Below are 276,513 nucleotides of genomic sequence, written 5' to 3' on the forward strand. Positions count from 1 at the left end.
TTTTATTTTGATAGGATTTATGTACTATTGTTAAATTATTTCTGTGTCAAACATATTTATTATGTTTCATTAATTTGTTCCTAAATTCCGCATATTAATTATCACTGATTCTCCTGGTGACACAACGTACATGATGTAGTAGATCCGGGGCTCTGTCATCGTCTAGCTCCAAAAACAGAATGCCTGGTTTGAGGTATTACACCAGTGCTCTTACATCTTCTCGTGACCTCTATAATCAAAACAAAATATCATAAGAAATAGTGTAAATTAATATAACATTTATAATTTTTTTGACGTGGATATATAATATTTAAATTAATATAAAAAAGGCAAAAATCATTCATCATCATACCTCGATCCAATGTCTTACGCTTAGTAAATGCACCTTACATGTTCCACTATCGACAGTGGACTTTCCCGTTAATATCTTTGTGCGTCTCAACAAAATCGGAAGTGCACGAAACGCCATATTGACTGAATTGCATTGTACGAATAAAGTAAGTGTAACCAATCAATATCATAAGACTAAAAAACTCACATTTTTCTAACAAAGAAGATCAAAAGACAAAACCATTTTCCTACCCTTTTTGCAAAAGCAAGAAAACAAACGAAAACAAAAGAGAGAAAGAGTAGGAATGCAAGAAGATAGTAAACAATAAGTAGTTAAACATTGAAAATCATACCTGAATTATTATCGCAAATCCAAAGCTAAACGGTGAAAATAGTGTTCCTAAAATGAAAATAAAACATGATAAATGAGTTTGAAGGTGTTATTATTAGCAAAATTATATTAGATAATGAAAAGAAAAAAAAAAGAAGCATTTCCATGGAGTAGTAATAACCCTAATTTAGGAAGTGTGAAAATTCATAAATGGAATCAATCAGAAGAAAGAAGAAGATTGAATTGAGCTACAAACCTTAGAAGAAAATTCAGAGCTACGAATCTTGGATGAGAGAGAGAGAGAGAGAGTTTTGGTGTTCATAAAAAGAAAAAAAAAATGATTATGATTTATGACAATGAGTGAAGAGAGGAGAGAAAAATGAAATAATATTAAAATGAAGAAAGTAGCTGTTGGTGGGTCTATAACTACACCAAACCTATCTTTTAAAATTATATCAAATTGTGTAAAAAAAAATCAAATTATCCTCTTCCGGTATATAACAGAATAACCCAAGCCCCGATAGAGATATTGTAAAAATCCTTTAAAGCATACCAACCATGCATTAAATAAAAAAATTAGTTTATTTTTTTTCAACTAATACTTCGAATTGATTCCCAAATGGGTCTACGAAATTTACGAAACGATAAATTTCATTTCGAAAATCATTTTTTCAACGTACATGATTAAGTAGATCCAGGGTTCTGTCAACGTCTAGCTCCAAAAACAGAACGTCTGGTTTGAGGTATTACACCAGTGCTCTTGCATCTTCCCGTGACCTCTATAATCAAAACAAAATATCATAAGAAATAGTGTAAATTAATATGACATTTATAATTTTTTTGACGTGGATATATAATATTTAAATTAATATAAAAAAAAAGGAAAAATCATTAATCATCATACCTCGATCCAATGTCTTACACCTAGTAAATGCACCTTACATGTTCCACTATCGACACTGGACTTTCCCGTTAATATCTTTGTGCGTCTCAACAAAATCGGAAGTGCACGAAACGCCATATTGACTGAATTGCATTGTAAGAATAAAGTAAGTGTAATTAATGATGAATAAGAGAATCAATCAATATTCAATGATGAATAGCATTCTCTGTTTTTTTTTTTTTATGTCTTCTTCATCTTTTTGAGTTAAAATGCTTTATCATTAGGAGTTAACATTCATATTCTTACTTATTTGTAGATTATGATTGTGTATTTTTTCAACAAAAAATGTTAAACAAAGAAAACGTATTTAGTTTGGAACGATCGAAACTCTCATCATTGTCTAATACCCGTAGTAATTAGTTTCGTATCTAAAATGTGCTTTTAAGAAATATAATTTTGTCAAAAAATATAACAATAATTTTGTAGAATTAAGGACACAAACATAAATAATGATGACACAAACATAAATAAGTCAACCATTTTTTAAAATGAGATAAAATAAAGTAGTAAAGAAAATGGAAAAATTGAATCAAAGAAATCAAAATATTAATAGTCAGTTATAAATTAATTCAGCAAAAGAAAATCCATTATTTAATTTCTTTAAAAAATTAAAAATACATAAACTGTTTAAGAACATAACTATAATTTGAAATCCATTATTCAACCATCATTTTCTTAATAAAGCAAAAAACAATGAAATAATTAAATAAAAGTAATTTGAAATCAAGGCAAAACTGATAATTTGAAATAACCGATGTGCCCATGTTTCCATGTTAGTGAGAAAGAGACACACTAATTTCATGCAATTTCGACATTTTCTAAAACTAGAGCGGGATGGTGTGTTCATGACTATACAGGTCAATTCATCATGGCGGGAACATCATGGCATCAAGGAAGGTTTACGATTATTGAAGGCGAGACTATGGCTTTGTTGGATGCAATGAAGGAAGTGGCTCGACGAGGCGTAAATTGTGTAATTTTCTAAACTGATTCCAAAAGAGTAGTCAATGCAATACAACGGCTACATAGCTGTGTTTCTGAATTTAGTTCTATTATATGTAATATCCAAAGTATATTGTCTTTAAATTCTAACTTTAAGGTGAAGTTTGTTAAGCGACAAGCGAACATGGTTGCCCATAAGCTTGCTAGAGCGGACATTTCTTGGGCTAGTCGCTGTTATCTTGTGACACTACCTATTTGTATTAATACTACTTTGATTAATGATATGTTTTAAGTTTGTGATTGTCAAAAAAAAAAAAGAAGATAATTTTGGATTTTATATATTTGCCACACACCTTGTTTCAATGAAATAGCGCAGAGCTTTATGTCTATTTTAATTTTTTAATTCTATTGAGCTGACGCTAAAGTTGGAAAACGAGTTACAGAGCACGCAAGCAGGAAGAAGAAATGTATGAATATAATACTAGGGAACAAAGAAGATCATAAGACTAAAAAACTCACCTTTTTCTAACAAATTAAAGAAGATCAAAAGACAAAAACATTTTCCTACCCTTTTTGCAAAAGCAAGAAAACAAACGAAAACAAAAGAGAGAAAGAGTAGGAATGTAAGAAGATAGTAAACAATAAGTAGTTAAACATTGAAAATCATACCTGAATTATGATCGTAAATCCAAAGCTAAACGGTGAAAATAGTGTTCCTAAAATGAAAATAAAACATGATAAATGAGTTTGAAGGTGTTATTATTAGCAAAATTAGATTAGATAATGAAAAGAAAAAAAAAGAAGCATTTCCATGGAGTAGTAATAATCCTAATTTAGGAAGTGTGAAAATTCATAAATGGAATCGATCAGAAGAAAGAAGAAGATTGAATTGAGCTACAAACCTTAGAAGAAAATTCAGAGCTACAAATCTTGGATGAGAGAGAGAGAGGGTTTTGGTGTTCATAAAAAGAAAAAAAAATGATTATGATTTATGAGAATGAGTGAAGAGAGGAGAGAAAAATGAAATAATATTGAAATGAAGAAAGTACCTGTTGGTGGGTCTATAATTACACTAAACCTATCTTTTAAAATTATATCAAATTGTGTCAAAAAAAATAATATCAAATTATCCTCTTCCGGTATATAACAGATTAACCCAAGCCCCGATAGAGATATTGTAAAAATCCTTTAAAGCATACCAACCATGCGTTAAATAAAAAAATTTGTTTATTTTTTTTCAACTAATACTTCGAATTGATTTCCAAATGGGTCTACCAAATTTACGAAACGATAAATTTCATTTCGAAAATCAGCAAAAAAATCTTCGGAAGCATCACTGCACTCTATAAACGCAACATACAACAGAAAATAGAATCATATTATTTTGCAAATTCCAGTCAAAAAACCGTATATTCATAAATTTAGAACTACACTAACTTCGGTTACATAAACTTAAAAACACAATCAACTACATAAACTTAAAAGTAGACAGCCATAAATAAATTGAAATTGTGATTAATTATGCCGTTCAAATTTATTGAAAAACATAGTTAACGTATTAGGATTCCTAACTTTAATCACAATTAAAACACATGCTCTATTGGTTGAAAGACTTTATTGTAAGCAAGAGATGCGAGTTATTTGCCAATGTAGGCAAATTTGTATTATTTTTTTTAGGAAAATGATACTTGGTACGACAGTAAATTCGTCGGAATCACACGAATAAGCTATTAGACTTTGGTAGTTTCCATTTGATCACCCAAAACAGCAATCCACTTCTCACTACTTAATCTAACCCAAAATAACATGAATTGTTAACAGACTACACCACATCAATCCCATCGTTTTAACATTGGCCACCCCAAAGTTAATCATAGTTTTGAATCTATTCACGTGTTCTTGAAAGCACCATAATTGCCACCTGTCGTTCCCTTCTACTTTCCTGGGCAAATATTTTAGGCAAAGTTTTACAGTTGAAATGAGTTTTCTTGATCTAGAATCGAGTTCAAACTGAGTCCGGCTTTTTTCATCAATCACCATGATAGGTTGCACTTGCATAAACAGATGACTGTTGATGGTAAACAGTGACAAATGGTCAACAGTGAATACTTGCCTAGTATTGCAAGGATTCGGTCCAAAAAGCTTTGTCGGTTTTGATGGAGTAATATTTTTGTTAAAAAAAATAGAGTATAGCACTCAAGCGGTGTGTTTTTTAATGTCAAATGCATTCAATTCAACATTCGTTCTTTTTACGCGACAAAGGTGTCGTACCATATAGCAATTCTCTTTTTTTTAATATAAAACTACAATAAAAAGAGAAAAAAAAGATAAGTGTAAATCTCATCCGTTGTTTACATTTTATCTAAAGGTATAAAGTCATCACTAAAATAATTCATGTGGTACAACTCACACTCTATCACCTAATAAAAAACAAATCTTTATTATTAAAAATCATAATTGCGGACTTCCTTATTTACTTCCCCCAAATTTTGTTTGTCGATCACTATGAAAAATTCATGTTGTTTGTTGATCACATGCCTTCTTTTTTCATCTATTTATAAGTTTTTTAATCTTAGCTAGCCAAATGATTCAGGATGAGAAATTGTAAGTTTTTTCGTAAAATAAAACACAAAGAAAATGTATGATTTGATGATTTGCTAGATTTCTAATTATCGGTTTTTAATTGTATAAACTTTGCAATGAAAATTGATGGGGCTTAATTGTCCTAGAAATCTTTCCTATTTGATTGATGATAATTGATTCCTCAATATGGATGTAAATTAATTTCGCAAGAAATATAATTGATTCATAACGTGAGTCAGATTTAACACTTTGTGGACATAATTTTTATCACAATTGGTGTACATGCCAGAGTGGTTGAATTGTTGTATCAATGCGTGTTTGAATCTTAATTAAGACAAAGTTGTATTTTTTAAAATAAAAAGCTGCAATATAAAAATGGATAGAAAAAAAAAAATCAACTTTCGGCTAATATTTCAACTTGAGTCCTATATGTTTAGATACTTTTTTTTCATAGGATGATTATAAGTAGCTACAACAATGGGGTGTAATCTCTTCAATTTGGTTAAAATTTTAGTGTTTTTTAGAAATAAACTAAACCAAATTAACTGTTTTGGTTTTGTTCAGTTGGAATATTGATTGGTTTAAAATCAATCTTTTTTCAAACAATATATCTATCCTGTGTATTTATAATTATTATTTTTTCGGTATATTTTCTGCTATTAAATTTTTTAAACTATTATCATTTTTCTACAAACTATTTCATGCTTTCTATTTGACTATTTGTCAAAGAACTTTAAATTAAATAAATTCATACATTATAATCAAAACCAAATAAATTAACACAACTGTATTTCCTTTGTAAAAAAATAAACTAACTTCCATTGCATAAGTTGTAATACATTTAACCTTTTATTTTTTTTTTATTTTTTTTAAGATGCTAAAATATATGTATATATTAAAAAGAGGAAATAGAGTACAAGATGTACAAAAACCCCTCAAAGAATACAAAAAGCAAATAAAAAGGGCTGGGCCCAAAACAGGAAATTAGAAAACAAATCTTAAATAGCAGTGCAGCCCAAAACAGACAGAATTGCTAAACAAACACCCTAAAAAACCAGAAACCTCAGAGTCACATAAAACACACCCCCTGGATTCTATCAAGCAAAAGTTGCCGGACAATCGAAGTTACTTTTGATGGTCCTCTACATTTCCAAATAAAGCGGAAAACATCCTTCTCCATTCGGTTTTAACAGCCCAAAACGATATGTTGTGTTTACCGTAAAAGTTCCACTTTTCTTTGGCTCCCACCCCCATACATCGTTCTCATTTGTTAATCTAAAGTCTAAACTTATTTTGCAAAGCAACCTCCCAAGCGAAAAGATGCCTCCACTACCAAATCCTTCACCATTGCCTTCTTATGATTGGCCATACATAAAAACATATTATTTCATCTAATATTTATAAAAATAATATTAGTAAGTGGTTCGGGTAACTCATCTATTGTTTTTAAGAAATTGAAAAATTTAAAATCGAACCAAACTAATTCGATTTTCTTCAGTTCAATTCAATTTTTGATTCGAACTAAACTAGATCGATTAAATTTTAATTTTGTTTGATTTAGTTTGTCTATTTAATCAATTTTATTTGAACCACCTACACACCTAACTATTGTTAGGAATGGTTAGCTTGTATGATAAGAAATTGGCTGCAGCCTAAGCCTAAGCCATGCCTGCTGGCCTGCAGATGTGCGCGCGCGCCTAAGCCTGGCCTGCCTTGCCTTGCCTGCAGGCTTGCACAGCCAACTGGTTGGCTTGGACTGCAAGCTATTGTACTTTGCCTATAAAAGGCCTCTTGATCAATGAATAAGACGAGCTGATTACCCCTAAAAACAACAATTGGTATCAGAGCCTGGTTTACTCTAGGGACCTGAGGAGAGAGAAATTGCAATTTCTAACCAAAATCAGTTACAACCACTTTTGCAACCGTTTTCTGTTACGATTCTTCTTCTTTCTTCCTCATCTGAAGCTTCTTCTTTTCATCAATGGCGGAAGAAACGAAGTACAATCACACAAAAGTTCCTAAATTTGATGGCTATTATGAACATTGGGCTATGCTAATGGAGAATCTCATTCGATCGAAGGAACTTTGGGGCTTAATTGAACCAGGCATCACGGCGGCGCCACCTGATGCTACAGCTGAACAATTGCAAGCAATTGAAGCGCTCAAATTGAAAGATTTGAAGGTAAAGAACTACCTCTTTCAATCTATTGATCGTTCCATTATGGAAACGATTCTTGTTCGCACCACATCCAAAGACATTTGGGATGCTATGAAACGCAAGTACCAAGGATCCACGAAGGTGAAACGTGCTCACCTGCAAGCATTGAAACGTGAATTTGAAGTTCTTGAAATGAAGGATAATGAATCTGTAGAACAGTACTTTTCAAGAACTCTTGCTATTGCAAATCGCATGAGTGCACAGGGCCAAACTCTGCAAGAAGTTGAAGTTGTTGAAAAGATCTTGCGATCTATGTCTTCAAAATTCAATTATGTGGTTTGCTCCATAGAGGAATCAAATGATGTTACAGCTATGTCCATTGATAGCTTGCAGAGTAGTTTGATTGTGCAAGAACAAAGGATGAAAAGACAGACTGAAATTACAGATGAACAAGCTTTGAAAATCTCCAATCCTGAGAAAGGAGCTGGTAGAGGGAGAGGAAGAAACAATGGTGGTAGAGGTCGTGGCAGAGGAAGGCAAAACAAAGAGTTTGTTGAATGCTTCAAATGCCACAAGCTTGGACACTATCAGAGTGAATGCCCTGAGTATGAAGGTAATGTTCACTATGCTGAATACAATAGTGTAGAAGAAATGCTGCTTATGTCTAGAACTAATCAAGAATCAAAAGTTAATGCTATTGAACCATGGTATCTTGATTCTGGGTGTAGTAATCACATGATAGGTCATCAAGATTGGTTCATTGATTTTGATGATAGTTATAGAGATTCAGTCAAACTTGGTGATGATTCAAGAATGGCTGTGATGGGAAAAGGTAGTGTGAGGCTAAAGATTAATGATCTAGTTCATGTCATTACCAATGTGTATTTTGTTCCTGGCTTGAAAACCAATCTCATTAGCATAGGACAATTGCAGCAAAAGAGAGTCACAGTTATCTTTAAAGATGATTCTTGCAAGATTTATCATGAAGAAAAGGGTTTGCTGTTCACTACTGCTATGTCTAGCAATAGAATGTATGTGATTTCTGCAACTGTTATCAACCCTAGATGTTTGATGTCTGCAAAGCAAGAATCAACTGTGTTGTGGCATGGAAGGTATGGTCACTTGCACTTCAAGGGATTGAATACTCTATCCAAAAAACAGATGGTGAAGGGACTACCAGACCTTGAAGAAATAGAAGATAATTGTGTTGATTGCTTGGCTGGTAAGCAATCCAGAGACTCTATTCCAAAACAAGCCAATTGGAGAGCAGCTGCAAGATTAGAACTGATTCATTCAGACATCTGTGGCCCTATTACTCCTCAATCAAATGGAGGAAGCAGGTACTTCATAACATTCACAGATGATTTCAGCAGAAAAACCTAGATATATGTGTTAAAAGAAAAATCTCTTGCTCTTGACTGTTTTAAATCTTTTAAGGCCCTTGTTGAGAAAGAAGCTAAATGTGCTATACAATGTCTTAGGACAGATAGAGGTGGTGAATATACCTCTAATGCCTTTAGTGACTTCTGCAGTAAGGAAGGGATTAAAAGGCAACTGACTGCAGCTTATACTCCACAGCAAAATGGAGTATCTGAGAGGAAAAATAGAACATTGCTGAACATTGTTAGAAGTATGATTCATGCAAGAAGTGTCCCAAAGAGATTTTGGCCTGAGGCAATTAAATGGGCAACTTATGTGATGAACAGGAGTCCTACACTTAGTGTGAAAGATATGACACCAGAGGAAGCATGGAGTGGGAGGAAGCCATCTGTGCATCATTTTAAAGTTTTTGGATGTGTGGCTCATGTGCATATTCATGACAGTCAAAGAAAGAAGTTAGATGACAAGAGCAAAAAGTGTGTTTTGCTTGGTGTTAGTGAAGAGTCTAAAGCATATAAGCTTTATGACCCTATTGAAAATAAAATCATAATCAGTAGAGATGTGATCTTTGAAGAATCAAAGAGCTGGAATTGGAATAAGCCAAAGAAACCAGCTAGAAATGACAATGACTGGGAAGAGATTGAGTCAGCAGATGGAAGTATTGCTGAGAATCCAGTTGATACTAATGAACAAGCTACAGCTATCAACAATGAAAATGTGGTAAGTGAAACATCTAGTGATAGTGAAGCTGAGAGAAGTTCTCCTCTTGGCCCAAGGATAAGAAAACCATCTGTAAGATTGAATGACTATGTAATTGGTCAAGCTGCAGAAATTGATGAAGATGAGTTGGAACTGCACAATCTTGCAGTGATCAACACTAACAATGATCCAATTACTTACAATGAAGCAGTGAAACATGAAGTTTGGAGACAGGCAATGGATGTTGAAATGGAGTCAATCAAGAATAATGATACCTGGGAGCTCACTACTCTACCAGCTGGCTGTAACTCCATTGGGGTGAAGTGGATATATAAGACAAAGTATAATGAGAAGGGAGAAATTGATAAGTACAAAGCAAGATTGGTGGCTAAGGGATACACACAGAAGCATGGCATAGACTATCATGAAGTCTTTGCACCAGTTGCAAGATGGGACACTATCAGATCCATTCTAGCATTTGCAGCTAATAATGGATGGAAGATTTTTCAATTAGATGTTAAATCTGCTTTCTTACATGGTGAATTAACTGAGAACATCTATGTGAGTCAGCCATTAGGGTATATCAGCAAGGATAAGTCCATGGTGTATAGATTGAAGAAGGCCTTGTATGGATTGAAGCAAGCTCCAAGGGCTTGGTACAGCAAAATTGAGTCTTATTTCAGTGCAGAGAAATTTGAGAAATGTCCATATGAGCATACCTTATTTGTCAAATATGGTATGAAGAATGAGATTTTGTTGGTGAGTTTGTATGTAGATGATTTGATCTACACTGGAAACAATCAAAAATTGATGGATGAATTTAAGTCATCTATGAAGAAAAGGTTTGCTATGACAGATTTGGGAAAAATGAGATTCTTTCTTGGTGTGGAAGTTAATCAAGATAGCAATGGAATTTTCATCACTCAGCAGAAATATGCAGCAGAAATCTTGTCTAGGTTTGGAATGGAACATTGTAATCAAGTGAATAGCCCTATAGTTCCTGGTTGCAAGCTAGTTAAAGATGAAACTGAGCAAGGGACAGATGCAACTGTCTATAAGCAAATGATAGGGTGTCTAATGTATCTACTAGCCACAAGGCCTGACTTGGCCTATTCAGTATGTTTGGTGGCAAGGTTCATGGAAAGGCCAACTGAGATGCATGTGACTGCTGTGAAGAGAATTATGAGATATCTGAAAGGTACTTTAGGATTTGGAATTCTGTACAAGTCTAATTCCAAGTCTGATTTGTGTTTGAAAGGGTGGTGTGACTCAGATTATGCTGGTGATTTAGATGATAGGAAGAGCACTACAGGTTTTGTGTTCATGTTGGGAGGTAGTGCTATTTCTTGGTCCTCTAAAAAACAACCAATTGTGACTTTGTCAACCACTGAAGCAGAGTATGTCTCAGCTGCAGCTTGTGCCTGTCAAGGAATTTGGTTAAAGAATGTGCTGAATTACTTGAAGATGAAGCAATCAGAGTGCATTTTGATCTATTGTGACAACAGCTCCTCAATTAAGCTTTCAAAGAATCCTATTATGCATGGTAGATCAAAGCACATTGATGTTAGATTTCATTTCCTTAGAGACCTCACTAAGGATGGAACTATTGAGTTGGTTCACTGCAGGAGTGAAGAGCAGTTAGCAGATCTGCTCACTAAGCCTTTGAAGCTGGAATCCTTTTGCAAATTAAGGGAGGGCTTAGGCATGTGTGATGTTAATAGCTTGATACATTGAACATTTGTTTTGTGTTTTTTTGTGCTTGTATGTGTTCAATTAAGGGAGGGTATGTTAGGAATGGTTAGCTTGTATGATAAGAAATTGGCTGCAGCCTAAGCCTAAGCCATGCCTGCTGGCCTGCAGATGTGCGCGCGCGCCTAAGCCTGGCCTGCCTTGCCTTGCCTGCAGGCTTGCACAGCCAACTGGTTGGCTTGGACTGCAAGCTATTGTACTTTGCCTATAAAAGGCCTCTTGATCAATGAATAAGACGAGCTGATTACCCCTAAAAACAACAATGGCTTCCAGAAGCATGTGTAACACAATTATCATAACCAGGCTCTGATACCAGATGTTGGCGCAGCTTAAGCTTTTTGGCTTCACACACTTTGGCCTGCACAGGCCTAACAAGCAAGCAGACAATCAAGGAAACACGCGCGCGCTGCACTGTCACTTTGGCCAAGCCAATGAGCACAGTTTATGCAGGATCTACAATCCTTGTTGCTGCAACAATGGTGAATGGATGAAAGGAAGAAAACCACACGATTAACAGAGGAAGAAGAAGATGAAGATTAGGGAAAATAGGAGTCAGTTTTATTCATCCTCAATGGGGAAAGAAAAGGTTGATTACAATCACTAATCATGAGCCTTATTTATACTAACACTAGATCATCACATTTTGATGATTCTCCTAGGCTCTAACCACTTTAACAACTCCCTAACTGACTCTAAAACAATTTAACAACCTAGGTGAAACAAACACTAACTGAATCTAACAAACTCTATTAACAAACTAACTAACTTGCATCTCAAGTAATTAGTTATTCCTTCACTTTTGGCCAGCTTGCACACCAAGTCAGCTCACACAATTAGGTTAGTAACTGCTCTTGCTAACCTAAATGATTGGCCAATGTATCAAATGGATGTGAAGTCAGCTTTTCTGAATGGTCCTATAGAAGAGGAAGTATATGTTGCCCAGCCACCTGGTTATGAAGTGAAAGGTCAAGAGCTTAAGGTATATAAGCTTAAGAAGGCACTCTATGGTCTGAAACAAGCTCCAAGAGCTTGGAACAAAAGGATTGACAAGTTCTTAAATGAAATAGGGTTTAAGAAATGTGTCACAGAACATGGAGTGTATGTCAAGGAAGATGCTGCAAAGGGAGTCATTATAATTTGCCTATATGTAGATGATTTGCTCATCACAGGAAGCAATGATTCTTATATTAGTGAGTTCAAGGGTGACTTGAAGGAAGAGTTTGAGATGACAGATTTAGGCCTGATGACATATTTTCTAGGCATTGAGTTTCTGAGAAATGAGCAAGGAATCTTAATGCATCAGACTAGATATGCATCAGAGATTTTGAAGAAGTTTGAGATGGACAAATGCAATGTTGCATTGTCACCTGCTGAGCCAAGGTCACAGCTAACTAAGTGTGCAGAAGAAGAGGATGTAGACCCTACATTCTATAGAAAGCTGATTGGTTCTCTGAGGTATTTGTGCAATACAAGGCCAGACTTGGCTTACAGTGTAGGGATTGCTAGCAGGTTCATGGAAAGGCCTAAAAGTTCACATTTGATTGCAGTGAAAAGAATACTTAGATATGTGAAAGGGACCATAAACTATGGTATTATGTTCCCTGCAAGTGATAGAGGCAAAGAATGCAAACTGATAGGCTACACAGATTCAAATTGGTGTGGTGATCATGAAGATAGAAAATCAACAGCTGGCTATATGTTTTTCTATGGTGGATCACCAATATCATGGTGTTCAAAGAAGGAACCTGTAGTGGCCTTATCCTCATGTGAGGCTGAATACATAGCAGCATCACTCAGCACTTGTCAAGCTATTTGGTTGAAAAACCTAATTGAAGAGATCAGTCAAGACAAGTGTGAAACTGTTACTTTGAAGATTGATAATGTGTCTGCTATCAATCTTGCAAAGAACCCTATTGCTCATGGAAGAAGCAAGCATATAGAGTTAAGGTTCCATTACTTAAGATAGCAGGTAAGCAATGGTAACTTGGCCCTAATGCACTGCAGAAGTGAAGAGCAAGTTGCAGACTTGTTAACCAAGGCTGTAACAACACAGGTTTTTGAAAAACTGAGAAGTGAGATGGGAATTGAGACAGTGGACAACATGAATTAAGGGGGTGTGTTAAATCTAAGAAGGCCTTAGATGATTAATCCATGTTGTGTGAGCTGACTTGGTGTGCAAGCTGAAAGTGAACTCAAAGGGTGAGATAACCAGATACAAAGCAAGGCTAGTGGCAAAGGGATTTCTTCAGAAAGAAGGTATTGACTATGATGAAGTGTTTGCACCTGTTACTAGAATGGAAACAATTAGGTTAGTAACTGCTCTTGCTAACCTAAATGATTGGCCAATGTATCAAATGGATGTGAAGTCAGCTTTTCTGAATGGTCCTATAGAAGAGGAAGTATATGTTGCCCAGCCACCTGGTTATGAAGTGAAAGGTCAAGAGCTTAAGGTATATAAGCTTAAGAAGGCACTCTATGGTCTGAAACAAGCTCCAAGAGCTTGGAACAAAAGGATTGACAAGTTAGAACAGAAGCATAATTGTGTATCCACCTATGGTCCTCTGCCACGACCTCTACCACCATTGTTTCTTCCTACACAGAATGGGGCAAAATGTGATAAGGGATACAACCACTGAATCTACCACCATTGTTTCTTCCTCTCCCTTATCAATTGGTATCAGGTTCTCTACTCTAGGGACCTGAGGAGAGAGAAATTGCAATTTCTAACCAAAATCAGTTACAACCACTTTTGCAACCGTTTTCTGTTACGATTCTTCTTTCTTCCTCATCTGAAGCTTCTTCTTTTCATCAATGGCGGAAGAAACGAAGTACAATCACACAAAAGTTCCTAAATTTGATGGCTATTATGAACATTGGGCTATGCTAATGGAGAATCTCATTCGATCGAAGGAACTTTGGGGCTTAATTGAACCAGGCATCACGGCGGCGCCACCTGATGCTACAGCTGAACAATTGCAAGCAATTGAAGCGCTCAAATTGAAAGATTTGAAGGTAAAGAACTACCTCTTTCAATCTATTGATCGTTCCATTATGGAAACGATTCTTGTTCGCACCACATCCAAAGACATTTGGGATGCTATGAAACGCAAGTACCAAGGATCCACGAAGGTGAAACGTGCTCACCTGCAAGCATTGAAACGTGAATTTGAAGTTCTTGAAATGAAGGATAATGAATCTGTAGAACAGTACTTTTCAAGAACTCTTGCTATTGCAAATCGCATGAGTGCACAGGGCCAAACTCTGCAAGAAGTTGAAGTTGTTGAAAAGATCTTGCGATCTATGTCTTCAAAATTCAATTATGTGGTTTGCTCCATAGAGGAATCAAATGATGTTACAGCTATGTCCATTGATAGCTTGCAGAGTAGTTTGATTGTGCAAGAACAAAGGATGAAAAGACAGACTGAAATTACAGATGAACAAGCTTTGAAAATCTCCAATCCTGAGAAAGGAGCTGGTAGAGGGAGAGGAAGAAACAATGGTGGTAGAGGTCGTGGCAGAGGAAGGCAAAACAAAGAGTTTGTTGAATGCTTCAAATGCCACAAGCTTGGACACTATCAGAGTGAATGCCCTGAGTATGAAGGTAATGTTCACTATGCTGAATACAATAGTGTAGAAGAAATGCTGCTTATGTCTAGAACTAATCAAGAATCAAAAGTTAATGCTATTGAACCATGGTATCTTGATTCTGGGTGTAGTAATCACATGATAGGTCATCAAGATTGGTTCATTGATTTTGATGATAGTTATAGAGATTCAGTCAAACTTGGTGATGATTCAAGAATGGCTGTGATGGGAAAAGGTAGTGTGAGGCTAAAGATTAATGATCTAGTTCATGTCATTACCAATGTGTATTTTGTTCCTGGCTTGAAAACCAATCTCATTAGCATAGGACAATTGCAGCAAAAGAGAGTCACAGTTATCTTTAAAGATGATTCTTGCAAGATTTATCATGAAGAAAAGGGTTTGCTGTTCACTACTGCTATGTCTAGCAATAGAATGTATGTGATTTCTGCAACTGTTATCAACCCTAGATGTTTGATGTCTGCAAAGCAAGAATCAACTGTGTTGTGGCATGGAAGGTATGGTCACTTGCACTTCAAGGGATTGAATACTCTATCCAAAAAACAGATGGTGAAGGGACTACCAGACCTTGAAGAAATAGAAGATAATTGTGTTGATTGCTTGGCTGGTAAGCAATCCAGAGACTCTATTCCAAAACAAGCCAATTGGAGAGCAGCTGCAAGATTAGAACTGATTCATTCAGACATCTGTGGCCCTATTACTCCTCAATCAAATGGAGGAAGCAGGTACTTCATAACATTCACAGATGATTTCAGCAGAAAAACCTAGATATATGTGTTAAAAGAAAAATCTCTTGCTCTTGACTGTTTTAAATCTTTTAAGGCCCTTGTTGAGAAAGAAGCTAAATGTGCTATACAATGTCTTAGGACAGATAGAGGTGGTGAATATACCTCTAATGCCTTTAGTGACTTCTGCAGTAAGGAAGGGATTAAAAGGCAACTGACTGCAGCTTATACTCCACAGCAAAATGGAGTATCTGAGAGGAAAAATAGAACATTGCTGAACATTGTTAGAAGTATGATTCATGCAAGAAGTGTCCCAAAGAGATTTTGGCCTGAGGCAATTAAATGGGCAACTTATGTGATGAACAGGAGTCCTACACTTAGTGTGAAAGATATGACACCAGAGGAAGCATGGAGTGGGAGGAAGCCATCTGTGCATCATTTTAAAGTTTTTGGATGTGTGGCTCATGTGCATATTCATGACAGTCAAAGAAAGAAGTTAGATGACAAGAGCAAAAAGTGTGTTTTGCTTGGTGTTAGTGAAGAGTCTAAAGCATATAAGCTTTATGACCCTATTGAAAATAAAATCATAATCAGTAGAGATGTGATCTTTGAAGAATCAAAGAGCTGGAATTGGAATAAGCCAAAGAAACCAGCTAGAAATGACAATGACTGGGAAGAGATTGAGTCAGCAGATGGAAGTATTGCTGAGAATCCAGTTGATACTAATGAACAAGCTACAGCTATCAACAATGAAAATGTGGTAAGTGAAACATCTAGTGATAGTGAAGCTGAGAGAAGTTCTCCTCTTGGCCCAAGGATAAGAAAACCATCTGTAAGATTGAATGACTATGTAATTGGTCAAGCTGCAGAAATTGATGAAGATGAGTTGGAACTGCACAATCTTGCAGTGATCAACACTAACAATGATCCAATTACTTACAATGAAGCAGTGAAACATGAAGTTTGGAGACAGGCAATGGATGTTGAAATGGAGTCAATCAAGAATAATGATACCTGGGAGCTCACTACTCTACCAGCTGGCTGTAACTCCATTGGGGTGAAGTGGATATATAAGACAAAGTATAATGAGAAGGGAGAAATTGATAAGTACAAAGCAAGATTGGTGGCTAAGGGATACACACAGAAGCATGGCATAGACTATCATGAAGTCTTTGCACCAGTTGCAAGATGGGACACTATCAGATCCATTCTAGCATTTGCAGCTAATAATGGATGGAAGATTTTTCAATTAGATGTTAAATCTGCTTTCTTACATGGTGAATTAACTGAGAACATCTATGTGAGTCAGCCATTAGGGTATATCAGCAAGGATAAGTCCATGGTGTATAGATTGAAGAAGGCCTTGTATGGATTGAAGCAAGCTCCAAGGGCTTGGTACAGCAAAATTGAGTCTTATTTCAGTGCAGAGAAATTTGAGAAATGTCCATATGAGCATACCTTATTTGTCAAATATGGTATGAAGAATGAGATTTTGTTGGTGAGTTTGTATGTAGATGATTTGATCTACACTGGAAACAATCAAAAATTGATGGATGAATTTAAGTCATCTATGAAGAAAAGGTTTGCTATGACAGATTTGGGAAAAATGAGATTCTTTCTTGGTGTGGAAGTTAATCAAGATAGCAATGGAATTTTCATCACTCAGCAGAAATATGCAGCAGAAATCTTGTCTAGGTTTGGAATGGAACATTGTAATCAAGTGAATAGCCCTATAGTTCCTGGTTGCAAGCTAGTTAAAGATGAAACTGAGCAAGGGACAGATGCAACTGTCTATAAGCAAATGATAGGGTGTCTAATGTATCTACTAGCCACAAGGCCTGACTTGGCCTATTCAGTATGTTTGGTGGCAAGGTTCATGGAAAGGCCAACTGAGATGCATGTGACTGCTGTGAAGAGAATTATGAGATATCTGAAAGGTACTTTAGGATTTGGAATTCTGTACAAGTCTAATTCCAAGTCTGATTTGTGTTTGAAAGGGTGGTGTGACTCAGATTATGCTGGTGATTTAGATGATAGGAAGAGCACTACAGGTTTTGTGTTCATGTTGGGAGGTAGTGCTATTTCTTGGTCCTCTAAAAAACAACCAATTGTGACTTTGTCAACCACTGAAGCAGAGTATGTCTCAGCTGCAGCTTGTGCCTGTCAAGGAATTTGGTTAAAGAATGTGCTGAATTACTTGAAGATGAAGCAATCAGAGTGCATTTTGATCTATTGTGACAACAGCTCCTCAATTAAGCTTTCAAAGAATCCTATTATGCATGGTAGATCAAAGCACATTGATGTTAGATTTCATTTCCTTAGAGACCTCACTAAGGATGGAACTATTGAGTTGGTTCACTGCAGGAGTGAAGAACAGTTAGCAGATCTGCTCACTAAGCCTTTGAAGCTGGAATCCTTTTGCAAATTAAGGGAGGGCTTAGGCATGTGTGATGTTAATAGCTTGATACATTGAACATTTGTTTTGTGTTTTTTTTTGTGCTTGTATGTGTTCAATTAAGGGAGGGTATGTTAGGAATGGTTAGCTTGTATGATAAGAAATTGGCTGCAGCCTAAGCCTAAGCCATGCCTGCTGGCCTGCAGATGTGCGCGCGCGCCTAAGCCTGGCCTGCCTTGCCTTGCCTGCAGGCTTGCACAGCCAACTGGTTGGCTTGGACTGCAAGCTATTGTACTTTGCCTATAAAAGGCCTCTTGATCAATGAATAAGACGAGCTGATTACCCCTAAAAACAACAATTGGTATCAGAGCCTGGCATAGACTATCATGAAGTCTTTGCACCAGTTGCAAGATGGGACACTATCAGATCCATTCTAGCATTTGCAGCTAATAATGGATGGAAGATTTTTCAATTAGATGTTAAATCTGCTTTCTTACATGGTGAATTAACTGAGAACATCTATGTGAGTCAGCCATTAGGGTATATCAGCAAGGATAAGTCCATGGTGTATAGATTGAAGAAGGCCTTGTATGGATTGAAGCAAGCTCCAAGGGCTTGGTACAGCAAAATTGAGTCTTATTTCAGTGCAGAGAAATTTGAGAAATGTCCATATGAGCATACCTTATTTGTCAAATATGGTATGAAGAATGAGATTTTGTTGGTGAGTTTGTATGTAGATGATTTGATCTACACTGGAAACAATCAAAAATTGATGGATGAATTTAAGTCATCTATGAAGAAAAGGTTTGCTATGACAGATTTGGGAAAAATGAGATTCTTTCTTGGTGTGGAAGTTAATCAAGATAGCAATGGAATTTTCATCACTCAGCAGAAATATGCAGCAGAAATCTTGTCTAGGTTTGGAATGGAACATTGTAATCAAGTGAATAGCCCTATAGTTCCTGGTTGCAAGCTAGTTAAAGATGAAACTGAGCAAGGGACAGATGCAACTGTCTATAAGCAAATGATAGGGTGTCTAATGTATCTACTAGCCACAAGGCCTGACTTGGCCTATTCAGTATGTTTTGTGGCAAGGTTCATGGAAAGGCCAACTGAGATGCATGTGACTGCTGTGAAGAGAATTATGAGATATCTGAAAGGTACTTTAGGATTTGGAATTCTGTACAAGTCTAATTCCAAGTCTGATTTGTGTTTGAAAGGGTGGTGTGACTCAGATTATGCTGGTGATTTAGATGATAGGAAGAGCACTACAGGTTTTGTGTTCATGTTGGGAGGTAGTGCTATTTCTTGGTCCTCTAAAAAACAACCAATTGTGACTTTGTCAACCACTGAAGCAGAGTATGTCTCAGCTGCAGCTTGTGCCTGTCAAGGAATTTGGTTAAAGAATGTGCTGAATTACTTGAAGATGAAGCAATCAGAGTGCATTTTGATCTATTGTGACAACAGCTCCTCAATTAAGCTTTCAAAGAATCCTATTATGCATGGTAGATCAAAGCACATTGATGTTAGATTTCATTTCCTTAGAGACCTCACTAAGGATGGAACTATTGAGTTGGTTCACTGCAGGAGTGAAGAGCAGTTAGCAGATCTGCTCACTAAGCCTTTGAAGCTGGAATCCTTTTGCAAATTAAGGGAGGGCTTAGGCATGTGTGATGTTAATAGCTTGATACATTGAACATTTGTTTTGTGTTTTTTTTGTGCTTGTATGTGTTCAATTAAGGGAGGGTATGTTAGGAATGGTTAACTTGTATGATAAGAAATTGGCTGCAGCCTAAGCCTAAGCCATGCCTGCTGGCCTGCAGATGTGCGCGCGCGCCTAAGCCTGGCCTGCCTTGCCTTGCCTGCAGGCTTGCACAGGCAACTGGTTGGCTTGGACTGCAAGCTATTGTACTTTGCCTATAAAAGGCCTCTTGATCAATGAATAAGACGAGCTGATTACCCCTAAAAACAACAACTATACATCAAATATTCTTTTGCCATCTAAAATTTTGGGCCACTGTCCAAATTCGAATTCTGATGAGTAAAGGTATCAAATTAAGTTTGCATGAAATTTAGGCAAGAACATGCAATCTAGGTAGAATAAGAAAAGAAACAGTTACAGAAACATAAAAATACACAAAGGTGACATACCATTACCAATACGTTATGCAGTATGCAGTCAGATAAATATTAGGCTTTAAACTAACTGCCAAACAATTATTAAAACGTGTAAGGTTTGAATATACCTTAGCACCTATACTTTTTTTTTGTTCCATTTTACTAGTAAATTTGAAATTGTTAGCCCTCATGATTCAAAACTATATATTTTTTTGAAATAAACTTTAATTTTGTATATAGCTAGAACTATGGACATACTCCCTATTTTCATGGATTTAGCTAACTCAATAATCTATTTTTGCTAGAGTTTTGGAAAACTGTATTTACATAGTTTCTTTAGGTGACATGGGAGTTTCTCAAACACCGTATGCTATTTAAGCAGTTTATGATATTTTTTTCTCTTAAATTTATCATTTTTACTCATCTGCTATTTAAATAACAGATGAGTAAAAATAAGCTAAACAATAAAGTATAAAAAAGGGTAGGCATGACAATAAAACCCACACCCGTGGGTATCCGCCCAAACCCTACCCACTTTGACGGGGAAAACCCGAGTTGATTGGGTTTGGGTTCGGGTTTGGGTTTTCCCCGATTTCAAAAGATGGGTTTGGGGCGGGTAATGAGTACATTGATACCCACCCCGAACCCGTCCCCGAACCCGCCCCGCTTATACTAAAATTATATTTTACCTATTTTACATTAGAAATCCTTCAACAATCTCTTAAATTACATTCATATGTTTATATTTATTTTTAATTTGAGTATTAAACAAATCATTTTCTCTATTTTTTCTTTATTTAAAAAAATATTGTTGAAACAAAATAATTTTGGACATTTAACTTTTTTTTTTGATAAAAAAAAATACTAAAATACAATTCAAATTCATGTGGAAAGATGCGTAACGGGGATACTCGATCCCCGTTGGATATGAGTTTGGGGTTATACATTTTATCCCCGCTCGAAATTGGGATGAGTTTGGGGAAACTCGAACTTTTATGGGTTTGGGTTTGGGGAGGACAATATCCGTCCCCGCCCCGTTGCCATGCCTAAAAAAAGGGCCACAATATAAAGTTGTTCTTGGGAAATTAAGGACCCAAAGATAAACAATAAATTTTGATAGTGAACCTTTTACTTATAATTGTAGTCAAAGAAAATACAAATGATCAATTTCTTTTTCTAAATGATTTCATAAAACTGGTGGTACCTAAAAGTACAAAATAGAAAAATGAAAGAAATACAAATGAATACTAGAACCATCTAAACACAAAATTAGATTATGAATCAACTTATGACCACTAATAAATTAGTAAACTATAAGTGGAAGAGTAAGTAAATCTCATATGATCTTTTACTCTCTTTTCAGATATTGTGATCTTTTATTTGCAAGTGCCATAAACTTTTTGAGACTAAGATAATACTCATATTATATACCAATAGTCTTTATTTTTCATTTTTTGCTCAAATGAAAATGTACATATCATTTCACATCAAATAACAAAACACACACACACAGACATAGTGCAACATTTTATGTTACAATGTCCATCTCACACGCATCAATTATTGAACAAAACCTTTTAATCTGCATAATTTAAATCAACAGTTGCAGCAACAACAATTTTTTTAGTAGATAGACGAAATGACAAAATAATTATAAACTCGCACACATTAGTGAGGGAGTCAGGGCTCGACAACTTTTTGTATATAAGATAAGATGGTGATAATGTCATGTCACTACAATATAGCAAATCTTATATCTTACATATTATATATTTAATTAAACATATTACAACAAGATTAAACATAATCCTCCTTTTGATCCACATTCATCTTTCCCTTTCCACTAGTATACACAAAATCAAGATTGTAAAGCACAGGAACCATAGTGAGAGAGCAAAGAAAAACCAAAACAGGACCAAATATCCAAAGTAACATAGGAAGCCCAGCATAGAAAAGCCTATTTCCAACAGCATTCAAAATGAAACCTTTTTCCAAAATTTCAAATATATATTCTGGTGTCACAAGTGACATAGGATCTTGTGGTGTGTTGATTAAAATGTTGACTTGATTTATGAACCTTATTGCAAGAGAGTGACAAAAAAATGAGAAGAGGAAAATTGTTAAGAGTGTGACATATTTTAGTGCTACCATGAATTCTCCATGTGCTCCATAAATTGCATCATTGAGTGGTTTCTTCACACTATATGTGCTGCTTATAACTGCTGCTAGACCTGAACATAGTAAAATTGAGGTTGTGGCCATTAAGGTTGCTCCCATTATTGTGTTCCTTAGTGATTGAACAGCTAAGATGTTTTTCTTTTCATTGTCCTGTCATAATCAACACATATTAATTATGTTTAAGATTTTAAAAGGAAATTTTAAATAAGATGGTCTTCATATTATTATATTCTATAATTTAATTTTGATATTAGTCCGTTGGTCGATTGACGTCAGAGTGTAAAGATTTTTTATATCGTTAATCAATCCTAATTATTAGATTGTTAAAAGTCGTATATATAATTGATTGTGATCTACGAGATTTAATTTTATATAAGAGTATAGTTAAATTAAACTATTTATAGCTGTTCTCAAAATGTTCAACAACTCAATGGCATCAACATATTATTTTTAATATATTATTTTACTCTATGGTATCTAAATATTATTTTGAATTTTGAATTTTTTATATAACTAGCTAGAAGTTAATTTGTTTTTATCTACAATTATAATTTATGTCAAAAAGAAAGAATCTACTTATAAAAAAGAGAGTAGAAACTATGGCTAGTTAGGTAGTGGTTTGAGAAGATGTGTTGATATGCCATTGGTAGGGATAAGAATAAATTTAAATTAAGAATTTTATATAAACAATATGTAGCACCAAATCTAAGAATTTGTCCTTTAAACTATTATTACACTAGTTAGTTAATTTTTTTTCATGCACATTATCTAGCAACAACCCACTTGAATTATTGGATATTCACCTAATTATACCAATAAGAAAGAACATTCGATTTTACTTTTTTTTATGTTTGGTTGTTAGAATGAAATTTTATCTTGTACGAACAAGAATAAATTAAGAAAAAGCTAAATCCAAAGATATATTAATCGAATATGCAATAATGGTATAGATACTCTATTTATTAATTTTTATTCTCCAAGGAAATGCCCTTTGGACTATGGTAAATTGAAACACGATTGGAAAAAGTTTGTGCTCTATGGACTGTAATAAAATGAAACACGAATGAAATGTCCGACGAAGATAATCACCACTAAATAACGGTAGAAATTTTATATTTATAACATAATTTTTTTTACGCAACTTATAACATAATTTAAGAAACAATATTTAAAGTTAAATATCAACCGAGTTGATTATGGCAACAATTTTATAATGAAAAGATGATGATGCTATATTTTCTTTAATTTTTAACAAAAAGATGTAATATGGTTGAAAAAAAAAGAAAAAAAGATGTAATATAAAGTGTACACAACAAATACTCTAACAAAATAGAAAGACTAAAGTCATATTGACAACATTTTTCTTATTTTTGGTATTAATATTGACGACATTGTTTCATGTATACATTCAATGAAAAACTATATCAATCTGAAAAATACTAAGATAATAAAGTTAATGACATAAATTATTGGTGATGTGATGTAAAAAATATAAAATCTCTCCCCAATATGATTTTGTCTTGTTAAAAAAAAAAATCTTCCTAATTATATCGTCAGAAATATTTAGTAACAGAATTAGAGTGAAATTTCACATATATCCTTTCTAGATTCTCCTTGTTAATTTTTTTTTTAATAGTATTGCACATAACACTTCCGGCTCTTGTCTTAAACTAAGATTATGATAAGATTTGAATAGATTCTTATAAGAATAAGACATAATTTAGAATCCTCCTGTTCTAGTTGAACATAATAGATTCTTCATTGAGATAATTAGAGTTAACATATATGGAACAACAAGACTAAACCGAGCATTAACTTTTAGATTGAAAAATCAAAGAGTTTAAACCTAGGTAATAATTCATTCATATTGCATATATTATTAAACAAAAATTGGATTTATAAAAAAAAAATATTCGGTTTCATTAAGTTTTTTTTTTTGCGTCAACTCTCTGGTTCTAAGGGGAAGGTCAGGGATCCCGGTAATCCAGAATTCGATCGGAAGATAAGTAAAGTCTAATCATAAGTCAAGAATGGTTTCATTAAGTTTACAATAATCAAACTCTTATGATTTATAATGATGAAAAAAGTATATATGGATAGTAAATAAAATTTAAAAAGAAAAATGAAAATATAAGTACCTTCATCATAGCATTAACCCAATTTCTACGACCACTAGCATTGATACCAACAATGGTTGTATGTGGTTGAGTTCTAACCTTATACCAAAGCCACAAATGATAACCAATGCTAATTATAAATGCCAAAGGCACCAATATCACATCCAAATAGCATTTTCTCCATTCCATCTTTGCTTTTCTCCTAACTAGCTACTTTGTTATAATAGTTCTCTTTCTCTCTTGTGCTAGCTCTCTTTATATAAGCAAAAGCAATTTTGTTTTAGAGTTAGTGTCACACTTCTCTACTATATATATGGCAAAAATCAAGGGCAATATATGTGTGCACATCATATGAAAGATGAATGTGGACATGTTTTGAATCCTTGTCCTAATCAAAAGGTTTTAAGAATTAAAAAAAAATGACCCTTGCTTTTTAGCTAAATTACAAAACTTTACAATCATTTTCTATGTGAGAGTGGAAAACATTTTCCACACCTTTTTGTCACATGCTTTTTCCTCCAATATACTACGTTCAACTTTAAGTCTTCTTTATTGTTGCCAATATTTTTCAACATTTTAAGAAAAAATAGTAGTTGGAAATGATTTGCGCATTAAGTCCATTATATGGATAGTACTAGTATATGTTTATCCTTTTGTTTATTTGTAGGTAGATATAGGTAGATATTTCAAAACTCTCTAATAGATATCCAAAATTTACTAATCTAAATATTTCTAATCTATTGGTTAAGTCAGGCCCCTCTAATTGAAGAATGAATTAATTATAATATCTCCATTAGTCATACATACTAGCTAAAAACTAATGGTTGATAATTATCATGACTTACTCTAAATGATATATACTTGAAAAAATTTAATATAATGCTTACTAGGGTTTACGGGGAACTAGTTAAAAAAATTAAAAGATAAATTTCACATTTGAAAATATCATTTTTTGTATCTTGATTATACAAACTTCAAGACAATTTTGCTATATTTAGTTTGCTTAATTAATTTCCCGAAAATAAAAGTATATTTTTCAAAAAATGAATCACGACACTTACCATCACAGATTGATTAATCACAAATAATTCTTATTGACTACTTATCATCTTTGTCTAGAGTGCTTTTCACCAAATCAAAATTTAGGTCGGCTTACATTTTCTTTTAGAAAAGTACTATCATGTGTCTTAAGAATACATATTAAAGAATCAAATATAAAAATGTTTTTTAAAAATTGTACACTTAATTTTTCAAATATTTAAATATCTATATGTACTTCTTCTATCCCAAAATAAATGATATAGTTTGATTATATATTATGGACATAATCTACTGTGTTATTTATTTTATAATAGAAGTAGTATATTATTTCACAAATGTCTATGTGATGTAATTTGATTACATGTGTGTATAAAAAAAATGTACACTATATAATAATTTATTTTTAAAATTAATTAGTTACTATACTCCATCCGACCATAAATATAAGTAAAATTATATTTTTCAGATTTATTACATAATTGTTGTATTTAGCCTGTACTATAAACCAGGTAAATTATTTATTCAATAAATTTAAAAATTAAGTATAATTTTAGTTATAATTGTGGTCGGAGAGAGTATCGCATGAGATTGATGTAGTAGTATTTGTGTAGATTGTAGAAGATACTAGTACTAGGTTTAAATTATTGGAAAATAATGTAGTAAGTGGCAAAACAATGTGACATGGACGTGGAAAAACTGAAATTTTTTGTGTAGGAATATGGAAAATGGAAGGAGAGTGAGATTCTGACAAGGCGCATTTTGACGTCACATAGATAAGAAGATTTGATGCTGACACCAACAACACACTACACGCTTCTCTTGTGAATCAATCAATTTTAAAACCAACAATGCATGCAATCGCGTTTTTCACTAATAATCACTTTTCTTTTACTTAATTAATTAACACGCCTGCGTTTTGAGATTAGAACTTAGATTCTTAGAAGTAACTTATAACATAGTTCCGTTTCTTCAACATCTTTCTTTCTTACTAACGACAAATCTATAAAACTACATACTACTAGTAATCTTCATTTTATTCATGACGTAATAATACTAAATAAAACTTTGGACAAAAGATGCATTTAATCCGTAACAAATTCACGTTAGTGGTGTGTAGCTAACAACCGAATTAAACGCAAGGACAGGACTTATATGGAGTATTCTTTATGAAATTAATAGTAAAAGTAAAAAGTTATATGGCTTGTTTGGTTGTGCACAGCAAAAGCACTATTCTTGTGTCTCGAGAAGTTACCACGAATAATACTAGGAATACGCTCTTAACAAATTTTAACACACTCTTTTTTATTTATTGAAATTGATATCAGTCTCATAAAAAAATGTGGGCCCCATATAAATTTTATTGGACCCATATAAATTTTAATCGATAAAAGAGAGTTTGTTGTAATGTGTGTCAAAGAAAGAGTGTTGTTAGCACTCCTCATTTACCATTTGTAGCTTTTGGTAGTCGTGGGGTGTTGATATGGTCTCAAAATTTAGCCTTATAAAACAGACCCTAGGAAAACCAAACGTAGTCATGAGTTTTTAAATTTCTCTATAAGATTTATGGAGTATGTAAGCTAAATCATTCAAATTCTTAGGACATGTCTTCAGCCTATATGAAAAAATGTTACTTGTAGCAAAAAATGTTACTTGTAGCAAAAAAATCACGATGAATATTTGTTAATGAATTAGGATCCCCTTTTATAGTTATCCATCCATGATTTTCTTCTAATGCATTCATCTTAACCATTGAGAATGGTTCGTTAAATGTCTGTGGAGTTTGCACTAAAATCAATCACAAAGAGAAAGAAAATGGGAGAGAAGAAGATTCACCATAGAAGAAGAATGGCCAAGAAGAATACATAGAGGGAGAAGAACTATGCGGGTAGTGATGAGTGATTTTTTTCTCTACAAATGACATGGTATGATTTTTAGGAATTTATTTCTCAAATGGAGATATTGGATGTTTATGTATTAGAAAACAATTTACTTTGTTCATTTGTGTTGGAAGAGTGATGAGCAGACTTGTTCTTTTTTTGTCGAGTGAAGGATTCCATGTGAAGTATGAGTTTTTAGGAAACTGGATTGGTGATAGGAACATTTCTGGTTATTTTTTAGTGTGGTTAAAATCCTCACAATTGTGAATTTAAACCATTTTGAGAAAACTTATGATTCAGGTACTGAACTAGCGGTATTTACTTATATCAAATGGTTTTACATTTAGCAAAATTTTAAATGAAATGATTTATATAATATAAACTTTCAATTCAATGATAAATTTTATTCAAAAATTATTTGTTAAAATATTACTCCGTTGTAATTTGATATCTCTCTTATGTGATTTGAATCATGCAAGAGGTGATTTGAATCGCAGTTGCTATTTTTTTTCCTGTAAAATAGTAGATGTTGACAACTTTAGAGAGGGAACATGAATAAACTAAGGTTTGGGTGTTGAGCGTAACATCCTAGAAGACTTTACGCACTGTCGACTGACCCTACAAACCAATATGAGTCTTTTCAGCGTATCTTGTCCTTACTCGCACGCTTTCCGAGAAACTTTCCAGAAGGTCACCCATCCAAAGACTACTCCAAGTCAAGCACGCTTAACTGTGGAGTTCTTATCGAATGAGCTACCAAAAAGAAGATGCATCTTGTTGATATAGGTAGTACCAAACAATTCTTATATATCTTCCTTCAACCATGCAGTCTCATAACTGCACGGTCTGAGGATCCCTGTAACGCCCGGAATGAGAGGGATCCTCAGACCATGCTGACGATTTGGTAAACATTGAAGTGAAACTTGATGAAGATAAATTTTTACTCTTGTTAAGTTTGTTGCCCAAATCATTTGAACACTTTAAAGATGCCCTCCTTTATGAAAAGGGATATTTATTTAGAGCAATGTTATAAAAGCATGGTGTATCTCTTATCAAAACTCTTGTAGAGTTCACAAGTTAACTCGTTTTGTCAATTTTGATGTTAGTTCCATAACCTAACTTTAACTTTGAAAGTAGAGTATTGCTCAAGAAAAAAGTTTGAGATACACTAATGAGTAATGACTAAATATAATAGTACTTTTTTTTAGTTGAGACCACCCTACCAACGCAAAGAAAACTAATACAATAATAATCATAATGCACTCAAACAATGGTTACAATTTGGAATTTGAAAGAAAAAAGTTCTCTTTTTATTTTGTAAGATAATTTCTTTTTAAACTGACAAGACAATTTTGTTTTATTATATCAAAGTGAGCCTCAATTATTATTTTTAACAAAAGAAAAAATAAAGACCTCCATTATTTATTTGTAACTCAACTCCTACTTTTAAAAGTTGGTCAAAGGAAAACAACAAAAAAGTTTAAGAAGAAAAAAGATTGACAAGGATCCTTATTTATATTTTTTAATGATAAACTTGATGCATTCATGAAGTGATATAAAAATCCAACATGTTTCGTTTTATAAGGAATGTGATTGTTTATTTACAAAAAATAAAGGAACTTTGATTGCATTTTGTGTCATTTTCTGACAAATGAATCTTGGACAAGAGGATAGTGGAATGTGCATAATGGTTTAGGAGGACAATGTCCCATGAAAATCATATAAAATTTCCAAAGCCTTGCTAGAGGTTAAGATAAAGCATGCTTATATTTGTCACTACATTTGCATTTCACATCACTTTTTTATTATTAATGATGTAAAAACAAAAGAAACATGAGATAGATCAAATTTTGGTCTTTAAACGTATAAGACGTTGTTACTATAGTTTCTCTGAATATATCAAAAATAAATAAATAAAATCTTTAAGTATCTTTTTATAATTAGTTAGTCGTTTTGGTTATTGAATAAGTCTTTTATTAATTTCTCAAATAAGTTTGTTACTCAATTTTAATTTATAAAATTACAAATTAAAGAGACAATTGAGATGTATTTACAATTTAAATTCATTAAAAACTATAATAATAACATTTCAAACATTAAAAGATTAAAATGACGATTTTTTTAGAATTGAGAGTTGAACTAACTCAATCCTATAAAATCGGCTTGTAAGGTGACGATTGCCTCTACTTTATACACATATTCAGGTCATATCGCAAACGATGTGAGACTTCTTAACACCCCCCTCGCGCTCAGCACTATTGGGCTTGGAGCATGGATATAAATGGTGGATGACCCGATTGGAAATCCGGGGTAGCAGGCGACCCAGCGGCTCATGAAGAGATTGAGAGTTGACCTAACTCAATCCTACAAAACTGACTTGTAGGATGATGATTATCTCTACTTTATAGACATATATTCATGACATCTCGCAAGCGATGTGAGACTTTAACAAATTTATCCGTTATTCGTTAAAAAAATTAAAGTGATTTGAGTTGTCCATTCACTCAAAGCTACGTAATGGGGTGCAATATGAAGTGGATTTCCAACAATTCTTTGCAATAAGTGGATACATTTTTTCCAACTGCATCCACTGTGTTCCTAGTGCCCCAAAAGTAGGGTTGGGAATAGGTAAGGCGGCCTACAAGGGCCTTCGGCCTGGCCTGTATAAGACTGGCCTGGTCTGGCCTGATTATTAAAAATACCAGGCTTAGGCTTTGAAAATAGCCTGTTTACATAAATAGGCCAGGCTTAGGCTTCTAAAAAGACCTACGAAGCCTGATAGGCCGGCCTGATAGGTCGGCCTGTTTATAATAATTATTATTTATATAATATTATTATTTATATCTTATAAAAAAATATTATTTATATAAATATTATTAGCTTTTAATTGTTGCGACTTTTCGTAATCGTATTTGTTATTTTATTAGTTTTTAATTATTGTGTTAATCATATTATTAGCTTTTTTTAATGTTGTATAAATTATAAAAATTTAAATGTGAACTTTTTAAGGCCTGTTTAACCTATTTAAAAAAACTATATAGAGAAGCTTTAATGTAACACAGGCTTTTAAACAGGCTACAAGGCCAGGCCAGGCTTTTAAAAGGCTCAGGTCAGGCCAAAAAAAATAACATTTGATAGGCCACAGGCCAGGCTCAGGCCTGAAAAAAAAATCATAGGCCAGGCTCAGGCCTGTCAAGGCCTGGCCTGACCTGGCCTGGCCTGACCTGGCCTGGCCTGACCTGGCCTGGCCTGACCTGGCCTGTTCCCAACCCTACCCAAAAGGAAGGGACAAAGCACAAAATCATCCATTTTAATGGTTTTAATTTACATTAACATTGTAGAATTTGGTACACTCCCCATTTTTAAAAGTGTTACTTTAGTTGAACCCAGCTACTTAAATCATACCTAACATTTAGCATATAACTCTCGTGGTGGCTTCATCAAATTGTAAAAATTGAAGAGACATATGAAAAAGGATATACCTTAAAGATCCTTTGCCAAATATAGTTTGTGGTACACTAAGCTAGCACAAATTTGAAATGTCATTGACAAATGAATTGTTAAAAAACTTGTTCAATTTTGACGGAAAGGTCAGTGAGGCCGACGGAATATAATTAGAGATCTAAAGTAGATTCTTTTGTGAGACCTTATAAAATAAAAAAATTACATAAAATTGTATGAAAAATAAATAAAAAATTTAAATATTGTTAAGGTTGAAGATTAAACTTGAGTCAAAAAGGATTCTGGCCTTCAACTTTACCAACTCAACTAAAAAATTAATTATCATATCATATATTTATAACTAAATTAAACTATTTTGAGGTCTTTTTTTACCCTAAAATTTTGGGGTCTAAAGCCCTTGCGTAGGTTGTTTGGCCCTTGGGTCGGCTCTGAAGGTATATTAACTCTTGTCAATCCAATGTTTATCGGAGCTTAAAGTGAAATTTAAAGTTGGATATAAAAAATAGTATCATTTTTAGTTTTGTTCTAACCTTATGATTCTCAAGGGATAGAAACCCTTAATAATATGAAGTTCGGTTATGAGATATATAAAATCTAACAAATAAAATTTAAATCTAATTTTATTTAATTAAACTTCACCTTTCTTGCATTTTTTTTTTATAAACGAGGCCTTCCTTTTCTTGCATTTTGATATGCAAAATATTTTAACTATGTTAAATGGTGTTTTTTCCCACTAGTGTGTCAATTTACTTATTGTACTTAACTTTTTAATTTCTTTTTTTTTTCGACACATTAAATTTTTAATTTCTAAAACGCAAATATACATTTTATTAAAGAAAAAAAAAACTAAATAGACATGGTAAACTAAAAAGGGAGGGGGCTTATGTTTCAAAAAAAAAAAAAGGACCCTAAAGTCCTTCCTTCACAAATTTGGGCCTCGGGCCTGTCCTAACTTTGCTTTATGGCTTTATTAAAGTTGGTTTTTTTTTTTTTCTGTCCCCTGAACATCTAATTTTTCCCTTCATAGGTTAGACGGCGAGTGTAAAATAGCTAAAATTGGTAAAAGGAAAAACAGTTTGCTACTTCAGTAGCGAATCGTATAAAAATTAATATATTTTTTTTCCACCTCACCCTTCCGTCATCTCCCATGATTTTTTTTAATGAAATACTATTTGCCAGTTAAAGTTTAAACTCTTCCTTCACCTCCAAGAAAATCTTGCGAGTGACTAAAAAAATAAAAATAAAAGTTTCAATTTATAGAATTCTACGGTGTATGTGTGTGATTGGTTCGATACTATGTCACAACCGCTCTAGTGGCCAATAAAATATGTCTTGGACGGTGGCCAATTTTTTTTATAAAGTTTACTAGTTAAAGTGCAAACTGAGTTCGCACTCTAAGTAGCAAACTATATTTTTTCATAATATTTTCATTCATTGGGGGGGGGGGGGGGGGGGGGGGGGGCGGCGTGTGTGACGGGTGTAAACGTTGAGGTTAAGATAAAAAAAAAAAAAATCGTTCGCTACTCAAGGTATGAACTGAATTTGCAACTTAATTACTAGCAAACATGATATTTTGGTAATTTAGATAAAAAATAATAATTTTGCGAAAAGAAAAACTAATTAAACAAGTTTCGATAAAAGAAAGAAAAAAATGGTTGCTTTCAAGTGAGCTATGAGGTTGTTCAATGAAGAGCAACGATTTGGAATGGGCATGTGCATCAGAGGAGCTCATGTAACCTTTGTGAAACAAATTTGTTGCCACTTAATATGAAATATAATCTATGGAGGGTCATAATCCGCAACTTGGTTTTTTTCTGCCTCTCAATTTTGGCAAAAAAAATCATGAAAATTTTAACAGATTTGGAAGGATTATATTGACTTTTAAGACTTTTTTTAAAAATCTTTTTACAATCAAGATTTTTTAATTTGGATTTTGATGGATTCATAATAGAGACTTTTAGGATTTCACAATGACTTTTATTGATTTTTAAGATTCTTAGGATTAAAGAGATTCTGATTAAAAAATTAGTCGAAATTTTTGCACAATTTTTTCAATTTTCCACACAATCATTGTACAAATGTTCATAAAAACAATAAAAAATCAAACAAGTGTAGCGATAATGGTATCTTCAATAATTTTACCAACAACCATCAAACTCTCTTGTCAATGCAGGTTAACTGCAGACCTGAAAGCTGCGCATGGTGCGCCAGAACCTACGCATGAGGCACCAATTGGCGCATGGTGCGCCAGAAACCTGCGCATGGTGCGCAAATGGCAGGGACAAACTCAGTTTCTGCGCATGGTGCGCCATAAACCTGCGCATGATGCACCAATTGCAGATCTGAACCCAGAAAACATGATTTTTCACCAAAATCACTTATTTTGACCCCAAAATCACTTATTTCAAATCCACAAAACATACCAAGCATAGATTATGTTTATACATGTTCATAAATCCGCGTGTTAACTTAAGTTTTCGATAAATAACTTAAAGTTACTATATTACTTAAAAGTCACATCACCAAATAAATTCAGACTATAAACTTAATGCCTCATGTCATTGAATCAGTATGGTAAATCTCATATTGATTGAAAGAGTTGACATTGAAAAGACCATAAACTTAATGCCTTAAAGTTTTGGGTGAAAGTTTGGTGTCAAAAGTCACTGTGTGGTTGCTCTTAGCCCAATGCGTCAGTAAGGCTCCCATGCACGGCCCAACAAATGTTGAACAACGTATAAGTGACAAGACTTATAAATCAAGGTCAACATAGAAGTGAGAAGACCGATAAAATTAATACCTTAATGGTTTGGAAGAGTATCTTAACGTGTCATTGTGGCTCCCATGCACGGCCCAACAAATGTCGAGCAACATATAAATGAGAAGACTCATAAACTTAATGTCTTACGGTTTTTTGTCAATATAAGTGAGAAGATTCAATGTGTCGATCCAATTTAGTGATGCTCCTTTTTTACTGTCCAACAAGGACACTTAAAAAGAATCTGAGGGAGTATATAATTTTGGTAAGAATTTTCATTTAGAATTCTTGACATTATTTGAATATCTATCTATATATCATACCTTTTTTCTCTTTTTTGTTTGTTCCATAGATAAACTGCAAACATGAAGATGTATCCAAAGCTATAATTGAATATACTTTTAAATCACAAATTAAGCATCTGGTTTTAGGCCATACAGAATACAAAAGCAGGTATGGATCAAACCGTTGCTTAAGGTTTAGACCACAGTTTGTGTGTTTTTAACAACACTTTTTATTGTTTTAGGCAGCAGAAGAAATATAGCGACAAAAGTATCATTTGGGGCACCAAATTTCTGTTCAGTATATATTACTTCTGAAGGAAAAATTTCATCTGTGAGATGTGCTTCTGTTGCTCCTCTATATAACCCTATCTATGGAGAGGAAACTATGATAGGTGATCTTTTTCCTCAAGAAGAAGAAAAAGAAACAGGGGATCTTTTTCTTCTCCATAGATAGGGTTTGTCTGCGTTTGCGGTTTGCGTTTTCAGATTTGCTATCTAAGGGAAATTTTGGAACTTTTGCTTTCTGAGTTTGCAGTTTTGCATAAGAGTTCCATATACTGTTGTTGTTATTGTTGTTTTCCTTATTTCCGCCATTGTTGTTTTCTTCCTTTCCTCCATTTTGTTGTTTTCTCCATTATTATTGTTGTTTTCTCTTCTATTACCCTAATTTTTCTTCTATAACCAATGTTTTAGGTTTTTTAAAAAAAAGAGTAAAGCAATTATGAGATGAAAACGATATTGAAAGAAAGATGATTATCCCCCAATGTGATTTTTGTGTATTAAGAAAAGATTCACCTATTTCATAAAGAGGAAATGGAGGGTCATAATCTATAAAATTAAGCATAGATTATTTTGATCAACTAGTCCCACACCCGTGCGATGCACAGGTATTATGTGGTATTTTATATTATAATGTTGAAAAATTATTCGTATAAATTGTAACAATAAGTGTTGTGAAAATGAAAATAATAATAATAATAATAATAATAATAATAATAATAATAATAATAATAATAATAATAAAGTGATGTACTTATCACTTCCTCCAACCAATATATTGTCAACGATCCTTCGTCAACCAATTTTTTTATCTTTGAAACCAAACTATTTCCCAAAGTAGCAAGAATCTTATCACATTGGATGATCAAAGTAAAAAAAAAGAAGAAAAAGTCAATAAAAAAAACATCAATAGAGATTTTGTGAAAATGTGAGAAATATATCAAAATAGTACATCACATGAACAATTCATAGACGTAACCTCAGTTTGGTTTGTATTTGTCTGTTACATTCCACACATGAACAATTCGAACTTTCAACTTTAGATTTGCTTTTCCAGCTACTATAGCAGACATGTGAGGGTAGATAGGAGCTATGGTTTGAAAGAGTAATTTGTTTTAACTAAAAACTAATCTCAATAGAAATGTAATTAAGTCAATAATGTATACACTCTTCGTATTTTTTTGTGTGACTAAATTATAAACTCTTTGTTGTATCTATGAAAACGGTTGACATTTAAATGAGATAAATGTTGAAAGAGAATCCAACTATGTTCATCTTCATTGTCACTAACGAATGTTATAGTAATATAGAAAAGTGTAACATCTTGTGACATCAATTTTTGGATAATTGGAGAGATATAATTCAATAATAATGTAGAAAACTGTAACATCTTGTGACATCAATTTTTGGATAATTGGAGAAGCATAATTTTTTATTATTTATTATGAGATTGATATAATATAAAAAAAAATAGAGATGAGAATGATATAATGTAAGAAAGTGATGTGGCATTATTGTGTGATTTAATTGGATGTAAGTGGATGATGTGGATTAGGGTTAAGATAGATAGTAGGAGAACTATCTAGGAATTATATATATAGATATGAGATTATACTCTTTCAATGTTATAAATTGCGGATTGTTCAAATTCTGTTACGCTACAATACTATAGCGACAAAATAGTAACTATTTGTCAAAACTTTGTACTAGATAGTTTATCGTAAAATAACAGTGATTTGTTCATATTCTGATGGTTATGCTATTTGATGCCCAACGTCTTGATTTTCTGTATTTATTGATATTATTTCATAATTAAAATGTTGGCTGGCTAAGTTCATGTGGTTAAAAATGTTATGGAGTTTCTCAATCATTTAGGCATAGAAAAATGCTAGATTGCAAGATATTAACTTTACTAAAACGATATATGTTGCATGCTCGACCTCGTGGATGTCTCCGTTACATCAGAAACATTTGTATTAAATGTACCATGTATCATTAATAGCTTTACATTATTTTTTGCTCACTTCCATTATTTTTTCAAGAAAAGAAAGTAATGGAAGTGAGTCATCGTTCCTATTGGTCTTCAAGAAAATGAACCTTCGTTGAACCATTTTCTCACTTCCATTATTTTTTTTGAAAGAGTTTCGCACTTCCATTATACTTCCTTTCAACCCAATTCTAATTATATTGATTAATTTGGAAGTAGTTGTATGTCTTAACGTTTCGTTCTTTCTTTTATAAGAACTTAATTTCATCGTTTTATGTCTTAATCATTTGAAACCATTTTTCTCACTGCCATTAATATTTGTTGACATTAGAATAATTGTTCAGCAAATACCAACTTCTTAAAAATATGTTAATTGTTCTTATTTAAAGAAATTTGTATATAGACCCGTGCAAGTAAAAGTTTTCTTTATATTTTGGGTGAGCAAATGATTGGCAGTTGTGGTGATACCAACTTAATTAGATGGAATCACATCTTCTATATAATAATGTTTATGTATGGTACCAATTAATTTTACATTAACATTAGAAGTTTTTCTAATAGAAAATTAAATATTATATTTTATGTTCCCATGAAGCCTTTTGATTTCAACTTATAAACTAAATATAACAATTTATAATATTTGGTATATAATATTTTTTTTATTGACTAGATTTTTTTATTTGTCAAGAAAATGATTTCCATTAGTTTAATTTTTCATGTGAAATTAAGTCGCACTATTAATTTATTTGGGTGCGGCTGCTAATAAAACTGAAGTTAATCAATAATATAACAAAAAGTTTTCAATGATGTACAAATTCCAGCCAGAAATGACACCGAAATAGTATTAAATATTATATTGTTTTCCCTCTTTTATATTAATTCAAAGTTTCTTAAGTTCAATCATCAATAAATTGTTTTAAGTAATAAAAAATTTAGTCCCTTAAACAAGTGATCAAGAATTTAATTGCTAATATTTTGTGTACAGAAAAAGTTTGGTTAAATTGGAGGGGAGAATGTTTATGTTCTCTTTGCATTTGAAAAGAAATTAGTAGTTATTTAAGTTAATCCAGTTAGATGGTAGATAATTTTTCTTTTTTTTTGACTTGAGATAATTTTTCTTTTTCATTAAACTGTCAGAAAATAATTCAACTACGTAATGTACAACAAACGAGCCCGTTAAACATTAGGCCTATTTATTTTATTTATAAAAAAAAAGGCCTGTACCAAAAAAAAAAGCCTATTTTTTTTGTTACAAAAGGCAAAAACAAAAGGCCTATTAAACACAAGTATTTTTTTTGGAAGAAAAAGAGGGCTAAAGCCCAAAACATAAAGAACTACAGGGTCAAACGAATATTTCTGGGCATGTAAGCCTCGAAAAAATCATCAAAAAGGAGTCTCGAAACCTCACTGAGAGGATTCTCCATAACATGAATATCAAAAGAGTCTAAAGAGAAGCTAAAGTTAGCCAGCCAGGTATGATTGAAATGCACCTGCCAGTTCAACTTTAAAAACTCTTGTATATGATGCACCAAGGTTGAAGGATTGTCATTAATTTTAACATTCCCTGTGATCATGTCTACTAGATGTATGGACAAAATGTTATAGCTAGCTGTGAATGAATTTCTTGAACATAGTTGAAGAAATGTAATGAATCAGTCCCTTTTGTTTTTAATGGTTAAAAAATCCTATGATAGGAAATTCAATGAGCTTTAGTTAGAGATTTTAATATAAGATAAATGTCCTTGAATGTTGCAGGTTACTAGCACTAATTCCAATGAAACATTGGGAGTATTGTTTGAAAAATAAAAATAAACAAAACAAAGACAAAATGAAAAAGTAACGAATTTTTATTATTCATTCATTAATCAATGAATATACAAAAGAATAGAAAGCTCTTTTGAAACTTCTTTTGATCTTTTTTTACTTTTGAGGCCAGAAAGCTTCCAATTGAAAGTAACCATTTGGAAAATGCTACATCCAACATGAAAATTCTTCAATTGACATACCATAAAGATTAAAGCAGATGAACAAAACCTAGAAAAAAAAATTAAAAAAAGAAAAAGAAATTAAAACCAAATTTAAAATGTGGAATTAACTTAGCTTGAAGAACTTAGGTGCTCACCACTATGAAGATAATAATCTTATTCAGATGACCAAGTCTAGATTTCTTATTCATATGATTTCATTATAAATGGGAAAATATTTCAAAACTTGCTGACAAGTATTTCAAGAATAATCCTTAAAAAAAAGTATTTAAAGAATATTATAAAGGATTTAAAAGAAAAAATATTCAATATTGTCAAATTTAAAAATTAGTTGAAGAATCGATTAATATATAGCTCTCAATATATTGTGATTCTCTTTGCAGTTGAAATAATTAAGTCGAGGGTGGAATTATCTATTAGTTGTGGGTTCTTTAATTCCTCCAAAAAATGTTAAATACATTGATAATTCAATTGAACAACAAACAATATATGAGATTTACTAATACAACATGTATATCCAGAAAAAGAACAACAAATCAACGAACTATAAAATTTCTTTAAAAAAAAAAACAAACATAAAACAAAAATCACAAAATTTCTATTCGAATAAGAAAAAGACTATAATTGTTAAATCATGCATATCACTATTGTTAGAGTCTTCACAAGATCCTACCTTGGACCAAAATATACAGAACACAAAATTATACTAGCATATAGTTTATTTTGATAAACTAATTCAATTAGTTTATAACTTATTAATTTTTATTTCAATTTTACTCGTATTATCATACTTCAAAAAATTAAATATTAATTATATCATTTCATATTTATATTCCAGTTGAATTGATAATTTTACCCAATACTACAAACTCAATTAGTTATTCACCTTTTTTTTGCCAAACAAATTTAAAGTTAATTATTATAAAATTAAACTATATATAGCTTACACTAATATTTAAACTAATATATGTACGATGGACTTACAGTCATCAATAATAAACTCTAAACTAATATTTACATTAATATTTGTACGAATATATATATATATATATATATATATATATATATATATATATATATATATATATATATATATATATATATATATATATATATATATATATAAAATGACTTAAAATTATTTATAAAATATTTATTTATTTTTTTAGAAAAAAATTGGGCTGGGCTAGTGTGGCCGAGGTCCGCCCCTAGGCGAAACTAATTGTAGCACCCAAAACAGTGTGGCCTGCAAAATTTAGCCTCATACTTCCCAATTAAAATTTGTGATACGAGATTTTAGCATTGTGGCATGCTTTTCGATATGTTACTAATCAATTTCTGACCGGATAAATGGACCTCAAGTATTAAATGTACAAAGCCTCTATCCCAAAAAAAATAAATGCTCAAGTTTTATAATAAAATTTATTCATTTATATAGTAGTACTTAACAAATATTTTGCAGTCATTGATCAACATCCAAGATTGTTAAAATCTCGTTTTGAATCGCAAAATCTATGGATTCTACGATTTTAGATACGACTTTTGTGTTAAATTCGAGTTAAAATCATTTTGAATAAAACCGGAAATTAAAACGAGTTTACACGATTTAACCCCCTATAAAATCAGTAAAATCACTTAAACTCATGTTTTCACCTAACGATTCAAAACTTAATTTTTTAGTCAATTCAAAAGTTCAATTTTATCATGTTAGTAATAAATACAATATAATATCTAGATAGACAATTAATATTTTATAATAGTATATGTTAATTATTATAGGAGTAACAATTATTTACACTTGTGATTATTTTTTATAATAGTATACGCTGTCTAGTCTTTTTAATTTATAAGCACAAATTTATTGTTGAATAATTGATTATCTGGTCTATAAGTACATGATCTTAATAAAAGGGGACAGAGGAACGAAAGGAGTACATTAAAATTTAGACAGGTAATAATTTTTAGTACTCGTGTGTTCTTCTATTTTTTTGAACGTATGCGAAAAAAATATAAAAAAATATGAAAAGAATAGATGAAAACAAGTGAGCAAAATTTTATAGGATTATTTAAATATAATAATTTTTTGTAGATAGACGAAATGGTATCCGACCTAGCAATTTCAACATTTCTGCCATTTGATTTAAGATTTGTAGACATTTAAATATAATAAGTAATTTGATAAATAATAGATATATAAATATTGTCCAAAAAAAAAGATACATAATATATTATAATAGATATTTTGTAAAAATAAAATATACAATCACTTTGTATTTCAATCATATATAATATTCAAAACCCACTTGGGTTGGTGCATTGGTATTGGCTTGGGACCTGGGAGTGTGCTCCTCTTGAGGTCTGAGGTTCGATTCTCTCTGGCGCTAATTTGGGTGGGCTAATTTAGCTTCTTCAAAAAAAATCATATATAATATTCAATCTCATGTGACATGCATGATTCAAAGAGTCATATTTAATACATGAAAAGATGAGAAGGATATTATTTCTTTACAAGATATATTGATGGACATATAGTTATTGTGTTTTTTTTTTTTACACAAACAAACTTAACTCATTTCATTCATCATAGCGGTTTCAATATAGGATGGTATGTCATCAAATAATGTTGTGTTATTTGTTATTAAAATGCATAACTATAGTCATATTTACGTAATGGGAATGAGAGAAAATAAATTAAGTGTAAACTATCTAATATTTAAAATTAATAATATATTAATTTTGTCATATTTTCTTTATTTATTATTCATAACATTTAAATTTCTAAATTAAAAATAAAATCTTTAATTTAAAATTATGTTCAAAATTAAATAATTTAAAATACATATTATATATGTTTATCTCAATATGAGGTAAATTTTATGAGTTTACAAGTTGAGTTCCACTTAACCAAAATGAATTGAAGTAAATAGAGTCTGTCGACCTTGACATTTCTCATATTTTTAGGAAAATGCTAAATAATGTAACACTAATTAAGCACATTAATAAGTGAAATTTATGAATTTAATGTCTTAAAATTGTAAAAAATTATCTTCTCAACTTTCATTTTCTCTTTCATTTCCCTTTTTAATATGATTAACAAGTATCTCGAAGTCACCGATTAACATGACTTTTTTCATTAGCTAGAAAACTCCATAAGATAACATAACAAAATCGTATAAACAAGGGCGGATCGTAAAGTACTATACGGAGTATCTATATATATAAATCCTAGATAGTTGTGGAATTGTCTATCTAAACCCTAATCCACAAACCAATGAAAACTTTTCATTTAGCCATATCATCCACTTACATTCATTTAATGTGGGGTACTAATTGTAATTATTATTATTATTATTATTATTATTTTGGGTTATTATTCATTTACATTTGTTTGTTCATTTTATTATTTTTTGTATTTTATTGTTTTTTTTTTCAAAAAGGTTAATGTTTTTGCTAATAATCTTTTGTCCAATCTTTGTAAATATAAGGAGTTGGTCAATTGTCAGGACTACTTTCTAATGTTAGTAAAAAAAATAGATAAAATAAAGTTTACTAATGGTTGTTATGTCCTGTATGATTTTTATCATATTCGATATTTGAGTATGAGTTAAGTTGGTTTATTTTTGCTCCAATAAGTTTCAAATTAATATAAATGTCAAATTCGATAATACAGTAGTTTTTTTGTAAGAGATAATAAAGTAGTTTATCAAACTCAGAATCCTCCAATGAGATTTATAATATAAATAAAAACTTATGTTTCAACATCGATTGTTTTCCATGGTCAATTATATGTTGTCATTTCCATAGTTATTTTGAAGAATGAGTTAAAGATATTGCTAATCAATGTTAATGAAGAAGATACCAAAGTAACTTCAAATCTGATGTATAAATAAGTTTTTTAAATGTATAAGCATCGATATATATATAATTCCTAGATAGTTGTGCAACCACTAATCTAACCACAGTGTATGAGTATGACCATAAACCGTTTTCATAGTGACATGACAATTTATGGATTACCAACTTATTTTGGTAGATGCAATAGGATCCATTGTAATCTTTTCGAAATGTATAAACACATCTTTAATATCTATCTTATATTTACATCACTTTATTATATTTTTTTTAAGGAACATCACTTTATTATTATTATTATTATTATTATTTTGTTTTTATTGATGTTATTATTATAATTTTCATAATACTTATTGTTTCAATTTATACGAATGATTTTTCAACATTATAATATAAAATACCGCATAACACCCGTGCATCGCACGGGTGTGGGACTAGTTTAACTAGAGAACTCCTTAACAAGATCCAATCATATACTCCAACTAACTTAAAATTAATCACACACCCTCCCACCAAATTATTAGTATTTATTTGGTTACAATTACGAGATTATGATTGATTATAACTACTCCCAAATAGTGCAATGGAGTGCGGATCATGTTAGGAGCACCCCAATCATGTTCAAATCATTGCCTAATAATACTAGTAGTTAAGTCAATGGTTGTTTGTTTAATTATTTTATTTTATGCACCACCAAAGAAAAAGGTTCCATTTCTATAGATATTCCTTTCCGGTATTTATTCAATCACCCATTGATTTCTTTGCCAAGTTATGTAGTTCTTCATCTATTTTATTACCAAATTCAAAATAGTCAAATTGGGTACACAGTACAGTAAGGACATCTTGCACCACATTAACAAATGCTCCCTCTCAACTCATATAATTAAGAACAAGTCAAATTTTATACTCAAATCTAAATAAATTTAAACTATCAACAACGAATAATTTTTTTTAATAAACTATCAACAATGATTGAGTTTAGTAGAAGAGGTTAATTAATTCTAGCTCATCTCCTCGGCCGCCCCCAACCTCTTCCTAATAGGAGTACATATAAGCCATATATTCAACAGTTAGTATAATTAGCATTGCGTTAGGTTGGGGATTGGACCATCTCTCTTTATTAATTCACTACCTAATTCAAATTTACAATTCCTAAAGTGTAATATATATATATATATATATATATATATATATATATATATATATATATATATATATATATATATATATATATATATATATACACGGTATGTATTTAAGGGTGAAGATGAAGAGCGTAGATTTTAACATAAAATGAGAAGATAGTGCAATTCAATTTTTTTATTTTAAGGAATGAGAGTGTAAATAATGAGAATAATACATCAAATCTACATTTTCTCTTGACATGACCGCTCTATGGCTCCTGGTGCCTCCGCCCCTGAACTCAGTGTTAATGAACTCCAATAAGAATGAATCTTTAATTTTTTAAAATTTTGATGTTCAAATCTTAACTATATATTTAATTAAATTTTACTTCTGCAGCTAAATTCTAAATTATTAATATGGATCATTTTCTCTGGAATTGGACGGTTGAGGAAAAAATAAAATCTAGGAATTGAGTCAAGTGTAGAAACTGATTCAGCCCACACTTTATGTAGGTTATTTATGACATAATCACATGGTTCTCTTGGAAGTACTAAAAATGTGACTTTATTTTGTTAGAGTAGTGAGAGTACCCAATTGCTAAGTTAAAATAAGAAGTGGAAGGCAATAAAATATAAGACTATATAGGTTAATTTAAATGGTACAATTGTATTGTACGATTGCAAAGATTGTTAGGGCAGTTTGCATTGGAAACCATAGTCCATACACATGCCAGAAACCTATATCATTCACTTTAACAATTCATAATTTATTTACTTAGGATCTTAGTCCTACTCAGAACTTATTAAAATAAAGCCAACCGCATATGGACTTAACCTACAAAACAAGGGAGGGTAATAATGTTCAGAGTTGCATTAATCACTCACATCACATGCCATGCATGTTCAGACTATAATACAATTGAACACTAGTGATCAGAACTATACTATATATATTGTCAAAAAAAAAAACTATACTATATATAAATTTATAATATTAAAATTAATTAATAAGACAATTAAACATCAAGATAAGTGACCTATAAAAGGAAATTAAGGAGTTTTCTTATGAATTTAATGGATATATTATATATACTCCATCTGGATATATTAAAAAATAAAAATTTAAGGAGATTTAACTAAATGTGGATATCTCTCAGTTTCATTCGAATATTGATTCTTCCTATTAGGAGAGACCGATTTCTTCAACTAGATTTTACTTATCTCTAATTATAAACTATGTTAAGGTTTTGGAGGAGCACAGAGAGTAACAACATGTCAATAGTACTCTAGGATCACAAGAGGCGTCGCATTTTTACCTAAAAAATCAAAAAAAAAAAAAAAAAAAGTATATAGGTCACATCTCTTATATATCCAACATTTTTTTCATTCACAATCGATGTGAGATTTAGAACCCAACAATCTTCCTCTCAATTATGAGTTCTCACCTGCTTTATATACTTGATTCAAATGCTATGATCCACTCTTGCTCCCGTCCCGAAAGCAAGCCTAACAAGGCTCCAGGACCACTTGAAATCTTAATTAAAGCATTAGGTATATGGGTCATCCATCTCCCTTTATATCAAACATTTTATCCATTCATAGATGGGCAATGTGAGACTTATCCGCACGTTGAAACCCAACAACCCCCCCCCCCCCCCCCCCCCCCCGCGCTGCATGCTCAAGTACTGTGAGTTCTCAGCTCCTATATATATACTTGATCCAAATACCAGGATCTACTCCCGCTCCTCCACTAAGTCGAACTTCACTACTTATCTTATAATATATTCAACATTTTGCTTATTCATAGGTAATGTTAAACTTATTCGCTGAAATTTAGTATTACTAATTTAATTTGTTTTGAGAGATAAAAAATCTTAGTAAAACACATCTATACACAAATTAAAATTATATTTTAACACACACAAGCTAATTCAATTAGATTATAATTTATGAGCACTTTTTATGTCTCACTTTGTACACATAAACTACATCTGAATTACATTTTCAATGCTTCAAAGTTACGGTACTTTCAGACTTCTTGAAACTGTGTCATATTTTATTGTAATTATTTGTGAATATTAGGCAAACTTATCTAATGTAAGAAGATGTTTTCAAGAGTGATCAGTCAATTGACCAGTAATACCCTTTTCACTATGTTGAAATTGGGGAGCTTCTATTTGCTACAGAACATGCATGTATATCTATCTTTAAGGAAGGTTCAGAACATGTTTATATCTTCAAGAAAAAATATTTGAAGTTATTTCTGTGCAAAAAATTGAAAATGCACTTTGACCTTTGACCTTCATTTTTCAAGTTCCAAATTATGCCTCATGACTCGGTTACTTTTGTGTCCTTATAAATTTATAGTTGAGTCATTTTGAAGCAAGAGCTTCCACACTAGTTTGCTAATTGCTACTGAGTGGAAAATAATGATCTTGTGTTTCATCATGTGAGGTTTTTTAATAAATACAAGTAGTATAGTATTATACAACTACTAATACAAATTGAAAAATGATAAAGAGTACAGTGCTAAAGAGTCTCCTTACGATACTAATTCATTAATCTTGTATCTGAATAATAGGATTATAAAATTATACTGACTAAAATACTAAAAAAAATTATCAAATTTTATTTATCTTAGGAGCGAACTTTAAATTATTGGAACCTTGTTACCGAAAACCAGACCATTAATACCAACAAAAAGAAATACTAGATCATTAAAATTAAGAAAGTTTGTTAAATGAGTGTTGATTAACCAACATGGTATTGGTATTAATGAAGCTAATAGTTACTGAACCATATAGAGAAATGAAAAGTAGTAATAGAGACCACATAATTTTTGAACAAGTATAACTTTTTATTAACCTTGTTCAAATACTTCTAGGAAAAAAAATAATATGGGTCATGCTAACCGGTGCCCCCGGGGCAATGGTTAAGGAAACCAAAAAAGGAAATTTTAAAATTGAAAATAACACTTTTTAGACTTTCGAGGCGTTGACTGCACAAACTTTAATATGATATTACTATATTTGGTTCCTTAAACAATGCCTCAGGGGCACTGTTTAGCATTTTCCAAATAATATTAACCACTGTTTGAGGATAATAGAGATCATGTGCTATATTAGTAAAATGTAAATGGTATAAAAATATATATGTTGATTAATTGTTAGAATTTTTTACGTCTTTTTATGTTTGACTATTTTATTTGAGGCAACTTTGAAGGTCGTCTATCCTACGGTAAAATCATCAGTCGTCAATACTATAAGTGAAGAAATTGCAGTCAAGTCCAATACACATGCATGTTTTTCTCCTACCCACCCATACACCATATGTTGGCCTCAAAGTAAATATCATCTCTTGTGGGTCAGTCAAGAAGTTCGCAGATATATCTTTTTTCACAGATACTCATACTCACCTAAAAACATAAAAGGTCATCCGAATAAATGTCGGTATTTGAAATCTGGAAGCTCTCGACAATGAACTGCATGTTCCCCAAATCTATCGAAGCACGCCTTATGACAAACATGGTAAACCTCGTATAAAAAAAATAAGAGAATCATGAGGCGATACTTGAGGATAGTACGATACTACATCGATGACATGTGTTGACCTAATCCATCTATAGGGAGATTTCATCTTTGGAAATTATGCATTCAATACCTTACAAATGTAAAAAGTTTTTGAAGAGTACAAATGTAAAAAGTTATCTTTCCAACATTAATTTTATCTTTGATTTTCTCTTTTGGTATGTTTAACAAAGGATCTGAATTGGGTGCAGTCAGTACTCATGATTGCATGCGTTCAATACAACCAAGAGCGTTTGATCAAGATTGGATAGTTTAAATTTAATATCATAAAGTTTAAAATGTTTTTTATGAAATTAAAACTGCATTGACTGCACTGCATCAAAATTGACTGCTCCTAATTCATTTCCATTTAATTAATAAGTACCCTAGATACACTATTTAGCATAATTCAATAAACGAATGAAAGAATTACTATTCGCTTATAGATATTGCATCACATTGAGAAGTCCTCTCTATCTTTTATTTAACGTTTTTCTACATTACCCTTTGATAATTTGAAAGTATTTATCCAAAAATAAATACCAAAACGATTGGATATAATTGAAAAATTATATCTTAAAATACTAAAAAGGCAGTTAAATAATAATATCAAATCTGCAGTTAAAAGACACTTAAAAAAGTATCAAAGATTGTAATAAATATAAAATACAAATTTAGACAAGAATGAAAGTCATCTGCTTCAAAATTCTCAAATATGTTTACATCTAATTAAACTCACCCCTCTCCTCCCCCCTCTCTCTCTTTCTGTCATACATAATTTTTTTAAAAGAGCATAAAAAAACAAAGAAAAAAACACAGAGAAAGACAAATTTAATGGATAAAAATTTGCAACATTCTATCAAATTATCTGCACAATGGACTTTGAGGATGATGAGAACAAGCAAGTTGATTTTCTAAAGAACAAAAACCCATCATTTCTTCAATGTTAAGTGATCTACATTCTTGATTAGAAGAAAACTTATCATTTTTCTTTCCATCTTCAACCATTTTCAAAATACTCTCAAAAACAGAAACTTCACAAGGAATTCTCAATACACCAGTTTGTTGAAATCCAAATTCTTCTTCAGCTTCTCTCAAAAGAATCTGAAAAGCTTGATGGCCCAAATATTCAGTTGGTATAATAAATCTTTTAAGTTCTTCTCCAACACAAACAGCTAAATAACCTTTTGGAACAGAACCATTGTTTGATGATGTTATTGTTCCTTCACGTTCTGATAAAGAAAGTGTTCTTTTCAGAAACTTCATGCTTTTGCTGTTTGTTATGTTGTTTGTAGTTGTTGAGGTTGTTGTCTTTGATGAATTTGCTATTCTTCTCCATTTCTTAAGGATCTGTTGAAGTCTAACAATTTCTCTGATTTTGTTAGATTTCTTTTGATCCATGATGATGATGATGTCTCTGTCTTTGTCGGTTGAATATGTTTGATTCTTTTTGTGTTTGTTTTTGTGATGAATTTGTGTTTGAAGAGGTTGCATGTTTCCAATTTATAGAAAGGTTGAGAACTTGGAAGTTTGCATTTTTGAATATTTAATGAAAGTTTTTTATAATTTTAAGTAGATGATGAATATTATAATAAGGGATTGAAATTTTTGTGTGTGTCACATGCATGTGAGAAAACCAAAGAAGTTTTTCCACGTTAGGTTGAGTTAAAGGACCATGTTTACGGTGGAAGTACACCTTAAAAAAATGTAGATGGTAATGCAACTTGTTGAAAAACTAAAGGGATACATCTATTTGTAAATTATTTTTTTAACAGATAAACTTAGTTATAATCATAACTTCTTTTTCTCCACATGTAACCTCACCTTGCATGCATGTCATGTCAATTTGTAAGATGAGAATTATTTGACTTATAAATATATGTTTAGATTATTTCTTATTAAATGTCGAACTCTTATAGTATACACATTTTCACATCGAGGACTAGATATTTGGAGCGTAACCTTAATTAGGTGGTCTAATAGCAGAAATCTAATATCACATGGTTCAACGAATATTGAATCTAACTCTAATATTATACCATCTTAGTATTTTGAGTTTGACCTAATTCAATCATATAAAATTGGCTTAAAAGATAAATTTCTCTCAACTTATAAACATATTTTCAAATTATTATCTCTCATTTAATACATGACTACACTAAATGTGTCTCGGTCTACACTAAATGCGTCTCGGGCTGATTTTAGTGTGATATGTTGTTGTGTACGCTATTTGGACCTCTCAGAATGAGTGTATCTTTGCCGATATGTCTTCTTCGATTGAGAAGTTGGTGGATAAGGTAAAATTCATCTCCTGCAAAAAGGTTTCTAGATAAAAATCCTACTAGCTCTTGTTCTTTTTACGAGTGAGATTTGCATCTCTCATCTGTTGGGTCCGATAGTTAATAATTAGTAGTACTAATATTTGACTTTATGGGATGTAGTAGCTTATATTGCGCGTGTGGAGATGGACCTGATTTATTTGAAATTTGAAAAACTAGGAAATATTATAAATTTTAAATTATATATATAAACTTTTAGTAAGGAAAACAACATCAATTTTTAGTATATTGAAATGTCCAGTCTCTTTTATCGTCGAAGTTATTATTCAAGGAAGTTATTATTCAAGGTAGTTATAACTTAAGAGGTATAGTACAACAAAAATAATTAATTAAACCACCTAGTAGACTTTAGAGCATCAAATTAAATAGAACATAAGGATATAATATCCTTTTTAACCAAAATTGCTGCTTATAAAGAAAAATAGAAATAATTAAACTAAATTAGTGACATTAACGTTGACAAGTAGAAACTTGAATTTGTCTCAAGCCTAAAAGTCATGTGCACAATAATTCTTCGAGCCCATTCCGGATGAGGATTCCCTGCAGTTTCATTTTGGTGAAGTTCCTGCATTTAACACAAAAGCAATTGTACTTTTTATTGTTTTTGTTGAAAAACTGTTTTCTCTCTCTTGTCAAAAAAATTTATCTCTCACAATAACACTAAATGCACCAAACTCAAGGATTTTAAAACTGCAGGAAATCCAATCTCCACTAATATAGGGCCAAAGAGTATCGGATTTTGGTACCAGATTTTCTCACATGTTCTTCAAAATCATTTTGTAGTGACTGAAAATAAAAACTCCGTATTAAATTAAATAAAATAACATCTACTTGTTGAGATGCCAATAACTATTTGACAAATAATAGTAGTTAGATACTCGTCTAATTGTGACTTAGTTGTGATTTGAAAATTGTTCTGGGCTGACTATAAGCCCAAATTCCACTACATATGAGACCCAAAGAAGCTATGGCCCAAACAAATTTGGATTAGAGAAAATTGTTCTTCTGGCCCCCTATTTGCTTTCAGACCTCTAAACCAATGAAATTGCCCCTCAGGTTATTTCGGAACGTAGATTTCGAACACGCATAATTTCAGATCCTAAGTTTTTAAATTTTAGCTATTCTTTTATTAAAAAAAAAAACTTACAAGCAAACAGTGACAAACAAGTATCATGTTGCTTTGTTCATGTCTATATAACACCATTTCAGAGCGTAGGTTCCGAAATTGCTCAAATTCATATAGTAGCTTCCAAAGTTTAACATCATTTTAGATCCTAGGATACAAACCAAATTGAGACCAAAATCAGATGTCTTGAGAAGGATTAACTGTTTTGAAGCTTCTGAAGTTCATCCATGGCTTCACCCAAATTTTGCCTTCATAGATCTCTTTCTGGCATCAACTGCTTCGAGGATAATACATTTTATCTTCTACAACCTGTTTTATTGGCTTTCAATACCTTCAAAAATTCAAGAAATCAACAACAAAGTGCTCTCAATATGTTGGCAACAAGAACTGACAACAAAGTGGATATATTCGAACACACTACAACTACAATTGGATACACGCAAAGATCAGTCTGACGTTCATACTCCAACCACGACAAAGTGGATATATGAGCATTTTTTGTTTTAAACCATATAAACCCATTTCGGAACATAGGATTCAAAGTTAGGTGAGTTTGAAACGGAGGTTCCGAAGCTAAACTCATTTTAAAATGTACTAGCTAGGTTCTAAACTAATTTAGGGCTAAATTTAGGAGTTTTTAGAGGATTGAGAGCAAAACACAGCCTAAAGAGCAACTTTTCCAACTAAAGCTAAGCTAGCATTGTGAAGGTTAGATTTGGACCCCCAAATCCATAACTCCTCAGTGGTTCATAAGATACACAATTTCTACCCTTTAAAGTTTAAACACTTCACGTCTCATACTGATTCAACAAATAATAGACATCATAAAATTATAATGTAAAACATATTTACTCCCAAATATCTTAGTCCTTAGATATATACATCATGATCTCCAATTAATTACTACACACAACCATTTGACTATGATATAAATCCACACCATAGATTTAAATATTGATATATCATCATCAGACGGTTATAATTGATCCACCCACTTTTTCTTCCTTTTTCCCACAAAATAGTCAAACACTCACTTCAAATTCAGTTCCATTCATTTCCATGTGACTATGAAACACCATCATCACAACAAAAACAAGCAACCATCCATTATCATCAAAATCCAAAAACCTCTTTAACATCACCACCACCACCTTAAACCACCGCAATGACTTCACCATCATCATCAACAACAACCATAATCCTCATCACCCTTCTATTATCCACCTTAACACCAACATCAACATCATCAAACTCAAACCAATGCAATCCCACACCAAACCCAGTAAAAAACCTCCGACATAACAAAATAACCGTTCTCATTAACGGTTACTCCCAATCCCGAATCCCCATCCTCCAATCACTAGCCGCCACGTACTCACTTTCCCCATTAGTATCCTCTGTACTCATCCTCTGGGGAAACCCAACTACACCTCCACGTGTCATTAATCAATTGGCTCTTAACCTCTCCTCTTCTTCTGATTCAATTTTTCTTCATCGAAATCCTTCTAGTAGTTTAAACGATCGTTTTCTTCCTCGGTTAAACGACATCAAAACTGATGCCGTTTTGATTTGTGATGATGATGTTGAAGTTGATGGTGCGTCGTTTGAGTTTGTGTATCGGGTTTGGTCAGCGAACCGGGACAGGATTGTTGGGGTTTTTGCAAGGTCGCATGATTTGGACTTGAACCGGAAAGACTGGGTTTATACGGTTCACCCGGATCGGTTTTCTATTGTGCTTACTAAGTTCATGTTGCTCAAAAGGGATTACTTGTTCAGGTATTAGTTAATTCAGTTCTTTATTAGTTAATTGTGCTTACTAAGTTCATTATGCATTTTTTTATGAATTTTTTGTGGAGTATTTTCCATACCCAAAAAATATTACTTTTTCTTTTTTTTTTTTTTTGGTAGTATACTTTTTCTTTTTTTATTTAGCGAATAAATGGGAGTATCGAAATTCAAACCTGGTCGCATATATAATACGTGTTAAGAAGTCTCACATTGAGAGATAGTCTGACTAAATGTTTATAAACTAGAAGCAATTTTCACCTTACAAGCCTGTTTTGTAAGGATCAGATAGACCCAATATTCATTATAAGAATACACAATACCCAATATCTCTCTCATCTAAGCTATGCTCATAGGACTAAAAAAAAAGTGATATAATAATAAAATATAATTGAATGCATGTATAAAAATATATTTTTGTGATTAAACGTATTTATATAACTTTTTTATAGTGATAAAATATATATAAACTAAATCATAATTTTTTGTTTATTTATTTATGATTTTTTATTAAGTAATGTAGTGACTTAACTGTGTAAAAGTGGAGAATTCATATTGAAATATTTGTACAGATATAGCTGTGAGGGTGGGCCTCGCATGGCCAAAATGAGAAAGATTGTTGATTCACTTCGAAATTGTGAAGATATACTTATGAACTTTGTAGTAGCTAATTCAACCAATGTGGGACCTATTTTGGTTGGGGCAAAAAGAATAAGAGATTATGGTGATGCAAGGAATGATGAGGGAATGTTTAGTTCTGGGTTGAGTGGAAGGAAAGGGGAGCACAGAAAAAGTAGAGGGTGGTGTATAACTGAATTTCATAGGGTTTTGGGAAGAATGCCTTTGAGGTATAGTTATGGAAAGATTGTTGATTCCATTGGTGAACAAGGGTTATGCCGTAAAGGTGGCAAATTGGTCTTTTGTGATCATTGACACAAAGATGTGTGGTTTGATTTTTGTTTTGTTACAATTTTTGTGTGGATTATAGTTTTTGGCCCCGTTTGAATTAGCCAGGAATTGGATTCCATGAATTCAGGAACCATGCAATTAGGCTGCAGTCAGTAATTTCCAATCGTACGATCAAAATTGAACGGCACAGATCTTATGCAGTTTTATTTTTTAAAATAATAAACAATTTGACTTTAAAACCTGAACCATCTGATTTTAATCGAACAGTTCAGATCTTGCTGATCGCATGCAGTCATGATTTTTGACCGCACATAATATGCATCCTTATTTTTTAGCTCATGTAATATATATTAAATTTTATGTTATTTCATAAATTCACATTAGTGAAAATTATATTTTTATAAGCTATTTTATCATTTTAATTTGAGTCGAGTCTCGACCTATAATTTTTACACAAAATCAAACCAATTCAATGTACAAACAAGTTTGGTTGGGTTAGATTCATGAATCATAGAGAAGAAAGAAAATAGTATTTTCATTCTACACTTGAAGTGACATACTTCCCATATGTAAATACTAACGGATCCAAATTCAAATACTAACACAACACTTGAAAAATCATGAAAAAGTTAATCATTCAATTTTTAAAATACACCCACCCACAAACACAACAAAGCACATAAAAGCAACTAGATTAACAACAAATCCTCAAATCAAATAAATTCAAAAGAAATTCTTTAAAACATAATATAAAGAAGAGTGGAATCCTCTCAGACAAATGCCTCAATATGTCCACATATTTGTTAAGAATGGAAATAGCATCAGACTCGTCATCGTTATAATCATCACTGAGAACACCACATCTTTCTATTAGACTTTAAATTTAAATTTAGTTGCTCAATGATTCTTCCAAAACCATCATAAAATAAATAGGTCATGGGAGATAAATGATCAAAGAACAACACAAATTACTATAGCTTCAAGGGAACGAGTCAAATGGGAATCAATTAATCCACACCGACCAGATAGAGAAGCACAATAACAATTAAAGATAAAAATAATTTAATAACATTTTAGCAATTTTTGAAAATCCACGGTGGACATAGTAATTCTGACATATTCACCACGATATCAAACCTATAGACTAAAGAGATTAAAAAAATCTGAAAATCAATAGGATCTAGGCAAAAATTGGTAGAACATCTTATTTTATACAAAATATTTATTTGGGTGTAGGTAATTGAAAATTAATTAAATTCTTATTTATACAAAATATAATTATATATAAAAAAAAATGTACTTGAGCTTACTAGACCAGCTTCAGAGGAAAAATCTCAGCAAATCTGAAGAGCAAAAGCATTTGATTTACGAGCAGTTAAACACCTTTCATGCCATTTAATCTTAGCAAGTAGGCTGCCTGAATCACCACTCGATAATTTCTTCAAATTTTCAAAAATAATTACACAAACATTTTGATGAAGAAAAAAAAATGTACTAACAATACCAAATACAGTAAATAGATTTATGAGAATAGTACAAAGAAATTCTATTCACCGACAGAATCTAATGCAAAAAAGAACATAAGTACGAATCAAATCAAATGAAACCTTAAAACAGAATCGAACTGAAACAGAGAGAGCAGCTACGTTGTTTGTTTAACCTAATATACACAAACACAAGTACAAGTGTTGGATTCGGGAGAATATATAGGCAACAAAGTAGGGTTTTTTTTGTGTGTGGGCTTGTCACGTTGATGAAGTGAGACAAAATATTTATTGTGATGTTTACTTACTATCCTCACCCTCAATTCATTCCTACACTCCCTAACCATTTTTTTTAATTTTATTTTCACCCCATTATCGGCTCACTGGACCGCCTAATCTAGTTCGGAAGTTAGTTACTCCGTAACCATTTTTTGTGTAATGTATATTATTATATTAAATATCAAAACTAGTTTTTTAATGTACTTTGGTGGATTTTCTGAAGTGTTCATATTTTTATAGGTGAAATTATTGTAGGGTACTTTAAATTAAACGTTTGTAATAGATCGATTTTTTTTATTTTAACTTAATTAATCTCATATTTCTTAAGTTTATTTGAGATTTTATTTTGATCACATACGTTTAAAAAATTGTAAGTTGGTCTCTTATGTTACTATTGTCAACATAAGTTCGTTTTTTTCGTTAAATTTTGAGTTAATTGTCTTTAACTTTCCGTTAAATTTTTAGTTAATTTCGTCTAAAACTTTCACGTGATACTCTCTTAAGTTGTCCATGTATGCAAATATGTTAGTCACGTGGACGAATTAAAAAAAAATGACTAAAAAGACTATTTGAAACTTTTAAACTTAAGAGGTCAAATTGAAACCTAAAGTAAATGTAAAGAACCACATATGCAATTAAACCTTTAATTTTTTTTTAAGTTTCAAATCAATCATTTAACTTTGTAACATATACACCGTTATTCTTTTAATGACTATTCGTTATAAAATTGCTTATGTGGTTGTTTACTACTTGTGTGGTCGATACAAAAATACTTACATGACCGTTAGTTGGGAAAATCTATATGTATCTTGAAGGTTGTGAATATAATTTCCTAAACGCATATCATTCATTGACTTTGATGATTTTTTTTTAAGATAGTATTATGGTGGTACGATACTTACAACTATTGATAGTGATCTAAATGATCAAATGATGTTGGTGACAATTGTAGTTGTTGAATAGTACAACAACATAAACATTTTTGTAACAAAAGATCATTAAAAGGATAACGGTGTAATTTATTACAAAGTTAAAGGACTAATTTTATACTTAGAAAAACTAATAATAACTGATTTAATACTTAAAAAACAATATGACCAATTTATTACAAATGTTAAACTTAAAAAACTACTATGCATTTGATATTTTTATATCAATAGAAGTTTATGTGATTTGATTCCTAGATGATCACCAAAATTAAAATATGGGTCATGCTAAACAAAATTTTCTTTTCTGTTTAGCATTTTTCTTAAAATATACCTTAAATTATCTGTGAGGCTGTGTTAGTCCAACTCAATAAATCCTCATCTTGGCACAAAACGTATTAAAGAAAGATATATATACACGTATCATCCCCATCTCCATATCAAACAATCATTTTCATTGCTCCCTACCATCATTTTCACCTCCCCATGCCATTGCTCCCTACAACATGGCATTTCATTTTTCCACGGAAAGTAAAGATAACCCAAATATCCAAAACACTAAGATTGGCTCAAACCTCATCTCTCAATCTTGACACTCTCAATAATCTGAATAAATCATTTGCAGTTCTCTTTAAAGTTGTTTGTTTTACTTTTCCACAGTTTCTTCATATTTTAGAGTTAGGCTCAAGAGAAAAATATTTTTTTATCGATAATTTTTTGTCAAAATTCACACTTTCTTCATTAATTACTTGAATTCAATCTTTTGATTTGTTTATCTTTAAAAATACACTTTAAAAAATCATACTCTCCTCATATTCCAACCTCATGTCCACATCATTGTGTTTGAGATGTATTCTCTATTTTGGGTATTGTGTGAGCCATAACAATTTTATCTTTTGTGAAAAGATGTTTTGTTGAATTCATAAGCAATGATTTAAAATTCTAACAATCATATATATTATATATTATTGTTTAAAAATATAAGTCATCATAATTTTCTGAAACAATAATTTCATCGATGTTGAAATAATAATTACACTGACACCAATCATGTCATTATTTTAGCTATAAAAATTAAAAGTATAATGTTTTTTATTTTTAAAAGAATATTATCAACAATCACTAGTATTTCTGATAATTTTAAGTGGTGGTCCACGGTGGACCACTTATAGAGTTGTCCGGTGTATCACTAGCTTTTGCCACCTTTTTTTTGTGTGTAAACCAAGTATTTCTACGCTCAATTGCGGAGACGAATCCTTCGAGTTTTGTGGGATCCAAATGAGCTACAAACTCTTACAAACTCTTCTTAAGAGTTTTAACGTATACCCCAAGTTAGAAATCGAACCCATAACTTTAGTTACGCAGGAAGAGACTCACATCATCTCATCTAAGCACTTTTGATTATCAATGGGAAGTGGGAGCACAATTAAGGATGCACGTGGATCGGTTTTGAGACAAAATCTCATCTGATCCAAAGATATAATTTCTCGCGGTTCAGTTCAATTTTGAATGGCTAATTAAAAAAATCTTATCCAATCTAATCCAATATGCGGTTTAATTTGGATCGGTTTTGATATAACCAAATTATAAATTGTAATTTTTTTATTAAATATTAATATCATAAAGACACTGTAAAATAATATGTTTGATATAAAATATAATATATCATATATTAATAATTAATATTTTGAAATAACAATTATCAATTATATTTGAAACATATGAAATCGTAAAAAAATGGATTAAATTGAACTAATAAATAGTACTTTTTTACATAAACTAATAAGTATTAAGAAAATTAAAACTAACAAATAATATGTTAATGCAATATATATATATATATATATATATATCATACTATAAAAATTAAATAAGCATTAAAATATATGTATGTGGTTTGAATCAATTTTGAAAAATCAATCCAAAATTCCATCCGATCCAACATTATTCACAAAAGAAAGTCCAAACACATTCAAAAATATTTAATTTTTTTTTGCAATTTTCGGTATTTTTAGATCGATTTGCAATTTTTATTTAGATTGTTTTGCATCTGAGCACCCCTATGTACATTTGTACACTGTTAATAAATGTAATGCATTTTCTTAATGGCAAATATATTATTTTTTTGCTTTGACTACCGGTTTAATTTGGTTCGGGAGTCAGTTCTGACATCAAGTAGTTTCAGCCTTCTCCGATCACAGTTGCGGGGATCAAACTGTGATTCTCTCTACCAAATTCAGCATCAATCACCACTAAACCAACTATTAATTGCTTATTAACCAAATAAATTTAATGCTATTTATTGATTATAAATACAAATTGAAACACTATCCTATAGTATGCAAATGAAATCCTCCTAATTCCCTAATTATAGTCTTATAGACCAATTTTGCACGCAACTCAATCCTCTTCTTCTCTCCTAACATTATCCGTATCCTATGTAACAACCTTGTCATCGTCACCATCTTCATCATTATCGCATGTCCTTATTTAGGATCATCACTCTCAAACATTAACAAACAATAAATCTAATTTATAGCCAAAACAATTATTATTAATATTAGTGGTCAATAATATTATTTAATTTCTCATCCAATCTTCTTCAACAGTACATTAAAAAAAAACACACACATTAGTACCATATCATCACATCACATTATTATATATTATATATAATTTCTCTCATTCATTTGAAACCAAACAAACACATCAAAATGAGGATCGAACAAGAAAGTGATGGAGTTTCAGCTTCCAGAAAACATCTCGTTTTTGCTTATTACATTACTGGTCATGGTTTTGGTCATGCCACTCGAGTCACAGAGGTTCATTTTTCATTTTTTTCTTCTTTCAATTTCTCAATTCATATTTCTTTTTTGGTTTTTCGTTGAATTTGGCCAAATGGGTTACTGGATCAATAAACAAAATTGAATTTTGGTTTTGGGTTTTTTTTTGTTTTGTCTTTGGCTAATCTATCTGATAAAAAGAGGAAATTTTTTGTTTTAAAGGGATCATTATGATTAGATGTGAAATTTTGAATTGGAATGAATGTGTGTAGGTGGCAAGGCATTTGATCGATGCAGGACATGATGTGCATGTGGTAACTGGTGCTCCTGATTTTGTTTTCACCTCTGAAATTAAGTCTCCTAGATTATTCATTCGCAAGGTGAGTTTTGTGTTTTGATTCATTCATTCAATTTAGTATTTATTTTTAATCTTCAATGGATAAAAACTGAGGTGCATTTTAACTATGAAGCCCATACACTCCTCATTTTAGGCTTGTCCCGGTGTCGGACACACGTCTGTGTCTGACACCGACACATATGGTTACGTTGAGTTATGTCATTTTCTCAAATTATTATCGGTGTCAATGTTGTCTGTGTCAATTGTCATGTCCGGTGTCCATGTTTGTGATTGTGCTTCATAGCATTTTAATTCAAAAAAGCTCCCAAAATGGTGTATGTTCATAGTATAATCAAATTATTACTACTATTGTAGATGCTTTTGATAAGGAAAAAGCATTAGCCATCAGCTGTTAGATTAATCTATTTCCTCTCATGGCTGTTAGATTAGTTTCCGTTACATTACTCTAACGACTGAGACTTGCTGGAATCAAAGAATCCAAGAATTTGGATTCTCTCCAGTATGCTACCGTTTTCAGCAGCAGCTTGAAAATCAGGGCAAATGAATGAGAAAGAGTGAGAAAAAAAACGAGAGAGAGAGAGAGGGCATTCATTTGATAGAGAGGATACAGAGAACCTTGTCGTAGAGGATTCATGAATTGCCTCCATATAGCCTGTACGTGTAACTTGTGAAGTTGTGAAAAGCTACCGTATTTGGGTATAAAAAGGTATTTTTAGTGTGTAGCTTGTGATGTTATGAAAAGCCACATTGTTTGGCAAATAAAAGGTAGTTTTGATGTGTAGCTTATGAAGTTGTTAATGCCACATGATTTGGGTGTAAAAAGGTAGTTTTAGTTTTTGTAAATACAAAAATGCATAAATCAGTCCGGATGATTATAGTTTGTTGCTTGTTCAATGAATTTGCTTTAAACTGTTTGTGAGAATTAGTATTCTTAGAGCTTCACTTTTTTCCGTAGTTTTAGTATAATGCTTTGTTTTACAAATTAAATAGACTACTTTTGAGAATGTTGTTGAGAATGCTTTACTGTACGAAATAGGTGCTTTTGGACTGTGGAGCTGTTCAGGCAGATGCTTTGACCGTTGATCGCCTCGCTTCTTTGGAGAAGGTAATTTGGAATTTCATTGCATATTTGGTTGTTCATAGCTGTAATGCTTTTAAATAGTTGCTTCAATAATGCTTCTCTGTATCACTGATATCTTGCTTTGTAATTGGATATGGTAGTATTCTGAAACAGCAGTGAAGCCCCGAGCTAAAATCTTAGCGATAGAAACCGAATGGCTGAACTCTATCAAAGCCGACTTAGTGGTATGTGAAATATTCTTCCCTTGTTGATTGGAAGCAGAAAGAAAAAGAGAACATGAAAAGTAATTTAAAAAAAAAAATGATATTACAACTTTAATTTCTGCTTAGAGTAACTTTAAATTGATTTGAGAAAACAGGTCTCCGATGTTGTTCCGGTTGCATGTCGTGCGGCAGCAGATGCTGGCATTCGTTCCGTCTGTGTGACCAATTTCAGGTAAATCATGCAGACTGTCATTTTTCCTTGGTGTTATTTGACTTATTTCTTTTCGGTACTTAAAGTCAATGAAGTATATACACTGTTTGCCGATGATGCTATTATGATAGAAAATTTAGCTAACAAAAATATTTTCACGAGCTTTTGGTTCTTTCAAATGCATCGTAGGTGTGTGTGTGTGTGTGTGTCTTTGTTAAGTGTCCATAATACCCTTCTCATTACATATCTTTGTTATTTCAGTTGGGACTTCATCTATGCAGAGTATGTCATGGCTGCTGGACTTCATCATCGTTCAATAGTTTGGCAGGTGACAATAATCTTCCTTGAAGGAAGTTTTCTTGTTCTATGTTTGTCCTTTTGAGAGAAATGTTAAAAATTGCTATGACACGTGAATTGAATAGCACATGTACTAGTAATTTGTGCTATCCTGATTGTCCCGGTTTTGTAGGATTTGAGTTAGGCCTAGCCAAACCTAAAATTTAAGACTATGTTTTGTGCGTGAAGCATGATAGATAATTGTAGTTGTATAATATACACTGATGCAGATAGCTGAGGACTATTCCCATTGCGAGTTCCTTATTCGACTCCCGGGATATTGTCCAAGTAAGTCATATTTTACATAATTTCATGTTCATAACCTAGCAGCATTATTTGAATGCTCACCTAAATTAACGATTAACTAGAATTATGGCATCTCGAATATTTACAGTGCCTGCTTTTCGTGATGTCATTGATGTCCCTTTGGTGGTGAGGAGGCTGCACAAATCTGCAAAAGAGGTATGTACCTCCCAAACCTCAGTCGATCTATTCCATAGTGTGATTTAACTCCTAATCTTTGAGCTTGTAATTTCACTTGTTGAAGGTGAGGAAGGAACTTAACGTACCCGATGATGTGAAGCTGGTTATTCTCAACTTTGGCGGGCAGGTGATTTCCTTGATCCCCTCTTTTAAAAACCAGAACTTGATAATAGCTTTTTCATAGATAATAAAAAATGCTATACTATTGCTGAATTTGAACAAATCACTATTGTTCTGTTATACGCTATTTAGGAGAAAATGTCTAATAACGGCTGTAGAGGCTCTATGGCACGGCTGCATAGCAGAATTTGAACTACTGCTATTTTTTCGCGATTTGCGATTGGCGACACTGATATAACTCTAGAATGCTGCAACTTTTCACCAATGTATTTTCTTTGTTTGATTCTCGGATTGATGGCATGTTTGGCTAATAACTCTTGTCTTATCTCCAGCCATCAGGATGGAACATAAAGGAGGAATACTTACCTCCTGGCTGGTTGTGCCTGGTACTTCTTCCACCACCGTTTTGTATCATTGTTTCCTTAAAATGTTATTCATATATTTTGCTCATAATATTTGGTAATAGCTAATCTTGCTTTCACGATCAAGGTCTGTGGTGCTTCTGACAACGAGGACCTTCCACCAAATTTTAGGAAACTTGCTAGAGATGCATATACGCCCGACATTATTGCAGCATGTGACTGTATGCTTGGTTAGTACCAAACTTGCTTAATTCCAAATTTGAATTAAATGTGAGAGTTTATATATACTTGCAATTGTTTTTTATTTATTTTAGGAAAAATCGGATATGGCACTTGTAGTGAAGCCTTGGCATACAAGTGCCCCTTCGTCTTTGTACGCAGAGATTATTTCAATGAAGAACCTTTTTTGAGAAATATGCTTGAGGTACTCTATTGACTTTTTCTTTATAAGTTTTGCTGTCCTCTTCAATGTATATTTTGTTGAAGATCTTACAAGATAGTGACCGTCTTGTGTTTTTTTTATTTAGTATTATCAATGTGGTGTCGAAATGATCAGGAGGGATTTAATCACCGGTCACTGGAGACCTTATCTTGAACGTGCGATAAGTTTGAAACCCTGCTATGAAGCAGGCATTAATGGTGGTGAGGTACCCTCTTTTTCTTTTATTAACTCACTCCTTAGCACTTATTTTTTAGCTCTTATTGCTATTTTCTGTTACCTCTCTATTTCTTTACTTGAACTAAAACATTAAAATGTTTATCTTTATTTTTGGATAGTCATAAAATTTACTCATAAAAAACTATGTTGTATCCATATTCTTTTAGAGTTGTTGCTTTCGACACCTTTCTATTGGCGTATTACATGTAATCGTTGAAGTTTTTATTTATTTCCAAAAGAGTTTAATAAATTTGTTCATAAAACATTTTGAAAATGCAGAAGGCAGCTCACATCCTTCAGGAGACGGCTTTTGGAAAAAATTATGCATCAGATAAGGTAAAGACCTTATGATTGCTATTTAGTTACAGCATGTTTATTCGTTAATTTTGTCATCAGTTCGGTTTCATTAAAATATTGCAGAAGTGATGAAACTTTTATTTTCATTTTATATTTCACTTAATGATGTCTAGCTTAGCGGGGCAAGAAGATTGCGCGATGCCATAGTTCTCGGTTATCAACTCCAAAGGGCCCCTGGCCGAGATTGTGCAATCCCAGAATGGTACTCTAAATCGGGAGACCAACTCGACCAATCAATATCTACACCTGGGAATGATGGAGGCTTTAAATTTCATTCGTGAGTGTCACTTTTTCGTGCCTTTAATTTCCGTGGCTTTACAAATTTAGGTAATATAACTGCCTCTTATTTTTGTTTCCTTTGTGATATTTTTCTAGGGGCATTGAAGACTTTGACATTCTTCACGGAGATAGTCATGATCTTCCGGATACCGTGGCGTTCTTACAGAGCCTATCTGAGTTGGTTGCGAAGAACACAAAAAGGGAGCGCAAGGCTGCAGCTAATATCTTCCTTTGGGAGGTCTTAATCATTTCATATGAAGATAAAGTTTTATAAATTTCTTTTTTCTGAACCAACATCTTTTAGTTGAAACAAGAAACCTTCATAAAGATAGAAATACCTATGAAACTGTTTTTTTTTTTTTTTTTTTTAAACTACTAAATTTTATTAATAACGTAACTGAGCGCAAGACGAGCACAGTCCGTAAAATCACCTCGTACAAAAACTCTTCACAAAGGAAGAATTTCAACAATACCTATGAAACTGTATTATTATGTCACGTCATAATATAATTTATGAACTTAAATACTGATTTTTTTTCTCTTTTATTCTTTCTTTTTTGACTTCGTACAATTTTTATACAGGAAGAAATTTTCGTAACTAGAGCTCCTGGCAGGTTAGATGTAATGGGTGGCATTGCTGATTATTCCGGTAGTCTTGTCCTGCAGGTTGGATTTCTGTCCCCTGATGATTTTAATTTTCAGTGCATTTGATTCCATACAATGCTACCAAACATTGAAAGTGTTTCTATACACTTAAAGTTTAATTAACTGCTAATATTGTAATGTTAAGGAAATAATGGTTATTCATGAAATTTTTAGACAATAATTGACTCGATGCTTTCTTGTCTTTCTTTTCACTTTTTTGCAGATGCCAATTAGAGAAGCTTGTCATGTTGCTTTGCAAAGAGTCCATCCCAGCAAGCATAGACTGTGGAAACACGCCGAGGCCAGACAGAATGACAAAGGCGGAAGTCCAACAGCTGTCTTGCAAATTGTATGTTTGATAACTTACGACATTTCCATATACTACTTTCAAATCAATTAACATTGATAATTATTAATTGAAGTTAATTCGTGCATTGATTGAACACCGTCTTCATTGCTGTAATACATTACAGCCGTGTTGTTAAATAGCAGCTAAAGCTAGGCTTTTAGCATACCGGAATTTGAGCGAATTGCTAATGTTCCACAATACGCTATTTAGTTCAAAATATTGTGAAATAATAATGTCTATAGCAGTGCTACAGTATTGTTATGTAAAGGAATTCGAACAAATTGCTATTTTCCGCAATCTTCAATTGATAACGCTGCATTACAGTTTTGATGATGATAATGATTTTTCAACTTTTCGTAATGTGCATTTTCACTGAATCTGGATCATGTCAGGTGTCATATGGCTCAGAATTAGGCAACCGTGGCCCAACATTTGACATGGATTTGTCTGATTTTATGGATGGAGACAAGCCAATCTCGTATAAGCAAGCAAGAGAATACTTTGCTCAAGATCCAGCCCAAAAGTCAGTAACACAAATGCATCACTTTATATACATATAACGGATATAAGCCATTTCTGGCATTCTATTATGCTAATATGATTATTGGCCAACTTTCGCAGGTGGGCTGCATATGTTGCTGGGGCAATTTTGGTTTTAATGACTGAATTGGGTGTGAAATTTGAAGATAGTATCAGCATGCTGGTATCATCTGCGGTGCCAGAAGGGAAAGGTGTATCATCTTCTGCATCTGTCGAGGTCGCTAGTATGTCTGCTATTGCAGCAGCTCATGGTAAAATGCTCCGCTTTCAGGAAGACCAAGTTGTTGACAAATCTTTGATTCTCTCTATTGTATAAAGTGGATTTAATTCTTATACGTTGTCAGTGTAAAGATTTTTTTTCCCTTGTCAGCCAATTATAATCGTCAGATCATTAAAAACGTTTCACTTTAACCATGACTACTTCTAAAGTCACACATATCAGTGGTCTTGGTTTGTTGACGGTGATTTTTACATTGACAGTGTATCAGAATTAAACTCTTACAAAAAATAGCACGAAGTCTTTAACTTTTCTGATCACGATTCTGATCGTGATGTATACTGAAACTTTAATACATCCATTTTTCTTCCAATAAAACATCATGTTAATTTCTGTCTTTGTAACTCAGGATTAAATATCGGTTCAAGGGATCTGGCTTTGCTTTGCCAGAAGGTTAGACTCAATATTCAATACTGTGATCAATATGATTTCACTATGGTGTTCGATATGATTTCACTCATTCTCTTACAATTTCAATCAGGTGGAAAATCACATTGTAGGAGCTCCATGCGGTGTCATGGACCAGATGGCTTCGGCATGCGGTGAAGCCAACAAACTTCTTGCTATGATTTGCCAGGTTTGCATCATTACAAGCTACAAAAAACAATTATTTCATATTTTATGTTTTAGACTTTAGACACAATATCATGGTACTACGTGTTATTAATGCAGCCTGCTGAGATTGTTGGCCTTGTCGAAATTCCCAACCATATCCGAGTTTGGGGAGTTGATTCTGGAATAAGACACAGGTTGGTTTTCTATTAAATAATGTTAAAAAAGCACATAAAAAAATAGCAGAAGTAGTATAGAATTTGGTTAACATCTTCATGATGTTCGTGAGTAATCTTAAAAGTTGGCGTCTATTTCAGTGTTGGTGGTGCAGATTATGGATCTGTCAGAATTGGTGCCTTTATGGGTATGAAGATGATAAAGTCAAAGGCTTCTGAGGAATTGACTGAGATGTCTGCTGCAAAAGGATTGAATTCTGACGATGTTGAACAAGACGACATAGAATTACTTAAACAAGAAACTTCCTTAGAATACTTATGTAATTTAACACCTCACAGGTAAAATAATTTTTCATCTTTAATTTGGAAAAAGGTTATCATGATTGGAAATAGTTTTTGTATGATTATAGAATTCCTTCTTGTAATTTTTGTTGGCAGATTCGAGGCTCTTTACGCTAAGAAGATTCCTGAGTCCATTCCCGGCAAGAAATTTTTGGAGCAATATAAAAATCATAATGATCCTGTCACTATTATTGACGAGAAGCGTAATTACGGAGTGAAAGCTCCCACAATACATCCTATCTACGAAAATTTCCGAGTCAAGGTTAGGACTTTGTTTGATAAATTAATCGGTTACAAGTAACTGATTGTTTCTTCTAATTTTTGCATCTCTTTTACCTAATTCTCCGTCATCATACGGCGTGCAGACCTTCAAAGCACTTCTGACATCGGCAAGTTCGTCCAATCAACTTACAGCTTTAGGAGAGTTACTATATCAGGTACAAGTACAACATCAATTGATCAACACAATGCCTCTATTTTCGTATACTCGTGGAAAATTTATAATGAAACTTTGATACTAGAATCGAAGAATACATAAAATATCAAAGGAGAAAAATAATTAAATATAAACTATCATTTGCAGTGTCACTACAGCTACAGTGCTTGTGGACTTGGCTCTGATGGAACAGATAGGCTTGTACACCTGGTGCAAGAATTGCAACATAGTGCAGCGTCAAAATCGGAAGGCGGGACATTATATGGTGCAAAGATCACTGGTGGAGGTTCAGGTGGAACGGTTTGTGTAATCGGTAAAAATTGTCTAAAGAGCAGCGAACAAATTATTGAGGTATTTTTTTTATTTTATTATATTCTGAATTTAACACATTATCATTCTGATTTAACACATTTTAATAAATTGTGATTTCAGCTTCAGAAGAGGTACCAAAAAGCTACCGGTTATTTGCCCTTTATTTTTGAGGGCTCATCACCAGGTGCAGGAAAGTTCGGTTACCTGAAAATTCGCCGGCGAGCTACCCCAAGAAAAGTTGACAGCTATGGGGATATTAATGCAGCCTTGGCAGAGAAGGAAAGCTGAACATGACTTATTTTTAAGTATATCTCAATAATTTGTATAGTAGAGTAAATTTTTGAAGGACTTTTTAGTCCATTTTTAAAATATATTCCTTTGTTATATTTCATTGATGGCCAGAATAGGACTAACTGGCTTGTTGGAATAATAATAATAATAATAATGTAAACTGTGAAGCATTTGATGGCCATTAGTAGCCTTTGTTCCATTAAGGGAACAAGATTATGATGAAATGTATCTCTTCATTGAAAAAAATATTTTAATATTAATGAGATGAATAATTTTTTAACATATTAGTATGACTAGTTCTTGCACCTGATATGCTAAATTTGAAGCTGAATGAGAGAGAGAGCCAAATCAAAATGGCATGAGAGAATCCAAATCTATCAATTTTATCGAACTTATTCACTCAAAATTATTTTTTGTTGGGTTACAATCAAATACACGATAAATTAACCTTAATTTTAACAGAATCATACTAATAAGTGCTCTAAATACTCTTACTATCTCATTTTAAATGACTTACTTGATCATTTCACGCAGTTTAAGAAAAATATAATATAATAATTAAAAAGAGAAAAATGTGATTTTCACTCAATTGTACTTAAAATGTTTTGATGACTTGCTTGAAAGTTGTAAAAATAGTAATGCATTAAAAATTAAGTAGATAAAGTATTTTAAAAAAATTTAATTTTATTCAGGTTATTTATTTTAGACTGATAAATTACATTGCATAACATTACTTTCGTATAAAAGGGTCCATTATCGCGGAATTGAATCCTCTCCCGCCCCTTCTATTCAGCCATCCAGATCCAACTGCTGATAAATAAATTAACTAAAAAACAATTTAAAAAAAAGAAAAAATATGAATGAACGGCTGAGATAATGAGATAATAACGATACAAACAGCAGAAAATAATGAGCTGCAGAGTATAAAGCTCATCCGCCCATCATCTTTGCTCTCAATCGGTGCGTGTCGGGATGTGTGCCATATGTGGTAGGGGTGTACGTGGGCCGGATTGGGTTGGGTTTGGCCAAAATCAAAACCCAAACCACATATGGTACTCCGGGTTGAGTTTTGTAAAATAACCACCCGTTATAACATTGGGTCGGGTTGAGTAAATCCACTAATTTCCGGGTTGGATTGGGTTGGGTTGTGGGTTACCCAAATTATTTTTCTATTTTTTTTTATTAAATATCTAAATATTGAATCATCATATTTTCTCATAAAAAATAACTCAATCAATGTATCTTCTTGAAAAATAGGGTAACTTTTTTTCACTATAAAAAATAATCACCCATTTTTTTGTGTAAATCTACTAATTTACGGGCTGGATAGCGTGTTATCCAAATGATTTTTTTGCTTTTTTTAATATCAAATGACTAAACCATGAATCACTATATTTGTTTATGAAAATCATTAAATTTTTTAAAATTTTAAAAAAATAATGCAAAAAGTTATATATTTGTTTATAAAAATTATTCAATCTTTTTTATTTTCGTAAAAAATAGTATAACTCATTTTCAATATAAAAATATTTAATAATCAAATGAAAAAATCTTTAGTATTTTCATAAAAAAAATTCAAGAAACATAGCACTAGTGGGTTAGTGGGTTTTTTGGGTTGGGTCCGGTTTTACCCGAAACCCAATTTTTTTAATGGGTTTTTCATTTTTGAAATCCATATCCACTCACTTGCCCGACCCAACCCACTTTTTTGGGTTGGGTGGGTTTGACCAGGTCGACCGGATTTGCCCAACCCATGTACACCCCTAATATGTGGTGTGCTACTTGGAAGATAATGTAGTTATTGATTGATTTAATCTGTTTATATTAATTAATTAATTAATAAAAATAATACATCTACGTACAAAAAATATTATTTAATTATTAAAAATTCAACTCGTGAACTGCGTGGATTTGTAGCAAGACACTTCTTTTCTAATTTATCAAACAACAAAAGATTCTGGGTAGATTCTGTCAACAAAAAAGATAGTTTCTTGTCAATAATTAAACTTCCATTTCCAACATACTTATTTACTATAGCTATTTATCTCTTATATTTTCTATATGAGCTTCATTTTTATTTACATCCAAAAATAAAGTAGCTATAGCAAAGAAGAGTAAGATGGAGCACACAAACAGTGATGGCACAAATGAGAAATTGTTGATGGAAAATGGCATTTCTTCATCATCATCTTCTTCTCAACCCAGAAAGGGTGGTTTCAGAACCATGCCCTTTATCATAGGTACTGTCTCACTCTATTCTATTATTCATCTCACTTTTTTAATTTATACTGTTTGTTTTCTTTAGATTAATTTTAGAGTTTAATAGATACACACCGTCAGTGTAAATCCAATAAGAATGATATAATCTTCCATGTATGAAAAAAGTGAGGTGACTAATATAGAGTCAGTTTGATCTGCTAAAAAATAAGAGATTGGATAAGACAACTTTGGTTATTCTGTGCTTGATTTTAAAATTGTTTCTGAGACTAGAAAAACGAAAGGATTGAATTTGTCCTTCACTGAATCAGAAGACAATTTTTTTGTCTTCTGCACAAGTTGTCTAAAATATCAAAACACATTTTGTCCATCAAATATTGCACAAGACAAAATTTGTTCAATACCTTATATTAAACTTTGTCATGTGTTGTTTTGTCTTGCAATGTTCTATCTAATACTTATATTTTACAGATCAAATAGACTCATAAGATTGTTATTAATTGACAATGTAAAATTGTTTTAATGCATTGTGGCTGTAACATTTATTACACTGTTAACTAATCAGAAACTATCTTTTGTATGACTTTGAAGATATTATGATTAAAGTCAAATATAAAGTCAAATATTTTTAATGATTCAATACACGATTCAGTGTATATAAATTAAATCCTTTATTTTTGATTAATTATATGATGACTCTTTGGATGTTTTGTGTTTGTTTTTCAGTGAATGAATGTCTTGAGAAAGTGGCAAGTTATGGAATAATGCCTAACATGATATTGTACTTGATAAATGATTATAACATGGCTGTTGCTAAGGCTACTAATGTTCTTTATACTTGGTCTGCTATGTCCAATATCTTGTCCATTTTTGGTGCATTTTTCTCTGATTCTTACTTGGGTCGCTTCAATGTCATCTTCATTGGTTCCTTCTCTAGCCTTCTTGTAAGTTCATTACTACTACCATCATTTCCCTTATCTGCTTTTTAGGTTAATTGCATAATTAATGTATCTGGTCTATATTATAGTCCTCTTAAGTGTTACTTAAAACTCAAAATGCCACTCAAAGTTATGTTAGCTAGTCCTTAGGCGCATGAAACTTAGGGTTTCTTACTTACTATGTTTAGCATTGCTGATAAATTATTCTTTTGATTACCGTTAACATGAAGTGAATCTGCTTTAATGTATCTTATCTTTCCATAGGGTTTAACCATTTTGTGGTTAACTGCCATGCTCCCGGTGCTAAAACCTTCTTGCGCATCACTCATCGAAATCTGCAACTCTGCTACATCATCTCAACAAGCAGTTTTGTTCTTTTCGTTAGGATTAATTTCCATTGGAGCTGGTTGTGTTAGACCTTGTTCCATAGCTTTTGGAGCAGATCAATTGGCTATTAAGGAAAATTCAGATAATGGTAGGATCTTGGATAGCTACTTTAATTGGTATTATACATCAATTGGAGCTTCAACCATTATTGCGTTGAGCGTGATTGCTTACATTCAAGAAAACCTAGGATGGAAAATCGGGTTTGGAGTACCTGCGGTGCTAATGCTGATTTCGGCTTTCAGTTTCGTTATTGGTTCACCGTTCTATGTTAAAGTGAAGCCAAGTGAGAGCTTATTCACTAATTTTGTAAGAGTAGTTGTTGTGGCCACAAAGAACAGAAAACTTAGTCTTCCTGATCACAACTTTAATCTGTACTGTCGAGGCGATGATTCAGACCTGACGGTCCCTACTGATAGTCTTAGGTAATTCTCTGACCATGCATATTGCATGAAGCGTCTAATTTCCTCGTAATATATTTTCAGAGTGAATTAACATGTTCTTCCTATGTAGGTTTTTGAACAAAGCTTGCGTAATAAGAAATCACGAGACAGACCTAAACCCAGATGGATCAATTTCGAATCCGTGGAACCTATGCACAATAGGACAGGTGGAGTCGCTGAAATCTTTGCTCAGAGTCCTTCCTATTTGGTCTACGGGAATCTTTATGATGGCAACTCAGAGTTCATTTTCCACTCTTCAAGCCAAAACAATGAACAGAAGGTTATTCGGCAACTTCAATTTTCCTGCAGGATCGTTCAATCTTATCATGATACTCACCTTATCAATAGTCATTCCTTCATATGACCGCATCGCAGTACCTCTACTAGCCAAATACACAGGTCGTCCTAGAGGATTCAGTTGTAAAGTCCGCATTGGGATAGGAATGCTGTTTGTAATTTTAGCTAAAGCAATAGCAGCTATTGTTGAAACCGTGAGACGAAATGCAGTGATTGAACAAGGCTTTGAGGACGAACCTAACGCTGTAATCAACATGTCAGCTTTATGGCTTGTTCCAGAGTTTGTTTTGCTTGGATTCGGCGAGGCTTTCACACCAGTTGGGCTAGTTGAGTATTTCTACACTTATTTCCCTAAGAGTATGTCTAGTTTTGCAATGGCGATGTTCACGCTGGAACTAGCTGCTTCTGATGTAGTTGGAAGTGTGATTGTGAACATTGTCGACAAAGTCACTAGTATTGGAGGGAAAGAGAGCTGGTTAACAACTAACATCAACAAGGGCCATCTGAATTACTATTATGCGCTACTCGCTATCTTAGGTATGATTAACTACCTCTATTATCTTGTTATTTGTTGGGCTTCTGGACCCGAACACGGAGAAAAACTTGAAGCTTCGTCAGAAAAGGAAGATGATAAATTTGATTACAAGGAGTTACCTACATCATAGAGTAGTTTTTAGTATATAAAACAGTTAATGTAAACACTGAGAAAGTGTAGTAGTGTATTACAAAACTGTGTTTTGCTGTGCAAGCAAAACTATTAGGTTATTGAGAGAAGTTCTATCTATCTTCATGACCTGCACATGAAATATATCAACTCATTAGGATGCATGTATACAAGAAGAAACTAATTCCTACATATTTAAATGCATAAGCTAGATTTAGCGTTTATAATCTAAGTACTTATGTATTCGCTGTTTCTATAACAAAAGATAAAATAAAAACAAACTAAACTATTTTTGTATAATTTACAAGCGTTTTTTCATAAGTTATCCTGGAGAGTTTATGGAAATAAGCTGAAAATCATTTATAGATATGTAATAAGTTGTTTTTAAAAGCTTATATATTGGTATGCTTAACTAGTGCCCCAGTGCCTCGGGGGCACTGTTTAGCATTTTCCATATCATATTTATACTTGTGCTGAACAAATTTATACCAAAAGAAAAACGTAAATTGCATGTCGATCAATCTTTTGGTTTGACGGGGTCAAAGAGCATGTGGGACAATCAGCTTTTGTGAGGAAATAATTGCCCGAAACGTCTAAGAACTGTCATTTACGAGGAAGGTTTCTACATAACGTTCATGTGATTACAAGCTCAAGTCACATTATGTGTCCGTTGTCAGTTTGATTGTACATTTGCGGAGAATATTTCTTCGGAAAGACATTTTGAAATTTTGACCGTTGTGCTTTGTGACGAAACTTTTCTCAAAAAGCCTCTTTATATGACAGTTGTATTATGACCGTTTGAGCACACAAAGTAAGGAGCGTTTTTTAGAAAACTTTCCTCGGAATGATTTATTTCAAAATCTGACCGTTGCGCTTGCTCTATATATTTCATTCTTCACAACACATACTTCTTCTCATAAGTAATATACACACAAATATTACATTTTCTTCCCATTTGAACGAGAGTTGAGTTACAGTATGCTATATTGTATATGATATAGACACAAATATAGGTGATTATTGGTGACTGTAACTATGGTTTTGGGAAGCAAACATTTATCGAATTTTTTTCGAATGTTCTCCTACGCTCAACTTCTTGCAACAACTTCTCCCCCAATTTTCTTTCCTATTCTTTCTCAATGTTTTAAGTTTACATTTGGTGTGTCATTTTTTTGTATAATCTCGAACATTCCAGGAAACTTTCGATTATGTTGGAAAACATTTTAATCGACTCCTGAAATGCTCTAGATTATACAAAAAAATTGCAGACTCAAAATGCCGAGATAAAACAGGAAAAAATATTGGGGGAGGAGAATCAAAGATTGTTTTAGTAGGAAATCGAGCATAGGAGAACATTTAACGAAAAGGTTCAAGAAATGTTTACTTCCAAAACCATTGTTGCAGTTACCAGCCATCCCCTATAGAAAAACCTCCATATGATGAATCTACTTCTAAGGAGAATGACAAGGATGATAATGTTAGTGATTTTTCTGCGTAAGGGAGTGATTTTATATTTATTGCATATTTATTTTAATTAAATTTTGTTATATTGTATGATTTTGTATTGAACTTTTGATAATTAATGAAATGCAGTAAGTTTGTTTGGTTCAAAAACTTATGTTATTTTTTCTAAATTATAAAATTTCATTCAAAAAATATTTTGTCATTTTTGTGGCCATTTATGATTTTTTTTTAACTTAGTAGTATTATTTTTAGGAGTTTATTTTTTCTCCGCTACCAGTTTCTGGCGTCCTATGTATTTTCCGTTTTACTCTTCCGCTACTTAAGTATGGAGACGTTAATGAGAATTTTTTGAAAAATGTAATCTTCTATTTTTTTTTTTGACTAAATATCATCCGCTACTTAAACGACGGATGTTATAAACAAAAATTTTGGTAAGATGTTCGGCTACTTAAACGGCAAACGGGGTATTTTGATAATTTTATAGAGTTTCCGGAGTAAAACATTACGTTGGCAAAAGTAAAACTCTTGTTTTTTTCTAACTTCATAAATGGAGCATGACATCACTGTTGCTCTGTCTGCTTCTTCATTTCTTCCTATGAACATAACAAACTAGGATTAAAGATGACGGAAAACCCACGCGCCGGCGCCGGGAACCGACGCACACGATCACAAGCAGCTCCTGAATGGGCAGTAACAGAATCACTCATTCTCGTCAACGAAATCGCTGCGGTGGAAGCCGACTGTTCCGTTGAGTTTTCATCTTACCAGCAATGGGACATAATATCGGGAAACTGCGCCGCCTTAGAAGTCGATCGGAACTTAGCTCAGTGTCGTCGGAAGTGGCGATCTCTACTCGCTGAATATGATGATGTCAGAAAAGGAAGAAAATCTTCCAATTTGGATCCTGAATTGTTTGATGCTATTGGGAGAGTTGTTAAAGGAAGAGAAGAAAGAGGTGAAATTGATCGTGAAAGTGATGCTGAAATTGGGGATGAAGATCTTGATGCTACCGTTGAAATTGAAACTGGTATGATTTGTTTTTCAGTTTTGTTAGGTTAAATCTGCATTTTTTTGAATAGTTCCCAAAATAAGAACAATGATAATAAATGAATGATTAAGTATAAAATTTTTACAAAATTGTCGTTATTAATTATTATTGGTTGTTAATAGTAGTTATCATAAATGCTATAAGTTGCGATTAATAGTTGATATATCAAATTGTATTGAACACATTTTAATTAAGGAAATGCTATAAGCACATTTTCATCAAACGAAAAAAAAAATAGTTGTCATAAATGCATAATGAGATTATAATGACTTGAAAGTTGTGTTACAATGTTAATTTAGGGATAGATTTGAAAAAAGTATAATAAGATGAATAAGTGGGAGTACCAGGGTTCGAACCCGATCCCTGAACATTGCATATTGCATGCAATTTTCCTACCAACTGAGTTATGTTCACCGGGACAGGATAATGATTCTTATTTTGGAACAAATATTTTTTTGTTAAAGTGACAATTATTTTAAAAGTGAGGGAAATAGTTGACATAGTTGTGTTATCTATTCTAGTGTGGGACAAACAAATGGTAGCTAGGTATAGCGAAAGAGAGTCGTTCCACAATGTGAGGGGAACCATAGTTGGAATCTGTTAGGTGGAGAGGCATCATATTCACATAATTGTAGGTTTAAGCATATGTTTGTTTTTAGGACATGTTCATTAAAATTCTGGCGAGAAAGCATTTTGATGTAGAAGCTTAGTTTTGGAGCTTTGATAAAATTGCGAAGGAAACGGTTTGAGAAGCAAAGATTGAAGACTTAAATGTGTGACCAAACATACACTAATGTTGAGGTGGGGTTTTGAGTAAAACTAACACAATTTAAACTTACAAGGTAAAATAAGAAGGAAAACACAATAAATAATTTGTGGTTAGTGGGTGGGATTCAAACCCACAAGCTGTGGCTAGAAATTAAGGGCATCGATTGTTAGACCATAGGACTTCTTCGTATAACATACTCGGTATTTTTAAATGTCGGTCGGTCTAAAGTCTTTGCTTTAGTTACCTAAGCGTTGGACCGGCCCTGCTTTTGGAATTTGATTAAATTTGGTAAAAAGAGGGGAATTTTGATTCTTTGCTGTGACTGTAGAGTTGTTGGATCCTGGTAACTCATCACACCTGAATCCAAAGTTTGGTAATCGTTGCACCTGTGGCGTCATAGGCATGTGTGTTCAACAAAAATATTAATATATTATAGTGCAAGACAATATGCAGGAATGGATAGAAAACTATGTGGAGAGAATAAATAAAATTCCATTATAAGGATTAGTTAACGAATTGTGGTTTTAGATAGCATTAAAATTTCATGCCGTGATTAACTAGTTGAATTTGTTTATCCTTTTGTGGCCATAAATCTGGCCTAATTGTTCGGGTTAGATTAGAATGGGAAGGTTGAGACTCTTTCTACTATGCATCCATATCCATTATTCTTTGTTCTATTTACCTAAACTTGTATATCCCAATGTTTTGTTAATATATTATGGCTAGCTTAATATATTTACGAAATAAAATTACGGGATTTGACGTATTGTCTCTTTACTGCTTAGAACTTTTCGCCTAATGCATTTTTGTGAATTAATTGTTAGGGTCGAAAAGAAAAAGACAGCGAAGTAAACCTAAGAGATACCGTGAAGAAAAGCCTAAGGAAAGCCATGAAGAACAGCCCGAGAATACTCATTTAGAAGACCAGTATTTGAAAGACTTACTCGGAAAGAAATCTAAGTTGAATTCTCCTGCAAAAAGGAGGGCAAAGCACATAGAGACACCGTCGACAAGCCTAGCCGAAGTAGACAAAAACCATGATACTGAAGAAAAGCCAAAGCCAACCAGTGTAGGAAACATAACAAATAATAATAGCAGGGAGGAAAATGAGGAAATGCTGAAATCTAAGTTGAAATCTCCTGCAAAAAGGCGTGCAAAGTACATAGAGACACCGCCAACAAGCCTAGCCGAAATAGACGAAAACCATGATATTGAAGAAATGCCAAGGCCAACCAGTGTAGGAAACATAACAAATAATAATATCAGGGCGGAAAATGAGGAAATGCTGAAATCTAAGTTGAAATCTCCAGCAAAAAAGCGTGCAAAGCACATAGAGACACCACGGACAAGCCTAGCCGAAGTAGACGAAAACCATGATATTGAAGAAAAGCCAAAGCCAACCAGTGTAGGAAACATAACAAATAATAATATCAGGGAGGAAAATGAGGAAATGCTGAAATCTAAGTTGAAAGCTCCTGCAAAAAGGCGTGCAAAGCACATAGAGACACTGCGGACAAGCCTAGCCGAAGTAGACAAAAACCATGATATTGAAGAAAAGCCAACCAGTGTAGGAAACATACCAAATAATAATATCAGGGAAGAAAATGAGGAAATGCTGACTCTGAAATTGCAAGAGTTAGCAATAGAGATTCAAGATATTAATGCTGAATCTGCTGACTGTAAGGAAGCTAACTCAGAGAATATAGAGGATTACCGTACTGAATTTACCAGACGCCAAGGCGATAAGCTCATAGCAAGACTGGGAAATTTCTCTAACACCCTTAAACAACTATGTGATCTTCTCCAAGAGTGTAAATGAAGATTATAATTATTTTTGTCCTTGTTAGTGAAATGCAGCATATGTAGGAGAAGAATGCTGTTTATAATTGTGAACTGTGATCATCACTCACTGTGCTTCGTTTTGAGAAAATTAAAAGACTTATTTATCTATATATTTGCAATTTTAATGTTATTATATAACCTATTCGAAAAGAATAAAAGGGTCACTACAAAATTTAATTGCTGTTTCAGTTTTTAGGGAGGAATTAAGTGTTAATTGAACCACTGTGTTATGAAGTAAAATGCATTGAAACAAAAAATTAAAACAATTTTCGACTTCACTGGGGATCGAACCCAGAATCTCTGGTTCCGTAGACCAGCGCCTTATCCATTGGGCCATGAAGTCTTCTTGTTTATTGCTCACTAGGCACATTAAATAACTTTGTAAACTATTTCAATATACCGAATTTTTGCTTTGTTTTTTTCCAAGTGTATTCCTAGAATTTTATCTTTATAATAAGATTTATTAAAATAAAAATAAATAATAATGTGATATATAATTGTTGTGTCCACGTGACATGTATGATATACCATGTCTAAAGTAATTTGGTCACTTCTTCATCAAAATTTATCCTAAAGTGAGGTGAATACCAAAAGTTGGGTGTATATGAGTCGAATTAGATTGAGTTTAATCAAAATAAAAATTTTCGTAACACAATAGCTTTTAAGACTTGAAAAATTAGGGTCAAACACAACCTACACTTTGGCCGAATCAACTACTTTGACAAAATTTAGATTGAGTTTAACCAAAAATTAAAATTCGTAAGTAGCTTTTAAGCCTTGAAAAATTATGGATAAGATTTTTTATTTTTTTTTTAAACATGGATAAGAAAATAGTCAATTTGACAAAATTTATATAAATGTTTGTACCTTTGTCAAAAAAAGATTTAAATAAATGTTTTTTTTTTTTGAACCACGATTTAAATAAATGTTGGTTCTTTTTATCCTAAAAAATATATCCATTTTTTGGCTAAATATATCCAAAATAAATGTTTTTAAACTACGGGGTTACTCCTATTTTTTCTCAAAAAATGTCTATATATATTAACTATGCATGTGTTTCAAAAAATATGTTAACTTTGAATGTGCAAAACCTTTGTCTCTTACTTCATTCAACTATTGTTTCATCATCATCACTGTTATCACTCGTCATCATCCAAGATGAGTAGTGGTGTTGTTCTTCCTCAAGTTTGTATCACTGACAACTCAACAATCTATCGTCCTCCTCATGTGCGACGACGGGTTAAAACTCTTGACGTTCCAACTCAAATTGAAGTCACTAACAATCAAACTACAATCTACCTTCCTCCTCATAGGCGGACTAAAACATTGGTCCGATCACGATCAGAATTGAAGATGGATGAATTCTATGCCGGCTCTCCTATCTTCTTGAAGTCTCCATCTCCTAGCTTGGTTCCGTTGCCAGATTATATCACCAAGAAGATCAAGTTACATCACCAAGATCAATCTTGAAGGTCTCATTCTTGCAATACAAATTGTAGATTGTAAACAAATATAATAATGTGTTATATTGTAGAGACCTTAAGAGAAATATGCTAGATAGGGATCTTTTCTATTTTGCTTTGCTAGATTGTATTGTACTCTTATATACAAGCAATTAAGATTTTTAAGAGAAATATGTTTTTATTTTTTCCTTGTGTCTCGTGATGTTTTGCACTCTATTTTTATCATAAAAAAGTATATACTACAGTATAATACAAAGGAATTACAACTATTTCAAAAGTCTCATGCATGTACAATTTATCGAACTTGTTTACCAAACATATCGTCTGTTTCATTTTTTTTTTTTTTTAAGGAAGTGTGTTTCATTGTTGTTTTTGCATTTTATTCTTTTGAACATAACTCTAAATTGTTTAGGATAATCCTGACCAAATATCATATATGGAGTATTTTACCAATATTGGTTGCCATTATAAATTAGATAATAACATTCGATCAACATTTTATTACGACTTTTTAGTCAAAAAAAAAAAAATTATTACGACTTTTATTCCTTCATTGAAATAATTATTTCTAAGAAAATTAATCAAGAAGGGAGATTAATATGTGGACGACTATGGGTTTAACACAAAAGAAAATAGGTTAAATATGGTTTTTTAAATCCCTACTATGAAAAAATTTATTTATTTTTAGTCCTTATTTATATTTTATAAGGACTAATTTCAAAGACTAAAAAAAGTCCTTTTGTTTTTGTAAAATTTTTCAAAATAGGAATTCATACAAACTTGGGAAATAAATAAATTTTGCGATTTTAATTTGGGAAGTTGTTATTAAATTTAGAAAATTTTGGAAGTTGTTATTAAACTTTTTTTTTTGAAGCAAAGTTGTTATTAAATATTAAACTTGAGAAATAAATAAATGTTGTTATTAATTTAGAAAATTCAGGAAGTTGTTGAACTTGGGAAATAAATACATAATTTAAAATTTAGTAAAAAAAAAATACATAATTTAAAACAAGTAAAAAAAAATACATAATTTTTTTTGACACAAAAAAAAATACATAATTAAAAACTTGTGTCATTGGATTAAATACATAATACACTTAGCAATATGCATGACAGACAACCAATCCAGTACTATAAAACATAGCAGCACAATACCTTAACTTGAAGAGCATTGCAAGTATAACATGATATTGTTAAACCTCCATATGGTAGTGAAAGAAAATAAGATTGGATAAATAACATGATGTATCAGTCTTTGATACTAAAAAGCGCAGAAAAAATAACAACCTGAATAGAAACTCTAAACTTTGTTATAACAACCATAAAAACTGAACTAAAAAATACTTCGCAACAACGACTTCAGTCTAGACCAATTGAGTTGACAGAAAAATAAATTGCTTTAAAAGAAATTAACCTTGCATAGATACAGTGATTCTAAAAACCAAATAAAGAACAAGCATCCATAATCAATCATCCGGAGTAACAAAGTTTGAACATCCAACATTTAGTTGGGAAACCATTTCTGCACAAAGACAAAAAAATGTCAGTACATATCAAAACATAATGTCGAGCTAATAAGTAATAACATATCCAAAGCTAAGCATCTCATTATCTTACCTTGCTTAAGCTTCTGCAAATCCTCATTAAAAAGCAACGAGAAGGGTTTCCCGTGTTTCCAATCTTGCGTGCAGACAAGTGCTTGCATAAGTTCAAAACTAAGAGAACTACAAAAGGAATCGAGCACCTTGGCATTAGTACCAAATGCACACTCGGAGGTTAAGGTTGAGACGGGCATAGCCAAAACCTCTCTAGCAATGTTTGCAAGGACCGGAAATCGACTTGAATTTAGCTTCCACCAATTTAAGACATCCAATTCCACAGAGGTCTCTATATCTTCCTCCAAATACTTATTTAACTCAGATTTGAAACTTGATTTATATGATTGCAGAAACTCATTCCAACTATAGGGATCATTTTTACCATCTTCATCTAATTTTGCTTTTTTTGAATCGTTTTTCAACTCCTCTCCATTATATTCCTCAAAAAGGGACTTCAAACAAGATTCCAACTTCTCTTTCAACTTAGCTGCCGCAACTGAATCAAAAATCTGATTAATCATCCAATTTATATATCCAACTTTGTACCTAGGATCAAATACAAGAGCAATTAGCAGCAACATGTTCAAAGCATCATGCCTTTCCCAATGCCGATCAGAATGCTGATCAAACTGCTCAACAAAGTTTTTCCTTATTTTTGTAGCTATAAGCTGTACACTTAGGTCGTTGGAATGACACAGTTGGCTAATCATTTTACCAATTCTAAATACCTCTAACATATATATATTACTAGTAACATTAGAGATATTAGAAATATGCAAAATAGTTTCACGAAAGATCTCCAAAATTGGTAAAATCACGCAAGCAAAGTTCCAATCTTCACGTGTAGGAGCACGCTTCCCCTTTCCCTTTTTTAACTGACGAACATACTTTTTGTCTTGTAACTCAAGTTTCTCAAATGCATATCGATGATATAAAGCAGCCTCCAACATCTCAAATGATATATTCCATTCAGTTTCAACATCCAAGTAAACATATCCTTTACGTTCAATCTTTTCTTGCTCAGCGCATGCATCAAATGCAGAATATATAGGAGATGATTTTATGTATTGAACTGCATCACTAATTCTCAAAAAAGAATTATCAATGTTGTGTAACCCCTCCTTCACAATCATGTTCAAAATATGAGCACAAGAGTGCATATGAATGTAATCTCCTTTCAAAACTAATGCGTTCCGAGACATTAGCATTTTCTTTAAGCATCGAAACTCAGAATCATATGGAGATACATTATCAACTGTCAGACTAAAAACACTACTCAATCCCCAATCATTCAAGCACCGCTTAATAGTAGATACCATATACTCCATTGAACAATCTATGGTTGGCAAAAAGTTTAGAATCTTTTTGTGCAATTTCCAATGATTATCAATAAATTGGGCAGTCAAACACATATAATTCTGATCTTGACATGAAGTCCATGTGTCAATGCTGAGGCAAACTCTTCCACAATGTTGTGCAAGAAAGCTCTGTAATTTTGTTCTTTCTGCATCCCATAGAGTCAAAATATAATTTGCCAATGTAGTCTGTAACAGTGAGGAGACACTAAATTTCGGTTGTAAAACCTTTAGAAACTTTTGAAATGCTTTATTCTCTACGAATGAAATAGGAAGATCAGTGGCTACAAACATCTCAACAAATTCATTTTCGCAAGTCTCTTGGTCAAAGTTGTCATATAAATGCGATGAACTTATTTTTCGTTCTGCCTTCATTGTTGAGGATGGATCAGATTTCTGTCTTTTGCTTCCGTCATTTGTCTCTTCTGTAAAGTCATCCTCAGCATCTGACCGATTTCTACGCCCCAATGGTGGAGTAGAAGTCTGATTCACTGTTGCCTCTGAGGTTTCAAAGTCATCTTGGTCACTCATTGGTCTCAAAAGTATTATTCTTTTATACTACAAATTCGATTAGAAAATAAGTTAGTCTCAATATACTTGGTAGTATGACCCTATCTCATTCAAAAGAAACTATATTTTACTTGGCCAATACTTAATAATCTATAAAATGCATCACAATAGAAGTTTTTTTAGGCCTCTAAACATGTTGGGCCAGCCCTGATTAAACTAATGTTGGTGTTTTCTCCTTCACCGGGGATTTAAACTCGGGTCTTTTCTTTAAACCCTCAACTCAAACCGAGAAATATTGAAATTCCAAACATAAAACAGTAGGAAACACAAGTTGAGTATTGTTTTGCATTTCAACAAACACATTGACTACACAAAATCCACATACATCATTTTAGGATAAAACAAGTGATAATAAACAAACAAAGTTGAGGACAAAAATGAAGAACAAGAAATGCAAACAATTCTAACCTTTGGGGGTTTTTTGAATCTCCAGAAGATCGAAGAAGTAACCGAAAAATCGCCTAAACCAAAAACAAAGGGAAATGGAATGAAAATGGAAAATAGTGAACCGAACGATCCCTAATCTTTATATACTCCCTCCCGCCTAAAGTTTTTCTGGCGCTAACATTTCCCGCCTTGAGGTGTCATCATTTTTTTAATTTATGAGTGTGTGTCTAAATTTTGTGTTTAAATGTTTCTGGCCAACAAAGTGTTTCTCATACCATCATTTATTTTTTTTATTATTAAATGAGTAAATCATGAATCATTATACATTTTCATAAAAATAATTAAATCTTTTTATTTTCTTAACAAATACTCCCTCTAATTTTTAATATAAGAAAACATTCAATTTTAAATACATTGAAATATTGATGTATCTAGTCTATGATATAGACTAGATATACACTATGGGTTCGTTTAAATTTGACTTATTTTTTTAGCTTATCAAAATAACTTATACAAATAAATAAATTTTTATATTAATTTAAAAAATTTCAATAATAAAAATTTTTGGCGGGAAATGTTTACGATTTTCTCAATAAAAAATTGATCTTGGACATTGTGTATTTGAGATACTTGTAGCGCATCCAAAATTAATGAAAATGTTTATTTTATGGGAAATATTTACTTAGTGACGACCACAAATTAGAGGTGTTAGACACACATAAGCAAAAAAATATTAAAGAAAAAATATCAAAATTATATTAATTGATATGACAATTTTATGATTCTTTTAATTTTTTGTTTGATGTGTGTGTATAAATCTTGTGTCTAAATCTTTGTGTCTAAATAGTGTCTCTAATTTTATTTTCTTTGGTGAGTTATTCTTACATAAGCCACAAGCTTAGATTAATTACTTTTAGAGGCACATACATATTTTTAAAAAATTAAAAGAAAAGAATTGATTAATATTAGATAATATGACTAAATTATTTATGTTTAAATTTTTTTCATTGATGCATGTCTAATATAATTGATTTGGAGTTGTGTCCAAGTTAGCACTTCTCTTCTTTTATTTTCTTTATACTTTCTGGTCGGTCAAGTAATTGTAACGTTTTAACATTGGTGTTTTTATTGAGATCCAAATCACGGAAGGACTACATATAAGCTCGATTAAGGAGCTCGGGGAAAATACTCATAGGTGAGTGAAGATTTCATTGAGACTACTTTCTTAGTCAAGAAAGAAGACCATGTATGACGAAAGAAAAAGACATTACAAAAATTAACTTATCTTTGCAAAAGAAATGAAATTACACTCCTCTCTATAAGCTCACGTTTCTTTTTATACTAAGTAAAAGGTGAACCGATTTATTCAATTTTCCTATTTTATAAAGTTGTAAAGTAGCAATTCTCTAAGAAAGCTTCGGTTCACTAACTACAGTCTACATACAAATTTGAGACAAAAGTATAATTACACACAAAAAGGGTACTCAACCAGCCATATGAGATATTAATTAATGATACACATTCCATATGGTTGATAACTTGATATGCAAGGCTTCTTTTTTTCTTCTTTCTCTAGAGTTGAATATTTTATTCCAAGACAACCACCTTACTTAGAATCCATAGTACTATAGAGAACTCAAAGGCAAATAGAGTATGAAGCATTCCTCTATCAAGTGCAAAACCATACAATGTTATTCCCCCATGGTTATGTTGTAGATATGTCACTGCAAAATTCAAACACAATAATACTTGTCAAATAATAAAAATGCTATATATAAGTTTGGACTTGACTTCCTTGCGGTCAAATATCTGCACTCACTCATTCAGGACATCAGTAATTGTTCGATCAATATATCTATAAAATACAGATCGAACGACCACTGATGTCTTAAATGTGTGAATCTGGAATCTCTGATGAAAAAACTTACCTAAAGATTGTCTAGTATGGAAGGAAGAGAGTCTTTGTGGGATTATTGATATGTGTATATCTGAGGAATCAGAGTCACTACTATCACTAGCAAGTGCATCAGACATTTGATCTTTGCATTGCTCTGATTCAGCAAAAGCATTAGTCACCAACATGTGCCATCTTGTTGCAATTGAAACAATTCCTTGAGCTCTATGTGTGATTTTTGCTGCACCTAAGATGCACAAGAAGAAGCCACTCAATTGGACAGCTGAACATATCTGCATTAATAATTTACCAATCACAATTAGGACAAAAATTTGTATCAAATCATAGTACTTCATTCAAAACATGAAACTAGTACAAATAATGTAACTTGTTAGTAAATTTAATTCGAGAGGATCATATAGAATCATTATAATATACTACGAAGCACGAAAACTTCTCAGATTAGACGTGTCCGGTGTTGGACATGTGTCGGTGCCCGACACCAACACTTTGGTTACTCTAAATTATGTCATTTTTTCAAATTATTATTGGTATTAAAGTGTCAGTGTCTGTGTCGTGTCTGGTGTCTGTGGCCGTGCTTGATAGATAATATATAATACAATATTTACTTACCACAAGATCACCAGAATTGAAGAAACTCTTCTCTGTCTTGGAAGCCAAAACTAGCAATAAAGCACCCAATTGACTAACACTCATGGTAACCACACAACAAATTATAAAAAACCTATACCTATGACTTATAATCCATAATTGTCTTCTAATTCTCACATGTTCTTTAAATATAACACCAGCTTCAGATCCAAACCCTTCAAAAAGTTTGTGAACACCTTCAAATCTTAATATTTGAAGTTGACAAGTTAGTCTAAAAATCACACATACCAATAAGTACACTCCTGTTCTATACAACCAAGAAACTAAAGTTAACACAAACACAATTGAGTTTAGTGGAAATCCAGCACTAATATGTGGTGCTGAAATCTTAACTGCTGAGAAAAATATGATTTTGTGGACAAGTTCTACAAAGAAAGAGGGTAAGATTATGTATGTTAAGAATCTGAATGCTTTCTCTAGCTCGCACGCGTAGCCACGACGAACGTATGTAGTGTCATCTTGAAGTGCATCTAAAAATAGAAGTTGTCTTAGGCCGTACCTGCGTCATATAACATATTATATGATTTAGAGCACGTTTGTTACAGATTATTATTTTATAAGATAAATTAAGTTCTACATCGGATGTGAGATAACTTGAATATATGTTTATAAGTGGGAGTTGGCTTAATCAGCCCTACAAAAATGGGTTGTAAGATGAGGATTGTTTCTACTTTATAAACATATATTCAGACCATCTCACATCCGATATTGGACTTCTTAACACGAAATTGCTTATTCACTCTACGATGCAGTTAATTTTTATGATACCTTCGGAAGAAACGGGAGAGAGTGAAGAAGGAAATGATGGCAAGTGCAGATTCAGGTATTTGAACAAGCTTGTTCAAGGAAATGGGATCATCTTGAGGGGAAGAAGTAGAGACTTGAACAAAAAGGGTTGTGAAAAGAGGGACGATGAAAGTGAGGAAGATGAAGGTTACATAAGAAGTGAGTTTTCCAACACACGATGAGTGATCAAGAGCACACCATTTAAGACATATCCGAAAGTGTCTTAGTTCATCAAAGATCATGGATTTTGATCTTGCATATGATGGTTGAAGTAACAAAGGAACATTGTGTTGATGTTGATGTTGTTGTTGTTCTCCATTTTGATGATTGTTTTCAGAGAAAGATACTCTTTTGGAAGATGAATTATGATCAATGTCTATGGTTGTGTCATTTGTTGAAGGTTTCATAGTTGAGTTTTTTTGTTGTGGAAGATGTTTAATTTTAGAGATCAAAAATAGTTAATTTTTGTGAGGAAATTATATGATGTTTTGGGTTGATTTTGTTTTTATTATTGTATGTTTTGTTTAGGAAACTTAAACTAGTGATTGAGAATAGACATAGAAAAGGTTGGAACCTTGCTTTGTCTTGTGAGTGTTCACTTTTTTGCTGTGTTAGATTTTTGAGTTAGAAGCTAAGAATAAAGGGAACATGACTACATGAGATCATTGTTTATGTTATGGATAGAAAGGGTTAGGTTGTCTTATTCAATTGCAAGTCATTATATTATTGATTTACTCTCCGATCACTATTATAAGAAAAAAAAACTAGTACTTTTAAATTCATCTTAAAATTGGTAAGACAATTTATATTATATAATTGATATTTAGTGTTGATTTATACATTATTTACACTTGAATCCAATCATATTTCAATAAAATTGATAATTATAAAAAAACTAATACATTAGAGTGACATAAGAGCATCATTATTCATTGCATTCATATGTGTTCTTTAAGTGGGTTCCATTTAATTTTTTTATATTATTTCACACTTTTCAATTATTTAAACAACTCAACCGCAATTTTTAAATATTCATACAACTCACTAAAAATTCTCAAATGTGTCTCATTGGACCCACACGCTTTTCCACGTGTTTGAAGGAAGAAAAAAAAAATTATATGCTCACTTTATTGGTAAGTATCGTTCGGAAATAGAGAAGCGACATTTAGTGTAACAACACTCGCTCACCATGGATTAATTATCCATCTCATCTGACAAAGGATGCTATTTTGCGGTTCAGGAACGGTGCTACAGGATCCACCGATAATCATGCTCTAAAATATTATTAAATAAATGAAAAAAATAAAATGAAATTGGCCGGGCTAACACAATAACCCACATGGCCCATACGGGTCGGACCGATCTTTTAATACATAGCCCAATAATATTAAGACCAAGTCGGGTCATCCCATTTCACACAGCTCTAACCACATGTGACACTTTATCATCCTAACGATTGACTTTAATTTATTGGTTTTGTTTGTGTTATGTTTGAAATTGAATAATAAAATAAGAAATGTAGCACCCGTGTAACATAACATACTAGTGTACTTTGTACTAATTACATGTGTGACAGTAGTTGGTCGATTGAATATACAGAGCAGAGAAAGGGGAAGGGTACTTTGGCTCTATCTGTCTATCACGAGGTTGTGGTAGTAGAAAGAAAGTGAGCACAACAGTTGCCCTTTCACACATGGGTGATGGGTCTGTAGCTGCCACTATATAATTCACCTTTCTAATTATTGTCACGTTTTTGGGTTGCTTTTCTTTAATTAAATTATAATACCAAAAAAAACAAAAATAATAAATACTATATGGTTTTAACTTCACAAAATTTACACGTGTCACTATGATTTAGTTGAATTAACATTGTGTATGACGATATATTATGGTTTAATCTTTGGAGATCTTTGCTGGGGTAAGTGTGGGGTTAACTCCTACATTATTCAGGAAAGTGGATATTAAACACTTTATAAATGAGAGGACTCATAAATTTAGTAAAGTATAGTGTTTAACTCACTTGTATAGTTGTTCTGAGCTTAATGTGGATGATCCTCCGAATGTCCCCTTGTGAAATGAAACAATTTCTAGTTTTAACTTGAACAGTTGAATATCGTATTATCCTTAAATATCACCTCATGATTAATTCCTTTATTTTCTATTGACAAGGTTTGTCATATTTATCGTAAGGCGTGTCTGAATAACTTTAGGGAGCGTGCAACACATTGTAGAGAGCTTTTACAATTCAAATTAAGGTATGACTTTATTTAAGATGTCTTTTTTATATTTTTAAACAATTTTATGAAACACGGATTCCGACACGGACACCGTGACACGACACGGACACCGCTAATGTAAAAAATATAGGATACCAACACCGTTAGATATTTATAAAACATATTAATTGATATTCAAAATATATACATGTAAATCTAATTTAAGTAAGTTAAAAGTTGTAAAATAAGATATGATAGTATTTTACCTTTATTTATTCATCTACGATCGAAAAAACTAAAAATATTATAATCAAAATGTAATGTCTTCAATCCCTCATTGATCAATATTGTTGTTTCGACACATATTTAACTCTTGTAGATATGTCTGATATGTGTCTAAGGAGAGTATAAGCAAAGAAAAAATAATTATTTTTGGGACATTTATCCGACACGTGTCATACGAGTGTCTTACAGGTGTCGGACACCGATCAAATGAGTGTCAAAGCGAAGGAAAAAAATTAATTTTTTCGAACACCGATATGAGCTATCCGACATGTGTCGGACACCGCGACACGCCTAATCATAGAGGTGTCGGTGCTTCATAATGTTTGTGAAAAAAATGTGGCCGTAAACTTTTTGACCTACCCACATAGGGGAAGATCTACTCCCAAAAAAATCATCACGCCCTTCATTGTCTTCACCAACAAACCTAGGGGAAAAAAAAAACAATAATTCAATTTAGACTTCGATGTTTAATTTTCCTCCAAATTGAAAACCCTAACCCAAAATTCAAGATGAAATTCATGTGGGTTGTATTTGTTTGCAGGATTGCAATGGTTAGTGGTGAACGGATCAATAACAAAGAAATGGATTTGAGATAGTTAAGTAAAGTAGTGCTTACTACGATATCTAGCTTCACATTGGATTCACTCATTTCTCTCCAAAATATTTTAAGGGTTTAGCCAATTTAGCCAAAAATTTAGTAGTTAAGGGACAAAAATCCAATTTAGCCAAAATATTAGTATATAATGAAAAGTAGTCTATATCTATACATAATATAAAGAGGATACATTGTTTTTGGTGTGAATTTTTCATAATACCAACAATATCCTTGATTTTTTTAGTAGCAACAAAAAATATTTCTTAACTAATTACTCACCAAAACATAAGATATATCTTTTTTTTTTATAAGCAAGTAAAAATCTTTTATTAACAAACTCATGATAACATAAGACTTTTTTTTTTACATAAGTTAGACACAGGCAGGCGCGGAACGAGAATGTCTGGCCTGTTAGTAATAAATAAATCTCTAGGCCTCCCATGTATCTTTTATACCCCAAATATTCCAATTTTGTCTTTGCTATAAAAACTTCGGTTCGCAGAAACCGAAATTTTTTCTAGGAAAAATTCGTTTAACAGAAACCGAATTTTTTTTTCAAGGAAAAAAAATTCGGTTCGTAGCAACCGAAGTTTTTATTAAAGGGCAAAAGAGTAAATTAAGAGGCGAAAGAACCATGGGGACCTAAAGAGAAAACATCATATAAAAATTATCAAACCGCATAGTTTTTTTCGCACAGGAATGCCAAATGCTGGCATATACTTGTTGGTATGTTCTTCATGTTGGCAATATCTTAATTCTCATCAATAATATTAATATTGTTTTCAATGAAACCAAATATGATCCTAAAAAACAAAACATTGGCACAAGCAAATTACAAGCATAGTAAACTTTAGAACATCACAAACACACCATACAACTAAAAGTTACATAAAATTGTGTCAAAAAATTAAGTGACGGTCAATGCAATATAACACATCATATCCTCTTCAATAACAAGAAAAAAAAACAGCTTTCAAAGCATATAAAAAATATAATATATTGTATTAAACAAGTGTCGAAAAAAATATATATTGTATTAAACAAAAGTATACCATAAAAAAAATGTTCCAAATAAATTGGCCGGCCTATAACCCTTAACCAGCTCATTATTTGCAAGTAGAACTTTGTCGTTGTCACCCTTTAAAATTTAAACCATTGAAGTTTAATTTCAAATGCACACTCTATTTTATCTTTTAAGACTCCTCTTCTAATTTTCTTAGAAAGAACATTTTTGGTTTATGCAATTATATATGGCTCATAAAAGAGCATCATACTATTGCATATTCATACAGTTTATATTATTTTCCATTTATTTTATGCCAACTTTTGGTGACACAAATGGTCAAATTTTGATAAGGTTCAAAAGCTTTTTGTCTAATGATAATGCTTTAGACAATTGGGTTGATGAGTCTAATTTGTGCAAATGGGCAGGTTTGTTATGCAAAAATGACAACACATTTTTTTATGGCTTGAGATTAGAAAATATGGGACTAAGTGGGAAAATTGATGTAGACACATTGTTGGAATTGCCAACTTTGGTTACTTTTAGTGTTAATAATAACACATTTGAGGGTCCAATGCCTGAATTCAAAAAGCTTGTGAAATTAAGGGGGTTATATTTGTCAAATAATAAATTTTCAGGTGAAATTTTAGATGATAGTTTTGAAGGTATGGGAAATCTTAAAAGTGTAGTTTTGGCTGAAAATGAGTTCAATGGTCATATTCCTATTTCACTTGCTAAATTGCCTAATCTTTTGGATTTGGACTTGCATGGGAATAGTTTTGGAGGTAACATACCTGAATTTCAGAATAATGGTTTTAGAGTATTTGATTTGTCTAATAACCAATTGGAGGGTCCAATACCACAAAGCTTAAGCAATGAGCCTTCATTAGCAAAAAAAAAAAGCAGTGAGCCTTCAACCTCATTTTCTGGTAAGTGAAGACTCCTTTTTTCCATCAACATGTATTTTTGTTTCTTGTATTTTTATTTTTAAATTGGGTGAAGGAGAAAATATTATATTACTATTAATTATAAACTGATATTAATGACCATTTTACAACTGTCTCTGTCGGGATTTAAACTTTGTCCCTTAAAAGTTACAAGGTCAAACTCTTATCAGTACACTGACACAACGTAGACAAGTATACAGGCCGATGTTCAGCTTCAGCTTAGGTATGAAAAATTGAGTTTGATAATTTTTGTGTGTAATGCAGGCAACAAAGCCCTATGTGGGAAACCTTTGAGCAATCCATGCAACAAGTCTCCAACCAATTCTATTGTGAATCCTAATTCAGCTCCTTCAACTCAAGGAAAGGGAAAAAAACACAAAAAATTACTTGTAGTGTTGATTGTAGTGTTGGCTATGATTATTTTAGCTTCAATGTTTGCACTTTTGTTCATCCAAAGCCGCCGGCGACGACGAAGTTTAGAACAAAGCCAACCCATATTAGGCCTACAATTGAATTCTCATAAGACTACTCCAAGTGTCATAGAGACAAAATCCATTGATTTGGCTGGTGATTTTAGCAAAGGTGAAAATGGAGAATTGAATTTTGTTAGGGAAGACAAAGGTGGTTTTGATTTGAATGACTTGCTTAGGTCATCAGCTGAAGTGCTTGGAAGTGGAAGTTTTGGATCAACTTATAAGGCTATAGTTTTGAATGGACCAATTGTAGTTGTGAAGAGATTTAGGCACATGAACAATGTTGGGAAACAAGAGTTTTTTGAACACATGAAAAAGCTTGGAAGTTTGACTCATCCTAATCTACTCCCTCTTGTTGCCTTCTACTACAAGAAAGAAGAGAAGTTTTTGGTTTATGATTTTGGTGAAAATGGTAGCTTGGCTAGTCATCTACATGGTATGCAGCATTATTTTTTATTTATTTGCACTTTTGGCCTCCTATTTTTTACAAACGACAATTTTAGCCGCCTAACTTTCATAATAACACTTTTGGTCCGTAACTTTAGTTTTTTTTTTTGTAAAAAGATGACGCTCACTGATTTTGACCAAGTCAACTCATATACTAAGTCAACACATCTTGCCATACATGCTGACATGACATTATAACAGGAACAAATATAGATTACTCAACAAATCAATGAAATAATAAGATTAATTGATCTTGATTCTTGACCAAGCAAACTTAGGGCGTGTTTGAATTGATTTATTTGAGTTTATCTACTGACATAATTTCTTGTAAGACTTTTTTAGAGAGATTATGAAAATAACTTATTTATCGAAAAAAAGAAGAAAAAAAACTTATAACATGTATATAAACTTTTTTCAGTTTATTTCTACAAACTCTCTAGAAAAGCTTACGAAAACAACTTATATGAAAACATTTGACTTTATTTTATCTTCTGTTATAGAAATATAGCTTAAACATAACCACTTATATGATCACTTATAAAAACATTGATTTTGCAGGTAGAAATGGCATTGTACTAAATTGGTCAACTCGTCTAAAAATCATAAAAGGAGTAGCAAGAGGCTTAGCACATCTCTACAAAGAGTTCCCAAACCAAAACCTACCACATGGTCATCTAAAATCCTCAAATGTAATGCTAAACAATTCATTTGAGCCATTTTTAACAGAGTATGGACTTATACCTATTACAAACAAAAACCATGCACAACAATTCATGTCATCCTATAAATCACCAGAAGTCACACACTTTGATAGACCAAATGAAAAAACAGACATTTGGTGTCTTGGAATCCTTATTTTAGAATTACTAACCGGAAAATTTCCGGCAAATTATTTGAGACATGGAAAAGGAGAAAATTCGGATTTAGCAACATGGGTTAATTCAGTTGTTAGAGAAGAATGGACAGGTGAAGTGTTTGATAAAGATATAATGGGAACAAGAAATGGTGAAGGTGAGATGTTGAAGCTTTTGAGGATTGGAATGTATTGTTGTGAATGGAGTGTTGAGAGAAGATATGATTGGAGAGAAGCTTTGGCTAAGATTGAAGAACTTAAAGAGAAAGATAGTGAAGATGAATCTTTTTCTTATGTTAGTGATGGTGATTTGTATTCAAGAGGTGTCACTGATGATGATTTCTCTTTTTCTGTTACTGATATTTCACAGGTTGATCATAAGTTTGAGAATGTGGCAATGTAGAATTGTATTTACAATTTTATATTTCTAATAAAAAAAATTGGATAAAGAAAGGCACGTTCATTTTCAAGGTCAGAGAGAATCATCAATTTTATTGAGAAGTTATATGAAATTTACGTATAATCTATCAATTGAAGAATTCGAGACTTATACTAATTAAGTCACAACAAAACAAATGTGAGCGGAAGTTACAAATATATGTAGCATATGTGTGAACTACAATTGGTTGTGTGATATCCAATTTTTTATTTGAATGAGTTATGTTATGTGGTTTAGAAACTGCATAGGGTTTATTTTACCTTTTTAATTTTATTATTATGTTTTTTTTTATAAGCATAATTTTATTATTATGTAATATTTATTTATTGTTAATGGAATAATGATTCAACAATTGATTTTAAACAATTGATATTTGATTTTTGTTGATGGTATAGTTTTTACTTATTGTTGAACTTCTCACTACTCACACAAGAGAAATATTCATATCATTTGTTCAACTTTTAAACTAATGTTCATCTCTTTCATATGACATCCATTAACAGCTTCTCGTCACAATCACATTTCGGTTATATTCGTTTCAGAATCGCTTTCAATCACTCTTTTGTCAATTGTCGATTTGATTCTGTTGGATATGATGTACTTTCTGGTAAAAAGTTACTTAAATATTTGACTTAGATAATTGACTCTACATGGTTAAATTTGATTGGTGACATCAAGGTTTTAAATTGCGGTCCGCATCCGCAATTGCGGTCGCAGTATTGCTGATGTAGTAGCTACCGCAACCGCATCGCAACGCAATTGCGGTGTGATCTTAATTCACGTGTATGACCGCATCAGAAGCCGCATCACAACCGCATCAGAAGCCGCATCAGTTATTTTCGGCGATGTTCCTTCAAATTTTCTCACCAAAAAGTAAAATTTATGAACTTCAAATCCTAATTTGTGTCAAATTGATGAAAAATCTTACTTTTAACAATCTCTCAACCGTATATTTTAAATACATTCAAATTATTGTTTATAGAATAAACTAAGACTATGCAATGGTCGATAAATAATGTAGTTACATATTAATTTGATTTTATATAGCTTGTGAAATTTCAAAATGATTTCACGCCGTAACAACCGCATTGCGCGTGCAGCAACCGCAATGACCGCATTCGCAACAACTGCAACCGCAACCGCATCCGCGACCACAACCGCAATTTAAAATCTTGGGTGACATGTTATTTGGGAGTCATTACCCATTCACGACTCACGAGGAGGTGGAGTAAGCCTCACCTTATTGAAATCTTTGTTACATTTGGTAGTTCTATATTCTTATACAAAGTTGCAAAGTGACTTCACTTTCATTTCATCATTTTGTTTGATCAACCATTCTTATCGGTTGTGATACTAAATAAATTGTTACCCTTCTTTTTCACTAAACTATAGACTTCCGTTGTTGTTCGGGTTAGATTTATAAAAAAATTAATAATATATATAGGGAGTGTATCCGATGAGAACTGATAAATATTATAGAAATGAGAACTATTGATAATAATCCTTGGATTTAATTAACGTATCAGATTAAAATTCTCTGACTCACATAAAACCTCATGTGATCATACTTGTGTAGATTGAAAAATCTTCCTGTATATAATATATTTCCTAATTTATTCCTATAATCTTTCTTAATTTAATTTATTATTAACTCGGGTAGAGGTAGTGCATATCATGCTAACACAAATAGCGTTGAAGCTTCGAGTAACTATTAGTGAACACTTTCATACGGTTATTGGTCTGCATCATTGATTCTAAGATTCTCATGCTAACACAAAGATTATAATACATAACACTTTCTTCTTCTTTTTTTTTTGAATGGCTGATGCGGAACACGTATACTTGCGTTAATCTCACTAAATAGTACAGAAAAAATCAATGTAAGATCAAATTAAAAATAGCCGTATGTAAATCACTAATTTCACCAAATAGCAAGAAGAATAATCATCAAAGCCAAAACCAAGTCAAAATTGAGTTCTTCGTTGGGCACATGCATTTTTTCTATTTGTGTTAGCATGATATACATTACCTGGGTTAATAATAAATCAGGAAAGATTATAAGAATAAATTAGGAAAGATTATATATAGGAAGATTTTTCAATCAGCACAAATATGATTACATGAGGTTTTAAGTGAGCGTGAGAATTTTAATCTGATGCGTCAATTAAATCTGATGGTTATTAATAATAGTTCTCATTTCTCATATAGTTATTAGTTCTCACCAGATACGCATAGGACTTATTTTAATTTTATGATGTAATTTTTTTTGGCAGTAATATTTATTTATTGTTAATGGAATAATGATCCGAGAATTGGTTTAAACAATTGAAATATATGAGTCGGGATTCGTTGACACCAGGTGTCAACCATTACTTTAACATCAAATCTTAATTGTCTATTATTTTAATCAAATGCTAATAATAGTTTTTTAAAATAGGGTCATGTTACGGGACACTAGTTAAGCATACCAAAAAAAGAAATAAAACGATAAAGTTAATGATAGATTACTAATATTTTAAAAATAGTAAGGGTGCTCACCACATCTCGTGGGTTATTTTAAAGGAAAATGCTAAACAATGCCTCCAGCCCACTAGTGTTCCGGGCCCCGGGACACTAGTAAGCATACCGATATAGAATTTGTGCATGCAACATATTAAAGATGTAAAAAGTCATATTTCTATCATTAACTTTATTTTTTTTTATTTACTTTTTTGGTATGCTTAACTAGTGTCTAGGGCATTGTTTAGCATTTTTCTTTAAAATAACCCACGAGATATGGTGACCACCCGAAAAAGGTTTTGATGCAGTTTATTTTAACACAGTTTTCACACTATTTTACATCACAGTCGTCCGATCAATAATGTGCGGCTGAGATTGTTTTATGTGATTTTATAACTGCATTAATATGGACCGTCCGGTCTATAATCATATTCAAAATAGCTTAAAAACTGTATTAAAACAAACAGCAGCAAATTTGCATCCGTGAGCACCCTTACTATTGATCTCATGCTTTATTGTTTTGAGTTTATAAAATTTAACTTAAAAGCATCGTCAGTCAAGCATAACCTTCAACCTGCACTCCCCCCGCCAGTGTTCTTTTTACATCTTCATTCCCAATATGTGAATCTAGTAGTTTTAGATGTGTTTGCTTTGATTGGTGAGATTTTAGAGGTGGCTAGTATGAAACATTCTAAGAAAATAAAGATAACCGGTATTTGGATAGGTACACCGTGCGATATTCTTACCAACTGAGCTAAGCTCATGAAATATTTATATTCTATATTATAAGAAGATTGAAAGTTGCTTACATAAAATAAAATAAAAAAATAAATAATAAAAAAAGAGAGAAAATTAGAGGTGAACAATGAGTTGCTGACTTATAGAGAGAAAACTAGAGGAAGACGCTGGTATGTCGTATGCACAATGAGATTGTGAAAAGAAGATAAGTGCAGGTGTGCAATCATGAGAGAGAAGTACAAAATTTGATACTTGATACTAGTGAGGTACACATAAGCAAAGAGAGTTTTATCATTGATACTTACACATCATTGTACATATCGACTCATAATTATCAACCAAACCATATAAAGTATCATTATACTAAAATTCTCAAAAACCAAATTGAAGATTGCAAAGAAGGGGAAAAAAAAAAAAGAACTTTATTGAAGATTGCAGGATTGTTTTGTTATAGAAGAGAATTAAGGAAGTGAGAAGAATGTCCTTGCAAAAGAATAGAATAGTGGCAGTGGCAATAGACACAGATAAAGAGAGTTATAAGGCAACTAAATGGGCCATTGAACATCTCCTTAGTCCTTATAGAAGGTGAAACTATAGTTCTCATCCATGTCAAGGTTAAATCAGCTTCACCATCTTCTATTTCATCCCCAAGTGAGTACTATTACTATTCACACCTCTTTTATACTTTTGTGTTATATATGTTCGGATTGATGGAATAAAATATAACATGAATGTAAGACAATTCTCACAACTTGTTAATGTAATGTTAAGAGTTTCATATCGGTTGAGATGACTTAAAATATGTTTATAATTTATAAATTAGGGCAAAACTAACCTTACAAACCAGTTTTGTTAAACCAGTTTTGTTAAAAACTGGGATTTTTAGAGATTAGTTTAGGGCAAGTTTGAAATTTTTTTATGGACTATTTATATATATATATATTATGTCACATGTGAAATTTTGCTCGGGTTTTATAATTTTTCTAGCTCTGCTTATAGTTCCTACTATACACTTATAATGAATATAAAACTAACATGATAAAAACATGTATGATGTATCAATGAAGTTAAAATGAATAATTTTGGAACATAATCAAATATTATATATAATTTATATCACATTCCTAAGGTATCAATGAAGTGTTATAACATGGTATAGTTACGAATTTGAAGTGTTTTTATCTGGATGCAGGGAAAGAGATGAATATCATTGTTGACCCTGATGAACAAACCAAAGATATTTTGCTTCTGTATCATGTTTTCTGTAGTAAAAAGCATGTTAGTTTTATTTTATTTTCTAGGATGAAAATCTAGGAAGGAAAAAAAAAGTGCAAAATTGAGGAAAGAAAACAAAACAAAAAATATACTCATCCGTTTCTTTTTAAGTGTCGCATTTTGACTATATGTGAAGTGGTCAAAAGCAATATTGAGATATATCTAGGGTCCATTTAGATTCACTTATTTTTGAGTTTATGCGAAACAACTTATATATTATTATAAATTTTTCAATATAGTTTATGAGAAAAATAACATATAAAGATACAATTTTTGTTCGCGAAAACTTATGAATTAACATACATAAGCTATTTTCATAAGCTAAAAAATAAGTCAAATCCAAACGGGTCCTAAGTGTGAGTTAAATCTCATATTGATTGAAAGAGTTGATATTGAAAACACCATAAACTTAATGCCTTAAAGTTTTGGGTGAAAGTGTGGTGTCAAAAGTCACTGTGTGGTTGCTCTTAGCCCAATGCGTCAGTGAGGCTCCCATGCACGGCCCAACAAATGTTGAACAACGTATAAGTGACAAGACTTATAAATCAAGGGCAACATATAAGTGAGAAGATCGATAAAATTAATACCTTAATGGTTTGGAAGAGTATCTTAATGTGTCATTATGGCTCCCATGCACGGCCCAACAAATATCGAGCAACATATAAATGAGAAGACTCATAAACTTAATGTCTTACGGTTTTTTGTCAATATAAGTGAGAAGATTCAATGTGTCGATCCAATTTAGTGATGCTCCTTTTTTACTGTCCAACAAGGACACTTAAAAAGAATCTGAGGGAGTATATAATTTTGGTAAGAATTTTCATTTAGAATTCTTGACATTATTTGAATATCTATCTATATATCATACCTTTTTTCTCTTTTTTGTTTGTTCCATAGATAAACTGCAAACATGAAGATGTATCCAAAGCTATAATTGAATATACTTTTAAATCACAAATTAAGCATCTGGTTTTAGGCCATACAGAATACAAAAGCAGGTATGGATCAAACCGTTGCTTAAGGTTTAGACCACAGTTTGTGTGTTTTTAACAACACTTTTTATTGTTTTAGGCAGCAGAAGAAATATAGCGACAAAAGTATCATTTGGGGCACCAAATTTCTGTTCAGTATATATTACTTCTGAAGGAAAAATTTCATCTGTGAGATGTGCTTCTGTTGCTCCTCTATATAACCCTATCTATGGAGAGGAAACTATGATAGGTGATCTTTTTCCTCAAGAAGAAGAAAAAGAAACAGGGGATCTTTTTCCTCTGATTTCTAAGAGAATGAGGTCTTATAATAATCTAGAGTTCCATCACATTCCATTCCACTGATCCGTCTATTGTTATAGAGCCAAACAATAGAACTTAATTACTTACGACTTCACTCCATTCATCGTAATATTTACTATCAATTCAAACATAGCCTAAAATTTTTATTTTTTTTGCAGATGGTTTAGTGTGTCCATCGGAGCTACCTAAATCTACAATGAATTTGGTACATTCATATCTTGTTCTTAAATAAAGGTTGCATTGGCTAAGTGTGCCTTTTATGATAAGTTATTCGGATAATCCGTCTGTTTTTTCATATTTTTTGTAGACTAATGAACCTCCTGTTTACAAGGAGGCGTCCGCTATACCGAAGATGAGAAATGAAGTCTCGCCCGTTACAGAGCACTTGGAGCGAGTCAATGTGACATTGATGGGAGAGATTCCAACAGATAGAGCGCAAGTAACATCTTTGAGGACGTCTTTGTTCAAGTTAGCAAATTCAGCTGATATTCCTTTGCCACGACGTGAGATCTTCAACCAGATTGGCTACGAAATCAATGATCTAGCTCACAAGTACAACAGCTCGAAGGAGATGTATGATCACTCCTCTTTTGGCCTCAAGAGGTTAAGAGAGCTGCAAGAAACAAAGTCTGCATTTCAGGCTTTTTACATCCTTTCTTTCGAGGCAGAAAGGCAAGCAACTCTAAGGCTATTTTTGGATTGATGGAACATAATGGAACGGAATGGAATGAAACATAATGGAATGGAGTGGAATGGAGCGGAATGGAATATAAATTTCATTCCATTGTTTGGGTATTTTATGATGCAACGGAATAACGTTTCCACTCCATTGTTTGGAAACGGACGGGACGGAACAAGTTATAATTTTTTTATTCCAGTTTTACCCTTAGTTAAAAACTATTATTATATATAAAGCCTCTTAATTTGATTTACGATGGCAATCAATTTTTTACCAAACTGTTATTTCAAAACTCTATTAAAAAACAGTATATATAGGCCAACCTCTCAGTTTGTTATTATAGCTCAGTTGTATATACATTAGCAAAAATTAAATTGAAGATTATACATATATAAACATAAGCAAAAGTTTCACAACATGGAATAAAAATTATTGACGATAGCAAGAAACATGCTGACAATAGCACACGCCATAGCAAGACTCATGCTGGCAATGAAGAAACGAAAGAGAATTTATTGACCATGAGGAAGCAACAAGCAATGAACAATGAACGACGAGCAGAAGAAAAGGTATATAGAAGGAAGAGGTAGCTGGTAAACAGGAATATAAAGGTAAAATTTTAATTATAAAATTCCATTCCATTGGATACACCCCAAATTGGGAGGAATGGAAAATTGAAAGATTGGATGGTAAGGGATGGAATGTGTTCCATTATGTTTCATTCCACTCCATCCATTATTTACACATCCAAACAATGGAACTTAATTACTTACCATTCTATTCCATTCCATTCCATCACATACCACCAATCCAAACAAAGCCTAAGGAAAAAAGAGATAGCAGATCGGATGACGGCCCTTACTAATCAGCTCGAGATCATTAAAAAGGAAATGACGGAGTTGACATGCGAATCTTCTCAATTGTCCACCCAACTTACCATCTTATCTGACCAACGCCTTAAATCATGCGCGGAGGCCACTTCTCTTGATAATGAGCTAGTAGCACTTCTCTCGCATAAGGTTGGTTTAAAGAAAGATCTGAGAAGGGCATCGAAGGTTTAGCCGATGCTAACCGTGCTTGGGACCATCTCCATCGTATGCTTGATTAAGCTAATTAAGAGCCTTAATATGGTTTGCAGTCGGTCTATGACTGTCTCTATGAACAGTTTATACTTTCAAGCATTTTTCTTCCTCTTTAGATACTTCTTCTTGTAAACAATTTATCTTTGTAACCGGAAAATATATCACTTTTCATGCATGCGAGAGACTCATTTGCAATGATAGATTGTCTAACAGGGACATCAATTTTAGTTGTAGCATTAGTTCATAAAAGGTTTTCTAAACTTGCAAAATAAGTTATCTTTTGAACTTCTTGTTCACACTGGTTTATACAAAGATCAAGATGATGATGATGATGATGATAAATAATAATACTCATTTTCATCGGATTAAATTTTCTAGCAATATTAACGGATGAAAAGCTGTAGAATATGAAAAGCTGTATTTCTTTTATGTTACAAAAAATTTAAAAATGTCTGAGCCCAGGTTCGAACTGGGGACCTCTAGTGTGTGAGACTAGCGTGATAACCAACTACACCACCCAGACTTTGTGTTTAGAACATCAATTGTTATAAATTTACAATATAAACAAGAACTTTTTTTTACTAAAATATTTATAAAGAAGTTTTAAACATGTGTATTGATCGTATCTCACATTTTTTAGATGTCCCATCTCACATTCTCACCAAACAAATATTTGAAAGAGAAAAAAAATGGTTAATATTTAGACTCGCACACTTTTAATTGTGAAAAATTCCGAATTCGAATCAAATCTTTACAAATAATATTTCTGACAACTACCAATTGGACTGGACTATACTTACATAACTATGTGACCAAATATTTTAATAATAGTAGCTCATATAACAAAATGATAAGATATAATTGAAGCATGTGTGGAAAAAAATTAATAAAAATTCATATCAATTAGGTCCATAATATAAACTTATGGCAAGGACCGTCTTCTCAATTTTTTTATTTTTTTATTTTCACAACCAATATTCGGTCCATTGAACCGTCTAATCTAGTTCATGGGTTAGTTCTATTATCAAGTGATTTGAGTCCCCTCCCGATCTTCGTCTTCTCAATTTTCAATTAACCCTTAAATAATAAATAAATTGTATGTTCAATGAGTTATGGTTAATTTGTACATAGTCCTTTAGAAAGAATACATAGTCAAAGGTAATCCGCAAAATTTGGTCATTCTCTAAAAATGAAAGAGAATTGAGACAGAACAGAATCTGATTTGATTGTTACGTCCGTGAAAAGCTCATGCTAGACAAAAGGAACCTAAAAGAAACAAAGACCAAAGTAAACAAATTAAAATTGGTTAATGTTAAAAGGACTAATTTATTTGTTATTCTTTTTGTTTTTCAATGTTTCAAACAACAAAAGAAATCAAAGTACACAAATTAAACAATCATAAAAATCATTTTGTCTCTCAATGTTTATAGAGAGGGACAGAAGAAATATATTCAAAGGAATAAAATTTGTCATGCATTGTTCTTGAAATAGCGACGAAAATTTAGAGACAGAACGATACTAGGCAATAAGCGAAACAGAAACAAAAAAAAAAAAGAAATAGACCCTTTGAAGGTCTCATTGATAGAGAAAAGTACAAAGCAATATTGGGGAGGAAAAAAATTGGTTGATGGGTTTGTTTTGTTTGGTTTCTTTTTATTGAAAGGGCAAATAAAAGAAGAAAAAAAAAACAGCTCTATTGTATATTGCAAGAGGTATTTTGTTATAAAAGAGAATTAAGGAAGTGAGAGGAATGTGGTTGCAAAAGAATCAATGGGACAAGAAGGATGGGGTGAATGGAATAGTGGCAGTGGCAATAGACACAGATAAAGGGAGCCAAAATGCACTTAAATGGGCCATTGACCATCTCATCACAAAAGGTTCAACTATTGTTCTCATCCATGTCAAGGTTAAACCAACATCATCATCTAATTCAACCCCAAGTGAGTATTATTACACTATTACACATAATTTATTGTTAGTGTACCATGTTTTTGTTTTGTTTTATACATTTCGTTCTCATGAAAAGGGATCGTGGTAATTTGGAGTTTAGCCAGAAAGTACGTAATATTTGGCCAAAAATTGTTTCAGCTAGGATTTGAACTTTGATTCTCCAAAATAATTCATCATTAATTGAAGATCATTAACCACGTGAGTTGTTAATGTAAGGGAATTGTTACAAGAATAATTAAAAGGTCACAAAGGTGGATAAATAAGGATTAGGGAACATTTGTTAGCATATAGAATTCATAGGTACAATTGATAGGATATAAAAGAACCATAATACTATACACTAAGAATGAATTTACAAAACTAACATGATAAAAAACATGTATCTTTTTTTAAAGCATAAAAACATGTATCTTAATAAGAAGAGAGAATTGATGTTGAGGAAGTTAAAATGAATAGTTTTGCTACATAATTAAATATTATGATATTCACAAAGAATATATGAAGTGTTACAACATGGTATGCTTACTAATTTGAAGTAACTTTATATTGATGCAGGGGCAGGGATTGTTGAGCAATGCACAATAGTGCCTAAAGATCCTGATGAATTCACCAAAGAAATTTTCCGTCCATATCGCGTCTTTTGTGCGCGAAAAGATGTAAGTTTTGCTTTCTTTTTTTCTAAGATGAAAATCAAGGAGGAGGAAAAAAAAATACAAAATATACTTCAACTAGCATATAACTTATCAATGATTTTAATTTTAGAATTCTTTACATTATTTGAGCACCTTATCATTTCTTTTGTTTTTCTGTTTTTATTTGTTTGATAGATACACTGCAAGGACATTGTACTAGAACATGGAGATGTATCCAAAGCATTAATTGAATATACTTCTCAATCAGCAATTGAGCATTTGGTTATAGGCTCTTCCAACAAAAATGGTTTTCTCAAGTATTATTCTATCTCTATCTCAACACTTTATCATCATGTTGCATAACGTTATTTGAATATACTTCTTATCCGCGTTTGACAATATTGATATTTCGTATATTATTTTACAAAGGATAATAATTAGTTTATTGATTTTCAATAATGTATAACTTACAAAGTTAAGTTGTTTTTGGTATTATCAGAAGATTCAAGGTGGTTGATATTCCAGGAACTGTATCAAAAGGGGCACCAGATTTTTGTACAGTATATATTGTTGGTAAAGGAAAAATTCAATCTATGAGATCTGCTTCTAGACCTGCACCTGCATTTTCACCTCTACAAACTCAACTTAGTAAATCTAGTAGTAGGTCAGATCGTTCAGAAACTCGTATGCCAATAGCAGCTAAAGGTTAGATTTAATCTCTTTAATTAATAATTTGTTTTATATATAATTTAAATTTTTTTGCATTTTTTTGACAAATTTGTTTTATATATTAGTACCTGAGAGGAGATCATTTGAGGGACCACCGCGTAGATCCCAAGATGGAGCAGATTCATTCAGGTTTGTCACATTATTACTGCGTCTAATTCAACTTGTTTTCTTGAGTCCCAAGTAAGTAGTTCAGTTGGTGAGATAAGGGACAACGAAAGAGATATAATCAGTAGGTCTATGGTTCGATCCCAAGAAATTAACATAAGCACTAAAATGGTATTGTGACAGGTCACCGTTCACTCGGAGACGTCCAAATGACAAGTCATACGGAGAACTTCCTATGCCAGATAGTGACATATCTTTTGTAAGCTCAGGAAGACCGAGTACAGATCGTTTATTCCCTTCAATATATAACCACAACTACAATTCAGAGTCAAGTTTTTCCAATCCTAGGCTATCATATAGTTCTGATACTGATGGAAACTATAGCTTTGAATCAATAAATTATGGAAGGAGGTCCATTGATATTGGCACTCCTGATTTCTCAACTTTCTCAAATGATAGTGATGGACTTTCGTCTTCTACATCAAATATGGTAAGAAGATGCAGCATAACATTTTCATGTATTATATAAGCACTTCTCTCACTGACAAATTTTCACAATTTAGATGCATTTTTCATGAAATGGTAGATTTTCATAATGTCTGTCTTAAAGATGAAGAAATAAATTAGGTTTTCTTGTGACTGTGTATCGAGTGATGTTATACATATACAGAGAAATTCCAACAGCACGCTCTATTTGACACACTTTTTCGTGCCATTCTTATTATTGGTCCATTGTTTGAAAGATGAATTAATAATAGATATGTATTACTAGCTACGTATCATCGACACTTCACATTGAAGACGTGTCAGTGTCTATGCCCGTGCTTCATAGATTACGAGCATTTCTCATAGTTGTGATCAATGATAAAAAGGCACCTTGAGTATAAAAGGTCTATGTCCGTGCTTCATAGATTGTTACTAACTTGTACATAATCATGTGCTGCAAATATAGGATGATGTGGAGGCTGAAATGAGGAGACTAAAATTGGAGTTAAAGCAAACAATGGAAATGTATAGCACAGCTTGTAAAGAAGCACTCACAGCACAGCAGAAGGTATGAACTGTTAATCGATTAAAGAGAATAGGATCATTGATTATAAAAAAGCACAAGATTTTTTGTTTTTTAACATGACATTATTGTGCATCATAGGCTGTAGAACTCCAAAGATGGAAATTAGAGGAAGAAAGGAGATTGGAAGAGGCAAGAATGGCTGAAGAAAATGCATTGGCTGTTGCAGAAAAGGAAAAGGCGAAATCAAAAGCAGCCATTGAGACTGCTGAAGCGCAAAAGAGGATTGCAGAACTTGAAGCACAAAAGAGAATTAGTGCAGAAATGAAAGCTCTAAGAGAAGCAGAAGAGAAAAGAAAAGTAGTTGATGCTTTGTCAAGCCAAGATGTGAGGTATAGAAGATATGCAATTGAAGAGATTGAAGCTGCAACGAATTTTTTCGCAGACTCTCTTAAGATTGGAGAAGGTGGTTATGGTCCAGTTTATAAATGTCTTCTAGACCATACACCTGTCGCAGTTAAAGTTCTTCGTCCTGATGCACAACAAGGAAGGTCGCAATTTCAACGAGAGGTAAGCGTGTAATAAAAACTCTGTGTGTTCTTTGTTTGCATTTTTCGTATCTGTTTACTTTTAAACCAAGGTTGATGTTCTAACTTCTAACACATCCTAACTTGCAATTTGAAATCATACTTGCATTGCAGGTTGAGGTATTGAGTTGCATAAGGCATCCAAACATGGTTCTTCTCCTAGGAGCCTGTCCGGAATACGGCTGCCTAGTTTACGAGCACATGGCGAATGGAAGTTTGGACGATTGTCTCTTTTGTAGAGGAAAAACTCCACCGCTACCTTGGCAGCTAAGGTTCAAAATTGCAGCTGAAATTGGAACAGGCTTACTCTTCCTCCACCAAACAAAACCTGAGCCACTAGTACATAGAGACCTTAAACCGGCAAACATCTTGCTCGACCGGAACTACGTCGCAAAGATAAGTGATGTTGGTTTGGCAAGACTAGTACCTCCATCAGTAGCAGACACTGTGACGCAATATCGAATGACGTCTGCTGCCGGAACATTCTGTTACATAGATCCTGAGTACCAACAGACAGGAATGTTGGGAGTGAAATCTGATATATACTCACTTGGGATAATATTCTTGCAAATTTTGACAGCACGACCGCCGATGGGATTGACACATCATGTTGGTAGAGCAATTGAGAAGGGAACATTTGATGAGATGTTGGATCCAAGAATAACAGATTGGCCAGTTGAAGAGGCTCTTGGATTTGCTAAGATGGCTATAAAATGTTCTGAGTTAAGGAGGAAAGATAGACCTGATCTTGGTAAAGAGGTTATGCCTGAACTTAATAGGTTAAGAGAACTTGCTGAAAGTAATGATAACCATTCTATGTTTAGTGGATTTACGAGTCCATCGACTCAGAGCCAAGTCTCTCTTCAGATGGTATGTTTCTTTCTCTACATATTCATTCTTGCATGACAATAGTTTCAATAACATTTATAGTTAATTAAGATAATATCGAAGTAACTTCGATGAGGACTTTTGAATTCTTTTTAATCGTATCTTTTCTTATTGAAACGTCCCTCAATGCTTATGCAAGACTCTAATTCTTGCTAGAGTGATATTTATTATAAACGTGTCTTTTAAAGTTTGATTTGGTGAAGTTAGAATATGCGTCGTCTGATCTTCAACTAACTGTTAAGATTCCTTGACTGTGCATTCTCCTAGGAAAACTGAACCCTCCTTCTAGACATGTGATCATGCAAATTAAGAATTACACATGTTTAAGTGAATGTCGAAGTTTGAAGAGTTACATACTTTGGTTTGATTGAGTTGAGGTTATGACACATTGAAAATAATGTTGTTGGCTGATACTTTTACAGGATGGGTCAGGTTCTCCACTTCCTTATTCTGGGGATAGCACAAGAAATACATCAAGCCCTCTTTGATAGGTCAAGACAAGATCCATCCAAGTATAAAGTGTAAATTACTTAGGTTAATGATATGTATCTATTGTAATGTATAACATGCCTTGATTACTCAATTGTGCATGTTATTTGTTTGCAAAAACAATATAGTCATAGTCTAAAAACGTCAAGTTACATCGAGTCCCTTGGGACAGGGACTCGCTGCTTGTATATTTGGGATTGAATCCCAACCTTGTATTATTGCAATGTGAATTGTCACAAAAAGAACACATTATAGTTCTCTCCGTTTATATTTTTTTAGATAGATTTGTGATAGTATTAAAGTTATAAAAAAGACATTTGCAAGAACATAAGACACCATTTCAAGAAGATTGGTTAGTCAATTTTAGTCCTCTCAATATTTTGTTGCCAATAATCTCTTATTTATTTTTGATTTAGTTCACTTAAGCAGTGGTTTAGTTCACTTAACACATTGTAAGAAATCATCTATGAACTACCATAAGCTAACTTTCAACACATTGTAAGAAATCAAAATAATAAACTTTAAAATAAACTTTCAGCTTACTGAAAAAATGAAAAGTGGAAGGAAAAACAGAAGAAAAGTACAAATCAAAAAGTAAGATGATTTATCTAATGTTGTGATTTTGTGATTTTGCTGTGAGTAGCTTATCCTTACAAATATAAATTAAGGCTAAAAGAATATCAACCCTTTGGCCAAACAAAATATCAGCTTTCAGGGCTTAATAAATTAAGTCAACATTCGGTACAATAAAGGGACAATTATACTGTCAAAAAAAAAAGGGGACAATTATACTTCTATCAAATAAATCGTATTGGCCAGCCTATATACACAAAATTGATGAACAACTACTGGTATACATTTGGATCCATCGAAGAATCTTCATTTGACTCTAAAAAAATCTTCCCTGACTCATCTGGGAATGGGAGTTGCAACTCTTGGTCGCATAATCGTCGAACTTACGTAATTGCTTATTGCATAAGTTAATGTTAATCAGGTGAAAACTCTGCAGCATTCATGCTAAGTACCCAGGTCAAAATCTTAGAAAACTTCAATAGCTTCATCATCTTCAACTTTAGCTTTGCCTTTGGGCCGACCAACACTTCTCACATTATTACCTGATAAAAGTTCAAGGGCCTTTTCCAAGGTGATTTCATTTGGCTTCGTATTCTGTATACCAATTTAAAGTGGGGAAAAGTCAAGGAACATACCCGGTTAAAACTGGTGTGTAACTAACTAAATTAGAGCACATACAACTTTCCAAAACAAACATTTGTAGCAATATGTAGTGGACATGAGTGTTAAGCTATATCAAAATAAGTAAAATAATATATTATCATATGGAAGAGCTAATCAAATCTGATCTACTGAGTTGCTCAATGATTCTATGGTTGAACTACAGTTTAGCTCTGACATTACAGTTGATCAAATTGATTCAGACGGACAATTTTCTTCAGTCAATTTTGTCAGAATTGGGAATTGTTTATAAACGTGCCCTCATACTCACCATCAAAATGTATCAGTTGAAAGAAAAACACAGGCACATCAAGCAAGCTGGTCTGACCTTACTTGCTCATGCTAACCTACCTCAAAAATAAGATATGCTTTTCTTAATTACGCTTCACTGTAATTTCTCCTCTTTAAACAACTCCCAAATTATAAATTTCTGAAAACATTGGTTGTGCATGTTATCCCTATACCAGCCCATATAACTCACAAATTATCTTGTCCCCAAATTATTAATTTCTGAAAATATTTGGTTGTGTTATCCCTATCTCGGACAATATAACTCTTCACAAGTTTATATATTTTCTTTTCTTAGCACTAATGTTTTTACTTACATTCTAATTTAGCTTATAAAGCCTCTTGCAGTTGTTGCAATTGCAAAGACATGAAGGAAATAAAATCTTAATAAAAAATAATAAACTATAATTATACCTTAGGAACAAGAGCAATTTTGGGTCGATATCTAATAGAATAGCCATCCTTTGCAACCTTTAATATGACAGGATGTCCATCCTTAGGATGCTTACCCTAATCCAGAAGAGAACATTTACAAAGTTAGCAATAACTAAAGAACACAATACAAGGAGAAAGAGAGAGAGAGAGAGAGAGAGAGAGAGAGAGAGAGAGAGAGAGGATTTATTGACTTCAGTGTGCAATAATTATACTAATCATTAACATCTTGCAAGCTGAATATTTATTAAAAAAAAATTAAAAAAAATCCTTCATTTGATTGAAAGTTTGCCTTCCACTTATCATGTTCATAAAATATTATTACTACACCAAGATTGTCTTACACAGCACAACCATATATATAAAACTCAACTGTTCATCATAAAGTCAGTTGTCAAAAATTGACATGCAAAATCAACAAGACAACTAGCTCAACTAGAATTGGGAAACATACCAATGTCAATGGATATTGTAGCAACACAAGTGCGTCTTCGAGGGTGATAGAGTCCACATCCTTTACCTGAAACAACCCAAATTCTGAGACCTTTTCTTTTATTGGAAGATATAATAATAGGCCAGACTTGCACAATTAGCTCGTAAACCCATGATCCATGAAAAACATAGAAGTGTCAACCCGACCAGTAGTTGCACAAAAGCATGCACAGCAAACATACTCTCAAGTCAAATTCAAAAGGCAGAGAGAAAACTTCAAGCAAAATTGAAATAATAGCCACATTATTCAACATGGTCATTGAATATAACTCTACCAATTTAATTTCAACAATCAAGATCAACAAAAGAGAATTTTAGACAAAAATGATAGTCCCTGCCCCTTGAATAAAAACAATTTCAAGTTTACTATCAAGTTGCATTCAGCAGACTGCATTACCATTTTCTAAAGTCTTAATATTCATATTACTTGTTTTATCAAATAAGAAGACTATATACTTGCATCCCAAGTAATTTGTACCTAAATGGCCTTTCTAATTTCCAAGTCTTACAAATTCCTTCGTTCAAGAAAATGTAAACTTCTTGTAATACTATTAGAATACTGCACAATATTTATAGCCAAATTGGAGAGAAAAACTTCTTTGTGCCATTGATACAAACTATTATGACATACCTCACATTAATGCCCTAAAAAATTAAACTAAACTGTCTTGAAGAGTTGAAAATTCTAGTATGACATACATGAGGAACAGAGGCTCTTTTAGGTGTGTATCCCTTCCTGTCTTCTCCAAGCTGAACATAGATTCCATAAGGACCACTTTTCAGAAGAATCTGAGGGAAAAGAAATGCCAATTATACAAATATTTAGCAGTTCAAACAAGTCAAATTACACCAGTTCATTAAAACGTACAACAGACCCGAGGTTAAGCAAACCTTTTCATTTGAACCACTATTAAAACCTAGGAGTTTTGGTTCCTCTATCGTAGTGTTTTGCTGAGGTGTATCTTCCTCATCATCATCATCACTGCTATATAATGTTTTAGCAATATACCTGTTTTCAGCAATCACAAGTACCACTCATAAATTTGTAATTTCCAAGAATAAAGTGTTTCACAAGGCAAAAATACAGTAATGAGGACAAGAAAAATAGAAGTCTGAAAATTTATACAAGACCCCATATGAGTTATGCATATCCTCAATTTCAAGAGACCATATACTATTACAGTTTTAGGAGTAATTGAGTATACTAAATGCATGCTTTGAATCACCAAAAAATATCAACGCATTAGCATAAAATCAATCAGTTCAAAAAACAGAGGCTTCGCTTAAAAAAACAGTACTCCCTCCGTTCCTTATTATAAGAGCCTCCCAACAAAAATTATGGGTATTAAGAAAAGTAGTTCTAGTAATAAATTTGTCAAAAAGTTGTGGTACTTACATATTTATCCCTATAATTATTGATATCATTAGAAACATAATATGTGTTTTCCGATGGTATTTTAAATAGTGGTATTTTTTTAACATAAATCATTAATGCATGTTGAAAAGGGTCTTATATTAAGGGAGAGAGAAAAATTTAAAAAGGGTCTGATAATTAGGGACGGAGGAGTACCATGTAGAATCACAGTGATGCTTACAATACATGACTGCTCATAAGTAAAGCATAGCAGTAACAACGAAAACATTTTCCCAGAGATCCATTATATGAATCAAATGATACTATAATGTCTTTTTGTGGATCATGACTAATGGAAAACCATTTAAAACTAAAGCCTTTTAAATAGCTTGGCTAGGCCTATAGTTTTTCTTAGCCTCTACTGCAATTGGACAATTCTCCATCTAACTTCTGTATTGATTGACCTGACCTCTAGTTGTATTGGCCTCTATTTCTATTGGACAATTCTCCATCTAATCCACGATATTTGTCAGGGACCCCAGAGGTCTTCGCCCTTCTTAGCATAAACCCAAACCACAGGCATAATTCTCTTCTTTTTTTCACAAAAGGTATTATCTTTTTCATATACTCTTTTAATTCTACTTGTATGAAAAGCTCGTGCTACTGGACCCATTGATTAAGTCAAATGATTGTTTGCTCATCGGACCTAACTATTGTATATGATTTATTTGCATCGAGGAAAAAACATAATTAACCACCATTCTTCCAAATGTGTAAACTGTAATGTAGAACACAAGCTCGCCATTGTGAAAATCACACAACAGTTACGCTATAACTTCGAACCTACAGGCCAAATATATAGTATAATACTCACTTGCACCTCGGATGTTGATCACAGCCTATAAAGTAGCCAGCACCAAATCTACTTACTTTAAATATAAGTGTTCCTTCCGTACAACTGAAACAAGTCAAATCAGAAGTTAACAAGGGAATATAAGAAGCAAAACAGGCAACATGTAATGAATGCAATCAACAAATCATTTTCTATAGATAAAATCAGAAAAATCACATTCACGAGACAAAATAATTAGCCCAATATAACTAGAACATTACAAGATGAGTTCATATAGTCTACATTCATCAAGTCTTGGTCTCTGCATGTACAAACCAATTTTACGTTGAGCTTTAAATCAACTTTATTTTCAAGACTGCAAGTGACGAGGATCAAACTCTTCTTACCCGAAAGGAGCACTTACTCCCCTGAAAGATACAAGAAATATTCTTTAACCATATACACCAAAGTGGAAAAGATTCCACATTTCCACAAGATTGTTACTTCTTTCCTTTTCCCTAAACTAGTAATCTAGAGGTAAAACCCAACGCTCCAAAAATTCCAAACAAGAAATTCCAGAAAGAAATAATTACAAAACAGTGTAAGAAACCTTATGTGGCACAAACATCCAGCATGTATTTGATATTAAACAATTTCCACCCATAATGTGGCATAACTTACCTTGGGCACACCCGGCTCTTATCTGGGAGAGAACCAAATAAGTAATCCGCAAATTTTTTTTCTAACATCTTCTCAACCTGTGCAAGTATAAAAATCATTCGTGAGTAGATAAGATGAAAAAATATGCTGCACATTTTGCTTCCAGGCTATCATAGTCTCTAACAGCATTTGCAAACATACAAAGTGCATTGAAAACAATGCGAAGAGAGCATATCAAGAAAACATAATTTGAGACCCCAACAAAATGGCAAGCCTTGAGCAAAGAAGAGAGAAGCCACACCTGGTGAATATGAACATTAGAAGTACGCTCACAATATGATTTAAACCGCGTCCAATAATCTCCAAGGAGGCCTTTCCATTTGGTTAGTCCAGCAGAAACATTATCAAGCTGAATAAAAAAAGACACATTTTTATTGAAAAATGATAGGAAAATTAACAATGACCAACTAGCTCAAACAGTAACAAAGAAATCATATACAATATTTATTTATTCTATACTAATTGATAGGTTGACCAAGAGTTGTACCACTCTTCACTGTATGGCTCACTCTAAATCCTAGGTAAAATGAGTCTATTCAATTTTTCAACTATTTATATATTTAGTACAGTGATGAATGGCATCTAGAGGATCGAAAAAGTTTTTCCCCATGAGGATAAAGAAATATCTACAGTGAGTAATGAGTATTTGAAGAAGTTTTTAAGAACTGCTGAAGATAGAAGAAAGGTTGCACTTATATGCTGGTTTTTCATCAAAAGCAAATAATTATGATTCTTTTGACTCTCCATTGAAGATAGGTGAACATTAGATCCTGAATATTCTTTTGCAGTCTACCTCTTCTTCTTGTTGCGAAAGGAATTGGTGTACTTATTCATTAATTCACTCTTTGAAAATAAACAAATTAAATACTAATAGAGCAAAAGACTTGGTTTGTGTGCATTCGAATTCGATGCTTTTGTCTAGGAAAAGTGATTAATACAAGGGGGTACTAAGATGTGGGATATTTGTGGATGTACATGGGATCACCTCGAAGGTCTTTACTACTGTTTGCTGGCTATTTTTGTTTTAATGAGAAAGACAGTCACATGAAATCAATCAATATGTCAGAAGGATTGGTTCAACTCAACCAAGATGAAGTAGAAAGGGTGAGATCCTTCCTTAGTAAATTAGAGAAACCAACAGTTGTTGTTGCTGAGTAGATTTGGAGGAAGGAAATAATTATAGTTGGTGAGTTTTAAAATAATCTCTATTGCCATCAAGATTCCCACCCTTCACGAGAATGAAAAGGAGGGAAAGCATGAGTAAAATATATTCCCAGGAATTGATGAGACCGAGGAATATTTTTCCAAAACATGTAAAAATTATAAATAATATTCCCAAGTCTGCTTCCCTGGGAATGTTTTTGCATTTGGAAGAAATATGATCTAAAATACATTGCAGAGATCAAGTGAAGAGGGGACACAATCTCAGTATATACCTCAGTTTCCATATCGGCGGTGAAACTGTAGTCTGTGACCTCTGAAAAATGATGCGACAGAAAAGCTGAAACCTAAATATCACCCAAAAACAGCATAAAACTCATCATAAATCACAACACGGACACATCTCACTTCTACAAAGCAAAAGATAACTAAAAATGGACAGAACCAACCATATATGGTATATCATATAAACTCCATTTATTATTATTATCAGAATTAGAAGGAATATATCCACCAATATGTATTGTAGCTTGAAATTAGAGTGTTTATGTGCACAGAAAAGGAAAAACCAGAATAATAGAAGATATAAATCAGTTGATTCCAAAACGTCAACCTACTAAAAGGCATGACCAACAACATCATTTGAAGCCTTCATTTGCAGAATATTAATAATGTAGTACAACAATAGAACTGGTATTTTCATCCCACCCAACAATAAATTCAAAACTTCAAGTTCAAAGCTTACCATACGACCACGAAATTCTGGAGACAGAACACGACTTTTTACTGTCACGTAGTTTCTATCCTGAAGCAACAAACAAGTGAGGCCTCAGAATTCTTTCAAACTGATATTTAAAATTTGACATATGCAATGCCATAAAATTTCCGTGCAAGATGCAGTGAACATGTTGAAATAAATAATTTAAAATCTGACATATGCAATACAATGCCATAAAATTTCCGTGCAAGATACAGTAAACATGTATGAGTTGATAAGTTGAGTACTTTATTATGATTCATGAGAGAACAACATAACGTCATATCATATGATTCATATAGCCAACTTCAGCTGGTGGGTATACGCTTTAATTGTATCCAGTAATATATCCTGAAAGTTTCTCCTATGTTCAGGTGCCTCGGTTTTTCCTGGAACTTCAACCTCGTGAAGCAGGAAACCTGTTAAGCAAATTACTAGCTTCTGGGTGACATAAAAACTTCAACCTTTTGTCGGTACTCAATTGTGACTTTTATTGGTATTTACTTACATGTTCTGCTTAAGATTACAAAAAAAATTATGAATTGAGTAATTTGTTTAGTTTTTCAGCATTAAGCATTTATTATTTATTTAATCTGTATAAAATATTCTAGAATAGCAATCATCCTGCTATGCGCTATAGCGCTTTCAGGGTCATCCACTCCACTATCCTAGATTGATAAATGGCAGAGAAGCCAAAAGATTAAAGAGATGGGTAATGAACCCAACCTGTTTTCATAACCCGTGAAAATACATAAATCCTAGTGTAAGATTCAACTCTTTGGCCTGTCAGCTTTCAAACTAATTCGAGCAGCATCGCATTCCACTTTCTCTTAATTCTCTCCCCTTCCATCCATGCAACTTCCATCTCAAAAAACCTTGTCTAGTAGTGACCTTCCTTTTCCAATGAACAACAATTTTTTTTCGATTTAATTTATTAAGTATCCGGTTCAACGGCAGTTCAACCGGGTGAACCATGACCCTGAGCTCTTATCGGTTTTTAAAACATTGATAATTATCGATGATCGCAACTTGTAACTTAATGTCCCCGAGTCAAATACCTGTAAAACTCTTAATGTGCTTGCATATGTTGAAGGTCTTCCAATCCCAAGCTCTTCAAGCTTCTTAACCTGTGACATGCAAATATCATAAGGGAAATGCTAAAAAGATACAACAAAACAAAAAAGGTGTAAAAGAAATTAAATCTCTCTATCTCCTCCTTGCCAAACAAAGCATGTATATTTCAAAGAGCTCCAATTCATGTTGAACTCAATATGTGCCAATAGATCTATTTATTTCAGATAACGTAGAAGATAATTTAAAATTATAAATCATATCATATGTACATGATAAAGAATTCAATATATGCATATTTGTGCACAAGTTCATTGTAACAAAACACCCAATATAGCCTCTCTGTGCACAAGCCGACGGCATGAGGGACTGTCGCTAGTTAATAGCCAACCACAAGATTAATATGTTTAAAACATTATCTCATTATGCACAATTTTCTATCTTCAGATGAATTAACAGATGCAAGTTACTGAAGTTTCAATGAGTAATCATAAAAGTACACTGTTAGAAGGAAAAGAAAAACCAATAAACAAAAAGCAAGCATTAATAGAATATAAATTTCACCATTGAACTGAATTAGGTATCACTCCAAACGGAAATGGGTGTTGTTATTAAGACCAACTATTACGACTAAACTACAAACAAACAAATTGAAATCTCGTAGACTTGCACATCATTCAGAACTGGCTCAAGACATTACGATATATGGGAACATAAAAACCAACATTTTGAAACTTAACAATAGCATTGCTCAAAGGATGTATATAGCATAATTCCAGGCATGTTAAAATGCAATCTCTATGTAATCTCTATGTAGAGGAGTGCTAGCAACACACTCTTTAACAAACACACTCCAATACACTCTCTTTTATTGGTTAAAATTTATATGGGTCCCATAAAATTTATATGGGTCCACAGTTTTTTATGGGACCTATGTGAATTTCAACCAATAAAAGAGAGTGTGTTGGAGTGTGTTTGTTAAAGAGTGTGTTGATAGCATTATTCTCTCTATGTATTCAAAATATATAACTCATTGTATTCCAATATCAATCATAAATTACATACAACAAAAGAGTAGTAACAGCTGAAATCAGCACAGTAATGGTCTATAATACTCCTTTAAGCATAACGAAAGACACAAAATGACTTACCAATGATGATTCGGAGTAACGTGGTGGCGGTTGTGTATGGTGCTGACTCACCTCAGTTTCAACAAGATGTAACGGATCCTCTGTCTATATAATAAAAGTCAATGAAGAGAAGGGTGTTGCATAATTTATGGCATCAATAAATATTGGAGCATAAATGAGTAATTATGTCCAAAAAAACAAGGCAATCAGGAATTAGTTTTAATCGGCCAATGGTGCAAGTCCAATTTCCGATTGATATGTACAACTATCCGCACCATAAATGGGAATTCATAGATTAGAAACACAAAATAGATACATAAAAACCTAGCATAAGGCAAGGTATGAACAATTAGCAAAATGAATAGCAAATCTTAAGAGACATAAACACATTATTGAGCCTCCATTGAAGTTGATCCTTGACATGCAACTAAGTCCCCCTATAACCTATTGACTAAGTGATCAAAGTTCAATAGTTGTTGTTGCTGCCCCATTCTTGCTCATAGAATTGGGAGTTTGGGTCTAACTCATCCCTACAAAACCGGCTTGTAAGGTGAGTATTGCATCTACTTATAAACTCTTGTTCAGGCCATCTCATATCCGATGTGGGACCCTTAACAAACACCCTCACACCCAGCACTATTGGGCTTGGTGGGTGGCCTGATAATGGACTTGGAGGAGTCTTTGATACCATCCTAGAATTGGGAGTTGGGCCTAACTCATCCCTACAAAACCGGCTTGTAAGGTGAGGATTGCCTCTACTTATAAACCCATGCTCAGGCATCTCATATCCGATGTGAGACTCTTAACACTTTCAAATAAAGCTTAGTTTCTACAGTGCACAAGGTAAAATGGACTTCTACATAGACAAACTTTAAATCCAAAGGGCTATTGTATGAGGAAAATTTGAAGAAAAATTTTACCATCCAGCCTCCACCTAACGACAAAAGCTTTTAGAAGAATTGGCTTCCCCAAATAGAAAAATAATAAAATAGAATGTGGAAGACGAGAAACTGCTACAATTTACATTTACATTTACAAGGGGCCTTGCTGTCTTGTCTGTATATATGCCAAGACCGTCCTTTTAAAACCTACTGGCCCTTGGCAAAGCAGCATAAGAAGCCAAGAAAAGCAGTGTATACAAATGAACTAACAAGGCACAGACTGGCACGTAAGTGGAGAGGCACGAAATTATTTTCAATAGCATAAACAACAATAAATTTCAAGAAATATTACCTTTAAGGAATTTAGAACCTCAAAAGCTAGATCGTGATTGGATCCATCACTGTCTCTATCTTGTCCAGCTTCAGTGACAATATCCTAGGAGTGCAAAAGAACCATGCATAAGTCAGGAACATCGGTTTTACTGCCCTACTCTTTCACAGGTACATGTGGGGATTCTCTACTTTAGCTTAAATTGATGGAGATACAAAACCATTCAAAGACCTAGAGGTTAAACATTTTGAAGCACTGGTACTTAACAGGAACGTAAAAAAAATTATCAAGTAATACACACAACACAATATAGAACCACATGAACTGAAAATAATACTATAGTCCAACGGTAACAATAAAAATTATGAGAACAAATTAACAGCAATAATTAATTTGATGGAAATTAACAATTATCATAATTAACAAATAAATAAACCCATTACTTGTGAAGCACAATTTACTGGTAAATGAATGATTACAAACCATCACAAGACTAAATAACATCACCTAACAATATAACGTAGATGCAGGAACTAACCATACCGTGAAAACTGCCTGATATCCAGGAAACTCAACCCTTGAGCTAGTAGACCGTAACATGATAGACTGGTCAGCATTTCCAATATCGACTTGTATCTGGAATTAGACAGACATTAGGAAACATATCGGGTCAAGAATAATAATATCAGATTGAAGCACGTGAACTTAACTTTAAATGAACACAAAGTATATTTCAAGATCATATATTATGTTAATGATCTTTATTTAGGACAGACACAATCTAACAATAGTAGACCTGTAAGTTGATCACTATAAAGATGAGATAGAAAAAATGAGTTTGCTGAGATACAATCTTTACTTTTTATAAACCAAGGTTCCATACAAAGAGGAAATTGATCACTATAACGATGAGTGGGAGAAATATAAAGATCAGACCTTAAATCGAAGAACCCAAGAATAAGATACATAAAAAGCTAAAGTATAAAGAAAGCTAAGGTATTACTGATATAAAAACACAATGCATATGTTGAATATTATATTGAGTATCATTACAGAAGGTAAATTTATGACTGCTGGGAGTCTGTCTCTCTCTCTCTTTTAGCATTATTTTGCAGCTACTTCTTTTGGAATAAACTGTTTGGTTTTTTGGATCAGTTTCTCTTATAACTAATTTCAGAGGTTTTGGCGTGCACAAAGAAACCAAAATTTGAGGCATGTTCTTTAGTTGCATTTCTTTAGTGTTTATGGCTGGAAAGGAATGCTAGAATTTTGAAAGACACTTGCTCAGCTATAGACTTTATCTGAGAGAGGTTTCTTTTAGTAGCCACCAATACGTGCTATGTTCATGGTGTATTGGCGCCACTGGTGATTTCATACATTTATAGAAAGCTATGTTGTCAATAGCATAGCAATGGTAGGGTTCGGCACGACGCCATCTCCCTGCAAGCCTCCTTCAGCAATGGTGGTTGTAGTTGTAGCAACCACAAATTGCAGAAAGTGAGTTTTCAATGAACCTAAAAAATGGTTTTTTGCTTATAATAGTGGCCGGAGGGAGTAGCATTTTGGGGTTCAGCGTTGTGTGCTGCTATCTCGGATTAACAACATAAATAGAAAGGTTTTGTTACATGTTCCAATTTCCTAGATTCCAGTTTGGCTGCCTTTTCTTGCGAGGATGTTTATCCTCTTTCTTTATACTTTTTTCTTCCTTAATAAAAATATTTGTTTTGGCGGTTCTTTAATAAAAATATTTTTTTGGTGTTTCCTTAATAAAAATATTTTAAGATTTAAAAAGCAGAAGAAAAAAAGTCCCATCACTTCGAAAGTGTGACTTCTAAATAAATCGACAGCCAATCATCCAAGCAAAAGTTATAAAATACAGCTGGTTAAAAAACGACTTCAAACATTTTATACTTTATTCCGATGGATATTTTGTATTCTAACCTTCTCAAGAATAGCTGGTTCCATCTGACATGAAACTGTTCTTGACCAAATAAGTGTGTAAAGCTTCAAGGATTCTTCATCTAACACCCCAGCCAGCATTGCTTACAAGTCATCAAGAATTAATGTTGTTAGCTGTAGCCCTTGATTAATCATTAAATTAAAATATTAATGAAAGAAGCACATATATTACATGGTAAATGACGTATGTCAGTTGGTCTAATGGCTTCATGGGCTTCTTGTGCATTTTTCACCTTTTTAAAATACTTTGGTGGACTTTGTGCAACAAAAGTTTGTCCGTACCTGCACCCAGTAAATTAAAACCGCATAAAAAATATTAAAACTTGCTTAAACACAAAATAAGCATTCATATTTAAAAAAAAAAAAAACTTAAATGTAGATAGAAAAAACTACACTTTTCATCCCGGAGCCACTTTTTTTTTTTGGCTTTCACCACCAGTTGAATCTGGTTCGGGGGTCAATTTTGGCATCAAGTGGTTCCAGCCCCCTCCTGATCGCAGTTGCGGGGGATCGAACCGCGGTCCTCCCTACCAAGTTCAGCGCCAATCACCACTGAACCAACTAACTATTGGTTCATCCCCGAGCCACTTTCTTACAACTATACATTTAAATAATTTTCTTGAGTTTCATTTTTTATTTATTAGACATGTTCGAGTAATTTTTAGGTATTTTCTTTTCTATTTCAATTTAAGTATATTTTCACGGTTGTTAGTTAGACTTTAGGGAAATAATACTTCGCAAATAGTTGACACATTAAAAGCCCATTACATGAAACCTAAACCTAATACTTCACTGCGTTTGACAAAACATGGCCTGCATGGTTGTTGGCAAAATGTAATTTTTACTCAAAAAAATGTATGAAAAATCCGTATAAGAAAATTAGCTTCTAGTAAGGTGCATGCTAATAAACTCATTTTATATTCAGTAGTATTGAAGCTCCCGTTGCAAGCATAAGCAGAAATAAGTATGGAGATGCACACATCACCTTTCAATTATCAGGGAGCGAATATTGGCAACAGCTTCATCAGAAATCTAAGAAAGAAAAGTCCAAGTGTTAAAAATAGAAACGATTATCCACAAACAAAATTATTGGATTGACAGAAAGACACTCTAAATAAATATAAATGACAACCACATGTGTGAACCCACTAGTAAAAATCAAAATTGCAGTCTCATGTGGAAGATAACAGGAGATTAGTTTACCCATCTAATTAGCCACGATTCATGACATAATTGTTATAGAAAAGCAATGTTAAATACGGTAAGTAGTTATACAACACAAGGAGGAGGATATATTTTGAGATGACATCGGCTTCAGTGGACAATTAATGATATGTAATATTTATATACAATGCACAATGAGTAGTTCAAAACTTTTCACCATATTCATGCAACCAAAGCGATACCTACATGGAATCCATCAGTTCTCATGTATGTTATCAAACCCACTGCTACACCATTAGACAGTTCAACTCCCTCGTAGAGTTTCTGAGCAATCTGCATTCATAATTCAATAGAGATTAATGAAAAAAAATTAATTCTAAAAAATCTAAAATGTAAACATAATCAAATCATAATTCCAGAGGAAAACCAGATATTGTTCATTACAGGCATGGTTAATTGTTATGTCCACGTCAAGTAGGAAAATAGGACAGGAATAAATTAAAATTAGTACCTTCATTGTCTGACTTGCTGAGAGGTTCAATTTATTTCCAGCATCTTGCTGAAGTGTTGATGTTATATAAGGTGTTGGAGGATTTCTTCGAACTTTGTTTTTTTTCATGCTAATAACCTGAAACTCTGCAGAGTTTACCTTGCCCTCAATATCCCTTGCCTCCCCATCAGAAGTAATTGAAAATTGAGTCAACTTGTTAGAATCAAAATGGGTCAAGCGAGCATCAAATGTTACGTCCTTGTTTGATCTCCGCTCTTTCCCATTAAACTTGGCCTTCATAGTCCAATACTCCTTGGGTTTAAATTGATCAATATCCATTTCTCTATCACATATAAGAGAAAGTGCAGCAGATTGAACTCTTCCTGCTGATTGGCAACCTGGTAACTTCCTCCATAGTAATGGTGAAATATTAAACCCAATCAAATAATCGAGGGCCCTCCGTGCAAGGTAAGCATGAACCAAATTCACATCAATCTCTCGTGGTGCTTGCAAAGCAGTTTTTATAGATTGCTCGGTTATTTCATGAAAGACAACTCTAGCCAGAAAAACATTATCGTGCAGAGCTCCTTGTTGGTGTAACATCTCAATTATGTGCCAAGCGATAGCCTCTCCCTCACGATCAGGATCTGATGCAATAATAAGATTTTCTGCTCTGTGAAACAACATAAGATGAATTAAGCAGGAGACAGGTTGTCGGACACTAGTGCATAAAAGCATGGAAGTGAGACAATCCATTGCAATCAATCATAATTAATTTGCTTGACTGTAATAACATAACAAATACTGAACAACAACCATGATTAGTGCACCCACAGAGAATTATACTAATACTAATATATAATAAACCGGTGCTGATGGAAAACTAGAGTAAGTGGATGTGAGAATGTACCCGCTCAATGCAAAATTGATGCTCTTCAGCTGAGTCCAGGCAGATGATGGAACTTCCCACACCATACTAAAATCATCGTCGGGCCGCACGGATCCAGACCTTGCAGCTAAGTCTCTTACATGACCATAGCTTGGCAATACTTCATACATATCACCAAGGTATCTCTGAATAACCTTTGCCTTCGTAGCAGACTCCACGACCATCACAGACTTTCCTGTTGGTGGATACAGTGGTTTTCCCGTAAAATTTCCTAGCGGCTTCTCCAGATCAACCTGGCTAGAGTTTACGTCCTTTTTCTTTGACCTTGTAGAAGCAGAACCATCGTGTGTTTCTTTTAAAGTGCTATCGGCCGAACTCTCCTGAACAAACCCATGTTAGCATCGATACCAGTGTTTCAAATTGCAAACCAGATTACAAGAGCCCTTTTCCCCCGGGAATCAGAGGGTTAAGACCCAAAAAATTGTGCCTCGCAAATTTGGCCACAATACTAAGGCTATGTTTGGATTGACAAATGGGATGAAATGAAATCATTAACAGCATAACTTATTTGAATGCTTTAAAATATGATATAACGGGACGAACCCCATCCAATACCTTGTTTTTTCTCCCCATCTAATTAGCGAAATAATAAAATTGAGCATTTTTTGTTCTCTGTTCAATCATTAAAATATCCAAACAACAAAAATACAAGTTTAGTACATGAATTCCACACCACTCTATATACGAAGTGGCAACTACCGCCAGAAACTCACACCCAACTGCAAGGTCCCGAGTTCAAACCCCAGGTGAAAAGTGTACAACCTAGCAATATCAACATTTGTCAGTTGAGCTAAGACTCACGGACATTCCACTCCACTATCTATTAAATATCCAAACATAATAAAAGTTTTACAAAACTTGTAATCACTACACCAGCATTGGAGCCACCATAATTATTTTTTCAAGTTTCAATGATTGTATAATAACTACTATAACTAAGCAACCATAATCTAAAACCTTATTTTCTAGTGTCTGATACATGCATTCAATCACTTCTATTTTCTTAAATTACTACTACGAGTCAATGTTTCATAGTCAATTACTAACCTTTACATTAGTCTTCTTCTTCTTCCCTTTGGAAGGTGGTTTTTTAGAAACTTCTTCACCAACAGCTTTCGACGAATCAGCTGAATCAGTTGCAGCAGAAATCTTAACATCTTTCTTTTTACTCGGAGGCTTCTTCTTCGTCGTCTTCTTAACACCATTAATTTTGGAATCCTTTTTATCACTCTTACTCACTTCACTTAAACCATTTTTCTCTACCTCCACATTTTTAACATTTTTATCCACAGATTCACTAGAACTAAAATCCTTATTATCCTTACCACCAACCGCAACAGCTTTTACCGTTTTCTTCCGTTTACTCTTCTTCTCCGGTGCAGTAGACGAAAACCGCAAACTCCTTCCAACGCCATTTTCCCAAAACGGTAAACTGAAACCGCTAACCGACGTAACATACTTCAAAGTATTGAAGTTAGTTGTTACACCGACAGAGCGAAACGAGAAACGGTTACGGTGTTGAACGGCGTTGGTAGTTAAATTCACGAGTGACGGTAAGTGCGGTGAGATTAACGGATTGTGTAACGACCTGAGTTGAAACTGCGAGACAGTTAAATTATTTAATTAAGACGTAATCATGATGATAATAATGAAGTAATTAAATTAAAATTGAAAATTAAGAAGAGATTAAGGGGAATTAGAATAGAGTGATTAATAGTTATTATTACCATGAAGTGGCGAAGAGAGCGAGAAGAAGTGGTGTTAGAGAAGAAGAAGGTTCTTTGGAATTGAATCATTGTTGTTTTGAGAGATTCTTCATTGAAAGTTGATTTTCATGGTTTTTGAAGGAAGGTTTTTGTATATGTTTGGTTGCACGTTGAGACAATGGAAACGCACGTCCCAGCCTTCCAAACGTGATTTTCCTTTTTCATAGGATGTTTGGCAAAGTGGCAGAGAAGTGATTTTACTCTCCAAACTCGAGTCTGGATGAAGCTAACTAAAATCAATTTTGAAGAAATTGAAAGTGTGTGGCATATATATCTTTCATCTTCCCATGTTACCCCTCACTCCATCAATTCTCTGTGCGGCTGGTTTTGTTTGTTTCACGTTAGGTTGAAGACAACGTGTCTGGAAAAGTGGAAACAGAGAAGGGAAAAGTGGTGGAAAAAATTCTGAAGAAGTAGAAGAAGAAAGAAGTAGCGGCTGGGGAAAGAGAGAGATTAGGATTGTAACAATTGGATATTCTTATTTTATGAGATGGGTATTGGCTGAAAATTGCTTTTTTCGCCCCCCATGTTCCTCTTTAACCCCCCAAAAATCCCAAAATAACCTTGAATTTGGGGGGTTTAGGAAGCTATGGATCTTAGGATCCGAAATATATTATGTTTGGTTCGTGGGATCCGAAACAAGCCAATTATAGATGGGAACACGTTTGGGGGGGGGGGGGGGAAATTGTGCTTATACGTTGGTTTGGAGTCTACAATCCAAAACCAATTATGTTTGGATTCTGCGAACCAAAATGGTCACGAAAATCACAGGTTTGGATCCTGCGAACCGAAATGGTCACGAAAATCACAGGTTTGGATCATGCGAACCGAAATGGTCACTAAAATTACAGCTTTGGAGTGTACAGTCCAAAATCAAGTTTTCTGCAGAAATTTTTTACAGTTTTACAGGCCAACATTATGCATGTTCGGAATTTGCTCTTTTGCACTAAATTAAAAGTTAAAAATAACCATTGTCATTACATACGATAACTTCAAACATAATCAAATAAATCACAACTTCAAACTCTAAAACGTAAATTACAACTTCAAACTTAAAAACAATTCAAGCAAAATGAGTTCGTCTTCATTTGGCTTCATTATAGCCTCTTTTTTGCACCATTCGATCATCTCATCTCGGACCTTATACTTTTCACACTTAAAAAAAAATAATTGGCAGTGTTAACCAAAATATTTGCGGGTTCAACTACATTAGGTTGTGCAATGTCGGGTTCATCGATGTTCGGTTTCATTTCAAACGGAGGTTCGGCCATCACAAACCCTACCTATCACAATAAATTTCAAAATTTTTAAAAGCTGTCCAGTTTGGCATGTGGGATCCGAAATGAGTTCGGATTGTATGAGCCAAACGCGACTGCGATCATAAAACCATGAAAATTGAAAAAATGAACGGTTTAAAGTGCTTATTACCTCTTGTATGACTCCGATTGAGTATTGCGCCCCTCTTTGAGTGAATAAACGTTGCTTTCAAGTCTCTGATACGCCAAAAAAATCGCCCTAGCTCCAAAGCTCCCAATTGAGTGTCCAAGTGGTTATGAAAGTGCAACTTCTGAAATATAGGCTATATAGACTCTATTCGGATCCTACACACCGAATATGAGCGTTTCCAGTTGGTAGAATCCGAAATGATGCAAAATTTTAAAAATCAAAGCATTTCGGATTGTACAGTCCAAAATCAAGTTTTCCTGGGCAAATCATCAACGATGTACAAGTCAGGCATAGCCAGCCAATGGCTTGTTTAAACTGGTTTCGGATTGTATGGTCCATATCAAACAAGTTTCGGCTTCCATACTCCAAAACTGTTAAAAATAAGGATGTTCGGATTGTACAGTCCAAACTCAGGTTTTCCAGGGCAAAACATCACGTACAAGGCAGACATAACCAGCCAATTGCTTGTTTAAACTGATTTCGGATTGTATGGACCATAACAAACAAATTTCGGATTCTAGAGTCCAAACGCATTTATAGGGTCAAAATGGTCACTTTGGGGGGCCTTGGAGGAAACAATGGGGGGGAAAAAAGCAATTACCACGTATTGGCTTGTATAAGCCCATATTTTATTTTTGAAGCAAAGTCCATATATTATTACTTTTCACAATTTTTGCAACTAATAATAATAATCCTGTATTTTGCTAAAAAAAAAAAAATAAAGAGAATGTTAACATGTGCATATATGGCACATGTTAAGGTAGTAAAAATAGAAATTATGTCTTAGAATTTGTCCATTTTAACTTTTCAAGCATTAAATATCTTGTATCATTAAATGTTAAATTTCTATATTAAGATATTTTATCATGTGCCCTATATGCACATGTTAACAATACCCAAAAAATAATAATAATGTATAATAATAGTAATTACCTATTTGTGCCAAAAAAAATTAATTACTATCAATTTTTTTTTATAATTACTATATAGTTTCAAAATTTTCACATTTGGTGTCATGATTTTATTAGAGACAGATTCATCTAGTTTGATACCTATATAGTTTTATTATATAGACCGATTCATTCTACCAGTTTAATCTGGTTTGTCGTGCGGTTCGACCAGTGACTCAGTGGTTCGACCAATGAACCAGTGAACCAGTATCATCTCCGGTTCGATGTCCGATTCGGTTTTAAAACACTGATTCTAAGCGATTAATTTTTAGTTACATGGAAACTTACCTATTTACCCTTAAACTTCTTCTTCTTCACATCACTCAGATTCAAAGTCATATGGATCTGTCTTTCCCCTTTGAAAGCTTGAGGTCATAAAACAAGTATTTAGAAATGAAAAAATGGTGTGTCGGGTATAATTATTTCTCTTCTTCTTATGTTACCCTTCACTGATTTTCTACTGGTTTCTTTGTTGTGGTGCGGCTGCTACAGTACTTTATTCTAGGTTGATGAAGAAAAGCAAGCAGTTGGGCTCAACTTTGACCCGGTAGTGGCCCATTTTGCTCTTAGGTTTTTTATTTTATTTTTACACTGGTGTGCAAAGAAATGGTTTGGTTTTTTTATTAAAAAATCATAACTATAATACAATATGCATTTTAATAAAAAAACATATAAATAATTAAATTTAATATTACAAAAATTAAATTAAACATGATTTTAAATACACATGTGTAAGTTTGTGTAAAAAAAAATGCACATGTGTAAGTTCATTTTGTTAAATATGCATTCAAAATCAATTTTAGTTCAAACTATCCAAACAACATAAAAAGTTGAGAATCACTTTAAAATTTATGTATCCAAACATAAATCAATTATGTTCAACTCACTTTTAACCAAACTCAATTCTCTCAAACTCAATTATCTTCGCCGCCAAACCAAACATACACAACAAGTATATGGGCTAATTGTTTTTGCCACACCCGGCCCAATTAAATTGTGTATATATATCTTTTTTTTTTGTCTTATTTATTTATTTATTTATATGTTATTATATTTTTATTATTGTGGAGCTGTGACTATTAGTTTCTTTTGAAAAAATATTAAAGCCACAAACAAAACAAGTGCTGGTAAAACATGGTCCAGACTGCATTTAAAATGATTATTTATTTATTTTATTATGAAGACCCAAACTATTTTTTTATTGATTTGTTATTCATTTATTTTAAATACATTTAAAACCTATATTGGTAATTACATATTCAAAAGCAATTTTAATTTAAACTATCCAAACAACATGAATTTGTGATAATCACTTTTAGTAAATGTATCCAAACATAAATCACGTTTGGTTTAACTCACTTTTAATCAAACTCAATTTTGTCAAACTCAATTCTCTCAAACTCAATTCTTGTCACCGCCAAACCAAACACACACTTTGTGAGAACGAAGAAAGGGTTTAAGCGCTGCCTGTAAATTGCATTGCGGTTCGGACAGGGAATTTGTTTGTATGTGAGTTGACAGTTAAACGGAAGTGGTTTGGGCTACTTCAGAATCTATTGCTTTTTGCACCCCTGTTGTGTCTGTTAAGGCTCTTTTTCGTAAAAAATAGCATATAACCGATAAGCTAGCTTATAGCAAACGAGCTTATAGCGGATAGCTTATAAGCTAACTTTTAGCTTTGGAATCTGTAGTGTTTGGTAAAATTAGCGGTTGACTAGCTTATAAGTATTAAATGACATTAAAAATATATGTTTAATTAATATTTAATTTTTTTCAAGTAAGATGAAAGAAGTATAATTGGAAGAAAAAATGATAAGCTAATGCGCTATTTGAAATAGCGTTTGAAAAATAAATTATAAACTAGTAAAATAAGTTATAGGCTCTTTTTGAAAAACCGTTACCAAACAGAATTTTTTTTAACTAAATGAGCTTATAAGCTAGCCTATGTGTCTTCTCAATCAAAGTACAGAGATGATAAGACTACCCACAATGGTTTCAACACCATTTTATATTCAACACCCACTTTTTCACTCCACATCATTTTCTCTTTCTTCCACCTAATCATTCAACACACATTCAACTTTTACCCTCTCCAATGGTTTTTATATTCAACACCATACCCCACCACTTTCTCTACCCCACCACTTTCTATTTCATATTCTTATTTAAATTTTAATTTTTGTTTTTATGATTAAATAACATTATAATTATCGATTAAAATTAAATTAAAATCACTACAACATTTTAGACCTACCGCAACACCTAAAATTTGCAATGTAAAAAAACCGTTCTCGTAGAGCATTATAAGCAACGGTTTTCATATTTTGTTGCAATAGTGAATCAAAATTTTGTAAACCTATTGCAACAGCGCTAAACCGTTCCTGTATATCCAAATAGAACGGTTTTTTCTTAGTTATCTCCGGCAACACTTGAAAACCGTTCTGGTATAGTATTATTATTTTTTTAAATTTTGAAAGACCATAAAATTTTCATTGCCTCTTTTAAAAGACAATAAAAACCGTTCTGGTTTTATTTTTATTTTTAAAAGACCATAAAATAAAATAATTCAACGAAAGCTAATTTCATCCCCAAATTTTCATTCCTTTTTTTTTTTTTCTTTAACCTACTCAAAATCTCTTTCAATTCATCGTGTTTCAATTCTCAAATTTGAGGGATGAGATTTCAATTAACATCCCCAATTGATCGTATATTCAATTCATTCACTCTTCCATCAATAGATCTTGCTTCAAATCCATCGTGACCTTGCAATCGATCGCAACCTCTTCAAAACTTTCAGAACCTGCTTCTTCTCTACTTATGAACAAGAACCAGGAACGCGCTTCTTCTCCAAAAATTCCTTCGAGACTCACAAACCCTTCTATACCCCTTGAAACCCTAAATTTCCAAAAAGCACAGACACTTCTCTACTACTTAAAACCCTAAAGTTCTCAAACGCGACTGCGACAATATGTTTGCTACGATTGACGAGGGTACCGGTGATTCACAAGGTATATAATTTTCTTGCATGTTCAAGAAAGGAAAAACTAGAGTAGCACGTCCCTGGGAGAAGAAGAGTAACAGCTAGTTACTTGATACAAGGTTAGTAGAATTACCCAGTTTAATCATCTTAGATAGTTCCACGTGGCAAATTTGAGTAGAATTACTAATATCATATATCATATATAAGATACACGAAAATTGACCTTACTAATATTTTCTCTTTGATATTGTAAAGTTATGCTACAAGGTTTTGGTACTGTTAATACCCTGCTAAATAACAAAACGGAGGTTATAGAGATTCCTAGAAGTGATATATGGATCAATTTGGGTTATACAATTTAATGGTAGTTGGGTTGTAAGAAAGTATTAGGTGGACATGAGGGATTAGTCACAACATTTGATCACGCAACATATTTGATAAAAGGTAGAAAAAGAAAATAATTAAGTAATGTGTATTTTTTTTTTAAATGATTAAATGATATGTATTTTTCTGTGAATGTGATCAAATATTGTACCTAAATGCTTATGATCATATAAATAACTCTTTTACTTTCTTTGAATCATATCATAATAGTTTTACATGTAAATATAAGTGTGACATTGATGTGGTACAGTGGTGGTAGTAATTTCTCTACAACACAAAATTGGCACTATCTAAATTGGATTTTTATGTGAATAATTATGGTTCCATTAGACAACGTTACCCCTAGCTTTTGGAAATATGAAGCTTATGATGATGATGATATTAGTAATTAATTAATAGAGCAATTGATTTGATACTGAAATGGAACTTGGTTGATTGATACTGGTGAGTCCCTACATGTATACCAATAGATATATGTTAATTAAGTTAGTTGTCATGGATATCAAGTCTATTTATATGATATTTATTTTCGTATGAGAATAGCACTGCTATGAGAATGTAGCACTACTATTTATATGATATTTATAAATTATGATTTTGGGTTTTAGGGTGTCACATGTCTGATTTATGATTTCAGGAAAGTTGATTGAACCTTACTATATATGGTTCAGCATCAGCAGGTATGTTATACTTTTCTATGATATATGAAACTATGAACAATATGTGAAGTGGAGTTGGTTCTGATGCAATAGGGATTTCGTATGTGCAGTAGGGATTTTGTGCGGAGTGTATGTTGATCTTAAATATGATACTTTAAGATGCATTTTATAGATTGAGTACCCACTAGTTTAGTTGTGTCATATGAAATGATGGATGACAAATGTCTCAAATATCATAACTTAGTATACTCTGTTGTGTCTCTTTGGAAGGGAGTGGCATTTATTCTTTGAAATAGCAAAATTTTATCACACAAAACACTCCAATGCATATGAGGCCTCATGTATCTTTTTCGTGGCGTTTCAATAGTGATAGCCTAGCTAGATTATTGTTTAATGAAAATGACCATTATTGTCTATGTAGAATTTCCTTGTTTTATTTCTTATATGGTCTTACATTTGTGAAGGAATCAGTAGGTAACCATGAAGCAGACTCATTACAAGGTGTGTTTACTTCACATAACACTAGTAACAAGGTAATCAATCACCTTTGTCCAACATAGTGATTTACCTACCCGGTTGTGTTGAGCATTTTTAAAAAGATGGAAACACTGTTTCATCAAAGGTAGCAGATTGACATACTTTTCATTTAACGATTACTTCCTATAATGGCTATCATCAGTTCATCACTATTAGATCTTCATTTAAAATTGTTGTCAAGACAGTTTTGAGACCAAAGCATATATATGATGGAAGATTGTGTGTTTGTACTACAAGTTTCTTGTGAAGCTTCTCTTATCTTTGCAGTTTCATTCAGTTCATTGTTAAAATGGATTTAATGGGTTACAAATTACAATGCAAAGAAACACTTTAAAGTCTAGTTGAAATCAATGTTAATGAAAAGGCAAAATTGGCTTGACTACTTTGAACTTGACTGTAATGTGGATTTAACCCTTTATGTTATTAAGAGGCTCTCATAAATAAATACCAGCTTAGAAGTAACATGTATAATTAAAAGAGAGCATGCTGATGTGGTTGAACAGTTAAAACAAGAGATGGAGGAGAAACGTCGTCAGGATAAGGAAGCAACGGAAACAAAAATTCAGCAGGAAAAGGAAGCAATAGAAAGAAAACTTCAGATTCTTCTTAAAGCCATTGTGAACCAAAACACCGCAAACTTGGATGTGGAGGCTCTGCAAGCTTTGATATCAGCTCCTACAACTGATGCTCCTAATGATAATGAAGTAAGATTGAACTATACTTTGTGCTTGATATACAATATATTATAGTTTATATTATTCTAGCTATGTTTGTGGGCTGATACGAAATCTTATTTGTTTCTGTTCAGTTGTCTTCATAGACATTGGTTAGTGTTTGAAGTGTCTTTGTCTTCGAGAGTTTTGAAAAATTGATATAAAGGATTTAGTTTTCCTCTTTAACTGTGAATAAAAAATCCATTAGCTTGTATGGGGTGATTAGGCAATAGTCAAGGAAGCTCCGGTTAATATAATTATGTGAGTTGTGAGACTGTGATGCTTAGGACTGTTCATTCAAAACCTTGAACTGAACCGATAATTTAGGACTGTAATGGTAATATTCATAATATTTTTGTATTGAAAAGTTGCTTATTTAGGACTGACTCTGTTAGTCACACATCTGAATGTCTAATTCATTGGATTTTTTACAAAAAAAAATGTATTGACTTCTAGATAGTTGATCTGCTCATTGTTTCTTTTCTTTTTCCATAGAATTTTAATTATAATACTTTTATTTTGCAGAAGATAAATAATGATGATATCGAAGAAGAAATGCAAGATCATGGAGAAGAGGAAGAAGAAGAAGAAGAAGAAGAAGAGCTAGATGTTTATGTTTGATGGTGAATGCACATAATTATTAAGATGTTAGTTTCATTTTGAAGATGCATGGTCTATTTCATTTTGAAGATGTTAGTTTGATTGTGAATTGATTGTGTGAATGATTGACAATATTAGGAAAACGTTATGTTGATCGATGTTATTATTTTGATATATATAAATGATAATCATTTTAGTTTAATTTGTATGTCTTTTATTATTGGATTATATTGAAATTATTGTTCTTTAGGTCTACTAATTAATATAATAATAATAATAATAATAATAATAATAATAATAATAATAATTACTTGTAAGAGTGATAAAATTAAATTGAAAATATTACTTCATTAAAATAAAATGTTAGTTTTTGCAACGTGCGAAAGCGTTCTTGTAGCTAAGAAACTGTTGCTGTGTTAGAAAAACAAGAACGCTTTTTGATTTGGCAACGGTGAGAAGGCGTTGTTGTAAAAACAAACCAGCACGGTTTACAAATTGGCAACTGTGAGAAAGCGTTGTTGTATCCAAACAACCAGAACGGTTAACGATTTGGCAACGCCGAGAAAGCGTTGCTGTATCAGAAAAACAAGAACGGTTTTTGATTTGCACACGGCGACAAAGCGTTGCTGTATAAAAACAATCCAGAACGGTTTTACGTTGAACAACGGTATAAAACCGTTGTGGTAGATAAAAGAAAACCGTTCTCTATATTAGACCATTGGCAACGGTTTTAGTTGAGAACAGAGAGAAACCGTTGTGGTTGGGAACTTTAAGAACCGTTCTGTTAGGGACTCTAAGAAAACGGTTGTTTTGAAGGGGTTGCCGTTGAAAGAAAAAACCGTTTCGAAAGGCTAAGAGAACCCCTCAGTGTAGAACGCCAGGAAAACCGTTCTCGTAGCCTATGGCAACGGTTTTTTAACATTACAGAACACTTTTTTAGCGTTCTTGTAGAATGAAAATGTTGTAGTGAATAATACACTTAACAAAATTTATTTAAATATTTTTTTTTATTTTCTTAATTTAAAATGCAATACATCACACAAATAACGTAATTAGTACGATACAAATTAACTTAAAATGCAATACAACACACAAGTTACGTAATTAATACGATGCAAACTAACTTAAAATACGAAACAACACACAAATACGAAACAAATCATCTTTAATCCTGAAACATTCCAAATTTGGTCCATATGTGCTTCACTAGATCTGCTTGCAATTCGTGATGAGCTTTTTGATCACGGAACTCAGATCTAGCACGCACATGATTTGCAAAAGCGGGTAATACCTCGGTTGAATATGGTCGCGGTGCACTAGATCCACTTTCCTCAGACTGCTCAAAATCGGTCCAACGTTGAGCATATGAATCTCGCTCATCCTCAACAATCATATTATGTAATATGATGCAAGACCTCATGATGATACTCAGATCGGCTATGTCCCACAAGCGAGCTGGTTCACGGATGATTTTAAATCGAGCTTGAAGCACTCCAAATGCACGTTCGATGTCCTTCCGACATCCCTCCTGATATTTTGCAAATAACTTATCGGGTTCACTTTGAGGAAGTCTAATAGATTTGACGAAAGTTGGATAAGAAGGGTAGATACCATCGGCTAGATAGTATGTCATATCATAGGGACGTTGATTCACATAGAAATTCACACTTGGAGTCTTTCCCTGTTCCACGTCATCAAAAACAGGTGAACGGTCTAGAACGTTTATGTCGTTCAACGTTCCCGGACATCCAAAAAAGGCATGCCAGATCCATAGATCATGAGATGCAACTGCTTCAAGAATAACTGTGGTGGTTCCCTTATCCCCCCTAGTAAATTGACCTTCCCATGCTTTAGGACAATTTTTCCACTCCCAGTGCATGCAGTCAATACTCCCAATCATCCCTGGGAACCCCCGTAGTTCACTTACATGTAGTATTTTTTGCAGGTCATCTTGGGTTGGTGCTCTGAGATACTCTTGCTCATACAATCGTATGATTCCTTTACAAAATCTACGTAAGCACTCTAATGCAGTAGTACCTCCTATTTTGATGTACTCATCGACCGCATCTGCTGCCATACCGTATGCTAACATTCGCATTGCTGTGGTACATTTTGCTAAAGGTGATATACCTTCTTTGTGATCCATTGTTTGTGATATTGGAAGTAGATTGGGTGAGATTTAGGATATTGATACATAAATGGATGAGTCCCTATATATAGATTCAATTTGGTCCACTGACGGATTTCAAATAATTATTGTATAGAGTTAATTATCAGATAAGAATTGAGTGGTGGTCACAATAATTAAAGCAAGTTGGGTAGTGGACACAATAATTAAAGCAAGTTGGGTGGTGGATACAATAATTAAAGCAAACACGTAGTACAAATACTTAAAACAAACCTTACACTGAGATATCACAATAATTAAAGCAAAGACTACACTGACTTATTCAATCACAATAATTGAAGCAAACACTACAGACAAATATTTAAAGCAAACACTACATTGATTGAAATTAATTATGGAAACAGTTCTTGGGCCAATGTGTCCAACATGGCTTTCTTCCGGTCATCGAGATTCTCATCAGAACTTAACTTCAGATACATTTTCATTTTCTTAAGTCTGTTTTTCTCTTGTTGATTGGAAACTACCATTGCCAAATGTTCCACCTCTTTCTCCCTCATTTTCATGTAAGTATCCCATTCTTTGTCCACCACCTCTGTGGGTGTGGAAGCTTTCTTTTTCCCCTTCTTTTTGGCTGCATCCCTACCTATAGGACGAGCACTAGATCCTACAGAGTTTGAGCCACATGCATCACTCTCGTGAGATCTCTTAGATCCACTACTTCCAGATCCTACTTGACTACTATAACGTGGTTGATCACGGAGAGCATTCCATTCTTCCATTAAAGTGAACCGAACATTCTTCCCACATGCATATATTTCCTGCGCTTTTGCCAAAACATCATTCTCGGACCAACCACTTCCTTGGAGACGCTTAGCGCCATCATAAGCGCCAATCCATTTACCCAGTATTTTGTTCATATAATTAAAACGGTTTCGGCATGCAACTCCATCACGCGGAGGATCGAATGAGCAATGCTCATTACAATAGTCAGCAATTTGACCCCAATATGTTTCACCTTTCTGGTTTTTCCCGACAACACTGCTTGTTCCAAATTTGATCCACCCACTAATTAGCACCAAATTTTGTTCAGTGTTCCATGATGGTTGATGGTTTTTCTTGCTCACAGGAGTTGAATCTTCATTAACAATAGTTAATTGTGTTGAAAATTCGGGAAAGTTAGTTGTACCACCACTCGAAAAATTTTCATTAACCATCGGCATATAACCATTAAACGGGGGTGTTTGAGATGGATTTCTCAGCATAGTTCCATAATATGGATGAAAATTTGGAACAAAGGATGATTGGTTGAAATTTGGTGTTAAACCAAAATTAGGTGTGTTTTGAGGATATTGATTGAAAAATTGATTTGAATTTTGATAATTGTTGGGATTTTGATAATTGTTGGGGTTTTGATAATTGTTGGAGTTTTGAGAATTGTTGGGATTTTGAGAATTGTTGGGATAATTAGAAGAATTGTTGGGATCCATTTCACTAAAAAAAGATTAAAACTTCAAAAGAAAGACTAATTAGAAAGTTAATAATAGATAAAGATAGTGAAAAATTTGGTTTTTTTTTCTGTGTCCAAATGAAATGAACCAAGTCTCTATTTGTAGAGAAAAAAAATCACGAATTTTGGTATAAAAATTAAAAATTAAAAAATTAATTTTCAACGAAATAATTGAGTTCAAAGGATAAAAATCATAAAAATCCACCGGACCAATCAGAAGCAGCCACGTGGCCTGCTTTATCCAAAGATTCTTTCTCTCTCTGCGCCCACTGCTCCTTCACGCCCTTTGTCGGCGCGTGTGCCACACGCGCCTGTCTTGGCAAATTGGATCGCGCCAGCTGGCCCCCCCGCGTCAGATTCAACTGAGTTGAAAATTTTCAACACCTCTTTCATCCACCTAGGATTCAACATAGTGCTGCAATGGTTTCAACTTGTATATTGCTGTTGAATATACATTCAACACTACCATTGTGGGTAGTCTAATACTTGAGAAATATTGATGTTGGGAACTAATATTAGAATTGTTTCAGATTAGTTTCAAACTTGTTTGAATTGAACCAAACTTTTGTGAACTTTATACAATTATGTGTTGTGGTGCTCTAGATGAGTTTGAAACACATCGTGATGTTTTATATGTCTTACAAATTACTTCATCATTTCTAATATTTAAAAATAAAAATGAAACGTTATTATGGTATATTATTTGTGTTTTCATCATTTCATTACTTAAAATTTGCACCATTTAAATTTCAAAATAAAAATAAAATTGACAATTTTAAATTAAGTACAAATTAAATTGTCGATCAAAAGTATTCAAGTTTGCTCTCTAACTCAATCAATACTTGAGTTAATATGTTTTTTTTTCAATATACCTGAGTTATTTTATTGTAATATGACGCTAAAAGATAAATAAGTAACAAATAATTTAAGAAATTTTAAAATATGGTCTTAAAGAAAATATATAATATTTTTAGTTTGTTGAGATTTTATTTTTGAGTAAATTACATTCCTCTCCCTTAAGAGATATTTAAATTACATTACCATCTCCTCTTATGTTAAAATATACACTCTCATTTCCTCTTTTGCAAATTATAATTTCACTCTCCTTCCATGCTTAAAGTACATTACCCTCATTTCTCATGTTAAAATATACATTCCCCTCCTCTCTTATATAAATTATAATCACACTTCCCTCCTTGAAAATAAGCTTGAATTTCATTGTCATCCCCTCTTATATTAAAACCTACATTGCTACTCCCTCTTTTCTTTTTTATTTGTCGTTTTAGAAAGAGAAAAATTATTTCAAATTATTTGTCGTTTTCATAATTTAAGGCTATATTTTGTCTATTATAGCCTCATTTTAATAAAACTAATTAATGCTATATATTTGGAAAACTAAAGATTTTTTTAATTTTTTTTTGGTACACAACATATTTAATTTGTTTTTTTTTACATAATATATTAAATTTATTGAAAAGAGAAAGTTCGTCCAAAAAAAAGAAATTTATTGGTGGATTAAAATTATGGTATAATAGGAAGATACAGTGCAAAAATACACTTTTTTAATTTGATTTTTTAAAATGACAAATAAAAATGAACGAATAGTGTATCATTTAATAAAACTTCATTTTAATGTACTCAAATTTCTAATGCATATATTTTAATTATTATTTTTTGCTCACATCATTAACATATAATTTTAAATGTTGTTTTTTTTTTACAGTAATATAATGTTAAATGTTGTCATAAATTATAAAACTGTACAAAATAAAATACAAATCTCGGATAAAAATGTTCTTAATATAAAAATGTTAAAAATTAACATTGAATAAAATTCCGTCAAACAAAAAAAATTGAATAAAATTTTTGGTATATATTTTATTTTATTCGATAAATCTGAAAAATAAAATAAAATATTTCTGTAAAAAAAAAATATCTAAATTTTTTTTCTTTCTTAAATTTGTGTGTAAAGACGAAAAAGGACAAGGTAAACATGTGTAGACAACAAAAGAGCGCTTTATAAATAAATAAATGTCCATAACTTCACATTCACAAAACAAATCACTCAAAGAGGCTGCTAGGGTTTTTCTCAGGTTTCAGATCTCTCTTCAATCTTCCAATTCATTCATAATAATCATAATTTTTTGCTCATTCACTCTCAAATCACAATCTTATACGTTTTATTTCGTTTCCTTCTTATAGGGTTCCGATTTTTCGTAGTTGAAATTTTCATCGACGTTCAATTTTATTTTAATTTTTCTGTAAAATTCTCTCTTTTTGGTTTAAATTAATTAAATTTTTATCCTTGTATTTGTGATTTGCAGGTTTATCGATCAAGTTTGAAACGATGTCTCGTGTGTATGTGGGTAATCTGGATTCGAGAGTTACCGAGAGGGACCTTGAAGATGAATTCCGTATTTACGGTGTCATTCGAAGGTAATTGAAGAAATATTGATACGATTATACGTTTATGCAATTTCGTTTGCATATTTGTAGTTTGTTGGATTGGAAGTTTTTTTTTTAATTATTAGTAGAAGTATGAAAAGTTTGATCTTTTAGTGAAAAATAGATGGAATTAGGGATTGGTGTTTTTGATGGAGTGGATTTTTTTGTTTCTTAATCATAAAGATGACAACTATTGTTGATTCATGCGAGCTTTAACAAGTGGGGTAGTGAGATAAATTGTGTGTGTTTCTGTGTTTTGTTGATTTTCTTTTTGAATGGCAAATTGTTAGTTGTTAGCATATTACATTGATATGTTTGTTGATTATTTTTCATATATTGAGTTTAGCATGTGTGTGAGTGATTTCAATCAACTATGATTGATCTTGTTTAGAACATGTATGTTTGCTACTTAAGGGTATATTAGAGAGTGATTTTTGTTTGTTTGTTTCATGGATGTTGTACCTGCAGTGTTTGGGTTGCTCGCAGACCACCTGGCTATGCTTTTATTGACTTCGATGACCGCAGAGATGCGCAGGATGCTATTCGCGAATTAGATGGTATGTGTAGAAGAATAATTATAATGTATTAAAATGACAGCCAATAATATCGTTGTTATTAAAATTAAGATGACATATATATTATTATGATATTATTCTAAACTGCTAATGTATTGTTGTTTTTTCCCCACTTTTCCGGTCGATATGTTCAAGGGTTTTCTTCAACTCTACATATTTAAGTCTTCTTCTACTTCTGCATTGTAAATCTGTTATGCAAGCAGCTCTGCGTAGTGGTTTTTTCGTTAGTCTTCTTCAGAGTCTGCTGCTTTGTACACTTTGACTTCATGTAAAGCGAATTAACAATGTGAACAGAGGATTTGCACTGCTTTGGGGTGTTATCTCGCAAGCTACACTTCTCTTGCATAATGGCTTTGTTTTATGAGATGTGTGCTTCTGCAATTAACCTGTGGCCCATGTGAGTGCTGCCTGTATGTATGTCCCTCTGAGCAATCTGTGCTCCGATTAGTTGTTGTCGATCAGTGGTTAAATAACTTCTGAAAATAATATGGTAACACAATATTGTCTTTATTGAATGAAAAATTTGTTCATAATTATGCCAATATGACCTTGCTGCTGTTCAATTTTTTTGAAATTTGGAAAACATTTGTCCTCAATGTAGCCTAGCAATGTTGTTTGATCGATTTAAACTCTTATTGAAATAGGGCTTAGATATATTTTAAGTGAATATATGCATGTATCTATTTATGTCATCAATCTGAACAATTTACCTACTTGTCCAATTAATAATTTAATGGTAAGGTAATCCAAGCCTTTCTGTTACTGTTCTTTTTCTTTACTGAGACGGATAGTCTAAAGATCAGTATGTTTGCAGGGTTATGGTTCTGTGTACAAACCAATATTCACCTGTTTAGTACCTTTCTGCTATTGAAAGCTAGCATCAATATCATTAACTTTTTGCTAGATGTTCCCTTTTGAAGGTTTAAACGTTCAAGTATCTTTGTCAAAATTAAATGAAAAATTCAAAGTATCAAACATGGGTTCTGTTTTCATTCTCATAAATACAGTCACATGGAACACTGTTCTTTTTTCCTTATTGCTTTAATTTACTGGCCATTCTCTTTTGATTTATGTGCAACAGGTAAGAATGGCTGGAGGGTAGAGCTCTCTCACAATTCTAGAAACGGTGGTAGCGGTGGAGGAGGAGGCGGCGGTCGTGGTCGCGGAGGTGGTGGTGGTGGTTCTGATTTGAAGTGTTATGAGTGTGGTGAACCTGGCCACTTTGCTCGTGAATGTCGCAATCGTGGTAGTGGTGGAGGAAGACGCCGTAGCCGTAGTCCACCTAGATTTCGCAGGAGTCCAAGTTATGGGCGAAGGTGAGATTTCTTCATATTTACTTGTCTGATGGTCAACATACGTTGAGTTTTTTATGCTGAGATAATATTTTTTCCTTATAATATATTTGCTTATCTTGCCTTTCTTTTGTATTCACCAGGAGTTACAGTCCTCGTGGGCGGTCACCTAGGCGCCGCAGTGTGTCTCCTCGTGGACGCAGCTACAGCAGATCACCACCTCCTTACCGTGGGCGCGAGGAAGTGCCATATGCTAATGGGTTAGTCATGATCACCCTTCGTTTCTTACTAAACCTAGTTAATATCGTCAATGATCACCCTTCATGTTTCTTAAGGAAATTGCACTTTAAAATGGGTAATATGCTTTCGGTATCTTTCTGCCATTACTATTTTGCCAAGTGTTTAGTATAAACATACACATGAACATAATTTCTTCTGCATATGATGTTGTTCATATTTGCTTGACTAAATTTGTTGTAGTGTTTGTACTGACCGTGCTTCAAAATAATTTATATGCAGAAATGGCATTAGGGATCGCCGCAGAAGCAGAAGTTGATTTTTAAGAGTCAGTAACAGCAATTATTGGGAGAATAGTGAGATTTTGTTCATCAAGTGGTGCATGGATTGCAGTATGAGTCTGTTTTGTTGGGCGTACCTAAGTTTTACTACTCTATTGGATTAGTTTCATTATGTCTCGGGTCTCGGCTAGTGTTTCTTTTATCTTCGCAGATTACTTGTAGTTTCATTGCAGATAACCGTCTATTTTAATTATTTGCTACAATTTTCCAGATCTTTCTATAAAGTATATGATTGTCTCATGTGATTAGGTTTCTCCTGGTTCTGCTTTGTTGTTGGTTTTCTTCTCCTTCTTTCACTCGTAAGGTGCCACTTTTCATTAATTTCTGAGTTGGTTTTTGAAGGGCAGGGCCAAGTCTATGTTTTGATATATAGTTAATATTTTTAAACACATTTTATGGTGTTCCTAATTTTAGAAGAAAAAGGGGCTCTCTCATCTCACTTACCTTCTAAAAACTAACTCGCAAAATTAAAGGTTTCTATCAGAATTAAAACTCTTAAATCCCTATACTGCTAAATAATTCTCATTGAATTTGAGAACTTAGAAAAATAGAATTTTGTAAACACTTTACTAAATACTTTTGTAAAATTTGAAGCGTCCTCAATCAAGTAATACATAAAAAAACTTTAGTATTGTTCTTAAAAAAACTATAATATTGTCCAAAGCAAATTGAATAACAATTTAAGTTTATTTATATAAAAAAACTTCAAACTTTTGTCAATTACATTTTACATATATTTGTTTCTAATTTTAGTCCCTGAAAATGTTCAAGAGTCTTTGAATCTCATTTTCAGGAATAAACTTTATCATCACTTCTCTCCATGTTTTTGTTAGAGAATGACTCATCCAATAATTTCTTTTTCCACACTTTATCTTTTGATGAATTTAAAGTATGATTTCTTGGTCCTACAAAAATATAGATTTCAAACGGAAGTATTTGCCAATTCCTAAACATGTTTTAACATGGTAATTCAACTGTTTATGTTAAGGTTAAGGGTTTGAAGATTTTGAGTTTAAATCTGAACAAAGGAGAAAAATACTAACGTAACAACTAATTATTAATATTGACGGTTTTAAAAAGATAATAGAGCTAACATTATACTCGCCTCAATTAACATTCCTACGAAATAAAATCTGATTTCTTATAGTTGGCTTTGTCTAACATGCATAAGTGAGACAAAATTTTCATCATATACAAATATGTTTTCTTTATTGAATCAATAAGTTTCACCATTAGATCAATATGTCACAACACAACTCATTTGATCTAATGGTAATACCAATGATCGATCCAATAGAGTTTATGCATGATGAAAGGTTTGTCTTACGATAAAAAAACTAACATGCATTTAATTAAATAACTGGTGTATTAAATAAATCTAAAATTAATTTTTACTTAAAACAATGTTCACTTGTACTGTAGCATTTAATTTTTACTAAGTTGAAATCATTAAACTAGTAGAACCTCAATATATTACATTCTTATCCATTCATTCCTTGGTCCTATATCATTTGCTAGAAGTTGGTGGCTATTTTTGGGGGTCTATAAGAGCTCAATGAGAAACATTTACTATTAACAACAAATTGTAAAAAGTACATACATTATAAAATCCTAAATTTATGGTTCATAATCAAGGAATCAAAATGTGAGAGGTAATAAACTATTTGAAACTAAATTAAGCTTATAAAACATTTATCGGATCATAATCCACGTTTGTAACTTATAGCCCCTAGTAGAATTTTAGAGACCTAGTTAATCTCTAACAAATATTACTCATTTCTCTCTCTTCTTTTCTCATCATTGCACACTAATTGCTTTCATTTCTCTCAACCATCCCATGACCATACCACAAAATTTCATGTAAGGTAAAAGACCTATGTGTCCTTGTTCTTACTAAAAACATTACAATCATTATTATGAATATAACAAAGTGTGTTCCATTTTTTCTTGATAAACTTATTCCATGATATCATGAATTGTATCATTATTCTCAAAGTATGATATGCATGTCCTAAGTAAGTTTTATGAATATATGATTTTGTTAATGTTTTTATTTGAATTTCCAACATCATAATGTGTCAAAGAGACAAAGACTACTATACTAAACATTTTGCACTTGTTTGATGTATTGATGAATCGTTCAGGAGAAAACGAATTTGAAAGCTTACTGAAAATTTGCTTTGCGAGGATTTACTTACATAACGGACGAACCTCCGTTTATCAGGGGCTCCATTCTCCTGATAACCGGATGGTTAAGACTAAGCCTATGTTTGGTATCATGGTGGATCACCGTGATTCTGCCATATCCACCGTGATACCAAACATACACTAAAAATATATTCTTTCTAGTATAGGTGAATTATTTATTTATTTTATATTGTGACTAATCTTTGATTATTTTGTTCAGAAACTAAAGATTGCAGACATAGAAAGTTGAAAGAAACAATTAGAAGAAAGATATAATCAAAAAGAGAAATGTATGAACCAAAGAACATTCTCATAACTGGAGCTGCTGGCTTCATAGCTTCACATGTAACCACTAGGCTAATAAATAGGTATCCTAACTACAAGATTGTAGCTCTTGATAAGCTAGATTATTGCTCAAATTTCAAGAATCTACAATCATGCACATCATCACCAAAGTTCAAATTCATCAAGGGTGATATATGTTCAGCTGATATTGTGAATCATCTATTAATAGAAGAAGAAATAGACACAATCATGCATTTTGCTGCACAAACTCATGTTGATAATTCATTCGGAAACTCGATGGAATTCACCTACAATAACATATATGGAACACATGTTCTTCTTGAAGCATGTAGGGCTACAAATTGTGTTAAAAGGTTCATTCATGTTAGTACTGATGAAGTTTATGGTGAAACTGATTTAGATACCGAAATCGGAAACCATGAAACATCTCAGCTTTTACCAACAAATCCTTATTCTGCTACAAAAGCAGGTGCTGAAATGTTGGTTATGGCTTATCATAGATCTTATGGTCTCCCAATAATAACTTCTAGAGGAAATAATGTTTGTGGTCCTAACCAATATCCTGAAAAGCTTGTTCCTAAATTCATCTTACTTGCAATGAGAGGCGAAAAGTTGCCGATTCATGGTGATGGATCCAATGTGAGAAGCTATCTTCATTGTGGTGATGTTGCAGAAGCATTTGATGTTATACTTCATAAAGGAGTAATAGGTCAAGTTTATAATATTGGTACTAAAAAAGAAAGAAGTGTGTTAGATGTAGCTGAAGAAATTTGCAAACTTTTTAAGTTGGATCCTAAAGGAGTGATTCAGTTTGTTCAAGATAGGCCTTTCAATGATAAGAGATATTTTTTGGATGATCAAAAGCTTAAGAAGCTTGGTTGGGAGGAGAAAACACCATGGACAGAAGGACTTAAGATGACAATTGATTGGTACAAAAAAAATCCGGACTGGTGGGGAGATGTATCGACCGCTTTAAACCCTCATCCGCGTTTCTCGGCGATCAATCTCTCCGATGAAGCTCAATGGTCTTTCCAATATGGATACTCGAGGCTTTTGAGGTCGTTTACTGATGTCGGCCGGAGGGATCCGGGATTGAAGTTTTTGATATATGGTAGGACAGGTTGGATTGGTGGGTTGTTAGGGAAGCTTTGTGATGAGGAGAGAATTTCTTGGGAGTATGGAAGAGGAAGATTACAAGATAGGAGATCACTTTTGGAGGATATAAAGAGGGTTATGCCAACACATGTTTTGAATGCTGCTGGTGTAACTGGAAGGCCTAATGTTGATTGGTGTGAATCACATAAAGTTGAAACAATAAGGACTAATGTAGTAGGGACACTAACTTTGCAACTGGTTGCATTTTTGAGTATGATAAAGAACATCCTCTAGGATCAGGCATTGGATTCAAGGAAGAGGATAAGCCAAATTTCATTGGTTCCTTTTAATCAAAGACAAAGGCCATGGTAATATCTCTGAAATTTAAGTTACATCTCTTATTTATAGTAGCATCACTTGCCCTAATTCCTAAGTCAAATTTGCATTGTTATCCATATGTAGCACCGACAGTTCAGATTGAAGGTGTCTCTGGTGTCCAACACTGACATGACACTGACACATGTAGTTGCATTCAAATTCGTCTTTTTTTTCTTTTTCAAATACTTATTGGTGTCAACGTGTTGTGTCTGGTGTCCATATCAGTGCTTCATGAAACTATGAAATATAATCATCACATGAAGCATATTTTCTTGCAATATATGAAATATAATCTAAGAACATGAAAAAAAAATATGCAGGTGGAGGAGCTCCTAAAAGAATATGACAATGTTTGCATATTGAGAGTTAGAATGCCAATATCATCAGATTTAAGCAATCCAAGAAACTTCATAACAAAGATCAGTCGTTACAACAAAGTCGTAAACATACCTAATAGCATGACAGTGCTAGATGAACTCTTACCAATATCAATTGAAATGGCTAAGAGAAACTTAAAAGGTATATGGAATTTCACAAATCCAGGAGTTATAAGTCACAATGAGATATTAGAATTGTATAGGGATTATATAGATCCTTCATTTAAATGGCAGAATTTTGATTTGATGGAACAAGCTAAGGTAATTGTTGCACAAAGGAGCAACAATGAAATGGATGGTTCTAAGCTCAAAAAAGAGTTTCCTGAATTGTTGTCTATCAAAGATTCTGTTATCAAGTTTGTCTTTGAGCCTAACAAGAAAACTTGATGATGTTATAGTTTTTGTTTTGAAGATTTTTATGTGACATTTGTATCTAAGTTTCTTTGGAAGGATGATTATAAGAATTCAAATATATAGGGTTATATATTGAATGTTATTTTTTGCAATTTGCATAGGCACTACATTTTTGTTTTATATTATGTATTTATAAACATTTTGTAGTTTACAAGTTTATATGTAAGAAAAATGTATGGTATTTTGCCTATTGGGTTGACTCATAATTTACATGTCTTTTTTAGTAGCCTATATGTAAGAACTACTGCTTATTTATGAGAAACAAAAAATATCAATAACTGGTAAAACACTGGTAAAAAAAAAAAACTAAAAGGTTGTGGTGTCACAAAATGCCAAGGAGAATTTTTTTTTCCTCATTTATGCAAAAAAATAAAAATAAATAAATTCTTGTCTATGGGTCTTTGAATGGAGCAGTCTTTATAAAGGGGTTTTTGTGTAAAGGTGAAATTGACATTCATAATGGAGAATTGTAATGGAGTTTGGCTTTATAATCTAGCAGGTTAAGGAAAATTTATGCCTGTCATTTAAGTTCAGAGAATGTTCATAACATGCTCCAAAGATTGAGGAACAGGAAGAAATGTTTATAAAATTTAAGACGATTATGTCAAAAAACGAAATTGACACAAATCTGTTCGTAATTGACACAAATCCATTTAACCTTTTTATGTATTTCATCTATAATTGTTAGGCACCATTCAACACATCGAGCAGATTAGATCTAGAAAAAAACCTACCAGCTACTGTCTCAAAGAATGAGGAGAAATCAAATGCTGATTTATTTACTCTGAAGGTCAAAATCTAAATATATTATGGGATTACATGGGAATATATTTCAAATTTAATGTCAGAAAAATTCATAATAATGCTATGATTGATATAATAGTAATATGAAAAAAGAATGGCAATTGAAATTTCTTATGGCTAAGCAGTTTCCCTATACCTAACTGGTCATTTTCGGTTTACATGACCCAAAACTTGCCATCCCAGTATCCCATTTAAGAAAAACAGTCAGTATCAAATTGATCTTGTTCAGGTAAAATGCACCACGTTCTTTGTAAGAAACGCCACCCAGTGTTTTTATGTAGCAGGCTCTTCATCCATTGCTCTTCAAAGGTGGGGTTTAGCATGCACAAATTGTACAATTTGTGCATGAATGCACAACTTTATGCAATTAAATGTGGACCATTGATATAATATAAATATATTCTAATGGTTGAGATTTATTTTGGTTTTTTACTTGTAACTTTTTTGGTGACTTATTGTAGAGAGGAAAAAAAAATTGCGGCCCCACCAATCATTATTAAAATAACATAAAATTCTGTTTTTTTTTTTGTGTGTGTGTTGGGCTAAGAATGTTTTGAGCCCAAATATTTTTATGCGGCCATAGTTTATGTTTGTTTTTAATCTCAATTAAATTTCTATATATTATTGTACAGTTTTTCAATATATTCTACGTCGACGAGGGCAACTAAATTTTAAAAAATCATCTATAAGATTGTTTATAATATTTGGTTGAAATAGTTTAATTTTCCATGTCACATTAAGAAATTGGAGTGAAGTGGAATGATATGGCGAAAAATATGGTTGTGATTGGTTGATAGTGTAAAATTATTTTACACTGTCAGTGCATATTCTTTTTTTCTCTAATTTATTTTATTATTACTAGCGGGCTAGAGCCTGCATGTGTCTAACTTATATCAAAAAAAAAAATTCTCTAATTTATTTTATTATTACTAGCGAGCAAAAAACCCATAAATACCTGATGTTGGAATGCCAGCTTTCCTCATTGTTTTCATTTGGTATTTGTCGTAATCGCTCATCTTCCTGTGTGCTGGTAGCATACCCTCGTACTTCTCATCCAAGAACGAATGATTATGAATATCATCAAACAACTTTATGTACCAACGTTCACTACCCAAGTCCAAATGCACTTGAAGTTTTGCTGGACAACGACACCTACTAGTAGGTTTTTGCTCTCGCTTACGAGACAAAGCATTATTTGCATTCCTAATACCTTCTCTATGGCAAACAAAGGTTTGTTGAACAACTTCGCCATTAGTATTCTTAACAACTCGACTTTTTCTACCGGCAAATCCATGGAAACGACCATAGCAATTGTAAAACATAAATGCAACTCTACGATCAGGAAAATGGTACCTCATAAGTTGATCCGAACTGGTTTCCTTCATATTTATTTTCTCTAAGTCATCCGTACAATCTACAGCTGTTTCAGCATCAAAGTTGTTTCCGTAGCACGGATTGTCAGTGTCTTCCACATCTTGGTCTGAGGAATATTCAGCATTCTCCGAAAAAGAACTACTACCCAAAGCCTGTAAAATATTAATGACGAGCAAATGCTTAAAAAGTCTGAAATCAATATATTTGGTATATCTTATCTTATCACACATTACACTAAGTGGTCATCGTATAGGCATTATAGAATTCATCATATATTGTGCTCTACTACTTTTTGTTGAGAAATACTATTGTTATTTTATATTCTGGTTTTGAAGTTCCTCGACTCAATTGCTGATCATCTTTGGTTATCACATAACAAACATACCTCTGAACCTTCTCCACCGATCTGACTTACATGTGCAACTTCAAAAATATCCAGAATTTCCTTAAAATCCATTTTGCTGCTCCTACACATACATACATACATACATTCAAATTGATATATAGTAAAACTACCTTTTGTTACTGTTCATCGTTTTCAACCTCATGCTCACCAACACCAAAACCTCAAAAATCGTTTTTTTTTCATTCTTGCACCAAATTGAACATGTAAATATACAATTTTGCTTAGAATTTCATGGGGAGTATGAATATACACTTAAATTTTATTAATTCTTACTCAAACATTCGAATTTTCATATCAAAGTAAGAACCCTAAAAAAAAAAATTATATGTCGAGGAGATGTTTTACTATATAAAAGTATATAAAAGTAAATTTTGATGTTTTACTCATTATTTTCAACATACATACCTTTCAGATTGGAAATAGTGTGCTGCAAAAATGCAAGGAGATGACGTTGTTAAATCAGATCCTCCGCCGACAACTGCTTCATCAAAGGTCGACGCAGGTGGAAGGTTGAAGCGGCAGTCGAGCGGTGGTGGTTTGGTGGAAAGCAATAGACAGCGGCTGTTTGGTGGACAACAAAAGAGAAGATTGTTGGTGGTGGTTGCTTATGAGAAAGTAAAAACGTGAAAGTACTCACTAAGGATTACTGGATTAGGGGCAAAAGAGAGAATTTAGTATGATATGCTTTTTACACATATAACAGAGGTGGGGTTAATTAGCAAAAATTAAAATATATTATTTATTTTCATTTTTCTTTTTTCAATAACTGGTAAAATATAGTGGGGGTGGACAGCTGTCCTTTAGAAACTTTTTGTGCACAGTGCACAAATTGTACAATTTGTGCAGGCTAAATGGCACCCTCTTCAAATATTGAGCAATCTGCTTTCTCATCTTCTCGTCATTGTAGTCTGGCACTCTTTCTAGCAGCTGCAGCTGCGTCTTTATTTTTTTATGGTTTATAGGTAAACATCATTGCACCGCAACAGGAAGAAGCAAGTTGAAGGAAGATACTGTACAGCTAAACTGAATCTTTTTTCAAACTATCAGAGGAATATCCCCAATATATATGGAACCTCCTCCTGTGCCTGGTTTTGGATTTTAGACTGACTAATTATACAGACCAGGACCCTCAAACAACAAAGAAGGCAAGGAGTGCGTGCATTATGGTCCAATAAATTATAATTCCAAGCCGCAAGACTGGTTGTCTCATTAACGTCCGATCACAAGAAACCCTGCAAAACATGAATGTATGACATTTATTTATCAAATTAAAAGAAATTACTAAAACCATACAACAGCGGGGGAAAAATAGGCCTACCACAAGCCATCAATCAAGTCAGTCACTGGCCTGGTAAATCTTGGGACAATTTTGGATGATGTGAGTGATTTGAAACCATGAACTGCAAGAAAAAGTGAGGAAACCAAAAGTTAATAAACCATAGTTTTTGAGAGCACCCAAAGCCAACACACAGGTTAAGTAGAGCAAAATTACCCTTATCGTCATCTTCATCTTCTATCCTACTGGTACTACCAGGGTCTTCATCAACAGCAATGGCAACATAATCACTATTGCCCTTGCGTAAACTGCGAACTTGAGGTGTAACAAAAGTCCCTGTTGTTGTCCACTCATTTATCTGTAAAAGAAATAAAATAAGAGCAAATAAATTCAATCTATCGTTGCATTGCAACTGCCGTAATTGTGTATCTACGTAATGTTTACAAAAAATGGAAAATCTCAAATATTTTTTCATTACTACTCATACATAGTTTTTTTTTTTTTTTTGAAGAAATAAATAACTGTCATTAATATGGATTCAATATAAGATTTTTGTACAAGTACAAGTCAACAATTAAATAAATAATTAACTTCCTTACCACTGGTTCTACCTCCACAATTTCTGAGCTTGTGTTAATTCCCTTTCCAGTTTCTTCTACACCATCAAGCAAATTCAATTGTGATTCTTTCTCATGCAAGGACTTCTCAAGAGTTTCTGCTTTGTGGTTCAACTCTGCTACCTTACTCCTTTCTGCTTGCAACATTTTATCCTTGCTTTCTGAAACTCCCCTTAGATTGTCTAATTCTGATATTAAAGACATCAACTTCTTATGAAGTATTTCTTTGTACTCATGAACCTGAGTATCACTCTTCACATCAGGAGGTATATCATCCACCCCATCTCGAGATACAATTGTGTCAACCCACGTAAAGAACTCAACAATCTCATCCAGACTTCTCTGGTTGCTCAGTTGTGATGCACGAAGATCATCATTGGTGCATCTAGTAACCTCTTGCCTTAAGAAAGAAATTTCACCATCTTTTTCTTGCAATTGGGACTGAAGCTTTTCAACCTCAGAAAGGAGACTTGCAGACAGTTGGTGAAGCTCATCAAACTTGCTTACAGTTACAGAAAGCTTTTTCATAACCTTGCCACGAGAAGATTCAAGGCTCTCAATCTCTTGATTCTTTTGTTGAACAGCCTTTTCAAGTGCTTCATATTTCTTTGTCAGTTCTTCCATTTGCATCTCTTCCTCATCAAGTGCATGCATTAGCGCTTCAATTTCTGCAATAAATCATAAAGTTACAGAAACATTGTTAGTTTTGGTTAATAAAAAGATATATTACAAGTTCACTTCTTTAAAGACTTGATGAATCATACAAAGCCCACCTTGGTCTTTGGCAGCCAGCAAACCAGTCTGAGATCTCACTTTATCCTCTAATTCAGCTGCAGCCCCTTGCCTATCCTGCAGCTCCTTGATTCTCTGCTCAAGTATCTTCTTTTCTTCCTTAATAACTTCTACCTGGTTTTTTAAATTATGTTCCTCCATCCTAAGAGTTTCAAGATCTTGAGAATATCTGTTTGCAGCAGCTTCAGCGTCCTTAATCTGCTTTACCAGGTCTGCACAAATTCTGTCTCTTTGAACATCCTTCTCCTGAAGCTCCCTCTGTAAATTTGTTACAGTAGCCTTCATTTCCTTTTGATTAGCATCTAAAAATTCAGCTTTTATGCTAGCAAACCCATTTGCAGTCAACAGCAATCTATCTGCCACGGCTTTAATACATTCCTCAGATATTTCATCATCAAATGACGATTTTTCCAAGTTAATCCCTAAATCTGAAAGTTCAACCTTTTCTCCAACCAGTTCAGCTTTTCCGTTCTCAAGTGCAGTGACAGAATTGATGCATGATTCATAAAGGTGGGCAATGTTCTCACGCAATGCAACAAGTTGCAGATCTCGTTTACTAACTTCTTTCTTCATGTTCTCACACGATTCTCTTTGGGAAGTAATTTCCAACTGAATGTCTGTCATTAGTTTTGACAGAGTTTTGTCTTGCTCCTGTGCCAAACTTGAGTGCACCTGTATTCTTTCCTTAAGAGAGCTGACCTCCACCAAAAACTCTTGCAGCTTATGCCCAAATAGATGAAAACCTTCAATAATGGTATTATCATTGTAGTGGTCTATTGTGCCAAATTCTGACCAAGAATCTTCATACACAGAGCTCTTCTGAACAAAAATCATGAGTATTAGAAAGGTAAATAATTATGTCCGACATGAAAATATTAATACAGTGAAGACAAATTAGAGGCCATGATATTAAAGGAATATAATTTGGGATATCAACTTGTGTGTGTGTGTGTGTGTGTGTGTGTGTGTGAGAGAGAGAGAGAGAGAGAGAGAGAGAGAGAGAGTTGTGTATTGGAAGTTTGCAAATGCAGAAGCAACATTATATATATATACTACAAATATGTTCCACCTACCAATAGAATTAAATGTCAAGAAAATAATGTACTCAAATTGCCAATTCATAATAGAATTCACATCAAAAGATATCTCGTAGTATTAACAAAGTTAAGAAAAATAAATTAAAAAAGAAGTGATTTAATTCTAGAAGGTGTGATGAGATAAAATCTCAACTGCTCAAGCTATGTGATATGGTCATGAAAAATTATCTCATCCAAATCCTTTATGGAAAAATAAAGACTTCTTTGTCCAACTTTGTTAGGATATAAAAATATAGGATAATTAGAGTAGTTAAGAGCTAGTTAATAGAAGTTAGTTAGTAAGTTGTTGATAAATTTGTTAGGTGGTTGTTATTTTGGTTATTCTTAGAAAGTTTTTAAATAGCCCTCAATTGGCAGAGGGGATAGATAGCTTTGAATAATTACATTTAGTGACTGGAGAATTATCTGGTGTGAAAGTAGAGTGCACATTTGGAGTAGCCATGAGGGGGGAAATAGCCTAGAGAATTATTCTAGGAATTCTTTCTTGCTCAAAGAATGGATCCTAACAAACTTCCTTTCAAGCTCAATGAATATGTCTGTTAAGAGTCCCCCATTTGATGAGATATGGTCTGCAATGTGTTTATAAGAGGCGGATAATCCTCACCTTACAAATCGGTTTTGTAGGATTGTGTTTTAGCCCAACCCAAATTCTACGATGGTATTAGTGTCTATCCAAGATCCGTTGGACCACATGCTATCGGGTCACACGGGTCACCTGGGCCTGATGGGGGTGTTGAGTCCACATTGGATGAACTATGGCCAGACAATGTGTTTATAAGTGGTGGATAGTCCTCGCCTCACAAAGCCGGTTTTGTAGGGTTGAGTTCAGCCCAACCCAAATTCTACGAATGTCAATCTGACCAAAGCTACTGATCCCATCCCGAAAAATAAAATAGCATAAGAAATTAAATTAACAAACCATTATCAAATATCAGCCGACTGCAGGCTATGTTCCATTAATGATTCTCATAACATACCGCATTAATGGCAGTTGATGCAGAATATAAAAAAAAAAAAAAAAAAAAAAACATCAAAACTGAGTGCAAAATATCATTGTAAGTGTCTAGTAGACATGTGATAATTATACCTCATTATCAGATGACTTGCGTAAAATATCATCATGTTCTTTGCTGAAAGATGAATCCACCACATTTGGAGCATTGTTTCCTTTCACACACGACTGAAGACCAGCTTCCAGATTCCGAAAAGATTCCAAATCTGTGAAAAAAGCCTTAGCCAGTAAATTCTGAACCTCACCAAAGTGTTTCCAGACTTGGTTCATGCTAGATTTTAAGTCCACCAGCTCATAAAAATGGCTCGTTTTTTCTTCCTTGTGCAATGCAGATAACTTTTCAAGATGGGAAAGAGCTTCCAGTTTGGCGCCCTCCGCTGAATCCCTTTCTCTTTTGAGATCCACAAGTTCGTCGGCCGCCTTAGCAAGCTCCTCCTGAAAACTATCATTCCTTTCTTGAACCTCATTCAACTCTGCCAACAGGAGCTCTGATGCTCTTTTAGATTTCCTGGATTCTTGTTCTAAAGAAGCAACAGAATTATGAAGATCAGAGAACAGCTTTCCGACCCACTCCACCTTCTTCACAGGATCACTTATATGACCTTGACCACCAATATCAATCTCACCTAACTTGTTCAAAATCAGTTTCAAGGAATATTCTTTCTCCTGCAAATGGTGTTCAGTTTCTTCCAAACGATGCTTCAGAAGAGAACTCTCAGATTCAAGAGCTTTTAACTTATCTGGGTAGGTTGACAACTGCCTCAACTTCTGTTCATGCTCGGCAATAGTGTGTTCCCGGTTGTTGATCTCAGATTTCAAGTGCTCCATCTCAACACTCATCTCTCCAATGGTTTGTTTTAGACTGTCTCTTTGTTGCACCAGTGACTTCCCTTTCCTGACTGCAACATTTAACTTCTCTCTAGCAGAAGCTGACTTCTGCTCCTCCTGATTGAGTAGCTCTTGCAACTCCTCAGTTCTTTTACTTAGAGCTCCAACTTCACCAGATAGAGATATTTGCTTTTCCAAAGCTCTCTCTCCCTCCTCCTTCAAATGCTCTAATTCACTCAAAGCCGCCTCCAGATCTTTCTTGTATCTATCAATATCTGCTTCCGCTTGCTCCTTAGCATGCATATCAATACTTCTTTCCTCATGAAGAGGAGCATCATCTTCTTGCGAATGATGTCCTTCAAGTACAACACCACTCGTGGCTTTTATTGATGAAAGACTAGCATGATTTTCTATAAGCTTTCTCAGCAATTCTTCAAAAGAATCAATATTTGCACCATCAGAAATCTGATATTCTGTTTCAGATTCTGACAAGGCATCCCCAACTAAGTCTCGTAATTTTTTTATCTTGCCATCAATGGTGAAAATCTGCTCTTCAATTTCAGCTTTCTGCTCCATTTGGTCCTTCAAACTAATTATTTCATTGTGCATATCTTCATTCTCAAGTTCAGCTTCCCTTGTCTGCACCGATAGTTTCTCACATTCGTGTCTCAGAGCCTCTAATTTTTCAGAAAGGTGCTCTTTCTCAGATGTGTGAGCTCTAAGGTCTTCTTGAAGAGCGGACACTGTCCTTTGAGACTCTTCCAGATCAGCATTTAGCAATCCACAATAACTTTCATATCTTTCAATCTTCAGCTGCAGAGAATCTACATGATGATTAGCCTCGGCAAGTGCTCTTCCTAACCATTCAATCCTATCGTCCATCTCCATAGACCGCAAATGTGAAGGCATATCAATCTTGTTTACAAGCTCTTCCCATCTCTGGACTATGCTGTTTCTTTCCATCAATGACTGCTCCAGCATTTCGTTTTGCTCAGCCAACCCATAATATTTACTCTGCAACTCCTCAAAGTTCTTTTGAAAATCACTCCCTGAATCTGGCTGTTGCTGACTATCATCATTCAAGGAATCTGTGACAACAAAACCAGCATCAGAGTGTGAATGTCCCCCTGCATCATCCCCTGAATCTGGTTGTAGCTGACTATCATCTTTCCAGGAATCTGTGACAGCATTACCAGAATCAGAGTATGAACGTTCTCCTGCAGAATCCTTCTGCTCCAAATCATTCACGGGCAATGAGTTTCCAACAACTGACCTAACCAACCAATCAATCTTTTCAATTATATCACTTGAATGAAACTGCTCAGGCAGATCCAGATCTTCCAAAACCTCTTCTATCCTCTGAAGCACTGAATCTTTGAGGAGAAATGACTCTCTCAAGGCATTAGCTGAATTACGAATATATGAAAGTTCAGATTCCAGAGCTTCCACACGTTCACCAGCCTCTGAATAGGTCTTAAGTTTTGTTTCAAGCTCATGGAGTCTTGTATCTTTCAACTTCAGCTCTTGCAAGCATCTCTCCAATTCACCAGATGTCTCAGCTAGGGACTGCTTGAGGCCATCTCGCTGTACAATCAACCCTTTTCCCTTGGCAACAGCTATACCAAGCTTCTCCCGGATGGAGGACACTCGTTGTTCTGAATGGTCGAGTTCATTTGCTTTCTCACGCAATTCAGAACGTGCAGCAGAAAGAGCTTCCTCGGCTTGATGTAAGCTTTCCCTTAGAACGAAGATTTCATTTTCATTCTCAAGACGCAGCATGTCTAGATATTGCATCTTTTCCTTCAGTTCATCCAATTCCATCTCCTTTGATCCATATTCTTCTTTAGTGGTGTGATTCTGGATTTCAGCCTCTTTGGTTTTCTGTACAAGACTAGACACTAATGAATCTAAGTACAAAAGGGGTGATGTGTTTACTTCTATATTCAGAGTTTCCACATTCAGCACACCTTCAACATCATTAATTAGCTTCCCAACAGAATCTAAACCAAGACACTTCATCTTCAGTTCTTCCAATTCTGACTTCATCTTCTTGGTAACAGACTCCAGTTCGAGCTTTTCAATCAATACATCCCCCAAATGCTTCATGATGGTCTCATAACTATTATAATTTAGTAGATCAGGCAGTGCCTCACTTTGCTCATCTATCTTCTTATCTTCATCCAAAGACCAACCACTACTATATATAAGTTTCCTCAGGTCGCTGTACATCTTCTGCAATACATTGATAGCCATTTCATTCCTCCCAAGCAGATGATCGCATTTTGACGTCATTTCTTTATATGACGTGGAGATTATTTCATGATCTGCATTAGTAGCTTCAAGTTTCTTCTGCAAATCAAAAATCATTTCACTGGCAGCACTAACAGAAGCTTCTAACAAATGACTGATATCAAAGCCATCCCGGGTGGCAGAAGAGGCTGATGTAGACGATGTTTCCCCAACTGATTCATTCAGCTTTGCAACTAACTCAACAATATCAGAAATAGTAGTGTTCCAGCCTTGCTCAAGTAGCATTGCCCTCTCCGTCACTTCCTTCTGCAAGTTTTCTAGTTGACTGCCAATAACAGAAGCCGTCTCTTTCGAACTTTGTTTCACATCATTCAGTTCAGCATGCAATTCAATAACTTTTGAATGACAATATCCAAGCTTTTCATAGAGTTCATTATTTTTGGCTTTGAGATGGATGTCTTCTTGCTTTAGAGCTTCACAGATTTCCTCAAGATGACATTTCTTTTCCTGAATGTCACCCAGAAGTTGCTTAACTGTTTCATATTGAACTACAAGTTCGATGTTAGATGCTTCCAAATCTGAACAATGCTGCTTCAATCCTTCGAATTGGTCCTCGAGATCACTGTACTTTGCATTCCCAATTTTCCTACCATCTCGTTCCCCCTTGAACAATGCAGCTGCACTCTGAACATCCAGCTTCCACTTTGAAAGCAATTTTCTCAAGTTTCTTACTTGGTCTTCGGTTAACGTAATAAATGAGTTTGATTGTGACTCACTTATCTCTACCTCATGCTCATCTTCCTTTACTTTTGATTCAAAAGCCTGTATCAATTTTGACACCGCGGGTAAAGAAACTTTCTCACCAGTCCCGCTAGAGATTACTTTTTGAGAACGCAACTGATTAATCGCCTTTTCAAGCTTCACCAAAACATTTTCCACCTCGTTCAAACCAGTCTTTAACGAAACAAACTCAAGAGAATCATTGAAAATTTCTTGTTCGGATATATTTTCAAATGGTCCCCCTGCTGCACCTTCATCTAACCTCTGATCCATCTGATGAGAATCTTCAGTAACTGCAATCTCAAGGCCCTTACTTTGGTCCCATCCAACATGTGCTTGATTCCCGAAGTTCTCAAGTTGAGATAGTTGTTCACTGTGTTTCTTTTCAATTTCTTCTATTTTAGCCTTGTGGTCATCCAAAGTGCTATTGAGTGATACATTTTCCTTGGAAAGTTGTTCTAATTGCATTGTGGCTTCTTTAAGGTCATCTTCAAACCTCGTTCGTTCTCCCTTTTCTATAGATAATTGTTCTTGTAGGGAAACAATCTGAGAAGAGAGCCTTTGATTCTCAAGAACAACAGATTGACTCTCATCTTCCAGATTTTTAATCTTATCAACTGACAATGCAAGGTCCCCATTTAAGTTGGAATTTTCTGCCTGTAGACTTGCCACCAAATCTTTATTTTCAACCAAATCTAACGATAGCCTATCAATCTCATGCAAGAGATGCTCAATTTCTGCTTTGAACTTATTGCTCTCTTCGGTCACCAAAGAGATCCTGTCAATTAAGTTGGAATTTTCGACTTCTACTCCTTCCATTGAACTCTTTAAGCCAGATAATTCAGTTGCCACATTCTTACTTTCACAGAGGTAAAACTCCTTCTCCTCCGCAAGTTTATTTTTCTCCGCAATCACTAAATTAAGAGTTTCGCTCATGACCTTCTTTTCATCCTGTAAACTTGAGATCAAACTTCTGCAGTCAGCCAACTCTGTGGAGAGATCCGATGAATCTTTCTGAGACATTTCAAAACTAATCTGTAGCTCAACTACTCTAGCAGAAAGAGCTTCAACCCCTGTCATGGCAGTATCAAATTGGTTTTGTAGTTCTACACTCTTGCGTGAATTATTCTGTAGTTCTACACGACAGTTAGCAAGTTCTTCGCTAAGGCGTTGATTGTTCTCATTAACTTCATTGTGTGAATCACGGAGTTGTGATAGTTCACCAATCAACTGGTGACGGTGATAATCAGATTCAGATTGGAGCTCCAGTTGTTCAGCTAGCTGCATATTGAATATGTTTTGCATCGTACTAGCAAGAAACAATTCTTCTTTCAGTCTCTGAAATGCTTCTGAAAAGTCATGATCTGGTAGAACTGAACTACTAGTTAAAGGATCTGCATCAGAAACTGCTCCTCTTTCCTTGAGCAGAAACTGGTAGTCTTCTTCATTAATCCCCTTTATAAATTCAGCTAGCTGCAAGAGATTAACTGAGCTCGCATTAGAGATAGGAGATACGTCCAACGATCTGGTTGAAGCAAATGCAGACAACTCGTGAGTGGGATCATCAACTGCAGATCCAACAAGAGTGAATTGCTGGTTAAACCCCACCGGAAGCGCCATGTCCTGTCCACTACGGACACCCGTGCTTATCTGTTCTTGATTAGGCTGAAGAATCATCTCTTCGTAAGATGAACCCGGTAATGTATCTCTCTCCAAATTTTCCAATGAAGTCCCCACAGATACAATATTATCTGGCCTGTCTAGTTGTTCTGCTTCGTGAGATGCCTCCTCGATTATAGTATTCTTCAAAGCAATTCTTGAAAGAGACTGATCACTCTCACCAGCTTCAAACAAAGGAATCTCCTTTTGATTATCTATAATTGCATCAGTGCTTTGACAAGATTTCGTCATATCCAAATCATCAGCTTCCTGCATTGCCCCTACCCAGCAATAAATGAGAATATAAATTATAAATCAAATCCATATACCAGTTTTCCCAGCCTTCCCAACTAATACCCTTATAATTGAACATAAAATTATGCAATTAGATTAAAGAGACAGGGAGAGAGAGCACAACCTAAATCTGTTACCTGATCTTCTCTCGTTTGTGCCACAAATTTATTGGGAATATCCTCAGATAAAGGCAATGAGTCTTCCCTTTTTTCACTCTCTTTTTCAACAGTGACAGACTCATCCACTGCAGTTGTAATAGAAGCATGTGGGGACAAAAGGGTGACCGGTTCAGAGGCATGATCGTGTGCTGTTCCTCCTTCACTATTTGAAGTTTTCGAAGACACATCTTTTGCTACATCAGAGCCAACATTCTGAGAGCTTCCCCCTTGATCTTGGGATGACAATTCAGATTCATTCTCATTGACTCCGTGACCCTCAAGTGCTAACTTAGCATTAAAATCCAATTCAGTTCTGGCGACTGCATCATATGTCATGGCCACTGACAACGAATCAAAAGATGGATCAACGTCAGGAGCTGACGAGCTTGTCAAAGATTCATCTTTTGCCACATTATCACCAAGATTCTGAGAACTTCCCCCTTGATCTTTGGCAGACAATTCAGAATCCTTCTCATGGACCCCATGACCCTGAAGTGCCGATTTAGCATTAGAATCCAAATCAGTTTCTTCACCTGTATCATATGTCATGGCCACTGACGAAGAATCAACAGATGGATCAACATCGTCAGCTGCTGAGCTTGCCAAAGACTGTGACTCTAGTGATTCAGTGATAACCACATTGGGGTCACTGTTGGTTTCAACATTTCCATCAGTAACCTGAGATGATCCTGTAGAGGTAACACTAGCAGTATCAGCATCAGACTCAGGTAGCTGATTTTTTGAAGACTTCTTTGATGATTTTCCACGGCTACTACCACCCCTCTTCTGACGATATTGTTCGAGCTGACGATAAAAATATGACAATCAAAATTAATAACTGCAACCATTCAACTGTACCACCCTATATATGTTGAAGCAGACTAGTAAAAGGAGACATATAGGAAGAGAAAGATAAAATCTCATATTTTCTGATCCTATAAAAACTAAATCCCAATTACACACGCATCAAACTTCAAAAATGAAAATGAACAGCTGAATAACTACAAGGTTCGGCATGCCACACTATTTTCTTAAGTGGATTTGGAGTCAGTTTTGTTAAAATTCTCCACAAGAACTTATTGGAAGAAAAAATTTATAGTAACTAAGAATTTTAAAACAATAGCTTCTCCATCTCATTTTGTCCAGAAGCTCTCTCTTTCAACTTATCCATAAACACATATAAGTATAAACTTATCAACTATACATTTTACTTTCTAACCTGCACCGTTACTTCACAGTATCCACAAATTCTTCTTAGTTGTAACAATTTACTAGATAACAACTATCTAACTCTAATTGAAACCAAAACCAAGAGTACAAAAACAAGAGGTTTGTGCTTTTAATCATACATAACGGAAAATAGCAGTTTGTTCAAATTCCGCTATGCTAGTGTTTTAGCGCCACTATAGGCTCTACTTGAGAACAAGTTATACTAAATAGCGTATCACCGAACAATAACAATTTGTTCAAATTCCACTGCACCATAGCCGCTATATCTCTGTACTAAATAGTATATTGCAGAACAACAGTGATTTGCTCAAATTTACCTATGCTGTAGCTGCTGTATGGCAACACTTTGAAGTTTGAACTAAACAGTGTATTACAAAACAATAACAATTTGTTCAAATTCTGTTAAGCTATCGCCGCTATTTAACAACATTGGCAAAGCTAATTACCCTAAAACAAACACACACGCAAACTTGATACGTAAGAAATTGATAAGTTAACAAAGAGAGATACCTTCTTTTTGCCAGCTGCGAGTAGATCGGTACGGCTCTTGTTCTTGTCCATTTTCCGATCCACTCCGTTGTTGCTACCCACGGTAACTAAACTGCAATCACCACACCCTAATCCTGCACCGAATCAAACCAAATCAAATTTCAAACACGTTATTACAAAATCATCAACGATTCCGTTACACAAAGCAATGTATTCGAGGTTTTTTTCATAAATTCATTTCTAACATAACTAACCGTCTGATTTGAAAAAAATGAATTCGAGAAATGAAAAAATTGAACGAACAAATGAATGTGAAGATGAAGAAGAAGTGAACCTTGATTGAGGATTGGGGAGATATATGTGACGACGTCGTCGAGGTTTTCATTCAAGGCGCGGTGGTTGGTGGTGGTGGTGACGGTGGTTCAACGATTTCGTTAGTTTTGTTCTCTCTCTCTCTCTCTCTAATTTTCGTAGCGGAGAAGAGAGCGTGTTTGAGATCTAAACGTACACACGCACGCGAGCGTTATTTTCTCTTTGGTTAAGTATCTTAATCTAATCGAGAACAATAACAGAGAAAATAAAAATAAAATTAAAAAACGAGTGTGTTTTATTTTATTTTTCTTCCAAAAAAGACAATTATAATAATAAAAATAAAATGTACCAAAAAATAATAATAACAATAATTCTTTCGTAAAAACAATATTTGATGACTTCTTTTCAATATGAAGGCATCTATTATCATGTTATTATCTTATTATTACCTTTTCATATTAGGTGACATGATTTAAAACAATCATCACACAAATTATTATCTCATTCGTCTAAATAAAATTGTAAATGTTTAAATATATATCCAATTATTTCATAATAATTTCTTTCAACATTTCAAAATTTTATATTTTCAATATGACTTTTAAATTTTTTTTTATTGCCTGTTATTATTATGTTATAATGTAGATGTGGTATATGATTGTGAAAAACCATAATCAATTAGCTGTTTTTTTCTATAAAGAAAAAAAAAAACAAAAATTTAACGAAACAATAATTGTGAATTCATTTACATTGTAAAATATATAAAATATACTAACTTTCCTATATTTTTTTTTAACGAAACAAATTTAATGCATTTCATTAATACTAATTAACTTTTCAATATTTAATCTTTAATTAAATATAAAATATACTAACTTTCCTTTCTTTTTTTTTGAACGAAACAAATTTAATACATTTTATTATTACTAACTTTCCTATTTTTTTTTAATGAAACAAATTTAATGCATTTCATTAATACTAACTTTCCTATATTTAATCTTTAATTAAGTGTAATATTTTAATTATTTTTCCTTGTATTATTTTTATGTCTTTTTTCTTTTGACAAATTTTTTTTGAAGCAATTATTTTTTTTTTGTTGACAAATTATCATTATTTAAATTTTCTTTTTGAAGAAGCAAAATAAAAATATAATACCCCTTTTAATATGTACATATGACCCATGCATTTTAATATTTTTCTTTTACCCCTTTTACTCCCAAGATAAACTATGACGCTTCTGAAAATCCTTGACCATTACATGCACAGTGTAGTTGTTATGAAGTTTACATGGCAATATGTATCTTTGGATCTTAGAAGGTTGAAAAAGGTGTGAATAGCTCGTGGGGTCATAACTCTTGTTGTGTAGACTTAACTTTCAAGCTAAGAAGCAGTGGTTGAGCAATATGTATCTTTGGATCTTAGAGCTTTCCATCATTCATCACCAACTAGGTACAAACCCGTGCGTACGCACGGGACGCGCCTTCGGCGCGTTATATTGCGTCGGTTTCTTAGGTCGTAAGTGTGCTTCGGCGCGTTGCACGCGCCTTCGGCGCGTTACGTAGTTGATTTCAACGAAATAATTTTTTGATAAATAGAACAATTAATTGGATTTCAGCGTTGTCTTTATAAATAATGGAGATAATTTTTGTTTGCTGTAATAGTTAAATAAAACAATAACTTAATATTAAAGCCATTACAACCATATAGAGGAATATCAAATACTTAGCAAATAAAAGTTATGATTGTAGCATAAAAGGTTGTCTAAACTATGGAAACCTGACAAACATTTAAGTTTATATCTTTGAATTCAAAACTTATTCTATCTCCTAATTCAATATTGTTGGCCAAACAGAAATTTTTCCATCCTCTTGCAATTTTGACATTCTCCGAATGATTTTCTGGATATTTTAAGTGAACAATTGAACTGCTCTTGTTTGGTACTTGTAGAACCAGCTTATGAAAATTGTATTGCCTTACATAATTGCTAAATTCAGAAGGTAGTGTCTACAAAAATGTAAGATTATTAATTAGAATAACAAAGTATAAATAACATTGTAGTAAGTAATCAACTAAGAAAATAAATTTGAGGTTAATTAAAACTTACAAATTGTGTCTTTGTTGCCTTGTTTAGTTGAGCAAGTGTTAATTCAAAAACATATGATTGTATTAGTTGACCACTAATTGACAATCTACCAAATGTTTGACCGTAGAAATTTTCAAGACATGGTTCTATATTGTTATCAACAGGGGATATGTCATGATTAGTCTGATTTGATCCTTGAGCATCGTAAGAGTCATAATTTTTTGCATATTGATCCAGAAACTTCCCATATTCTGCTTCCATTTCATCAATTTCAAATTCACTATGTAAAACAAATATATTTATATGATTTAGGAAACATTCATAAAATGATGAAATTGCAATTTGAGAATAATCATATTAAAAATAATTGTGAAATTGATATAAAAAATGATGCAAAGAAAGTTCGATGAAATATTATGAGTAAAAGAATTGAGTTAATAATATGAAAAATAATGAGGAATAATATGAAAAATAATTTGAATGAACTGGTCAGTCTTAATCTGAAAAACAATGAGGAATAATTGTGTTTAAAAAAAAATTCAAATATTAATAACGCATAGAACTATTGATTCATACCTGTTATTTGACGAATCCATTTTCAGCCTGTATAATGATTTCGTATAATTAGTAATGAAAATAAACAGAATTGATTTTCAATTGAAATGAGATTTGATCCATTAAAAAAATTAGAAAATAATGATTGATGATTAAATTTAAAATTATAAAGGAATTAATGAATTGATACTAAACCTATTTTGAACCTTAATATGAGGTTTTATGAAAAGAAATAAAAATCATTTTAAGGAAGAAGATTAACAAACCTGAGAAACTTCAGCTGCAGCCTTGTTTTAGGGTTAGTAGATGAATGAGAGTTTTTGAAGTGTTGGATATTGTATGTGGTGGTTGTATTGGGCCAAAATTATATTCTAACTGGGCCGAAAAATAATATATAGCCTATTAGAAACTTTCAATTTCTACCCCAAAAAATGCAACCAAACCCAATCTTAATTTAATATTTTGTTGTTGTTAGTTAAAAAATTTGAAAAAAAAAAGTGTACATATGTAAAAATTTATGAAATTTTTCTAATCTAAATTCTTTGGTTAAAAGTCTTAAGGTCTATAAAAAAAATATAATTTTTTGATTTTACCTAAAAACTTCGAAAAAAATTTAGTAGTTGTGTATATTTTTTTAAAAGTTATAATTGTTTTATTATTTTACCTGAACCATTTGAAATAAAGTTATTTGGTATGTAAAAAAATCTGTAGTTATTTAAAAAATAGGCGAAGTTCTTAAAATTGTTAATGTAATTTTTTTTGTGGTAATCGGAATATATTTAAAAAATGATTTTAGGTATGTAAAATTTTTAAAAATTTATTATTTTATGTACATAGTTTGGGAAAAAAAAGTATGAAATTAAAGATGCATGAATAAAAAGGAACAATAAAAGGAACATTTCCGAAATTTTCATAAAATAATTTATTTTCAAAAAGGAACATGCATAAAGTTTTTTTTCAAAATATTCATACATACGAACTAAATTTGATATATAATAATTTTTATTGTTGTTTATTAGTAGTAAAATTAGTTGAAATAAAAAGTTGTATATAATGCACAACCGTTAACTGTGTCAATAAAATTTGGACAGAGCAAGTATCACTTATATAGACATTGTCATACCAACTATTGGTAGTTGGATAAGATAAGATTTTTTGTAATGTAATCTAATATTTTATTATTTTTATTTATGCTTTTGGGGTAAAACAAAAGATAATTAAATTAGGTATAGATATATATACAAAGATCTGTTGATATCAGTAATCAACAAATATATCATTTCTCATTTTTCTCTTCCAAGATTTCATGGAGACCTACTATTGCGATTTAATTGATGTTACACCTCTTGGAAGCTTTGCTACTATGTTCTTCTCTAATCAGGTATTTAGAAATTTCTGTTTTTTTCTTGCGAAAATTTATGAATTCTAGATGTTGAAATTAACTAATTAACTGATTGTTGAAAATCGAATTAGGAATTTGGAGAGGTGGATCCAAATTTCATTCGTGAATTTGGTCATGAACTTCCTGTAGAATGGAGAATAATGGATTACCGATTTGAACATCATCTTGTTACATACAACAAAGATGAAATTCATCCTCTTCTGACTGATGGATGGAAACAGATGAGAGATCATTTCGACCTTCATAAGAATGAAGAAATTCATTTTGCGTATCATGGTAATGGTCTTTTTGGCATCACGGCTGCAAGAAGATTTGTAAGTGAAGATCAAATACCAAACTATCATAGCCGATATACTATTGGTAATTGTGCTAGATTTCAAGTGGAACTCACGCGTGATAACATAAGGAATCCATATTTGGTGAGTTTTATAATTTATTTAATGTTTGTGATTTATAAAAATGTTTATGATGACAGTTATTTTAGATGTATATTTACGATGTTTTAATTTGCAAAACAGAGCTTATGGGATATGTTTGCAGTTTTTTTGAGAAATTCTAATGTGGATGTTATAACTGCTTGCTGTGACAATGGATCAAAGACTGATCTTCAAGTTGCAATTCACGATAATCCTTTTCCGGTTACCGCCTTAGGACCTGGTTGGTATGGTTTTTGTCGCAAAAATGGGTTTCGTGCCGGTGATGAACTATGCTTTAATTTTTCGCTTGTTAACTCTGGTAATAATGTTGTGCGCGTATTTAAAATCTGAAGAGAAAAAGAAGATGATTTTGGAAGCTTGATATTGGTGGAAAAAAGGGAGGTTGCAAAGATAAGTTGTTGGAGGATGGTGATTATGCATTATGTTAGGATTATTTTGACTTAATTTGGTTTTAATGTTGGTTTTTTAAGATTAGGAAGATGATTATGTTAGAAGGTGTAGGTCGGATGCTGAAGTGTAGGATGTATAAGTTTAATTTGGTTTGGTGTAACTTTATGTTATTGATGTTTATTCTTAGTGTTGATGTTATTGATGTTTAGGTTGAATGTAGTTTATGGTCTGTAATGAATCAAACTATTTGCTGCTTTGTTTTAATGTTGTTTTAATGAATCAAACTACTCAATGTTGAAAGTGTTTGTTTACATTTATTAAATAAGTATCATAAGCTTAAAATTTTTCATTGAATACCCAGTTCATCGGAAAATTTTATAATAAAAAAAAGATCTAATTCTCTAAAAGTCTGTAAGTGAATGACTAATGTTAAGTTATATAGTAATGAATATTAAAAAAGCAAGAAAACTAATTTTTCAACCAAAATGTACTAAATTTTATTTTATGGACAACCAAAATTTATACTTAGTTGTTTGAATGATTTATTAAGTTAAAACAAATGTCCGTCAAATGAATTTTATTTATTTGTTAGTCTTCATAAATATTAACATTCGGAAAATATGTAGAATTATTTTAGTAACTTGAAAAAAATTATCAGAACGGGAAAATACAAACGTAATTGGATAGATGAATGGTCGTTAAAATTTTATAAGTTTTATAAATTATTGGAGAAATTAGTTCTAGACATTTTTTTTCAAATAGAAGAATAACTCTAATTGTTTTGGAAAATTATAATTAGCATTTGTACTACATTCTAATTTTTTGACAACCAAAACTTATTCCTAGTTGATCGAATGTTTTATAAAATTCGAATAAATGTCCGTTATATGAATTTCATTTATTTTTCATTCATTATTAATATTGAGAATTGAAAAAAATTTATAATTATCTAAATAACTGGAAATAAATTTATAATAATGTGAAAAAACAAATGTCATAGGATAGATAGACCGTGGAAAAACATTTTGTAAGCTTTATGAATTATTGGAGAAATTAGTTTGATACATTTTTTTGAAAATAGAAGAATTTGAAGAGGTGAAGATGAGAAAATATAAAATTTGAAGAATAGAATTAAAAATTTGAAAAAATCGTGAAAGTAATTATAGCAAGTAATATTCAATATATAAAAAAAAAAACTTAATCTAAGAAATACCTTTTTCTATACATTAGTACAAATGTTGCAAAGTTAGAATAGAGTTCTTTCTCTTTAGTATTTAAAGTAGTACATTTAATTCATTATAATACAATAAAATATTATGTAATTTGGGCCAAAGACAAAGTTGGCCCATTACAAAGCCATGATCCGAATTATGAAACCCACATCTAATTATTGTGATTTTAACATAAAAAACGGGTAGGTTTACAATGCTGAGGTATGACAAATTTTCCATCTCTATGGATCCAAATTTCCAGACCTTGAAAGAACAATTTCGATTTAGAATCATACCAAAGTGTCTTGATCCAGATCAGGTAATTATCAATGTTTACCTGAAGGAAAAAAAAATCAGTTTTCGTCTTTGGTTTTTATGAAATATATGATTCTCAGTGTTTATATGCCTAAATCTAGTTGTAGGAATGTTAATCTACATAAGTAATATCTCTTTTGTTAATTATTCTTCTACTTGTATCTTATACATATTTTATTTGAATTTTGTTGACGGGGAACATATTCAATCACCCAGAGTTTGGGATATTGTCATCAGCTCCTACCATTTTCCAGACAGAGCATCATTGGAAATATAAATAATCAAAGAATCGTTTTTGTTATGGTCTGGGAGAATTTGGTTATTAATTTCAATTGTGAACAATTGTGCAATAAATTCATCAAAATTGAGTAGCAATGACAGATATATATATGCGATGGGGGGAATGCATTTATCGATACAGGTAATATAAATGTTGGTCAGAAACTTTGTTTCACCATTTTAGATCTACTTGTTTTTTTGAAGTTTTGATAAATTAATTAACATGTATAAGCATATTCTGAATCAATGTTTAAATTCGACTACATTATAAGACAAAGTTATGTTTTGTTATCTTTTGATTTGTATGTCATATAATTTATATTTTAAGAACTATATTTGAAATATTAATCTTAGTCAAATTTATGCAACAATAAAAGATAGAATAGTATGTTTCCATAATCAAGGCTCAAGCAGTTTAATTAAAAGACCCACAAAATATAATATCTGTCATATTACATAGGAAAGGATATTGAGTTAAACATTAATCTAACACAGGTTATAGTAGCTGACATTTGTCCTTACTGAGTCTTAATATACATATAAAATAGCATTAAAGCTTTTGCAATTCATCATCATGAAACATAGCATAAGATGAGAAAGATGGGTCTGTTATAAATTGAAGGAGCAAGAAAGATTACCGCTCCTAATGCCGATTCATATTAAAACGTTCCAGCCTCACATATAGTTCTTGTCTTTCTGGATACAGCACAAACACCAAATTATCCCCAATCCTTGGCCTGTGAAGGCGCACATATTCATACCATCCTCTGCCAATATGCTTTTCAAATTTTCCAGTTTTCAGCGATCTGTTTGAAGTATGAATTTTGCATTGAATTTCAAAATCACTGTCTTCTGCTATTAGCTGAATCTGGTTGGTATTGGCTAGCACTCCCCTTGAAATAGGATTTGGGAAGTGCTGCAATAATAACAAAAAAAATTAACAGAATTCTTGGCAATCAAACTTTACATCATACATGAGACAATTTCCATTATAACTTAGAAAATCAAAACCATATATTTATTTGTTCTCCAAATTGATTAAATGGACTAATGCTAGATTAATCAAAATCTAATTGTAATGAATTAATAAAGAAATTGAATGCTATAAAAATTTACCAGCACTTGTTTCTTTGAAAGATTAGAAATGGCCTTTGTTACTGTTGTATTCCATGTAACTGTTAGTTCATCCTCTTCTTCTCCAGCATCATCTTCTTGGTGTTGCTCTTCCTCCATTTCATTCTGAAAATATAGATATTTGTAAAAAGAACATCAATTGTTATCTGAAAATTGTATGTTTGTAAATTTAACACCAATAAAAATCATTACCTGGACTTCCGTTGCTCCATCTGATTCATTCCCATCTGATTCATTTGCTAAAACCTCTGTTTGGTTAGGGTCTTCCACATCCTCCACATAACTTACAAATGTCATGTGAAAATCATTGTTGGTAATCTTATAATCAAGGAGGACCCTTATTGGTTTTTCAATTCCAAAAACTTCAGTAATCTGGTTCCCATGCATAAAGTACTCTGTACCATGCATTTCAAAATTTACTTGTGCCCATAGTTTTTCTGCTACAATCCTGCCGTAGCTCAATCGATTCAATTCCCTTTTCCAAAGTTCATGGAATTCAGATGGAATTTTAATTTTGGACTGCATTTGAAGGTAAAAACACAGTATTAGCAATAATTGAATCTTTTTTATGGTATAAAACAGTCATGTAAAGCAAGAGTATAGTATAGAGCAATATACCCTGACAGGACTAATCACAGTTTCAAATGTGGTTGGTCTTTCTCCAATCTCCATTGTTTGAATGCATGTCATCTCAAATTCGTTACGGGCAATCTTATAGTCAAACATTACTCTGGTAGGATGTTGAAATCCAAATTTTTTAGCTACGAACTGCCCATAGAACATGAATGATACGTCTTCATTCAAACTCAGTCTGATTTTCACTGATCCAGAATTTGTCGTAATGATGGCATCCTTATGGTTATTCAGTTCACATTTCCAATCATTAAAAAAATCCATTGGAATATTGATTGGTCCCTAAATTGGAAAAACATTATATGTTTTAATACTTGACATTTAATATAAGGGAAAAATTAAAGTATTTGTATAATGATTTCAAAATTATGGGTTGAATTTTAAAATAATAATTTATGTATCTATACACATAGATAAAAACTACTAAACTATTATAATTCAAAAAAACAATTTATGTATCTATAGAACTTGAAAATCATAAAACATACAGTATAATGTAAAATTTCCACAAATATTTGGATTTATTACAGTATGATGTAGTATTTTGATTTCCATTGATTTTGACTCTTCTTATGTTTCTATACACATAGATAAAAAGTATTAATTATAATAATATTCATCTATATAAACATAGTGAAAAAAATACAAAACATTATATAGTCACAAACCTCATTCGGATAAATGATACTCTCGAAAGTGCTGATTCGTTGATCTCCATTGATTTGTGTAGTCCTAAAACGTATCAGAAATTTTTTTAAAAAATTGAGAAAAGAAGTCAGTTATATCAGGGTTTAAAATTATAAACTTTAATATACCAAATCCTACGGCTAAAGTTATGGATAATGAGCAATGTAAGTATTAATTTAAATCGATTAAGCAATTGATCGATATATATGTTAATCTGGAAATTATGATTATCGAAATCGTTTAGTAAACATGCATGAACAAAAAGAACAAAAAAGAAAAGATTAAAAACGATTCAAACTGGAAAAAGGTCGAAATATTTACCCATTTGAGGAAGACGCCATGTTGAATCTGAACGGTTTTGGTTTGATAGTGAAGGAGGTTGTTTGCAATCTAATGGCTGGGGAAACTTAGAATTGTTGCGTAAAGTCCTTTGGTTGAAAGGGAAAGTATATGTTGGAAAAGGAAAGTTTGTTTTGTCTTATTATTGCCTAAATTCCAAGAAGGATATGGAAAGTTCTTTTTGTCTATTGTTTTTCAATTACTGTGTTGTCATTTTCATTAATGGATAAAATATCAAATAGTAGATATAAATTGTGGCTGTTCATTTGGTATTCTTTAATAATTGCGACTGTTCATTGGGTACCCCTATAAGGGCGGTTGAAAAAACGAAAAAAAATTATTATTATTATTTGATATTGAGAAAAAAATTGCGACTGTTAAATTCCAAGTTTTTGTCCATATTGAGAAACGAAAAAATTATTATTATTTGAAATAATCATAAACAAAATTATGGTGTTTAATAGATAAAGTCATATAAAGGAGAAAAAAAAAATATAATATTTTAATTGAAGAAACAAAAATCAAACATAATTGGGTAGATGAATGAAACATAATTCGGTAGATGTACGGGGAAAAATAATTTTGTAGTAGTCGATTGAATAATTGGATGGAATTTTCTCGACACATATTGTTTCTCACACAAAGAATATATTATATTATAATAAAAGATGATTCAATTTGGGGCATAAATTTGAGCTAAAGACGAAGTTATGAGAAATTCTATATCCAACCTTGTAAACCGACTTCCGATAGGTTTCATTTCAAATTTAAGATATTTGTGAACATTTTTCCTTTCAAATTATTATTATTTGAAATAATAATAAACAAAATTATGGTGTTTAATAGATAAAATCGTATAAAGGAAAACAAAAAATAATACATAATTTTTTATTTGAAGAAACAAAAATCAAACATAATTGGGTAGATGAATGAAACATAATTCGGTAGATGTACGGGGAAAAATTATTTTTTAGTAGTCGATTGAATAATTGGATGGAATTTTCTCGACACATATTGTTTCTCACACAAAGAATATATTATATTATAATAAAAGATGATTCAATTTGAGCCATAAATTTGAGCTAAAGACCAAGTTATGAGAAACTCTATATCCAACCTTGTAAATCGACTTCCGATGGGTTTCATTTAAAATTTAAGATATTTGTGAACATTTTTCTATATGCTAAGGTTTTTAAGATTAATAATATAAAATAAAATTTTAAGATTATTTACTTGTTTTGTTGTCTTGGTATTTATTAAAATTGATGTAATATATATATTGGTATATTTTTTTAAATAAATTAAAAAAGTCGAATTATCTTAAAATAAGCGCAAAAATTTTGGAATATTTTTTGGTTTATTTATTATAACAATTTTTTATTAAATTATTCCTTAACCCTATAAAAATTTAAAGTAGTAGTTAAGATTTAGAGAGTTTCATATATATCTAAATGTACTAACATATTAGAAAATTAATTAACTCAACAATAATGGTATTAAAAGATACCAAATATTTTTCAGATATATATTCATAGCATCTTAGCAATTCTGAAAATATATATATGCCATAATAAATTACATATTTTTGACGATAATAATATTTGTATACATAAATGCATCACAGTTAAAATCTAATATATTTCCTTCAACAATGTTATTGAGTTTACACCATTTCTTCCATCCTTTTGTAAAGGTAAACTCAACACCATTTTTTGTGAATTTGCATGTCACATTTTCATGATGATCACCGCATAGGATGAATTCTGTAAAATCTGATAATGATAGGTGGGATCCAAAATCATGAGGTAGAACCTAAAGATTGACAAAATTGAATTGTTAGTATATATGTACTAAGAAAACATGGCTATTAAATAAAAAAGTTATTAAAGAGGATAAAATTTATGAACTAACCAATTTAGAGGAATTAAGATGGGATTCCTTTATCACAAGTAGGAAAGAATTATAATCATCAAGATTTGTACTCAAACTATGATATTGAGGAAAAGAAGACGGAGACTCATTTTTTTCAAACTCACAAACAATCATAAGAAAATGATCTTGACCATAGTAGTGAAATGTAAGGCTTTGATTTCCCTTCCACTTATAATAATTTCTAATCCTTGGCCAACCAAAAGTTATTAGTGGTTTAGTAGTTGACATATTGAACTCTACTTGGTGAGGAATTCCATCTCCATCATACAATTTCCATTGATTACCAAGATCCTTAGAATATTTTCTAATAAAAAAAGGATCTAATTCTCCAAAAGTCTGCAAGTGTTTGACTAATGTTAATTTATATAGTATGCAATATTCAAAAAGCAAGAAAAGTTTATTTGTATACCTCATTAGGAAGATGGACTGCTTCAAACATTGCCAGAGGACTTCCACGAATGATAGGAGGCCATTTTGATGCCATTGATAATTAAGTATGTAAAGCTTTGTTAAATGCATGTATTTATAGATAAAAAATAATGACTATTTAAAAAAAGAATATTTTATTGTACTACTTGTAATTAACTTTTAGATATTATTATTTTATTTTGTAATAATATAATATTGATTGAATTAAATAATCGTATTTTTTAGTGCGATAATCTAAAGTGAGGTTAATTTAAAGTCTATTTTTGTATATAATTTAATTGAATAATTATTATATTTGTCCTAAATATTTTTAAAGTGATTTATAGGCTGTATAAAAAATATATTGCTACTATCTGAACGCTTAAGATTGATAAGAAAGTTAATATTAAAAGAAAAAGGGAAAAAATTTATTCAAATTATTAAAAAATAAGGAAATATAAAATATAGAACTAACATGTGCGATGTACCAAGGTAATATATCATAGAGAAATACAAATTTAAGGAAAAATACTTGATAGATAATAATTCGATTAATTAAAAATGACAATACAGAACACCATAATAAAAAAAAAGGAAAGAAATAAAAATACACACATTATGTGATTGCCAATTTCAACGAAAAATTGGCAAATAAGTAGTGCTTTTAACTAATAAAGACAACCAATAGAACATAGCAAATAACAAAGATCAGGCATTGGTAATTTCTGGTAGCTTCCAGATGTGGCATCGATCATGTGGATCATTGATTGCAAATTTAAAACGAATTGTATCACCAGTTTTGAAAGAAAAATCTTGACATAGGTCTTTCCAGGTATTTTCCAATTTTGTTGTGAGAGGATTGGTAGAATGAACAACCTTCAACTGTTCTTTGTGGGGATAATTGCCGCAGATAGTAATATAATTTAACTTTTTATCCATCAAGAAACTTGCAAAGTCCATAGGTAAAATCTTGAACACAAATAAGGAAAAGAGTTAATATAATATATATATATAAAGTTATTAAGTATGAAATAAATATATAAAAAGGAAATTGATACGAAATATGAAACAAAAAAAAATGTAATTTAATTGACAATACCAAATTTTTGTTCTTCACACTTTCGGTAGTCAGGAGAATGTCAAAAAACACGGTTTCATGTGGTATTAGACTACGACTGTGAAATGGCAAAATCTCAGTTTCAATAATAGGTTCCTTAAAAGATTTGATTCCAAAACAGCTCCCACCATAATAGTCTAGTTCAAGTTCAATGTTATTTGGCAATCCATGAAATTCTATTAATTCTTTCCAACCATTAAAGATTATAGGATTATCATAGCTTTTATTGTAGTTAAGTACAGTCCAACCCTTGTCTGGAGTGCATACGAACCACATATTGTCTAACTTATTAAAATGTTCGACAATGAAAGTTGGATCTATTTCTCCGTAACCCTATAAAACACAAATAAAATGTATTTATTAGTAAAAAAGATTACCAAAACAATTAAAAAAAAATTGAATGTAAAAAAAAGTAAAAATTATTACCAGATTAGAAAGTCTTACAACTCTGCAAGTTGTAATTGGTTTTGATCGAAGCATTTCAGCAATACTCATTTCGTTAATAATTTTAAGTGTTAAACACAATTAATACACAGAGCCACACACATGTATATATACATATAGAATTTAAATAGAAGGTATAGATTTAGAATAAATTGTATTTAAAAATATGTTGGTTTGCAAAAGGTAGATTCTTCAAAAATTTGTTCACGTGAGAGATGTAAGTAGATTGTTTGTCATTGTGATGTATGCAAAAGGTAGATTGATTCACTTAAGCAAGTACAAATCATGAAGTGAAAACACTTGTGCATCATTCCAAAATCGTACTGCATGATATATAGTCAAAACATGCAAAGATATTATAGATTAATAAAAAATGACTTGTTTTAACAATTGCATGATCCTAAATACTCCCTCCGGTCATTTTTATAAGAAACAATTTGGAAAAAAATTTGGTCCTTTTTATAAGAAACAATCATTAAATTTATTCTTACAATTCCATTTTTAGATTTATTAAATTGTATCCATTCCAAAGTTGTGCATTAATTAGAGTGATATATTCTCTAAGGATAAATTAATACAGCAAGGTTAATTTTGGAATAAATTGTAAAATTTTAGAATTTTTATTAAGAAAGATAAGGTTTCTTGGTATGTGTGTTTTTTCCAAATTGTTTATTATAATAAGGACCGGAGGGAGTATAACATAATATTGGTTTATTATTTTGAGAGAGGAATTATGTTAATGCGACGATGAATCACCTAGACAAATTATCTACTGAATATGAATATTACGAAATTGAATTTTGAAAAAAATTTTGTAATTTTTATTGTATAACGAAATTGCATAATATAATGAATAATTTGATAAAATTTATATTCGTTATAATGTTGTTAATGATTGGTTCATCATGGATTATTTGATGAAGTGATTTATATTTGAATTTGACTGATAAATTAATACATTGGAGATATATTTTGAATTAAATACATTATATATTGAATTATTGGAACTGGTAGATTATCAGGTATTGAAGTAAATGAGGAAAGGACATAAAATAAATAAGAAGCAACATTTATAATAGTAAGATTGATTGAAACTTATCAGTACTTGAAAATTGAGTGTAAGTAAAGTAATGTCTATTTGATAAAGCTGATTGTTGCTTTAAAGAATCTTAGGCTTCTTCACGTGAACTTGGTCACATTGGCTTCTTTTGTACTCTACCCTATCAATACTCCTTCTGTTCGAAAATATAAGGAAAAATAGGTCAAATAAACTTGATGTATTTGGTTAAAGTTTTTTACCAAATACATCTACTTTTATTGACAAACTTTTGCTTATAATTTGGGACGGAGAGAGTATTATTTTAATATAGTTTACATTTTTTTGAGATTATATCAATTTATGAACGATAATACAATTGGTAATCATATTATAAGGACAATGAAATGTAAGCACATCTCCATTCATTATATTATTGGCAGCGCAATAGCTTTCCCAGCCACGTCCAATCATCAGCTTTGGTTCGGTGTCGGGACTTATTTGTAATCTGCATGGAATTTTGATGTTCATTGGACCGCACAAGTAAATATATTTCTTCTTTGCCTTTAGAATGTAGTTGGCAAAATCATTAGGAATCGTCTGGAACATGAAAAAAAAATTATAAATTGTTAGAAATTATATATTGTATTAGAACAATACTTAGAAATAATTTGTAAAATTAGTTTACCAATGGTTTATTGATAGCCTGATTTGGTTGAAGAAAAACCAAAAATGATGGGCATATTTTTGGAGCAGTGCTTAAACTATGGAATGGAGGAAAAACATTTGATTCTACTTGAGATATATCAATTTTTATTTTGAAAGAATTATCACCGAAATAGCTAAAGAATATTCTTTTATAGCCAACGAATTTATATGTATCTCTTATAGCAGTCCAACCATTTGTTAACTTAGGATGTAATATTGATTTATTGAAGGTCATAGTATGAACAACTTCATCTGATACTTTGATATGCCATGTATCTTCCAATTCATAAAAAAATTGAGCTGCAAACCATGGATCAATTTCAATTGCAGTCTAAAAAAAAATATATATAATTAGAGATCTTTGTAAAAATAGCATGTAATTATAGATTTTTAATGTTTAAATAAGAGAAAAAATCAGAATTGTATATTATAGGTCATTATGTTAAAATAAGAAAAATATAAGTTTTATATATAAAAAAAATATATATTCTAATTTTAAATTAGATATTTTAAATTTTTAATTGGATGGAGTTGAAATTTAAAATTTAAAATTCGTTAGCAATATTGTGATAAATTTAAAGTACTGAAGTAGTGGTGTGATAGAGTTTTAGTACTAAATAATATTAAAAGTTATCGATTGATAATGGCACGGGGGAAAATTACGAAAAGAATTAAAAACAATATTTCAACAATGTTAGAAGATAAATTAAAAATTTTGTAATTAAATTTTATATGCGAATATAAAATTAAATTTTATAATTAAGTTACTTTCAATCACTACTATAAGTGCAGTGTCATTATAAAGGGTATTATATCCTCATTGTTCCTATTCCAAAACTTGTAGTTGTTGTTTGATATTATTATTCTTTAGATGGAAGGTCCAAATGATGGTAACGTGGAACATGTTGAAGAAATTGGTGATGGAGAAGTAATAAATGAGGCCAAAAGTTCTAAAAATTATCCAGGAGTATATTGTGCTGATAGTAGTGATTGTCATTGGTGGGATTATACTGTTGCAGATAACAATAATATTTTGGTAAGTCTATAATGTCTTTAATGATTTGTTTGTCTTTAATGATATTTTAGTATGATTTAATATTGACAACGTTGTAATCCAATTTATTTATCGTCAGGAAATTCCTAGAGAAAACTGTTTCATTTTTATCAATAGGAATCAACCCAAAATTATGCTCATTGATCATTTCAACGGTGATAGATATCCTTGTGATATTCATTTTGGGGCAACAAATATAGAAGAGATATCTATTGGAAATGGTTGGGAGGAATTTCTAAGAACCAAAGAAGTTAAGAAAGGGGATGTTGTTTATCTTCTTTTGTACGGAGATAATCCACATAACATACACGTGTTTCATGTGGACAGAAACTGATTAAGAGATGATATATATGTAAATTAGTTTAATCTTTATGTTGAAGCTATTGATGTAAGATAGCGTAAGTTTTTATTAAGAGCATTATTTCTTGAGAATATTAAGATTTTAAGTTTGTTCTAGTTTATTAATGCAATAAAGTTATATTGTCAAAGATAGCATTCACTTATATTGTCTCAATAACTTAATTATGAATTATACTTAATAATGCTGATTTATGAAGTTATATGACCTGTTGTTTATAAAGTATAACACATAATATAACCAACGAACTTAAAACAAAATGAAGAAAATATTATAAATCAAGGTTGAGCTAAGAAACACATGGGACATCCAGCAAACTGAGCTTAAATTACATATTTTCCAATTGATGCAACTTTTAGTTCAACGCACCTCAGATGAGTGTATTTTGAGTAAAGATATTATAAAACCTTTCAAAAAATTGAATGATGAGTTCATCATCTCTGCAGATCTTCGAAGCCATTTAAGCTGGAGAGGTAACTTATTCAAATCTTTCATAAGAATTCAATACTTTTTCAAAAGATGAATGAATTGTTACAGCTTTCTTGTCATTTCAGTACATCTGCAGATTCATGTTGTAAGAAACTTGCAAATTAGAAAGCAGGATTGTGAGATAAAATTAAATATAATATTATGCTATAAGATACAATTTAGAACAATTTGTGGGATACCTGAACTACTACAAATTTTCAAAAACCTCCTTGAAAACCACATTAGTAGTTGAAGTTGGGACAACCTTTTCGTTTCTTTTTTCTTTATCGTAAATCAATATCTTCAAACCTTCTTTGGTAGTAACCCTTGACATTGCCACATACAATTGACCATGGCTAAAAACATCCTTTGGTAAGTATAGTCCAACATAATCCAATGACTGACCTTGTGATTTATTGATGGTCATTGCATATGAAACTATAATTGGGAATTGTATTCTGTTTAGCTTAAATGGCCATGGTGATTGTGATGGTGACATTTTCATACGTGGAATATACATAGTGTTACCAAGATATTTTCCACTTATTATTTTGGCCTCGATTACATGATTTGCAAGTTTTGTTACTATCAACCTAGTACCATTACATAAGCCATCAGCCTGATTAAGATTCCTCATAAGCATGATTGGTGTTCCAATTTTCAAGCTGATTTTGTGATTTGGTAACCCAGAAGTTCTAAGTGAATTTAGAAATTCAGGTGTGAGTGTCTCAAAAATTTCACAATCATTGATGTCTGAACGATCAATTGAGTCGCAGCTATAAAAATCTTGAGTTTCTCCTACAATTATAATATAATATGATCTGATGTTAATTTTTGAATATAAAGTGTAATGTTATGCTATACAATTAGATAAGTTTGATTACCTGGTATCAAACTCAACACATATGTATTAATCTGTTCAACAACTTCAATTGTGGATGCTAGAATTGCTCTTGCTTGAAGAAATTGTGGACATTTGTATTTAGCAACAAAGTTTGGATAAGTACTTTTAACAATGGCAGGAATAGGATCATCATAATCGATAATCAACAATTCCTTTGGAATTTCTATGTCTGCATAACCATCGTTTGGTTCTGAGAGTCTGCCTTCTCCTACTTTTAATAACCACTTAGAGAAATTGGCTATATCTTGATTATTTCCATTGCTTTTCAACCTCATATTTTGAGTTAAAGTCAAGACTTTACAATGGTCCCAAATTTTTGAGGAATTTATGGTAGCATGGACAATATCTGAGCGACATCCTCTTGGAACCACGGGAAGTATTTGTCTAAAGTCTCCTCCAAAAACTATAACCTTTCCACCAAAAATTCTATTACTGTTAGAAAAGGAACTCATTACATCCCTCAGTGTTCTTTCCAATGCTTCAAAAGTATACCTGTGTGCCATTGGAGCTTCATCCCAGATGATGAGTTTGGTTTGTTTTAGAAGTTTTGCATGATCATCATCGTGTTCTATGTTGCACGTAGCATTCTCTAAAGTTGGAACAGGTATTTTGAACTTTGAATGTGCGGTTCTTCCACCAGGTAATAAAAGTGATGCTATTCCACTGCTGGCTGTTGTGAGAACAATTTCTGATTTTGATCTGAGGGACGAAGCAAGGGTTCTCCACATAAATGTTTTACCTGTTCCTCCATAACCATGTAAGAAAAAAACTCCTCCTTGTTGTTTTCTCACTGCCTTCATTATTGTGTGGTATATGCCTCTCTGTTCATCTATTATATAATTTCAAATGAGTTTGAATAGATACCAACATTATGTCTAACGTAATGTTATACTTGTATTGATTATAAGTTAAATTATGTCATATAAAGATTTCATAAATAAAGTACCTGTAAGTGACTGATACAATTTTTGAAATTCCTCTGTTTGTTCTTGAACATCGTAGTTGAGCTCATCGTATATGAGTCTATTTCCCAATTCTGCTGTTACATAGTCTTTTGGAAATGGAAGACATGGAAAATCTGCCAAGCTTTTCCTATTGGCTTCTAAGTATTTTTCAATCTCAATTAGAGTTAAATTTTCAATCTGTTCATCAGTCAACTGTAATGCTGCATATGGTATGGAGTAATATTTAGGCTTTATGATGAAGGTATAATTAAACATTGGAAGAATAATGTTGAATATATACCTCTATTGTTGGCAATGATGCGTTGGCGATGAAGGATACCATCTGATAGCCATTTTTTAGATTCATCCCACACATGTCTAGGACGATTCATTGTGTTTCCAAGTAGCATAATGACAAATAGCTTTCTCAAAAAATGACCTGAACCCCAATCTTTAGCTTCCATAATGGCATGAATATATTCCCTATCGTCTTCAAGAAATCCCATGGCAAAGCAAGCATCTCTGTAACTAAAATATTGCGTGTCCCCAATTTTTTTGATATCATCATAACATGTAGGTCCCTTTATAACTGTTAACATCATTCTAAAATAATATAGTTCACCTGTACTCGGAGGAACCCAAATTAGTCTTCCAATTGTGTATCCTCTTTTTCTTGGCTTCCACTTTCTTAACTTCTTGACATAAACAAACTTGGAGACAAATTGACCATATGTTAGAGTTCTTGCTTCTGGGAATATTTTGTTTGCTTCTAACCATGATGTAAACATTGATTCAGTGACACTTGGTTTAAGAAGAACATCATCAAGATTTTCATAATCTTGAAAATAAACAGAATTCTGGCCTTCTAAGTGATAGAATAATCTTTCAACTGCAGGTCTTCTGCCATGGATAGGAAAAGAAAAAATTCTCCAACATGCCTCACATGGAGACACATACCGGCAATCAATGTATTCTTTCACTTCATCAATTTCTTCATTCTTAGAACTTTTGTGCTTAATTGACCGAGAAATAGATGCTGTGATCCGATCATACCCCTTGTGGATATATTTGAACAGATATTTGATTGAGGTACATTGGTTACACCATTCCATGTTTATGTGTGCTTGATATTTCAATAACAAAAAAGCATTGTAAGGTACAACATTCCTATTGTCCATTGTTACTCCACTTTTTGATATAGTGTGACCATCTGTTCTTCTTCTATAAACTGGATATCCATCTTGATCAACAACAGTTTTTGGTTCAAAATTTTTGGGATAGTACTTTGAACACTTTCCAGTTTGTTGCATGCAAGGAGCAGAGGTATGTGATGTACCACAAGGTCCATGAATCATGTGATTTTTGACTAATTGATGCAATTCTTGTTGTGTTTCTGGATCTGGAATTTCAGCTGAGATTATTGTGTTAATATCATCAGGGGTTGGAAACTTGCTGGATGGATGAAGGAATAGTAGAATGTGAGCATGTGGCAAACCTCTTTTTTGAAATTCAATAGTGTATAAATCTGTTACAACATAATTTAAAATATAATTATAGATTTGTACTATGAAATGAGAATTGGCAGATAAAATAATAAAAAATTAACCTAATAGACTGAATAACAAAACAAACTTACGTGCAATTACTCTTCCTAACACATGATTTTTTGTAAGATCCTTCAGCAACTCATTAAATTTGATTTTAAAAACTCTTGATATGATGTCTGGACGATCATGAGGTTTTAAATTTTTGCTTTTGAGCAATCTAATAATTTCTGGCCAATTTGGATTGCAGGTAAACGTGATGAATAAATCAGGAAAACCAACTGCTGCAGATATGGCCATACCATCAAAATATAACTGATCCATGTATCTTTTGCTTCCAACGAAAGTCGAAGGCAACACAACTCTTTTACCAGTTTTTCCATCAGTACCTTCGGCAGAATGAAGTTTTTGATATTTAGATACTCTAAGGGTAGACTGATTGTTTCTTATGAATGACAATCTTTCACCCTCCATCATTGTGAAACCATCAACTAAAAATTGTTGGAAAAGTCTTCTGGAGGAGATTAGAGTTTGAGCTTCTAATTTTCTCATTTGTATTCGAAACGATAGCCAATCCATTATGGTCAGTCGATTTCTCCTTGTAATGACGACACCAGGCCTTTCTTTATGTAGTGTTCCACGTCTATATCCATCCTCTCCATATGGAAAGATTAACGGATATTGATATGCAAGGTAAGCAGAATGGAATTCATTGATTCTTTCAAGTTTGCCACTACGCTCTTCAATTATTATATCTCTTGTATCTCCAGCATCAACATCGCCAACAATGAGAGCCGCAACTTCAGAAACAGTCGGATGATTGTATATCCTTCCATCTGTCTTTCTATCATGAATTAGTCTCAATTTAAACTCATTGACATTTCCTTTCTTCAGTTTATCTCTTGCCATTCGGAAAACTTTAGCATGGACATTGTGTTGATCAAGCATTAAGGCCAAGTTTGTCACAGTAGCAGGATCAATGGATTTGTTGTTACTGTGAACATTATTTATGAAATCATTGCTATATATATATGGATTCAACAATATAAATAAATTTGAAAATTCAAAGTATTCATCACTTTATAATAAAACATAAATCAAAAATTGTTGAAAGTATAATTTAAAATTATAATTAAACTTACCCACAACTCTGTATTCGATTGGCGACTTCATTGTCGGTATCATAAATGTACAGCTGGGCATACTTTGGAATGTCACCATCTTTTGGCAACATGCTTCCGATTCGATGACATGGTTGTCCTTGTAACCTAAGTACTGGTGGACCTTTACCCTTTTTGTTAGTTTTGGTATCAAAGTTCATTCCAGGTGACGTGAAGGAAAACATCGAATTGTACATCCTAATATTTTGTTGGAAGCTCTTACTCTGTGTGGACTTATGATCAAACAATAGTTTTTGCAAGCATTCAGGTGGATGTTTTAGCAATGGTAATTGAACTTTTCCATTACCACAACAAATTTGGAAAGATGGTTGTAAGGTATCTCTAGATTTTGCGCGTCTCTCTTGATACCACATTTCAGCTCCACATGATTGACATTCAAATAGAGGATCACCAATGTCCGAATAACCTAGTAACAATTAAAGGCGTTAATGAAAGTCAAATAAAGGATAATTGAAAGTCAAATTAATATAAAATTCATGCAACCTTGTGGTGAATTAGCAACAGTTAATGAATTGAAGTCAACAACATCATCTTGATCTGTGTCACTATCCGTGCTAGTCTCATACGGATCTTCTTCACTACTTGAATTAATATTAGAGTCCTGTGAAATGTCAGCATGATGAGATTGAGTAGCTATTTTTTTCCTTTTATTCTCTGAATTAGTTTCAACAGAACTGGGCATTACATCTGAATCAGGAATAGCACTGTTGGAGTTAACTGTGGTGACGGCGTGAAACTTGCTTGTCAAGTTAACCTGTAACGCTGCAATATTGATTCTATTCTTTGATTGATTGGGCCTATTTTTAATTATGGAGTGGTTAATCGATTGTTCACCATGTTTGAGACTTTGATTCACTGTGTTTAACACTGATGAAGTAATATCACAAAGTGGAGTGTTATTACTAATAGAAGTAGAACTCATAGTTGGTGTTGTGGTAGATGAAAAAGGTATGCATGCAAAAGTGCCCCTCTTCATATGTCTGAATCTCATTTTGTGTTTGAGGATTAATTTTCTCTTGTGCCTTGCAATCTTACACATCATTTTTTTAGCAAAATCCTGATTGTCCATTTGTACTGATTAGACAAATAAATCTGCATTAAAAAAAAAGTAACTTTTATAAGGATTTTGTAATACTGTTTTGCCTAAACATTCTATACCAACAATGATTCAATTTACTGATGATATTGGATACTATAATTACAATGTTTGAATTAATTTATCTAAAGGTACATTGAAATGTTACTGGTACATCTCATAGAAAAAAAAAATGCTCTAATAACAAATTTGGAATTCAATTTCATAAAGGATTAATTAAACCTATATATCACAATTATGAAATGTAGTGCAACATGAGACATATAATCATAGATACAAATATTGGATTGGTACTACAAAATGTAGATGCTCTAACCTGTTTACTTGAAATCAATCAGGAAAATCAATTATAAACAATAATAGCTCCTTTAATTGGCTCAATCATTTAAACTTAACTTCTGTTAGTAAGTAATTGGAAAGTGAACTTCATTAGTTGTATCTGCTATCATGCTTTTAATAGAGTTTGAATATGATCAATTGGTTACAAACAGAAGTTGGAGCTATTTGGATGAAGTTCATATAGAGGTTAAGTAGAAATAGATGTTGATAATTTCATGAAGCTTTTTGGATGATATTCATGTAGATGTTCAGTTAGCTTGAGAGGTTTATCAAGAAATGAGTTTATCTTGGGCGTATATACGATGTATTATATAAAACTCAATTGATTGAAATTAATGAAATTTAAATTTTGAAAACCGGTGGGAAAAGAAGGAGTGTTCAAATTTGCTGCTAAAATTTGGTGTGAAATTTGAATTTGAATTAGATGTAGAGTACTTATTTTAGTCTTGATGACAGCTATTTACAAAAGCAATATTAGTATTAAATTGATAATAACTTTTGCCTCTATAAGTTTGTCAATTCGTAGTAGATTTCAAATGCATCAACCTAGTGACAACCTAATGCAGGAATTGTGCTGATTGATTGTGATAAAACAATTTAATAATCAACTGATAGTACAAAAAGGACTGCCTAACGCAGCCATAGGCTTATAACGTGCTGCAGGAACACTAATAAGCAGTGAAATGCTTATTTTAAGGAATTATTCAGGATTAAATAATATAAGGACATAACAATTACCAATGCTCTTTGAATAAAAGGTTTCATTATGTAACCATAGCATGTAAGTAAAGAAAATCTATTAGTCACAATGGAACTTAAACTTCCATCAGCCATCTTGTCTTGTTAGCTGTAAAATTAATTCTAACAGGGATTTGTTTGTGTTTTGAGCAACAAAATCAATGACCTGTGAAAATTAAACATGCTTTCAATCTACCTAAATTATCACACAAAACAGCAAGCACTACTATATAGTTTTAATATAAAATACATAAAATTAATACAGTTCATCAGAATTTTTTGTTGTCTCAAGTGAGAATACAATTCTGCACAACTGAGATAGAAGTTATACAAATTATAGGCTGGCGAAATTATTATAAAATTATAGCTGGTTTCTAATAGAGCATAAACGTGGAAACATGAGTTATCAACCACGAATTAGACGTACGTGAACCAAGTTGCGCGAAATTCTGCAAGCAAATTTGAACCTAAGTGTATCCCCTTCTTTGTAATTTTGTATGTTGCAAAATTGTTTCCATCCATGACCAATCATAGTTGTGACTCTAGGAAAACAGCTACTAATAATTGATGCTTGAATCACATCAAGATGGTCATTAACTAATAGTAAAGATTTGTAACCAATGGTTCTAACATAGTCTGAAAAATCTTTGTCCAAGGTCTGTAAAAAAATAACAATAGATAATATTAATATTTTTCATGAAATAAACATGAGAGTTTTAAAATGAAAGTAAAAATAGATCTAATTTACCATGTCTGTGTTATCAACATTTAATTGTGATAAGGTTATATCAAATGATTGAGTATCAATTGGATTGGTAGAATGACTGTGGAATGAGGGATAATTTTCCGATAACTCTGAAATACTTCCGACGGATAGAAAAAATGTTCCACCTCCATAATATTGAAAAGTGATTTCAGTCACTTGTTTGCATTCAAAATGATTTAATAGTGCAAACCAACCATCGGTAAGGTATGGAATGATGCTGTACTTTCCAAAAGTTAACTTATGATCTATACCATTGTTATCCCAGACGTGCCAAATGTTATGAAGCTCATTGAAATGTTTCTGGACAAATTCTGGTGACACTTCTCCATAGAACTGAAGTGCATACCAATGAATATGAAGATAGATTAATAATGAAACCTTAACAAATAAAAACGTATCAAATGTTATAGGAAAAAAATAATTCACCTGATTTGGAATAAGTAAAGTTTTGAAACTGGCAGTTGGTGTTGAGCTATGTAGTCTTTGAACAATTTCCATAGTTACATGAAACACCAGGTTGTTGTATTATTCTACTGCTTTGGTGAATTTATAATATCTCAACACTATAGTGCTAATAAATGAGACAGATATTATGCATTAAACTCAGTAGACTATATGTAAGAGAAATAATAATGTAGGTAGTTGAGATGTAACTTAATTGTAGTAGATACTTGTTTTCATAAGGTATGAGTTATTTAGATATTATTTATCCAAACTGTATTGGATCTTACTTCATGTTTTAAAACATGGTTAAATAATTTCAAAATGCATGGAAGGTCATGAAATCATTTCGTTGTAATAAAGATTGTTTGCATAATAAACAAAACGAATATAATTGAAATTAGATGTGAGATATAACTACAATAAATCCTATAATTCATAATGTTTACAGGATTATAATGTTGTTCGATAACATAAAATACACCATTGTCAAAAGATTGGTAGTGTGGAAACGAATTTATACATACTAAACCACCAAATAGGTGTCAAGAGGTGAATAGCCAACAAAATATAAAATAGCATTGTGTTAATGCTAAAATGGCTGAGAAGTCAATCATAGTCTCTAACAACGTTTGATTAAGTACGCCGTAAATGATATTTTCCAAAATTAGCGCTACAAACTATTAAAACATGCAAACTAAATTTCCACTAAACTTATATTTTCTCCTTTTTAATCAGTTTGCCAGATCTGGTTGATGAAGCCTGAGAATCAACATTAAGAGAATCAGCTGGTTGTTCCTTTGATGCAGTCCTTTTGGCAGGAGTTTTTTGTGATGAAGGAGAGATATCGTTCTCCGCTGATCCAGAAACATTTGGCTGTTGCAAACAATATATAGCAGGTATAAGTGACGTACAACTAAAGCTTAATATGAAAAAAAGAAGAATGAACTAAACTTATAGTATAAGTTTGCTTACAGTTGACATAATTCCATCATCTAGCCGTGAAAATTGATCAATATCATCTTGGGTAAACACCTGCTAAATGCATACAATGGTAATGTTATATGTATTTATTCGTTAAATATAAAGCAGATGTCAAAACATTATTATGATCGAAAAGAGGTAAAATACATTACAAACCTGAATTGTAGGTGATTCAGAAATTCCACAATGTTCTTCCTCAATAGAATCAATAGACCGAATGTCCTTGCATGCACTCTATCAATGTATCAATTTAGTTAGGCACGTGACATTATATAGAGTATAAATTATATTGTTATGAGGTTTATGATAATGATACAATACACTTTAGATTTTTACCTCAGCAATTGGTAGCTGCTCCTGAATTTTGGCAATCAATTCAGGACTATCCTTACACATGAGAACAGATCCCATTCCTCCCCATCCAACTTGCCACTTGACTCTAATAGCAAACTTGCGTTCCATGAGAGCATCAAAATGGCGAGGGTATTCTTGTGGGTCGCCATAACCATTCTAAGTAATATAAAAATATGATCAGACACGATGAATGGTAACTTAACATAACTATTAAAAGTATTGATAAATTGAGTAACCTTCTTTTCGTGATCAAGTAAAGTCTTTGCATTGAGGCCAACCAATTCGTTAAGAGTACTGTCCCAAAAAACAAACTTGGCTGTATCATCACCATCATATACTTCAACATCTAACTTGTACCTAATAGTGAAAAGTGACATAGTTAAACCATAAAAACCAATAACGAAAATATGAACAAATTTATTATTAAGCCAAGGAACTTAGAAACTAATACTTGATTAGAGGATCAGTTGTGAAGTGTGACTTTCGACATACAAAGGGGAGTTCACTTCCCTCGCATTTTAAAGAGCAGTCGTTCTCACCATCATGACAACCATAGAAAAACCAACCTCCATTAGAAACTCTAATGTGTGAAGTGGTAACAACCGTCACACAATATGTCTCCTGCAGATATGATAACCGGTAAAATGATTACATAGTTCGTTAAACTTCATAAAGAATAACCTACTGTAAAATATGCAGACTTGTGGAATGATACCTTTTTAAGTTTTTTCATAGCTCCCAATGAAAGAACATGGGCATGATTCATGAAGGTTTCATCAGAATTGTATTGAGATCCACCATAACTTTGGGTGTAGAATTGTGTAGAATTTGAAAAAGTAATGTTTTGAGACGGATAGATGTTGTCATTGGGCAAACTATATATGCAAACTATATTAGTATATCACATCCAATATCAGAAATATATGAAGGGGATGTAATAATATTATAAACAACCTGCGACGGAAATTTTCAATTTCAGGAATTGATGGATCAAATAGAATCTTGGTTCCATTCCACACATTTGTGAGTTGCAGTGGATATTGTCCTAAAATCAAAAACATAATCTTAATTGTAAAAAATACACCAATATGGCTAATTGACCAAGTGATAGCGTTCATAAAACATTTTGTTATACATGACAAACCTTGAGCTTCCCTGATTCGGACATGTCGCAAAATAATGACAACAGGACCATTATTGGATTGTTGGTTGTAACCATTGAAAAATTGTTCAGCTAAAGTATCCCACAAAGTACAATCAAGTTCCTTATCACTGAAATAATAAAATCTTTACTGATCAAATATCATTGTTCGTAAAATTCAGTATTGAGATAACAGTTGAAAAAAAATCATACCGTAGATCTTTGATGGTAAAAGCAATGTTAGCTTTCCTTGTTGTAGTTGCAATAACAGTCTTCCCAATAGAGTTAACAACTCCTATAGTATCTAAAACAGAAAATAGATATTATATGATTCACCTTTATATTAACAACTCCTATATTAACCTTTATAGATATTAAATTAATTTCGCCGTTATGTTTCAGAATTATATATTTGCAGATTCAAACAAATTAAGTATTAAGCTATTCTCTTACCAACTAACATATCAGTCTGAAACTTCCCATTAGATATCTCTTCAAAGTCCTTAAAATAAAAATGTGTTTTTGGAATTCCAGGAATTTCAACTGCATTAACTCTTGTTGCACCAACAAATGTTAAGCGAAATTTGTGGGGAGTCATTTTATACTGTGCATCATTGTCTCCGACTTTAAAGTTTCGCATATAATATGTATTTCCAGGTGTTAGCTCATCTTTCCACTTTACAATGTCGTCAGTCATCACAGTAGCTTGGATTGTGTATCCCTGCAATATTTTAAAGGCAATTGTCATATATGAATCAAAATAATAATAAACATTTATTCAGATGCAGGACCTTGATTATATAGGTTATAAGGTACCTTTAAATCCCTTAGCAACATTTCCAAGGTCACATCATTTTCTCCTTTGGACACAATCCACATGTCATCCAAAATCACTCCTAGTCTCCAAATTTCTTTCTTCTTAGTGATATCTTTAATAGAATCATAATCATACTCAATATAATTTGTTTCCTACACATATATACTGTAAAATTATAACAATATATTTTCTGATTTTGCCTATTTAATGACATTTTAAAGGAAAATAACCACACCTTAGAGCCTTCTTCCATTTCTGTAACTTTGCATGCCTGCCATTCATTATCAACAAACTTTAGCATAAATAGATACAATAGCAGTACAAACTCTAGGTTTAATAAGCATAATAGCAGTACCTCTTGACTTTCTACAGCTTCAGCAGGGTTATTTTCCTGAAAAAACCAGCCAAAATGAATAAATTATACGTTATTCCTCAGGTTAGAAAGCATATTCAATTGATAAAAAGTGTTATTATACACTAAAGTTCAGCGATTTAACCAAGACCAAATGACCGAATATTATGTACTCCACTCAAGAGATGTATACCTTAGTTCCATCCTCCCTCTGAGTAACCTGAGATTTCTGCAGTATATTATAAACAATCTTAAGCATAAATATAATAAAGTACAATTTTTAATTTTATGCAGCAGAGAAAGAGATGTGTACCTTATTTACATCATCCACCTGATTCAAAACAGATATATTCAATAAATAAAATAAGTTTTTGACCATAAATTAATAAAAACCAGATCTATTGATATTATGTTATGCATTCATAAGAACAAATTTACCTTAGTTCCTCCATCATTACCCCCAATTTGAGTTTTCTGCAGTACATTATAAAGTATTTTTAATATATCAGCATAAAAATATAAATCAGACAAATTAGTCCAAAACCACATAAAAAATACATGTGTACCTTAGTTACTCCGTCAATATGAGCAACCTGAGATTTCTGCAGTATAATAATTACTATTTTGAGCATGCGAACAATAAAGTTTTCATATGTGATAAAGACCAGATGTACAAATAATAAGTTATGCTTCCAAAAGATATATTTACCTTAGATCCTCCGTCAATCTGAGAAACCTGAGTTTTCTGCAGTAGAATAATAACTATTTTGAGGATACGAAAAATCCAGTTTTTAAATTTTATAAAGACCAGATGTACAAATAATAAGTTATGCATCCAAACTATATATTTACCTTAGATCCTCCGTCAATCTGAGAAACCTGAGTTTTCTGCAGTAGAATAATAACTATTTTGAGGATACGAAAAATCCAGTTTTTAAATTTTATAAAGACCAGATGTACAAATAATAAGTTATGCTTCCAAACTATATATTTACCTTAGATCCTCCATCAATCTGAGAAACCTGAGTTTTCTAAATAATATTTACACAAATATTGATCAGTTAAAGATTAAAGTTAACTCTCTAACAAATAATACTTACTTAACAAAAACAGATGAAACAGATTGAACAAATAACAAATACTTAACAAAACTACTCAACTAAATATACTTAATAACAAACATTGAAACATACTACACAGAAACCAGCTACCAACAAAATCAAAATATCCATCAAAACCAGAAAAAGTTAAGTTTCAAGTACAATAAACGATTTTAAAAGATCTTAACCTTTTTTCCTACCTCCAACGTAGTAGATCCAAGCTTTGATTTCTATAAATTCAAAAAAAAATTGATTAGTTATTTTTCTTCATGACTACATCGAAAACCAACAGAATAAATAGAAGGAATGATTTCAACATTTCATTTACCTTTTTAATCCCCTCCATCGGAACAGCTCTACAAAGAACGAAAGAAAAATAGAGCTTTTGAGATTTTGGATGAAGAATGCTTTCCAAATTTTTGACGTTTGAGAAAGTGGAGGGAGAAGGAGTGTTCTTTTGGAGAAAAATCTGTTCTGATTGGACAACTTGACTTTGTGGTTCAAATTTTGGTTGGAAAATGTGAAACAATATCCGGAAATGACCAAATTGGTGAGGATGTTGCCCTTAATCATTGAATTCGTATTCATAATAACAAAGGGCGAAATAGTCATTAACGCAAAAATTGGCTTAGATGAATGAGAGAACTTTCATCAAAATAATACCATTTTACCCCCAATTGAAGGAGCAACCAAAAACGAAAAAAAATGAGACTTAAGGGCAAAAAGGGTTTTTAAAGATCATCTTACTTTCTTAGATTACTAGTAGATAGAAGGAATGATTTCAACATTTCATTTACCTTTTTAATCCCCTCCATCGGAACAGCTCTACAAAGAACGAAAGAAAAATAGAGCTTTTGAGATTTTGGATGAAGAATGCTTTCCAAATTTTTGACGTTTGAGAAAGTGGAGGGAGAAGGAGTGTTCTTTTGGAGAAAAATCTGTTCTGATTGGACAACTTGACTTTGTGGTTCAAATTTTGGTTGGAAAATGTGAAACAATATCCGGAAATGACCAAATTGGTGAGGATGTTGCCCTTAATCATTGAATTCGTATTCATAATAACAAAGGGCGAAATAGTCATTAACGCAAAAATTGGCTTAGATGAATGAGAGAACTTTCATCAAAATAATACCATTTTACCCCCAATTGAAGGAGCAACCAAAAACGAAAAAAAATGAGACTTAAGGGCAAAAAGGGTTTTTAAAGATCATCTTACTTTCTTAGATTACTAGTAGATGTGATCGCTTCAATTTCAAATCTTCAATTGTGTCTTTGCTATCTCTTAATTTAAGCAAGTTTTCAAGTGAGTCAGGGATGGCAATGGGTAGGGTATGGGTAGGGTACTATAGTACCCATCCCCATACCCGCAGTTTAAAAAAATACCCATACCCATCCCCATACCCGCGTGGGTAATGATATTTGTCCCCGTCCCCATACCCTATGGGTACCTAAGTACCCATACCCGTACCCATTACCCGCATTTTTGATAAAAATAAATCGATCGATTATAAAATATCATATCATTTTAATATAATTATTTTTTTTAAAAGATTTTAATGTTAACTCAGGAAAATTATAAACAAAAAATTTATCAATCTCATGTTAAAGTTCATTTCTTTGTCACGTTGTGTTTATATTATATTATAAATAAACATTTTTATTAAAAATGTCTAATAATTTAATTGTTGTTGTATTTTTTTAAAGGAGAATGTTAACATGTGCATATATGGCACATGTTAAGGTAGTAAAAATAGAAATTATGCCTTAAAATTTGTGCATTTTAACTTTTCAAGCATTAAATGTCTTGTATCATTAAATGTTAAATTTCTATATTAAGATACCTTATCATGTGCCCTATATGCACATGTTAACAAGACCCTTTTTTAAATTGATATACATATGTTATTATATAAAAACATATATAAAATAAATAAATATATTATGTGGGTATGGGGCGGGGTGGGTACTAAGGTACCCGTACCCGCACCCATACCCGTTCATTTTTGCGGGTAATTACCCATACCCGTGCCCGTACCCAAAATGCGGGTTTTTACCCTACCCATTATGGGTATTTTTTGCGGGTGCCCACTGGGTATGGGTCAAATTGCCATCCCTAAGTGAGTGATGCTAACTTGATTTTAGACACTTGAAACTCGTTTTTGAAAATTGTCATCGAAGAAATTATTGAATTAAATCGCAAATTAAATTTGTTGTTCTTTTAAAGATTTTTTGTGGCATTGATCAAAATTGTTATTACTTTTTCGTGACCAGTCTAAAATAACCCATGTAATTTATTTTACTGAAAAGGAATGAAAATAACTCATTGTTATTACTTTTTCGTGACCAGTCTAAATTGAAGGGACGAAAAATAACTCATTGATCAAAATAACTCATTGTTATTGCTATCACACTCACACACACATAAAATAACTCATTGTTATTTAAGATTTTTTGTGGCATTGATCAAAATTGTGCAAGACAGACGGTCAACTATGATGTCCACAAGATAAAATAACTCATTGTTATTACTTTTCGTGACCAGTCGAAGGGACGAGAAAGAAAAATAAAAGATGAACAACCAAACTATATAAACATGAATGGAGTGTGAAGTGGTTAAGAGTGGGTGTATTATTCTCCGTATACAAAATTGGGCACCCACTTCCACTATACAAACACTATTAATGTGCGTCATTTTCAATGTGAGACTTCTACAATTTTTCAATTCAAACCACTGTCAGTGCTGACTAATAACTGTCAGCGAACCTATGCGTCACACAAAATAGATTTTCTTCTCTCAACTGAATTTTTTTTCATACGCATGAATAGAGAATTGAACCCCTTACCACCTGCTTAAAAGACCTAAGACTCTTTATAATTTTGGTTCACCATAACATTTCCAAACTATCGTTGGTTTACCATAACATTTCCAAACTATCGTTGGTTCACCATAACATTATTGATTACACTAATGTATTATCGTGTTCCAAACTAAATTTCCAAAAATTAAGAATTTGTTTACTTTATAATTTTTTTAAAATATCTTAGTTTTACTTGTTAAAAAAGAGAGTTTTTTTTTTAAATGAATCATCGTGATAGAAAGAAGATAAAATGATATTGATTGGCAGAATGATGCATTTCATAAAATAATATAAAAAGTGTTCTAAGAGTTTTGATATTTTTATTGCTTCTAATAATACAAGATAATTTTGTTCACTTTAAAAGACTATTTTCTTCTTGAAACTAACTAACACAAATTTTAGGATATAAAAATAGAAAAAGTAAATTGTTCCTATTTTTTATGTTTTTGGAAACTTGTAAAAGAGAGGGGAAAATAGACTTATATTTACAATGAAAGGTAAGAAGTGCATACGAAAACATATGATTACTGGAGAAGGGATGGTCATCCAAGAATGTTTATGGTTGATGACATGAATGGAGTGTGTGAATTTTATGAAGTGAGAGATATTTTACACAATGAAAATAATTTTAAGAAGAAGGGGTGTCAACAGAAATATATGGTGTATTTAGCAGCTTCCCCTTCTATTGTTGTTTCGGTGTCTCAAACATTTACTTGGACCACAAACAAAAAACATGCCTCTTAAGTGTTAGAGTGTTTCTTTTCACACCCCTGACTTTCTTGCGTGCCCCTGGAATTTTAAAAATATCCTCTTGCAACATAACCAATTAGTGTTGACAGAGTGAAATTCTGAAAGAAAAAAAAAAAACACAGTTCACTACTTAAGTAACGAGCCGAGTTCGCACTTTAACTAGCAAACATTATAAAAATATTTTCATAGGATGTGAAGGAAAGGGTGACAAAAATATTGCACCCCCGGAGTTCGTTGCTACTTAAATAGCGAATTGTGTTTTTTCAAATTTTTGTCTCCTTTAACACTTGCTAGTTATCTTATGAGGAGGGTATTTTGAGAATTTCAAGGGACGCACGAAAAAGCGCGCGAAAAGAAGCCCCTAAGTGGAAGGTTAAAAAAGACCAAGGTCATATTAATCATCAAAACAAATGAAAAGTGAACGACAATTGTGGTTCAAGCAAAAATAATTGATCCAAACAATGAATCTTAAGGACAGTAAATCTTAAGGAGTATTTGTTTTAAGATTACTAGATTTATTCCTGAGAATTAGTTGGTAGTTTATTTTTTTCATCATTAGTATTTGGTCGACTGAACCGTCTAATTTAGTTTGAAGGTCAATTTTGACATCAAGTAGTTACAGTCTCCTCCTGAATCCCGATCGCAATTGCAGGGATCGAACAGTGATCCTTCATGCTAAGTCAAACGTAAATCACCACTGGACCAATTAAGGATTGATAAGTTGTTAAGTTACAAGTATTCTATGTAGTTTCTACTAAATATCATTTTATTTGAAGCGTGTCTAAAATTAAATATAAGTATCTCGTTTATGTGATTTGAACTTTAATTTTATGTTTTTTCAAATCTACCCCTTCATAATTTGAAGACATTTACTCGTTAACTAATGAGAATATAAGCCCTGTACAAATCCGCATATCCAAATCTAGTCCATCACAACTTCCATTCGTTGGTACTATTATTAATCGGCTAATGCTACGGTATGAATAAGCTGTGGACAAGTGATCTACCGAATATGAATTTTACAAAATTCACTATTGGATTGAAAGTTTATATCGTATAGATCGATCATCCATAAATTTTTTAAATTTTTTTGAAAATAATTTGATATGTTATTGAGACCCATCAAGATTTACGTTATTTAATAAACCGTTAATCTTGATGTGTCTCAATAACATATCAAATGATTTTCAATTTTTCTAAATTTTTTTATGGATGATTTATATGATCTAAACTTTCAATCCAACGGTGAATTTTGTAAAATTCGTATTCGTTATAATGTTATTCGTGACTGGTCCACCATAGACTACTTAATGAAGTGGTCCATATTCGAATTTACCAATCATTAGAATTAAGAGGCCAAGCAGTGCTAACCAAAAATAATGTTCATTGGCAATTTGAAAAATAATTACAAAAATAATGTTTTCTTGTCCAATTTGACAACATGTTTTTGGCTATTCAAAGCCATTGAACAACTTTCATTTGTTTATCCTTAATGATTTCTTTTTTAAAACAATTTTTTTTACGATAAAAAATCAAATCAAAACAACTTATACTTTTAAAGTTACTATAATATACTTATGAAATTTTATTTAATAGTGACTAATGTTCATCGTTGAGCATATAGGATACACGAGCCGAATTTTCTCCATATACAAACGTTTTATTTTACAAACCTCCAACTATTTAGTAAAAAATACTATTTACTTAAAAGGATTAAAACTCTTATATGAGTAAAATCAATTTACTGCTGGTAACTTATGCTTTATTTACTCGAGTATTCACCAATTGATTTTTTTATAGTAAAAACCACCAAAATAGATGTGGAATCCTCGTCATGGAGTTGCACTTGCAAAAGGACCAATACTTATATTTCCCTTATGCTCAACACATTTTTTTTATTATCAACTAATTAAGAATTATTTAGGTCAAGTTCCTCTAACAATATTTTATTTGGATATATTCTTTTATGTTGACGGTGGACAAACGACTTGTACGCAAAGGAATATCCTATCAATTAATAATTGAAACATTGAAACATTTTAATATTACAAATGAGTTAGACTTTGTGGCCTAGATTCTGATGTGACTTTAAAGAAATACTAATTGATTGTATATTTTAATATATAAAATTGAAAAAAATTAATATGCATAGCGTAAAATAATTTTTCACTACCAACCAATAATAATCGTGTTTTTTGCAATGTCACTTTATTTCACTCAACTTTAAAATCATATTTATTCAGAATAAAATTAATTTACATTATGTATATCCTTTAAATTCAATCAAAATTTTGTACGAGAGAATGATGTTTTTTTTTAACAATGAGGGGATGATGTTTTAGTACAAAACACATAAACTCAAATAACATTTACAAATATATTTAATTATATTTACTTTACCAAGTGCAAACTCGGAAATTTTCAAATTAAACGTGTCTTTTTAATATTAAATCAAACTCATAAAGTTTGATCTCAAAGAACATTGAGAACATAATATGGAGAATGAGTTCTCTTTATCGGAGAAAATAATGTGTACATCTAGATCATTAAAAATTAAAAAGTGTTAAGTCAATATAGTTAAGATGTAACAAATTGAGAAAATTTAACAGAAAAAAAAAATTAAGAGATCCTTGCTTCATAATATGAACACTTAGAAAATAAGGGGTCCTATTAATTAAACGGTAGAGAGGATACGAACAAATGATTTTATTGGTCAAATTAGAATCAAATAGGAATCATATCCCATTGCTGAAAACTAGAATCAAATCCTCAATTTATGTCATTAGTTTATACTAATAGTAGTACAGTAATAGTATTGTTTATGCCATGAATTAACCATAAAATTAATCAAAGGTTGTTGAGAATGTTCACTAGTTTATTTTTTTATTTTTTTGTTAATCTTGTGATTGGTTCTCTAGGAAGCCCTAAGAATTTGGAGTTCGATTATAAGTTAACTAAAGTTTGATCAATAATTGTTTTACTGAAAAATTATGAACTTCGATTTTCTCACAAATGATGATTTATATTTTAGTATAGTTCATTAACGATTTGAACTCAATTACTGATTTTTATTGTCTCTAGTTTAACTAGTAAGAGTATGAGATGAAAGTGAAATTCACAATAAACTCATATATTTTATTTTGAAATAACAAAATCTTGATCATCAAATAATTTTGAATAATAATTGACAATTTTTCAAATGATAATCAGTAGTTGTTATAAAAATGTTTGCCAAAGAGGTTGAACTCACCACCTTTTTCAACTCTCTTATGTTTACTTAATCATCTCCAAACAAATTTGGTATCAAGTAATTCATTAATGTGATTTTTGGCGGGGAAACACAAAAGCTAGAAAGAAAAAACTCCATTGTATATCAAGTGGAGAAAGTTGTGTCGAAGGAAAGTTGGGTTAGGAGAGAAGAGTTTTGAAAGAAAAAAAAAAGGAAGAAACAAGTAGAATTAGAGGGATTGAAAGTTTTGAATAAAATAAAAAGTATTGAAAGCTTCATTTTTTTACATAATAACACAAAAACCTCATAATTTAATGAAATTTTTAAAAAAAAATTAAGAAACCAAATAAATATATAATAAAAATAGCGGCTAAGCACAAGGTGTCTAACTAAAAGAGTTTATACAAAAATAAGAAAAATGAAGATAACCTCAAAGTCATACCAAATTAAATTTTAACCCCTTAACGAGCTAAATAATTAGAGCACCACAAATTCAAATCATAATTAAAGTTAAACTTGTGCGTCTTCAACCACCACCATGAAACAATTTCCACTTTCTATACCAACACTTCTACGAATGACACTTTCAATGCAAACAATCTATTATTTCTTTCTTTTCATAGAGACCAACAACAAGTTAACCATATTACTTGAAGACCAATCCTAACCTCTTTAGCAAAGAGATAAGTATTACAAAACTCTGTGACATGATCAGCAACAACATTTGGTAGAGGGCCAAAGATACCTAGCCAATTTAAGATTGTAATCCAGATATCACAACCCACGACCAAGTGGTCAATAGTTTCATCTCAACTCCACATCCTCCTAGACAAAGCGCCGAGTTCTCAAGATGCATCGAACGACAGATCAGATTGTATTTCGAAGGTAACCTGTCATTAAGCATTCTCCAAGCAAAAAGTGTCACCTTTAACAGAACAACTTTATTTCAAATAACATCTTTGTGTGCTGCCATATTGACCGGAACTAGACATGTTAATAGATGATAAGCATCTCTTACTAAGTAACCATTGGTCGGCCTAGAGAACCACATCCATTTGTCGATAGCATCAACCTCTAACAATAAATTTTTCAAAACAGCACAACACTTAAAAATCATCTCCTCGTCACACTCAAAAAGTTGTCTACGCCATTTCCACCCACCTCCTCCAACAGTCCAACCATCCTACACATCTCAACCACCGTAATATTTTTATTAATATTGATAGTTAAATCAAAGAGTCTATTAAAACAAATACAAAGAGCTTCACCCTTCAACCACCTATCTTTCCAAAAAAAAATTCAAATAAAGATATACCAGTATATACTAACAATAGCAACAAGGATGAATTAGATTTTACTTATAATATAAATACAATATTACGGGCAGACAAACTTATAATGTTGACTTTATTTGTTTATTGAGTGGTTTGGGCTTCATTTTATTAATTGTGCATTGATAAACACAAATCCAAGAATATATATATAAAAATGTATAAACACAATAAACTACTTATTCTTCCGATAAGATATAATCACTTATTTTATTTGGTAATGTCTCTAAAAATCGCATGGTGCATGTCTTTATTTATCAATTTTATGTGTAGGGACTTAAACAAAATAGTCGACTAATAAATTTGGATTTTGGAACAAGTGACATGACATGATTAAAATACTATGTATTCAATGATATACAGATCATCACAAAGCTGTTTTAGAGATTTGCAAGATTTGTTCTCACACCTAAATAGATATATGTTTAAGTCAAACAATATATTTTCACACAATCATACAATTGATAGTGTTCGTGTTTGGGATCCATTAATACCCCAATTGGATGGGTCAGACCTTCCTCCTGTTGTTGAGCATGATGGTTTTTTTTTTTTTCCTTTCATTATAGTCCTCTGATTTTCAGGAAAAAAAATTCGATAATTCAAAATTTGATTGTTAAAAAAAAGTATACCATTGACCATTGTAATTTAATATATACATATTAATTCCCAATGCTTTGGTCACAAAAAAGAAAGAAAAAAAAAACTCCGATATATGCTAAAACCAAATAAAAAAACTTTCACCAATACATTTCAAACATGATATTTATTCATGTTTTTCTAGAAGGAACGTATATAAAAAAGGTGGACACTACTTGTTTATTACTTAATGTCTCCTTCAACGTTATTTTTATATTTATATGAGATATTTTGAATCTTTTGCTCTAAATATAATAAGAAACAAAGTACAAATTTTAAATATTAATTGTAAAATGTCTGTATTTTAATTAATTGTAGGTCTTATATACTAGTAGTTTATTTACGACTCACACAACATTCAAAAGGACTCACACACAACAAAGTACAAAGTTTATGACAAATGTGAACACAACACAAAGATATGCATTTAATTTACTTTTTTTTAGTTTATGGAATGTGTTATTTTTCGGTATAGAAAAATAGATTTTGAAAATAGGCAAAGAAGAAATTACTGGTCGAGTCGCGGTTCGATACGCTCTCTTTAAGACGTTTCACGGCACTACCCAAATTGTGCAAGGTAGACTAGCAACCGTGAAGTCCCCAAGATAAAACAGTCCAGTTCACTGAATACCGTTATCTACTGCACTGTAGAAAATAGGCAGAAAAAACCTTCAATGGTTCGTAAAACCAGTCTTATATTGATAATTATATTATCAATTCGATGCGGAAACAAGCACCCGTGAAACAACAAAAAAATATTTTTTTTTAAGTAAGAATGAATTTGTGAGAGAGAAGAAGGAAGATTTCGAATTGCAGAAATCAGAGAGAGAGAGAGAGAGTGAGAGAGAGAGAGAGAGAGAGAGAGAGCAAAACTGTGAGAATTGAAGTGTATTTATAGAGTAAGTGAGGAACCGAATGGCGGATTTCGTGGGAGCCTTATCAAGTCAACAAAGCAAAAACATGGCCGGATTTAATAGCCACTCAGTTGTTGAATCCGATGAGGTGGTAACGGATACAAATCCGTTTCTGAAATGGTCTCGTAGCACATAAAACATGTGCCAAGCCCAAGCCCGGTCAGACGGCCACGCGCGCGTGTGTGATATTCAGCATAGAGTGTCCAATTTACAAAACTGGGTACCCCTTGGGACATATCCCAAGAAATGATTTTATCATATATAAACACTACTCATATGTGTGTTCCAATCAATGTGAGACTAATTGAAGCTTTTTTTTCAATTCATACATAGTTCTTCATTTGTGTTCATTTCTATACCAAGTTTCCTCTACAAGTTACACACTTGTTCAACAGAATGCTTGTTGGGCTTCAAGTGTGAGTGTTTAAGTCTCACATCGACTATGTGTGGGAAGAATGTTAGATTTATAAGAGAGGTGACTCATTAACCTAACACCTTAAGGTTTTGGCTTGGGATGTGGCGACTCCCTCTCTTTTGGTCCTGGAGCATTGACTCATTGTTTCTCCCTAGCTCTCCCGGACTCTCCAATAATGACTTTGAGATTCGAGAATGCTGTTAATAATTGAATTTGACCATTTTTTTATGGGTTAAATATGTTTTTGGTCCCTCCCAGAATTTTCATTTTAGTCCCTGAAGTTTTTTCCTTCAATGTTTTTTGTCCCTACTTTTCATTCAACTCGTGCGTATCATTTGAAATTTTAATTTTTTTTTCTGCGGTCATGATTAGTACATTATATGAATATTTGTTACAAAAGTTTAAAATTTTTTTAACAAAAGATGAATTAAATATGTTTTTTTTTTGTTTTTTGCACATAATAATTCATAAAAATTCTAAATTTTTATCGGGGATGTTCTTATAATATTATAAACATGAATACAAAAAATCATTCAAAAATATGAAAGTATACACGAGTTGAATGAAAAGTAGGGACTAAAAACATTGACGAATGAAACTTCATGGACTAAAAAGTGCGAAAACAAATTTCAGAAACTAAAACGAAAATTTTGAGAAACTATAAGGACCAAAAATATATTTAACTTTTTTATTTATTTAGCAGATCAGAATAATCACGGTCAGAAAAGTTTATATTATTATCCTTTACTATAGTATATTTTAGATACGCACGAGGTTTAAGTTTAAGCATATAGTTCTACAAATGTTTGAATTTTCTATCTTCATTATTATATGTTTGATATGTTTGAAGAGGAAGAATAGAAAATTAAAATACTCAATTAAAAATACATAAAAATGAAAAGTCAACATTGGAATACCGTTTCTGGCCTGCTAAGTTTGTTTTAAGCATACATTTGGCATGGTCTATTTTACATAGCATGTTCATAACTTGTTAAGTTGAAATTACTCAATTATATACTAGTGATGGTTTCTCTCCCAACCCCCCTCAATTCTTTTCTACCCCCTAAATTTCCGTTTTTGCCCTTGGGGTACTGCGGTTTATATGAACCGAAATAAGCTGACATTCTGATAAATTTCGGTAACCACTTACCGAAATCTGGGACATTTCGGTTCGCAGGTACCGAAACAATTATTTCGGTAAACTTCTACCGAAAATGACCTAATTCCAACGACCAACGTACCGAAATCTATGACATTTCGGTTCGCAGATACCGAACAAACTGACGTTCGTTTTTTGTTTACCGAAAACGCTAATGTTCGGTTTGCAGTTACCGAAATGATCTAATATTTGGCTTCGGTGAATACGAACCGAAGTTTTTTGGCAAAAATGTTTCAAACCGCAAGGGGCAAACTTGGATTTTTGAGGGGTAGAAAAGAATTGAGGGGGGTTGGGAGAGAAACCATCTATACTAGTGTATGTATGAAGTTTGAATTGTTTCAATAATATATATTAATTGAAAAAAAATATATTAATTGAGAAATGATAAAAAAATATACATAAAAAACTTATAACATTTCATTAATTATCAAATTCTGGATACATATAGGGATATCAGTATGAATACAGAAACTAGTTAAAGATAGAGTCACTCTTGCCAAATTGTGAGACTTGTCTTATAATAAACTCAACGTGAGAGTTTGTAAAATAAGAATAGAAAACGTGTTTACAATCTTTTATAATATCTTCAAACACAAATTCATCTGTTGTTGTTAAAATTATCCACCACGCGTTTGGTGTCAAGTTCAAATAGCACACCGTTAAGATTACTTACTTTGTATAAAAGATTGAAAACACATCGATTTGGCTCAACTTAAAAGTTGTAAATGATACATAAGAGCAAACGGTTGAAAAACAATCTTATTTATAATAATATTTGTCTCTTCTTTGTAATAATATTTGCTGAACTACAATAATCTTTGTCATGATATTTGTTGCCATGACCACGACTAATCAGACTTAAGGTTACATTTGTCTATAAACACTACTTGGAAATTTCATTTTAGACACATTTAATCAATCAAACACTTACTTATTTTACTTTCATTTTATCTATGTTTGTCTACTCTAGATTTTACTTATGTTTTTTTTTTACGGTATCTTAGTTCTAAGAAATTGTTTGCCACACTTAACATTCGGAGTATTTAAGGAATCCATGATTGAGTGGTATAGTTAGTTCATTGGTGTGATAGTTTAAAGGGAAAATTTTTATTGTTGAGAGCAATTAGTCGATTCTATAACTAACTTTTAAGTTTGACAACACCTTCTTAACAAATTAAATGTTTTCATTTTGTTCAATGGATCTTAATTTGCGATTAAAATACGCTGACACATTGATGTGTATTATAAAACAACATAAATGTCATAATTAAAAAATGATTTAAAATATATATTGACATGGGTCTTACTAGGACACATGTTAAGAAATTTAAAAGTGAAAAATTACAATGATAAAAAAAATCTTGACTCTTATAAATTTGAATATGAATAGTTTTTTAGGTGAATATTTCAATAGCTTTCTTCTATTGGCATTTTGGGAGTTAGAAAATGGAGAAACAATTGTAATCCCATATTGCGGATATTTTTGCAGATTGTGTAGTTACAGGTCCCCGAAAAAACAACACACAAGCAAGGGCATTAGGTCCCTGTAAAGAAAAAAAAAACCTTATAAGTCATAAGTTCATTAGTCTATAGTAGAAGAAGGCTTCGGAGAAAAATATAAAGGCCTATGATAGAACAAATTTAAAAATGTGACCACAACTTTACAATTTTTCAAAAATTTAAGCAATTATTTTTTACTTCACTTTAGAATTCGTTTTATGTCGTGTCATAATAGATCACATATGACAACAACGATTGTTTGGAAGAAACCTGGTTTGAACCGTATTAAATACGACATCGATGCTTTCTTTAATTTCAATCAAATTATAGTAAAAATTAATTCGACTGTATTAGAGAGAAGATTTCTATGTTTTAAAAAATAATTAATATAAAGAAAATTAATGTTTTTTTTTTTAAAAAAAAAAAGAAAGAAAGAGAGTAGCAATGTGCTACTACAAACCTAAAATTAGGTTTACCCAATTTATTATCATCATAATAAATTCTAATTTGATATGGAAGATCAGCCAAAATAGTGAATCTATCTAAGCTTAGACTATCGTTAGCTAAACCATATGCACATTGATTTTCTTCCCGATATACACATCAGAAACCATAAAACTCATGTTTATATTTATAGTGATTCTAACGCAATTCAACCATATATTAATTAACTCCTAAGACACTACAAGTAGATAATCAAAAAGCCTTAACTACAAGAGATGAATATAGCTCTAACGAAAAGATTATTCCAATTTTTACTTTTAACTAGTATAGTTCCAGAAAGCTCAGCTATAAAAGCTGACAAATCCACATAAATTAATGTAGCATTTGACTACTACACCAGATTGTTCGAAAAAAAAAAGCAACAAAATATTGTATTTCATTTTCCTATAACATGTTATTGTTTCAAATACTTTTTTTTTTTAAAAACAAATATTTTTGATATATCCATCAAATTTTTTTGTTACAATTTTGACAATAAGATCGAATCTAGAACCTCATGCATACTACATGAATTTCTCATTAGATTAAATCTAATGACTTATATATCCATCAACTTTACCAATAAGTTAATAATTCTTCTTGCCAAAAAATTTGCCAATCATCTTCAATGAAATATTTTTTTCAAGTGTTCTTTTTTTTTTTACACATTTTTCAACTGTTCTTTTAAACACAAACAATGGTCAAATCCGATTTGTCTCTTTTTTGTTTTTGTTTTTTATATTAACTTTTTGATTCTCAAATAAAACAATTCAATAATTCTAAATTCTATCGCAAAATAAATAATTCTGATTTTTTCACTACTGATATCTAGTCCATCGGATGACCTAATTTAGTTCGAGAGTCATTCTAACATCAAGTATTTTAACTCTCTCCAAATCGTAATTGCGGAAGATCGAACCATAATAATTTAGCTCTACCAAATCCAACATTAATCATCATTAGACCAACTAATGATTCGAAATTTAGTTTTTTTTTTGTTGATAAATGAAATGATAAAGTAATTAAGAACTCACACACATAAAATGAAGAGATTGGAATTCAAATCCTGATCATAATATATAATTTCGACATTTCTACATATTAAGATAAAATTTGTGGACAATTTAATTCTCTTTTTTAAGTAAGCTAAACATAGTAAGGTAGGTTGATCAATTAAAAAGATTCGACCAAAAATAATATTATATTATAACAAAAATAAAAAAGTAATTTTGACTAAAATTCAATAAACCAAATCACTTTCTTTCTCTCTCTTACCCAATCACCAATTTTTGACATCCTTGACTCCATTATATATGTCCACACCTCTCAACCTTTCACCCTTCCAAACCCACCTCCCATTTTCTCCTTCTCTCTCTTATTTTCTCATGCCATTCTAAAAACACTTAATCACCACCCTCCATTTTTCCATTCATTCTCTCAAAAAATGGCTGTGGAACTCATGGGGTTCCCAAAACTAGATGAACAAAAAGCCATACAAGAGGCTGCATCAGAAGGTCTCAAAGGCATGGAACACTTGATCCTAACCCTTTCTAATCAACCAACTCAATTAAACACTCAACTAACGGATCACACCGTTTCTAAGTTCAAAAAACTCATTTCTTTACTTAACCGAACCGGTCATGCCCGGTTCAGACGCGCACCGGTTCAAACCTCTTCATCACCGGTTCAAATCTTTTCATCACCGGTTCAACTTCAACCAACACCGGTTCAACCCACACCTTCTTCTCTCCCACCGCCACAAGCAGTTTCTCATTCTCAGCCGAAACAGTTTCTTTCTCCGTCACCGGCACTATCTCCGACGCCGATTTCAACACGTCACGCGCCGGCGAGTTTTGTTCAACCGCAATCACTTTCGCATAGTCTAACGCTAGATTTCACGAAACCTAACGACGTCGTTTTGAGCTCAAATGCAAAAAATTCAAATTCTGTGGTTGAACTTGAATTCTCGAAGGATACAGCGACGTTTAGTGTTTCTTCAACTTCGTCGTTTATGTCATCTGCTATTACCGGTGACGGTAGCGTCAACGGTAAACAAGGATCGTCGATTTTTCTTACTCCGGCGGCAACACCAGCTATCTCCGGTGGAAAACCACCGCTCTTGTCTGGACCGTCTAAGAAACGGTGTCACGATCATGGTGAACATTCCGATGACGTTTCAGGATCAAATAAGTGTCACTGTGTTAAGAGAAGGTACACTACGCCACACCGTACACCTCTATAACTGCTTTTCATTGAATCATAACTCATTTTTTAGTTAATTAAAATTTTGCTCAAGATTTTTGCAAATATTTTAAGTAGGTTCTTACTTTATTAACAAATTGCTTAATTAGTACTTTCTTTATTTAACAACTAATGTATCAATTAAGTTCATGTTGCAGTAATTTAATTACAACATGATTCTACATATATTCATCGTAATATATTTATTGGCTCATTCTTTATATGTTAATAATGGATCATGCTAAATGATGTTCTTGAGTTAATAGTTAAAGTTATAAAAATGGAAACAAAAAAAAAGTTTTTTTTTTTGAAGAAGCAACAAAAATAAAAGTTTTTAATAGAAAAAAATATTTTTTAAAATTTCAAGTATTGAATACATTATTTTTAAGACTATATTATCAATTTTTTAAGTAAAATAAAAGATTATATTATCAATTTTTGTTTTTTTAATTATTGTGTATAATTTATTACCAATTTTGTCCTTAATTTTACCAATTTACGAATTTTGTCCCTCCATTTAATGTGAATTTTGTTCATAGTCTATATTTCGAAGGACTAATAAGTAAAGGAGAATGTTAACTTGTGCCCTTAAGGCACATGTTAAGAAAGCAAAAATAGAAATTATTAAATGCTAATTTGTGTATTTTGACTTTTAAAGCATTAAATTTCTTGTATCATTAAATGATAAATTTCTATTTTGGTATATCTTAACATGTGCCCTAAGGGCACATGTTAACAAGACCCATAAGTAAAAGATCTTTTTGTTTCTTTAAATTTTTGTTGTTGCTTGGTGCCGTTTTTTGTTTGACTAGTTTAGTTTTTATTTATTTTTAAATAGAGAAAAGGTTAAATGTTTATTAACGAATCACGTGAGTATGTCGTGTGAGTGGGGTAAGGCTGCGTTTGGGAGTCAACGATTTCGGTAGTGGTGTGGTTAAAATGCTTTAATGGGTATGACAGAGAGACACAGTATGTGTGAAAGTGACAAAACAACATAGGGTTCTGTTTTTTATGTCCGAGAAAGAAAACACTAGATACAAATTCAAAAGTTGTTCAAACTTCAAACTAAGATTAAAGTTTGTGTGACCGTTCTTTTTTTAATCTTTAAATTTTACAAACTTGTGATTCTACTCTATTATTTTTTCAATGCAATTTATGATTATAATTTTGAATAGAAATAACAATTTTTTTAATTTGTTTTTTCAGAAAAAATAGGGTGAAGAGAACCGTGAGAGTACCTGCAATAAGTTCAAAGACAGCCGATATACCGGCAGACGAGTACTCGTGGAGAAAATACGGTCAAAAACCAATCAAAGGATCACCATATCCACGGTAAATACTTCACACACACATTTAATTTAATCTTAGCCGTTGTTTATGTTGACTTTTATTAAAGACTTGTTTCTGACGTTGATTTCTTTTTTGTTTTAATCAGCGGCTATTACAAGTGTAGCACAGTAAGAGGGTGCCCAGCAAGGAAACACGTGGAGCGTGCTCCAGATGATCCAACGATGCTGATTGTAACATATGAAGGGGAACACAGACACGCAATTCAAGCCGCGATGCAGGAGAATGCAGCCGGGATTGTGGGTTTGGTATTTGAGTCAACGTAATATTGAGATTAAAAAAATATGAGGAAAGTGGGAGAATGGAGGACTTTTCTTTTAAAAATGAAAATTTATTTTTTTTGTTAGAAAGAAAATTATGAGTGGGAGTTATGGTGGGGTTGCGTTGTAAATTTGTTTTATTATATTTAAATATTTTAATATAGAGATGCAAAATTGGAATCTGAAGTTGTTTATTTAAATTATATATCCTCACCAAAGTCTTGCCAACTATGATTAATTTATTTATTTCTATTAAAAAACTCATGATTATTATTATGACTTCTTGTTGGGGAGAGGTGGTATCCGAGGGAGGGTTATGAATATTTTTATATTTTTTTATATCATAAGATATGATCTCATAGAGTAATAATTGAGGTGATTAGTTTATTATTTTAGTCTTCTAAGTTTGGTTGACAAAATGTGGCATATAATTATGAAGACTTGTATATGGTTTTCAAACATTTATTTTAAAGGGTTTGATGTTTTCAAACACGTTGGTAGAGTTTTTCTAATTCTAATTTAAAACTAGTTAATTAGCCCTTTCAAGGCTAATACTTAACAACTCATCGTGGAAAATCAAACAATTGGTAATGTTTTTTTATACGAAAAAAATGGTAGTTGGGGGAGATTCTCTATATTACTATGCTAGTATTAGATTATAATAATAGTGGCACACTAAGGTTGTTAGCAATATGGATTAATAATTCAAAGGTGTGAATTAATTTGCATTGACTCATACCGCAAGAGCTATGGCTCACATATGAATGATAAAGGTTTTAAATGATTTAGCGAAGAAATGAACCCACACACACGATAAAGGTTGAAGTTAATTTAAGATTATTATGTTAAAAAAGAATGATGTGTTATTTCTAGAAATCAAAGATCGAAAGACAATGTCAATTGGCCAAGTCATAAGCACGATGAGCAAGCCGCTCGCACTTGTGCAAGCTAAGTCCCGAGCTAAAGACAATGATTACATCTATAAGAGTAAAAGCAAAGACCTGAATATTTTGAACTCAAAGAAAACAAGCTTTTATGCTAGGAAATCAAAGATGTGCAACTAGGAGATTAATGGATGCTCTCAATTTTATTTTCCTCAATTTTCACATCTCAATTATCAATCAACTTCTCTCAAATTTTTTTAGATTTAAATATTGTTTTATATTTATGATCCAATTACCTGTATTCCACATTATTTCCTCAATTTTTTTCTCACATTAGAGAATCCTTCTAGGATATTAGTTAAAGATAAAAAAAAAATGCATTAAAAATATTATTTTTTATATTTTATAAATATTGATCACACAAATTTTAATGTAATTTTTAGGATTTTTTTTTTTACAAATTTGACTGTCACTATCGAATACATAGATGGAATATTGCAAAAAGTTCAACATAATTTCCAATTATATTTCACATCTTGCTTTATCATATTATTATGTGCCTTATGTGGCCAACAAGGTATTGACTTAAATTACACACTTAAGTTCTTTTTCTACTGGACTTATGATCCAATATTTGTTACTGTTAGAGTGGTGGCGGAGGTTGACTGTTTATGTTTGTTTGATTATTAAAATGTAAATGCTAACGAGTGCTCTCGGGGCACTCTTTAAGCCCTTAAATAAAAAGTGTTTTATAGAATTTTTATGGGAATGCGTAAAGTCAACGCATTGGAAATTATATTGTTTAATTTTTTTAATAAAAAATTTCTTTAAATGGAATACTTAAAGAGTGCCCCTCCCAGGGGCACTGGTTAACAAGACCCTTATTAAAATTAAGTGTAGTGTGATGGGGACTGAGTTATGAGGTGTTTGGGAAGGTTTGAAGCTAGCTTGAGAGTTTGGTTGTTGACGTGTTGAGCTTCGTCTGAATGCTCAGGGAGTGGTTAAGATGATAAATATAAGGAAATGGGAGTGAATAGAGAAGGATGGAGTCTTTGCGAGAAAATTTGGAGGCTTTTGGAGTTGGAATGTGAAGTTCATATTCAACATACTTATTGTGAAATAAATAAGTGTGCAGATAACCTAGCTCGTGTGGGGTGCTCCTTGGGAGCTAATATGATTTACAATGAGTCTTGTCGACTCAAATTAGTCATCTTATTATAGCTGATGCAATTGGCGCTAGTATTACTAAACTAGTTTTTGTATATTTGGGTAGTGATGAATAAGGCTTGTGAGTTGTGAGAGCATGCGGATAGCTTGTGTTGATATTTCATTTCTTGATGATGAAGAGTGCTTATTGAACATTGACACACATCCAACTACTTGCTTATATCTTGTTTGAATGAAAAGGGGATCACCAAACTCCACTTAGCTCCTTTATCATATTGTGGGAGACATTGTGTCAAAATAAGTCATTTGACTTTTTCATGTTTTCTTTAATTTTGCCTACATTTATAAGTTTCTTTAGAATTTATTTATTTTGTTTAATTTGAGAATTAGAGTCTTTATTGAATAAGACAATGTCATCTAGTTGATATATATATTTACCTAGTTGATGTATACACATTTGATATTGAAGCAAAAGCTATATATGCCCCCTAATTTGTGTTTGGAAGCAATAAAATGTTCATAAGACATGCTTGTACCAAAATAATAATAATAATAAATTATAGACATATTCAACGTTATCAAGGAAGCATTCACATTGACCTCTTTGCCTTTGGCGACACAAATGCTCTACAACATATGGATGATATTTGGTACAAAATGAGGTGGGTTTTAACATGGGAAAGTTGGTTTTTGACCATTAGATCAAATAAAGAACATGGTTTTATCATGGTCTCTCAACACAAGATTATTTGTTTTTTACACTAGTTTCTGGACCATTCTTAATCCTCCAAGCATGCTCCACTCACCCACCACCACCACCACCAACATAAAGTCCACCGTCCCAACACTCCTTCTTCCCTTGTCTTTGTTTCATATCGGAAATTTTTTTTCGGCAAATATTTGAAACTTTTTTTTTGAATAAAATATTGAGAGTTTTTTTCCGAAAAGAAAATCGAAAATTTTTTCCGGAAAATATTGATGTATTCTAAAAAAAATTAATTTTTTTAAAAATAAAAACCAGTTCATAAATTCAAACTGATTCTGAACCAGTTATACATTGAATTGTAATTGTTTTTTAAGAGTGATTCAATTCCAAACTGAATTAAATGGTTCAATTTAAAATATGGTTCAATGCAGTTCGAATTACAATTTGGTTCAGTTAACTGAAATTTTGGACACCCCTAAATTGAACACCGCTAAGAGAATAACAATGAAGACAGTGTAAGAGAAAAAAAATCTAGCGGTGAATGACTATGTTAAGATTGTGTTCTTGATTTGATCAAATGGTCAAAAACAACTTTCCCATGATGGGAAAATTACTTGATGTTCCCACCATAACATGCACCACAAAATGAAGGGTATTAATCTTTGAACCAAGAAGTCAACTTTACTTCTAAAAGTGTAGATAACTTCTCTAATGCTTTGATTGGTTGTGAAAAGAAAAAGAGAAGAGAGAAAGAGGTGAGAGAGAGTATGAAAAGAGAGAAAAAAAAGAGAAATAGAGTAGATTTAATATGTTGTTTGGTATAAGAGAAAGAGAGAAGAAATAAGAATGAAAGAAGGGACTTCTCTCATATTTCTTTTGTTTGGTTAAATAGAGAATGAAAAGAGAGAAATGTAATTGAGTTCAAAAAGACAAAAATATCCTTAACTAAAAACAAATATTATGGTTGTAATAAAATTAAGGATAATGTTAACATGTGCCCTTAATTAAGGCACATGTTAAGAAAGAAAAATGGAAATTATTAAATGCTAACTTGTGTAGGGGTTTTATAAAAATGGCTTGCGATGTCAAATAAGTTGTCTTTGTTGTGTTCCGGTGCATAGATAGAGAGAAGACATGGGCAAATATGGAAAGTTGTAAAAAATTAACGGTTTCTCTCCAGTTTCTTCACACATATGAGAAGATTGAAATATTGGTGGGTCCCATGGCTTAATCCTTCTCTCTTCAATAATTCTGTGATAAACCAAACATAGGAGATTCCCACTTTCTCCTCTATTTCTCTCACTTGTATCTCTCGTCTGAAAATCACCTCAAAGACATTGTAAAACCCATGAAAATCAAGATTGTGAGTATATTCCTAAAGTTTATCAAAGTAGATTTTATCAACATATGGATGAGACAATACATTATGGCGAATGGGCTCATAAAGACTTTAAAAGTTTATCAAAGTAGATTTATGAGAATGGCAAGAAGTGTAGAGTAACTAAAAAAAACTACCTGATTCTTTTATGAGAATTTATGGAACCTACATTCATAATTAATTTGAAGTTTGCCAATAGAGGTTTGTCATTACGCTAAAATAGATGATTGAGATTAACACATGAGGCCAGAGGTTAGTTTTGGTTATTTAGTGAGAATAGGTCGTAATCGAGATGTTTTCTCTCCGACCCCCCGGCCCCTGTTCATTTTATACCCCTTGAATTTTCAATTTTACCATTGAAAAAACTTCGGTTTGTAGAAACCGAAGTTTTTTTTTGCCTTGAAAACAAATTTCGGTTTCTAAAAACCGAAATTTACTTTGAATTTGCACTAAAAAAAATTCGGTTTCTGTGAACCAAATTTTTCTGCAATGAAAAAATTGAAATATTAGGGGTATAAAAGAATCACGGCACGGGAGGTCAGGAGAGAAAGCATCCGTAATCGATTTCTTCTAATGCTAGTAGTAGTAGTAACTAGCCAGTAGCAACAACTTGCTATATAAAAGCCCAAATCTTCTTCTATGGGCCTAATATAGATTAGCTGAAATCGTAATTTTTTTTAAGAGATTTTCTCTATATGTTCTCACACAAGTTAGACAATATTAAAATTTTATTGTTTTTTAATTTTCTTTTGTTTATGCGAGTGTGTTTAAGGATAGTTTATTTGGGTTTGTGGTGATACAAATATTCCCATAAATATATATATATATATATATATATATATATATATATATATATATATATATATATATAGATAAATTCTATAAAAGAATATTGTCTTAAAAAAAAGATATTTAAAAAATTTCAAAAAATCAAATATACCACTTTCAATATTTTTATTCTTCTTAGTACACATATTAACATTTCCATTACAAAAAGAAAATGTTAACATTTCCCTTTACATATCTTATTAAGTATCCAATTAAAGACTCTACCCAAAAAAAAAAAGTATCCGATTAAAGAGAAATTCTTAAACAATAAGCTTTATAATAAAAATAAGTCAAAAGCTATTTTTTTTTTTACTTTGGAATATCCAGGACTCCGATCCTATACTTTTCAGCAACCCCAATCCTTTAATTTGAGGCACTTCAAGGATTTCTTTTAACAGGGTCAATAAAAATACTATGAAAAAATGCTGGTAGAGGAATAAAATTCCACGAGGACCAAAAAAAAATTATGTGGCATTAAACTTTTCAAACGTGCATCCGACGTAATTCGACCTAAAATTCTTGAATATATAATACTATACTAATAAGCTTGATAGTACTATTTAAAATGATCTTATGAGCATGAAAATCAAGAATTTCAAAATAGATGGAGTTTGGTCAAGTTATGCTAGTCTCCCCAATGAACTCAGTCAACTGATCACAATTTTAGTTTGATACTTTTCATCTCTATAATAAATTAATAAATTTATGCAAAAATATATAAATAGAATTATACCGCACCAGCGTACCCATTGATATAATGTTGTAAATTATTATTCAATATTCTACATTTGAAAATATCCATCATGAAATCTGATTAGACAAAAACCGTCAAACAAAAAGAAACACCTTTGACTAAACTATTTTTTTTTTTACATAATTACATTAGTGTCCACAACTTCTACCTTGACATCATCCCTTTGATAAATCAACATATAAGCCTATTTTACAATGTACTTGTCACCCTTAACACATTAGTCTAGGCCAAATTGTTGAGTATAGCCTTTGGCTAAATGTGGTGCTTTATGTCTATTCCAAAGGTACATCTGCATTGAATTTAGACTTATAGATCCATCTGCACTCTATAGTTTTCTTGCCATGAGGCAAAGGTTGCACAGTGCAATATTGTTTGCCTTAAGAGTTGCTATTTCTTCACTCATTACCTTGCACCATTATTAGAACTTGGATGCTTGGTGGTAAGGTTTTAAAGGGGAATGTAAAATTATATCTCTAGAAATGTTAAAAAATTACATATGTGTTGTCCCGTGGTTTATCCCGGAACAATTTTTTTTTTCCGGCAACTTTTAAATACAGAACAATTGAAGTTGTTTTAACCAATACTTTATTTTTTCGGCAAATCCAGCATGCTCTTTATTTTCAAATAGAAAGAGTGTTAGATTTAACCTTGAGAAGAATGTTGATTTCTCAAACGGAGGATGTTCAATTTTTTAAAAAATCTTGGCGTTTTTCTCTCTTGTGATCATGAAGCATTTGATCCGATATTTTTTCTGAGCTTCTCGGACTTTCCAACAAGTGGTAACAGAGTCTTACATCGACTATGAATGAGAAGAATATTGGATTTATAAGATATGTGACTCATAAACTTAATACCTTACAATTTTGAGTTGACGCGATATTTCTCCCGAATTTTTCCAATCTCCCCAACAGCACCCAACATCATATTACCCCACACCGACCGACCGACCAAATATAACTTCACACTGTTGTATAGATTTAGGGCCACAGTCTTGTATTTTGGCAAGGAGAGATATGAATGCTTTTCTTTTTTGGTAGATAGAGATATGAATGCCATCAATACTACTACTATTTGGCATCGATTCATTAGGATTTAGGAGGCTCTTGGCTGTGTTACAATAAACATACATATAAACATAAAACATTATTTAATAATTAATCTATAAGTAATAGAAAACTTAAGTAATGGCAACAATTAATATTTTCAACGAAAATTTACCTCGCATGAACTCACAAACTTCACTTTAGCAGTGAAAACTGTATAGTGTTTGAGGTTGCTGAAGATGAGGATGATTGTATCTTAATTTTTTTTTTTTTCTTATTTTGATAATGATTGTATCTTAAAACTTAAAAGTGTGTGTAAAAATATATTAAACTTTAAGTGGGCGTAATTATTTTTAATCAAAAGTGGGTGTAAATAGTAAACTTTAGGCTTTGAGAATTTAAAAGTCAAGGTCGGCCCAATAGAGGCTTAAGACAAATTTTAATATTCTTTTCATCAATAAGAAATAAAGAAAGACACCTAAGAAAAATTATAAAGGGAGGAATTAAATTTCTAGAATATCAGTTAAGCAATATCTTGATAGTAAAGATGGACAATTTGAAATGATCCCGAATTCATAAAAAAGTGAAACATCCGAATTAGTGAGTCAATCTAATATCTCAACACAAGAGTTACCAACACAACGTTCTAATATCTCAACATAAACATGATAGAAGAAGGACCGTCAAAAACCTTCTTGTTGGAATTGTAATGGGAGTAGATTTTGTCTAAGAATATACCAAAGAGGATGATTGATATCATATCAAACTTCCTCAATCATAGATTTTCAAATAAACAAACATCCAATGAGAAATAGGGTAATTTGTTGGTCGGTTGCATACATTTTGAACCATAAATGAAGATCGTCAACATTTGAAAATCAAACCTAAGTTTGTGTCAAACATGCTTAGCCTTCAAACAAATATTTCCAGCTTTCCGGTTAACCAATTATAAGTCAATTTAGTTGTATAAGTCTCTGAATCAGGTGGCTGCCACGTGAGGATGTTATCAGATTCCTCACCGATAAAAATGCTCTCCATCTCCATTTTAATATCTTGAGGAATGGGCGTGGATATGAGATCAAAATTTCACACTCCGTTGTAACGGATAGGGTTAATGTGAAAAGTAGTATCCTTTTGATTGACATGATGAATCCGTTCACAAAGACAATCACGAGGAATACAAATTTAATATGCAGAGCAATGACAACATGTGAAACATATAAGATGAATTATCAATTTCAAATCGAATTATTTTTATACACAAGAATTAAAAATCGAACTATTGACAATCTACTTAATGAATATAAGACTGTTATCACTTGAACTAATTCATCATTTATAATTAAACTAAAATTTTATAACTAATGAAAAGGTTTTAAAAAGATGCCCTAAAAAACAATGTGATTTGAGAAAAGACATCAAGAAAAGTAGTTCAAAGGAGAGAGAGAGAGAGAGAGAGAGAGAGAGAGAGGAATATAATTAAACTATGATATGTATATACAGAAAAAGTAACAGCAGCAAACAAGCATTTCTCTGTCTACTGTCATGCACTTTGCATAAACACAAACTCTTTCTCTCTCTACACATTAGGGTTTCTCTCTCATCACAATCACAACGCAGATTCAGATTCTCATCTACCCCATTCCCTTTCTTCATCAATAATATCTAACTTCTTAACTCGCTGAGTTAACTCGCCTTTCTCACCTTCTCCAACTCAGTGAGTTTCATCTTCTTCTCTCTCTCTCTTGCTTTAACTCAAAACCCTTTTTTCTTCTTTTCTGATTTTTCGATTGCCCAAGTACAAATTTCATGTCTTTTTATTAACTTGAAGTTAAAAATGCAATTTTTATCAATACCCTTTTCTATGTTAATAAAAAAAACCACATTTTGATGATTCCAATGAAAAATAGCCCCAAATAAGGAAAATTAGAAAAAAAACCCATCTCAAATTAGTTAACAATTGTTGTTATTTATTTGTCTTGTTTTAGTGTTTTTAATGGCTGGTTCCAGTTCTTGTTCTGTTTCTGTTTCTGGTTCTGTTAGTTGTAAAAGTGATAGTGGAATTGAGAATTTGATTTGTGCTAGTAAATCATTGAAACTTAGTTTAGAGAAATCAAAGAGTGTTGGATTAGCATTAGAGAAAGCAGGGCCAAGGTTAGATGAGATTAGGGTAAGGTTACCTTGGCTTGAATCTGCGGTTAGGCCGATTAGAGCGGAGAAAGATGCTCTTGTGGCGGTTGGAGGTCATATTAATAGGGCTGTTGGTCCTGCGGCTGCTGTGTTGAAGGTTTTCGATGCGGTTCATGGGCTTGAGAAGTCTTTGTTGTCGGATCCACGGATTGATTTACCGGGTTATTTGTCGGTTTTGAAGCGTCTTGAGGAGGCGTTGAGGTTCTTGGGAGATAATTGTGGTTTGGCTATTCAGTGGTTGGATGATATAGTTGAGTATTTAGAAGACAATTCGGTTGCTGATCAGGTTTATCTTAAGAATTTGAAGAAGGAGTTGGAGAATCTTAAGGAATCGCAGAATGGTGATTTAGATGGTGGTTTGTTAGATGCTGCTTTAGATAAATTAGAGAATGAATTCAGGTTGCTTTTAACTGATAACAGTGTGCCACTTCCTATGTCGTCGGATTCTCTTGGTGATCAGCCTTGCATTGCGCCTTCGCCTTTGCCTGTTTCTGTTGTTCATAAATTGCAGGCTATTCTCGGCAGGTTGAGAGCTAATGATAGACTTGATAAATGTGTGTCGATTTATGTTGATGCTAGAAGTTCTAATGTGAGGGCAAGTTTGCAGGCGCTGAATTTGGATTACCTCGAGATCTCGGTGTCTGAGTTCAATGATGTGCAGAGTATAGAAGTGTATATAGCTCAGTGGGGAAAGCATTTGGAGTTTGCGGTGAAGCATTTGTTTGAGGCTGAGTATAAGCTTTGTAATGATGTGTTTGAGAGGCTTGGACTCGATGTGTGGATGGGTTGCTTTTCAAAGATAGCTGCACAGGCTGGTATACTTGCGTTTCTTCAGTTTGGTAAGACTGTTACGGAGAGTAAGAAAGATCCCATTAAGCTTTTGAAGTTGTTGGATATTTTTGCGTCGTTGAACAAATTGAGACTGGATTTCAACCGTCTTTTCGGGGGTGATGCGTGCGTCGAAATTCAAAATTTGACTAGGGAACTTATTAAGAGTGTGATTGATGGTGCAGCGGAAATTTTCTGGGAACTTTTGGTTCAGGTAGAGTTACAGAGGCAGAACCCTCCTCCTCCAGATGGCAGTGTCCCGAGATTGGTGAGCTTTATCACTGATTACTGCAATAAACTCTTGGGGGACGACTATAAGCCTATACTGACTCAAGTCCTGATCATTCACCGAAGTTGGAAGCGTCAAAGTTTTCAAGAGAAGCTCCTTGTTAATGAGATTTTGAACATATTGAAAGCTGTTGAATTAAATTTGGAGACATGGATCAAGGCTTATGATGATCCTATGTTGTCAAGCTTTTTCGCCATGAACAATCACTGGCATCTGTTCAAGCATTTGAAAGGGACAAAGCTTGGAGATCTTTTAGGGGATTCGTTAAAGGAACATGAACAGTATAAGGACTATTACTCCACAACATTCTTGAGAGATAGCTGGGGAAAGCTTCCTGGACATTTGAGTAGGGAAGGGTTGATTCTTTTCTCTGGAGGGCGTGCAACTGCTCGTGATCTGGTCAAGAAAAGATTGAAAAAGTTCAACGAAGTTTTCGATGATATGTATTCAAAGCAGTCGGGTTGGATCATGGTCGAGCGAGATCTAAGAGAGAAGACATGTCAGCTTATAGTGCAGGCTGTGGTGCCTGTTTACCGGAGTTACATGCAGAATTACGGTCCCTTGGTCGAGCAAGATGCCAGCTCTAATAAATATGCAAAATACACAGTACAGAAGCTTGAAGAAATGCTTTTGTGTCTTTACCGGCCGAAGCCTGCAAGACACGGCAGCATGAAAAGTCCGCAGCTTAGTGGAAAGTACGGCAATGGAATACCCGATCTTCGTCGAACGGCTTCTGCAGTCGTGTAGTTTCCTACTCCTATATTTATAAAGGTGAAACATCGATGATAATCTATTCCCTTCATCAAATGGATTGGCTGGTGTATATAATTTTTCATTGGAGCTCTGCAGTGCATGTGACAGGCTTTGCTTAGATTCTGAGAAGGAAGTTTCTGAGTACTGACTGTTCAAATATCTGATGTATTTCCATGAAAATGAAGTTTTGTATCTCCCTTGAAAAGGGGTTTCTGTAAAAGATGTGCAATCTGTTAGTGTACCATAGGTTATGATCCTTTGGTCAATAAGTTTGGACCTTCCAATGAGGTTCTTTGATCATACTCCTTGCTAAGGTAATTAATTATTTTTTCCATCATCATTGTCTTATTCAGTTTGTAGAAGGATCATTGCATTATGCAGATTTTATGTACAATTTTTTTAGTATACATGAATTTATAAGCTTAGTCGATTAACAGAATGTTTAGTCATCACTATCGTAAGGGGAAATCCTTCTGAATTACTTGTTTCACATATTTTCTAATGACATATTTTCCAAAGTAAGTGTGTGTGGTCTCACCTCAAGTTGTTGCTTCTTCGATTTGATGCTTTCGTAGGCACTATGATGTGTTTTTTGACAATGAATTGATGAGAGAGGCTCATACAAATAGGTTATTTTCAATCTTCTTCTCTGCTATGATTACTTGTTGACTTTGTTTAGTTCCTGTCTCCAAAATCTAGAGATCAATCATTTGAGATTAGGACCATAAGCTTCTATTGTTAGCCTGTGGCATTAATCGTCATTAGTATTTTAAGCAAATTTTTAAGTCACCGTCTCAGTCGTAAAGAATAGAAGGACGATAAGCTTCCATTGTTAGCCGGTGGCATTAATAGTCATTAATATTTTAGGTAACTTTTTAGGTGCATGTCTACTTGGACCACAATACAACTTCCCTTGTGAAAGTTACAAATGCTGGTTGCTGTTGTAATGGAATATTCATCACTTTCACTCTACTGTATTGCACGTTCACTTTTACTTTCTATGGTTATTTTCTTGTACTTTCTACAACCCTTTTTTGATAATTTGTGTTGTTTTCAATTGGTACTATTGAATTAAACAAAGATATTCAATTTTTCACCCGTGTGTACTTGGATTGTTTTTGATTTATTGATTTCTATAATATCTAACTATTGCTACAGAATTGGATTGGATTGGATTGTCACTTATGTATCTAAAATATTGTCACAGTAATGACATTTTTACAATATCTCGGACGGTGGGTACAAGCATAGCTCCAACTGTTGTTTTTAGCGTGTTGTTAAGGCGGCTTCTAGGGTACACAAGCCTCTCATGTTGCGCACCATGTGCAATTTTTTTTCTTCTTTTTCCAGCTAATGTATCCTACATGTGCTTACACTGTAATCCGCCCTTGTCGTTGCTTATCTCTGTCTAGCGCTACCACCATTCCGACTTCTTGTTGAACCTTAACGCCCTTATTCGCCACACCCGCTCCTTGCTACTGCAACATATAGAGGGATTGAAACTAGTGGGAGGTGAGAAAGCACAAGGGAGAGTAACTCAATCAACTGTCCTTAAGGATGTGTTTTAGAGTTTGGTTTTAGAAGGAAAGAAATGGAAATGGCTTATTTTTTATTTCTAGAAATTATAGTGTTTTTAAAGCTGATTAAAAGGGCTATTAAAATATAAGTATATGATTATTTATTTTTTTGAAGAAGTATATGATTATTTATCATGTTATTTTTCTAACTTTTTAAAAATCCCAAACATACTTAAAGATGTACATGATGTAACCCTCCAAAACCTTTATCCAAAGTCCTACGAAATTCAACCCACAAACATACTTATGTTACTCCATATTTTTTGTTGTAATCTGGTAAAAATAACAAGTTATAATTTTTTTGAAAAAAATAATAGTTATCAAACAAGTATATTTTAATCGTACACGAAATTATGAGTATAAACTAAGATTATTGTGCTTGTACCAATAAACAATTTTGCCTTATTATTTGTTGTCTCAATAATATGTTGTTTTTAGGCTATGATAGGAAATCTCACTAAGGCTGAATCAACATATCAAAATAAGAGTAATTACATTTCAACATCTCATCTTCATTTAAAATTTAAGGAGAATTTATTTTTCAAGTCCTTTGTAATTTTCGTGTGTCTTATTTTTGTCCATTTTTACCCATTTATGTTATTTAAGCAGTAAACATTATAAAAATGATAAATTTAGAAAAATCACTGTCCACTAGTTAAGTAGCTAATAGTGTTCGCTACCTATCTAGTGGATGAAGTTGACACAAATTTTTTACTTTTTTAACCGAAAACATGAAGTCTTCAATAAAAACAACAACATATTACACTGGTATGAAGATCACACCATAAACATAAATTAAATACAAACTATGCACGCCACGATTTCAACAAAGGTCTTCGGACGGATTAAGCTTGGACAAATAACTAGCAAACAGGGTAGTTTTGGAATTTTGGGATTAAACTTAAGACATTAAATTTATAGATTCTCTAACTTATATACTGTTCATTGCTCAACCTAAACTCTTTTATTCAATATACTAGCTTTTAACTCACACTTGACATATCACTGAACAATTATTCACATGTTTTTACACATCCTTTTGATGAGTGGTTCGCATTTGAAACTTTAGCAATGCACTAAAAGCATTAGCAACAAAAAGCTTAATCCTCATAGTCATAGATCTGCCAATGCAATCAATTATTAGCACCCTCCTAAAGTTGACAAGTTGAAGTTGTCTATTCTTCTTCAAAAAAAAAGTTGAAGTTGTCCTTTGCTAATTTATGGACACCTAACCTAGATGACCAAAGTGATGCTGGAATCCAACAAATTATGCCCTTTTTATTCCAAAAGTTCAATACATATAGCTACTAATTTTGTTGAATTAATTTAGTAAGAAATAATGGGTGTGCAATAGGATACAGCCATGAGGAACACATGATTAATTTTCTTTTTTTGTTCCTTTTCTTTTTATACCTTTTAAGCTTATTTAAACAAACTAATTAGAATGCTTGTTTAGTTATTTTGAGGAAATGGTTAAGAGCTTTTTGAAAAAACATTCAGAAAAAGAATAAATAGTTCCTCAAAAAATGTTTCCAAATTGACACAATTGGAACTTATTTGATTAAGTAATTAGGTGAAACCTATAAACTTTGAACAAAAAGCAGATAAATCGGTTTATTTATTTAGTAATTTTAATCTATAATTCATTTGATTGCAAAGGTAGGTAAAGTCTAATCCAATTCAACACATTTTCACATTAAATAATAGATAAAACTCTTTCTGAATGAGCGGTTATTCTTTCTGTTCAACTATAGAAACTAAATTTTTGAATTGAATAGAACTACAATAAATAGCAAAACTCTCTTTAACGTTGTTGCATTGTAAGACTAAATTTAAATTTACGAAGATCTCCGATTAAACTAAAAGAGTCTCAACCATTTCATTCAAACGCCTTTGTGTTTGTGTTATCATTTCAAAACTTAAAAAAAAAAAAAGAGTACATGAAAGTTTGTAAAAAAATATTTGGCTTCGATTTGTTTTCGCTCTACAAGCACATACGGTGAAAGATTAGCTATTACTTAACCTCCAATTTAAGGGAAGAAGTCTAATAATTCAAAGTTTGACCGTGAGATAAGTAAAATCTAACCAAAAAATTGTTCTATTAAAAAATTAAATTAAATTATTTCGAATGATTCATCCTTTAATGAAATTCATTAAATACTTAAACTCAGGGTGCGTTTGATTCGTAAAACAACAAGGACTAGACAGAACAGTACAGGACAGAACAAGATAATACAGGACAGGACAAACTTGTACCGGAAAGATATAGGACGATAATATTTTTATATTCGAAAATAAAATAGGTATTTTCGTATTTTTTATATTTGTACTGTGGACAAAAAGTTGTCCCGTGGTTTAGTGAGGGACAAAAAATCTTGTTTTTGTCCTGTCCCTTGCTGTCTAATTTGTCCAGTCTCATAACAAATTTCAAATCAAACAGAGTACAACAAAAGTTGTCCTGTCCAGTCCCTTATTTTTTAGCAAATCAAACGCACCCTCAATGTTTAAGTTTAGTGCAGTTTCTGCTTCCCATAAAATATAAGAATATTTTTTAAACTCAAATTTGAATCGATCAAGTTTGCTTGCGGGTTTAGTATTGCTTCATATTTTGGATATATGTACTTTTAACCTTTTCCATGCCAATCACGTTTTGTAATATATCATCATCATGTAATTATTTCATCAAAGTGGGTTAGGAGGATTGAGTTTGCAACCGTGCATACCTCGAAGTTCTTTTTTGCTGTCATGATAACAAATGATAATTGCACAACTAAAAGAAAAAGAAAAAAAAAATGGAAAAATGGAATATGCGATGGAAAATAATTTTATAAAAAAATACATAAAATTGAAAGAATTGAAAATACTAAATACGAAGTTGATTTATTTTTAGTCAAAAATATATAAATAAAGTGATAATTACCATCTAAAACTTTCACATATAATTGTGGGATCTTAGGTTTAAACCGAATGAATGTGACCAGTCTAACAATATTGATCTTGCAACTCATGTGAGTTGGCTTGCTGATGAAAAATTTGGATCTTGGAGCATGTTCCCCTCAAGTTCTTAGTTTAAAAACTATCGACACCACTTCATGTGTTGGTCCAATCTATGCAAAACAAAACTCGGTCCTGCTAGTCGGTCTTTGAATCAAATACCAAATATTTTTTTAAAAAATATATATAATTAGATCTTAAGGACTAATAACATATGATTGTTTGTTGTGCTTGTTAATTTAGTTATTTATAGAGACCGCAAGCATAGCTCAAATAAGGAAATCATTTTATTTGAAAAGGTAATTTTTATTTTGACATGTTGGAGTGATTATTATTATTATTTTCACTACTAGTATTATGTCCATTGGACCCCCTACTAAGTTCAACGTCAATTATCATCGAACTAACGATTTGTTGAAGTGAATTTTTTTTTTTGGGTACAAGTTGAAGTGATTTTAATTGCAACTCACGAGCCTATTTTAATTTAGGTGCTTTAAACTATAGGCTACTAAGTTGAAAAAAAACGCAATGCTAATTTAGGAGTGGTTGCATTGCATCTATAAACTTGCACGCAAGGGCAAATTCATTATACCAACGTGTTTGTTTAAGAGTGCAAAGTCGAGTTTTCGCATACTTTGTTCTTAAAGTGGAAATCTTTCTATCTTCTTCACATTTATCTTCAAACTTATGTTCATATTGAAATGCTCGTTTTCTTTCTCTTTAAGATTTTATTTTACTATATATACGCATGCATCTCATCTCTTTTGATAATAATCTTAAACTTTCATTAATCTTATCTAAAGTGATCATGGAATTTTGTTGGTATGGTTATCTATTTTTATTTTTAAATTGATGAATGAAATTGTATTCATATTTGGTCTGGAAGTTGGCCTAAATCAACCGGCAAATATTAAAATTGTTAAGTTAGATACTTTCATCGTATTTAAATTTGAAACGTCATAGTTGTATGTGTGAGCATTTTTGGAGTAATTGTTATTTTGTTTAGGAAAAAAGATTTCTACTTGTTGACATTATATTACATAAAATAAACAATAATTATGTTCACAAACCATAACTCAACTAGTAAAGATACTTAAATTATTAAATCAGAATAACCAAAGTTCAAATCCTAATTTATTTATTTTTATTTGCGTATGAATTTCTATTTTCTAATAACTATTGTGTTTCATCTTCGTAAAAAAATTGTCATAATTTATCTCATTGTTGAATCCAAAGCTCAAATCACCACGTACGGTGAAAGATAGACTTGTCGTTACATGTAAACGCTTTTGGCCAATTCAATATTTTTTATAATTATACAAAAAAAGAAATATTTTAACTCTCCTATTCTTGCAGAAGTGAGTCCTAATAATCCGAAGTTTGGTTTGTTCAACCCAAAAATCAAACTTGAACGATCCGTCTTTTGATGAAACTCATTAACCATTTGAATTCAATGACTTGGTTAAAATGACTAGAAGGACTCCTATCAACTTGTAGGAGTCAATGAAGATTAAACTTAAGACTTCATGCATATGACCTAAATTTCTCATTATTAGATTAAACCCAGTGACTTTACTTATTTTATTTTCTATAAATCGGGTATCATTTATGCACAACTACAGAGATTAATCTCTCGACCCAAATAAATTACAAACTCTCCCTAAAAGTAAAAATTTTAACATTTGAGAGATTAATCTCTCTGACCTTATGAGACCCAAGTGAATTATAAACTCTCCCTAAAAGTAAAAAGTAAAAGTTTTAACATTACCATCTAACTTCAAAACCTTGTTAGAGACTTTATATTTTTGTGAGTGACTACTGAGAGGGATGACAATTTGACTCATATCCAGTGGACACCCGCAAAAAATACCCATAATGGGTAGGGTAAAAACCCGCATTTTGGGTACGGGCACATGTATGGGTAATTACCCGCAAAAATCAACGGGTATGGGTGCGGGTACGAGTACCTTAGTACCCACCTCGCCCCATACCCGCATAATATATATTTATTTTATATATTATTATATAGTTACATATGTATATCAATTTTAAAAAATACAACACTAATTAAACTATTACAAATTTTTAATAAAAGTTTATTTATAACGTAATACAAACACAATGTGAATATGTTAAGAAAGAAATGAACTTTAACATGAGGTTAGTAAAACTTTTGTTTATAATTTTGACGAGTCAACATTAAAATCTTTTAAAAAAATTAATTATATTAAAACGATATGATATTTTATAATTGATCGATTTATTTTTAGTAAAATTGCTGGTAACGGGTACGGGTATGGATACCTAGGTACCCATAGGGTATGAGGACGGGTACAAAGGTCGTTACCCACGCAGGTATGGGGATGGGTACGAGTATTTTTTCAAACTACGGGTATGAGAATGAGTACTATAGTACCCTACCCATACCCTACCCATTGTCATCCATAAATACTGATGCATATTTTTTGCTAATCAATTATTTACTACATCACTATAAAAGTATACAAGGATAAACATATATATGAACAAAAAATATCACATTTACCCATTATGGATAAAAAGAATATCTAAAACAAAAAAAAAATTATTTCCTCTTTAGATTTTACACATTAATGGTCATTATTTTATAGGCTTAAATGCACTTTTGATCCCCCTATTTTCAAAAAAATAAAGTTTTGGTCCCCCTATTTTAAAAACCAACTTTTTAGTCCCCCAATTTTAATTTTTTTTGAGTTTTGATCCCCTATTCCATTTTAAGGCTAATTTTGTTGATGTAGCATTGTCACTAATGCATATCAGCGTCCACGTGGACAAAATTAATATTCATGTCATTATTTGTTTTTAATTCAATAAAACTTATTTTATAAAATAATTTAATTAAACCTAAGAAAGTTCATTAAAATAAAAAATCCACCTCTAATTTATTAAACCTAAGAAAAAACAAACAATCACAACATGGACATGATCATCTTTGATTCATATCAAACAATTGCATATTGAAAGCAAGTTTTGTGTTTCAAGAACCTTCAACTTTCATCATCATCCAACTTTATATAAAACCAATCTAGAATTAAACTTCAAACTTAAAACAATTTTTGGGTTTTCATTCAAACTCATCCAAAGTCATAGATAGTTTAAAGAGTATGAGTAATTTCTATTGAAACACAAAATCATCTCTAATTTCTTTTCGTTTTTAAAAATCCAAAAATTGTTGAGTTTGAACGGAAACCATAGGATTAGTGAAATCCATAAGGAAGGATTCTCTCCGACGGTGAATAAAATTCTAGTAGTTGAAGGTTTGATAATTAGGGTTTCAAATTTCATATTTTATAAGATTTAACAATTATTATTTCAGTTGAATATATAATTCTAACAATTAAAATATTTTATAAATAAAATGTTATTGAATTTAAAAATATATAATAATGACATGGATATTAAATTTGTCCACATGAATGTTGCCACATCATTAGTTACAAGGCCACATCAACAAAATTAACCCCAAAATAGGATGGGGGATCAAAACTCAAAAAAAATGAAAATAGGGGGACTAAAAAGTTGGTTTTTAAAATAGGGGGACCAAAACTTCATTTTTTTGAAAATAGGGGGACCAAAAGTGCATTTAAGCCTATTTTATACTACTATAAATAAATCATATTTTTTGAAGAGTCAAATGTATAACTAAAAAACAATTTCATTTTAAAATAAAAAAGAATAAAAACCGCAAATTTAGACAAAGATAATCAAAACATCATCCCAAAAACGTTGCTGTTATCCTTTCATCTCATAAAAAGTTATAGATAAGGATTCACAATTCCATTTCCCTCACAATAATTAATTAATTAATATTAAAAAAAGATTTTTAGTCATTTTCATTGCCACGTCAGCATAAACATCTTCAATCTTACTAGTATTCTTCTTCCCTATTTCTCCGCCGGCATTACAATAACATTATCATCATTTCTCTCTCTCTCTCTCTCAAAAAAAAAAAAAAAAAAAACCAAAACCTATGTAACTAAAGTAACTGCTCTTCAGACAACATAGGTAGCGTGAAACTCGTTCCTCGTATCTTCGTGAATTCGTTTGTTCTTGTCTTTTTTTTTTTCTTTACTTGTTTTTTTGGTATCGATCGACAGAGAGAGTAATATAATAATGGATGTAATGGTGGGACCCACTTTCTCCATCGACGTTCCGACATCACCGCCGTTCGCCGGAAACCGTCCGACCGGCAACGTGTTTTTCACCGGCGGTGAGTTGTCGGAGAGCTCGTCTTCGATCGGTACACCGGATGATAGTGACATAGAAAACGATAATGTTTCTCCTAAGAGACATCGTGAAGATGATGATGAAGATGAAGAAGTTCAGAGCAAGTTTAAGGGTTTGAATTCTCTTGATTCTTTAGATGATTCTCTTCCTATCAAGTTAGTTCCTCTTTTCTCTAATTTTCTTCTAATTTCTTGATTAATTAGTAAATAATTTTTGTTTATTTACCTTTTTTTGTTTGTTTTTAATTTGAAATGATGATGAATTTTTTATTTTATTTTTTTGGTTTTTTTTTTCAATTTTTGTGTTGCATGTGTTGTGCTATGTTTTTCTCTTTTAATTTTTGGTGTTTGATTTGTATTTATTTACTTTTTGTGTTTTTTATTTGTTTGTGTTTTGTTCTGTTTTTCTGTTTCAATCTTAGATGTTGAATTTTATGTATTAATTTTTTTTAACCTGGTACACGAAATCTCCGCCCGCCGCCGTTAGCCATGACTAATCTCTGTCAGGAACTTGTTCAGGAACTTGTTGACTGTTTTTGTTCTTCATTTCAATCTTTGATTTATGTTTGATTATTAGTTTTTTATTTGTCAAATTTTTGTGTGTGATTAATTATGAATGGATTTTCTGATAAGGGTTATGTGATTTTTTTAAGCGAATCAGGAAGGGATTATCGAATCATTTTATTGGAAAATCAAAGTCATTTTCGGATCTATCACAAGTAACAAATGTGACAGAATTAAAGAAACAAGAGAATCCATTCAACAAAAGAAGAAGACTTTTGATTGCATCTAAGTTATCAAGAAAATCTTTTTATTCTTGTTTTAATCCAAAATCAATGCCCCTTTTGCGTGTGAACGAGGACGAAGATGAAGATGATGACGATGATGAGAATCAAAGAGTAGATAAAGAAGTCACTACAAAAGATTCACCATCATCGTCATCTTCTTCAATGGAGGAAAAGAAGAATCCACAAGAAGAAGTGATGATGAGACAATTCAATAATAGAATGCCTCAATCTTATGCTAATCATATGAGGCTTAGATTAGGGAGTTTTAAGTCTAGGAGCTTTTCTCTTGCAGATCTACAAGAACATGATGAGGTGGAGGAAGATGATGAGGATAATGAGGAACAACATTTGGATTAAAAGTACAAGTGTGTGTGTAAGTGTAATTAGTACTGAACTTTTAATTTCATTTTTTGTATAGATGGAACTTTTAACTTTATTAGTTTTTGTTGGTATCATAAAGAGAAATTTACTTTTTAAGGATATAAAGTAGGCAAGTTCTATCTATGGTTGATCGTTTTAGTATTTGAAAATTGTTGGAGACTCTAATAAAGATTAGACATTGTTATTCGAAAGTAGAAGTTTACGGTCTCTTTATTGGATCGTCTGAATCAATGATCTAGTGATCTGATTGATGTCGGTTTAACAAAAACAAGAGCAAACACAATGTGGATAAAAAAGATGTGCTTCAAAATGCAATTTATAGTTGTGTCACTTGTTTTTTTTATTGAATCGACATTAATCAAGTCACTGTTACCTTATGCTTTTGAACGGGGTAGTAAATTGATGTCGATGTTTTGAGCAATTTTCGGATAGTGGTCTATGTTGAACCTTGATTTGCTCTAGTTGAATGTGTTAGTCTCTCGGTACATGTTGAACTTCTTGTTGGTTGAGGTCATGAACAACTCATTGAATTAAAAGGATTAAAATCAATATAGGTGATTGAAATATTAAAAAAAAACTTAATACTATTAACTTTATAAACCAACACAGTGTGACATAAGTTATTGAGAATAAAGGATCCAGCTTATCTGAGGGGTTCAAAAAAGAGGAGTAGACAGTGGTGGTACTAGAGCCTAGCCAAGGTGGGCCACGATCCAACCTCACACCCAATCTATTACTTTACAAATCACAATAGTTTTACTTATATTTTAACAATATTATATAAATTTTTTAAAAATATTTTATTTTAAATAAATTTTCTATTATGACAAACTTAAATATCGAATAAAAGTCAATTAACCGTGTGAATGCACAGATTTTTAAACTAGTTTTTTTTTATAGGTGATTGATTGTTATTTCTCGTGTTCGGCGTTCTGATTTTGTTCTTTAGTAAAAATCAAATAATTGCATTTATTTGTAGCTCTTGCTCACATAGGAATTTATTTGGGTTCTAGTGTATTTTTTATGAGTCGTGTCCGACTCAAATATAACATCTAATTATAGTTGATGCTGTCTGGGACTAGTATTTCCACACTATATGTAATCGTTTTTTAGATTTTGGCTTCTTCTTTTTTAGATTAAGTAGCATAGTGACTAAAATTTCATCTTTTAAAAGTTCGAAGTTCAAATTTCGACTCTTATATATAAAATTTCTATCAACTGAGTTAAACAACCTTTTCATTATTGATATTAATGATTAACATCATATCTTGTCTTTTTCGCCTTTATTTTTCTTTTTTATCTAAAAAAATCACTTATCCCTTTATTAGAAAGTAGAAAATTATAGAACAAGGGCTTTTTCCCTCTTTTGTTCACCAAATAAAATAAAAAAAGAATTAGATTGGTAAAGGTCATGGGTGGGTCTATGAGTAATGAAAGCTTCATATATATGCAGTGAAATGAGGAAACACGCCTACCTCATTTAGCGGTTAGATAGGATATGGATATTTGGAATTATTCACCAAGACATGATGGAGAAAGACAAATTAATCAACTAAATGGGTAATAATAATGGGAAGAACATGACAATTTCAAGAGATGAGAAAATGAAAGTTTATTTCTACATTATATATTAGAAATTATTTTCTTAATGTTCACGAATTCTAATTCAATCGTAAGAAATGTCGAAATTATTAGGTTTGACGTTATGATCGGAGTCTAATCCGGTCCTTCCACTTTATTATGTATATGAATTTCTAATGAATTCACATTTCGTCAATCTCCCAAAATTTAGTTTGTTAATAATCAATTTATAGAGCTCTCAAAAATGGGTTGGGCTGATGGGCCGACCCATTAGCCCACGGTATTGGGTGGGCTGAGCCTAAAAAACATAGCCCAAAATGTAATCAGGCTTTTTCGGGCCAAACCCATTTAGTCCATATGGACAATGAGCTAGGCTAGCCCACCGAGCATTGGGTTGACCCATTAGCCCATCATTTAATTGATAAAAACACATTTTTGTTTGTTAAAAAAACTCATTTTTGTAAAAATAATATCAATGAAAATTATAATTTAATTGATAAATTATTGTATAAAAAAAATTTAAATGTGTAAGCTTAATAAAATGGGGTATATTTACCTTTGTTTTTTACTATATGGGGTATATTTACCTAAAATTAGAGTTTAATTGATATTTAGTGTTGATGTAAAAATTATTTACACTTGCATCATATAATATCTCAATAAAATTGATAATTATAAAATACTAATATATCAAAATAATATAAAAAATATCGAATAAAAAAAAACTAAAGTAAAGTGAAATGGATCGGGCCGGCCCATTAGCCCAGTTGGCCCACAAGGGTCGGGGCGGGCTTGATAATTGTTTGCCCAATAATAATCAGAGCAGGCCAGTCTAGCCCATTTATTTTGACTAGCCCACCGGACTGGGCCAGCCCATTTGACAACTCTAGTTATTTATGTTAGTTTTAGTTATTAACTTCTTGATTTTTATTCATGGGTGGACTCATATATATAAATTGGTCGCCGAGAGTTCAAAAGAGCAAAGAGATAAGAGAGACTAGTATATATTCATCGTTACTTTATTTATCAAACAATCAATATGTTAAGGAGTTCAAAAGAGCACCGAGAGAAATAAGATAGAAGAGATAGATAGTCGCCACATCTCCATACAAAACCCTAAGACATTACGTATTATATGGACTACACACACCTAACAACTCTTATACTATTTGTTGGAAATTCTAAAAAAAATATCGAGAGAAATAATGAGCCGATACTCCAAAATCATAAGAGAGAATACGATACATTTCCTTCAAAAATTTTAAGGTAATAAATATATGAGTAAAACATTTTGCTCTTGATATCCGATAAGTAAGACTTAACTACTCACTTGAGATTCAAGAAAATGAAAAATGTAAGTCTTATAAAGATAAAAATGTACACACGTACTGTGTATATAAATGGTTGAACAAGCACATTAAAATACTATGGGCTGCTAGTTGCTTGCTTAGTCAAAGTGGAACAAGAATCGAATTTGAAGTGTGTATTCATTCACACCATAATTTATTTGTGTTTGGTTTGTTTCTAACTTGATTTCCGACTCATTTGTCTATTGGTTTTTGGCTATAACTAGGTGACGTGGGTCATGCTAACTTTTCATGAATCCCACTCACATAAAATGACCTATAATAGAATATTGTCCATTCAAATTCATGCAATTATAGTTGTGGGTCATGGCTCTATTATATATCCTCTACCAAAGTATATAAAATAATTGGTTCTTATTATCGATCGTGTATTTGAAACAAAAGCTTCAATTTGCTAATTCAATAATGTTTTATGGCCAATATGTATATGATTGCATCAAACATTATCAAATGACTTATTTAAATTACATGGTTGGAAATCAAAGGTGAGTTGTCGGTCTCAGATAGATAAAGAATAGAAGTTTATAAATTCTAAATTCATAATTTCATAGTCATGAATGAGCGTTAATGATGTTTGTCACTTCGTCTACAAATAACTTGAATAAAGAATGAATGGATCAATCATACGCATATAAAAAGACTTGATTCATGAAAATATTATGTCTTATTTTAGATATTCAGATCATTAGTTTAATATGTCGAGTTTTAAGTGTAAATTCAACATCAACTATGAATAAACAAAATATTAGATATAAAAACGTGTTAACTCGTATACTTAATAATATCTTAAAGTTTTTGGTAGAAATACAGTGCCTCCCCCTCTCTTGTGATCATAAATTAAGTCATTAACTATAAGATATAAAAACTCATGACAAAATAGTCTCTACTTAAACTAATGAAAATGACCAATATAGTAAAAATAATTAAAATTAAGGGATCAATATAAAACAAGAGACCTATTGTTCAATTTAACCTATTAATAATAAAAAGAGAAAAAATACAATAGATTAGGAGGACTTAAAGACAAAGTCCACCAAATAGACTTAAAACAAGGCAACAAGCCAAAAATAGAACAATCCATTTGTAGGATAAATCATTTTTACTCAAACAATGCACCTACAAAGGAGCTCAAAAAATTGTATTGAAGGATAATTTAGAGGTCAAATTTAATCTATATTATTATAATATATTCTCAAGATGAATAAAAAGAATTTTGATATTAAAAATGAAAATTCACTTATCATTCTATGCAAAAAGTACTCTAGAGAAAAAGTAGAAAAATTATCTCATTTTCACTCTATTCCCTTGTTTCCAAATCGATCCCCTCGAAGCTACCTAACCCCTTTGTCCATTCTCTTATTGGCACTGAATCATTTAAATCTATATATTTTGAACCATTGTTTTACAATAAACATCACCATTACAATTAAATACATATACATATATTACAACATAAAACAAAATTACATAAAAAATTATACGAAAAAATTACAACAAATTAAAAACAATTTACATGCTCATGTATAATATCTGAATATCTATATTTAAATAAATCAAGTAAGACTGTCTCGGATTTGTCATTGACATTTTTTCCTAGAAATAAAAAATAAAACAACCCAACTTTCCACTTTTTAAGGATAAATCAAAGCAAATAAAACTCTCTTATTCACATCTAGAAAGGTCGCTTAAATGCTTAATCACCACCACCACATTGAAAGCCCTATTTGTGTGTCGATTTTTAAACAACTCAGGAACTTTAGTTTAATCAATCATATCGTTCTCAAATTTCAATCATCATGACTCAACAATCTCTTATTGGTCAACATATCATTCTCAAATAGTCACACGCCTCATCATAAAAAAACAACGATGAAAACAGTATGATTGATCAATGATAGACGAGATTTTTTTTTGTCACCCTACTAATTTTTTCGTACACTTTACGATTTTACAAAAATACTATCGGCCGCTACTTAGATAGCGGATACACCCCAAAAACACCCTGTCGGATTTTTTTTTATAACCGCTGCTACGTAAGTAGAGAAGTCCAACATCAGATATAAGATGACTTGAATATGAGTTGATAAGTAAGAGGCAATCCTCACTTTACAAACTAGTTTTGTAGAGTTGAATTAGACCTAACTCCCAATTCTAAGATGGTAGACGACATGTTTCAAAAAAATTTGATTTTTATAACATCCACTATTTAAGTAACGAAAAGGTAAAATTGTAAATACATAGTAGAAGATCTCACGATACCCATCGGGCACAATGAATCAGTGATTCATAAAAAAAGCCCATCATCCAAATGGGCCTAACGTGTGTTGTCACTGTTACATACAGATTACAGATTGTTTTCTCCTTATTCGAACTTTCCTTCCATGGCGAATGGATAGAAAGAATAACAACCTCATCATCGAAAATGCTTCTAAACCAAGCTTTCTCTTCATTCCACTCAAAACCACTTCGTTCTTCATACATTCCTCTCTCTTCTTCTTGTTCTTCATCATCTTCTCCAATACGGCGTCGTTCAGTGAAAACAACCATTCCACGCAAAACAAATCTCAAAATCCTCACAACACGCATAGTTCAACTCACTCGTCGTAAACAGCTTCGTCAGATTTTCAATGAAATTGAAGTTGCGAAGAAACAGTTTTGGAAGTTGAATACGATTGTTATGAATGCGGTTATTGAAGCTTGTGTTCGTTGTGGTGATATTGAATCAGCTATTAGGATTTTTGATGAGATGAAAAATCCTGAATCTTGTGGTGTGGATACTGTTACTTATGCTACCATTTTGAAGGTATTTTGATACTTTCTAATCATAATTAACTATACTGATGATGAAATTACTGAATGATTAATGAGGTATGTTTAGAATTTAGATAGAGTAGAATTTTCATTATAAAAATTATGTTTTTCCTTTTAATTGTTAGTAGTTTAATTAGTTTAATATGTAAAATGATAGGAAATTATAAAGAGATTATGAGTCGGTTTGATCTGCAAAATATAAGTATCGGACAGAACAACACATCACAAATTATGGAAGTTATAAAGAGATTATTTGTTATGAAATGGAGGAATGATTGGAGTAAAATTTGTGATGGAAAAGTGCTAATGAAGCTAATTTTGATAAGTTATAACAAGAAATCAAGCTTAGTGTGGTGAGTATAGTGAAGCACTAATTGGATTAGGAATGACTATATTACATGAAAAGTTGAGATAGTATAGTACTTATTGAGGAAAAGTTGTTAAAGTCTTGTTTTAGAGGGGTTCTATATGTTTAAAGAAGACTGTGTAAGTTAGTAGATTGGTCAGGTGAATTATAGTTGAATAGGTAGAGTTGAAGAAAAACCAAGGAAAATTTTAGGCCAATCTTTTAAAGATTTAGGTTTGAATAATCTATCATAGTATCATTACACATTATCTATGTTAGGATACATCATCCTAGTGGAATAAGTTTTTAGTACCCTTGAAACTTTCAATCACCCCTTATTAATTTTTATAATCATTTTATAAATTTCATTCAAAAAGTAAAACATTAACTGTTCCTTTCCTTGACTGAATTTTTATTTAAATTTTATAAAGGGTTTAGGCAAGGCACATAGATTTGATGAAGCTTTTCAATTGCTTGAATCTGTCGAAAATGGTACTGCCGTGGGAAGTCCAAAGTTGTCAGCACCATTGGTCTTCGGTTTGCTAAATGCCTTAACAGAAGCAGGTGATTAGACATTTCAGTCTCGCTGGCTTTGCAATGTGTACACTTCTTTTTATTTTATTCTGATATTTTTTCACCTGATAAATTTCTGCATTTGCATTGCATGGTCATACATGTAAAAATGCATATGGTAGCTGAGGATATAAGATGTTCTTGCATGACTGATATTTTGTTGGTTTTCAATATTTAAGGTGTTAGATGTATGTCCTGATTTGATTCTATGAAGAAATTCATTAAAAAGTCATGTTGACTGGTGATGTTTACCTGCAATGCTATAGTGCAGGAGACTTGCGTCGTGCAAATGGCCTCCTTGCCTGTTATGGTTCTGTGCTTCGTGAAGGCGAACATTTTTCAGTCTCAGTATACAACCTTCTAATAAAGGTTTTCTTCTGATCCGTAGGGACAAAGTTTCCTTTTGAATAGTATATTTCAGTAGTAGAGATTACAGATATTTGTCTGAACAGAACAAAATTTGAATGCTTACTTCCCCCCCTCTAATTTAGGGGCATATAAACTCAGGCTGTCCTGACACTGCAATAAACATGCTCAATGAAATTTTACATCAAGGAATAATGCCCGACAGGCTCACATATAACACACTGATTTTAGCATGTGTTCATAGTGAAAAGTTGGATGTTGCCATGCAATTATTTGCGGAAATGAAGGTAATAACTTGCATTTGAAATTTAAGTTTATTTGTTTTGTGGTAGATAAATATGGAACTTCTAATTTCCAACCTTTAATATTTATATTTTATAGGAAAAAGCGCAGAAATTCATCCATGGTGATCTGTTTCCAGATATTGTTACATACACAACATTGCTCAAGGTCAGATTTCTCAAATTTACTCACTTGTAAGATTAGTTTGCTGTAGTACAAAACCATAAAAATTTAAATCAAGTTTTGTTTTATTCTGTAGAACGTTTTGATCATTGGTTTCCTGAGTTATGTTCACCGATTTCAAATGCTTGTAGTTGTTTAATTTTAATGATTATTTATGTTCTCATAGTTTTAGTAGTCATGACTCATGTGTGAAAATGACATGCCTTGAACATTTATTTTAAACAAATTTAGTTATGGCCTCTATTAAAAATTCTATTGGCGGTTTAGGAGGGTTCTTCGGTAGCATGTTTCTCAGTTTTTCTCTTTTATTGCAGGGTTTTGGGCAGGCAAAGGATCTCGTTACAGTTTTGCAAATAGTGCTGGAAATGAAATCATGTTCTGAGTTATACATTGATAGAACTGCTTACACTGCAATGGTTGACGCTTTACTAAGATGTGGCTCTGTTAAGGGTATGCTTTCATTTGATTCTGGATTTCGTTAGTTGCTTGGAGAAAATTTCAGGAATATCTAAATAGCTAAATGTTTAAGGTATTTAGAAAGAGATATTCCGCTTTGTTTTGGATGGGTGTAGTAAGATATTCCTAACAATTGCTGATAATCAAAATTATGCCTGTGAGTTTAATGGGTTCGACCTGTCTCTTGAATTGAAGGGTAAAATTTAATATTGATATACTGTTGATTTGAATTTTAGATTCTTCTAAGTTGAGTGAAGATTATGAATGTTGTATTTTATTATAAATTTCAACAACTATTTAGTTTGAAATGGATAATTTTAACTTTTGGTTGCTTTTGCTGAAATCTTATGTCTCATAAGGACAAATCAAACTTTCAGTTAAGTTGCCAGTTGAACCACATAACAAGTTAAAACTTTAAATATGTGTGGCACAAAAAGAAGCTTGAAAATCTACTGTTATGAATTTCAATCACCAGTTCATTTTCTATTGAAGCTTGAATAGAAACTATTAGTATTTTTCTTTAATAATTACTCTATTAGTGCTTTTGCCTAATTCTTTTGTTTCATTAACTAATCTATGAATTTGTGTTTTGTTCGTCATTTAATTGAATTATCTTGGGGTATTTAGGTGCTCTGTGTATTTTTGGAGAAATACAGAAGCAGATTGGTTGTAAGCAAGAGTTGAGACCAAAGCCTCATCTCTATCTTTCTATGATGCGTGCCTTTGCTTTTCAAGGAGATTATGATCTGGTTAAAAATTTGCATAAGCGGATTTTACCAGATACAGTAGGAAGAATCCTACCAGTTTCCCAAGAAGAAGCCGACCACCTTCTAATGGAAGCAGCCCTGAACGCTGGCCAGGTATTATTAATGTTTCTGTTTCTAATTTTCAAAATTTTGATTGGGACGTGGAAGTTAATAATTGACTTGTTCTTAACATTTTCTGCATGTTTTTTTCTATGCTAGGTCGATGTTGCTATTAAAACTCTTACATATATTCTTTCAAGATGGAAGGGCATATCCTGGACAAGTCATGGAGGAATGGTGTGTAATTAGTAGATTTTTAAGTATCGACATTAATTTATATATCTGGTCTGTTTCTTATCACATTAATTTTAGGATCAACTGGTACTTCAGTTGATATTGTGGTGTCCTTTTAACAATTCAATATATTCCTTTGCAGGGAACAGGATCTTAGCTTGATTTTTTAATCTTGGTGTTTCTTTTATAAGTATAATATTACCATGGATTACATGTATTACAGTTGCCAAATATTGTTCCGAGTTAAATATCTGAACAAGCTGTTATGCATTTAAATGTTTCTTTCCTCCTAAAATGCTAATGTTGTCAGCAAGTCAGGTTCTCAATCATATTTGCCCGTGCTTTTGTAATTTAGGTTGCTTCTCGTATTGAGGCCTTATTGGGATTCTCGGCATCTTTATTCAATCCTTTCTTACTTCCTCAGGTACTTTCCATATGTTCATTGGCATCCTTTCCACTAGGTGGCATTGTACTATATTTATAATTCAGTTTGTCATGACTCCAGCTCCAGCCTTTGGCTGTCTGTTTGTTCTACATTGCACTGCATTTTCGGTAGTTTCTTCTTTCTGCTTAAAGAACTTGTATATTGTCTTATTATGCAACCTTGTGGTTTAGGTTTTGCCTTCTGAACCGGTTGAGGGTTTCATGATACCATTTGAAGAAACGCGGCCACTACAAGGAACCATAAAGCTGAGGGATGTGGTATCACGTTTCTTTAATGATGCAGTAGTTCCTATTGTAGATGAGTGGGGCAGTTGTACAGGGCTTTTGCACCGCGAAGACTGCAATCAGGTATGTTTTTGTGAGATTACCATTTGATGAAATAGTGTTGTACTATAAAGGTATATGCATTCTATAGAGAAGCTAATACTAATGCATGTACTTTCTATCCTGGGCAACTAAAGCCCTGCTCATGCTTTGTTAAAGAAATCAACATTTTTTTTAATTACAAAACAGTTTTAACATAATTTACAATAATACATAGACATCGATACAAGTTAAAAAAATAATTCTTCAGTCCATGTGTTGTCAATTTCTGATTTGGCCTCTAACTATCTGATACCGTGATGAATTTATAATACAGTTGGATGCTCCACTTTCAACCATGATGAGAAGCCCTCCTCCCAGTGTTTCAGCTTCAACATCTGTTGGTCATGTAATTGACTTAATTTTGGAGAAGCGTTACCCAATGGTTATCATTGTAAATTGCACCGATGTGTTTGCTACTACATACGGCTGTAGAGCGATTGGAGTTTTTACATTAGTACAATTGAATAGGCTTATCAAACCTGTATCTGAAGAGAAAAGGGATAGACCTTTCACTCTGCAGAAGATGATAACATAACATTTTTAGTTGTACCAATATGTCAAATTTTATTTTTTGTGGTGTCAAAAAATGCATTAGTTTAAAATCGAGTAGTTTCCATTGGTTGAAAATGAATTTTTTCTAGTGCACTGCATTTCCACTTGCTGTCGCTTAATGTATTGCTCTGTATATCTGCCTAGGACTTATGATAAGTATTTTTCTTTTTAAATGATTAAAGGAGATTCATGTATGCAGCATAAGTCTACTTTTGAATAGGCAACAAGGTGTCAAGTACCAGACAAAGTTCTTCTAAGGACAAGTCCACAAATAAAAGGGCACGTTCCTTGAAGGTGAATTGGAATCAAGCCTCAAAGGTGGTCAAAGCTATATGAAGTTGAACTATTTGATGAAGATTATGAGGAGGATGGGGAATTATCTTTTATCTGCAAGATCTAAACTATGTGAAAGAAGGAAGGCTAAGGAAGAATCATTTCTTTAAGGAGTAACCCCAATTGATAAATAAGAATCAAAACATTTACTATGAATATACTAAGTCATGGCACCTGAAGGGACACAAGAATTTTTTGAGTAAGAAGAAATGAATAACGACAATATGGGAGAGTTTGGTTCTTTTATCGTTCGAGAGTGAAGATGAAGTAACAAGATATCAACTTCTTCCATCTCGGGGCAGATATTAAGGAGCAACAAGAGAAGGTATTTCTTTTATCCTATTAAACTTCACCTGAGAAAAAGTTGTTAGGAACTTGATAAAAAAGTTCATAATTACTGGTAAAAAAGTTCATAATTACAGATTCTGATTCAATATATACCAGAAGTTACTGGTAAAAAAGTTCATAATTATTACATGACTTTTTTAAAAAATTATTGGTAAAAAATAACAATTATAATGGCAAATTATATCAGCTAATATCTTCTCAGGAATCAAACACAAACTTTGAATTTCTGCAGTTTGTGAATATCAATGCAGTCAATTTCTGCAGTTTGTGAATATCAATCATAATCACCAAGTTTGTGAATATCAATCACAATGGTATAATAATTACATGTGTAAATGAACATATCATCTGGTTGTGAAAATCAACAAAGTTGAATGACAACACTCCCTTTTAAATTTGTAAGAGGAAGCTTTGTATACATAAGAATAATTTCTTAAACTCTTAAACGCTTGCTCTTTTTTTTTTCTTTGTTTCTACTCCTGAGATTATGTTCTCTAAATTGAGAAAGGTAGAAGGAAAAATGAGGAGTTATAATCATTAATTGGAAAATCAATAGTTGAAATTGTAATGGCAAAACATACACACATATATATAACATAAGTTTTTCAAATCTCAACAGTTGATTTTTCAATTGAATGGTTATAACTCTCACTTATCTCCAAAAACACTGCTCTCTTTAATTCCATAATGAGTGTCAGCAAAGTACAGTCTCACAAGATAATACATCTGACAGCTAAGTATAGTCTCACACTAAATAATATACATGTGACATGCATATGAATGGTTCATTTGCCTTGATGATCAATGACAGTTTGAAATGCTCCAGCCAATGCAAGAACCTTGTTCTTCCTCCCCAACAGCTTGGTTGCAGTCTCCTCAATCATATCATTAGACACTTGAGATTCATGCTTCCCTTTTGCTGCTAATTGTTGCTTTGGTTGTGCTACCTCAGCCTTAGCTTCTTTAACTTCTTCACTTACCTCTCCTTCAACAGCTTCCTTCTCTTCCCCTCCCCGTTCTTCATTGTTGTTCTCACTTTTTTTATCTTCTATTACAATCCCACTTTCATTTTCCTCCTTATCATTTGCAGCAGCTTCCCTTTCAACCTCAGAATGATCAACTTCTTCCTGGTGATTCTCACTATTGTTCTGTTTCTGTTCATGCTCAACTTGAGGTTTATCTTCATTGTTGTTCTCACTTTTTTGATCTTCTAATACAATCCCACTTTTATTTTCTTCCTTTTCATTCACAGCAGCTTCCCTTTCAACCTCAGAATGATCAACTTCTTTTCGGTGATTCTCACTATTGTTGTCACTTTTTTGATCTTCTATTACAACCCCACTTTCATTTTCTTCCTTTTCATTCGCAGCAACTTCCCTTTCAATTTCAGAATGATCTACTTCTCCTGGGTGATTCTCACTATTGGTCTGTTTCACTTCATGCTCAACTTCAGGTTTCTCTTCTTGTGGCTCCTTTTCTGCTATTTCTTCTGTAACTGTAGAAATTACTTTCTCATCATCACCTTGATTCTGAGGTTGGTCAGAATCCTTAAGAACCTTATCATGTTCATGCTCATGTACAAATTCCTTGTTTACATCAGGTGAAATCACCTTAGATGCATGTTCTTTACTCTCCACTTTTATCACTTCAGCTTCTTGGTTTGTAACTTCTTTAACATCCACAGTTTTAACATTTGATGAATCAGAATCTGTAATCACAGTTTTGGTCTTTGCAGGGTTAGCAGAAGAAGTATGATCATTAGCCACCTTCTTTGTGGTGTTAGAAGTAGCAATGTTGTTATTAGGGGTGTTGATCTTCTTTGTGGCCCTTTTCCATACTAGCTTAGTTTTTGCATCACTTGGTGTCTTATCTGAAATGGGTTTTAAAGGGTTGGTGCTTTCTCTAGTGCCCGGGGAAACAAGGGCTTTGTGTAATCTTGAAGTTGATGGTTGTGTTGTTTTTACTGTTAAGTTTGAAGATGAAAGTGGTTTATCCAATGATCTTCTTCTAATTGGAGAAGGCTTAATTGGACTCTCAGTTTTGGGCTTTCTGATACTTGTTGTGGGCTTGTTTTTCTCTGATGGAGTGGTTGAGTTACTCTTGTTGGTTGTGGGGGTAGTTCTTGTTGTTGTTGTTGCTGCTGCTGCTGCTGCTGTTGTGGATGGTTTTGTAGTCCTTTTGGCTGTTGTGAGGGGAGAATTAGAAGATGGGGTCTTCTTTTTCTCATTCCCAACAACTGTGCTACTATCTTTAGGTTTTGTTGCCATATATATAATTAGGTATTTAAGCTAAGAAATTCTTGAAAGAACCTGCACACTACAAAAAACAAGTACTTAGGGTCGTTTGATGGGTTCTAAGGAGCTATAATTTTTTTGAAAGATAAAGTAGTCAACTGTTCTGTTGATTGGAAAATCAACTATTGATATGTTGTGCCTTAACTCTCCGAAGGAAATCCTGATAATTAAGAGTTTGTACGATAGATAAGTAAAGTCCGACAAACAATTGTTCATTTTAAGAATTAAATTTAGGTTCTTGTGAATGGTTTGTTCTTAGGAAAGTTTATTAATCACTTGGTTAATAATGGATATCTATTAGAGGTTGATTTTCTCATTAACAATTTTTTATATGAATGTTACAATATTCTGTATATACTCTGTCCAAAGACACTAATCGTGTTTCTTTTCAAATTTTGTAGATTTGGATATTGAAACAACTGCACTGAAAATATTGGGAAATACAAAAGTTGACTAATATTTGTGAATGAGATTAAAAAATAAATAGAAGAGTTGATTTTGTTCTAATTAGTAATATGCATGTCTTTTAGACCGCACACCCATGATGATGCAAGTTATACAAAACCACCATATATCATCTTATATATACAACAATGATCACATGAGAAAATAACTCAAAATTCAGTTATTATGAGATAAAAGTAACAACAATAACCCAAAAAACAAAAAGAGGTCTGTATAACAACAATTTATGCCAAAAAAATTTTTCCCCCAAATTTCAAAAGGATTTATAAAATTGAAATTCACTGTTCACATTAGTCCCTAAGTATTATTTTGCACTATTCAATTTATTCTCTGAAATTGTCCCTAATGTGACCAAAATTTTGAAGTTAAGGAATCATTTTAAATGATCAATAATGTTATGGGTCAGATTATCTAATCCTTACAAATTTAGAGCCTAAATTAATAATTCCCTCTATTACTTTATTTCTTCTTAAATATGTCCCACATGTCTTATTAGTTCTTGAAAAGTGGTGATGGATATATATGTACTCAAAAGAGAAAAAGAAATTGCAATGAATGGGTTTGTCGAAAAGAAAAGCATTTAAGCATAAAACAAAAGAAAGCATCCCAAGGCTAAGAAATGATATATAGAAAAACATCTAAATCCAAATTGATCATAAATTTTTGCTGAATGAGTTGTAAGGAAAAATATAAGAAAAAAGTACACCTCAAGTGCTTGTCAAATGATTATGATTATCACCTTTAAGTACTTTATTAATTTATAGACAAAAAATTATGTTCCTTTGTTTTTTTAAAAGTAATATAATAGAAGAAAAGCAACCAAGAGAAAGCCATTGAGGAACATGACACAATTTATTTATTTATTTGGCAGGAATTAACAAGAAAAATAGAAAGGAAACTATATACATTTATTACATGAAGAATAATAAATAAAATAAAAAAGCAAATAAGGATGATTATGTTTTGGATAACATACCTTGATTAAAGAAAGATCATGGAAGAGTGAATTTGTGGAAACAAAGCAAATGAAATTGCTTTGAAAGGAGAAAATATATATGAGTTATAGCTTGAAGTGGAAAAAGAAAGAATTGATTGGAAGAGAAAAAACAGAAATTGTGTTGAGGTGATTTAACAATTACATCAAAAAAAGGAATAAAGTACTTAAATCTAGCACAACTCAAAGGTTGCAGGCCATGAAATAAAAAATCAAATGATTTGTTTATTATTTTTATCAAAAGAGCTGTTAATAACTCCGAGACATTTGGGGGAATATCTTAAGCATAGTTGACCTTTTCTCTTTCATTTCTACACGTTCAATTAATAATTATTTTAATTTTCTAAAAATAACATTCTAACATATTTTTCTAAAAGAAAAAAAATATAACATATTTTTTACTACCTCAACAAAGTTTTTTTTTTTTTTACATCGAACAAAAATGTTTTAATCAAGAAAACATTTAAGTAAAAAAAAATTCAAGAAAACATTTATTTTTATGTTTCCAAAAAAAAATTGTTTTAAGGAGAAAACATGATAAATTGGAATTCGGTCGAAAAATAAATAATGTCTTCTCAATAATTGTTTAACTCATAATTTAAATTTCGGTTCTTGTCCCGTGAGTTTAGCCCAGTTGGTGGAATATTGCATTATATATGTAGGGGGTTAGGGTTCGAACTCCGACCACTTCATTTATATTAGTTTTTCTCTTTGCCAGAACTTAAACTTTGAATTTCCAATTCTGCAATTTTTAGCTCAACTAGTGACTTGAACTATCCTTAGAGTGAGCTCATTAGTCACTTGATTTAAATGTCTTGATTTAATAACAAATTGTATGTTTTTAAATTTTTACAAGATGAAGTGATACCATAACCATAGATGCTAAATTTTTATTAGATGCTAAATTTTTTACAAGAAAAATTATTAATAAATAAATCAATTTTTTTGTTCAAATCCCTAACCATAGAGGTCGAGTCTGGCCTCACGTAACACAACCCAAGTCACCATATTACACTTTGGCTTCCATGAAAATGAAAACTTGACAAAGTCCTCAGAAGAGGATTGGCTGAGTCATCAATAAATATAAACTAGATAAAGTGGTTGACATAAACGGAACAACTTAGCCAAGACAATTGGCGCAACAACGTTGTTAAGGAATATGACTACGGATTTAGATTCTTGTCGTAGATGTTTTACGATGTTACAGGCAATAGATAATTTCAGCTTTCAACAGCGAAATCAGCAGGTGATTGTGGCCACGGCCACCCCAAAAAAATAAGAAATTACTAGTCCTAGTATACTTTTGGTATTTTTATAAATTTAGCGCATAAGTCCCAATTGGTCATGTGTCCTCCTCTTGGTGGGTAGGTCCTTTTTGTCTTTTTCTTTCTTTTTTAAAAGAAAATCAATTCTTTGCTGACAAAACATCGTCTTAAGGCATTATAGCAAATATATTTTCCTAAAAGAAGTTAATTTTCATATTTTTATATAAATACAAAAAATGCACGATTTCTATTTTTTCTAAAAAAACACAACTATCGAAATCTCTCCCTTTTTTTCACTCTCTTCTTCTTCTTTCACACTCTCACAATCTCTTTCTATCTCTGGTAGAACAACAATAACTACACCATCACAAAGGTTGGTAATCACATATTTTCATCAACCTTTTAATTAATTAATTTGCTAATAATAATCGATTCTGATTAAGTATTTATTATGCCGGTGATTAATCTACGCATATTCACCATACCCTCTTATTGAAACCATGGATTATTGAAAAAGCCTTATTCAATTTTACTTATTTATTTATTTATTTCCAGTTTTCAATTTTGATCAAAAAGGTTTCGTTTTTATTTTATGATGATGATGATGATGATGATGATGCTTTTTTGAGGTTATTTTGAACCCTTAATTGATATGAATAATAAAGACCTCTTTTTGGCGTAGTCACTATCAGGTAGGAAAATCCAGAAAGTCAATTTGGCGTCAATATTTTGACTGTTTTATGAATTCTTTTATGCTCGATGTAATGCAGGTTTGAAGTTGTAATAAACCAAGGGTAAATAGTGTCATACCCCCTGCAAAATAGGTGAGTTTTGCGTTACTCCTGCAAAATATTTTTTTGAGATTGCCCCCTGCAATGTCAAGAGTCCTTGCGTTACCCCCTGGCTGAACAAGTGGGCATATGACATGGACGAATCTTGACGTGGCTTGACACGTGGAAATTAATTTATTTTTTATTTATTTTTAATTGCCAACTCAGTAATTATTTATTTTTTAATTAAAAAAAATGAAAAAACTTTTTTTTTTAAAGAAACTTTTTTTTTTACGGTAACTTTTTTTTTAAAGAAATCTTTTTTTTTTTAAAGAAACTTTTTTTTAAAAAAAAACTTTTTTTTAAAGAAACTTTTTTTTAAAGAAATTTTTTTATTTAAAGAAACTTTTTTTTTTCGTTCCGTTCATATGCAGCGATTGTTCTTCGTTTTCAATTTCAATTTGGGGGTTAGGGCAAAGCGATTGTTCTTGCGTTACTATGTGATTGCAGTTTTTTTTTTGGGTTACTCTATTATTATTAGTTATTATTATTATTATTATTTTTATTATTATTAGTTTTTTGGTTACTATTATTATTATTAGTTTTTTTTTCATCTTCATTTTTTTTTTTGGTTACTCTATTATTAGTTATTATATATATATATAAGAATTTTTTTATATATATATATAATAACAACTTTTAGTAAAAAAAAAAAAACTTTCTTTTAAGTAAGTTCATAAAAATATAACAACTTTTAAGTTTTTTTTCTTCATTTTTTTAATTAAAAACCCACATTAATTAATGAGTTGGCAATTAAAAATAAATAAAAAATAAATTGGGTAACGCAAAACTCGCCTATTTTACAGGGGTATAACACTATTTACCCATAAACCAATGATGGATGAAAATCCTAAGAAAAAAGGCACCGATGGGATGGTAGCCCCTAAAAAAAGGATGAGCGTTGTGTTTAGAGACACCGCTAATACCAGAAATCGAAATGATCAAATTTGCAGCCGAGTAGGTTGCAGTAGTACTGCCAACCCTCCTAAGGTTGCTCAAGTCAGACCTTCCGAAAAAGGTAAATCTTCAAGGCCATCAATGCAGTCAACTTCAAGTGGCAAGGAGGTAATCGGTAGTTCCCGTAGAACAGCTACAAACCCAGCAAAACCACTTGTAAAGCCTCGGAGAACATTAACTTCAAGTGGACTTCAAGCTGACAAGGAAGGTAAAGAGTCTACTAATGTAACTTTGACGGAAGTAAGAAAATCTAGCGGGGTATCAAATTTAAGTTCTCAAAGGAATTTTAATCAAAGACCTGGAACTGGATTTAGTCAACGAGAAAATGAAAGCATTCGTCCGGCGAAACAAGCTGTTTCTAGCAGCAAGTATGGATTGAGGAACCTCAGATGCAATACTATATCTGATATCATCCCTTCTTCTTGCTCATCATCAGATTCTACCCTTAATAGAAAGAAGGCTATGGTAAAAAAGATAAACACTGGAGGGGAAAGTAGCTCAACTGTGAAAGGGAAGATGACCGGTTCTTCATTGGAAGGATTGAATTCTGGCTCCAGAAATGGAATATTTATATCTGAGGCAAGAGGATCTAAAAATATTCCTCCTCGTAGGGACAATAGCAGAACAACAGTTAGACCTGAAAGATCGATTAGTCGTTATGCCAGGGGAGGATTGTCTAGCCAAGGAAATGAAAACCTCACGGAAACCAATGAGCCCCGTGTTCAGTTACCTAGTTCGCCTAAGTAAGCAGGCGGTTACTCCCAATAAACCAACACAACACTCAAAGCCCAAAAAAGAAGAAGAAATTCGATTTTCTTCGTTAAGATAATAAGTTGTTGGGCTTTATATTATTGGCCCATTAGGTTTATAGTCCACTAGATTTTGCTATATAATCTCTTGTAACTCTATTTTATTAAGTTAATGCAATTCTAATATTATGTAACCCTAGTTGCCTCCTCTGGTATTATCTTAGTTTGTATATTTGATTCTAACATTCTTCTCTTTTGATAAACAGAAAAAGAAGAAAAATGGGTGCTTTACTGTCACGTTTAACAGTTATAAAAAACAATACCAAGTTTCGATTGGAGATCCGTCAGTGTTCTAAACTAGATAATGAAGGAATATGGAGCAATCCTGTTTATGTTGAACCACGTAGTCACTCATCTGTAAGATCCAGAATGTTTATTATTCATTGGAGTGATACATCAATCCCCAGGTTCATCAAATTTTATTGCGATGGAGATTGCTTTGAGATTTTAACCCCACAAGATTTCATAACCAACAGAAAATTCATTGTCGAAATGAATGATCAGAAGAACATACCATACGTCACCAGAATTAAAGACACTCAACCGATCATGTAAGTCTGATCAATTTCATTCCATTGTTTATGGATGAAAATGATTTGAGTATGATGTATTTGTTTGCTGATATGTTTGTCAATAATGATTTGAATTTGATTTGAAGCTGTATTGCTTGAAGTAATAGATTAAGTTTGGGTTGTGATGACTTCCGTTAATTGTAATTTTTAGAGTCTTTTAAGTTAAATTTTAGCTTATTTTTATTAGTTTAATATTTAATTTATGGTCATTTTAAATAAACTTTCACTTTAAAATGATTGAGTCCAAGGCTCATTTTTGGTGATAAATAAGTATTTTGACTTTTTAGATTGACTTTTTTGGCATTAAATAAGTATTTTTGTTCTTATAGATATCTTAAAATTTGTTTGATCAAAGTCAATATTTGGGACCTTGCTAAAATTGATAGAGCCCCTGATTTAATTTAACATATGTTTTTGCATCGCAGGAGTTGCGTATTTTTTCGGTGCAACAGGAATTAGGGGTGTTAAAAAAATGGTTATAATTCCTTAAAAAAAATAGGTTATAAAAAATGGTTATCCTTAATTGATTCATTAACCTAAGTTTCGGAAAATATTTTTTTGCTCGTGTTTAAATTCGAAATTTTTTTCTGAACTTTTCCTTTATATAGACAAGATGTGTATCACTTCATCTTCCTCATTACTCAATCAAAATCCCTCTCAAAGAAGCTTGCGTTTTCCTTGGAGTGGTGGACTTAAATCAACATTAGAGGGTTGACAAGTGTTTTACACACTCTTTGAGACATGTTTATTTGCATTAGTAGGTTTTAAGTTCGTAAACATAAAGCACCCTTTGACACTTGTTTATGTCGGAAAATATCGAAATTTTGTCTAGCAAAATTCGAAAACTACATTCCGAAATTTCTCTTACCTGCAATCTTTTGTAAATCTATATATATAAATCCTAGATAGTTGTGGAATTGCCTATCTAAACCCTAATCCACAAACCAATGAAAACCTTTCATTTAGCCACATCATCCACTTACATTCATTTAATGTGGGGTACTAATTGTAATTATTATTATTATTATTATTATTATTATTATTATTTTGGGTTATTATTCATTTTAAATTTTTTTGTTCATTTTATTATTTTGTGTATTTTATTGTCTTTTTTTCAAAAAAGTTAATGTTTTTGCTAATAATCTTTTGTCCAATCTTTATAAATATAAGGAGTTGGTCGATTGTCAGAACTTTTTTCTAATGTTAGTAAAAAAAATAGATAAAATAAATTTTACTAATGGTTGTTATGCTCTGTATGATTTTTATCATATTCGATATTTGAGTATGAGTTAAGTTGGTTTATCTTTGCTCCAATAAGTTTCAAATTAATATAAATGTCAAATTCGATAATACAGTAATTTTTTGGTAAGAGATAATGAAGTAGTGTATCCAACTCAGAATCCTCCAATGAGATTTATAATATAAATAAAAACTTATGTTTCAACATCGATTGTTTTCCATGGTCAATTATAAGTTATCATTTCCATAGTTATTTTGAAGAATGAGTTAAAAAAGTAACTTCAAATGTGATGTATAAATAAGTTTTTTAAATGTATAAACATCTATATATATAATTTCTAGATAGTTGTGCAACCACTAATCTAACTCTAATCCACGTCAGTAACTTATATCCAATTAAACCACTCAATAATGTCACATCACTTCTACTTACATCATTGTCATCTCTATACACTTTTTTATATGCCTACAGAATCCTCCAATGAGATTTATAATATAAATAAAAACTTATGTTTCAACATCGATTGTTTTCCATGGTCAATTATAAGTTATCATTTCAATAGTTATTTTGAAGAATGAGTTAAAGATATTGCTAATCAATGTTAATGAAGAAGATACCAAAGTAACTTCAAATGTGATGTATAAATAAGTTTTTTAAATGTATAAATATCCATATATATAATTTCTAGATAGTTGTGCAACCACTAATCTAACTCTAATTCACGTCAGTAACTTATATCCAATTAAACCACTCACTAATGTCACATCACTTCTACTTACATCATTGTCATCTCTATACACTTTTTCATATGCCTACATTTATATACATATGACTTTTCATTATACACACAGTGTATGAGTATGACCACAAACCGTTTTCATAGCGACATGACAATTTATGGATTACCAACTTATTTTGGTAGATGCAATAAGATTCATTGTAATCTTTTCGAAATGTATAAACACATCTTTAATATCTATCTTATATTTACATCACTTTTTTATTATTATTATTTTGTTGTTGTTGATGTTATTATTATAATTTTCATAATACTTATTGTTTCAATTTATACGAATGATTTTTCAACATTACAATATAAAATACTGCATAATACCCGTGTATCGCACGGGTGTGGGACTAGTTTTATATATGCTGACTGGTTGTTTTTTAAACATAAACCTAAACTACAATTAACTGTAACATAAAACTTGCTTGTATGACAAAGAAGGAGATGGGAGGAACAAATTTAGACTTGGAGTGAAATAATACCACAAATTTCTACTTTCTATGTATAAAACGCATTTTTTCAAAAAAATATTCTGAACCTGAACGCAAGTGGAAACTATTTTCAAAAATTTTGACCAAGAATAGAAAAGAAATATGGGGGAGAGAAAAATTCTTTTTTAAAGCCATGACCAATTAATAGAAAACAAAACTGAGCCTAATAAGGCCCAAACCAACCATACATATACGTTTTAGTTTAGAATTTTTCTCTTCCCACACTGTGTTTTTTTTCTACACCCGTTTTCTGTTTTCGCCCAGGTGTAAAAATTTCAGAACGCGTTTTCTGAAGTTTTTAAAGTTTTCTAATTCAAATTTTGGAAAATTTCGGAAAACACATTTCAATTTTTTTTTCCAAAATATTTATTTAAAGGCAAAAATAGAAAAACGGGGTAGAAAAGAAACATGGGGATGGGAAGAGAAGTCTTTTGTAGTTTGTTATTGGTTTCAAACACCTAGAAGGGTCTTAAAAAGGCTTCAATTTGGTGGCGTCACATGTGGAGTGTGGGATGTGGGTAGTGTAGTGGAAGGTGAATGGTTCTGCGCTATGTTTGCAACGGTGATTATCACTTGTACTCTTTATAATTATTTTTTGCTTCATAAAATAAAGTGTTAGTTTGGTAGAATTCACATCCTTTCCTTCCGTAAAAAAGAAAATTCCTTTCCTATCAATATACCTGATAAACTTATCGATAAAAATTTATTATTATTATTATTATTATTATTATTATTATTATTATTATTATTATTATTATTATTATTATTAAACTGCAACTTTGTACGTTCATACATGATATGACTAAGAAAATTTGGGACTAGCATCGAGGGAAATTATACTCGATGAATGTTTTGTAGTTCAAACTTAGAAGTATTTGCGGTGTATGAGTTACAATCCCTCTCATTGACACCGAGTGTCAAACTTTATTTTGACACAAAATAATGACAGTTGATTTTGTTTAATCTAATTGTATATATTTTGTTTGTCTTTATCCCGTGATATTCTCCGGCGAATCCCCTCTTTCTAATATCATTATCTTGTTTATTTTTTCTCACTGGAAATTACATTATACCGTATCATCGCTCCTAATAAGGGGCAGTGCCAATTGTAACCAGGGGTGCAAGTGAACCCTCTCAACTCCTCAATATAGTTTAATATCTTTTTTACTATTTTAATATCGTTTCAAGCCAAGAGTAGTTTAGTAAAATTGATTTGATGTTTTAACATGAATGTCTAAGTTAGTAAGGTATACATTTTCAAAGTTGAGTAACATGCTTTTTAAGTTGTCATTTTTTGATTTCCTATGTTGTTTATTTAGATTGCATATATTTTTAATTAAGTGAGTGTAAATTAGCAAATGAGTGACCAACATTTAATAAAATTTAACTAACTAACCCTCAATTTTCTAGTGTAAAATAACTAAATGTCAATGTTTTTTTTGTCCAAAGTGAAAATGTGCACCTTGCTAACTTAGACCTTCATGTTTTTAGGTTGGTCTAAGTTAGCAAACCTCATTCCAATAATATTAGGTGGACAAATATCTTTATTAATTATATTAACTATTTATCAATTAGGGCCTTAATTGATTAGTGATGTAAAAAAGCTATTTAAATTTCTATTTGGGTAATTATTTAATTAACATATATGAGCTCAATGAGTGATATATTGGTATATTTTTCAATCATGAATTCAAGTATGATTCGGTATATTAATTTGGATATTTTTCCTAATGATTAATATGACTAATTCTAGGATTAAGGTTTAATTTTGGTCCTAACCAGTGGAATTGGATACTCTCATGTTTTTTACATTCCGTCATCTTTCTAGTTTTAATCTAACGGCTGAGATTTATTTAAGAGAAAATTAATAAAGAAAGGTATCAGACGAGAGAGAAAAATATGCCATGCTGAGATTAATGCAGAACCAAAGGCAGCAAAGAAAGTGCATGAGACAAGATCTAGATCTCTAACAAGTGGTATCAAAGTCAATCATATTTGATTATTAAAAAAATAATTGTTTATGCCATAATGTATGTAGAAGACTTTGATAGTAATTGCTGAAATTATAGCATACATATAATATTAATGCTATATATTTAAAAATTGCGTACCTTTTAAAATTACAAAGATAGCCGACGACATGTACGACAACAATGAGAGGATGACTATTGTCGTTGTTGTCTAAATTTTCAACAATACTTTGATCTTCTAATGGGTTCACAAATAAATAGCTAACTGGATGAGGACACTGACCTCACCTGCAAAATAGTCCAACCCATCACGGTCTAGTTGTAAACAAATGCAATGAAACAATTAGTGTTTGGTGAGTTGTTTTTGTGGTTTTCGTGGGGTCTGGCGCTGCTTCTGTTGAGGGTGGTGTACGTTTGGTTTCAGTTTAGGTGGTTTGATCGATAGTCGTGTTTAGTAGTTAATGGTGATGTGGCTTTTAGGTGCTGATTGTGGGTGTATTTGGATTTGGATATTCTCCTTCACTTTTCTCCTTTTCTCTCTTTTAGGTTTCTATCTCACTCTTAATCTCTTTCACCTTTCATTAAAAAATAAAAACATAATCAAAACATAATCAAGAGAGAGGGAGAGAGAGAATGAGATTAAGCAAGAAACAAAAAGTTAGAAGAGAGAAAAGAAAAATCCAATTTGGTTGTGTTTTGTTCCTTCTGTGTATGTATGCTTTCCTTTTTGTGTTCCTTTTGTTACAATAATTTCTTAATATATTTAATTGTATCAATCTATAATGAATTAACAAAAATAATTAATCTATAATTAAGATATCGAACTTAAGTAAGTCACTAGGTTTGGTCTAGTGGTGGGAAGTTTGGGTACTATGTTATAGGTCCTGAGCTTGATTCCTAGCTCATTGTAAACCAAAAAAAAATATATCGAACTTAAGTGGCTAATAAACTCTCCTTAAATAAATTATTTGGAAGAGTCCAAATTCAATTCTAATTAGAATAATTTTTTGCTAGACCCCATTTTGCGGCCGAATTCTAAATTACATAGAGTTAAGTTAATACAAAAAATAATTAATCTAATTAACACTCATTGATGATAAACAACATCATATATATATATATATATATATATATATATATATATATATATATATATATATATATATATATATATCATGCTTTAGAGAGCTCTCATATCTATTTAAAATTTGTCCCATAATTTATTTTTTATGTCCATTCATCCTCCAAAGTAATTATCTATATGTTACAATAATAATGGCTCCCAATATTTTTTTTGCAAAGAACACAAAAAAATGCTATATTGATGTTGATAATTATACATGTGAAGTTCAAGTGACAAGTAATTTAAATTAGTAGCAAGTGTAACATATAACATAAATAATAGTAATAATGAAAAAAAGACAAAAAAAAATCAAATTCTAAAAGAAAAAATGAATAGATATATGTTCTTTCATATTTTACACTACCAAACATAAAATATAAACTACGCATGCATAAATATAATTTGCACTTTGCAAAAATTTACTTTAAATAAATAAACCAAATAAAAAAAAATTACTACTCAAAAAATTTTCATACTTGACAAAATAAATAAATTTTATGAAGAAAATACTTTAGTTATATTGTTTATTAATTAATTATTATTGTGCTATTATTTAAAAAAAATATAACTTTGTCATACCAACTTTTAAACTACCATTCTTTCATATTCCTTAACTCTTATTCCTTAACTATGACAAATAAATTTATCATTCAATCCTTTGAACCTTCATCTTTTCCCATTCCTAACCATTGTGTGTATAAATATATGATTTTGTGCACAAATGCTAAATGTTTGTAGTGCAAATTTGAGTTTTCATCATCATTTTTCTCCAACCAACTTTTGGATAGATGCTCTTCAATAGGTTCTTCATCTTTTTCACAATTTATTAGTTTCTATATATATAACAACTTATTAATTATGTTACTCTTACTTTGTGTGAAAATTTTAGAAATCCTTATTTTTATTGATATAGTATAATGTTTGTTAGCCTACTTTTCTAACTTTTTCTTAATTTTTTCTATTTCTTAACGTAGATTTGACAATTTTTTCATGTGAATTAGGATAAGAGAATAAAAAAGAGACATCTATTTTTGTCATTGTTGCATCTTTGATGCTCAAGAAGTCTATGAAAAGTGACAATTTATGTAAGTATATATCTTTGAGTGCATTTCCACTATATATGTTATTATTCATAATATCATATTTTTACTTACTACCCTACAACAATATTGCTTATTTTTTCAAGGAAAATATCACTAAAATTATTAAAACAACAAAACCATCATTTTAATTGTAACAAAAAAAACATCATTTATTATCAAAAAAAAAAAAAAACATCATTTTAATTTTGATATTACTTATTCTTTGTGATAAAGCAATTATTATATTCAATTAAATTTGTCTTTTTAATTAATCGTGAAAATAAAACCACAAATCCACCTTCATTTGTAAATTAGTTACAATAAGAAAAATAAATGTACGAGAAAATCAAGTTTCTTATAACGATAATAAATTATTAAAAAATTTGTAAATTACAGTTACTGGGTGGCGCATATGCATAGACTACAGGAGGTTGAATCAAGCAACAAGGAAGGATCACTTTCATTTACCTTATATGGATCAAATGTTAGAGAGGCTGGCTGGTCAAGCCTTTTATTGCTTCTTAGACGACTACTCTTTCTACAATCAAATAGCTGTAGACCCGACAGATCAAGAGAAAACAACTTTCACATGTCCATACGAAGTATTTGCATCATTGTTTCAAATTATTTATGTGATATAGTAAATAAGAGAAATGGAAAGAAAGATTCAAAAGAATATTATAAAATTACGCACCTTTTTATTTTTTCGATAAAAGCTGGAAGAAAACAAACTCAAACAATTATATTGCCAATTTTCACACACATCGAGCAAAACTAATTAACAAAAACTCAATATGTGATTCCTTTTGTAGTAAACACAATATATATATATATATATATATATATATATATATATATATATATATATATATATATATATATATATATATATATATATATAATAAATAATAATAAATAAAACTCAGCTCAACAAAGTCAATATATCAGCACAAGGCAAGCATGACTACCTCTAACATACAAAAGTAAAAAAACAACGGTAAGAAAAAAAAAGTAAAAAAGCAAAGCAAGTTGCGACTATACTACCACGATGCATAAAAAGAAAATTAAGTTCTCATACTATTACACTATTAGAATAAAACATAATTCACCTCTTCAAACTTATGAATATTAACAGATATTCACTAAAAATTATATTAGTTGTCGTTAATATACACAAATCTACTATGTAGGTTAATATTAAACAATTTTTTTTTTTTAAATAACCTTCTTATTTTTAATATAGATTTATATTAAATATAACCATATTACTATATTTAAAATATTAACAATCATTTAATTATATATGATTATACTTATCATAATTATTATTTTTATTGATAAAAAGTATTTTAAATGTGTGTTTTAATCAAACCCATGAAATAAAAGAAAAAAAACAAATCATCTATAAAAAAAGAGTACTGCATTCTAATAAGCACTACTAAATTAAATTGAAAATCCGAATAAAAATTATTAAATAAAAAAACTGAAAGCAAAATGAGCGGAGAAAAACCCAATAGAAAAAAAAAACAAACAATAGACAAAAAAAATCGAGACTAATAAAATCTGGATAAAATTTCACCAAGTGAATAATTGATAAGAAACTTCAAGAGAACGAGAGGGAGGTAAGTTGATAAGTTATTTGGCATCTTAAATTGTATAGAAAGGAGTAAGCAATAACGTTGTTATTTGATAGGTAATTTTCAGAATACGAGATCACGTGATAAAAAATGTCAAAACCACCATACTTCTTAGTTCAACATTACTCATGAACAATATTTTCACCAAGTATAAGTATGTATGACCTCCAACTCTTATTGAAAATAAATAAATAAGTGATACATTAAAAATAAAAAGCAAAGTGATTTGTGACTAAAATTGCAACTCATATAATGAAAACTAAGATTTTATACGATGACACAATTAAAATAAAATATGATACATCATTTCAATAAAAATTATTTTAATTCTGAACAACTTTTTTTGTTTTTACACATATATAATATTAAATATAACCGTATCGTAAAAAGTATTTAACAATATATTTTAATCGAATATGTGATTATACTTATCACAATTATTATTTTTAATTTATAAAAATATTTTAATTATGTATTTTAATCGAACCCGTGCAACGCACGGGTTTACCCCTAGTATATAATTAAATAGTAACTGGCTGATGGACAAACAACGAGCAAATTAATCTCAAACATATATAATAAATAACGACTCATTTGAGAATCATGAATGCAAATTCTTCACAAATACTTGATGTACATATTAAGACCATATACATAAATACAAGCTTCCCTTTTTTTTTTCTTCGGTTTATTGCACATGCTGGTGTAGAGGTATTGTAACTCACTGTCTTGACATGTAAAACTTTAGCTGGTAAAAAAAACAAAAAAACAAATAAATAAATACATGTTTTTGGAAAATATTAACAACCGGTTTTTATTTTTATAATAATATAACAACCAGTTATTAATATTGACCGTTTTATAAAAAAAAATATAGGTTTCCAAATAGTTGAATAAGTTCATGATAATACTTACTTTTTATGTACCAAAAAAAGAAAAAAAAATTACTTACTTTTTAGGTACCTCCCTATGTATGCATAGAAATCTCAAGCAACCTACAAAGACAATAATAGCAAATAAAAGAAAGAAAATTATGCATATACAAAAAAAAACCCAACGTTGTATGATTCCATATTTATCAACGTTTAATACAGGTTGTGCTGGTGATGATGGATATTGATTGATAGTGTTTGGCAGCCTTTGTCTCTCTTGTTCTCTTTGCAACTCATTACACTTAGTCCAAGTTTTAGCTTGTTGAGTAAAAATTCGATTGTACTTGGTACCAATAGATACCAAAGCACATAAATTAACAGTTGCTGCTAAAGCTGAAAGTGTTGCAAGAAACCAACGATCTGAACATTTAAGAATAGTATTACGGTTGCAAAGTGTTGTTAGGATAACACCTTGGAAAACGAAATAGTAGTTTGCTAGTTGGAATGCGTTTGATTGGAGTCCACTCAAACGGGCTTCTTGTTTCTCTAATGCCTCTTCTAGTGCTTTTATTTCTTCATTTAGCTTTTCTTTCTGCTTCTCGAGTTTATCTTCATTTTCTTCATCAATACCATCATTGTTATTTTTGTTCACCATGTTTACCTATTCAAGATAGTCACTTTGTTGATTGCACGTCCTTTAAATTGATATGGCTTGTTTTATATAGAGGCGTTCAGTACAACTTGTACACGCTCTTATAATTTTTTTTTATTTTTTTATAATAGCTCTTATATTTATTTATTTATTTCATATGACTTGATATATATATATATATATATATATATATATATATATATATATATATATATATATATATATATATATATATATATATATATATATATATATATATGAGTTATGATTTGTTGACACCAAATCTAATCCATCCATTTAAGTTAATCCAATGGTCTTAAATCATTCACTTACTAAACTCACATGATATCCTTTATGTGATTTGCTCCTTAATTAATTTGGTACCGAAAAATCTGATAACCATATCCTTTCCTTTGTTTTTTTCTTGAACAATATCTCTTAACGATGCATATGGATCTCTTGTTTTGATCATCATCACAAGTCACCACTACCACATATCAAATATTGGAATCTTGTACCAATAATAATTCATATAGTCATTTTTTTGGTTCGATCGATTGCTAATTTTATTCTTCATTCCTTTGTGGAAGCATTTTGGAAGAATCCAGATTTTTACTAGCTTTCTTGATTTAAGAAAAAAATATCGATCATCAGCAAGGTGGAGCGTAATTATATTGTTACCCTCTAGGAAGATTAAATGTGCAAAAGAAAGATGGATACAAAAAATTAAAATAAATTAATTCATAATTCTGATGCAAAATTTGTACTTTATTGAAATTTGTACCGTATTCGAGAGAAGAGAGGTCACGTGTGAGAGCTGGAAGAAATTTCGTGGGAAAGATGGACGAAGTTAAGAAAATGATTCAGACAAATATTGATCGAAAACTAAACACAGTGAATTAGGGTTTTTTTTTAGAGGACAATGAATTAGGAATTTTATTGAGAAAAAACAGATAATTAGGAATTAATTCTCTAGAGATACAATCACATGATATTTTAAGGGAATTGATCCTAACTCATATATATATATATATATATATATATATATATATATATATATATATATATATATATATATATATATGGGGAGGGATCAAATTACACCGGTGTAACATTTGAGTAATGTTACACCGCTCAATAACGCTTTAACGAATACATATTTTACAAAATCCACCATTGGATTGAAAGCTTATATCGTATAGATCATATATATATAACGAGGGATCCGTTGACTCAGGAGTAAGTCTCCATTGACTTAATCCGCTTAATAACTCGATATTGACATTTCAATCTAACCGTTGAATTCAACGATCCCATTGAGTAGATTAACTCCACAAATTTTTATAAAAATTCAAAACCGTTTGATACTTTTTCTGATAACTTCAATTGAACGTATGACAAACTTTTAAAAAAATGTTGCATTTCAATAGTCTGAATACATAACTACATTTTTTGAATTTATATAAAAATTTGTGGAGTTGATCTACTTCAATAAGATCTTTGAATTCAACGGTTGGATTGAAAAAATATAATACCGATATCGAGTTATTAAGCGGAGTAAGTCAATGAAGACTTACTCCTAGAGTCAACGGATCCCTCTCTCTCTCTCTCTCTCTCTCTCTCTCTCTCTCTCTCTCTCTCTCTCTCTCTCTCTCTCTCTCTCTCTCTCTCTCTCTCTCTCTCTCTCTCTCTCTCTCTCTCTCTCTCTCTCTCTCTCTCTCTCTCTCTCTCTCTCTCTCTCTCTCTCTCTCTCTCTCTCTCTCTATCTATCTATCTATCTATCTATCTATCTATCTATCTATCTATCTATCTATCTATCTATCTATCTATCTATCTATCTATCTATCTATCTATCTATCTCTATCTATCTATCTATCTATCTATCTATCTATCTATCTATCTATCTATCTATCTATCTATCTATCTATCTATCTATCTATCTATCTATCTATCTATCTATCTATCTATCTATCTATCTATCTATATATATATATATATATTAAGTAGTCTAGTAGATAGAGTTTTGTCGAACCCTAAGGTGAATGAATAAGTGGATGTACATAGGTCGAACCTTAACCCTTGCATATATAATGTGATATCTCTGTTAAATGAGTTAAGCTCACGAGAACAAATGTGTGGTTATTTTTTTTAATGACAAATACGTATTATATATATAAATATAAAATCAGGAGTCGGAGTACAAAATAGGAGTACCAGAAGTACTCAACAAAAAATAAAAGACAAAATTAGTAAAAAGAGATACACCACTAAAACACCAAAATAGAACTCCTAGGAGCTAGAAACCACCACGGGCCCACGACCATCCAAAGCAACCACCAAGATAGGGGAGAGGACGAACCACTTGAAAGGAGCACCCAAGAGTATCACTCAACCAGAACCTGAAACAACGTACTAGGCACCACGTACATCCTCACCTCACCTTGGTGGACCAGCATAAAAGAGGTTGCACCTCCCACTCGTAGAGAGAGCAGAGGCTATCAGGGTTTTTATCTATAAATCATTTCCAGGAGGGGAGTTTCACCATATCCACAAGATATAGCTAGGCTTCAAAGAACTCTCCCGGGGAGCGTTTTCGTTAATCTCTCAAGGGTTTGAGATTCTTGGGTTGAGTCCAAAGTGATTGTCAATTTATGGCAACTCCTTCAGAATAGGGTTCTAACTAGGCAAAACCTTCGTAGGCGGAGTGTGATGGTAGGATCTAATACTTTGTGTGTCTTTTTCGGGGCGTTTGAGAAGTCGGTAGATCACCTTTTCACTTCTTGTGGTTGGATACTTGGACAAATATCTCTGATTCTTACTATATATATCCTTGATATATAAATGCAATCAATGTGAACTTTTAATATTCCAAGACAAATTTATAGTATTAATAAGAAATATTTTTTAAAAAAAGTAATACATACAATTAAAATTTTGTAGAGAATCATATAATTAAGAAAAAATCAATTTCTCTATCAAAAAAAAAAAGAACAAATCAATTTTATTTTATTTTTTGTAAAATTTCTTTTAATTAGGGACGGGGGAGTGTTATATATAATATTATTTTATACATTAAGTTTTTTTTTAAAAAAATCAACATTATTATTAATAATTGGTTACAAGAATTTTTTTTGTGTGTATTCGCCTTTCAATTCTTAGGAAGAAAACATGATAATTCGGAATTTGGCCTTAAGGTAAAGTAAAAAAATCCGACCAAGATTTATTTCTACAAAAAAGCAAACTTGATTATTCTTCCAAATAAGAACTTATTAATTACTTAATTTTTTTTTGTATTAATGTTCTGGTTCTCAAGGAAAGGGGATCTAGTAATCTAAAGTTTAACTGTGAGTTAAGTAAAATTTTACAAAGAATAGTTTTCACCAAGATTTAAACTTTCAGATTCTTTTGAATGATTCGTCTAACGAGAACTCATTAATCACTTAAACTCAATTACGTGATTATTAATCACTTAAATTCAATGATTGAGTATGTTTTGTTGCTTGTGATCAAGATGCACGTTGATTAATTCTAATTAATCGGCTTATAGTTTTTTTATTTTGGTTCAATTTTATATTTATATTTTTTGTTCAACGGTTTTATAGTTTTATACTTGATATACATAAAGAATTTTTGACTTGGTCAGTTTTAATTAGATCATCATGAGTGTGTGGGCTTGGAAAAAGCCATTGAGAAAAAATAAATTTTGTGAATAAATTAAAGAAAATTATATACTCACCTCCCATAAGGTCTAATAAAATGACAATAACACCTCTCTAGTTTTTTTTTTTTTTGTCAAAAAAAACACCTCTCTAGTTTTAAAGTATATGCAATGCAATGACCTCTTTTGAGTTCTCATTAAATACACAATCACCTCCCTTAACATTGTCTATTTATCCCTTAATCTCCAAACACATACAAGGAGAACGATGCTACAAAAAAACATCACAACATGAGCGTCGACAAGAACAACAACGATGGGTGATGAGGGAAATTAAAACGGATGTAACGGGAAGGGAGGTCTGTGATGGTTGAAAAAATAGAGGGGAGGTCAATTGTATTTATATATAGTTCAAGGGAGATTGTTATTTCTTTGAGTATTTAAAAAGTTGTTACTAGCACCTTAATTCAAGTGTGGTGTTAGTATAAGAAGTGATTGTTGTATGTTAAATCGTATTAGTTTCGAGACCAGCTGCATTAAATAAAAAAAAGCTTAACTACACATTTGGTCACTTACGTTTATTTTAAGTTTTAATTTGGTCTCTTACGTTTAAAAAGTATCAATTTGGTTTCAAGTTAGTCCTTTCCATCAATTTTGTCACATGTGGCAGTCAATTTGCATATGTGGACAGACACGTGGCACTTGGACACACCGACACGTGTACTGTTCAAACGGTGTTAGTGACAAAACTAACGAAAAAGACTAACTTGAAACTTAAAATAAACGTAAGAGACCAAATTGATACTTTTTAAACGTAAGAGACCAAATTGAAACCTAAAATAAACGTAAGAGACCAAATGTGTAGTTAAGCCAATAAAAAATCATATTAAGTAACAATGTTTTTGTATGCCTCAGCTAAATTAGATAAGTTTTTTACTTTTTGCTTTCTTTTTTGCGTTGTTAGAATTTTACCCTTAAATGAATAAATATAATTTCAAAAGTTTGAATTTCAACTTCTATATATATATATATATATAATGTGATGTTTCTATCGATTGAATTAAGTTAAGTTCACATATACGGATTCTTCGTTTTATCTATCATATTTATTTGTACTAGTATATATTTCTCTTTTTTTCATGGCAAATATTATACCCATGGACATATTATGGAATAGGGTACTCCCCCCCCTCTACACTATAGAAGGTTTTGCTGCAAATATACTACTCTTCTTCGCCCAGTCTCATCGTCTAGTGTCACATCAAAAGAAACTTATTTTTTCCTTATCTTTCTACAGCCATAGAGAGACAAAAAATCTGCTGGAAGCACCGTTGTCACCCTAATCCACTTATGAATTTGATGAGAGGATTCTCTCATGTTAATTTAAGGTAAATTTTGTTTTGAGCCATTGATTTGGATAGAGAGATAAAAGAAAAAGGAGAAAAATGTGAATTAAAAGGTAGTGATTAAATAAATTGAGAAACATGAGAAAAAATAAATTAAATTGAGGAACATGAGAAAAAACAAATAAAGAGAATCCATTCTCGAATTTGATACCAGGACAGAAAAGCATTTAAGCATAAAACAAAAGAAAGCATCCCAAGGCTAAGAAATGATATATAGAAAAACATCTAAATCCAAATTGATCATAAATTTTTGCTGAATGAGTTGTAAGGAAAAATATAAGAAAAAAGTACACCTCAAGTGCTTGTCAAATGATTATGATTATCACCTTTAAGTACTTTATTAATTTATAGACAAAAAATTATGTTCCTTTGTTTTTTTAAAAGTAATATAATAGAAGAAAAGCAACCAAGAGAAAGCCATTGAGGAACATGACACAATTTATTTATTTATTTGGCAGGAATTAACAAGAAAAATAGAAAGGAAACTATATACATTTATTACATGAAGAATAATAAATAAAATAAAAAAGCAAATAAGGATGATTATGTTTTGGATAACATACCTTGATTAAAGAAAGATCATGGAAGAGTGAATTTGTGGAAACAAAGCAAATGAAATTGCTTTGAAAGGAGAAAATATATATGAGTTATAGCTTGAAGTGGAAAAAGAAAGAATTGATTGGAAGAGAAAAAACAGAAATTGTGTTGAGGTGATTTAACAATTACATCAAAAAAAGGAATAAAGTACTTAAATCTAGCACAACTCAAAGGTTGCAGGCCATGAAATAAAAAATCAAATGATTTGTTTATTATTTTTATCAAAAGAGCTGTTAATAACTCCGAGACATTTGGGGGAATATCTTAAGCATAGTTGACCTTTTCTCTTTCATTTCTACACGTTCAATTAATAATTATTTTAATTTTCTAAAAATAACATTCTAACATATTTTTCTAAAAGAAAAAAAATATAACATATTTTTTATTACCTCAACAAAGTTTTTTTTTTTTTTACATCGAACAAAAATGTTTTAATCAAGAAAACATTTAAGTAAAAAAAAATTCAAGAAAACATTTATTTTTATGTTTCCAAAAAAAAATTGTTTTAAGGAGAAAACATGATAAATTGGAATTCGGTCGAAAAATAATTAATGTCTTCTCAATAATTGTTTAACTCATAATTTAAATTTTGGTTCTTGTCCCGTGAGTTTAGCTCAGTTGGTTGGATATTGCATTATACATGCAGGGGGCCAGAGTTCGAACCTTGATCATTCCATTTATGTTAGTTTTTCTTTTTGCCAGAACTTAAACTCTGAATTTCTGATTCTTCAATTTTTAGCTCAACTAGTTGAGCTATATATTCCACCTTTTTATAGAGGATGCTTATCAGTGACTTGAACTATCCTTAGAGTGAGCTCTTTGATAACAAATTGTATGTTTTTAAATTCATTAGATGATGAAGTGATACCATAATATTATCAGGTGCTAAATTTTTTACAAGAAAAATTATTAATAAATAATCAATTTTTTTGTTCAAATCCCTAACCATAGAGGTCGAGTCTGGCCTCACGTAGCACAACCCAAGCCACCATATTACACTTTGGCTTCCATGAAAATGAAAACTTGACAAAGTCCTCAGAAGAGGATTGGCTGAGTCATCAATAAATATAAACTAGATAAAGTGGTTGACATAAACGGAACAACTTAGCCAAGACAATTGGCGCAACAATGTTGTTAAGGAATATGATTACGGATTTAGATTCATGTCATAGATGTTTCACGCAGTTACATGCAACAGATAATTTCAGCTTTCAACAGCGGAATAAGTGGGTGGTTGTGGCCATGGCCACATCCAAAAAATAAGAAATTACTAGTACTAGTATATTTTTGGTATTTTTATAAATTTAGCGCATAAGTCCCAAGAGGTCATGTGTCCTCCTCTCGGAGGGTAGGTCCTTTTTGTCTTTTTCTTTCTTTTTTTTTAAAAAAATCAATTCTTTGATGACAAAATATTGTCTCAAGCCATTATAGCAAATATATTTTCCTAAAATAAGTTAATTTTCATATTTTTATATAAATACAAAAAATGCAAAATCTCTATTTTTTCTAAAAAAAAACACAACTATCGAAATCCCTCCCTTTATTCCAAAGTGCAATATATTTCCAAAGTGCACAATTTCTATTTCTAAAGTGCACTCCCCCATTTGTTCAATATATCAACTACCACTTTAGAATCCATATGTCGAAATCCCAATCTCCAAACATAACTCAAACCTTCCCACGCATCCCACAATTCCGCCACCACAACACTACACTCACCCAAGCCTTTCGCAAAACCGCCAATCTATTCAGCACCAGTGCCTCTAATCAAGCCCCCACAACCACACTTGTTGGTATCCTTCTTTGCTCCATCCGTGTTAATAACAATCCAATCATCACTAGGAGGACACCAACCAATCGATCAGCTCACTCTAGAAGGAACAATAGTAATGTTACTCCTTGCATCTTTGTAGCATGCGATTTAACTGCTCATCATGTTCCTCCTTATTACGCCTAGTCCATAACGAGTAACAAATATTTCCACAAATATCACACAACATAATTTGATTAAATACTATGCGAAAAAGTTATAAACTACCAATTCACACAATCAAATTTGAGATTAATTTATATTCCAAAAATATCACAAAAAATAAATATTTACTATATATTTTAAGAATATTTTAATAACCGACCAATTTAATTGGATGCACGTGTAAAATATTGAATGTGTAAAGTGGAAAAAATGAAAACCTATAAGATTGGTTGATTGATATGATAACGAATGTTATTTGTGCCGTCACCTTATAAGTTTTCAATCCTTTCATTCACACACGTTGGTTTTACACTTTCTTCTTCTTTCTCTCTCAAAAAAATTCCCCTTTTTTTCACTCTCTTCTTCTTCTTCTTCTTTCACACTCTCACAATCTCTTTCTATCTCTGGTAGAACAACAATAACTACACAATCACAAAGGTTGGTAATCACCATATTTTCATCAACCTTTTAATTAATTAATTTGCTAATAATAATCGATTCTGATTAAGTATTTATTATGCCGGTGATTAATCTACGCATATTCACCATACTCTCTTATTGAAACCATCGATTATTGAAAAAGCCTTATTCAATTTTACTTTTTTATTTATTTATTTATTTCCAGTTTTCAATTTTGATAAAAAAGGTTTCGTTTTTATTTTATGATGATGATGATGATGATGATGATGATGATGCTTTTTTGAGGTTATTTTGAACCCTTAATTGATATGAATAATAAAGACCTCTTTTTGTTTTTTGGGTTATTCATGTTGTTAATGTTATTTCAGTTTTTAACAATAGGTGTTAATATCGATAACTTTTATCTCATAACTGAATTTTGAGTTATTTTCTCGTGTGATCATTGTGTATATAAGATGATATATGTTTTGTTTTGTGTAACTTGCATCATCATGGTTTTTTGGCTGTTCATGTTGATCATCATCACCATCATAATCGTCATCCTATCGTATCACTTACTATTCCGGCCATAATTATAAGCAAAAGTTCATTTTTTTAAGAAAGTTGATTCAATGTATTTGAAAAGTTGCTTTTTGCTTATAATTGTGGCCGGAGGGAGTAATAGTTTTGGTTTGTTCCAGCTGAATATTATTATTGCAATCAGGGTTCATTGGTCTCTTAAGAGTACTAGTAATAATCTAATTAAGAGGGTGTTTTTAAGGGTTTATTAAGTTAAGACTTATCTTGTGATGCACTTGTAGAGTTGTAGACATGTTTGTTAGAGTTTATAAAATTAGTATATGATATATGCTTAAGTTGTTTTCTGCAGATAGCTTATTTTCATAAGTTGTCTTCAGCTTAGACGGAGTTTATTTAATTATTTTCATTCCCTATTTGATTTTAGAAGTAGCTCTTACACGATATATGGTTATCGAATACGCGCTTACGTAATTTTTATGAGCTTATAATGATATTATGATGTGTAAATATGGCCGTTGGATTTAATGTAATTAGGCTGCATTGCACTTATCGTGATTGAATAATACGATAGTTCAGAGAATGGAAGTATAAATATGTAGTCACTATCATGGCTGTAGCTACTAGGATTTCGTGGAGTGTTCCTGTTTGCATTATTTATATCAGGTCCGGTTGCTAGGAAAATCCAGAAAGTCAATTTGGCGTCAATATTTTGACTGTTTTATGAATTCTTTTATGCTCGATGTAATGCAGGTTTGAAGGTGTAATAAACCAATGATGGATGAAAATCCTAAGAAAAAAGGCACCGATGGGATGGTAGCCCCTAAAAAAAGGATGAGCGTTGTGTTTAGAGACACCGCTAATACCAGAAATCGAAATGATCAAATTTGCAGCCGAGTAGGTTGCAGTAGTACTGCCAACCCTCCTAAGGTTGCTCAAGTCAGACCTTCCGAAAAAGGTAAATCTTCAAGGCCATCAATGCAGTCAACTTCAAGTGGCAAGGAGGTAATCGGTAGTTCCCGTAGAACAGCTACAAACCCAGCAAAACCACTTGTAAAGCCTCGGAGAACATTAACTTCAAGTGGACTTCAAGCTGACAAGGAAGGTAAAGAGTCTACTAATGTAACTTTGACGGAAGTAAGAAAATCTAGCGGGGTATCAAATTTAAGTTCTCAAAGGAATTTTAATCAAAGACCTGGAACTAGATTTAGTCAACGAGAAAATGAAAGCATTCGTCCGGCGAAACAAGCTGTTTCTAGCAGCAAGTATGGATTGAGGAACCTCAGATGCAATACTATATCTGATATCATCCCTTCTTCTTGCTCATCATCAGATTCTACCCTTAATAGAAAGAAGGCTATGGTAAAAAAGATAAACACTGGAGGGGAAAGTAGCTCAACTGTGAAAGGGAAGATGACCGGTTCTTCATTGGAAGGATTGAATTCTGGCTCCAGAAATGGAATATCTATATCTGAGGCAAGAGGATCTAAAAATATTCCTCCTCGTAGGGACAATAGCAGAACAACAGTTAGACCTGAAAGATCGATTAGTCGTTATGCCAGGGGAGGATTGTCTAGCCAAGGAAATGAAAACCTCACGGAAACCAATGAGCCCCGTGTTCAGTTACCTAGTTCGCCTCATCGTATTGATCTTAATTCTCCTGTCATTGAAGTGTTAAGTGATATTATGCCTATCTCTCCTGAAGAATATGACACCCCTCATTCTCTAATAAATCAGAATGGATTTCGGCGTTACGATATGGACAATATTTCTGAGGTAACTTTTGATGTAAACATGGGATGAGAGGGTATATTTATTATGATCTATGATGAGAGCTTAAAATGTAAGTACTATTTTTTAATTGGATGTAGGTATTATTGGCACTAGAGAGAATTGAGCAAAATGAAGAGTTAACCCATGAGGTAATTATAGATAAATAAAATAAAATTAACTTGACTTAATTTGCTAGTTATTTAATTCTCTCATTTTTATCTTTGCAGCAAATTCGTTTACTAGAGACCAACTCGATTGTTAGCGGGCTTGACTTATATGATCGTCATAGAGACATGCGATTGGATATTGATGACATGTCATACGAGGTATGTTTATTCTGTAAGGTTCAGAAAATCAGTTTATTACATCCTTTTCTCATATCAATTGTGTTTGGATAAAAATATTCATAAGCACGCATGTTTCTAAAAGCAATATTGGGTATATGACCTAGGCCTTATTGATGTTTAATGTTAGAATCGTGAATGAGAGAGTTTGGAGAGGTAACTGTGTTGAGCGAGGTGACTTTGAAAAGGGATTACTCTCTTTGGAAATAAAAATCTTTGGACTTTCCTTTAAATTTTATATCTATCTATTTGTATTATATTAATGACAGGAACTCTTAGCTCTTGAAGAGAGAATGGGTACCGTGAGCACAGCTCTAACAGAAGAAGCACTCTCAGATAGTCTTAAAAGAAGTACCTATCAGTCTGCGCCTTCAGATGATGCATCCAACTGTGTTAATGGGGATAAGGGCGATATCAAATGCTGCATTTGCCAGGTATTTTTTGCAACATTTATTGAAACTTTTCAAAGGATGATGCTCATTTCAGCATTGCTCAAATGTTATATAGCCAATGTTTAGCTATTTACTAGGATTCAGCTTGACAAACTTAATTGATGAAATTTAATGATGACTAGAATGATTTTGTTACAAGATTTGATTTAGATAAATTTACGTAATTTTCAGGATGAATATGTTGTTGGAGATGAAGTTGGGAGACTGCAATGTTCACATAAGTATCATGTTGATTGCATACAGGACTGGTTGAGGTTGAAGAACTGGTGCCCTATTTGCAAAGGGTCAGCGGCACTGTCCAATTCATCGCCATCTCATTAATTGCATTGGTCTTTCCCATTTGTACAAAACTGTTCCTTTCTTTTTCCTTCTGCACAAAGTATAGTTGTTTCTAGTCTCTTCTAATTGGTCCTATGTATATAGCAAATTAGTTCATCCCATTTAATGATGAAATAAACCGTGGCTTAACGGGCTCAAGTGGGATCTAGATTCTCTTCAGTCACAAAAACACACTCACCAAATTGGATTCATTGGGTGAATATTAGACGGCTCACATTATGATTTTCAAAACATGAACTCAAAATGTGAACCGTCTAATGGTTTCGATCAATAACCGCATTTTTTGTGTGACAGCAGAGAATTTGTTTCCACTTTTTGATTAGGGATTCATTATCTTGTGGATGGAAATAGGCTCAGCTTATTGTTTTTTTTTTTACTGAAAAACATAACAAATCAATTGATTTGCATGAGACTTTGTGTTTTTCTATGACTAGAGATTTCGTTTCCACTTACGGAGTTGGAATTGATTGTTTTCTTGCGGAATAAAGTAGTCTCATCTCATTGTTTTTTTACTTAAATGATTAACAAATCAAGTGATTTGCATAAACTTATATGCTTTTCATTATTAAATGGTTGGTTTTATAAAGTATCAGCAAAAAGATGCCTTAAGATTGCTACATAAATATCGAAGGGTCATGATGCATCATTGGTGTTGTCTCTCAAGGTAGGAACAAAGTTCAAACTGTCTGTACTCCTGGCTGTACCAAACTTATGTATACATGATTCTAAGACACTTGAACCATTAACTAATTCTAGTAGTCTTTTAAATTGCCGCGTTAATCACGATAGTCCGTGATTAACTGAACTTATGCGAGTTCTTGAATGTGTATTTCACTGGTAAATTAGTTTTAAGTAAAGATACAGGACAAACTGCAATATGATGATGGGTTTTACTTTTAGATGGCTTAGCCATGAAGCATTGCAGAATTGTGTAGCTAATGTGTAAGATTAAACTCTAGTAGTTGATTGATCAACAAGTCTTCTATATACATCAACATCAGAGAATAAGAGAGCAATGTTAAGATGATATTTTTAATGCAAGTTAGATGCCATGACTATAATGAACCACTTCCAATCTTTGATGTAATTATACATCAAGTAGTTGCTTGATGTGTTTAAACTTAGATAGTGTAGTCCAAGCCAATGTAATGTCCCAAAGAAATACTAATGGTAGAATTGATTGGTTGTTGGTAATGTCTATGACTGATTGGAATGGAAGGAAAAGGGGATTGGGTTCAAGAGGGTATAAAATGAAACCTTTTTTTATAATTATAATGAAAGGACCAATCAGAATGGATAGAAAAATCCAAAGTGTTGTTTATTTCTTATTTTCAACCAAGTTTAGCTCCGTCAAAAAAAAAAAGTACCAAGTTTACTGGTGATTTGCTTAGAATTAGAACACCTTCAAAGATGAAGTGTATGTTCGGAAAATCAGTTTGTTTTGTAGCGGCGCCGTTATTTGTGAAACTTTAAAATGTAGCTTTTGTTAAAATTGTGGTAGTTCACTGTGATTCAGTCAATATAATTTGGAATCTTATACTAACTTAAAATGAGTCTCACAATTTAGCCCATAACATTTTTATTATAAAAAAAAAAATGTATTTTTGTCTTAAAAATGTGTTGCTTATTTGGAATCTGGTATTCTGGTTACTCTAACAGCCATATAATACACTTTTGACTATTGAAGCAGTAACTGGCCAAAACTAGTTCCAACCAGGTCTTTGCTCCACTGATGTAACATCATCTGCTCTGTTACAAAGCCACCATCAATATTCCTTCTTTTCCTTACCTAATAAAGAATCTTCCAAACTTCAATGTGCCTGCAGAAGGATACAGACATGGCTTTAGGAAGTTACAACAAACAATACAAACATGTTTTTTTGTTGACACAATACAAACATGTTGACCATCGATCGATAGCATGTTAAACCCATTTAAATAGTCGTAGAAAACAATCACCGTCTTAAATTTCACGCCTTTTGCTTGATCTTTTAAACATGTTGATCTTTTATATATCTTCATTCAACAATCTGGAAACTTCTTACCGCACGTGTTTATGGGGGCGATATGTTCCAATTAGTCCAAATAATTGAATATAGGCATCAAAAGTTCCCTCCATGATGTCATATTAAATTTCCATGCACATTATTCTTACTTTTGTTTTAAAGCAGTAAATATTTCCTGATAACTGATAAATGAAATCTGAAACAACAGTAAGATATCGCAATATTCATTGATGTCGAAATTTAAAAGTATAACATATATGATCAGAAATTACTTTATTGTCACTAAAAGTGATTTGAACTGAAAGAGACATGTATCTAACAGAACTATATGATGAATAAAGTAGAGAACAAAAATCTAATTCAGATATTGGCCAAATTTGTTGCTACAGAGTTCAACCATAAAACTAAAATCATCAAGGAAATTTCTATAGATCTTGACGTGTTTATTAATATTGAATTTCAATCAATCGTCATGTTCTAAAATTACATACAGAGCAACCCTTCAGCTCTTATACATATCACAGTTCCCCTAGATCCCAGGAACACAATAGTATCCCTGCAAAACTTTTTCCATCATTGGCTGTAAAGCAATTAAAAGTCATTAGAACTTTTACAATCACAAATACAGCCAATATCGGTGCTAAACATACAACAGTGCAACCAATCCCGGGCTTCATACCCTTGGTTGCAGTTAAATATATTGCTGATCCATCCTAGCTCCTCCACATAGCAGAGATAAAACGTTTGAAAGCTTGAAATCAGCATCTGATCCTCGAAGGACTAGAAATCCCCCATTTGGGGCTCTTCTGGTTCGTCATGGCAATATGAACAGAGCAAAGTACGGTGATTATCTCCAGCTAAGAACTAGAAGAACCGGACCCAAGCTTAAGTAAAAGAAAAAAAAAACTTTATCTATTGATGTGTTATTCCTCAAAAGATTGCATAGAAATTTTCTCCAATTGTAGTGGCCAATCTTCTCCAAGTTGCTGTGGATTTAGCTCCATCGCAACTTTAAAATCATGCAAAGATGCCGAGAACGGGTGTCTGTGTTCAGGCACAGGTTCTACCAACTTATTAGTACTATGCACATGTAAATTATTATTTGGCAATATACCATTTATGACCTTCCCCTGAACCCGCTGATTTGTGATAGGGGGCTTCCTCGGCTCTTTTGCAGACCTGGCTACAGCTAAATCAACAGTAGACTTGATCAACCGTTTCAAGTATACATCCAACACACTATTCACCATACTTGCACATTCCGTAGAAACACCACCAAGACCCTGTGCCATTGCAATCTGCTCCATGCGCCTTCTTAACGTATCTGTGTCAGATAGCATACCTCTGTCATAACAACTAACAAAGTCACCTGCACTATTCACAGGCAATGTTTTGCGGGCCCCACCTACACTTGCAGAGCAATAAGGGATCCCAAGTGGTGCTATCAGAGGACTTCTGTTAAAACTGAGTCGGTTTAACTGCTCCACCTCCTCTCCATCTTCCACTGTCGATATTTCAGTCACCCCGTTGACATGCGTTCTTGGTTTTTCGGCTAGTCCCAGAAGAGCATTCTTAGGTAGCTCGGCAACTGTTTGAAGATGTTGTGTTGCTCGCTGATAGTCACATGAAGTAAGAGTTCCATTCTCCATGTCAACCTTGCTACAACTGTCTTCTGTAGCCGTGGATTGATGAGCAACTGAGTCAACTTTCCCATTTGGTCCAAGGGGACTTGGTCTATCTTTAAGCTTTCGATCTCGTATTCCAGACCGTAACTTACGTGGGGACACCGGCAAAACTCCATTTGACCAAACAGAAACTTTGTGATTTGGGGAGTTCGAATTAGCAATACTCCGTTCATGTCCATCTTCCGTAGCAGGAGACAAATTAGTAACATATGCTCCTGACTTTGAAGGACCGGGTGGCTGGACCCGTGGCGGAGTCTTGGCTTGACAGGCATTCTTCAAAATAGACTTTATAAAATGATTGTGCAATGGAAAATTCCCCCTCCCGAGTACTCGAAAACATAACTTATCAAACTCACTCTTGCTCAACTTCTGACTCAAAAACCTATTCAGGTAATAAAAGTACCGTTTTGACTTGTCCGATCCAATCCTCTTTACAATCTGTACTTTCAACTCACCCAAATTGATTCTTGAGCTCTGTCGAGGTTGCATTTCTCAACAAATAGATTCATACACACAATTCAACAAAATCAGAAAACAACCCACCCACCAGTAACCTCAATTTGAGCCAAATTACAGTTACATCTATTTCCAAAGTACACAAAAATTACACAATCACACACCATTGAACATAAATCAAGCTCTACATATCCGAACACCCGATAGAAAAAAAACCAATTTTCAACACGAATAAACTCACCCTTTTGCCCAAAATTCACAAATCAACAAACCAGACAATGCAAAACCAAATCTCAATATCCCCAACTCAAAAAACCTAGAGATCAAACTGCTAAAAAAAACACAAACCCAAAACACTAAATCACTTAAATCAAACCCAATTCAGTAAATTGTATTGTAAATCAAAACCCTAAGTTTGAATTTGAACAACCAAACTAAAGGGTCCGAAACACCAAGCTTGAAGCAAACATTACTACATCACTTGCACCAATCTGAAAAACCTCATTGCTTCGTGAAACCCCAAAAGCTCCAAACTTTGAATAATGAAGAGATCACTGAATTCAACAAAATTGAACAAAACAAAAAAACGTATAAATTAGAAAGTTATCGTTTTTTTGTTTCTGAAAAAAGGGAAAATTTTGAAGAAAATGAAGAAGAAAAAGTGAAGGGTGTAGAAGAATACATTGATTGAACTATGAACAGAGTGAAGTTGAGGAATTTGCACAGAAATCTGGAAATTTTGAGTTTGGTGTGTGCTTCATGTGTAGCTCGATCTCTGCTAAGACAGTGTTCTTCTTCTTCCTCTTTGTTTCTTCTTTTTCTTTTTTCGTTTTAATTTTTTTTTTTTTAATTTTGATTTTTTTTTTATTTATTTATTTACTCTTATCAAAGGTTTTCTCCCTCCTTATTATTGAAAGAATTTCAGTTTTCCCTCTTTTTCTTTCTATATGCCGGTTGTCAAAATTGCCCAAATTTGTCTTAGATTTTAGTGAGTTTTTTATTTTTTATTTTTTTTTATTTTTTTATAATTTGAATATTTTTTTTTCTCAATTGCAAAGATTAATCTATCGAGTGTTATATTGATATATGGTGTGACCATGTGTCGTGTCGTGTCTCCAATACCACTCTCTCCATCACCCACAAATTTAAACCAGGGTCATGGTTCCTTAACTATCTGCAACGACGTCGCTGCAATTCTTCGTTCTTGATGTTCGTGATCTAGCTTTGAGAAGTATCTATTGTTGGTGGCTATTTGGTTTCGGTGGTGTTGCTCCAGGTCATTCTTCCTTAACAATCGGAGACGACGCTACAACTTGCTCTCTTCTCAATTTTTGTGTTGCCCTATTGATCGCGATTCAAGCTCCGACGAGTCTCTGTAGTTGGGAGTTCTTTGATTCCAACGATGATGTATTGTTTTGTTTCAAACAGTTGTTGTTCATGTTTGGTGTGCGTTCTCACTCTCAGATTATCTGATTGTTTTTGGATCTGTTGAGTTTTACAGGTTTCAAAGTTCAGGTTTGCCTCCAAAGCATTGATGTTGTTGTTTAATATATGTATCATTTCTCGTTAATGATTTTCAGACAGTTTGTGATATCTTCGTCATCTATCTTTGACGTTAGACTGTGTGGGTCAAAAAAGTCTTTGATGCTTGTTGTGTCTTTTCGTAGCGGGTGTTGGTACGTAAATCGGTCTGTGTTGACAACCAATTCATTCACCGTCTTGAGATGTAAAGACTTATACAATATATTTTTTTGCTATCTGGTTTCGCGCTGGTACGTGAGTTCGTTGTATAGTGTTTGTGGTGTGTGTGTTTGATTAGGTTTTAATTAGACCACTTTTGTTGTATTTACACTGTCTGTGTACATATTCTTGTTGATTATATGGTTTGATTGAGTTTGGTTAATGTCCTACAATATTCTTGTCGATTCATATTGTGTAATGTTTTTTTTTTACCAGAAAAAAGTGTAATGTTTTTTTTTTTTTAACATTGTTAGTTAATCATAATGGTTAGATTATTAAACTGTTAGACATAAAATCATAACTTCTTCTAAAATCTCACAAATAATTTATTGTGATTAATTATGATGATGATGCAAGACTTTTTATAATGACAAATGTATCAAAATTAAACTATATATATATAGATAATAAATGTAAAAAATGCAAGGTTGGATAGCTTAACTGTTGAACTAAGTGCTAAGGATTTTGAGGATGGGGTTTAAATCCTAATACGTGAGAAAATATTAACAAAATAATCAACTACTAATATTGATCATTTGATAAAAATGTAAAAGTGAGTTGAATAATAAATTTGAGGAAAATTCTAACATGGATTGCCTCTATATAAGTGGTTAATCGTGGATCGATACTTAAGAAAATATTTAAAATTCTAATGATCATCTTAATTTTTACGATTAAAATAATAACTTAATTGATGTCGGTTTGATTACAACAATGAAAAATAAGTTGTAATTCATATTAAATCGATGTTAATTTTGTCATTGTTTTAGACTTAAAAATGAGGAGAACCGTAATTTTTTATTTAAAAAATATTATCGATCATCATTAAAATTTCTAAGAAATTTAAGTATTGGTCCACAAGTGATCTCACCGTAGCACCAACCTTAAAAGTTAGAATCCATTTTGAAGAAAAACTATTCTACTGGAGGAAAAAAAATATAGTACTATAACTTGTTGGTGTGAAATTGCAATTGGAACTGTAAAGTGAGTTTGAATAAGATGGTCCTGCAAAAAATGGCTAAGTGTAGATTGTGTGAAGTCAATGATTGTACTCAAAATATATTGTGTCAAAGTCATGCTAGTTCAAAGGGAAACCCTACACACTACTTAGTACTTGGTTTACGTACAATTTGCCAATGGAATTTTTTGTTTGTTCTATTATGTTTTAGGTAAGGTTAATGGAAGTTTGTTAACGTGAGTTTAACTAAGTTGGTAGAGACATTAACATTTTATATGTAGGAGTTGAGATTTAAATTCCATATGCTCTACTTATTCACCTTAAAAAGTGGAATTTCTAATTACTAAGCCACTAAATAATAATAAAAAGAAAGTAATGAAAGCTCACTTGGTATATTATACCACCAATAAAAAAGATAACCAAATTTAGACTCGTGGGACAACACGTGTCATGTTAATTTATTTTTTCTATTCATCAATCTATTTAATAAAAAATTGGCAAATATGTAAAGTATGAGTTTGATCATCAAACACCTTATTTATCTACCTTAAGAGTGTAATACCTAATGACAAGGTTATCCCTAGGGATGTAAATGGATATCCATGGAGGTGGATAATATGATATTCGTATATGTCCCGTTGGATAAATATGATATCCGTATCCGCTCCGTATTCGTGCGGATATCCACTAAGCGGGTAATCCGCAAATTTTGAGGTATCCGCGGATATTAACATATATTCATGGATGATAATTTTTAAATTAAAAAAAAAACATATTTTTTCTAATTACCAAAATTTCTTCAGCTTTTTTTAAAGAAGTAAAAAAAATATTAACACATAATAATATTCATACATTTCACTTTCAATTTAACAATAAAAATCACTATTCATTTTTCTTCTTTTGACCAAAACTTAATATAATATCTATATATTTCTCTTTTAAAAAAATATTATACATACATTTCTACATAATATAAAGTTCTATACGAAATATAAAAACCTTGTTTATATTTAATAACTAAGGATATTTAAGTAATTTTCTTATTTATTAACGG

The 276,513-nt window shown here is 32.1% G+C and overlaps 31 protein-coding genes, 1 long non-coding RNA gene, 4 other non-coding genes and 1 pseudogene across 52 annotated transcripts in view; 17 read left to right on the top strand and 20 right to left on the bottom strand.

Annotated features, from left to right (window-relative positions):
• The window catches only part of LOC123905586, a 1,949-nt gene extending 812 nt beyond the window's left edge, over positions 1-1,137 (bottom strand). The window contains exons 1-4 of the long non-coding RNA XR_006808428.1: positions 918-1,137; positions 684-730; positions 353-474; positions 1-229 (exon numbers count right to left, since the gene is read on the bottom strand). The exon at positions 1-229 is cut by the window's left edge and continues 812 nt beyond it. This is a non-coding gene — a long non-coding RNA (uncharacterized LOC123905586). The remainder of the gene's footprint in view (positions 230-352; positions 475-683; positions 731-917) is intronic.
• Positions 1,138-21,628: 20,491 nt separating this feature from the next.
• Positions 21,629-24,550, bottom strand: LOC123905593. The gene is made up of 2 exons (XM_045955265.1): positions 24,273-24,550; positions 21,629-22,284 (listed from the first exon to the last, which is right to left on the bottom strand). Exons 1-2 carry the CDS (start codon positions 24,438-24,440, stop codon positions 21,754-21,756), a joined length of 699 nt encoding a protein of 232 aa, XP_045811221.1. The 5' UTR covers positions 24,441-24,550; the 3' UTR covers positions 21,629-21,753.
• Positions 24,551-47,175: 22,625 nt separating this feature from the next.
• Positions 47,176-47,949, bottom strand: LOC123905602 (auxin-responsive protein SAUR72). The gene has a single exon (XM_045955276.1). It carries the CDS (start codon positions 47,865-47,867, stop codon positions 47,331-47,333), a length of 537 nt encoding a protein of 178 aa, XP_045811232.1. The 5' UTR covers positions 47,868-47,949; the 3' UTR covers positions 47,176-47,330.
• Positions 47,950-50,913: 2,964 nt separating this feature from the next.
• On the top strand, positions 50,914-52,686 carry LOC123905609 (glycosyltransferase family protein 64 C3). The gene is made up of 2 exons (XM_045955288.1): positions 50,914-51,707; positions 52,289-52,686. Exons 1-2 carry the CDS (start codon positions 51,097-51,099, stop codon positions 52,647-52,649), a joined length of 972 nt encoding a protein of 323 aa, XP_045811244.1. The 5' UTR covers positions 50,914-51,096; the 3' UTR covers positions 52,650-52,686.
• A 704-nt stretch (positions 52,687-53,390) lies between these two features.
• On the bottom strand, positions 53,391-53,479 carry LOC123903520. The gene has a single exon (XR_006808087.1). It is a non-coding gene; the product is annotated as a small nucleolar RNA SNOR75 (small nucleolar RNA).
• A 439-nt stretch (positions 53,480-53,918) lies between these two features.
• On the bottom strand, positions 53,919-54,044 carry LOC123903426. The gene has a single exon (XR_006808000.1). It is a non-coding gene; the product is annotated as a small nucleolar RNA snoR77 (small nucleolar RNA).
• Positions 54,045-57,653: 3,609 nt separating this feature from the next.
• Positions 57,654-66,752, top strand: LOC123905617 (L-arabinokinase-like). Its single transcript, XM_045955299.1, has 28 exons — positions 57,654-58,136; positions 58,370-58,477; positions 59,492-59,560; positions 59,677-59,760; positions 59,895-59,971; positions 60,212-60,278; positions 60,517-60,574; positions 60,681-60,748; positions 60,834-60,896; positions 61,222-61,275; positions 61,379-61,481; positions 61,566-61,675; positions 61,779-61,898; positions 62,189-62,245; positions 62,380-62,543; positions 62,642-62,783; positions 63,128-63,211; positions 63,414-63,539; positions 63,932-64,062; positions 64,161-64,330; positions 64,706-64,749; positions 64,838-64,933; positions 65,029-65,105; positions 65,226-65,423; positions 65,523-65,688; positions 65,792-65,863; positions 66,010-66,213; positions 66,295-66,752. The coding sequence occupies exons 1-28, from the start codon at positions 58,029-58,031 to the stop codon at positions 66,460-66,462; spliced, it is 2,988 nt and encodes a 995-aa protein (XP_045811255.1). The 5' UTR covers positions 57,654-58,028; the 3' UTR covers positions 66,463-66,752.
• Positions 66,753-68,328: 1,576 nt separating this feature from the next.
• LOC123905625 (protein NRT1/ PTR FAMILY 1.2-like) lies at positions 68,329-71,640 on the top strand. The gene is made up of 4 exons (XM_045955308.1): positions 68,329-68,705; positions 69,409-69,626; positions 69,885-70,429; positions 70,518-71,640. The coding sequence occupies exons 1-4, from the start codon at positions 68,585-68,587 to the stop codon at positions 71,407-71,409; spliced, it is 1,776 nt and encodes a 591-aa protein (XP_045811264.1). The 5' UTR covers positions 68,329-68,584; the 3' UTR covers positions 71,410-71,640.
• A 1,728-nt stretch (positions 71,641-73,368) lies between these two features.
• Positions 73,369-76,719, top strand: LOC123905635 (golgin IMH1). Its single transcript, XM_045955318.1, has 2 exons — positions 73,369-73,899; positions 75,514-76,719. Exons 1-2 carry the CDS (start codon positions 73,494-73,496, stop codon positions 76,506-76,508), a joined length of 1,401 nt encoding a protein of 466 aa, XP_045811274.1. The 5' UTR covers positions 73,369-73,493; the 3' UTR covers positions 76,509-76,719.
• Positions 76,720-76,801: 82 nt separating this feature from the next.
• Positions 76,802-76,874, bottom strand: TRNAR-ACG. Its single transcript has one exon. It is a non-coding gene; the product is annotated as a tRNA-Arg (tRNA).
• A 2,388-nt stretch (positions 76,875-79,262) lies between these two features.
• LOC123905644 (zinc finger BED domain-containing protein RICESLEEPER 2-like) lies at positions 79,263-81,998 on the bottom strand. Its single transcript, XM_045955330.1, has 3 exons — positions 81,926-81,998; positions 79,612-81,505; positions 79,263-79,516 (listed from the first exon to the last, which is right to left on the bottom strand). Exons 2-3 carry the CDS (start codon positions 81,476-81,478, stop codon positions 79,461-79,463), a joined length of 1,923 nt encoding a protein of 640 aa, XP_045811286.1. The 5' UTR covers positions 81,479-81,505; positions 81,926-81,998; the 3' UTR covers positions 79,263-79,460.
• A 1,173-nt stretch (positions 81,999-83,171) lies between these two features.
• LOC123905653 lies at positions 83,172-85,865 on the bottom strand. Its single transcript, XM_045955342.1, has 4 exons — positions 85,239-85,865; positions 84,432-84,969; positions 83,833-84,091; positions 83,172-83,628 (listed from the first exon to the last, which is right to left on the bottom strand). Exons 1-4 carry the CDS (start codon positions 85,661-85,663, stop codon positions 83,492-83,494), a joined length of 1,359 nt encoding a protein of 452 aa, XP_045811298.1. The 5' UTR covers positions 85,664-85,865; the 3' UTR covers positions 83,172-83,491.
• A 3,737-nt stretch (positions 85,866-89,602) lies between these two features.
• LOC123893577 (pollen receptor-like kinase 2) lies at positions 89,603-92,478 on the top strand. The gene is made up of 3 exons (XM_045943329.1): positions 89,603-90,284; positions 90,567-91,211; positions 91,781-92,478. Exons 1-3 carry the CDS (start codon positions 89,603-89,605, stop codon positions 92,476-92,478), a joined length of 2,025 nt encoding a protein of 674 aa, XP_045799285.1.
• A 4,308-nt stretch (positions 92,479-96,786) lies between these two features.
• Positions 96,787-100,058, top strand: LOC123893587. The gene is made up of 6 exons (XM_045943341.1): positions 96,787-96,799; positions 96,944-97,029; positions 98,003-98,024; positions 98,098-98,280; positions 98,792-99,005; positions 99,824-100,058. The coding sequence occupies exons 1-6, from the start codon at positions 96,787-96,789 to the stop codon at positions 100,056-100,058; spliced, it is 753 nt and encodes a 250-aa protein (XP_045799297.1).
• Positions 100,059-100,528: 470 nt separating this feature from the next.
• TRNAV-CAC lies at positions 100,529-100,602 on the bottom strand. Its single transcript has one exon. It is a non-coding gene; the product is annotated as a tRNA-Val (tRNA).
• An 805-nt stretch (positions 100,603-101,407) lies between these two features.
• On the top strand, positions 101,408-106,812 carry LOC123905657 (U-box domain-containing protein 35-like). The gene is made up of 10 exons (XM_045955348.1): positions 101,408-102,019; positions 102,585-102,685; positions 102,857-102,978; positions 103,161-103,366; positions 103,456-103,519; positions 103,679-103,985; positions 104,448-104,549; positions 104,646-105,074; positions 105,206-105,961; positions 106,402-106,812. Exons 1-10 carry the CDS (start codon positions 101,830-101,832, stop codon positions 106,465-106,467), a joined length of 2,343 nt encoding a protein of 780 aa, XP_045811304.1. The 5' UTR covers positions 101,408-101,829; the 3' UTR covers positions 106,468-106,812.
• Positions 106,813-107,138: 326 nt separating this feature from the next.
• On the bottom strand, positions 107,139-127,334 carry LOC123905661 (DNA topoisomerase 1). 2 transcript variants are annotated; one of them, XM_045955356.1, is made up of 23 exons: positions 127,309-127,334; positions 123,440-123,566; positions 122,760-123,311; positions 121,674-122,032; positions 120,785-121,436; positions 120,520-120,606; positions 120,095-120,141; positions 119,282-119,391; positions 119,092-119,192; positions 117,694-117,786; positions 117,172-117,255; positions 115,960-116,043; positions 114,796-114,864; positions 113,726-113,785; positions 113,256-113,327; positions 112,061-112,168; positions 111,781-111,857; positions 111,142-111,225; positions 109,805-109,922; positions 109,613-109,702; positions 108,876-108,941; positions 108,404-108,499; positions 107,139-107,635 (listed from the first exon to the last, which is right to left on the bottom strand). In XM_045955356.1, the coding sequence occupies exons 2-23, from the start codon at positions 123,506-123,508 to the stop codon at positions 107,507-107,509; spliced, it is 3,207 nt and encodes a 1,068-aa protein (XP_045811312.1). In that variant the 5' UTR covers positions 123,509-123,566; positions 127,309-127,334; the 3' UTR covers positions 107,139-107,506. The 2 variants fall into 2 exon arrangements, with proteins under 2 accessions (XP_045811312.1, XP_045811317.1); XM_045955361.1 differs by lacking the exon at positions 127,309-127,334 and adding an exon at positions 123,577-123,917 and having other exon boundaries at positions 123,440-123,536.
• Positions 127,335-128,422: 1,088 nt separating this feature from the next.
• LOC123905674 (bromodomain-containing protein DDB_G0278469-like) lies at positions 128,423-131,949 on the top strand. Of its 7 annotated transcripts, none has more exons than XM_045955390.1 (5): positions 128,423-128,973; positions 129,876-129,918; positions 130,362-130,430; positions 130,938-131,138; positions 131,673-131,949. In XM_045955390.1, the coding sequence occupies exons 2-5, from the start codon at positions 129,901-129,903 to the stop codon at positions 131,766-131,768; spliced, it is 384 nt and encodes a 127-aa protein (XP_045811346.1). In that variant the 5' UTR covers positions 128,423-128,973; positions 129,876-129,900; the 3' UTR covers positions 131,769-131,949. The 7 variants fall into 7 exon arrangements, 6 of the variants coding, with proteins under 6 accessions (XP_045811346.1, XP_045811338.1, XP_045811353.1 ...); XM_045955382.1 differs by having other exon boundaries at positions 128,425-128,973; positions 130,168-130,430; positions 131,676-131,949; XR_006808453.1 differs by having other exon boundaries at positions 128,432-128,973; positions 130,362-130,519.
• Positions 131,950-132,912: 963 nt separating this feature from the next.
• On the bottom strand, positions 132,913-133,973 carry LOC123893595 (putative nuclease HARBI1). The gene has a single exon (XM_045943354.1). It carries the CDS (start codon positions 133,891-133,893, stop codon positions 132,913-132,915), a length of 981 nt encoding a protein of 326 aa, XP_045799310.1. The 5' UTR covers positions 133,894-133,973.
• Positions 133,974-134,168: 195 nt separating this feature from the next.
• Positions 134,169-135,137, bottom strand: LOC123893602. Its single transcript, XM_045943366.1, has one exon. It carries the CDS (start codon positions 135,135-135,137, stop codon positions 134,268-134,270), a length of 870 nt encoding a protein of 289 aa, XP_045799322.1. The 3' UTR covers positions 134,169-134,267.
• Positions 135,138-137,425: 2,288 nt separating this feature from the next.
• LOC123905752 (serine/arginine-rich splicing factor RSZ22A-like) lies at positions 137,426-140,512 on the top strand. Its single transcript, XM_045955478.1, has 6 exons — positions 137,426-137,475; positions 137,707-137,818; positions 138,296-138,384; positions 139,484-139,718; positions 139,838-139,954; positions 140,214-140,512. The coding sequence occupies exons 2-6, from the start codon at positions 137,730-137,732 to the stop codon at positions 140,248-140,250; spliced, it is 567 nt and encodes a 188-aa protein (XP_045811434.1). The 5' UTR covers positions 137,426-137,475; positions 137,707-137,729; the 3' UTR covers positions 140,251-140,512.
• A 1,559-nt stretch (positions 140,513-142,071) lies between these two features.
• On the top strand, positions 142,072-145,002 carry LOC123905760 (annotated as a pseudogene).
• Positions 145,003-146,663: 1,661 nt separating this feature from the next.
• LOC123905716 (golgin subfamily A member 4-like) lies at positions 146,664-160,653 on the bottom strand. 8 transcript variants are annotated; one of them, XM_045955439.1, is made up of 11 exons: positions 160,430-160,644; positions 160,117-160,229; positions 158,343-159,180; positions 152,483-158,205; positions 150,280-151,117; positions 149,489-150,174; positions 149,106-149,247; positions 148,932-149,013; positions 148,019-148,845; positions 147,593-147,668; positions 147,287-147,359 (listed from the first exon to the last, which is right to left on the bottom strand). In XM_045955439.1, exons 2-9 carry the CDS (start codon positions 160,165-160,167, stop codon positions 148,743-148,745), a joined length of 8,463 nt encoding a protein of 2,820 aa, XP_045811395.1. In that variant the 5' UTR covers positions 160,168-160,229; positions 160,430-160,644; the 3' UTR covers positions 147,287-147,359; positions 147,593-147,668; positions 148,019-148,742. The 8 variants fall into 8 exon arrangements, with proteins under 8 accessions (XP_045811407.1, XP_045811402.1, XP_045811380.1 ...); XM_045955431.1 differs by having other exon boundaries at positions 147,593-147,674; XM_045955451.1 differs by having other exon boundaries at positions 146,664-147,674; positions 152,483-158,194; positions 158,356-159,180; positions 160,430-160,653.
• Positions 146,763-147,740, bottom strand: LOC123893612 (putative protein FAR1-RELATED SEQUENCE 10). The gene is made up of 3 exons (XM_045943378.1): positions 147,724-147,740; positions 147,593-147,674; positions 146,763-147,359 (listed from the first exon to the last, which is right to left on the bottom strand). The coding sequence occupies exons 1-3, from the start codon at positions 147,738-147,740 to the stop codon at positions 146,763-146,765; spliced, it is 696 nt and encodes a 231-aa protein (XP_045799334.1).
• Positions 160,654-162,055: 1,402 nt separating the features above from the next.
• Positions 162,056-163,355, bottom strand: LOC123902846. The gene is made up of 4 exons (XM_045952649.1): positions 163,312-163,355; positions 163,067-163,093; positions 162,512-162,770; positions 162,056-162,411 (listed from the first exon to the last, which is right to left on the bottom strand). Exons 2-4 carry the CDS (start codon positions 163,084-163,086, stop codon positions 162,169-162,171), a joined length of 522 nt encoding a protein of 173 aa, XP_045808605.1. The 5' UTR covers positions 163,087-163,093; positions 163,312-163,355; the 3' UTR covers positions 162,056-162,168.
• A 958-nt stretch (positions 163,356-164,313) lies between these two features.
• On the top strand, positions 164,314-165,574 carry LOC123902565. Its single transcript, XM_045952328.1, has 3 exons — positions 164,314-164,426; positions 164,519-164,866; positions 164,966-165,574. The coding sequence occupies exons 1-3, from the start codon at positions 164,352-164,354 to the stop codon at positions 165,212-165,214; spliced, it is 672 nt and encodes a 223-aa protein (XP_045808284.1). The 5' UTR covers positions 164,314-164,351; the 3' UTR covers positions 165,215-165,574.
• Positions 165,575-177,605: 12,031 nt separating this feature from the next.
• Positions 177,606-182,892, bottom strand: LOC123893620. The gene is made up of 7 exons (XM_045943388.1): positions 182,454-182,892; positions 181,932-182,376; positions 180,882-181,783; positions 179,547-180,770; positions 179,248-179,466; positions 178,282-179,130; positions 177,606-178,195 (listed from the first exon to the last, which is right to left on the bottom strand). Exons 1-7 carry the CDS (start codon positions 182,890-182,892, stop codon positions 177,606-177,608), a joined length of 4,668 nt encoding a protein of 1,555 aa, XP_045799344.1.
• Positions 182,893-185,840: 2,948 nt separating this feature from the next.
• LOC123893630 lies at positions 185,841-190,444 on the bottom strand. The gene is made up of 23 exons (XM_045943398.1): positions 190,427-190,444; positions 190,299-190,328; positions 189,994-190,029; positions 189,851-189,886; positions 189,708-189,743; positions 189,565-189,600; positions 189,437-189,472; positions 189,312-189,329; positions 189,192-189,227; positions 189,002-189,037; positions 188,882-188,917; positions 188,646-188,798; positions 188,283-188,550; positions 188,043-188,133; positions 187,833-187,960; positions 187,643-187,733; positions 187,404-187,563; positions 187,140-187,309; positions 186,925-187,045; positions 186,671-186,844; positions 186,491-186,568; positions 186,326-186,385; positions 185,841-186,226 (listed from the first exon to the last, which is right to left on the bottom strand). Exons 1-23 carry the CDS (start codon positions 190,442-190,444, stop codon positions 186,065-186,067), a joined length of 2,010 nt encoding a protein of 669 aa, XP_045799354.1. The 3' UTR covers positions 185,841-186,064.
• Positions 190,445-204,656: 14,212 nt separating this feature from the next.
• Positions 204,657-207,424, top strand: LOC123902288 (probable WRKY transcription factor 17). Its single transcript, XM_045951975.1, has 3 exons — positions 204,657-205,584; positions 206,821-206,946; positions 207,050-207,424. Exons 1-3 carry the CDS (start codon positions 204,818-204,820, stop codon positions 207,225-207,227), a joined length of 1,071 nt encoding a protein of 356 aa, XP_045807931.1. The 5' UTR covers positions 204,657-204,817; the 3' UTR covers positions 207,228-207,424.
• Positions 207,425-215,387: 7,963 nt separating this feature from the next.
• LOC123913661 (exocyst complex component EXO70I) lies at positions 215,388-218,446 on the top strand. Its single transcript, XM_045964472.1, has one exon. The coding sequence runs from the start codon at positions 215,978-215,980 to the stop codon at positions 218,033-218,035; it is 2,058 nt and encodes a 685-aa protein (XP_045820428.1). The 5' UTR covers positions 215,388-215,977; the 3' UTR covers positions 218,036-218,446.
• Positions 218,447-226,541: 8,095 nt separating this feature from the next.
• On the top strand, positions 226,542-228,237 carry LOC123913666 (ubiquitin carboxyl-terminal hydrolase 36-like). Of its 2 annotated transcripts, XM_045964490.1 has the most exons (3): positions 226,554-226,656; positions 226,749-227,033; positions 227,539-228,237. In XM_045964490.1, exons 2-3 carry the CDS (start codon positions 226,765-226,767, stop codon positions 228,020-228,022), a joined length of 753 nt encoding a protein of 250 aa, XP_045820446.1. In that variant the 5' UTR covers positions 226,554-226,656; positions 226,749-226,764; the 3' UTR covers positions 228,023-228,237. The 2 variants fall into 2 exon arrangements, with proteins under 2 accessions (XP_045820440.1, XP_045820446.1); XM_045964484.1 differs by having other exon boundaries at positions 226,542-227,033.
• Positions 228,238-233,319: 5,082 nt separating this feature from the next.
• LOC123907418 (pentatricopeptide repeat-containing protein At5g10690) lies at positions 233,320-238,504 on the top strand. The gene is made up of 11 exons (XM_045957693.1): positions 233,320-233,797; positions 234,583-234,715; positions 234,996-235,093; positions 235,216-235,377; positions 235,472-235,540; positions 235,870-236,005; positions 236,639-236,871; positions 236,977-237,054; positions 237,407-237,475; positions 237,667-237,843; positions 238,136-238,504. The coding sequence occupies exons 1-11, from the start codon at positions 233,417-233,419 to the stop codon at positions 238,394-238,396; spliced, it is 1,797 nt and encodes a 598-aa protein (XP_045813649.1). The 5' UTR covers positions 233,320-233,416; the 3' UTR covers positions 238,397-238,504.
• Positions 238,505-239,112: 608 nt separating this feature from the next.
• Positions 239,113-243,095, bottom strand: LOC123907423 (myb-like protein X). Its single transcript, XM_045957706.1, has 2 exons — positions 242,830-243,095; positions 239,113-241,410 (listed from the first exon to the last, which is right to left on the bottom strand). The coding sequence occupies exon 2, from the start codon at positions 241,359-241,361 to the stop codon at positions 239,880-239,882; it is 1,482 nt and encodes a 493-aa protein (XP_045813662.1). The 5' UTR covers positions 241,362-241,410; positions 242,830-243,095; the 3' UTR covers positions 239,113-239,879.
• A 1,299-nt stretch (positions 243,096-244,394) lies between these two features.
• Positions 244,395-269,161, top strand: LOC123907431 (E3 ubiquitin-protein ligase Praja-1-like). Of its 2 annotated transcripts, none has more exons than XM_045957717.1 (6): positions 244,395-244,485; positions 266,460-267,482; positions 267,578-267,628; positions 267,707-267,805; positions 268,093-268,257; positions 268,447-269,161. In XM_045957717.1, the coding sequence occupies exons 2-6, from the start codon at positions 266,481-266,483 to the stop codon at positions 268,594-268,596; spliced, it is 1,467 nt and encodes a 488-aa protein (XP_045813673.1). In that variant the 5' UTR covers positions 244,395-244,485; positions 266,460-266,480; the 3' UTR covers positions 268,597-269,161. The 2 variants fall into 2 exon arrangements, with proteins under 2 accessions (XP_045813673.1, XP_045813679.1); XM_045957723.1 differs by lacking the exon at positions 244,395-244,485 and adding an exon at positions 265,022-265,208.
• On the top strand, positions 245,775-247,379 carry LOC123893640. Its single transcript, XM_045943409.1, has 3 exons — positions 245,775-246,642; positions 246,915-247,259; positions 247,367-247,379. The coding sequence occupies exons 1-3, from the start codon at positions 245,777-245,779 to the stop codon at positions 247,377-247,379; spliced, it is 1,224 nt and encodes a 407-aa protein (XP_045799365.1). The 5' UTR covers positions 245,775-245,776.
• On the bottom strand, positions 256,170-257,220 carry LOC123907443. Its single transcript, XM_045957735.1, has 2 exons — positions 256,563-257,220; positions 256,170-256,358 (listed from the first exon to the last, which is right to left on the bottom strand). The coding sequence occupies exons 1-2, from the start codon at positions 257,135-257,137 to the stop codon at positions 256,355-256,357; spliced, it is 579 nt and encodes a 192-aa protein (XP_045813691.1). The 5' UTR covers positions 257,138-257,220; the 3' UTR covers positions 256,170-256,354.
• A 1,858-nt stretch (positions 269,162-271,019) lies between the features above and the next one.
• LOC123899018 lies at positions 271,020-273,708 on the bottom strand. Its single transcript, XM_045950077.1, has 2 exons — positions 273,444-273,708; positions 271,020-273,315 (listed from the first exon to the last, which is right to left on the bottom strand). Exon 2 carries the CDS (start codon positions 272,792-272,794, stop codon positions 271,544-271,546), a length of 1,251 nt encoding a protein of 416 aa, XP_045806033.1. The 5' UTR covers positions 272,795-273,315; positions 273,444-273,708; the 3' UTR covers positions 271,020-271,543.
• Between the last annotated feature and the right edge of the window lie 2,805 nt (positions 273,709-276,513).

Source organism: Trifolium pratense, linkage group LG1 (assembly GCF_020283565.1).
Source record: "Trifolium pratense cultivar HEN17-A07 linkage group LG1, ARS_RC_1.1, whole genome shotgun sequence".
Taxonomy (NCBI): domain Eukaryota; kingdom Viridiplantae; phylum Streptophyta; class Magnoliopsida; order Fabales; family Fabaceae; genus Trifolium; species Trifolium pratense.

What these genes read in the sequence shown, in the direction of transcription:
- LOC123905593 (XM_045955265.1), bottom strand. Translation starts at nt 24,440, where the DNA reads ATGGAATGGAGAAAATGCTATTTGGATGTGATATTGGTGCCTTTGGCA. An exon ending in GGGTTAATGCTATGATGAAG is followed by an intron (nt 22,285 to 24,272) that starts GTACTTATATTT and finishes TGATTATGACAG; the next exon opens with GACAATGAAAAGAAAAACAT.
- LOC123905602 (XM_045955276.1), bottom strand. Translation starts at nt 47,867, where the DNA reads ATGGATCAAAAGAAATCTAACAAAATCAGAGAAATTGTTAGACTTCAA.
- LOC123905609 (XM_045955288.1), top strand. Translation starts at nt 51,097, where the DNA reads ATGACTTCACCATCATCATCAACAACAACCATAATCCTCATCACCCTT. An exon ending in AAAAGGGATTACTTGTTCAG is followed by an intron (nt 51,708 to 52,288) that starts GTATTAGTTAAT and finishes ATATTTGTACAG; the next exon opens with ATATAGCTGTGAGGGTGGGC.
- LOC123905617 (XM_045955299.1), top strand. Translation starts at nt 58,029, where the DNA reads ATGAGGATCGAACAAGAAAGTGATGGAGTTTCAGCTTCCAGAAAACAT. An exon ending in GCCTCGCTTCTTTGGAGAAG is followed by an intron (nt 59,561 to 59,676) that starts GTAATTTGGAAT and finishes TGGATATGGTAG; the next exon opens with TATTCTGAAACAGCAGTGAA. An exon ending in GGAGGCTTTAAATTTCATTC is followed by an intron (nt 62,544 to 62,641) that starts GTGAGTGTCACT and finishes ATATTTTTCTAG; the next exon opens with GGGCATTGAAGACTTTGACA.
- LOC123905625 (XM_045955308.1), top strand. Translation starts at nt 68,585, where the DNA reads ATGGAGCACACAAACAGTGATGGCACAAATGAGAAATTGTTGATGGAA. An exon ending in AACCATGCCCTTTATCATAG is followed by an intron (nt 68,706 to 69,408) that starts GTACTGTCTCAC and finishes TTTGTTTTTCAG; the next exon opens with TGAATGAATGTCTTGAGAAA. An exon ending in GTTCCTTCTCTAGCCTTCTT is followed by an intron (nt 69,627 to 69,884) that starts GTAAGTTCATTA and finishes ATCTTTCCATAG; the next exon opens with GGTTTAACCATTTTGTGGTT.
- LOC123905635 (XM_045955318.1), top strand. Translation starts at nt 73,494, where the DNA reads ATGACGGAAAACCCACGCGCCGGCGCCGGGAACCGACGCACACGATCA. An exon ending in TACCGTTGAAATTGAAACTG is followed by an intron (nt 73,900 to 75,513) that starts GTATGATTTGTT and finishes ATTAATTGTTAG; the next exon opens with GGTCGAAAAGAAAAAGACAG.
- LOC123905644 (XM_045955330.1), bottom strand. Translation starts at nt 81,478, where the DNA reads ATGAGTGACCAAGATGACTTTGAAACCTCAGAGGCAACAGTGAATCAG. An exon ending in TTTGCAGAAGCTTAAGCAAG is followed by an intron (nt 79,517 to 79,611) that starts GTAAGATAATGA and finishes GTCTTTGTGCAG; the next exon opens with AAATGGTTTCCCAACTAAAT.
- LOC123905653 (XM_045955342.1), bottom strand. Translation starts at nt 85,663, where the DNA reads ATGAAACCTTCAACAAATGACACAACCATAGACATTGATCATAATTCA. An exon ending in CTCTCCCGTTTCTTCCGAAG is followed by an intron (nt 84,970 to 85,238) that starts GTATCATAAAAA and finishes TATATGACGCAG; the next exon opens with GTACGGCCTAAGACAACTTC. An exon ending in CCATACTAGACAATCTTTAG is followed by an intron (nt 83,629 to 83,832) that starts GTAAGTTTTTTC and finishes TGAATTTTGCAG; the next exon opens with TGACATATCTACAACATAAC.
- LOC123893577 (XM_045943329.1), top strand. Translation starts at nt 89,603, where the DNA reads ATGGCTCATAAAAGAGCATCATACTATTGCATATTCATACAGTTTATA. An exon ending in GCCTTCAACCTCATTTTCTG is followed by an intron (nt 90,285 to 90,566) that starts GTAAGTGAAGAC and finishes TGTGTAATGCAG; the next exon opens with GCAACAAAGCCCTATGTGGG. An exon ending in CTTGGCTAGTCATCTACATG is followed by an intron (nt 91,212 to 91,780) that starts GTATGCAGCATT and finishes TTGATTTTGCAG; the next exon opens with GTAGAAATGGCATTGTACTA.
- LOC123893587 (XM_045943341.1), top strand. An exon ending in TTTTCTGTAGTAAAAAGCAT is followed by an intron (nt 97,030 to 98,002) that starts GTTAGTTTTATT and finishes ATCTGGTTTTAG; the next exon opens with GCCATACAGAATACAAAAGC. An exon ending in GAAAGGCAAGCAACTCTAAG is followed by an intron (nt 99,006 to 99,823) that starts GCTATTTTTGGA and finishes ACAAAGCCTAAG; the next exon opens with GAAAAAAGAGATAGCAGATC.
- LOC123905657 (XM_045955348.1), top strand. Translation starts at nt 101,830, where the DNA reads ATGTGGTTGCAAAAGAATCAATGGGACAAGAAGGATGGGGTGAATGGA. An exon ending in ATCATCTAATTCAACCCCAA is followed by an intron (nt 102,020 to 102,584) that starts GTGAGTATTATT and finishes ATATTGATGCAG; the next exon opens with GGGCAGGGATTGTTGAGCAA. An exon ending in GCCAAGTCTCTCTTCAGATG is followed by an intron (nt 105,962 to 106,401) that starts GTATGTTTCTTT and finishes ATACTTTTACAG; the next exon opens with GATGGGTCAGGTTCTCCACT.
- LOC123905661 (XM_045955356.1), bottom strand. Translation starts at nt 123,508, where the DNA reads ATGATTCAATTCCAAAGAACCTTCTTCTTCTCTAACACCACTTCTTCT. An exon ending in GATCAACATCCGAGGTGCAA is followed by an intron (nt 109,923 to 111,141) that starts GTGAGTATTATA and finishes TGCTGAAAACAG; the next exon opens with GTATATTGCTAAAACATTAT. An exon ending in AAATTGCTCTTGTTCCTAAG is followed by an intron (nt 107,636 to 108,403) that starts GTATAATTATAG and finishes ATTGGTATACAG; the next exon opens with AATACGAAGCCAAATGAAAT.
- LOC123905674 (XM_045955373.1), top strand. Translation starts at nt 130,221, where the DNA reads ATGCATATGAGGCCTCATGTATCTTTTTCGTGGCGTTTCAATAGTGAT. An exon ending in CACATAACACTAGTAACAAG is followed by an intron (nt 130,431 to 130,937) that starts GTAATCAATCAC and finishes GTGGTTGAACAG; the next exon opens with TTAAAACAAGAGATGGAGGA. An exon ending in ATGCTCCTAATGATAATGAA is followed by an intron (nt 131,139 to 131,672) that starts GTAAGATTGAAC and finishes TTTATTTTGCAG; the next exon opens with AAGATAAATAATGATGATAT.
- LOC123893595 (XM_045943354.1), bottom strand. Translation starts at nt 133,893, where the DNA reads ATGGATCACAAAGAAGGTATATCACCTTTAGCAAAATGTACCACAGCA.
- LOC123893602 (XM_045943366.1), bottom strand. Translation starts at nt 135,137, where the DNA reads ATGCTGAGAAATCCATCTCAAACACCCCCGTTTAATGGTTATATGCCG.
- LOC123905752 (XM_045955478.1), top strand. Translation starts at nt 137,730, where the DNA reads ATGTCTCGTGTGTATGTGGGTAATCTGGATTCGAGAGTTACCGAGAGG. An exon ending in TGCTATTCGCGAATTAGATG is followed by an intron (nt 138,385 to 139,483) that starts GTATGTGTAGAA and finishes TATGTGCAACAG; the next exon opens with GTAAGAATGGCTGGAGGGTA. An exon ending in GAAGTGCCATATGCTAATGG is followed by an intron (nt 139,955 to 140,213) that starts GTTAGTCATGAT and finishes ATTTATATGCAG; the next exon opens with AAATGGCATTAGGGATCGCC.
- LOC123893612 (XM_045943378.1), bottom strand. An exon ending in TCGGTGGAGAAGGTTCAGAG is followed by an intron (nt 147,360 to 147,592) that starts GTATGTTTGTTA and finishes AATATTTTACAG; the next exon opens with GCTTTGGGTAGTAGTTCTTT.
- LOC123905716 (XM_045955424.1), bottom strand. Translation starts at nt 160,167, where the DNA reads ATGGACAAGAACAAGAGCCGTACCGATCTACTCGCAGCTGGCAAAAAG. An exon ending in TCGCAGCTGGCAAAAAGAAG is followed by an intron (nt 159,181 to 160,116) that starts GTATCTCTCTTT and finishes TTTTATCGTCAG; the next exon opens with CTCGAACAATATCGTCAGAA. An exon ending in GCTGGCTGCCAAAGACCAAG is followed by an intron (nt 150,175 to 150,279) that starts GTGGGCTTTGTA and finishes GATTTATTGCAG; the next exon opens with AAATTGAAGCGCTAATGCAT.
- LOC123902846 (XM_045952649.1), bottom strand. Translation starts at nt 163,086, where the DNA reads ATGGATTCGTCAAATAACAG. An exon ending in ATGGATTCGTCAAATAACAG is followed by an intron (nt 162,771 to 163,066) that starts GTATGAATCAAT and finishes TGTTTTACATAG; the next exon opens with TGAATTTGAAATTGATGAAA. An exon ending in AGGCAACAAAGACACAATTT is followed by an intron (nt 162,412 to 162,511) that starts GTAAGTTTTAAT and finishes ACATTTTTGTAG; the next exon opens with ACACTACCTTCTGAATTTAG.
- LOC123902565 (XM_045952328.1), top strand. Translation starts at nt 164,352, where the DNA reads ATGGAGACCTACTATTGCGATTTAATTGATGTTACACCTCTTGGAAGC. An exon ending in CTATGTTCTTCTCTAATCAG is followed by an intron (nt 164,427 to 164,518) that starts GTATTTAGAAAT and finishes AAATCGAATTAG; the next exon opens with GAATTTGGAGAGGTGGATCC. An exon ending in ACATAAGGAATCCATATTTG is followed by an intron (nt 164,867 to 164,965) that starts GTGAGTTTTATA and finishes TTTGCAAAACAG; the next exon opens with AGCTTATGGGATATGTTTGC.
- LOC123893620 (XM_045943388.1), bottom strand. Translation starts at nt 182,892, where the DNA reads ATGAGTTCTACTTCTATTAGTAATAACACTCCACTTTGTGATATTACT. An exon ending in AATCGAATACAGAGTTGTGG is followed by an intron (nt 181,784 to 181,931) that starts GTAAGTTTAATT and finishes TAATGTTCACAG; the next exon opens with TAACAACAAATCCATTGATC. An exon ending in GTTAGGAAGAGTAATTGCAC is followed by an intron (nt 180,771 to 180,881) that starts GTAAGTTTGTTT and finishes ATGTTGTAACAG; the next exon opens with ATTTATACACTATTGAATTT.
- LOC123893630 (XM_045943398.1), bottom strand. An exon ending in ATATTGACGGAGTAACTAAG is followed by an intron (nt 189,473 to 189,564) that starts GTACACATGTAT and finishes AATGTACTGCAG; the next exon opens with AAAACTCAAATTGGGGGTAA. An exon ending in TGTTGCTAAGGGATTTAAAG is followed by an intron (nt 188,551 to 188,645) that starts GTACCTTATAAC and finishes AAAATATTGCAG; the next exon opens with GGATACACAATCCAAGCTAC.
- LOC123902288 (XM_045951975.1), top strand. Translation starts at nt 204,818, where the DNA reads ATGGCTGTGGAACTCATGGGGTTCCCAAAACTAGATGAACAAAAAGCC. An exon ending in TGTCACTGTGTTAAGAGAAG is followed by an intron (nt 205,585 to 206,820) that starts GTACACTACGCC and finishes TTGTTTTTTCAG; the next exon opens with AAAAAATAGGGTGAAGAGAA. An exon ending in AAAGGATCACCATATCCACG is followed by an intron (nt 206,947 to 207,049) that starts GTAAATACTTCA and finishes TGTTTTAATCAG; the next exon opens with CGGCTATTACAAGTGTAGCA.
- LOC123913661 (XM_045964472.1), top strand. Translation starts at nt 215,978, where the DNA reads ATGGCTGGTTCCAGTTCTTGTTCTGTTTCTGTTTCTGGTTCTGTTAGT.
- LOC123913666 (XM_045964484.1), top strand. Translation starts at nt 226,765, where the DNA reads ATGGATGTAATGGTGGGACCCACTTTCTCCATCGACGTTCCGACATCA. An exon ending in GATGATTCTCTTCCTATCAA is followed by an intron (nt 227,034 to 227,538) that starts GTTAGTTCCTCT and finishes TAAGCGAATCAG; the next exon opens with GAAGGGATTATCGAATCATT.
- LOC123907418 (XM_045957693.1), top strand. Translation starts at nt 233,417, where the DNA reads ATGCTTCTAAACCAAGCTTTCTCTTCATTCCACTCAAAACCACTTCGT. An exon ending in CAGCCCTGAACGCTGGCCAG is followed by an intron (nt 236,872 to 236,976) that starts GTATTATTAATG and finishes TTTCTATGCTAG; the next exon opens with GTCGATGTTGCTATTAAAAC. An exon ending in ACCGCGAAGACTGCAATCAG is followed by an intron (nt 237,844 to 238,135) that starts GTATGTTTTTGT and finishes TTTATAATACAG; the next exon opens with TTGGATGCTCCACTTTCAAC.
- LOC123907423 (XM_045957706.1), bottom strand. Translation starts at nt 241,361, where the DNA reads ATGGCAACAAAACCTAAAGATAGTAGCACAGTTGTTGGGAATGAGAAA.
- LOC123893640 (XM_045943409.1), top strand. Translation starts at nt 245,777, where the DNA reads ATGATGGATGAAAATCCTAAGAAAAAAGGCACCGATGGGATGGTAGCC. An exon ending in CAGTTACCTAGTTCGCCTAA is followed by an intron (nt 246,643 to 246,914) that starts GTAAGCAGGCGG and finishes TTTGATAAACAG; the next exon opens with AAAAAGAAGAAAAATGGGTG.
- LOC123907443 (XM_045957735.1), bottom strand. Translation starts at nt 257,137, where the DNA reads ATGGTGAACAAAAATAACAATGATGGTATTGATGAAGAAAATGAAGAT.
- LOC123907431 (XM_045957717.1), top strand. Translation starts at nt 266,481, where the DNA reads ATGATGGATGAAAATCCTAAGAAAAAAGGCACCGATGGGATGGTAGCC. An exon ending in TTGATGACATGTCATACGAG is followed by an intron (nt 267,806 to 268,092) that starts GTATGTTTATTC and finishes TATTAATGACAG; the next exon opens with GAACTCTTAGCTCTTGAAGA. An exon ending in TCAAATGCTGCATTTGCCAG is followed by an intron (nt 268,258 to 268,446) that starts GTATTTTTTGCA and finishes CGTAATTTTCAG; the next exon opens with GATGAATATGTTGTTGGAGA.
- LOC123899018 (XM_045950077.1), bottom strand. Translation starts at nt 272,794, where the DNA reads ATGCAACCTCGACAGAGCTCAAGAATCAATTTGGGTGAGTTGAAAGTA.